At 38.5% G+C, this 262392-nt stretch overlaps 2 protein-coding genes across 30 annotated transcripts; both read right to left on the minus strand.

The window, feature by feature from the left end:
* Nucleotides 1-26281: 26281 nt before the first annotated feature.
* BBS10 (Bardet-Biedl syndrome 10) lies at nt 26282-29874 on the minus strand. Of its 3 annotated transcripts, none has more exons than XM_008256822.5 (2): nt 29594-29874; nt 26282-29238 (listed from the first exon to the last, which is right to left on the minus strand). In XM_008256822.5, the coding sequence occupies exons 1-2, from the start codon at nt 29776-29778 to the stop codon at nt 27261-27263; spliced, it is 2163 nt and encodes a 720-aa protein (XP_008255044.1). In that variant the 5' UTR covers nt 29779-29874; the 3' UTR covers nt 26282-27260. The 3 variants fall into 3 exon arrangements, with proteins under 3 accessions (XP_008255044.1, XP_008255045.1, XP_008255046.1); XM_008256823.4 differs by having other exon boundaries at nt 29719-29862; XM_008256824.4 differs by having other exon boundaries at nt 29734-29858.
* A 1801-nt stretch (nt 29875-31675) lies between these two features.
* OSBPL8 (oxysterol binding protein like 8) lies at nt 31676-229916 on the minus strand. Of its 27 annotated transcripts, none has more exons than XM_070052652.2 (26): nt 229459-229907; nt 164409-164510; nt 136946-136989; nt 134231-134278; nt 132665-132701; nt 124123-124260; nt 92612-92682; nt 85805-85882; nt 79952-80053; nt 77763-77966; nt 74993-75077; nt 73211-73382; nt 70668-70905; nt 69848-70032; nt 64559-64640; nt 63476-63574; nt 62640-62736; nt 58437-58535; nt 57570-57667; nt 55415-55504; nt 53708-53844; nt 51604-51789; nt 50913-51000; nt 40957-41062; nt 38861-38963; nt 31676-35909 (listed from the first exon to the last, which is right to left on the minus strand). In XM_070052652.2, the coding sequence occupies exons 4-26, from the start codon at nt 134255-134257 to the stop codon at nt 35777-35779; spliced, it is 2655 nt and encodes an 884-aa protein (XP_069908753.1). In that variant the 5' UTR covers nt 134258-134278; nt 136946-136989; nt 164409-164510; nt 229459-229907; the 3' UTR covers nt 31676-35776. The 27 variants fall into 27 exon arrangements, 22 of the variants coding, with proteins under 22 accessions (XP_069908753.1, XP_089163588.1, XP_089163586.1 ...); XM_089307462.1 differs by having other exon boundaries at nt 124123-124251; nt 132665-133459; XM_089307460.1 differs by having other exon boundaries at nt 132665-133459.
* Nucleotides 229917-262392: the final 32476 nt, after the last annotated feature.

The raw sequence follows: 262392 nt of genomic DNA on the forward strand, positions 1-262392 counted from the left end.
CATGTCTGGCGCTGCACCGATCCGAAGCCAGGAGCCAGTGCCTCCTTCTGGTCTCCCATGCGGGTGCAGGGGCCTAAGCACTTGGACCATCCTCCACTGCCCTCCCAGGTAACGGCAGAGAGCTGGACTGGAAGAGGAGCAACTGGGACTAGAACCTGGCGCACATATGGGATGCCGGCGCCGCAGAGGATTAACCCAGTGAGCCACTGTGCCGACCCAGAAAGAGTTTTCCTTTATTTTTTTCTTTTTTGACAGGCAGAATTAGAGAGAGAGAGAGAGAGAGAGAGAAAGAGAGAGAGAGAAAGGTTTTCCTTTTTCCGTTGGTTCACTCCCCAAATGGCTGCTATGGCTGCGCACTGCGGCCAGTGCTGCACAGATCCGAAGCCAGGAGCCAGGTGCTTCCTTCTGGTCTCCCATGAGGGTGCAGGGCCCAAAGACCTGGGCCATCCTCCACTGTCTTCCCGGGCCACAGCAGAGAGCTGGACTGGAAGAGGAGCAACCAGGACAATCTGTCACCCCAACCAGGACTAGAACCCAGGGTACAGGCGCTGCAGGCGAAGGATTAGCCTAGTGAGCCACAGCACTGGCCAAAAGAGTTTCTAACATCAATCCCATTCACAATAGCTACAAAAAAAAACAAATACCTTCAAATAAATTTAAGCAAGGATATCAAAAATCTCTACAATGAGAATTACAAAACATTAAAGAAAGAAATAGAAGAAGACACCAAAAAAATAAAAAAGGAAAAATTTTCTATGTTCATGGATTGGAAGAATAAATATCATCAAAATGTCCATACTAACAAAAGCAATTTACAGGCTGGCACCGCGGCTCAATAGGCTAATCCTCCACCTGCAGCGCCGGCACACCGGGTTCTAATCCTGGTCGGGGCGCTGGATTCTGTCCTGGTTGCTCCTCTTCCAGTCCACCTCTCTGCTGTGGCCTGGGAGTGCAGTGGAGGATGGCCCAAGTCCTTGGGCCCTGCACCTGCATGGGAGACCAGGAGAAGCACCTGGCTCCTGGCTTCAGTTCAGCGCGGTGTGCCGGCCACAGCGTGCCGGCCACAGCATGCCGACCACGGCAGCCATTGGGGGGTGAACCAAGGGTAAAGGAAGACCTTTCTCTCTGTCTCTCTCTCTCTCCCTCACTGTCCACTCTGCCTGTCAAAAAAAAGCAGCAATTTATAGATTCAATGTGATACCAATCAAAATACCAAATACATTCCTCTCAGATATAGAACAAAAACAATTCTGAAATTCATATGCAAACAGAGGAGACTTTGAATAGCTAAAGCAATCATATACAACAAAAACAAAGCTGGAGGTATCACAATTCCAGATTTCAAGACATACTACAGGACAGTTTTAATCAAAACAGCTTGGCATTGGTACAAAAATCGAAGAATAAACCATTGGAACAGAATAAAAATGCCCGAAATTAATTCAATCATTTATAATCACCTTTATCTTCTACAAAGAAGTAAAAATTAATACCTGGAGCAAGGACAGTCTTTTCAACAAATGGTGCTGGGAAAACTGGATCGCCACATGCAGAAGTATGATGCAAGATCCCTACCTTACACCTGTCACTAAAATCCACTCAAAATGGACTAAAGACTTAAATCTATAACCTGATACCATCAAATTATTAGAGAACATTGGGGAAACCCTACAAGACATCGACACAGACAATGAATTCTTGGAAAAGATCCCAGAGCCATAGGCAACCAAAGCCAAAATCAACAAATGGGATTAATGGGGCTGTGGAACAGTGGGTTAAAGCCCTGGCCTGAAGCACCAGAATCCCATAGGGGCGCCAGTTCTAGTCCCAGCTGCTCCTCTTCTGATCCAGCTCCCTGCTGTGGCCTTGGTTTAGCAGTGGAAGATGGCCCAAGTCCTTGGGCCCTTGCACCCATGTGGGAGACCCCGAAGGAGCTCCTGGCTCTTGGCTTTGGATCGGCACAGCTCTGGTCGTTGCAGCCATCTGGGGAGTGAACCAGCGGATGGAAGACCTCTCTCTCTGTCTCTACCTCTCTCTGTAAGATGGAAGACCTCTCTCTCTGTCTCTACCTCTCTCTGTAACTCTTTCAAATAAGTAAAATAAATCTTAAAAAAAAGGGATTAAATGAAATGGAGAAGCTTCTGTACTACAAAAGAAACATTCAGCAAAGTGAAGAGGCAACTGACAGAATGGGAGAAATTATTTGCAAATTATGCAACTGATGAAGATTAATAACCAGAATATATAAAGAGATCAGGAAACTCAACAAAAGCAGAACAAACAACCCAGTTCAGAAATGGGCAGAGGGCTTAAACAGAGATTTTTCAAAAATGGAAATGCAATTGGCTAACAGACACATGAAAGATGTTCAGGATCGCTAGTCAGAGAAATGCAAATCAAAACCACAATGAGGTTTCACCTCACCCATGTTAGAATGGCTTTCATAAACAAATCATCAAACAACAAATGCTGGCAAAGATGTGGAGAAAAAGATCCTCTTACCCACTGTTGGTGGGAATGTAAGCTAGTAATGCCACTAAGGAAGACAGTATGGAGATATCTCAGAAACCTGAATATGGACCTACCACATGAGCCAGCCATCCCACGCCTGAGAATTTACCCAAGGGAAATGAAATCAGGATATAAAAGAGAAAACTGTACTTCCATGTATATTGCAGCTCAATTCACAATAGCAGACATGGAATCAACTCAGATGCCAGTCATCTGAAGACCAGATAAAGAAATCATGGCGGGGCCGGCGCTGTGGCACAGCGGGTTAACACCCTGGCCTAAAGTGCTGGCATCCCTTATGGGCGCTGTTTCTAGTCCCGGCTGCTCCTCTTCCGATCCAGCTCTCTACTGAGGCCTGGGAAAGCAGTAGAGGATGACCCAGGCCCTTGGGCCTGTGTACCCGCATGGGAGACGTGGAAGAAGCTCCTGGCTCCTGGATTTGGATTGGTGCCACTCAGGCCATTTGAGCCAATTTGGGAGTGAAACAACAGATGGAAGACCTCTCTCTCTCTCTTTGCCTCTCTGTGTAACTCTGACTTTCAAATAAATAAATAAATAAATCTTTAAAAAAAGAAATCATGGGATATGTACACCACGGAATACTACACAGAAGTAAAAAAAAAAAAAAAGACATCCAGTCATTTGCAACAATATGGATGAAGCTGGAAAACTTCATCCTACTTAGTAAAGTACACTAGTCCCTAAGGGACAAATACTGTATGTTCTCTCTGATCTGTGATAATAGAGCACCTAAAAGGCAACCTGTAGAAGTGAAATTGACACCTTGAGAAGCAATAACATTTAACAGCCCATGCTTTGACTGTTGAGGAACACTTTTATTTCCCCCCTTCTATGCTTTCATTTTATCTTATTTTACTTAATTTTTTTCTTTCATATTAATCATTGAACTCTTTACTTAACATAGAGTTAACCATAAGTGTATAAAGTTAAATTAAAATAGAGCTTAGTTAAAAACAAGAGAGAGAATAAGAGGGGAATGTGACTGTGAGTCTGGGCATGGAGGGAAGAATCATCATGACACTAAAGCTGTAATTGTGAAATGTATGAAGTTTGTAAAGCAGTATAGTTTTGCATACTTTCCTACAGACTTACTACTAAGGATACAGCTTAAAAACTTCCATGGGACCCCCCAATCCTCTTAAGCTTCGTGGTAAAAATAACATTCTAAGTGTTATAGAGATCACATGGATAGGATACAGTGAAACATATAGATAGGACTAAGTGTTTGGTAATAATAATAGATAGAATTAAAAAGGAGAGAATTCTCCAACATGGAAAGCAGTCCATATAGTAGACTCATAGAATGAGAGTCACTTTAAGTAGCACTCTGACTTTAGAATCAACCCTTAAGCCCAGGGGAGCATTTCAGGCTTGGAAAGCCAAGACATTGTGGCGAAAAATGTTCTACATGAAAGACCTCTGTGCGTGAGACCCCAGTGGAAAGAAGCGGCCACCAAAGAAAGATGTACTTTCCTCTGAAGGGAGGAGGGAGCCTCCACTTTGCCTATGGCCTTGTCTAAATACTGATGGAGTTTGTGGATCCAAAAGGCTTCCAGTTTGTGGACTCAAAAGGTTTGCATAGCCTTGGCAGCTCATGACAAGAGCTTCAGGTGATCACTGACGTCATACATTAGTGTTAATTGTTAAATATACAACAGAAGTCACTGTGTCTAACTTCTAATGCAGGAACTCTGTCCTCAAAACTTGTATTATGACACTTGATAGTAAAACTTGTTCTCAAAGAATTACTTCATTTTAGTATATTAAGTGGAGGATATTCTCATGTCACATAAATTATAGTTAGATCTAAGTGCTCACAAAAGATGTATCATTCTTGGGTTCCTCTTTAAAGATAATTAAATTTCACAGAAGAAAAAGAAAAATTATCTCCAAGATGCAATAACTTTGAAAGCCTTTGTCTGGACTACTGAGGAACAGTTTTTGTTCATTTTTTAATGGTTTTTGCTTTTAGATTTTTTGGTATTGTTTTTCTTTTTCTCTTTTTCTTCCTCATACAAACTGCTGAACTCTTTACCTAGAATAGAGTTAACCTCCTGTGTATAAAGTTAAATGAAAATAGATCTTATTAAAAAAAACAAGACTGGGAGCAGGAGAGGGAATAGGAAGTGGAGTAGGAGTTGAGGGTGGGGGCACAGGAACAATGGGAAGAATTACTATGTTCCTAAAGTTGTATTTATGAAATGTATACAAATAAAAAATTAAATTTTTTTATTAAAAAAATGGTGCTTTTTCCCAGAGCTTTTGCTAAGAATTCAATCTGAATAGTTTTATCTCTTACACAGGATACAGGCTGGCTTAAATACTCATAGATACAAGATTTGAAAAGTTGAATTTGAGAAATCACCTATTTCACATAGTTTCCCGACCCAGTTCATGGGCACTGAGACCACACAATCACCTTTACCATCCGAATGGATGAAAGAATGAACCTAGTAAGGTGCTACTTAGTTATTCCAAAAGGGATGTCCCAGAAACAGCAAAATAAATGGGATATAACTGTATGATTTCTCTCAGTCCTCAGGTTCTTAATGAAGAAATATTTTCTAGTACTTTTCACTTGGGAGTATATTGAATGTTCATTGGCATTTGCCTTTGCAATTTTGCTGATCCTCAGCTCTGTCTACAGCAACCTCTTTTTTTTTTTAATTTAGTTATTTATTTGAAAGGCAGAGTTACAGAGAGAGAGGCAGAGACAGAGAGAGATCATCCATCTTCTGGTTCATTCCCCAAATGAAATGGCTGAAATGGCCAAGGTTGGTCTAGGCTAGTGCTATGAGTGTGGAAGTCCATCTGATTCTCCCAGGTGGGTGCAGGGTCCAAGCATTTGGGCCAACTTCTTCTGCTTTCCCAGGTGCATTAGCAGGGAGCTGGATTGGAAGTGGAGCAGCCAAGACTCAAATCTCAGCCCATATGGGATGCTAACATTGTAGGAAGTGGTTTAACCCACTCCACCACAATGCTGGCCCCATCCACCTCTTTCACAACTGATAGGGAAGGTCTGCAAGAGGTTTGTCCTCTATCCCTTGTGAAATGTTCTTCTGACTTTTCTCCCAGTGAGGAGCAAAGAAACCATCATGGAGCAAGTGCACCAGAATGCATTCTAACTTCTTGAATCTTTGTGTAAGGAACACTGTGCATCAGACTTCCTGATACACAATGTCAGGATGGATATCCAAAGCACGTACACAATGCTGAAGAGGCATGTGGAGGCCAGAGAACAGGACTGCTGGTTTTTAAGTTTTTCCTTCATGATTTTCAGGATTTCCCAGCTAAGGCTACATGTCCAACTTATTGTTTATTTTTTCTCTCTCCTTTTTGGCAGCAAGCTTCTTTTAAGTATCTAACCAGTGCTCATTAACCCCTTATTCCCTATAAAAAGAAGACATTTATGCCCTATGAACATGGCTTGTGAAAAAAATTAAGATCTAAAAAAAGAAAATGTATATCCTCATCAGTTACAGTCAACATCCCCATGATCTGGATCCTTGTGTCACTTATTTGCTTTGTGACCTTGGGCAAATACTTAACCTTTAATAAGTTCAAGTTTTTCATTTAGGAAAGGGGGAATAACACACACTCCAATACTTAAAGGGATTAGACTGATAAAGAATATACAATAATGTCTGGCATTTATTAAAATCCAGAACTGCAGTTTTTTAGTAATGATGAAGATGACGATAATTATTAAGGTAATGAATAAACATAAAACACATAAAATTATGTGTATAAAAATACTACTCCCTCATTATTGTTTGTAAAACAGAATTAGAAGGAAATGCAGAGAACCTCAACTTCTGGTCCAGTCATCATTTCTCTAAAGAGGTCTGGATTAGTAGGGGACTAGGAAGGGGATTGGACAACAGAAAACCTCTGTTGAGGCTGAAGACAGAGGTGACGGGAACCTCATTTCAGAGCTGAGTCAAGTCCCTCCCTTTGCCATTTAGTGTGTGTGTGTGTCTTGATCTGTGTGTATGCATCTCTGTATGTGCGTCTGGGTGCATGTGTATGTGTGCCTCTGTTGTGTGTATGTGCACCCATGTGTGCCTGGGTGTCTGGATTTATGTATGTTCATAGAGCAGGAGGATTAAACAGTGTGTGACATCAAGGAATTATTACATTGACACCAATTATAGAAGCTGGCAAATTAGCAATGTAGAAAGGGAAATGAAATTTGGCCTAGTGTGAAAAAGTTATGCTAATTACAGTCATTTGCATGAGCCCTTCACCGTTTATGCTTAATTACTATGCAGCACAACCATAATCATATGTATCATTAAATATGAGCCCAGTCAACTTTCATGCAAGTTGTCTTGATTAGAATGATCAACTCTACTAGATGCTCTACTTAGATGCTCTCATCAGATTTCACAGCACGTAGCATGCACAGTACAGCACACACTCATTACCTAGAGTCCTTGCTATCCAGAGGTTCCTCCTCAACATGTTTGGCCCTCTGAAGTTCTTTCCCACTTTCCAATGGTAGCCAGTGCTGCTTACTTATAATTTTTTTTGTTTGTTTTTGACAGGCAGAGTGGACAGTGAGAGAGAGAGAGACAGAGAGAACGGTCTTCCTTTGCCGTTGGTTCACCCTCCAATGGCTGCCGCGGCCAGCATGCTGCAGCCGGCGCATCGTGCTGATCTGAAGCCAGCAGCCAGGTGCTTCTCCTGGTCTCCCATGTGGGTGCAGGGCCCAAGCACCTGGGCCATCCTCCACTGCACTCCCTGGCCACAGCAGAGAGCTGGCCTGGAAGAGGGGCAACCGGGACAGAATCTGGCACCCCGACCGGGACCAGAACCTGGTGTGCTGGTGCCACAGGTGGAAGATTAGCCAAGTGAGCCGCGGCGCCAGCTGCTTACTTATAATTTTTAAATTATTTGTTATTTCAGTGGGATCTTTGGAGGGACAGCAGGTCAATGGATACCCTACTTGGTATCTTGAATATTTTGAGCTGGAAACCTTTGTATTTAGGTTGTACTTACAATTCACTGAGCTCCAAATCTGTGACTTGAATAATGATAGAAGCAACATGACAAGAACCCAAGAGCAACTGCTCAAATAAAAGCAAGTTCACAGAATATAACATGTAGAAAGAAAAAAGAAAACTTAACACACTGGGAGAAAGTCACTCCATTGTAAGTTTCTCAGGTGCAGTTCTGGGGTCTTTCACCTAAGCAGTAGAGGTCATGGCTACCTGACCACAACATGTAAAAGCTGCCAATCTAAGTGAAAAGAGGAAGGCAATGGAGTGAAGATGCACATTTGAAGTGTTTGCTTTTGTTTCTTTTTAGGAATTTTTATTAGTATACAGAGAACAGATTTCATAGATACAATTCAAAGAACATAATCATATTTCCCCTCTTATTTCTCTTTTAGTTTTTATAATAAAATACTTTCATTTTACTTTATAATCACAAGCTTAATGTACCAATCTTGCAGGTAAAATACACCTGGTGCTGACAAAAGGACAGGGGAGGGCTCACTCAGATGAGAGGGCAAAATCTGGTGATGATGGTTTCTAGGAGGAGAAAATCCCAACAAGACAGTGCCTGTTCCTCATGCAGCACAAAGGCTGTTTGTGCTTGTACCTTCTGGTGTGAGAAATAACCATGCAGTAGCCAGACATCTGCAACATTAGAGTGAGGCCCCATACCCCTGCAGGCATGGTGGTGACATGAAAGGAGAGCTCTTACACCTATCCAAGTTGGACCTGGGCAAGGTCTGCTCAGGGACTCCTATGAAAGAATCAACTATGACTCTGTTCTCAATGGAGCACTCCCACTGTATAGCATTGTGCCCACAACTGAAGGTATAAGGGCACTTCAAAAAGCCCATGGAAAATGGCATTAAAAGATAATGGGAATTTTCCGTGAACTTTCTGAAGCACTCTCATGTATCATTTCATTTAGTCTCCAACAGCAATGATTATAATTATCATTATTGCAATAACAGTTAGGAAGGTTCAGTATCTCTCACAAGATCATTGAGCTAGCATTAGAACCCAGAACTGTTGGTTTTCGGTTTCTGCTCTTGTTTCTTTTTTCTTGCATCATTGTTCTGGGAACATGAGAAGCTGACTCTGAATGCCCCTCAGCAGTGCTGATTCTCACTAGATTGCCTCCGATGTCTCCTAGAGAACTATTGGGAAGGCAGGTGACTGTCATGGACATTCTTATTTTGCCCAGACTGAAATTCGGGACACGGGGTTGCAAATCCAAGGAACTGGCAAGAAAGTGATTCTTTGGTTACTGAGTTACAGGGCATCCATGCACCATGTTGCTCTTTCAGTATGGGGGAATCTTCTGGGGACAGTGAGAGTTATTGCTGTGGAACCCTTGCCAATACAAGAACATAGGTTAGACTTAAGCCTGTCCTTCATTACTACAGCCGCTGATCTTTTTTTAAAACACCTTGAAAACTAATACAAAGAAGGGTAAGATATTATAGGTTAGTGATTGAAAGTATACAGCTTGGACTCACACAGCCTGGGTCTGAATCTGGCATAGTACTCACTAACTACATATATGAGGTCAGGTAGGTCACTTCTCTTGGCTGAGTCTATGTTTCTTATAAAATAATTAATATATTATTCATATGGCTTACTGATTGCTTAAATAAGATAATGTTTGTAAGTGCCTGCAACACAGATGCTCAATAAATTCCTCCTTATCATTATCATTATCATAAGAAAAACACTGTTGATATTTTTTATGTCAGGTATATTTTTTGCTCCTAAGAATATTTTAGTTCAATTTAGCAAGTGGTAAGATATTCCTGGTTCCTGCCCTTCCCATCTAATTGCTGTGGTGAAATCATTTACCATCATATGAAACCTACTTCAAGCTTTAGGCAAGAATCTCCCTGATGTAGCAGTAAGAAAGGAGCCCCAGCTCTGGCTATCAAGATTATGCTCACGGGGCCAGTGCTGTGGCGTAGAGGGTAAAGCCGCTGCCTGCAGTGCCGGCACCCTGTATGGGCGCCCATTGATCCAGCTCTCTCCTATGGCCTAGGAAAGCAGTAGAAGATGGCCCAAGTCCTTGGGCCTCTGCACCCGCATGGGAGACCATAAGGGGGCTCCTGGCTTCGGATCAGCACATCTCCAGCCATTGCGGCCAATTGGGGAGTGAACCAGCAGATGGAAGACCTCTCTCTCCCTCTCCCCCTCCCCCTCCCCCTCCCTCTGCTCTCTCTCTCCTCTCTTTCAAATAAATAAATAAATCTTTAAAAAAAATTATGCTCATGTGTCCTGGCCTTTTGAGTAGGTTCTGTCTTCAGAGTTTACCTTATTTTTCCAACAGGTACTTGTTGTCAATCCAAGCTCATCTTTCTCCTCTCTGCCACCCCACCCCACATCATTGACTTTTACAAATTCCTTTCCACAGCCTCCCCAAGAAGTCTATGTATCCCAGGAGTTATCCATATCAACTCATTCACATACTCAACAACTGTATGATGGAGTCACTATTCTCCAAAAGCAGGCTGCTGAATTGCAACACAGTAGAAAAATGATGGGTCTTTCTTATTGAAATCCAGATTTGATTCCTGACTCAGTTCCTTGTCACCAAATGACTGAAAATTCCTTGCCCTCTATGAACCTGAGTTTTATCAAAATATGCAAAATGGAGGAAATACCTAGTTTATAGGAATTGTGTGATTATTTTTTTAAAGTGTACTAAGACATCTATTTCCATAAATAACAGTTCCTTCCTGAACTGAGACTCATCTATTTTTTTTTTTTTTTGGCAGGTAGAGTGGACAGTGAGAGAGAGAGACAGAGAGAAAGGTCTTCCTTTGCCATTGGTGCACCCTCCAATGGCCGGCACACCGCGCTGATCCGATGGCAGGAGCCAGGTACTTATCCTGGTCTCCCATGCGGGTGCAGGGCCCAAGGACTTGGGCCATCCTCCACTGCACTCCCTGGCCACAGCAGAGAGCTGGCCTGGAAGAGGGGCAACCAGGACAGAATCCGGCGCCCCGACCGGGACTAGAACCCGGTGTGCCAGTGCCGCAAGCCTAGTGAGCCGCGGCGCCGGCCAAGACTCATCTATTTTCACAGCTTCATTCAATACTTCTATGCTGATAACTCCTAAGTCCAACTGATACTTATAGCATAAAAGTGACCACAATAGATTCTTTGGGGTACTCAGTGGCTGCAGTCAACTGAAGGTAGCCCTTGAAGGATATGTCCACATCCTAGCCCCAGAACCTGTGAAAATCATCTTACATGGTCAAAGGTTATAAAATGAAGGATTTTTGAGGAAGGGTTATATCTTAGGTTATCTGGGTAGGCTCTGAATCCAAAGACAAGGGTCCTTATAAGAGAGAGGCAGAGAGAGATTTGACAGAAGAGAAAGAAGAGGTGATATGACCACAGAACAAGAGACCAGGGTAATGTGGCTACAAACTAAGAGACTCCTGGAGCTACTGAAAGCTGGAAGAGGCAAGAAACAGACTCTCCTAAGAGTTTTCCAAAGGAGCACAGCCCTTCAGTACCTTGATTTTCAAACTGTGAGAGAATAAATATCTGTTTCTATAAGAAATCCAGTTGGTTATGGCAACCACAGGAAGCTAGTCCCATAGCTAACTGGATTAGGGGAGTGACAACCCTAAGATGGCTACCAGCTCCTGGTCTGAGTTATTGTGGTAGAAGGTGGTCCCTTTCACCAGAACTAGAAATACAAGAGCAGATTTAAGGAAAAAGTTTGTTGAATTCAGTTTTGGACAGATTGAGTGTCAGACAGTTTTCTCAGGGTCTCATGCTCTGACATATCCAGCTGAGTACGCTGACAATACCACACCTGTGCAACTCTATCTGGGCCACTTGTCCATTTGTTTTTGTGATGAGCAACCTCGAAGGACTCCTTCCAGAACAAATAACAGGCCTGTCCACTGCTTACTATAGAAGAGTAGGTTTCTGAAGCTCCATGTCCATTTCCTGTAATGTAATCCAAGGCAAGCACAAACCTTCACTGACACCCATTTCACCCTCATGGAACTTGGGGCACAAGAGTAACTGACATCAACATGCTGATAGCTGTGCTGTTGATGTGCTACAATAAGGACATCTGTCTCTGACCCAGGAGTCTGTTTCTTTCATAAAATAGTAACAGGCTGATTCATTAGCTTAAAAGTAAAACCAAATTTCAACTGGGCTCTGAGTTGAAGAGGCATGAGTCTTCATAAATTCACATAATAGAGGTGAATAAATGGGTCTTCAGTTTACCAGACACCTGAGCCAGAGATAACAGATTTGGAAATCATTGGCTATGTAATAAAGTCATGAATCTGAATCATGTCACTCAGATAAATTTTCTGAAGAGGGAAAAGAGGAGAGGACAGGAGGGAAGGCAATACTAATATTTATAGGGGAATGAGGTGAATTCAAAAAGCAGACAAGGGACAGGTGCTTGACTCAGTAGCTAAAATGCCTGTATTCCACATCAGTGTCTGGGGTCAACTCTCAGTTCCACTTCTGATTGTAGCTTCCTGCTAACATGTATCCTGGGAAGCAGCAGGTGATGATGGTTCAAGTAGTTGGGTCCCTGCCACCCATGTGGGAGACCTGGATTGAGTTCTCAGCTCCTGGCTCCAGCTGTTGTGAACATCTGAGGAATAAACCAAAGGGTGTGGTCTCTCTATTGGTTTCTCAAAATTTTTTAAAGTAGGAAAAATGATTCATGTATTTTCCTGCTAACTCAGTTTCTGTATCCTAGTTATCTTTTACTTTCCATTTTTGACTTATTCCCATGTCTAATTAGTGTCAAGTCCAGGCATCTTTGAGGCACATTTTGTTCCATATTCATTCCCTCTGTCCATTCCTAGCTGACATTATAGTATAGACTCTATGCCTATTTCACAAATTCTTTACAATAATCCCTCAATTGGTCTCTTTGCTTTCTGTGAACACTCACTACAGCTAATCCTATAAGGTTCTTCCAAATTAATTTTAAAAAAAAGGTATATTTATTTGAAAGGCAGAGTTACAGGGAGGCAAAGAGAGAAAGAGAGAGGGAGGGAGGGAGGGAGGGAGAAACAGAGAGAAGGAGAGAGAGAGAGAGAGAGTCTTCCACCTGCTGGTTCACTCCCTAATTGGCTACAACGGCCAGAGCTGGGCCTATCCGAAGCCAGGAGTCAGGAGCTTCTTCCAGGTCCCCTACATGGGTGCAGGGCCCAAGGACTCAGGCCATCTTCTACTGCTTTCCAAGGCCATAGCAGAGAGCTGGATCAAAGTGGAGCAGCCGGGACCCGAACTGGCACTCATATAGAACGTCGGCACTGCAGGTGGTGGCTTTAACCACTATGCTACAGCGCTGGCCCCAAATTAATTTCTAAAAAAATTTCAATTGGATAAACTTTCTTTACCTATTGATCCTGATTCTTAGCAAAAAAAAAAAAAAAAAAAAAAAAAAAAAAAAAAAAAAAGCCAAAAAAACCTGACATCATAAGGAAAAAATTTGAATTATGAGAAAGAAGCAAAATGATGGAGGAAGGACAGAGGTGGGCATTTGAGACGATACTTGGGATGCTGCATCCCACGTTGGGGTTCCTGGGTTCAAGTCTCAGCTCCTGATACCAGCTTCCTGCTAATGCACACCTTGGGAGGCAGCAGGTTATAGCCAAGTGGTTGCATCTCTGCCAAATGGGAGACCCAGATTGAGTTTCTGGCTCCCAGCTTTAGCTTGATCTAGCCCCTGATGTTGTGGAAATTTGGGGAATGAACCAGCAGATAGAAACACACACACACACACACACACTCTCTCTCTCTCTCTCTCTCTCTCTCTCAATTTCTGCCTTTCAAATAAACAAAATAAAGTTAAATATTTATTTTTAAATAAACAGGACAGGAGAGGATAACTTTACAGAGTATGCTCAGGTGTAAGCAAGATATGATCTGTGGACCAGATACAACCTGCCATCTGGTATTGTTTAAAAAGTGCTATTGAGGCCGGCGCCGCGGCTCACTAGGCTAATCCTCTGCCTTGAGGCACCGGCACACCGGGTTCTAGTCCCGGTCGGGGCGCCGGATTCTGTCCTGGTTGCCCCTCTTCCAGTCCAGCTCTCTGCTGTGGCCAGGGAGTGCAGTGGAGGATGTCCCAAGTGCTTGGGCCCTGCACCCCATGGGAGACCAGGAGAAGCACCTGGCTCCTGCCATCGGATCAGCGCAGTGCGCCAGCTGCAGCGCGCTGGCCACGGCGGCCATTGGAGGGTGAACCAATGGCAAAGGAAGACCTTTCTCTCTGTCTCTCTCTCTCACTGTCCACTCTGCCTGTCAAAAAAAAAAAAAAGTGCTATTGAAATGTACTCATAGCCATCATTTACATATTGTGATGGCTGCGTTTGAGCTCCATTTGCAGACCTGACTAACTGTCACAGAGCTCATTTGGCCTGTGAAGACTGAAATATTCACTCTCTGGCCCTTTACAGAAAAAGTCTGCCAACCTCTGCTCTAATCACAACTCCAATATGTAAGAGATATTAGTCCTCAAGGAATGTAGAAAAGGATATTTTAAGAAATGATGCTTGGGATTATCAGTGGGATGGTGGACATTCCTTGAAAGATTCCAATAAAGGTCAAATTACTTTTAATCACTGGACTCTTTCTTTGAATAGAATGTCTTAGACTCTGAGCCATAAACCAGTCTATTTTAAGCTTCCTTTGTGTATTAATCTCTTAGTACCTTTGTTTATACTGCTTCTATCTCTCAATTTTCTGCTTATATTTTCATGTCTAACTTATGCTTTTAAATTCCTTCTTTCAAATTCCAACTCAAATTCACTTCCCTTTGGTAAGCTTTCTCTGTCCCTTATTACTCACTCTAAGCTCTCACTTCACATGCCAGAGTTGTATTTCATCAATGCTTCCGCATTCAAGCCTTCCCTACTGCTGTGTAGTTTGGGTTCATCTTTTCATGATGTGGGTGGGGTTTTTACCTCATGTGATCACAAGTTTATTTAATTCAATATAATTGTGCTTGATAAATTTTCTTATAAATAATGGAAGCAGAAGTACAAGAAGGTAGATTTCCAACTTAAAAGTCCTATAGGAATGCCATGCCCAAGCATTTTCACAATTAATATCTGGGCAAGTCTTTAAGCAGCTGGACTCATTATGTAAAGCCCCAAACCTAGAAATAAGGACCTGAGGATGATTGGGCTATGATGTATGTCACCTTACTGATTGCGTGGTTTGACTAAGTGGCATTCCCACTTTCTTTTCCCTCCTGAAGCCATGTGGTCAGAGGAGTATCTTCCATACAGAAGGCCAATAGGTACATGAAAACATACTCAGCATCACACTAATCATCAGGGAAATACAAATTAAAACCACAATGAGATACCTGTTAAGTTAACAAGTATAGGTGAGGATGTGGCGAAAAAGGAACACTTGCCCACTATTGCTGGGACTATAAATTGGTATAGCCATTGTGGAAAGCAGCATGGAGGTTTCTCAAAAAATTAAAAATAGGTCCACCATATGCTATGATTCAGCAATCCTACTACTGGGTACATATTTAGAGGAAATAAAATCAGAATGTTAACGAGATATTTGTACTACCATGTTCATTGCAGTACTATCCACATTAGTCAAGACATGGAATCAACCTAAGTGTCCATCAACTGATGAATGAACAAAGAAAATGTAGTATGCATACAGAATAGAATATTATTTAGCCATAAAAGGAAGTCCTGTAATCTGTGACATGTATGAACCTGGATGATATGTTACATGAAATGACACAGGCACAGAAAAACAAACATAACATGATTCTCATACACAGAATCTAAAACAGTTGATCTCCTAGGAACAGAGAGAAAATTGTTACTAGGGGCTATGTTGGCCAACAGATACAAAATTTCAGTTACATAGGAGGAATAATTCAAAAGATCCATTGGGATGGTGACTAAAGAATACTGCATTCTTGAAAATTGCTGAGTGAAGTCCAAGTGATCAATTTCAGTTCACAATTGATCACACTGATAGGTCTAAGAGTCAAAGGGATCACACAAACAAGACTAGTGTCTGCTAATACTAATTGACAGAATCAAAAAGGGAGGGAATGATCCATCATGGGAAATGGGATACACAGCAGACTCATAGAATGGCAGATGTCCTAAACAGCACTCTGGCCTCAGAATCAGCCCTTAAGGCATTCAGATCTGGCTGAAGAGCCCATGAGAGTATTTTAGGCATGGAAAGCCAAGACACTCTAGAAAAAAAAAAAGAAGAAGAAGAAGACCTAAATGAAAGATCTCTGTGAGTAAGATCCCAGTGGAAAGAATGGGGCCATCAAAGAAGGAGGTACCTTTCTCTGAAGGGAGGAGAGAACTTCCACTCTGACTATGACCTTGTCTAAATATGATCAGAGTCAGCGAACTCAAAAGGCTTCCATAGCCTTGGCAACTCATGACTAGAGCCTAGGGAGATTACTGACACCATAAACAAGAGTGTCAAATTGTTAAGTCAACAACAGGAGTCACTGTGTACTTACTTCTCACGTGGGATCTGTCCTTAATGTGTTGTCCAATGTGAAGTAATGCTATAAGTAGTACTGAAACAGTATTTTACACTTTGTGTTCCAGTGTGGGTGCAAACTGATGAAATCTTTACTTAATATATACTAAATCAATCTTCTGTATATAAAGAGAATTGAAAATGAATCTTGATTTGAATGGAATGGGAGAGGGAGCGGGAGATGGGAGGGGTGCGAGTGGGAGGGAAATTATGGGGGAGGGAAGCCATTGTAATCCATAAACTGTACTTTGGAAATTTCTATTTACTAAATAAAAAAAAGAAATAAAAAAATAGGAATAACATGATTAAGAAAAAAAAGATAATTGCTGAGTGAATGTAAATGATAACTATGTGAAGTAAGGCACATGAATTGCTAGATTTCGTTTTTTCACAGTGTGGATACATGCAAATCGTAAATACAATTTGATCTATTAAAATTTAACAATTAAAAAAAGACCAAGTAGCCGGCGCCGTGGCTCAATAGGCTAATCCTCCACCTTGCGGCGCCGGCACACCGGGTTCTAGTCCCGGTTGGGGCGCCGGATTCTGTCCCGGTTGCCCCTCTTCCAGGCCAGCTCTCTGCTATGGCCAGGGAGTGCAGTGGAGGATGGCCCAGGTGCTTGGGCCCTGCACCCCATGGGAGACCAGGAAAAGCACCTGGCTCCTGGCTCCTGCCAGGATCAGCGCGGTGCGCCGGCTGCAGCGGCGGCCATTGGAGGGTGAACCAGCGGCAAAGGAAGACCTTTCTCTCTCTGTCTCTCTCTCTCACTGTCCACTCTGCCTGTCAAAAAAAAAAAAAAAAAAAAAAGACCAAGTATCTTCTCAGGAAGACAGTTCTATGGACAGACGTGCAGCAGCCTTTTATTTGGGCAATCTGTGCTGTGATATTGGTGAAAGTGTGGGCTCTTATTCCAATTCTCTGTTTTATGGCACAGGCCTTCTGCAATCATTCTGCTTTTTATAACTTATATATGTAAAAGTGTACATATCATAGATATACACCTCCATAACATAAACTGAATAACCTGTGTAACAAGTTCCCACATCAATAAACAGAATAGTATTCACACCAAGAAAATCATACCATGCTCTTTTAGTCACTAGCATCTCAAGGCACTCTGCTAGGGGACTGTTACACTGATTTGTGTGACAGCATTGACTACATCTGCCAGATTTTGTATTTTATACAGATGTTTCCAGGATGCATTCATAGTGTTGTGCAGTCATAGGCCATTCAGTCCCCTTGTTTCAAATGAATAAACTGTGATATATTTATATAATGGAATGTTATCCATTTCTTTTTCATTAACAACCTTTTATGTTGATAACATCAAGAGGTTGGCTGATGAAAGCTAACTTCAAAAGCCTAATGGCATATCTTGCCCAAGGATGATATCTCAGGCACTGTATCAGTTTTTGAGCCAGGAAACCCTGTTTTGCTTCAGTTGTTACTGGTTTTGTAATAAAATAATAATCTCTTAAATTCCACTGTTAAGCATCAGTTGAGCTTACAGCTGTATGCATACAACAAACAACATGTTTTGAGAATAAAAACAGAACTAAAAAACCCAGCATTTACATCAAAGCTACTTGATTTACCTATAAAATGTTCCTCCCTTTAGTGCATAGTTATAAAAACATATATATTTTAATTAATTTTTTGTTTTTAAGGTGAATGAATTTCATGCATTTTATATATTCAGAGTTGGAAACATGGTGATATTTCCCACCCTACTCTCCTGCCCATGCTCTCACTGTTCCTCTCTTTCTCTTATTCCCTCTCAATTTCTACAATGATCTACTTTGCTTATTTTATGCTTATAAAATTAATCCTACAAACAGTTCAACAAATAGTAAGAAGAAAAAACACTGTTATTTTTAATATTAATAACTTCTATAGCTTTATTGGGTATATATTTATCCCCCTCTCCCACTAACACACACACACACACACATATACAGTGCTCACATATTAGGTTTTTGGCTTCAGATAAACCACCAGGTAGATGTGACTTAGTCTTTTTTTTTTTTACATCAGAAATTAATACTTAGGATGCAACCTAAAACCTATGTTATAAAAAACCCACTATTATAGAACCCTTCCATTTTTTTTTTTCTCGTTATGAAGGCAGGGACTGACTCAGGTGTTGCTTAAGGCTGTAGTCTAAGCATATAGCATAATAATAGTCTCAGGTATTCAATTAGGATGAGATAGATATTTTGAAGCTAGTACTGCTCTAGAGGTTTATTTCTGATTCTTTCAAAGGTATAAGAAGGTCTGTATTATTATTTCTGTTTTACTAACTACATCCATATTTTCCAACACTCCTCTCCCCAAAGGGCGGAGCTGAATTCCCCTCATTGAACTGTAGGCTTACTCAGTGAGTCACTTCTAATGATTAGAATGCAGAAGTGACATTATAGAGGCCACTGTTGTGGTGTAGCAGGTAAAGATGCTGCCTGTGATGCCACATCCCATTTGGGCACCGGTTTAAGTCCCGGCTACCCACTTCTGATCCAGCTCCCTACTAATGGCCTGGGAAAAGCAGTGGAAGACGGTCCAAGTGTTTGAGCCCCTGCACCCATCTGTAAGACCTGGATGGAGCTCCTGATTTCTGGCCTCAGCCTGCCTCAGCCCTGGTATCTGTGGCCATCTAGGGAGTAAACCAGCAAATGGAAGAACTCTGTGTGTGTGTGCGTGTGTGTGTGTGTGTGTTTCTACCTCTCTCTGTAACTCTGACTTTCCAATAAACTAAATAAAAACAATCAGCCTTATCATAAAAGGCACTGTATTTTCATGTTGCTTTCTGTTGGGTTATGCATACTGGGGGAAGTCCACTACCATGTGATATGTACACCAAGTAGCTCTATAAAGAAGCTCATGTCATAGAGAACTGACGTCTCCTGCCAATGGCCATGTGAATGACTAAGTGAATTGGATCCTTCAGCCTGCAGATTTTCAGATGATTGTGCTTTAGCCAATTCCTTGACTCTAACCTTGTGAAAGACTCTGAGCCTAAACCACAGACTGAAGCTACTCCCAGATTCCTGACACACAGGAACTATGGGAACAAATGAGTGTTTGCTGCTTTAAGCTACCAAGTTTGGGGATGATTTGCTACACAACAGGAGAATTGAAAGAAAACCAGGAGGGAAGTACACCAAATTTAAGCAAATTCTTTAAGGTTATATAACTGCACAATAGTGGACACAATGGTAGATCCAGGGTCCAGACACAGGTCAGTGTAGTTGTAAAGCCCGTGTCCTTTGTCCCATGCCACGCTGAGCATGACAAGTAAGCAAGACCAAGTGTGGCATGCTAAAGATGTTTAGTATGGCAAACGCAAACTCATTTTGCTGTGCTGTTATAAAATCTTTGCAGACTGGTTTATGTTACAGTACCAGGAGCTGTTTTCTAGATTTCTGGAGAAGCTGCTGACTGGAGGAATTTCTAAGAGACTAATGAGTAAAAGGCAATTCTAATGAAGAAATTTAAGCATATTGTACTATATAAAGAATTTCTGGGATGATGTTTTTTGGAAGAATATATCAAAGCAAGCTTGTTGTAAGTTAAAAAAAAGCTAACTTGTAAATAACTTTTCTTTATCTTACCACTTACATTGTAACAGTTTTCTTGGTGTGAATGGATTATATCAGATTGTTTGGTTTTATATATATATAATATTTATATGTATTACTATTCTTATATATTACAGATACTTTATCTAGTCATATGTATATATTTAAATACTTATATTTAGTATCTATAAAGAGATTACTGAAATCCAATATTTTTCTAAGAATTCATAGTTACCACTCAAAGGCCCAACCCTTTAGTGTAGGCAAAGATTTCTTAAAACAAGACACAAAAAATACCAAGAAGACAATTCCACCCATTGGGAAATGGGGTGGGAAATTGAACACAGGACTAGATGTTACAGAGCATGGAGATATGTGAAGCTTTATAAGGAAGAAAACTAAACACTCTCAATATCAACCCTAAACCAAGAGGGATTTGTTAGGTAGGAAAATGGTAAGCAGGGAGCCCCCAAAGTCCCCACTCACCACCAACAGCTGAGACATTTGCTGCTGTAGAACTCTGTAGCCTTTTAGGCTCTGAGCTGAGGTAAGGGATCTTCTGGGTTACCATACCACGGCATTGCCCGTGAGAAAGAGCGCAGCCAACATTAAGTCCTCGTCCTCCCAGGCTTTTGCTGCAGGAGTCTTTTTGAGCCTCATTCCCCAGCCTTATCCCAGGGCCCTGTGAAACAGCTGGGCAGCAGTTCCCAGCAGCTCTGCCAACCTCGCCCTGTGACAACATCCCCTTCATGGCTTAGTCTGTAGAGGTCCCCAGAAAAATTGGGCAGCCCCACCCAGCCTCTTCTTGCCTCAAAAAACACCTAAGCAGCCCTGCCCAACCACCTTTGGCTCTAGAAAGTAGCCAGGCAGCCCTGTCTATCCTGTTGCTACCTGGGAAGCCGTCCAATGGCTCTATTCTTGGCCCCAGGAAGCTGCTGAATAGCCCTTCCTGAGTGGCTCAGCTGGCCCAAGCACCTGCAAAGCAACTAACCACCCCATCCACCATCCTGTGCCTCCTAGAAACAGCTGAGCAGCCTACGCTTCAAAGTTTAGACCACTGAGGCCCTGCCCAACCACCCTGCATCCCAGCAAACAGCTGTGAAGAACTCAAGTAGTTGGCCCCAGAGGCCCAAATGAAGTTACTCTTGCAGTCCTTGATACTGAAAGTTGTCCAGTTTGGATACACAGGGTTGGCTTGGTCCCTGTGTGGCCCTCAGACACTTACAGGCACCTTCTCCCCCCTCTTCCCAACTCTACCAGGCATTCTGCACCACACCCTTATAAAACCATAAGGATGGCCCTGCCCTGATACAACCCACCAAAACTAATGGGCACTCCATACCCAGAGTTGGCTGCAAACACGGAAGAAATTCATCACGACCAAAATGGCCCTGCAAGGTATGCTTAAGGGAGCGCCACATTAGAAAGGACAGGATAATAACTGCTATCATGAAAAAAAAAACATGAAAATACAAATTTTAATAGTGAAGTAAACAAAAGAGAAAAGAAAATCAAACCTCATCAACAAAGAAAACCACCAAACAAAAAAGATGATCAGCAAGAGGCAAAGAAACGACCAAAAGATACATATAACAACCAGAAAAAAATCGAGTGACACTGGTGTGTTTACTTATCAATAATAATGTTGAATATAAATGCATTCAATTCCTAAATAAAATATATGGACTGAAGGGATTAAAAAGGAATACTGGGGCTGGACTTAGGAAAAGTGTCATGTGGATATCAAAGGGGAAGAGTTCTAAGCAGACAGAACAGGAAGTGGAAAGCTTGGACACTGGAATGAACTTGTGTGTTCAGGGGACAGAATGAAGGCCAATTTGGTGCCATTTGCCAAATATTCTGGTGCTCTTTTTTTTTAAAATGTTAATCTAAAGAGGGACAGCTCTTTATACCTTTTATTTATTTATTTGACAGGTAGAGTTATAGAGAGTGAGACAGAGAGAAAGGTCTTCCTTCCGTTGGTTCACTCCCCAAATGGCCGCTATGGCCAGTGCTGCGCCAATCCAAAGCCAGGAGCCAGGTGCTTTCTCCTGGTCTCCCATGCAGGGCAGGGGCCCAAGCACTTGGGTCATCCTCCATTGCCCTCCCGGGCCACAGCAGAGAGCTGGACTGGAAGAGGAGCTGGGACTAGAACCCGGTGCCCATATGGGATGCTGGCGCCGCAGCGTAGGATTAACCAAGTTAGCCATGGTGCCGGCTTCTGGTTCTCTCTCTTTTAAGGCACCAAGTAGGACTTCTTTACCTAGTTCTTCTAGGGATGGGTAGGATCATGTGACTACTTCCAGGTAGAGAGGTGGGCAGAAATAACCAATGACATTTATGGACAGAGCTATACAAGACCCTATAAAGCTTTTTTTTCCCTCTGGTACAATGACTGGCAATGCTCTAGATAGTGGCTGCTCAATCAGTCTAGATCTAGGCACGAATAAGAAAGAAGTCTGGAATGGAGTAGGCAGAAGACCAAAAGAATGTAATATGAACAAGAAATACTTAGATTGTTTTAAACCTCAGATTTGGGATTACTTATCTCAGTGTGGTCTAATTTATCCTGAGATACAATTTAACTGGTCCTGAGAAAGCAAGAGGGAGAGCAGCAAGTAAGATCTAAGGGACTGGCCGGCGCCGCAGCTCACTATGCTAATCCTCCGCCTTGCGGCGCCGGCACACCAGGTTCTAGTCCCGGTCGGGGCGCCAGATTCTGTCCCGGTTGCCCCTCTTCCAGTCCAGTTCTCTGCTGTGGCCAGGGAGAGCAGTGGAGGATGGCCCAAGTGCTTGGGCCCTGCACCCCATGGGAGACCAGGATAAGTACCTGGCTGCTGCCATCGGATCAGCTCGGTGTGCCGGCCATTGGAGGGTGCACCAATGGCAAAGGAAGACCTTTCTCTCTGTCTCTCTCTCTCACTGTCCACTCTGCCTGCCAAAAAAAAAAAAAAAAAAAAAAAAAAAAAAGATCTAAGGGACTGATAGGGGCATAGCTTTGCAGACCATGATGAAGCTAATTCCCTGTGCAGGAAAAATCTTTGGGGAACTTTTGGCATAGGAATGGAATGATCTGATTTACATTTTCAAAATACCACTTTGTTATGTAGGGGAAATTTCTTGTTCATAGGAAATCCATACCGATGTATTTAGGGATACAGTATAATGATGTCTACAATTTAACTTTGAAATGGTTCAGTTAAAATGCATGCTTATAACTGTGCATGTATGTGTACATGCATAAAGGTAGTGAAATGTTAATTTGGGAATCAAAATGAAGAATCTGTATGTATTCATTTTACTGTTCTTGCAATTTTTTGTAGGTTTAAAAGTTGTAAAAGGAGTGGGCACTGAGCTTAGTGGTTAAGATGTCTGCATTCCTTATCAGAGAGCCTGACTCCAACTGGCAGCAGTGATGGGTCAAGTTACTGATACCTGCCACCCTCATGGGAGAACAGGATTACATTTCTGGCTCCTGCTCTGGCCTAATTTGGCTATTGTGGGCATTTGGGGAGTCAATCAGTGGATTGGAGTACTCTAATTGTCCTAGAGTGGGGGAATCACTCTAGAGAATTACAAGGTAAGATAGAAGCAAAGAAAAGAATTAGGAGATTGTGGCAGGATAAGAGTTTAAGTGGTTTAAGAGTGGCAATGGTTAGAAGCTGGTGGATTTGAAATGTATTTCAAATGTGAAGCCAAAAGGACTTGAAGGAAAATCAATGGTGATACCATTAACTGAGATGGGGCAACAGAGGAAAGGCTAGGTTTAGGGGTTGGGAAACAGCAATTCTATTTTGGACATACTAAGGGGAAGTATCCAAGAAGAAGCTGGCTATTCAGCTAGATACATGAGTTGGAATTCCTAAGTTGACTGAAAATTTAAAATCTGGAATTACCAAAACCTAGTGTTACCCAAGCTATGGAACTAGACAGGATCTCCTAGGAAGCAAGCATGGATAGAGGAGGGCCAGGACTGAGCCATGGGGAACAGGAACATGAATAGTCTGGGAAGAGCATCACATTGCTTTATTTGATTTCTCTTGTTCTGAGTCTAAGCATAATGAGTAAGCACTTGATTAGTTTATTTCCCATAGAGATCCACCCATAAAGGAAGGACTAGTCATACGGATCTGGAATACTCTAGTTCCTGGGACAGTTCTCATTGTAAACACATTGATCATCCTCACAAGCTGGGTTTCAGTCAGCCCAAGACACAGTCATCCTCTGGACACTGACAAAATCTGATGGTAAGTTTACACAGGAGGAACCAAACCCAGACCTGTGGAAATCCTCCAGGGAAATGAACTCCGCTCTGCTTGCTGGCACTCTTCCTTAGCTCACATCTCTTTGCTACCTGCCAAGCAAGAATGCTCTAACATTTCCAGAACTGCTGAGAAAACCCTAAGCCAGGCAGCTAACAGAATATCCCCTATTTGTGCTGTATCCCTTTTATTCTTCCATCAAAGTTCTCCTGACTTGTCACAGTATCTCTCACATAGGCTTTCTTCCAATACTAATCTTACATTTCCTCAGATTAGGGTGCTTATTATTTTATTACTATTTGGGGAACACCTTCTACGTGCTTGTTCTAGATTTTTTTTTTTTTTGGACAGGCAGAGTGGACAGTGAGAGAGAGAGAGACGGAGAGAAAGGTCTTCCTTTGCTGTTGGTTCACCCTCCAATGGCCGGCGCGGCCGGCGCGCTGCAGCCGGCGCACTGCGCTAATCCGATGGCAGGAGCCAGGTACTTATCCTGATCTCCCATGCGGGTGTAGGGCTCAAGTATTTGGGCCATTCTCCACTGCACTCCCTGGCCACAGCAGAGAGCTGGCCTGGAAGAGGGGCAACCAGGACAGAATCTGGCGTCCCGACCGGGACTAGAACCTGGTGTGCCGGCGCCGCAAGGCAGAGGATTAGCCTATTGAGCCACGGCGCCGGCCGATAGATCTATTTTTAAATTTTTGAGTATTCCAATGGTTCAAAAATAAAAATGACCTGAAGTAAACACTAAATCTCCTTCCCACTTCTTCCCAACCCATGTTTTCCTCCCAAATCACTGATCCCATTCCTTTTAGTTTGTTTATTTGTTTATAGTTTAGGTTGCTACCAATCTTGCTACTACAAAAGCTGTAACACAGTTTGTGAACTATAATTTTTATCTTGGCTGAGCTGTGATAATGAAAAAGACATTTTCTACTCTTTCTGGGAGGGGACAGGCAATTTCTGATAAAGGTTCAGGCTCAAACTGCATTCCTCTTTCTCTTCCCTTTCAGCCTGAAACACAAAAATCCTGACACTTTCTGTATAACATGATTAAACAGCTCCTCCGGCTGAGGCAGTTAAAGGATGTTTAATTATAAAATGCCCATTGTCTTGAAAATAAAATGCCTTGAGGTGGCCCAAAGAGGAAAAATTGAAAGGTTCACAGATGTTAATAAAGAAAATGAATTTGTGTGGGGTGGATTGACATGTTAACCTCAAGAAATAATAAAAACCTCAGGTGAGAAGTTAATGTGCATTTTCTTTCATCTTCCCATGGTGTAGCAGATTGTATTTTCTAAAGATAGCTGCCTCAATATATCCCATCCCACGTGCTCTTCTTATGTGACACTGACACTCTTTCCATTGAGTAATGGAACCGGGGTTCCCCTCCCTTGAATCTTAGGTGAGCCATGTGACTGTTCAACCAACAGAACACAGTGGAAGCTGTCCAGTCAATTCCCAGAATCAAGAAGAAATAATGATTCAAATCTACTAAGTTTTGGGGTTATTCATTATGCAGCAATAGAAAACAGGAACATGATCTTGATTTTAAATTGTCTTTACATTTTCTTTGTTCTTGATTCTTTAGTTTTTATTCCAATTTTATCCTAATTTTGTATGGTCTTATTGAAGGTCATCTCATATACTCTGTGGTAGAGGGCCTAAATGAAATATAATCACATTTTTAAAAAACTCCTCTCCTATTGACCCACCAAAAGCAAACTCTCCCATGTTATTCTGTAAATTAGGATAACTTATGGAAGCTTCATTACCATTTTCAAAAATTATTTTTGTGTAGACACTTACATTTTTGGCTCCTTCTCAAAACACAGCTAAATAATTACAACCTCGTCTCTGAGGACCAAATGACTGATTCATGCAACAGATAGGTCCTCGATAGGTATTTATTGGATAATCATTGTGTGTAAGATACTGGACCAGGTATCAAACATACAAAGACTCAATCACAGTTTATAAAGGGGCTTCTGGACTACAGGCTATTTATAGTTATTAATGCCTACCATACGCAAAGCACTGAGCATGTCCATAAGCGTCTTTCAATGTCTTCAATGATGCAGGAGCACTTAAAACAAAATAAAGCAGAACGACCTGACAAGCAATTTTAAAAAGTAAATAAAAAAACTAAACAGCGTTACAGAAGTAGGCTTTTCTATGATTTCTGTACATGAATAATCACCACTTATTCAACTGTAATGCTTCTTTTCCTTAGTTTTCCTACATTTGATCCCAACCAAGTAGTGTGACTTATCTACCTACTAACCTGTGAGGGAATATGTAAGGTGGCACAGCACATTCAGCATCTGGTACACAAGAAACACTAAGAATTTGTTTAATAAGGACACTGTGAAACATGTATTTAGAGAAATGGATTAAAGATAACACTTCTTTATTCACCAAATACATTTCAATATATGATTTAAATGTAGGACAATTTAAGACTGTTTTGAGTGTTACAGAGAATTCCTAAAAGCAGATAAGACTGTCCATATCCACTGTTAGATGCAGTTATTAGTTGCATTTAAAAGCTTTTAAAATAACACAAACATTTGTAACTTCACATTAGAAACCATTATTGAACTCTAAGTACCAAATATAGGCAAAGCCAGTAAGTACATAAAATATCTCTGCAAGCCATTAGGAGCCAGAAGAAAATCAAAGTATGAATTCAATATTCTTTGTGATATTAACTTTTAACTACAAAAATTAGTTCTTTGCATTGTCTTTTTTCTGGTAACATGTATTGAATGGTAAAAATCTATCCAAGTTTTTCCAAATAAAATGGAAATAAACCAAGGGTTACATAAAAGTAAAAACTAATTTATATTGCTCTTTGGAAAAAATTTTACTTTTATTCACGTTATATATGACCATGAATGGGGAAAATCTATTTTAAATGAAGCAAATGACATATTTATCTTATAAACAATTAAAATGGAATTTGAAGAACAAATCCACTGAGAGTAAGTGATTCTATGAACTAAGAATAGGAAAGGTAAAAGAGGGATAGCAAAAATGAAAAAAGATGCAGAAAAGCAAAAAGGAGCTAAAAAGAATTATTCTCCCCTAGACACACAGATTAACAAAGAGCTGAGACATAGAGAGGAGAGATTTAGGCAGATCTTGGCTCCCCCATGCCAAAACCCTCTTTCATCCAGTTTACTCTCATAAATTAGCCCAGTATTTTTGTCTGCATGGTCTGGTGGCCTAGGGTACTTCTTCAGAAGTCATTTAAAGTCATGCTGCTTTCCCAAGTAGACTTAGTTGACCTGGGAATTAGTAATCACATCCCTGCTTTACTTCATGGCTTGAATTGGATTAATAAAGATTTCTGCAGTTATAGTTCATCTTCTGAATCTTGATGATGAACTTTCTGAGGCTGTCTCTTAATACTGATTATCAAATCAACGGTCAATATTTTTATCAAACACTGGAGAACTGAAGTTAATAACTGGTATTTACCAATTACTGATTCTAAACCTGTCTGACTGCTTACCACAGGTTGATTGGTTTCCAGTGCATGGAGAGCTTTTAAATATAGGTGTGGAAAGCTGTACTTTCCGTTCTTGTACCTACAGAGGATTTTGGGAATGCCTAAAAGTGCATTAGCTATTAACATACTAACCATGGTTTCTTCTGATGATTGACATTTTTTGGCATACTTGGTTAGATAGTAATGTAACAAGATTTCAAAGTTGCCACCCACTGGCAAAACAGAACCTGCTGGTATAGATGAGGAATAGTAACTCTGGCAAGTACCCTCATCTAGTGAGTTGTATTTCACTGGCGACATGCTCTGTTTTCTAGTAATTTTTGTGATCTGTAAGTTTTCACAAAATATTTCTGTTCTCATGTTTTCTGTTGTTGAATTGGCAATGGAATTACCCTCCGCTAATGGGGCACAATCACCAATTATCCTGTGTTCTCCAGGAGACAAACATCTCAGTGTTTCATCTATTTGGAATGTATCTTCTGATGTTAGTTCTGGTGTTGAACATGGAATATATGCTTCTAATTCTATATCTGAAACAACCAAATTTGAGTATACTTTTAAATATGTTTGAGTTTTTTCCAAATCATCTTTGTCCTTTACAACTGTGTCCTGATATGGTCTTTGTATAGATTTATTTCCAGTTTCTACTAACTGATCATTTTCTCTCCTATTTTTGGAAACAGGGATACTTAATGTATCATTTTGGTCACTGGCATATCTAATATAACTTAGATCAAGATCTTTATGTAACTGCCGGAGCATTTTAAATGCGCCATGTAAAGCATTCTCATGTTGCTCAATAAGACCCTGCACTGGTCCACAAAGAACTATACAGTGTGGTATAAACGCACATGTGCTAATCAAACCAAGATGAACATATCTTTTAGATCTAAGGATGAATGGTTTACAAAATTTCACCAAAGCAGTGTTAGAAATGTCATACTGTGAAGAGGCCTGTGGTACAAATGGAGAAAGATCGGTGATTCTCTGGATAAGGGAAACTTCTTTTGCTGATAAACACTCCACCACTGATATGCCATTTAGTGCTGCATAATAAACAACTGAATTTGGTTGTTTTACACTAGACAGGAGCAATTTTACATTTTGACCATTTAAATGTTTCATTATTGCTTTTGTTCTTTCCATAATCCAAAATTGAGAAGTCTGAAACTGTGTTTCTGAATTCAGAAAAAACTCTGATCCAGAAGTTGTAAAAGGAGGCTGAATGGCTTCTGTTACCATCACTATTCTTATGTCACCATCTGCTGGACAGTACACAGAAAAATCTCTGTGAAGCAAAAGCCCCGCTATGATCTTAGAATCTGAAACAGGAGGGCCAGTGACCCCAACATTCAACTCTACAAAATAGTCATCCATTAATTCAAATATTTCAATTCCACTTTTGCAAGTCATACACTTGAAAAAGTAGTCACACATCAACTGTGAAATAAATTTGTGATTATTTCTTCCCACTCTTCCACAAAAGTATGCTTCTAAGAGCAACTCTGAAGAGCTCCTGCACAATGTTCTCTCGTTAGCAGATGAAGAAAAGATAGACAGAAAGTGTCTACTCAAGTACTGGTCCATAATACTGTCTAATGTATGTGTCTGAAATGTCAGAAGAGCTTGGGAAATACATTTCCACTGACAACAACTTTTCCAATGCTTTCCATGGGTTTGCATATTTTCAGACATCAAATCGCCTTTTTCTTTATCTGTGATTGCATGAAGTCCTCTGAGCAAATGGCAAAGTAAGACAATAAATGTTTTAGCACCATCTCCTGCTTTTTTGAGATGACTGGAAACACATGCCACTATTACCCTGCATAAAAAGAAATAAAGCAACTCAGATTTTCACACGGTTGGCTTCCTATACCGACATCAAGTTTTTCAGATATAAATAAAAAGTCCCCTTAATATACATTCTTAGTTTTATCTTTTCCAAGTTACTTTCTTCTATTCCAAGTTTCTAGGGCTGGGTGGAGTGGGGAGAAGAGGAAATCGAAATGTTCTTGGGAGTTGATAAAAGTCAGGGGTCCCTGGGAAAGGCTCCAACACCGAGTACCCTGGTCTCAACTGAGGTCAGCTTTTCCAGATGCGTAGCCTTAGGTCGGGACAAGAGGCTGAGGGAGGCTGCCTGGGGTGCCCGGTTTTAGGCTAGAAGGGTACGCGGGTACCTGGCTATGGGATGCTCTAAGTGTAGCGCCTGCAGGAGGCGGCCTCCGTCCCGGCTGAGCAGCACCTCGCCGGTGGGCTTCGTACACAAAACCTGCCGCCCCTCGGGGCCCATGCAGCGGCTCACAATGGTTTCCAGCACCTCGGCCACCTGCAACGCCGCCTTCACAGACCCAGCGGCTGCCATAGAACCTGGGGTCTGGGCCTCTTCACGTCACCAGCTTGCGGGCCCCATCGAACAGGACTGGGAGCGGCAGGAAACGGAAAAGGCGGGGAAGAAACCGGCAGTCCGAGCCAACACCGGAAGCTGTCACTGGTCGGCTTCTTGGTTGGACGAGCAGGCTGCCTTTCAAACCAGTGGGCGGTAATACTCGTCAGTCTGCGAATAGGTGTTCTCAGGCTCATAGCCCGCGCAGAGGGAGAATCACCGGATCTTTCCCATAACCTGAACTCTTTAAGTCTTTTCCCAGCTACTGCGTGAACACGTTCGCTTTCAGTCACATCCCCCCGCCCCGATATCCCTTCGACTCCCAGGAACCGTGCCTCTGTGAAGGAGCAAATGGGCACAGCGAGTAGAACCCAGTAGAACCCAGCTGTTTTTCCCACCTCCCGCTGGAAGCTGTTTTTTACGTGCTAAAACTGCGCGGATACACGCGTGTTCACTCCACACTCCCCATCAATTGCTTTCCTTCCCAGAACGAAAGCAGTTGCGGAATGCAAGACCGATGGGAAAAATTCTGGCCACGACCACGAGTTGCACGCTTTGTCTTCCGCGGCCGGCTTTGACACATCTACTTGGTTCAGCACTACAATGAAACTCCAGCCTCCACAATTTGCTTTTTTTTTTTTTTTTTTTTTTTAATTTTTTTTTAAGCAGGGTTGATCGGTGTTTGGTGTTTGGACTTAAATACATTTGTCACAGTGATGATCAATAGAGTGCTTTAAAAATTATTGGACACAGTCCAAAGGCAAAAAGTATGTACTATTAGTAATCGCACGTGCACACACAATTAGGAGTATGGGCTTTGGATTCAGGCCCGAGTTTGCTCTGGAATTTATTCATCTATGGCAGCAAGTATCTTTGGTTCTTGCTTTTCTCATCTTAGAAAAGATGGAGTGACATATATAAAAGTAAAAAATCTCAAGGTTTTGAAGAGGTGGAGAATGTTTACAAAATACATTGTTACAGGTATATAATATGCAAATATTTATAATACAAGCATCATATTACTGTGGTAGATCACCATTCCCCTGGCACATTATTCCGTCAAGAAAGGGGTATAAGATGCATCGGATTAATTTTGCATAATAGCACAACACCTATTAGACTCAAAGAAGATGATCTTGCAGATGTTTCACTGAGGTTGAACACTGGAGGGTTCTCCTTACTCCTAGGCAAAGGATAAGAGAAACTTGTAGGCCCTTCTTTTTCTTCCTCCCAATAAGATAAACCAATGATAATCAGTAAGTGGACCCTGAGGGAGAGCAAGAATGAGAAGGGAGAATGGTGGAGGAAAACTACAAAGCAATGGCTTCTTGGAAATCATTTCATGTTGACTCCTTATGGACTACTAGGTGATTTAGGGAGGAAAAAACCTTTTCATATGTATTTAATATAAATCTGTAATATTAAGATTTTTTTCCTGGTTCTGTTCATTATTATGGGGTTGCATTATGGATTCAACCAGTAGATTATTCCAAACATTTAGGAAGTGAAGTGGCATATTCACAGTTCTATGTAAGTATACCGTGGAGACATGGATTCAAAGGTATGTTCTTTCTTTTATACTAGTAACAAGTTGCTGTTACTGTGTAGTTTTTAGTCATTTAACTTCTGCAAGCCTCAAATTCTTTATGAATAAAATTGGGCTAAATTACACTTATCTTAAGGTTGTTACAAGGATACAAGAATGAATATAAAGCATCAGGCAAGCACACATTAGGGAGTCTGTTAAATCCCTTTCGATTACAAGCCTTTTTCCATCTTTTGTAGCAATTTCCACGAAAAAGGGAAAAAATAAAAAAAATAAACTAAGTAATTGTCACCATATATTATATTAAAAAGTCATTTGATCACAGTTGGCTCTTTTTAAAAATTTTATTTAGAATGCCTACTTGTAGAACTTAGCATAATTTGACAGATAATTAGAAAAATTCTTTTCTCTCTGCAAACATTTATAACAGGTTAGGAATAACAGATTAGAAATGTAGTATGTTACAAAACAGTAGCCTATGACTATTCTGTATATTTACTATGCACCTTAAGGAAAAGAATTTGACAGTGTGCTATGCTTAGACTGCAGATAACATACTTTTATTATATCATACAAAACTGACCAGTGGTAGTGCTTGAATTTATAAATGGCCATTAATCAATATTTAAATTTAGATGTATATTTATCATGCTAAAAGTGAAAAAAAATCTGAAATTCTACGGCTCATCAGTTCAAATGTTTCATGGCATTTTTCTTTAAATGAAAAATTTTAATGTAATGTAAAACAATTTTACATGATAAAGGCATAAAGATAAAATTTTCTAAATGTTTTTGAAAGTATATTCACATTCATTTTGTCATGGGTTTCTTGTGACTTTTCTAAGGATGTTAATCATATTAAAAGACACTGGTCGTATACAATTTTAACAATCCATCTGCAATTAAAAACTGTAACAAAACCAGACGGTAGTTAAGAGTAACAAAAAGTAAATTAAATATACAAAACTCATAAGACAAGTAGAACAAAATCAAACCAAATTACATAACAGTGGCAGGTTATACATTTTAAAGAATTTTGTTTTACACTTGAGTCAAATATGATAAAAGTCAAAATGTAAACTTACTGATTTCTGTGGGGTTTCCTCCATTGGCTCAACTTGGAAAATTTGTATAAATGCTAGCATTTTATTTCTATACATTTAACATAATTCAGAATAATCAGCAGTCTCATGTATGGCTCATCGATAATGCCATCATCATTGTGTATCAAACAAAAAACCCTACTCATCACTTACTAGAAATGCTAACCATTGGAAAAATGGAATTTTACATATGTGTTTTCTTAAATTTTGATAAGCTAGTCTTCAAAAAGTTAAAACCGCCTTCCACAAAATTGTGTGTGTATATGGCACAAGTTGACACCCCAAACAGTGTGAATTCCATCGAAAAGGCACTGTTTACAATACTCAGAATAATCTGACAAATCGACTTCAATGATGTCTGAGAGTAAGAATATATTTGAAATAGATAGACAAACCCTTATAAAAGTACAGCATTACTGTTTAAATATAGTATAGCTATATAAAAGGAAATAAAGTGACACAGAGAAATGACCTTTTTATGACATTTAAGCCTATAAACACTCTGAATCATATTATAGTTCTGTAACACAAAAATGACAAAAAATATTTTCTTAAAGGCACAAAAGCATGAATATTAAAATGAGGGTGGTATTTTACACAAGGCCAACTTTTCAATGGAATGCAGTTGCCAACAGAGCTGTGACAAAGATTAAACTGTACCTTTATAAGTGATACAAAAAAGTACTGACATAAAATATGAGTTAAATATCTATTGCTGAAACTTATTAAATATTACACATGCCCTGTTTATTGTCTTTTCCTGGGCCAGTTACTTCTCACCAAATGGTGGATAACTGAAGCACAGTACATTTAACAACTTAAACAGAAATGCACATACCAATAATTACTCATCTCATTTTCATGAGAAAACAAGTTTTTGATAAATGAAAAAAAAAACTGGTCATAAGGTCTTAAGTCCTAGAAACCATCATGAGGCTGTCAGACAACTGGAAACTGTGAATCACATTATGAATCCATTCGTGAAGGAAGATTAATCTCAGGTAAAGAACATTCAAAGTCATTTACCTAGTATGGCTAAAATCTTAAACATTGATTTTGTGTCTCAAAGGATTCACATTCACATACTAAGCCAAATACAAGTAAGCACTGATCTAAAATTAACCCACCAGTTCCTGAGTTTTGTGTTCAGCTTATAGAAAGGAACTCATATAACTAAAAGCACAAGAGGACTATTAGATTAGTATATGCTTTTAGTGTATATGAAACAGTCATGAGTAACCCTGCTCTTTCATATGAAACAGTTTTTGACTCCTTGGATAAGAAACCACAATAATTGCCTAAAGAAATTTAAAAAAGAAAATAACAACCTTTCCAGTTTTAGAGATATCTATACAAATAAAACATTATTTAGGCTGAATGAGAGTAACATACAAGTAGTTTAAGACCAAGATCCTAAGGCAGGTCACCAACAAAAATTTTTAAGTTTTCAGGGTTCAACGAGAAAACAATTTTTGTAAGCAGCCAATCAAGTGATATATAATATAAATTAATACTAGTTTAAACCATAAAAAATATCAAATTGTACAATATTTACAAAATATCATACTTCAATGAATAGGCATTTGAGCATAACATTGGTAACAGAATGTGAATACAAAAATTATATTGACAAAAATGATACACAGCCAAAAACACACACCCATTTTCTAATGTAGCCATGAAAATTCCAGGCATAGGTACATCTTATTTATGCTTTTATCAATCTAAAAATATTTTCACACATACTTATGGAATACAGCACTAACACTACATGGGAAATGGCTCGTCACAGAAATATAAGGATACTTAAGATAGTTATATTGGGGCAAAATGCAAGTTTTCTCATTTTCAATTTTCACAATTTAGCAAATGTCCCTTGATTCCATATTTACCATGGTATAAACAGTTGATTGTAATTTTATTAATGTCTCATAGTTTCTTTTTAGTCAAAGGAAATGTAGCCAGAGTGATTACACTAGAGTGATTATACTCACTGACCTTCACTGTCAGTAATAGCTACATTTAAATCTATACTTTCAGGATTGTACTGTATATTTTAGGATAATATGTTCCTAGACTTAACTACCTTTGGAAAGATTATTTTTAAGGACTGTATTTATGTAAAAACTGAACAAAAACTTAAAAAAGTATGCCTGAGCCTGCATAAAAGGGATCTTAGAGATCTGTGGTTTTGCCACAGAATTCAGTTACTTAGAGTGGGATATAATAAAAAAAATTCAGTACTTAGTACTCTTCTTGGATGCTCATTGTATTGCACATTTTAAAGAAACCAATTTTATGCAGACATAAAGGCCACCACACAGTATCTTTTCTTATTGCTTTTCTCTTTTTGGCTTTTAAAAGTAAAATATTGGTTACCATTTTTTCATTCTACTTATTTACTGAACACATGAAGGTCTAAATGAAAACTAAAGTAATTTTTTCATAATGAAAAAACATGAATTGTCGCCATTTCATATACCCTATCAATATCTCTAGAATTTGGCCTATGTTATGAACCAGCTGACTTAACAAAAATAAAAAGGAGAAAAAAGGACAGCAACCAGTTTTTACCACACTTTTTTCAGCAAGTGCTTAAGATGGTTATTATAATCAATACGTCCAATCAGCTACATACCAGTTTTTTATATTGATATACATATACATAAACATTACCTGTATCTATAAATATTAAATTCTAGGGGGTTAAAAAAAATCTCGTGTAAACTTTTAGAAAGTAATTTGCAACTTCTTTCAATATATTAGTTTTGACCACTCAACACCTTTTTTTCTTGCTGTTTCTATGAAGACAATTGAGTTGGGTGCTTCAGCAGTGAAATCATCAGTACAGTATTTTGAATTATTTATGTCTATTATTCCATCATTCCCCAGCCCTTAATTCCTTACTGATTAAAGTTTTGTGAAGAAAACAGATTACTACCCCTATATTTATAAGATTCATAGCATTTTACAAACAATGTTAACATTATATCTTAGAACATACTATAGAACACAAGACTACTTTTAGGTAAGAGTACATAAGAGACAATTGTGTATACATGTGGATTTATTATACTCACATGTAGACACAGCCTCACAAAAGCTAGAAATGTCCTGGCACTTAACACATAACTCAATTTAATAACCAAACAGGATAGCTCTTGTTTCAGGTTAAGGATAAAACATATGAAAAGTCAATATCTCTACATTTATCATCTAGGTTTCTTTAGAAATATTGCAATATTTTAATAAAGCCCAAACCAACGTGAACATTGGTCCCAGGGCAAATCCGATTTTTCTAGTTCACTTATTCAACTGTAGAGAACTTCTACTTAAACATGAAGTTTATTATGACTTGAAGCAAAATCAGGAGGAAAATGATGAAGTAGTCTTTTTGTTGCAGAAAATAATCCGTGGCGGGTGTGCTGGAAACAAAATGATTTCGAAGAGCCAGAATATTTCTAAAAAAATAAGCAACAATAAATTGTATTATGATTTGCCAAAAATATCATGAGAACTCTTTGATATTACATGGTTTCAAGAACTAAAGTAATGACCAGTCAATTAATAATACCTGAATAGTGAGCTTACTATACCATGTGAAGCCATTATTAGGCTTTGTCTAGATCTAAATTCCACACTGTACTGGATAACTTCATTATCTATATCAAGAAATTATTAAAGTTTAATGCTGTAGAAACGTATCACCTTCGCTGTGATAGCAGGGATTTTAAAACTAAAACTTTGAAGGCTGGTGTTGTAGCATATTGAGTAAAAGCCACCATCTGCAATGCTGTCATCCCATTTGGGCATGGGTTCAAGTCCCGGCTGCTCCACTTTTGAACCAGCTCCTGCTAATGGCCTGGGAAAGCAAAGGAAGATGGCCCAAGTGCTTAGGCCCCTGCACCCATGTGAGAGAGCAGGAAGAAGCTCCTGGGTCTTGGCTTTGGCCTGGTGCAGCCCTGGGCACTGCATCCATTTGAGGAATGAACCAGCAATGGAAGATCTCTTTGTCTCTCCCCATCTCTGTAACTCTTTCAAATAAATAAATCTTAAACAACTAAAACTTTGATTCATAGTTGACTCAAAAAAGATTATTTTTACTTTCGAGAGATAAGGGCGAAGACAGGAGAAAATCCTAAATTCCCCAGGAAAAGAAGTTAACGTAACAGATTTCATGAGACATTATTTATGCTAACAAAAAATAAAATGTTAATTTGTTCATGAAATGAGCTTATCTATCCTCATGCCATTCAAAATGCTGTTGGCTTGAAAACAGATGGTTAGTGAAGCACCATTATTTTTTTGAATTTCTACTATTAGAGCATTTTACCAATATAGAGAGACAAATAAAAGTTTAATTATAAATATAATTAAATTTGGAAACCTGAACACTTTATATAAGGGCTGATGATGCCAACATACGCAAGATATGTTCCCTGCTGTAAAGATGATCATGGTCCAGTAAGGTAGACAGACATGTACAGTAACAACTCCACAGTGTACTAAGTGCTCTAAAGTATTTTTAAGAGGCCAGCGCTAAAGCCACTGCCTGCAGTGCTGGCATCCCATATGGATGCTGGTTCGAGTCCCGGCTGTTCCAGTTCTGATCCAGCTCCCTGCTATGGCCTGGGAATGAAGAAGATGGCTCAAGCTCTTGGGCTCCTGCACCCACGTGGGAGACCTGGAAGAAGCTCCTGGCTCCTGGCTTTGGATCGGCCCAGCTCTGGCAGTTGTAGCCATCTGGGGACTGAAGCAGTGGATGGAAGACCTCTCTCTCTGCCTCTGCCTCTCTGTAACTCTGTCTTTCAAATAAATAAATAAATCTTTAAAAAAAAAAGTATGTTTAAGACGCTATGCAAGCTGAGTTGAGAGACTAAATAATTCTATATAGCAGGGCAAGCAATTGGAAAGTGATTATAAGAAAAGTGGTATCTGAGTCTAACTTCAAAACAGATTTTTTTGATCAGCAAGACAGGAGGAAGTGCAACTTAAAAAGTGGATTCAGTGTGGGCACAGGTCCAAAGATGAGAGAGCACAGAACACTCTGAGAGATGTGAGGCATTTATAGGACTACGGCATGAGACAGGTGCAGGGAAAAGGATATGAGGCTGTGGAAGAAGCAAGTATATGTAAGTCATCAGACCCCCAAGAGTCAACAAAATTTCTTTCCTTTCTAGTTATCCAGAACATCTAGCACTGAGTTGCTGAGTACATAAAAGCCAGGGGACTATTATTAAATATTTTTGAAAACTGATAAAGCATAGTAGGCAACCAATCAGAAAACTCCTGCAGGCTTTGGCAGTGGAATAGGATCAGTACTCCCAGCCTACAAGTAATCTTGCAAAGTGTTATAACCTTCAGTTGCAGAATCAAAGAGCGGTGTATAAGGAAAGGGATCTGGGACTGCAAGAGGAGCAGTCATAGGTCTCTGAGCAGTTACTATTAACTCATCATTAAGAAAATATTTCAATATTCCAACAACTGGTGCATTCCAATTAAATATTAGCTATGCACAAAGGGGACTGCTGAAGTCTTTGTTAAATTTTTCAGAAACAACCCTACCTCCACATCCAATCCAACTACATTCCTAGCATGCTACAACATTAAGAGAAACTTATTCCAATTTTGTTCTCACAGAGAAAAAAGAAATCAACTTTCCTCTCTCCCAGTATTTTAGTGCTGAAGGAATTTCAGACATCAAGTGAGTGAGGCTAAGGTTCCATCTTAGCTCAGCAATGTTATAAAAATGTGATTTCCTATGTAACAGTGATATGGGGTGACTAGGCAGGAAGATTAGGTAGGAACAAATGAAACTGGAAAAATTCTTTTTCATTATTTCTGTGTAGCACTGCATTGTTACTCCACCCCTTATCTGGCAATCCAGTACTGCCACATTCCCATAATGCACCTGTGCCTCATCCAGGACCAGGAAGGAGGAAACACCATTATGGCTACATAGGTGTTAAGCTCCACATGGAGGTACCATGGAGTTCCTAGAAAGCCTTATGCACATTCAACCTGTTGATACGCAATTAAGGTATGACCTCCTATCTCAAAAAAGGGACTGGTACACTTGGGAGAGGACCTTTTGCTTTCCGGCTTCTGGACCTTGCTTATGGGACCTACACTTGGCCTCCTCCTACTCTCCTTATGAGTAACTCTCTGGCCCACTCATGACAGGTGTCTCTCTGTGTGGGGTTGCCCACACTCATGCATGAATGTATATATTCACTCTTGCTTTTATGTTAAATCCTGCTGTCACTTGTGCACTGTATTTATGCCACTGCTTTGAATTCCTATCTCTGTGGGGGCAAGAACTTGGAATAAAAATGAAGATAATCAGGCCTATCACAACAGGATTCTTTACTCCTCTGGACTCAAATGAATAGTCATTATCATTATACTTTACCTTTTAATTTCTTCCTGGGTTTGTTTTATAGATTCAATGGAACTTTGAATGTCTCCCAGTTCTATCCCTTTCTTTCTTCTGGTACTTGGTTTTACTGATTGAGCTAAAAAGACATTTAGAATGAAATTGTAGTCATAATCACAATCTACAGTTCAACTTAATGACTCCTGTGTAATAAATTTTCCTAGGCATTAGTTTTCGTGGCTTAGAGATTAACATAGGACTAATGCTTCACACTTTGAAGTTTCAAACTTATCATTTCACAACTGTAACATTATGAATATATTTAAAGTAACCATAAATTAACTAAATTTGACATCCATTTTATTTTTATTTAATTAAAATAGATAAAATAATTCATTAAAAATATTAATTTGGGAAAGGTCCTTCACTCATTTGTCTATAAAGAAGTTGACATTTTTAGCCCTTTCCAATTTTTTATTAATTGCTAATGTTATCTTTATTCCAGTAGTTACTCCAACTTTAAAGCTCTTCATTCAATTTGTTATCTCTTCTGCAAATTTTTATTGCCAATCATTAAGCTCTAAAGTTTTTTTCACATCCCTTCTCCTAACCAATCCTTTCTTTCTAGTTTTGTTCAGATCTTTCTTAACCTCTCTCTAAGGTTTAGCTTTCTCCTTCAAAAAATACAGATAATAATAATAATAGCTCAACCTCACATGATTGTTCTAAAGTGTGTTTAACATGTGTTACTAGCACATGTTAATTAATAAATGCTAGGTGATACACTATAGATAATACAGTGGGGTGGGTAGGAGGGTGAATTAAAAAGCCAAAATATCTGCATATATGGGTATAACATACACACACACACACACACACACACACCACTTCCTTAGGTCTGGTATGTGATTTTAGGGAGGTCAACAAGTATCTCAGTTTCCTTACCTGTAAAATGGTAGTAGCAACACTATAACTAACACTCTCTTCTAGTACACTGGTACTATGTGACTCCTGCTTTTAAATCTTTGTTCATTTTATTCCATTCATCCTCCTGTATGTTTCTCCCACTCCATGCCCTACCCCTAAACTGCCATAATCCATTAGAAATCCTAAAAATTTATTGGACTTCTTCTCCGAATTTTCCTTCCAATTGAATTGAGACCCTTCTCTTTTAAACATTTTTATCTTTAACAAATTTTCTGGTATTTATATAATTTATTCACTTCCAGTGTCATCTCTTTAGGAAAAAATGTTCTCCCCAGCTTGGGGTAAACCCAGTAGAAACAATAGATTAAGATATGAGAAAATTCTTTCTTAATTATATCTCAATATAGTTTGAGGACAATTACACAGTAGCTGACTCGAAAAAGAATAGCATATGGGCTGGCATTGTGGCATAGTGGTTAAGGCCACTACCTGCGACACTAGCATCCCATATGGGTGCCAGTTTGAGTCCTAGCTGCTTCACTTCTGATCCAGATCCCTGATAATGTGCCTGGGAAAGCAGTGGAAGATCGTATAAGTGCCTGGGCTCCTCCACCCACGTGGGAGATTCAGAAGAAGTTCCTGACTCTTGGCTTCAGCCCAGCCCAGCCCTGATTGTTGCGGCAGTTTGGGGAGTGAACCAGCAGATGGAAGGTCACTCTCTCTCTCTCTCTCTTTTTCTGTCTCTTCCTTTCTGTGTGTAACTCTTTCAAATAAATAAATAAGTCTTAAAAAAAAAAAAGAAAAAGAATAGCACATTATTTAATCTATTAGTCCTGAAGCTTTATAGCTATTTTTGGTTGTCTATGACTTCTAAACACTACAATAATTTATTCTGGCATTGAATATTTTACTGATTCATGAACTGAGCTCAAAGATAAAAAAATGCTTCCTAAATTCAATCCAGGGAGCCATCAATAATTTTTCAGAGGCTAACAGGCATAAGAGGTACCATTACAGTGGGGTTTATATTTGCTTGTCTCCTCTTTTTTCATTTCTCATGCTTTACTTTACCTTCTTGCCTAGTCTTGCAACTTATCCACAATCTAGAAGCAATACTTGATTTTCATCAATCAAACACAGTGTTAACAATCCTTCTTTAAAAAATTAAATTGTAAGAATGAACAGCCTGCAATAAATATTTTTACCTTCACTTCCAGATGAGTCCTGGATATCAGGTTCTGGGGAGGAATAGCCTTTTGCCACTTTCTTCTGTTGCCTGGTTGGCTTATGCTTCATTTTTGGGACACTAACCTGAGAAAAAAATTATACTATTTTGTGAGTTTGCACAGTTATTTTATACTCAAAGACCAATGTTGCACAAGTATTAAAATTAACTGTTCATGGGCACAATATTCAGAAATAAAGATTAAACACTCTAAAATTTAGTAAGATATGATGTATGTATACAATCAAATTATCTTTTACCTTGTTCCCAATGTTAGAGATATTCCTACTGAATAATGTTGGGATTTAATAAAATTACTTATTTATTTTTAATCATATCTGTATAATATGGAAAGCATCTTATTATAAACATAGATGATGCTATTATTTTGTAGCGCATTATTTTAAGTTACTGAAAGTATTTAAGTAATGTACAAGATTCAAAAATAGTTCACATCATCAACTAGAACTAACTTTTCCTTAGAATAATAAGGTTTAAACTCTATCCTTTGAACAGATTTGCATTACTAGCCATCAGTTCTAAATCTGAAAACTTAAATGCAAGAGAACAAACTAGAATAAGAAAGACAAAGTAAAATAAATACTTAAGAAAAAGGGAACTGGTGGTCATAAGCTTTCAACTCTGTTCTTACCTGATCACCATTCTAACAGAAATTATCCCCAGTAATTTATTACTGGAAACAACTTTGTAAAATCTTATTTCTGGACTTAAAAGTTAAAACTTATACTATAACATTCAGCCTATATTCCTATTTCAAATGTGGGAAACTTAAACCTTTGTAGCATTTAGAATAAAAAAAAACACATTATTAGAGCAGATTCAAATTGAGGACTGAAAAAGACTGGGGAATCCTTACCTAAAATAACAAAGGAAGTTAGCAACACAACTAATGATACAAAAATAGTTATTATGATCAGTAAAATCTACCTTTAGGAGGAAAAACAGATGTCTGTGTGCATCTATCATGTAGGAGTTGTTAAAAACACCGTAATTTTAAAGTTTAAACAAATTTTAAATTGTGATAATATGTATAAGATAATTTTTGCTACTTTAATAAGCTTAAGTGTACAATCCATTGGCAATGATTATATTCACAATATTGTACAAATGTTACCAATATAGCCAAGACATTTTTATCAACTCTTAAGTTAAGCCTTAACTTTTAAGGCTCTGTAACAATTAAGTGATAACTCCCCTTCTTCCTCAGTTCCCTGGTAACCACTAATCTACTTTCTGTCTCTATGAATCTGCCTATTTCATACATTTTATGAAATTCACACAATATTTATCCTTTTGTGTTTAGCTTTGTCACTTACCATAGTATTGTCAAGGTTCATCCATGTTATAGCATATATCAAAACTTCATTCCTTTTTATGGCTGAATAATATCCCATTGTATGTATAAGAAAACCTCATTTTTGCTTATCCATTCACTGATCACAATAATTTTTTTTAATCTCTAATGTTGACTGTCATTTAGAATATTTCTCCCTTTTGGTTATTGATATACAAGTATCTCAGTTCCTGTTTTCTACTTTCTAGGAGTGTGATTGCTGGGTTATATGATAATTTTATGTTTAGCTATATGAAGAACTGCAAAACTGTTTTCCACAGCAGCTACACTATTTTAGATTCCCACAAGCAAAGTACAAGTGTTCTTATCTCCCTATAGCCTCACCAGTATTTATATTCCATTGTTTGGATTACTACCATTCTAGTAGATGTGACACAGTATCTAACTGCAATTTTGGTTTGCATTTCCCTTATAACTACTGATGTTGGACATCTTTTCATGTATTTGTTGGTCATCTGTGTATCTTCTCCAGAGAAATGTCCTTTGGCCATTTTTAAATTGTGTTTTTGTTGTTAGGAGTTCTTTACATATTCAAGATACTAAACAGTTTCAGAGAAATGTTTGTAAATAGGTTTGAATTCTGTAGATTACCTCTGCACTTTCTTTATAATGTCTTTTGATGAATATATTCTAAATTTTGATTAAGTTTACTTTATTTTGTTTTTACTTGTGCTTTTAGTGTTACATACAAAAATACATTGTCAAATATAAGGTCAAGAAGATTTACTAATTTTCTTCTAATAGTTTTATGGTTTTAGTTTGGTATAGATACATTTTGAGTTAACTTTTATATATAGTGTGAGGAAAGGAGTCCAATTTTATTCATTTTGCATATAGAAATTTATCTGTTCTAGCATCATTTACTGAAAAGACTATTCTTTTTTCCGTTGAGTAGACTTGGCATACCTGTCAAAAACCAATTCACCTACATTGTATGGGTTTACTTTTCTATTTCACTGGTTTATGTATTTATACTTTTTTTTTTTTTTTTGACAGCCAGAGTGGACAGTGAGAGACAGAGACAGAGAGAAAGGTCTTCCTTTTCCGTTGGTTCACCCCCAATGGCTGCTGCAGCAGGCGTACCCAGCTGATTTGAAGCAGGAGCCAGGTGCTTCTCCTGGTCTCCCATGGGGTGCAGGGCCCAAGGACTTGGGCCATCCTCCACTGCACTCCCGGGCCACAGCAGAGAGCTGGTCTGGAAGAGGGGCAACCGGAAAAGAATCCGGTGCCCTGACCGGGACTAGAACCGGGTGTGCCGGCGCTGCTAGGTGGAGGATTAGCCTATTGAGCCGTGGCACCGGCCTATATATTTATACTTATGCCACTATTGCACAGTTTGATTAGTCTTGTTTTAAGTTTTGAAATGGGAAAATATGAGTTGAGTCCTCTGTGTCCATTTTGTTCAGGATTATTTTGGCTATTTAGGTGAAGGTCTCTTGTAATTCTGTATGAATCTGAGGATCAACTGTCCCAATTTTGAAAAAAAGGAGTTGTTTGAATATTAATACAGACTGTGTTGAATCTGTAGACTGCTTTGGCTATTACTGACATCTTAACAATATTCAGTTTTCCTACCTAATACCATAGGATGTCTTTCTATTTATTTAGGCCTACTTTAATTTCTTTAGAAATGTTTTATGGTAGAAACTGTACAAGTCTTTCACTTCCTTGGTTAAATTTATCCCAAGGTATTTTTATTCTTTTAAACCCTATTATAAAGTAAACTGCTTCCTTAAGTTCCTTTTGGTTTGTTAAAGATATATATATATATATACACACACACACACACACACACACATATATATATATGAACATAACTGATTTTTGAGTGTTGCTACAACTTTGCTGAATTCATTTTTTTGTTCTAGTAGCTTTTTTATAGATTCTTTGGGAGTTTTCTGTACAGAGGACAGTCATCTGTCTACAGAGAAAGTTTTACTTCATTTACCATTTGCATGACTTTTTTTTTTTAGTTAGTTACTTGCTCTGGCTAGAATTTCCAGTACAAAGTAATAGTGGTGAAAGTCATGTTTGTCTTCTTTCTAATTTCAGAGGGAAGGCCCGTCATTTACCATAGAGAATGCTATTAGCTGTGGGTAACTGACGAATGTTCATCATCATGTTGAGGAAGTTATCTTCTATTTCCTAGTTTTATGAGACTGAACAAAAAAAAAAAACACTCGTAAAAGAGTACGGGTTTTGTTAATTGCATTTATAGGCGATTTTCTTCCTCATTTTATTAACCTGATGCACTTCATTGACTTCCTATAGTAAATCAACCTTGAAGATTCCAAGATGGCTGAATACGGAAAAGACATGCTGATTTTGATGAGGGGAAGATAACAGAAGAAAAGTGGAGGAAGTGCATTCCCAGGGGAGAATGAGAGAAAAACTTGCAGCAGAAATTCTACAGAAATAAGTGTGACATCATGGAGTAGTGTGCAAAGTGCAGACACATAACAGTGAATGGGGACACCACTCACAGCTCCCGCAGCAGGGAGCTGGAGGAGATGCCAGCGTTTGAAAGCTAGGTGAGAGCAGACTGGCAGCTCCTGCCACTGGTGATATCACCTGAGGGAGAAACTTGGGAACCACACTGACTCTCTAGAGCCCTAGTAGGGAGTAGGGTACCCACCTAATCCAATGAAGGAAAAGTGCACTTGTTTCTCTCCATCTCCCCATAAAGTGGCCTGGTGACCAGCAGAGAGAAAGTACCATCTTAATGCTAGTAGAGGCTGCGGTAGCTCTCTCTCACACATGTGTATACGCATGAGAAGGAGGTTTTATTATTAAGAAAAATCTGCATTCCCCACTGACTCTGAGCCTGATTGGAAGGATTGGCAGGGGGTTGTGCACTTAGGACTGTGAGATGCTACCATTCCCCCACCCTACCACAGGCTCCAGGGCTCAAACTGCCAAGGCAGAGCACCCAGACAACTGGCTCTAGGAACACCTCTGTTCTCTCCATGGATGGGGTACGCTCGTAGGGTTGAGTGTGAATCCTCTGCACTCTATGGCTGTGGGACTCCTGCATGCTATGACTGTGGGAATTCTGTGACCACGATAGGGTGTGGGGTGCAGCTGGTCTCTGGGTAATCACTGTGTCTGGCTTCAGAGGCTCAGAGCTCCCTTACTGCCTGGGCTGGGTCATGCCAGAGGGTTTTGTGTTCACACTGAGAACTACATAGATCCTTTGTGCAGTTCATGTCCATGCATGGGTTGGGGGTTGTACCCACTGTGGTCTAACCCATTGATCACATTTCAAGAGAGGAGGTGATGATGTGATTATGCCAACAAGTGTGATCATACTCTTCTCCCTGCTGACAATAGAGATCTACCACACCCAACATGGGTGTCACCCTGGATCTCACTCCACCCACAAGCACTGACCAGAGTTCCCTGGTCCCATCTAACACATGACTCTAGTTAGCCACATAAGACACTCCACTAAGCCACATAGGCATAATTCAAAAACAAAAGTCATCAGAGTAGAAAATCAACAGCTGTTTCCACAAGTGCCTAAAAACAAATGCAGAAATAACAAGGAACAAGAACAAGGAAGATAACATGAATCCCCAAAAGGAACACAACACTTCAATATTAGAATATGAAGATATTGATGAAATGCCTGAAAATGAATTCAAAAGAATAATTATAAAATTATTCAGAAACATGAAGAAACAAATTCATGAGATGAAGAAGTCCATATGCAAATAAGGATGAAAAGTTTTGTTGAGACATTGAGATAGTAAACAGAAATCAAACTATAATATTAGAAATGATGAATTCAATATGTCAAATAGAAAAAACAGTGGAAAGCCTCAACAACAGACTTGGTGAGGTGTGAGAAAGAATATTAGAGTTGGAAGACAAATCCTTGGAAATAGCTCAGTCATATAAGGAAAAAAAAAGAAAAAAAATAATTAGATAAACTGAAAATAGTGTTTGAGATTTAAGAAATGCTACCAAATGACCAAACTTACGTGCCTCTGGAGTTCCTGAAGGTGTGGAAAGAAAAAATGGATTAAAAGGACTATTCAATGAAATAAGAGATGTCCCTAAATTGGAAAAAGAAAGGGATATTTAAGTACAGGAAGCACACAGAACTCCTAACAGACAGGATCTGAAAAAAACTTCACCATGACACATTATAGTCAAATTTTCAACAGTAAAGCATAAAGATTCTAAAATGTGCACAAGAGAAATGCCAGATTTCCTTCAGAGGATACCCAATTAGACTAACAGGTGATTTCTCATCAGAAACCCTAAAGGCAAGGAAAGAATGAAAAGATATTGCCCAAGAATCTGTCAACCCAAAATACTATACTCAGTAAAGTTCTTATTTATGAATAAAGATGAAATGAAGACCTCCCAAAACAAAGAGAAATTGAAAGAATTTGTCACTACTCATCCAGTCTTACAAATGATGCTTAAGCATGTGAAAAAGAGAATGACCATCATTATTTTGAAAGAATGTGAAGGCAGAAAATCTCCTGGTAAAAGTACAAAGGAAATCCAAAGCAAACAATAGGAATACTTACGAAAAAATGGTAGGACCAATTCATTACTTATCAATAATAACACTAAAAATAAATGGACTCTCTAATTAAAAGATGTATGCTGGAGCTGGCACTGTGGCATAGTGGGTAAAGCCAGTACTAGCGGTGTCGGCATCCCATGAGGGCGCCAATTTAAGTCCCAGCTGCTTAACTTCCAATCAAGCTCTCTGCTATGGTCTAGGAAAGCAGTGGAAGTTGGCCCAAGTCCTTGGACTTCTGGACCCATGTGGGAAACCCGGAAGAAGCTCCTGGCTCCTGCCTTAGGATTAGCCAATAGGGGATTGAAACAGTGGATGGAAGACCTCTCTCTCTCTGCCTCTCCTACTTCTTCTTCTTCTTCTTTTTTTTTTTTGTAAAGATTTATTTATTCAGAGTTACACACAGAGAGAGGAGAGGCAGAGAAAGAGAGGTCTTCTATCCACTGGTTCACTCCCCAATTGGCTGCAACGGCCGGAGCTGTGCCAATCTGGAGCCAGGAACCAAGAACTTCCTCCAGGTCTCCCATGAAGGTGTAGGGGCTCAAGGACTTGGGCCATCTTCTACTGCTTTCCCAGGCCATAGCAGAGAGCTGGATTGCAAGTGCTGGACATAGCAATAGCAGTGTTAAGAGAAAAGTTTATAATAATTAGTGCATACATCAAGAAATTGGAAAGTCATCAAATAAATGATCTATCATTGCATCTCAAGGACCTAGAAAAACAACAAGCCAGGCTGGTGCTGCGGCTCAATAGGCTAATCCTCCGCCTGTGGCGCCGGCACACCAGGTTCTAGTCCCAGTCGGGGCGCTGGATTCTGTCCCAGTTGCTCCTCTTCCAGTACAGCTCTCTGCTGTAGCCTGGGAGTGCAGTGGAGGATGGCCCAAGTCCTTGGGCCCTGCACACGCATGGGGGACCAGGAGAAGCACCTGGCTCCTGGCTCCGGGTCAGTGCAGTGCGCTGGCCGCAGCAGCCATTGTGGGGTGAACCAACGGAAAAGGAAGACCTTTCTCTCTGTCTCTCGCTCTTTCTCACTGTACACTCTGCCTGTCAACAACAACAACAACAAAAAACAAAAAACAAAAAAACAAAAAAACAAGCCAAACCCCAAAATAGTAGGAGTAAAGAAACAATTAAAATTAGAGAAGAAATCTGCTTAGAGTTTCCATCATGAAAGGGTGTTATATTTTGTCACATGCTTTCTCTGCATCTATTGAGATAATCATATGGTTTTATTCTTCAATTTGATTTGCGAATGTTGAACCATCCCTTCATACCAGGGATAAATCCCGCTTGGTCTGGGTGAATGATCTTCTGATGTGTTGTTTGGTTCGATTGGCCAGAATTTTGTTGAGGATTTTTTGCATCTATGTTCATCAGGGAAATTGGTCTGTTGTTCTCTTTCTCTGTTGCATCTTTTCTGGGTTTAGGAATTAAGGTGATACTGACTTCATAAAAAGAATTTGGGAGGATTCCCTCCCTTTCAATTGTTTTGAATAACTTTAGAAGAACTGGAGTTAGTTCTTCTTTTAATGTCTAGTAAAAATCAGCAGTGAAGCCATCTAGTCCTGGGTTTTTCTTTGTTGAGAAGGTCTTTATTATTGATTCAATTTCTGTCTTATTATGGGTCTGTTTAAGTTTTCTATGTATTCATGACTCAGTTTAGGTAGGTCGTATGTGTCTAGGAATCTATCCATTTCTTCTAGGTCTCCCAGTTTGTTGGCATACAGCTCTTTGTAGTAATTTCTGATGATTCTTTTTTTTTAATGGTTTATTTATTTATTTGGAAGTCAGAGTTACACACAGAGAGAAGTAGAGGCAGAGAGAAAGAGAGAAAAAGGTCTTTCACCCACTGGTTCAATCCCCAATTGGCCGCAACAGCCAGAGCTTTGCTGATCCGAAGTCAGGAGCCACGAGCTGCTTCTGGGTCTCCCAGGCAGGTGCAGGGTCCCAAGGACTTGGGCCATCTTCTATTGCTTTCTCAGGCCATAGCAAAGAGCTGGATTGGAAGTGGAGCAGCTGGGACTCGAACCAGTGCTCATATAGGATGCCGGCACTGCAGGCAGTGGCTTTACCGGCTTCGCCACAAAACCAGCCCCCTGATGATTCTTATTTCTGTGGTATCTGTTGTTACATTTCCTTTTTCATTTCTAATTTTATTAATTTGGGTCTTCTCCCTTCTTTTTTTTTGGTTAGTTGGGCTAATGGTGTGTCAATTTTGTTTATTTTTCAAAAAACCAGCTCTTCATTTTGCTGATATTTTGTATTTTTTTGGATTCAATATTCAATTTTGTTGATTTCTTCTCTAATTTTAATTATTTATTATCTCCTACTAGTTTTGGGTTTGGTTTGCTGTTTTTTTCCTAGATCATTGATATACTAATGGTTTGTAGTTTTCTTGAGCTTATCAAAGAACCAACTTTTGGTTTCACTGACACTTGTTTTTCTACTCTCTATTTCACTTATTTCCACAATATAATCTCTATTTTCCCACCTCTCCTAATTTTACATTTGGTTTGCTCTTTTTCTGTTTGCTCATGGCATAATATTAGGTTACTGATTTTTCTTTTTTAATGTATATAGTCACATTCATATTTATCTTTGAGTATTACCTTTGGTACATCTCATAAACTTTGCAATGCTCCACTGTTTTGTCTAATTTCTTTCTAATTTCTCTTGTGTTTTTCTTTGGCATATTGGTTTTTAGCAGTGTACTGTTTAATTTCCTCATATTTATTAATTATTCAATTTTCCTTTCTCTTATTGACTTCTAGCTTCATCCCATGTCAGAAAAGATACTTTTTTTTTTTTTTTTTGACAGGCAGAGTGGACAGTGAGAAAGGTCTTCACTTTGCCGCTGGTTCACCCTCCAATGGCCACCACGGCTGGCGCGCTGATCCGAAGGCAGGAGCCAGGTACTTATCCTGGTCTCCCATGGGGTGCAGGGCCCAAGGACTTGGGCCATCCTCCACTGCCTTCCTGGGCCACAGCAGAGAGCTGGCCTGGAAGAGGGGCAACCGGGACAGAATCCGGCACCCCGACAGGGACTAGAACCCGGTGTGCTGGCGCTGCTAGGTGGAGGATTAGCCTATTGAGCCGCGGCGCCGGCCAAGAAAAGATACTTTCTATATCAATTTTGACAAAAATTATTGAGATGTTATAGGGCATAAAATACAATCAGAGAGAATATCTACATGTACTAGAGAATACATATTCTTCTGTGGTTGGGTAGACTGTTATATATGTATCTGCTAGGTCTAGCTGGCTTATACTGTGGTTCAAGTAATCTGTTTCCTTCTTGATTTTCATCTAAATAGAATCCATTATCAAAAGTGCTGCACTTAATTCTCCATGTATGTTGTAGAACTATTTCTCCCTTCAAAACTGTCTTTGTTTCTTTCATATATTTTGGGGGCTCTGTTGATTAGTACTTACATATTTTAACTCTTATGTAGTCTTGATTAACTGACTCTTCAATTGACTATGCCTTTATATGTCTCTTGTAATGATTTTTTACCTCAATTTTCCTTTATCTCTTGTATGTACATGGGACGTCCTCTTCTATCCTTTTATTTTACTTTGTTTCCTAGGATCTAAAGTAAATCTCTATGGACAGCATATAGTTGGGTCATGTTTATATTAATTCATTCTGCCAATCTGAGTTTTGTTCAAAGAGTTTAATTTATTTGCATTTATAGCAATTACTGAAAAGGAAAAATGTTCAATTCTACCACTTTGATATTTCCTGTATGTCCTATGCCTTTTTTGTTCTTCATTTAGAATATTACTGCCTTCTTTTATGTCTGACTTTTCTGTAATAAATTATTTTGATTCCCTTCTCATCTTGTGTATACTTTAAAGATACTTTGTGTTGATATTTGTTTGGGGTGACACAAGCTTGGAGTTCAGTGTTTTTCCTCTCAAATTTTAAATTTTGAAACCAAATTTTAAATGATGGTTGCCATAGATACTACCGATTTAACAAATTTACATGCCTACCAGATCTAGTTACATTTTTATTACATACCATTGGAGTACGATGTTTCACTTTGGTCTGGATAACACCATCTTTTTCAAACTGTATCATATCATTAAGTGGGTCCCATGGTCGGGTACTACATAAGTGGAAAAAAAATTTTTTTAATGACTGAACAAAGAATGTAAAAACTTTTTATTCAAAGATTAAATTTTCATTAATAGTTATAAACATAGCACTAATATTAAGATTTTCCCATATCTAATATTCTGATCCTCAGCTTATTTCATAGGCTAACCAGAGTCAGGCTTATAATAAAGGGAACACTGAGTTCAAAATCTCACATTAATATATATAGTTTAATAAAAAACTACTCCAACTAACACATATTCTAGAAATGAGGACAACAAATGCCGCTAATATATAGCTTAAAATAAACTCTTTTTAAGGGGCAGGGATTTGGCTTAATGGTTAAAATGCCTACTGGGATACCTGCAACCCCTAGTGGAGTGCCCGGGTTGCATACCCACTGCTAGCTCTTGACTCCAGATTCCTGCTAATGCTCAGGAACTCCTTGGAGGCTCAGTGTATTGAGATCCTGGCTTTCAACTTCAGCCCCCTGGAGTTGCTGCAGAGGTTTTAGGGAGTGAACCAGTGGATGGATTCTCTCCTTATCTATCTCTATCTCTCTGTCTCTCATAAATTAAAAACAAACAAACAAAAACCTCTTTTAACTACTTACTCTGCAAACCTGTAATGCCATTCTCCTGTAAGTGGATCAAGTTCAAATAACTTGCAAGTCCACTCTTCATTTTTTGTTTTGCGATCTCTGGTAGCTTGCCTTTGGGCTTCCTCCAAAACATACTTTTCTTGAGTAGCTTCGGTTTGGTCTTTAGCATTTATGGCTCGAGTTACCCGCTGCCAAAGTCTAATACATATGCAAACACAGTATTTAAAAAGCACAAAAAATCACATCTATAGAGGATAGGCTTGATCCTCTTGAGAGAATAATGCTTATTTGGATTTTGAGCCTTGACAAAGCTCTGTTCATACATTTAGGAATAAGTCAAGATATAAAAATCCAGTGCCTTGAGTAGAAATTAATTTTTTTCTTGGCAAGAAAAATGTATTATATGGGATCTTAAACATATGGTAGTGAATGTTGTTGACTCAAGATGATAGGAATGTAATGAAATTAGAATTCAAGAATCCACATTTTTAACAAGCTCCCTAGATGATTCTCAGATATTCTGTTTAAACTTCACTGGCCTCATAAAGATTCATTATTGTAATGCAGTACTTTTCAACTTTCAATGCATGATTTTTCAGAGAACTTTTAAAATCAGAATCCCTGGGAGTCAGTCCAAGTATTTTTTTAAGCTTCTCAGATTATTTTAATGTACAGTGTTGAAAATTGCTGACTGTAAGAGAGACTATCAAGGTAAAATGATTTCCCCTACTAAAGTTTAGTTTTGTCATCAGTTAAATGAGAGTATATTATCTATATCCCACCCATCTGGGAAGGCATCATGTTGACAATGAAGGAACAAAGGCCATGGAATCTGATAGACTTGGGCTAAGTCCTGGATCTGCCACATCTCAGCTAGTCAGCTTGAGGTTTCTTATCTTGAGTGGTTTCCTCATTTTGAAAGTATATTGAGGGCCGGCGCTGCGGCTCACTAGGCTAATCCTCCGCCTTGCGGCGCTGGCACACCAGGTTCTAGTCCCGGTCAGGGCGCCGGATTCTGTCCCGGTTGCCCCTCTTCCAGGCCAGCTCTCTGCTGTGGCCAGGGAGTGCAGTGGAGGATGGCCCAAGTCCTTGGGCCCTGCACCCCATGGGAGACCAGGATAAGTAACTGGCTCCTGCCATTAGATCAGCGCGGTGCGCCGGCCGCAGCACACCAGCCACGGCGGCCATTGGAGGGTGAACCAATGGAAAAAGGAAGACCTTTCTCTGTCTCTCTCTCTCACTGTCCACTCTGCCTGTCAAAAAAAAAAAAAAAGTATATTGAATTATATCCACATCTCGAAAATTATATACCTTGGCAAAACTTAGCTCTGGATGAAGGACATCATTTAGTTATAGCTGAAACAATTTGTAGAACTCATATATACATATTTTTCCATTTCTGACAGCCTCAATTTTGAGTGTAGAAGGAAATGTACACATGGACTTGAATCCCAGTGACAGAATGATAGACATGTGGGACCATGACCTGAGAAGTAAGCTGTCTAATGTATATAAAGTGCCTAGCAAAGTATCTTTAATACTCCCTTCTCCTAACACAAAGAGATATAAAAATATAATACGGCAATACTGTATACATTAGTTTTGATTTAAAAGTGTAAGTGTAGATCTAGCAAGAACTTCTCGACTAAAGAACAGAAACTCTGACCTTAACTATTACTCAATGAATGTTAAGTCTTTGGAGACCAGAACATGCACAGCCAGTGCATTATTCTAGTGTTTCAGAGAACAGAACAAAAGTAGAATCTATATTCCTTTCACCTAGAGTTCTACATGCCTATGCTAGATTAGAAAAAAACAGGTAGATACTGAGAATCATTAACTAGTTCTATCATTTGATGTAAATAAAAAGTTTTTTTTAAGGTGCTAGAGCAAGTAAGGAAAGGCAAAACTAGTTTTAGTTTTGAGCTATAGAAAACAAAGTGATTTGCATTATATTTATTAGACATTCATCAAAACAGAATACCGACATCTTACAAATTACAAACTATTTTACTGGATGAAAATACTATAGACAGAGAAAACTGAACATATTATTAAGAGACATAAAAATATTCTTTGATCTTCAGGAAGTTAGGCCAACAAATGATATACTTACTTCTCTGATTCAAAATCTCCCTGTTCTTCAAATTTCACAGTGTGCCTTATTAATCTCCACTGCTTAATGTCAGGTGTTGGATTCCAGAAAACCTCTGAATTATCAGTCTTTTTGTCATTTATAAAAACTTCACTATCCTATATTTGAAGAAATTTAAAAAGTAATCTATAGAATTATCTTTATTTAGAATGGGATAACATAGTAAAGCACAAGATTAACAATACTCTTCCTATTCCTCCTTAAAATTTATTTATTAATTAATTATTTTATTATTTACTTGAGAGAGAAAGAGATGGTTCAGTCCCCAAGTGCCTACAATGTCTGGGGCTAGCCTAGAGCTAGGAGCTACAAACTCAATCCATATCTCTGACATGGATGGCAACTATTTCCATTATCACCTGCTGCCTTCCAGGTACACGTTAGTAGGAAGTAGGACTGTGATTACAGCTGGGACTTGAACGCAGGCATTCGTATATGGGATGCAGGCATCCCATCTGGTGTCTTAATCACTACGTTAAGTGCACTCTCAAACTCCTTACCCCCATTAAAACACTTTTCAAATTTGTCATTTTTTTGAAAAGTTAAGATAAAATACATAATACTAGCCATTAAAAAACAGGTTGAATACTCAGGAAATTGAGATTTCACATGTTTTATGTAATAAATAGATTTCAAACGTTATAGGCTAAACCTAGACAATCATTTGCAAACTATCAAAGTATGGCGCAATGCAACCTCAGTGAGATACTGTTCACTGTCCATAGTTTCAAATGCATAGAGAAAAACCTGAAAGAGCCTTCGTAGCATTAAAAATTTGAACACAATCTTAGAATTTCAATTTTTTCAAAAAAAGACTTCCTTTCCTTTTCTTCAGAAGACATTAAGAAGTCAATTAAAAAGTTTTGCAGCCATGTGGCCACTTAGCTGTGTCCCCAAATCCAGTTTCATTTTCTTATTATATTTCTCATAACTTTCTGACCAGTGCAGAACACAGGTTATACTTGGTGTTCATAGTAAGAGTACAACTAGGAAGTACCATTATCCATGATCCTTTTCATTCACTGAAGTTCCTCTTAATAAAATTACATGCATATGAATTTAGGTTGGCAGAGAAATAAATAAAAGCCATGGCTCTTATCTACCACCTTATCTTTTCCATATTCTTCTAAAAGAAATGTGAGCTCTAACTGGACCTATCTGTGCCTCTTTGTTCTAGGTGAGAAGCAGTATCATTCTATGCATAAAATCATAGCCTTGCAGCCAGAGTTTCTGAGCTGGAATCCTTTCTGTGTCACTTATTTGGAACAAATTATTTATGCTCTTTGTGCCTCAGTTTCCTCCTCTGTAAAATAGGGCCAATAACACAATAATAAAATGGGTACCTATGAACCTGCTTCACAGGTTTCTATAAAATATTAAATGAGTTAATATGAGTAACTTCTTAAACAATGAAGTATATAATGAGTGATATGTAAGTGTTAGCTATTTCTATCGATTTAAAAGTTTTGGAAAAATAAAGTATTATAAAAACAAATAAATATAATTGATAACACATCAACACTTAAACATTTGCTATTAAGCTGAAGCTTACATTGAACAGTAACTGCTTTTAGCAATGGAATAAGTATTTAATTTTTAAAATGACTGTTAATTTTTTTCCCATAAAGTCCTTTTTGCAAAGCCAATATTTTATATAAAAATACTTACCCAATGGCCTTCCAGAGTAGCTAGAACTTCTTTTCCCAATTTAAGTTTCCCTGATATTTGATTAACACAATCACTACTCCCTAGAAATGGCTTTAAAAAGAAAATGTTAAACATTTTAACTTACATTTACATAAAATGTAGAAAAACAACAAAAAGAATTTTATAGTTAAAGCTATTGAAGGCCTAAATGATAAACTACTGACTCAAATTATAGTTAGAAATGTTTAGTGAAAAGAAACATAAATTGCTGCTGTGGAAAAAAAAACAATATAATACCCAAATAAATATTACAAAAGACCATACTCATATAACTGACTCAGTGTATTGAGCTGCCCCAAGTTCTATGTTCTCTCTTAACTCTCAACACTGTACCCTATCAATGTAACAATATACTAAGCTATAACAACTCAGTAAATGTAAGGGATATAACAATGTATAAAAGAAATAATTCATCCTTAAAACAAAACAAAGCAAAATATATAACTAAAATGCCCTCCAAAAAAGAAAATAAAAAGGAATATATTTTAAGATTTTGCTTTAATACATTTATTTATTTATTTATTTATTTTGCCAGGCAGAGTTAGACAGTGAGAGAGAGAGAGAGAGAGAGAGAGAGTGTTATAGACAGTGAGAAAGAGACAGAGAGAAAGGTCTTCCTTCGGTTGGTTCACTTTCCTAATGGCTGCTACGGCCGGCACGCTGCGCCGATCTGAAGCCAGGGGCTGGATACTTCCTCCCAGTCTCCCATGCGGGTGCAGGGACCCAAGCACTTGGGCCATCCTCCACTGTACTCCCGGGCCACAGCAGAGAGCTGGACTGGAAGAGGAGCAACTGGGACTAGAACCCGGGGTGCCAGCACCACAGGTGGAGGAGTAGCCAAGTAAGCCATAGTGCTGGCCTAATATATTTATTGATATTTGTCCCTAGAGATAATTTTGATGCCCCAGTATAGTAATACTTAAAGATGCTATAAATTATTCAAGATTCTGTCACCATGATTTTTAAGTATCACTATCACCATATAAGCAAAAATTTTCTAAGGTGAAAAAAAATCAAACAATAGACATTACACCAAATAATATTTGATACTCTTTTTTCTTTTTTGAAGTTGCTAATCAGATATGTAATATAGAAATATATCAATATAGAAATAACATATTTCAATATAGAAGTAAATATTATTGATTCATAGAAATATGTTTATCTGAACATAATGTACTGTCTTAAAACAACAACTGACATTGCAAAGGTCTCAAATTTCAGTTTCACTCTGAGGCAGACAGAATTCTCCAAAGATGGACTCAATATTTTCTGTTCTTCCCTCCAGTTCATATGCTCTTCCCTCAATGAGACCATACCACCTTCCCACTGAGAAGTGGAGTTACATCCCTTCCATTTGAATTTGGGTGGGCTTGCAACTCTTCAAATAACAGAGGATAGTGGAAGTGGTGTAATTTGGCTTCTGAGGCTACATCCTAGAAGGCAAAAGCAGCTTCTACATTGTTCCCTGAGATGCTTACACTTGGAAACCTTAAGGTACCAAGTAAGAATTCTGACTACCTTGAAGCTGCCAAGCTGTGCTAAATCATCAAAAATCAGCCCCCATCAGTAGAATCGTCCATGGCCTGCAAGTCTTCTTGAGGCTCAGTACCTTATATTGTAGATACATGAGATTCCAGTGAGTTCTGTCCAAATTCCTGACCCACAGAACCCATAAGAATCAGAACATGGTTATTTTTAAGCCTGTGAGTTTTAAATTAATTTGTTTTGCAGAGATGGTACCTAATAAAACTATGTGTTATGTACACAGCTGGAGTCAAGTTGACACATACCTCCTGTATTCTATAAAGCACTGCTTTAATTTACTGAGTAATTTCTATAATCACTTCTTAAATAATACCTCCTATATAATACCAATAACTTTGTTAACTGAAATTAAAAACAAAAAATGATGACCTTGTGATAGTTTGGATCTCTCAAGGCTACCATCTTAGGTAATTCCAAGATAGTCACTTTGCTTGCCCTCTCCCACTCAGGTCCTTGACTTGACATGAATTGCATTCTTACATTAGGAACGAAATTATACTCTTTGGTCAATATTTATGGCACAACTCCCCTTTCATTAGGTGGTAATCTCCTATTATCCTCTACTAACCTTTAGTTTAAATTCAAGTATTGCACTGTATCCAGTTTTTTGACATGTAATATTGACTGTCCCACCAAGCTCCAGTGTCATTGTACCATAAAGAATTCCTAAAGAAAGAAAAATTGACAAGACATTCAGAATTGAAACTGATGCAAAGCAGTAATATGTTCAGACTGTAGAGGTGGACTGCTTGGGTTCAGATCTTGACTTTGCCACATCTTAGCTGTGTGATGCCAGGGAAATTACCTCTTTATACATAGTTTTCTCCATGTATAAAACAGGAAAAATAATATTCCCACCTTAGAGGGTTATGTGATTAAATGAGTTTACAAAATGCATAGAATAGTAAGTTGGATGCTTAGCCTGTTGTAAATGATAACTATTACTTATTAGCCTTTTTTGCATTCTAAACAATGGAGGAAAAACATAATATATTAATTTTTAAGAAATTGACAAATGGGGCTGATAAAAAATTCTACAAGAATTTGGTACATTGAAGAATAAAAAATTAAATGTCAAAGGTGGCACTACAAGAAGATGAAAATCACTTTTAAGTATTCTGGAATAATGGGCAATTTCATCAAATTCCAAAACTTGCAGATAAAGCAAATGTAAAGAAATTCCATGATTATATATTATTCTCTTTTGCCTGTAGTACATATGCCTGTAGTACACAAAAAAGTTCCTTATGGGTAAATTCACTGAACACATATTTATTCATCTGATAATGACAAAATCTTAAGGACCTACAAATCAAGCACATATTCAAACAAAACATGTCTGATACCATCAATCTCAAAACATAACAAATTATAGCCACATATACTTACTTAAAAATATTCAACTAATATCTAACTCACGTATGAAAAGGTTTACCTTTACAATGAGCATATGGCATTGTCATTACATAATCTTCGCCTCTGTTCAAGAAAGTTAATCGTGCTTCTCCTTCTAATATTGCAGATAATGAGTTTCCTGCAATGAATATTATTTATTAAATTTCACAACACCAATTCAACCAATTCAAAACACGTAAACTATATTTAAGACATCTACGAGACATCTATAGTGGACTGTCAGAAAAATGTTTCAATCTCAATATGCCCAAACATGTATATTCAGGACTTTATTTCTAAACATATTTGTTTAATATTCCCATTCTTACTTTTTGAGTTATGTGCATATTGTTTTTTAAGTGAGGATCCTAAGAGAAATCTTAAATTTGCAGAATATTCACTAAAATACTACTTTAATGTATAATTTAATTTTCTAAACAAAAACTTTATCTATAAGTCTCATTATTTAAGCTTTACATACTTCTAAGTGATATAATGATCCTAGACAACTTTTTTTGTCCTTGCTCCATCATGTGGTTTTCTCTCCTTATACCTTCGGTTTTATTGAAGTATAATTTACATACAGAATCTGCTGAGTATCTCGTTTCCCATGTTGGATCACTCTCCCCTTTATTTATTCTATCGGTTAGTATTAGTAGGTACTAGACTTGTTTATGTGCTCCCTTTGACTCTTAGTCCTTTCATTATGATCAATTGTGAACTGAAATTGATCACTTGGACTAGTGAGATGGCACTGGTACATGCCACCTTGATGGGATTAAATTGGAGTCCCCTGGTATGTTTCTAACTCTACCATTTGGGGCAAGTCAGCTTGAGCATGTCCCAAATTGTACATCTCTTCCCTCTCTTATTCCCACTCTTATGTTTAACAGGGATCACATTTCAGTTAAATTTCAACACTTAAGAATAACTGTGTATTAATTACAGAATTAAACCAGTCATATTAAGTAGAACAGACAAAAAAAACTACTAAGAGGGATAATGTATTAAGTTGTTCATTAACAGTCAGGGCTATGCTGATCAAGTCACCGTTTCTTTTCAATTTATTTTAAAAGTAGAGAGATACAGATTTCTGCATCCAATTTTATACATGTTTTATAATGACTTTTCTTTCAATATACAGTGTTTACAATTATATCTTAAAATAACTGGACTTTCCTGTGTTTCAAAGGAAATACTTCTTTAAAAACTTGAAAAATTTAGACAATTATTCATAATTCCTTCATTCAGGTTTAATTATCAAATATTAACAGAGTGCTTTGCATCTTTTTTCCCTGTTCATGCACATGAGGGAATTTCAAGAAGTAAATGGAAAAACAGAATTAAAAGATCAATTTATTTTGGTGCAAAAAATTTTTAAATCATACACAGTTTCTTTTATAATAAACATTTTCCATGAACTTTTTGAATTATCCTCATATACAAATGTTTTAAAGTGGTAATGACTCAATTGCATATATTATTTGCATTCTGCTTTTTAGTTAACACTAATTAGCAATTTCAAATTTTAGTGTGCATTAGAATCATCTGAGAAATCTATAAAAATGCAAGTAGTTAAGACCAATAATTCTGACTTGGAAAATCAAATGGCGTTTAGTATTAAAAACCTTAACTTAATTGACTCTGAAATTACTCATGGATGTCATTTGAGAAATATGAGCAATTCTCTCAAATAATAATGTATGTTTCAATCTACGAAGAAGTGATTAAGTGCCTTTATTTTATCCGCTCTGCAGAATATCAGATAGTATAAAAGTAAATGATGCAAAGGGACAGAAAAAAACAGGTCAATAAATCTCAAATTATAGTCCTAAACTAGGAAATAATGCCATTAAAAATCAGTGATAAATAAACCGTGCAGTCAGAAAATTAGCTGGCTTTGGGAAAAGAAAGTTATAATCTTACTTAATTCTATATATACTATACACAGAAGTGCCATAGAACAATGGAAACATAAAAAGTAGGAGGACACATATGTGAATTATTTCATAAACCTAAAGTAAGACAGGTTGTTTTTAGCCAAAGTACCAAAAGCCAAAATTGTAAAAGGAAAAATTGATAGTTTACCATAAAATATCAAGAAAGTTTTAAATCTCTTACAAATTTATTTACTTGACTGATAAACTTGTATGCATCTATCATGTACAACACACACACTGTAGAACAGTTAAATACAGCTAGTTGGCTGGCGCCGTGGCTCACTAGGCTAATCCTCTGCCTTGTGGCGCCGGCACACCGGGTTCTAGTCCCAGTTGGGGCACCGGATTCTGTCCCGGTGTCCCCTCTTCCAGACCAGCTCTCTGCTGTGGCCAGGGAGTACAGTGGAGGATGGCCCAAGTACTTGGGTCCTGCACCCCATGGGAGACCAGGAGAAGCACCTGGTTCCTGCCATTGGATCAGCGCGGTGCGCCGGCTGCAGCGCTGGCCACAGCGTGCCAGCCGTGGCAGCCATTGGAGGGTGAACCAACGGCAAAAGGAAGACCTTTCTCTTTCTCTCTCTCTCACTGTCCACTCTGCCTGTCAAAAACAAACAAACAAACAAACAAAAAAAAACAAAAAAAAATACTGTTATAAAAAAAAATCTAGCTAGTTAACATCTGTATTATTTCATATAGTTATTTTGTGGTAAGCGCACTTAATGTCCATTCCTTTAGCATTTGTCAAAAATACAATATCATCATTAACAAAGGTCATATTTTACTATAAGTCTATTGAACTCTTTCCTCCTGTCTAAATGTAAGTTTGTGTCCCTTGAGAAATATGCCTCCAAATGCTGCCCCTGTCAACCATTCCAGTCCCTAGTAATCACCATCTACTCTCTAGTCCTATGAGATTGACTTTTATAGATTCCAAGTGAGCGAGATCAATTGTTATTTGTTTAAGGACGATACTACTTCTTAACTGATATGTGTTCTACCTGGCTATCTTTACATTTAGCTTCATTTGGAAAGTTCTCTAGAACACTATAAGCTATCAAAGCACACCAAACAAGAGGTTTCTATTGGAACAACCCAATAATCAAAGAAGAAATGAGGAAGTTACAACCACCTCTCACAGCTGCCTGGGCAAGGACCATTGTAAAGGCTGGATTTAGTATAATCTTTCTAATTATATACGAACAGATAGTTCTGATGTATGTAAACTATAACACAGAGAAAAGGTAGCCAACTGCTGAAGCAATCCCAGAAAGTACACATGGTACCAAATAAAGATTTCTACAAGGGAAAGACACAGTTCATAAAAATCATTTACATTATAATTGGATGGGTGAGGGTAGATTGAGGGAGGTGTAGTGAGAAAAGAATGACTCAAACATGAAATATATGTAACCTTCAGAAGAAAACAAGGCAAATAAAACAAGAAACAAACTAAACAAACCAGAATAAACATCAAGCAAAATGGAAGACATTTTGAAGAAAAATAGAGGCACACACTATGTTCCTGATCAAGAAGTACTTTTAGATTTTTAAGACCTGTCTATGGTTCTCCAACCTCTCAGGTCACCAGATTTCTGTTTACTTGGATTTCTGTTTATTTATTTTAGTACTCCTATTTTACCACAATATTTTTTCTCTCACATTTAAAATTCTGCAGTTGAAATTTAATGATTTGATTTTTCTCCACTTAAACATTTTAGAAAGTCAAATGGAAGCATTTACATTTTCTACTGGCTATATATTTCTACTGGTCTATAGCTTTGGCCATGATCTGTTTGAATTGTCAGTTTTTGTATTAAATTTTCCTACAGCATTCTCATTTCTCTATTTCCCCCTGTACTTGCAGAAAGTTTTATTGGTATGTTATTTGGTTAAATTCTAAATATCATAACTGATTGACTCAGGGCTGAGTATTCTTTCAGTCTACATTAGAAGACTAAATTAGAAAGACTGATCCCTCAGATTACTGATATGACACAAAAAGGCTTAGTAGGGCTAAAGGCAAAATAAATACATTATATACAAAGGGCTATAGTGGACAATCATTCTACTTTTTCATAAGTAATGTTTGTGATGAATTTACACATATTTGTTCCATACTTATATGAAAATGAGCCATGCCTCTATTTACAAAGGGCCAAAAAAGGCCATTTAAGCAAAGGCGATACTTAAAATAACATGTAAGTTCCTTGATGACACCAGTCCACAGCACAGTCTGAACGACAGCTCACCAGAAAACAGCATGTCCCTGGAAAGGAAGCTGCTTGAGACATGGGGAAACTCACCATAGAACTTGGACTTAGCCAGGATACTACCACTAAGGCAAAATCCATCTTTTCGGTTACTAACATAAAAGGCGGATATCGGTGGATGATGAGACACCTATTGAACATAGGAAAAAACATAATATATAAGAAGATAAACATACTGTTGTGCTTATCAAAAGTTCAATTATTATATCAAAAAGGAATATCTATAAGTAGTAAAATTAAAATATTGATGGTTGCAATGATCATCTTTCTGTCTCCCAAGGAAACCCACATCCCTGTATTCATACCATTAAACAGGCCCCTCTTATACCATATCAAGGTTGTTTGTATAGAAGTGGTAGTATGTCAGGAAGTGGTAGTATGAGAGGAAAGTTCAAAAAGGACATGGGGTTTCTAATCTTCCTCATACTCAAGGTACAAATTATCCTAAGAAGGCACTATTATTGAAAGACAATGTCATATTCTTCAAGTTTGTGCATATACAGAGAAGACTGAAATCATAAATACAAATGTACATAAGCCTAAGTTAATGAAAGTTTAAAAGGTTAGAAAGATGTATTTGTAAAGATACAGAGGATCTCGAATGCTGGACAAATAGGTCTAAACTAGATTTTGGAACTGGAGAGCCAGCGAAGAACGATCAAAAACAATGTTTTGGAAATATGAGCTTGCCTCCCACCCAAAAAGAGGGTGGGGGGTTAGAGGAAGAAAGGAGGGAAGAATAAAGATTTATTTTTGGTTCAAGAATTCTATGGCTGTAATCGTAAACTTAAGAATATATACTTAAGAATACAGAACTATCCCAGTAACTTCCAGATAAGTTTTGTTTCTGTAACATGCATTTCTAATACCTGTTCAGCAATATAAAAAGTTTTGCTGTTTGTTCTGGGATGAATCCACAAACAACGGAAGGTTTCCCCAAGAATAGGATTATAAGGTTTTTTCAATCCCTAGTAAAAAACATACAAGTTTCAAATTAGAAATAAAGAAAATTCCAAATAGTTTATATCAGTTAAAACAGTTTAATTGTAATGTATTGGAGTGAAATAGACATTTTGATAATTGATGAAAAAAACCGTTCAACTGTGTCATCTGGGAGCCATTCTTACACATTTTCACAGTAGGAACAGGCATTTAGCTTAGTGATTAAGACACCTGCATCTCATATAGCAGTAACCTGGGTCCAATTCCTAGCTCTGCTTCCAACTCCTGCTCCAGCTTCCTGTTAATGTAACCTCAGGAGACAGCAGTGATGGTTCAAGTAATTGAGTTCCTATCTTCCACACAGGAAACCTGACTTCCAGTTTCAGCCATAGGCACTGTGCGCATATGGGGAATAAGCCAGCAGATGAGAGCTTCTCCTCTCTTTCTCTCTCTCTCAAATACATAAAGTTTAAAAAAAAAATCACAGTGAATGGAATTTACATGAAGTAAAATTCAAAGATTTCATTCACAATATGATTCTTTTTTTTTTTTAACATTTACTTATTATTTGAAAGGCAGAGTTACAGAGAGGCAGAGGCAGAGAGAAGAGAGATCTTCCATCCGTTGGTTCAATTCCCAAACGGCTGCAATGGCCAGAGATAGGCCGATCTGAAGCCAGGAGCCTGGAACATCTTCTGGGTCTCCCACGTTGGGTGCAGGGGCCCAAGGACTTGGGCCACCTTCCATTGCTTTTCCAGGCACATTAGCAGGGAGCTGGATTGGAAGTGGAACAGCCGTGAATTGAACTGGTGCCCATATGAGATGCCAGCACTGCAGGTGGCAGCTTTACCTGCTATGCCACAGTGCTGACCCCATAATATGATTTTTAAAGATCAAGTATTTCTCTAAGTTAAAAGAGGCCAGGAATGAAATTGTTATTAACAATCAAAAGATTACATAAAAAATAAGGATTGCATAAAATAAAGAACTCACAAAAATATGAACAGTACCTTTGGCTTTTTATAGAATCCTGACAAATACCATTTCACTACTTTCTTCAAACGGAAATAAGGATTTTCTTCAAGAGCAGCCCTAAAAAACAAAATGGTAAACCTAAATATTTTATATGATATATCAAAATTCTCCTTCATATTTATGAACTAATAAGTGAGTGTGAGTTATACTTGGAAAATGTAATTCCTACTTAAAATAGATGGCAAAATAACCATGTAAATTGATTTCTAAGAGTCATTTTTCTTAATCTGTTTTTTTCCTCCCTGTTTTGGCTGACATAGTTTTTGAAAACTCTCTATCAAGTGGATCAAATCTCTAAATCAGCTGGAGTTCTGTATAATCCACGATGTTGCTCAGTCTTCCGTAAGAAACTTAATTTAAAAATATAAATACAGGTTTAGAGATTCATGTACTAGGTGATGCCTCACATCTGTACTGATGGGCAGTGGTCAAACTGCCTCATCAACAATTTTGTTAGAGTTCTTCAGCCCCATATATTAGTGAACAGCCACCACTGCCTGGGCTGGGTCCATCTCAGCTGTTGATGTTAGAGGCAATCAGTAATAACTGGTGCATGCTGTAGAGTACCTGAAGGGGAGGACAACAGGTCATGTTGGACTCTCCTACACAAATTATCTCCCTAATTATAAGACTGTATGAATTTCTAGCCCCTACTATAAAACCACACATCTCACACTACGAACTATTCTGGAATAGAGTTAAAATAATTTAAACCAATTGAAAAGGTTTTAACCCATTTTTATTCTTCAGTGTCCCCTTATATGCTACTGACTTTCCAAAGTGAACAAACTCTAAAATATAACGGATAATCAAAGAACAATTTTCATTTTTAAAGAAGAAATTGTAGTAGGCATGACTTGGATGCCTCTCTCCCATTCTGTTGTTGCTGAAAATTTTGCAAAACATTGATTGTGTATATTGGAAGTGAATTCTATTGGGAAACTGTTTTTCTCTTTTTAATGTAGCCAGTTATTTGTATTTCATAGGCATGTCTGGCAGTCCAATGTGGTGATTTTTTTTTCTTTTTCTTTTTTTTATGGGCAGAGAGAGAAAGAAAAAAAGAGAGTTCCCATTTGCTGGTATGCTCCCAAATGCCCACAATGGTGGAAACTGCGCCAGGTCAACATTGGGAGCCAAGAACTCAATCCAGGCTTCCCATTTGGGTGGCTGAGACTCAACCAGCTTGCTGCCTTCCAGAATACACAGTAGCAGCAAGCTAGAAAAGAAAGTGGATCTGGGCCATGGACCCACCGTGAGAGAGCAAGTGGGCATCTTAACTGCTAGGCCAAATGCCTGCCCTAATGTGATTTTTGAAGATAAGGTGTAGGGTGGAAAAGGTATACAGACAAATGCATGCATTAGTAACAGCCTATTTCCCCGTTCCCATTTTATTTTAAATCCTCTTACTATTCAATTTTATTATCTTTTTTTTGGGGGGGGGAGGGTTGAATTGTTTACTTTCATTACAGAGTTCTCATTCCACCTATTTTTTAAAAATATTTATTTATTTATTTGAAAGTCAGAGTTACACACAGAGAGAAGGAGAGGCAGAGAGAGAGAGAGAGAGAGAGAGAGAGAGAGAGAGAAAGGTCTTCTATCTGCTGGTTCACATCCCAGTTGGCCGCAATGGCTGGAGCAGCGCCAATCTGAAGCCGGGAGCCAGGAGCTCCTCTGGGTCTCCCAAGCAGGTGCAGGAGCCTAAGGACTTGGGCCAACTTCTACTGTTTTCCAATGGGTCAGAAGTGCAGCAGCCAGGACTTGAACTGGCGCCCATATAGGATGCCGGCAATGCAGGCAGCGGCTTTACCTGTTCCCGCCATGCCATAGCACCAGCCCCTCAATTTTATTTTGCATTCTACATAAAACGGTTTAAAAGACAAAGTGATATAAAAAAGTATATGTGTTTTGCTATTGTACCATGTTTCCACACTGTTCCTGCTTACAGAAAACTCCTTTTTAAAGCATTTTTTTCTTTAAGCATAAACAAGCAAATATGAGCATACAGCTTTTTTCTAAAAAGAGATAGCAAACTATTCATTCTTCCATATCTTGCCTTCTTTTACACAAATAATCCTGGATATTCCTCTGTATCACTTTATAGAGTTCTCCCATGTATGTGTGGGTATACCATATATGATTTAACCAGCCAACTGTGGCTGGAAACTTGAGTTATATCTAATATGTTACTAAAATGCTGTTCCAACAGTATTTTATATATGTTATTCTGTATAACTGGAGTTACATCTGTAGGGGTTATTACTACAAGTCAGATCAGTAATCAAATGATAAATATGTCTAACATTCTGGTAAATACTGTCAGGTTTCCTTCAAAGATACTGTGCTAGGATAAATCATTGTACAGTGTATGAGATGTCTATTGACCCACAGAGCCTGGGCAACATGGTGCCAGAAAAATGTAACCTCTCTGTTTGGGAAAATGGACACCTCTCAAGAAGATCTTATTCTAATTCATGGAAACTTGAACTATACAGGTACTCTAGCAGAAATGACAGACAGATGTAAGAAAGAACGAAGGAAGATATAAGTCAGAACTGGGTATAAAAGCTTTTGGATTCTTTTTTTTAATAAAAAATACACAGTGGTATCTTATATATTTATATATATGAGTCATTTTTTCTTATTTTATATAAAGTTTATGTGTTTAAGAGCCATTTCTATTTCTTTGTTTCTGAACTGCCTGATCATTTCTTCCATTCTTTTCTCTATAGTTTCTTTTTTTTTTTTTTTTTTTTTGACAGGCAGAGTGGACAGTGAGAGAGAGACAGAGAGAGAAAGGTCTTCCTTTGCCGTTGGTTCACCCTCCAATGGCCGCCGCTGCAGCCGGCGCACTGCGCTGATCCGATGGCAGGAGCCAGGAGCTTTTCCTGGTCTCCCATGGGGTGCAGGGCCCAAGCACCTGGGCCATCCTCCACTGCACTCCCTGGCCATAGCAGAGAGCTGGCCTGGAAGAGGGGCAACCGGGACAGAATCCGGCACCCCAACCGGGACTAGAACCCGGTGTGCCGGCGCCGCAAGGTGGAGGATTAGCCTATTGAGCCACGGCGCCGGCCTCTCTATAGTTTCTTGATAATTTTCATTCAACTTCTATGAGTTCTTTTTATTTTAGGGAGGTTAACACTTTTTCTATGATATGATTTATAAAAACTTTCCAATTTATCAATTATCTTTTGTTTTTTTTATTTTGAGATCAACTTATTTTTATTTTTTAAAATACTCATATAGTATTTTTTATTATTTTTAATTCTGTTAGTTTTTAATAGATTTAATTTTTTAAGATTTTATTTATTTATTTGAAAGGCAGAGTTACAGAGAGGCTGAGGCAGAGAGAAAGAGAGAGAGAGAGAGAGAGAGAGAGAGAGAGAGAGAGAGAGAGAGGTCTTCCATCCATCGGTTCACTCCCAATTGGCCACAATGGCTGGAGCTGAGTTGATCTGAAGCCAGGAGCCAGTAGATTCTTGTGGGTCTCCCACATGAGTGTAGGGCCCAAGGACCTGGGCCATCCTCCACTGCTTTTGCAGGCCATGCAGAGAGCTAGATTGGAAAAGGAACAGCTGGGACTTGAACCGGCACCCATATGGGATGCCAGCACTGCAGGCAGCAGCTTTATCTGCTATGCAACAGTGCTGGCCACTAGATACAATTCTAACAACATAATGATATTCTCTTCCTTACTCCCTCCCACTCTTTTTCCTTTTCCTTTTCTTACATTTCTGAGATAACATTTTATATTACATTACAGTTTATTAATTATATTTTTATTTAGCTAATGATTTTTTTTTGAAATTAATAGAAACTTCAGACACTGATGCAGATTCTTAAAAATCAGGACATGTGCAGGGCCGGCACTGTAGCACAGTAGGTTAATCCTTTGCTTGTGGTGCCAGCATCTCATAGGGGTGCCGGTTCTAGTCCTGGCTGCTCCTCTTCCAATCCAGCTCTCTGCTGTGGCCTGGAAAAAGGAGTAGAAGATGGCCCAAGTGCTCAGGCCCCTGCACCCACATGGGAGACCAGGAAGAAGCACCTGGCTCCTAAATTCGGATCAGCGCAGCTCTGGCCATTGTGGCCATCTGGGGAGTAAATCAATGGAAGGAAGACCTTTCTCTCTATCTTTCCCTCTCGCTGTCTGTAACTCTACCTCTCAAGTAAATAAATAAATAAATCTATCTTAAAAAAATATCAGGACATGTGGCTAGAACTTAGTATCACAGAAAACACAGTGCCCTAAAACACCACTGGCTGCCAGAATGGGGGCAGTGGGTAAATCTGGAAAGATGGACCCAAAGTTGCTCTTTGCAAAGTTTACTGGTTCTCTAGGAAACTGCTCTGACAGGGGTGAACAGTTTCTCCTCCACCCTCTTTATGCCTGCCTTCTTCAGAATTAACACCTAGGATCAACAGGCAGCTTCAGAGAAAAATTAAATGCAAAGAGTAGAGATTTATTTTAAAAGCCAGAAACTGGCAAGACATTCTAATTGTGGTAAACTGCACATCTTAGAAGCCCACACACAGATAAGTATGCACCAAAGCATAAACCATAGGATGGCACCTAAATGAAGGCTTAGGTAGAGGGAGAACACAAACTGCCTATCGCCTCTCCTTGTGTCAGGTTAGGGAATATACCAAGGAACCTGTAAACAGTGGTGGTTGTTAGGTAAGGGGCACAATTCCTGTCTCCCTCAAGCTTGTGATCTCTCAACTTCTTTTATTTTATTTATTTTTTTTAATGATTTATTTATTTATATGAAAGGCAGAGATACAGAGGAGGAGAGAGAGAGAGAGAAATCTTTCAGCCCCTGGTTTACTCCCCAAATGACCGCAATGGCCGGGGCTGGAGCAGGCTGAAGTCAGGTGATTGGAAAATCTTCTTGGTCTCCCACGTCAATGCATGGGCTCAAGCATTTGAGCCACCCTCCACTGCTTTCCCAGGCACATAATCAGGGAGCTGGATAAGAAGTACAGCAGCCAGGACTTGAACTGGTGCCCGTATGGATGCTGGCACCTCAGGCAGAGGCTTAACTTTCTAAGCCACAGCACTAGTCCCTCAACTTAACTTCATAAATGGAAACTTAGCAGCAAAGTGTTAAATATGCTTCTTATTAAAGGCAGCTATAGAAGTGGTAAATGGAGAGAACACTTCTCCTTACAGTCTGATTTTGGAAAGGCATAATCATTGAAAATAGCACTCTCAAAAATCTCTACAGTAGTTAAGTATCATCTATTTTAAGAAATAAGAATCTACTTACTCAGACAGGAAATCTGCATGATAATAGTAATCTGAAAGTTTATCCAGGAAAGAACGGGGTTCTAAAATAAATGTAGGCAGAACCACCCTGGACAGGTCCATTCCAGGACGGACTTGTTTCAGCAGCGTCCAGATAAGGCTTTTGTTTTCTTCAGATACAGTTTCTGTTTGAGAAGCCTCACCTGCCTTTAGCAATTAACAATTAAAATATATTTCAGATACAGAGATACATGGACAAGACAGCTAATGCTAAAAATACGAACTTTCTCCAGGACTTGTCTAGGCATCTTAAATGTGGAAACCCATTAAGAAATAAAGTCTGTAGTTATAAAACTTATATAAAAAGGGCTGTTGCAAAAGACAGTGAAGTGAATGACATATAAAATATCCACCATCAAAAAATTATATCCTATTACTTCTATGCACTGGCAATAACAAGAAAGTTATGAACTCATGCTTCCTTGCAATTTACTTTGTACCTGACAATGACAGCAAGCAGTATTCTGTCTTAAAAGCAAGCTTCAAAAAAAAATAAGCTCTAAATTTAACAGAATATTGATATTTGTGTGAGTATATGTGTTTAGCTGTCCATAAAGTTGTAAATGGAGGGAGTAATGTTCCTTACAGTCTGATTTTGGAAAGGTATAATCATTGAAAATAGCACTCTCATATCCTGACTTATATGGATGTAACTTTTAAAATAAAATGGACATCATATCGATATTCTCTCTTGGGAAAATAAGCAGATCAAACAAATACTTTTCATTTGAAAATTCTCAAGAATTAGAATTCCAGACCCTCTGAAAACAACAGATGTTTACCTCTCCCAATTCTTCATGGCTCTGCTCGGTGTAGGTGGTCTCCTTTAAGGGCTCAACAGGCTCAGGTTCAATGTATGAGTCATCTTGCCTTTCTGATGTATCCGTGTCACTTTCTTCACTTTTCCCCATCACCTCATTGTCAGATTCATCATGCTCTTGATCATTTTCTTTATCAGATTTATCCGAATACATATCTTGGTCTTTGAAATGCTGTCGCTCAATTTCACTATCATTTAACCTTAGGTTAAAAAAGTGTTGGAAGGAAAAATAAAAGAATACTTGGTTTACAAATATGAATGAAATGTAACATTTATTGAGAATTTACAACATGCTGGGAAGTATTTTAAGTATTTTGCATAGCTTAGCTCATTTAATCCTCAATATAATGCTACAAGATAGGTAATAGTTCCCATTTTATAGATTAGTAAATAGAAGAACAAAGAAATTAAATAAAAACCTGGGGAAATGTTAAAAGATGACAGTCTGAGCTCTGTTTTTCTACCACTTACAGCCAAAATCTTCTAAAAGCAAAATTTTGGGTTACTTTGTGCTAGATTTTTTTCTTTGTTTTACAAATACCATCATTTAGTTAACCTCACTGTCACTTCTGGTCTGAAGAAAAAACTCAAGTCAAGATCTTCAGATTCTCAAGTAAATCCAAGTGAATTATGACTTTCCTCCCATCTGTGAAGGTCTCCAAAGTAATCCAAAGTAGTTCAACAATAAGATGAAAAAATGTAAAAGCTAAGTAATTGTACTGAATTCTATTTAGTATTTGTCTGACAGGCTTGATCTTAAGAAAAAAAACCCAGGGAAACAGTAAATGGAAATTTCAGCTTAAGAAAATCAATCTAGGGGCCAACATGGTGGCACAGAGGGTGGAGTGCCTGCAATGTCTCTGCATCCCAGGTGGGTGCCTGTTTGTGTCCTGGCTGTCTATCTAGCTTCCTGTTAAGGCCTAGGAAAAGCAGAAGATGACCCAAGTATCTGGGACCCTGTCACCCACATGAGAGACCTGGAAGAAGATCCTGACTCATGGCTACTGGCCTCGGCCTAGCCCAGACCCAGCTGTTGCAGCCAACTGGGGAGTGAACCAACGGATGGAAAATCTCTCTTTCTCTCTCTTTGTAATTCTGCCTTTCAAATACATAAATGATTTTAAAAAGAAGAAAGAAAATCTATCTATAATCTCAAGTTGATAAATTTCCTTCTGAAAGCTATTTAAGTAAATAGTTTGTGCAAAAGGAGAAAAATCTTGAGTCCTAACAGTTACTCATTCCTATCAGTTATCTTCTGAATCTCACTCCCATTCAGGCTCCAGTTACTCAGGATTAAGACAAAACCTCCAGATTGCAGGTCTACAAAAAACAAATATAAAAGGTCAGTTAATAGAGGCTTCCATGAAAAAAAAATCTTAGTGTTTGGCTTAGATTAAAATGAGAAGGAGGAGAGCAATTTAAGAAGAGCCATCTCCATTTTGATAAGAATAAGCAGCTATAGGACAGAAGTTGAGTAGAAGAAGCAAGAATGGAAGTATGATGTCTTTTTTTCCTACAAAACCAGAAAAACAAAAAACAAAACAAAACAAAAAAACCCTGAACCTGAACAAGTATTTTTGCACTGCTGCCCATTTTCCCTTGACAAAGTCTTTTTTTTTTTTCTGTTATAAACAACAATACATGCCTCTAGGAATAAAGCCAACCATAGGATACAATTCCATGTTAAAATATTTATAACATAAAATAGTTCCACAAATACCAGGTAGAGTAAGCCCAGAGCTATGACAAAAAAAAGTGCTACAGAACGGCAATAGAAAGACAGATCACATGTCACTGTTATTAGGCAGGAAATGCTTCACATATGATGTAATATTTGAAACTTATCTTGAAAAATATATTGGGTTATGACAGGAGGAAAGAGGAAGAACAAAAATCATTCTTCCTAGAAGGAACACCACATGCAAAAACAAAATGGTTAGTTAGTGGGGTTGTATGTGGGAACAGTAAAGTAATTCACATTGGTTAGAATCAAGGAAATAAAATTTCTACATCTGACTATAGTAGTTAAAAATTTTTTTAAAAGCCATTTATTTATGTATTAAAAAGGCAGAATTACAGAGAGAGAAAGAGATGTTCCAACTGCTAGTTCATTCTCCAAATGGCCACAATGGCTGGGGCTGGGCCAGGCTGAACAGAAGCCAGAAGCTTCATCCAGGTCTCCCATGTGGGTAGCAGGGGCCCAAGTACTAGGGCCATCCTTCACTGCTTTCCTTGGCACATTAGCAGGGAGCAGGATCAAAGTGCAGCAGCTCAGACATGAATCGGCACACAAACGGAATGCCAGTGTTGCGGGGGGGTAGCTTAACCTGCTGTGCCACAATGCCAGCCTCTAAATAAATTTTAAACTATATCTTAGACTACATGATGGGAAGATAGGAAAATTTCAATTCTAGTTACGCTACTAAAATTCTAGGCCTTTGAACTAATCCAGTGAACAATACGGTCACTGAAATCATAACCAATTTAGTGGCAGTATCTACTTACTGGAAGTTGTCACCACTATGGAGATTGTTAGCACGTAATAAGCCATACAACGTCACATGTGTGCTATCTGATGAAATGCTCAGGTCATGTTCCTTTCCTTCCCTGATCATTGTACGTTTAAGAAGACTAGAACATTTCAAAGCCAACTCCAAAGCATCCATCCAGCACCTTCCTAGAACACAGATTCAAAGTAGTATATTAAACTATGAAATCGGCACCCATCTTAATTATGTTATCATCAAACATATCATTATTTCTTCAAGAAATATGTAATACAAAATTAACTTGAACATAAATTATTTCCAGGGTTTCTTAAGGCAACTTTTCCAGTTTGAAAAATACTTTTTAAATACTAAGCACTTAGAAACCACTTACAAGTGAATAGTATACAGCATGTATTAGAAAGTATAATGAATATAATATAAATGTACTTTATTTTTCAAACCTTAGAATGCTAAAATGTAGCACAATATGAAGGTACCAAGCAAGGTACACAAAACATCCTAAATGGGATATTATCTTTAGTATAAACAAACCACTGAAAAAACATTGTGTTGTTGATATGTCTATCTCCAGGCTTAGCATCCATTCTACTTACAAGTATGAAAGTTTTTTAAGTCACGAAAATGTCTGCATAGTAGTATCATTAATTGCCATATTAGTTAAGAGAAACATTAATAGCTTTACTTTTTAAATAAAAATATAAACCTATATTAACAAAAAAGTTCATATACATTTGTTAAGTATTCTTAAAATTGATGTGTTTCAAGATCTGCTGGAAATATCAGCCAAGTAGAACATTTTCATATTGAAAGCTCATATATTTTAAAAAATCATCTGATAAAAGGAAACTTTGGAAGGTTACCAGATTCTCTGTTTCAAGCTAGTCTCAACTATGAAACATGAACGTGAGGAAGAAATCCATTATCAGTCACTAAGGTTTGAAAGTTATCTACCTTTATATAAATAAATTTTGCTCTTACCATATTTGGCTCATAAATTATATATTGTCATAGAATAGTATAGAACAGTTTGTATTTGAATAAAAAAATTCCCAGAACACTGTATATGTGTCTCATAAGTGATAAAATTTAGACAATACTAAATGCATATATAAAATGATAGAACTTAATGGGTTACCAGAAAGAACAGTAACAAGTCAAAAAGGTGTTAAAATGTCAATGGAGGATGCAGAAGACATCTGCAAGCTGGTAAATCATGACTCAATTCACAATATCTCTTTCCTATTAGATTTCTCTGTTCATCTACAAAGTTAATGATGTGAATATTTTAAGAATGTCAATTGTTAAATCAATAACAGGAGTCACTGTGCACTTACTCCCCATGTAGGATCTCTGTCCTTAATGTGTTGTACTATGTGAATTAGCGGTATAACTAGTACTCAAATAGTACTTTATACTTTGTGTTTCTGTGTGGGTGCAGACTGTTGAAATCTTTACTTAGTATATACTAAATTGATCTTCATCATATAAAGATAATTGAAAATGAATCTTGATGTGAATGGGATGGGAGAGGGAGCGGGAGATGGGAGGGAGGTTACAGGGGGAAAAGTCGCTATAATCCAAAAGTTGTACTTCATAAATTTATATTTATTAAAGTTAAAAAAGTAATGTGAATATTTTAAACAACTTAAGACCACAATGTTTCTGTTGCAAATGCCATACCTAAAACAGATCTTCCCCAAGGAGAACACATAGAAGCATATAAAATAATCTCTTAAAAATAAAGACCAAAATCCAATTCGCCAAAAACTGTATTTACCATCTGACTCTGAAGTAGCTCGGATAATCAAATAACTGCTAGGTAAGGGCTGAGTAATGGACCCAACTGCTTCACCTTTTGGACCCTGCAAAACAAAATAAAGTAAATGGTGTAGAGTAAGTACTGTGAGAGCTCAACTTTATATTATCCACTATTATCTGTAACAATCTAAATCAGGCATGAATTACAACTTACATGCAAACAAGCTTTAATTTCACCCTTCTTAAGGATGCAGATGGGAAGCACCAAGGAAAGTACTCTTTTCCATCAAATGCAGTTCATTAACAGAAAATGATAGTTAGGATCACTAAAATCTTATTTCTATTTATTGCTAATATATTAAATAGAACCTAAAATTTACCATACTGAGCCAAATTTTAATTTAGCAGATAATTTCCATCCTATAGATATTATTAGATAAGAAATAGTAAATTTCTCAAAATCTAAACAAAACAATTAGAGATATAATTCATAAGAAAAAGAGAAATAAATTTTGACTGGGTCCAGGGTAAAATAAATCTCTATTTTATAACGAATGATACATTCATTTGTATTAAAGGCCAATTATACAAGTTAATTTTATTTTTCAAGAAACAAGAAAGGAAATTCTGTTTTTGGCCAGAGTTTTTTTCAGAAGTATACAACAAAAAATTACTAAGGCTAAACGTAGATGGACACAGTTCTAATCTGGAAAGAAAACTAACCATTTAATTTACAGTGTAACTGTGAAAGAAAAGCAAGTTTTAAAGCTGTTTCTCATTAAGAGTTCTTTTAGACTATCAAAAATAGATTTCAAGAAGCATTAACATTATAGATTCAAGACTCTTCAAAGGTATGTATGTATATTGCCTCTTGAAGCAATACTAGCATGAAAAAAAAATCCAAGCATTTTCAGTCAGATCAAATCTGTGTTCAGTGGTTTTCCATTTTTTTTTTTTTTAAACACTCCCATCTGGGAAGCAGGCATCTTTTATTTATTTAATTTAATTTATTTAGAGATTCACTTATCTATTTGAGGGCCGGCGCCGTGGCTCAATAGGCTAATCCTCCACCTTGCGGCGCCGGCACACCGGGTTCTAGTCCCGGTTGGGGCGCCGGATTCTGTCCCGGTTGCCCCTCTTCCAGGCCAGCTCTCTGCTATGGCCAGGGAGTGCAGTGGAGGATGGCCCAGGTGCTTGGGCCCTGCACCCCATGGGAGACCAGGAAAAGCACCTGGCTCCTGGCTCCTGCCAGGATCAGCGCGGTGCGCCGGCTGCAGCGGCGGCCATTGGAGGGTGAACCAACGGCAAAGGAAGACCTTTCTCTCTCTGTCTCTCTCTCTCTCACTGTCCACTCTGCCTGTCAAAAAAAAAAAAAAAAAAAAAAAAAAAAAAAAAAAAAAAAAAAAAAAAAAAAGATAGAGATTCACTTATCTATTTGAGAGGTAGAGCTACAGAGAGGGAAAGACAGAGAGAAAGGTCTTCCATTCTTTGGTTCACTCCCCAAATGGCTACAATGGCTGGAGCTGAGATGAACCAAAGCCAGGAGTCAGGAGCCTCTTCCAGGTCTCCCACGTGGGCACAAGGGCCCAAGCACTTGGGCCATCCTCCACTGATTTCCCTGGCCACAAGCAGGGAGCTCAATCAGAAGAGGAGCAGTTGAGACACAAACCAGCACTCCTATGGGATGCTGGCACCTCAGATGGAGGCTCAGCCTACCATGCCACAGAGCCAGCCCCAGGTGGTTTTCCTTAAAGGAGGATTTTTAAACTCTATTCATAGGCAATTGACCTTCCTAGAAACTAAAGTAATGATTACTCTATAAAACTGTAAACTAGGCTCACTGATTAATTTAGTATGCAATGCACACCTACTGTTTGTAGAAGTCCTTGATAATTAATTAAATAAGGCATTTCAACTTTTCTGTTTTTATGGCACAGGAGTGATCATAGTAGTGCTTTTCAGTTACAAAAGCATTAGAGCTCCATCTCTAAAGAAAGTTGCCTCTTAAGAGTAGTAAATATTAGCACCGCTTCTGCTTAGAGGCATCTCATCACACATTTGCATCACTACAGGAAAGACCACAAAAATAAGATGCGGTTTTTGTTCTAGCAGATCTTCCCACTTTGATAGAGAAAAAACACAGCATACACAACACTATGTTACAAAGCAGACTTAGGAGTTACAAACTGAAAAAACATAGCACAAACTGAATCCCCAAGGATAAAAGAGATAAGTTGCAATATAAATTTGGGGAATATTTTCTTGAGAATTTACTAAGTTAGATATTAAAGGCAAACAAAGCCTTTTGGTGCACATTTTTTTTAAGTGTTTTTTTTTTTTTTGAGAGGTAGAGTTACAGACAGTGTAAGTAAGAAAGGAGAGACAGAGAGAAAGGTCTTCCTTCCGATGGTTCACTCCCCAAATGGCCGCAATGGAAGCCAGGAGCCAGGTGCTTTTTCCTGGTCTCCCATGTGGGTGCAGGGGCCGAGCACTTGGGCCATCTTTTACTGTTTTCCCAGGCCACAGCAGAGAGCTGGATTGGAAGAGGAGCAGCTGGGACTAGATCCGGTGCCCATATGGGATGCCGGTGCCTGGCAGAGGATTAATCTGCGCCATGGCACCGGCCCCGGTGCACATTTCATTGTTGGTAGAGGCAGAAAGGGAAAAGACGTGCTTGAAAACAGAAACAAAGATCTGGCAGCAGACAGATATCACATCATTGATTTATCTCCATGCTACTCATGGATGAGCATCTTAACACTTTTACCTGTATGCCAGTGCTTACATACCTTCACTGCCCAAATACATTGCTCCAAAGGATGGAAAAGTTTAAAACAAAAGCCATCCTTTTTTGATGGGCGCTCGATGATTTCACAGGCATTCAGAAGGACTGTTCCTACCCACTGACCATTTTTTTGGGTTTTATATATCAGGAGCACTCCAGGTTTCAACACACACCACAACTTGGTCCAGCTCTTTAGCGTGCCACGAATCTACGAACAATAAGTTTACACAGAAAAGATCTTATTTGTTTTTTTCTTTCTACCCTGCGAGATACAAACAGCATAATAGTAAATTGGATGTTTTAATCTAGAATTTCCATAACATATGCACTTTAGATGTAATATATACTTTTTTAAAAACCTATTACATGAGAAGCACTGCAAACAGACTTGAAAAGAATGACACAGCTTCTGCTTCCAAGGAACTTTAAATTTTAGGGAAAGACAAGGACAACAGTTACAAAATATTATATTGTCACAAAGTTTTCCTAACCTCCTGACCAGACCCAGGGTCATTAAAATATACCTTCCTGCACTGACTGAGATTTTTCTTTTTGTAATATTAATGACAGCAACAATTCTGCCTTTGACAATTTTTTCTCCTCACCACTCTTAGCAACAATGCTGAAAACATTGGTAATCCACAGGAGACACTCTTTAAATATTTAGTGAGTGGTCAGAAAAGAAGCTTTTTGTAGCTCCTAAAACTACCTTGTTTAGATTATTTTATTCTTAGTAATCACATAAAATGTGCCATACAAAGTTCTTGGAGGAAATTTTCAAATACAAGTTACATGAATCTCATTGTCATAAAGTATTCTTCATTGTCAGGTTTAATGATTCTTTTAATAAGTCTACACTAGCTTCTGCTATTAATTTATATTTCTGTAACATATTAAAATTATTTCTATGAAACTGATTGAATTCACAATATCCAAAAAGATGCTAATAAAAGATTAAGTTAAAAATAGGAATTATCTTCACTTTTATTTACTGTAAAACATTCATTCTTTCAAAGTACTTACATCAATTATGAAATAAATATAGGGCTCCCAAAATAGGCATACCATAGTCTCTGCAAATAAGAAAAATTTAGGAAGGGAGAATCTTGAGCAGACTTAAAGAAAAGAGAAAATCTTAAAGAAAATCCCTGTGTAAATGTAAAAGAGATGGTAAGATGAGGAAATTGAAAGGAAGAGAGCTACCCTGAGCTAACATTCTGGATCCTGGTGATGTTGACAGTAGAACATGGAGGGAAATGATCAAAATGGAGGTAAAGTTTGGAAACTTGGCTGGAACTTTTGGAGGGTAGGTTTGACCCTGAAAAACTCAAGTGAGAGCTGGAATGAATACACTTCCAAGTATAGCCAGAGTAAGCCAGAAGGGTGTTTTCAGCACAAGATTGAATACACTCACATCATGTGAATCATCAGGGAAACGATCACATTCTTACTTCAGCGACAGCACTTCTAGGACGGATCTTAGAAGGATTATTTCATTAGCGATCTTACCACCTTTTGAAGTAGAAAGCTTTGGGGGCTGTGGTGATTCTCAGGAAATGGCAGGTACTAAAACTTTCTGGAAGTAAGAGTCTTATAAGATTACTTTTAAAACTAGGATTAGCCTGGAAGATTCCTACCAGCTATCCTTCAGATAAGATTAAGCAAGAAGATAGAGTGACTGGATGAGGGAAAAGGAAATAAAAATAACCAAAGACCAAAATAATAGGGTTTAGAAATAGCAATATGTGTATTTGTCAGATAATTAGATTTTGAATTATAATTTTTGTCAGATAATTATGTTTTTGGATAATAACATTTTTGGATTATAACTTTTCTATGTGTCTCATCTCATCTCAATAATATACCAAATACACAATAATACTAAATAATTTGAATAGCAATAAAATATTTTTATAATATACTGTATTAGACAATATATCACACAAACAAAAACCCTTTTTAAAAGAAATACTATCCATATTTGATGCTGCTTTAAGAGAGACGTAAGATTCTTTTTTGCCATTATGATTAGAATATAGAACCTCTGGAATATAATTAATAGTTTCTTTGCCTGTGAAAAACCATCAACCCAGAAGTCATTTTTGTCTTGTGGGTCTACAGGTGTACTTTGGCTTGTCCATTCCAGTAGATAAATATCCAGCAACCTGAATTCAAGATATAGTACATACTGACCTTCAGCCAATCAGCCATAACAATAACAGAAGGATCTGTGATTGTACTGAGCAACTCCTTTGTGGCTCTTTTCTTTTCTTCTCGGTAATTTTTCTTTTGTACCTATTTTGTAAAAATAATAGAATTAAAAATTCAATAGAAATGAGCAATTTCTTTCCCATTTTTTAGGCCTAGAGAATGCAGAGTATAAAATTCTAAGCCTTGGGGGCCAGCATTATGGCACAGTGGGTTAAGCCCACATTTACAAAGCCAGCAACCCATAACAGAGTGGTAGAGTCTTGGCTACTCAGCTTCTGATCCAGTTTCCTGCTAATGTGCCTGGGAAAGCAGCAGAAGATGGCTCTAGTGCTTAGGCACCTGCCACTGACGTGGGAGACCAGGATACAGTTCTCAGCTGTTGGCTGTGGCCTGGCTATTTCTACCATTTCTGGAATGAACCAGTGGATGGAAGAGCTCTATGTCTCTGTCTCTCTCTGTTGCTCTGCCTTTCAAATGAATGAATCAATGAATGAATCTTAAATCTTTAAAAAATAAAATTATTTTAAAAAAAGATTTATTCATTAGCTGAAAGGCAGAGTTAGGGAGAAACAGACACAGGAAGAGACAGAGAGAGAAACCTTCCATTTGCTGCTTCACTCTCCAAGTGATTCTAACGGCCAGAGCTGGGTGGTCCCAAGTCAGGAGCCAGGAGCTTCTTCCGGGTCTCTCACTAGGATGCAGAGGCCCAAGCATGTGGGCCATCTTCCACTGGTTTCCCAGGTGCATTAGCAGGGAGCTGGACTGGACATGCAGCATCTGGGACTCACAACCAGCACTCATATGGGACTACAGGCAGAGGCTTTACCTATGCCACAGTGGCAGCTCCTAAAAAATAAAATTTTAAACATCTTTAGAATTCTAGCATCTTCGGATTAAAAAAAGACTAATTTGTTTGTTTTATAGCTGGGAGCAATTTTTAGATAAGAAAGGCTAGTTTTTCTGATTAAGTGCACTTCTCTGTATCATTTGAAATAATTTTACCTCTTTTTAATTACATAATAATACAAGAATATAATCTCATAGTAAAAATTTCAAACCATAAAAACTGAAAACCCCTCCCAAATTCTTTCTATGAAGTCAGTATCACTTTAATTCCTAACCCCAAAAAAGATACAATAGAGAATGAGAATTACAGGCGAATTTTCTTGATGAACACAGATGCAAAAATCCTCAAAAAAAATTCTAGCCAATCAAATCCAACACTTCAGAAGATCATTCATCAGGTGCCATTTATCCGTGATATGCAGGGATGGTTCAACATTCACAAATCAATGAATGGGATACATCACATTAACATATTGTAGAACAAAAACCATATGATTATCTCAGTAGATGCAGAGCAAATTTTGAGTAGAAGGAACATTCCTTGACACAATCAAGGCAATGTATGACAAATTCCTGGCCAGCAACCTAGTAAATGGGGGAAAGTTGGAAGCATTTCCACTGAGATCTGGAACCAGACAAGGATACCCACTGTCACCATTATTATTCAATATAGTCCTGGAAGTTTTAGCCAGAATCATTACGTAAGAAAAAGAAAATAAAGGGAAACAAATTGGGAAGGAGGAAGTCAAACTGTCTCTATTTGGCCAGCGCCGCGGCTCACTAGGCTAATCCTCTGCCTTGCGGCGCCGGCACACTGGGTTCTAGTCCCAGTCGGGGCACCGGATTCTGTCCCGGTTGCCCCTCTTCCAGGCCAGCTCTCTGCTGTGGCCAGGGAGTGCAATGGAGGATGGCCCAGGTGCTTGGGCCCTGCACCCCATGGGAGACCAGGAGAAGCACCTTGCTCCTGCCATCGGATCAGTGCGGTGCGCTGGCCGCAGCACGCCAGCCGCGGCGGCCACTGGAGGGTGAACCAACGGCAAAAGGAAGACCTTTCTCTCTCTCTCTCTCACTGTCCACTCCGCTTGTCAAAAAAAAAAAAAAAAAAAACCTGTCTCTATTTGCAGATGACATGATTCTATACATAGAGGGGATCCAAAAGACTACACTGAAAGACTACTGGAACTCAGAGATGAGTTTGGTAACGTAGCAGGATATAAAATCAGTGCATAAAAATCAACAGCCTTTGTATTCACAGACAATGCCATGGTTGAGAAAGAACTTCTAAGATCAATCTCATTCACAATAGCTACAAAAAAATCAAATATCTTGAAATAAATTTAACCAAGGATGACAAAGATCTCTATGATGATAATTACAAAACATTAAAGAAAGAAATAGAAGAAGATACAAAAAATTGGAAAACTCTCCCATGTTCATGGATTGGAAGAATCAAAATCATCAAAATGTCCATACTGAAAGCAATTCAGAAATTCAATGCTATACCAACCAAACTATCAAGGACATTCTTCTCAGATAAAAAAACAAAATGATGCTGAAATTCATATGAAAACACAAGAGACCCTAAATAGCTAAAGCATTCTTATAAAACAAAAACAAAGCCAAAGGCATCACAATACCAGATTTCAAGATATACTACAGGGCAGTTATAATCAAAACAGCCTGGTACTGGCACAAAAACAGATGCACAGGCCAATGGAACAGAACAGAAATCAATCCAAGCATCTACAACAAACTTATCTTTGATAAAGGAGCTAAAACCAATCCTTGGAGCAAGAACAGTCTCTTCAACAAATGGTGCTGGGGAAAATTGGATTTCCATATGCAGAAGTATGAAGCCAAAATTGACAAATAGCATTACATCAAATTGAGAAGCTTCTGCATTGCAAAAGAAATAGCAAAGTGAAGAGGAAACCGACAGAATAGGAGAAACTACTTGCAAACTATACAACTAATCAAGGATTAATAATCAGAATATATAAAGAGATCAAGAAACTCCACAGCAACAAAACAAACAACAAAGTTAACAAATGGGCAAAGGACATAAACAGACATTGTTCAAAAGAGGAAATCCAAATGGCCAACAGACACATGAAAAAATACCCAGGATCACTAGCCATCAGGGAAATGCAAATAAATAAAATCTTTAAAAACAAAACAAAATACATACACACACACACACTTACTTGTGGGACAAATTAAGCCCATGACTCAGCTATTGGTAATTTTAGTGTGCACCAGAATTTCCCATCACATGTTTTTTTTTTTTTTTTGCTTTCAAACTTTTTTTTAATGAATATAAATTTTCAAAGTACAGCTTATGGATTACAATGGCTTCCCCCCCATAACGTCCCTCCCACACGCAACCCTCCCCTTTCCCACTCCCTCTCCCCTTCCATTCACATCAAGATTCATTTTCGTTTCTCTTTATATACAGAAGATCAGTTTAGCATACATTAAGTAAAGATTTCAACAGTTTGCTCCCACACAGAAACATATAGTGAAAAATACTGTTTGAGTACTAGTTATAGCATTAAATCTCAATGTACAGCACACTAAGGACAGAGATCCTACATGAGGAGTAAGTGCACAGTGACTCCTGTTGTTGACTTAACAAATTGACACTCTTGTTTATGGCATCAGTAATCACCCTAGGCTCTTGTCATGAGCTGCCAAGGCTATGGAAGCCCCCTGAGTTCACTGACTCTGATCATATTTAGACAAGGCCATGGTCAAAGTGGAAGTTCTCTCCTCCCTTCAGAGAAAGGTACCTCCTTCTTTGATGACCCATTCTTTCCACTGGGATCTCACTCGTGGAGATCTTTCATTTAGGTTTTTTTTTTTTTTCCCCAGAGTGTCTTGGCTTTCCATGCCTGAAATACTCTCATGGGCTTTTCAGCCAGATCCGCATGTCTTAAGGGCTGATTCTGAGGCCAGAGTGTTGTTTAGGACATCTGCCATTCTATGGGTCTGCTGTGTATCTCACTTCCCATGTTGGATCATTCTCTCCCTTTTTTATTCTATCAGCTAGTATTTGCAGACACTATTTTTGTTTCTGTGATCCCTTTAGTTCTTAGTCCTATCATTATGATCAACTGCGAACAGAAATTGATCACTGGGACTAGTGAGATGGCATTGGTACATGCCACCTCGATGTGATTGAATTGGAATCCACTGGTATGTTTCTAACTCTACTGTTTGAGGTAAGTCAGCCTGAGCATGTCCCGAATTGCACATCTCTTCCCTCTCTTATTCCCATTCTTACATTTAACAGCGATCACTTTTCAGTTAAGTTTCAGCACTTAAGAAGAATTGTGTATTGATTACAGTATTCAACCAAAAGTATTAAGTAGAACAAACAAAAAAAATACTAAGAGGGATAACATATCAAGTTGCTCATCAACAGTCAGGGTGAGGGCTGATCAAGTCACCATTTCTCCTAGTGTTCATTTCACTTTAACAGGTTTCCTTTTTGGTGCTCAGTTAGTTGTCACCTATCAAGGAGAACAAGTGTTATTTGTCCCTTTGGGATTGGCTTATTACACTCAGCATAATGTTTTCCAAATTCCTAACAGGGATCACTTTTCAGTTAAAATTTAAACACCTAAGAATAATTGTGTGTTAATTACAGAGTTCAACCAATGGTACTAGAACAAAAAAAAATACTAAAATGGATAAAGTATTACATTGTACATCAACCATCAGGACAAGAGCTGATCAAGTCACTGTTTCTCATAGTGTCCATTTCATTTCAACGAGTTTCCCCCTTGGTGCTCAGTTAAGTAGTCGCTGATCAGGGAGAACATATGATATTTGTCCCTTTGGGACTGGCTTAATTCACTCAGCATGATGTTTTCCAAATTCCTGCATCTTGTTGCAAATGACCGGGTTTCATTGTTTTTGACTGCTGTATAGTATTCTATAGAGTACATGTCCCATAATTTCTTTATCCAGTCTACTGTTGATGGGCATTTAGATTGATTCCAGGTCTTAGCTATTGTGAATTGAGCTGCAATAAACATTAAGGTGCAGACAGCTTTTTTGTTTGCCAATTTAATTTCCTTTGGGTAAATTCCAAGGAGTGGTATGGCTGGGTTGTATGGTAGGGTTGTATTCAGGTTTCTGAGGAATCTCCAGTCTGACTTCCATAGTGGCTTGACCAGTTTGCATTCCCACCAACAGTGGGTTAGTGTCCCTTTTTCCCCACATCCTCTCCAGCATCTGTTGTTGGTCGATTTCTGAATGTGAGCCATTCTAACTGGGGTGAGGTGGAACCTCATTGTGGTTTTGATTTGCGTTTCCCTGATTGCTAGTGATCTTGACCATTTTTTCATGTGCCTGTTGGCCATTTGGATTTCCTCTTTTGAAAAATGTCTATTGAGGTCCTTGGCCCATCTCTTAAGTGGGTTGTTTGTTTGTCTCTTCACTCTCCTGACTGTTTCTTTTGCAGTACAGAAACTTCTCAATTTGATGCAATCCCAATAGTTGATTTTGGCTTTGAATGCCTGTGCTTCTGGGGTGTTTTCCAAGAAGTCATCGCCGGTACCTATATCTTGCAGGGTTTTTCCAATGCTCTCTAATAATTTGATGGTGTCAGGTCGTAGATTTAAGTCTTTAATCCATGTTGAGTGAATTTTTGTGTAAGGTGAAAGGTAGGGGTCTCCCATCACCTGTTTTACAACACATTTCTATGCTTGCTAGCCTGGTACAGCTGTGGAGATAGCAAATCCCAGGCCCCTGAGGGGTCAGGATAGGCCTACAACAGTCTGTGCAGTTACCAAGCAGCCTGATTAGGTAACTCTATTGCATCCTACAAATATTAATACTTTCTCTGTGTGCCTGTCCACCTGTCTCTCTGAAATTTTTTTCCTTCTTTAGGAACATACATATATGGTTACAATTAGTCTACTTTGAAAGGCACATGAAAAGCACAATGTAAATAACTTTATAGAAATAACTGTAAAAACTAACCTTAAGAGATTCTTTTTTCGTGAGTTTGCTTGAAGTTGAATTGTCCTTCTCTGAGCCATTATAAAGTTTAGATTCAGACTGAAATCATACAGAAATGAACAGAAGAGAAATAATAATTAGTCTTCACTTGTTCTTTACATGTCATATAGAAATTAATGTTAAAGTTATATTTGTGACATTGCTATAATTTAAGAAAATGTACACTTTCAAATACTGATTTTTTTCTCCTACATGTCAAGCCTTCAAATACACAAAGTAAAAATTAATCAATAAATTAATAAATCAATAAATTAATCTAGAATGTGAAGTTAAATAAGATCATCTGTAAATTATTACATTATATTTTTCAGAGTGTTTCTAAGAACATATATAATTATTTTGTTATTCTTATACAAAAGTAGCCAAAGTAATGTTTTTCATACAGTTTAAATATTCTAAATAAGAAAACCAAACCCTGAAGATTCTAGTAGATTGTTGCAAACAAAGCCAAAGTTGTTACACCTCTGTCAATGGGAAGAAATATAAATACCTTCACAAACTAATATTTAACCATCCTACCTAATTTGTACAGTGTTTTTTATTTATTTATTTATTTATTTTTGACAGGCAGAGTAGACAGTGAGAGAGAGAGACAGAGAGAAAGGTCTTCCTTTGCCGTTGGTTCACCCTCCAATGGCCGCCGCGGCCGGCGCGCTGCGGCCGGCGCACCGCGCTGATCCGATGGCAGGAGCCAGGAACCAGGTGCTTTTCCTGGTCTCCCATGGGGTGCAGGGCCCAAGCACCTGGGCCATCCTCCACTGCACTCCCTGGCCACAGCAGAGAGCTGGCCTGGAAGAGGGGCAACCGGGACAGAATCTGGCACCCTGACCGGGACTAGAAGCTGGTGTGCCGGCGCCGCAAGGCGGAGGATTAGCCTAGTGAGCTGCAGCGCAGGCCTGTACAGTGTTTACACATCAATATTCCTGGCATTTATTTTCTACCAACCCAGTACACTTAAATTGTTTCTAATGTCTTATATTTGCTCCTGACTTCTCAGTTTATGCTTCATATTTTTATGTAATCTTCATAAGAACCTTGAGAGTTGGTTCCAACAGGTGGTTTTCCCCTCCATTTTACAAATCATGAAAGGAGGATTCAGGGAGAATAATCATTAATATAGCAGGGATCAGAACCTGGGTCTTTTTTTCAGGTGACACACGTGTGTCACACACGTGGGTCCCCCACATGGGTTCAGGGGTCCATGAAACTTCTAACTCAGTGCTTACTGAAAGAGATCATATTATCTTCCCAGAGTAGAAGAGCACAACACTAAATGCTGTTTCTGTATATCTTTTAACAAAAAAATTAAACATATTCCTTTAATTTCCTAAGATTTTCATTGTTACCCATTGTTAGACAAAGGAGAAGATAAAGTTCTCAGCAATACTCCCAGTGCCAATAAAGTATAAGGAACTTGATTCAAAAAATGACTTTCAAGTGTTGAACGACCAGATCTACGTAATATCACCAGGTGTAAGCAATGATAAAAAACCTTTAGATATATACTCCCTCACTCAATTTTAAGATCCATCAGGGTTTGGGCCAGTGTTGTGGCATAATTGGCTAAACTGCCACCTGTGATGCTGGGATTCCCATATAGGCACCAGTTCAACTCCCAGCTCCAGTTCTGATATAGCTCCATGCTAATGCACCAGGGAGAGCAGAGAAGATGGCCCAAGTACTCAGATCTCTGAACCCATGTGGGAGACCCAGATGAAGTTCTTGGATCCTGGCTTTGGCCTGGCCCAACCCCAGCCATTGTGGCCATTTGGGGAGTGAATCAGCAGATGGAAGATTTCTCTCTGTCTCTCCATCTCTCTCTGTAACTCTGCCTTTCAAGCAAAATAAATAAATCTTTTTTTTTTTTAAAGTCTATGAAGGCAGACAGCATGTTTATTCATCAATGATACACAATGTGTCACCTGAAAAAAAGACCCAATAAATATCTGATGAATTAATAAAGTAAAAATGAAACTGACACTTGCAGTTCATTTCACTCATCTCTTCAAAAAAAAAAAAACTTCTCTGCATTGGTATGAAATGCCAATTTAGTGATGATAGTAACTGGCTGAACTGGAAGGGAACCACAAAAACCCTCAACATGGGGATCAACCTAGCTAAATCTTTGTTAAAGTTATTCCTTGTAGATCTTGCCTTCTAACATCACTCTGCTTAGTACCATGATGATGGCATAAATATAACCAAAATAATCCTACAAAACTCCTCCAGCCAAACAAGCCTCTGTATTCTCCTGACCCTGGGAATGCAAAGGTGGCACAGTTATATAATCAGAGCATGTTTAAAATGACCAGGAGTCTATTACCCACAACTTAGTAGGAAACGGTTTATTTTAATATACTTTTAGATACTTTTAAATGAAGAATATTAATAGTATTTGCTTACAACTTAATAAAAGTTCACTGCTGCTTACTATTTATCAAGTACCATATTAAATACCTTTATGGGGCCGGCGCCGCGGCTCACTAGGCTAATCCTCCGCCTAGCGGCGCCGGCACACCGGGTTCTAGTCCCAGTCGGGGCGCCGGATTCTGTCCCGGTTGCCCCTCTTCCAGGCCAGCCCTCTGCTGTGGCCCGGGAGTGCAGTGGAGGATGGCCCAGGTGCTTGGGCCCTGCACCCCATGGGAGACCAGGAAAAGCACCTGGCTCCTGGCTCCTGCCATCGGATCAGCGCAGTGCGCCGGCCGCAGCGCGCCGGCCGCGGCGGCCATTGGAGGGTGAACCAACGGCAAAAGGAAGACCTTTCTCTCTGTCTCTCTCTCTCACTGTCCACTCTGCCTGTCAAAAAAAAAAAAAAAAAAAAAAAAACCTTTATGTATACTACATCATGTAATACTTACAGTAATGCCATAATACAATAGTATTATCTATCCCCTTTCACTAATGAGATGAGTAGATTAAATATCATTGCAGAATCATTCAAGCACAAGCAGTAAGCAGATGAGCTGGGATTTGGACCCTGGTCTAATTTCTAGCCTTATGTTCTTAGTCATCTTACTATATTGTTTTCTTATCTTTTAAAACTGTTCACAAAGAATCTCAACCAGACTCAAATTTAAGACATCTTAAGAACAAGAAGAAATCTGTTTCTCCAACAATTCCAAATGACAAAAATCTGGCTTGGTCATTCTTGAAAGATTTCTATACATAAGGGACCAGAGAGCAGAAGGGTGTTGTACACAAGCTTATAAATTGGAGCACATGTACCTCAAGGGATATTTGTCATATTTGTAGTTCAGTTCTGAAAAACAAACTAGTTCCACAGATTTTTTTAATTTTCTAAGTTTTATGTATTAACATACCTCTTAAATACCACCATATTTTTGTTGGAGATCTTTAAATGTCCCTTTTTTTTTTTTTTAAGATTTACTTTATTTATTTGAAAGACGGAGTTACAGAGAGAGGTAGAGACAGAGAGAGAGGTAGAGACAGAGAGAGAGGTCTTCCATCCACTGGTTCACTCCCCAGATGGCTGCAATGGCCGGAGTTGTGCCAATCCGAAGCCAGGAGCCAGGAGCTTCTTCTGGGTCTCCCACGTGGGGGCAGGGGCCCAAGGACTGAGGCCATCTTCCATTGCTGTCCCAGGCCACAGCAGAGAGCTGGATCGAAATAGGAGCAGCCGGGACTAGAACCGGTGCCCATATGGGATGCTGGCACCTCAGGCCAGGGCTTTAACCCGCTGTGCCACAGCGCCGGCCCCAAAGTGTCCCTTCTTTCATAAACTTTGATTAGTAGCTTAATGATAACCACAGGATTTAATGTATAGAACTTCTTGCCTCTTTGTTAAATGGCCTTAGAATGTTTTGCTTTTATATTTTCTTTCTCTCTTTCTCTTTCTTTCCCTTTAACTACTGTCCCCTTACAGACTACATGGCTTCGATATGTGATTTAATCTCTGTCAGTCTTAGTTTCCTCATTTGTAAAATGAGACAATTACTACTAACTCACAGGGTTATTTTGAGGTTAAATGAGATAACATGCGTACACTAATCAATTTTAGTATGAACTGCTTGAAAATAGCTTATATTTAAAAATCAAAAATTCAGGATTGGCGCTGTGACATAGCGGGTAAAGCCACTGCCTGCAGTGCCAGCATCCTATATGGGCGCCAGTTCAAGACTAAGCTGCTCCACTTCTGATCCAGCTCTCTTCTATGGTGTAGTAAAGCAGTAGAAGATGGACCAAGTCCTTGGGTCCATGCAGCAGTGTGGGAAACCTGAAGAAGCTCCTGGCTCCTGGCTTTGATCGGTTCAGCTCCAGCCACTGCAGCCATCTGGGGAGTAAACCAGCAGATAGAGAATCTCTCTCTGCCTCTCTGTAACGTTGCTTTTCAAATAAATAATAAATCTTAAAAAATATTAAAAATTCCACTGCATTCTAATTGTGTCAGATCCAAGACAAATTATTGCCTCTTTGATTTTCTTGAACTACGCAACTCATGTAAAATGATTGACCAGGGGCCAGTATTGTGGCATAGCAGCTTAAGCTTCCACTTGTGACAATGGCATCCCATATGGGTGCTGGCTCGGGATCCAGCTGCTCCGATTCCAATCCAGCTCCCTGCTAATGCACCTGGGAAAGCAGTGAAAGATGGCCCAAGTGCTTAGGTTCCTGCACCCGTGTGGGACATCAGGAAGAAGCTCCAGGCTCGTGGCTTTGGTCTGTCTCAGCTGTGGCTATTGCGGCCATTTGGGGAGTGAACCAATGGACTGAAGATTCATTCCTTCTCTCTCTCTTCTAACTCTGCCTTTCAAATAAAGAAAAAATAAATTAAAAAAATGATTGATAGGGCTCAGAAACTACCACTCCAAAATATGGCATCCAGGCATGTAGAATGAAGGGAACAGGAGAGCCACTATCTGACTTTCTCTCACCTTTCTCCTCCAGAGGGCTACAAAAGAACTTTCTACCCTTCCCTTGAGGGAAGTACTCCCTCTCTACTCAAGAGAAAGGATCCAAAGACAGACACCAAGAATCTGAACAAACAGGCCTTGCTAAATTCCTCCCAGCTTACGATTATTAAATCATATTCTCCTTTGTCTAAATGATTTCTACATGATTGTATATGCCAAAACCATGAAAATACCCAGAAGAGGGTCTTCTTCTTGAACCCTAACCTTTGTTACACAGAGTTTGTATTGCATCAATTTGTCAGCTTTCTTCTCTTTAATCTGTCTTTTTGTTATACTGGTTTTACTCACATACTCTGCAATAGGAAAGGGAAGAAATCTTTTCTTCCCTCCATGACTGAGGCATTTACATATAATATTTATAATATTATGTATGCACATGCATGTATATATACATATGTAAAATTATACACATACATACTATACATGTGTTCATATTATATAAATGCAAAGTACTACCAAACTTCTAGATTAAGTACTTTATACATGATAAATGAACTTTTATGTAATAGATATTCGAAAAGTATGAATAATATTTGTGTAAAATCATAAATACAAACAAATTATGTAATTCTATCAATCACTCCCAAGAATAAGAACAAAAAACATATGGTTATAAGAGTATGATCTATAGCAGAGAACAGCAGAGTTTACTGGCTTAAGAGAAAGGTTTTCCTAGAGTCACTGAAGCTTGATTCCACAAACATAAAAGCTACTCCTGACACTAAACCTGATCAGACAGAACAGTCTGCAAATTATAGAAAATCTAGTGAACTACAAACCTGTAGAGAAACTGTACTATAGTCTTTCTCAATTTGAATATGTACTTTTTTTTTTTAAATTTATTTGACAGATAGAGTTAGACAGTGAGAGAGAGAGAGAGAGACAGAGAGAAAGGTCTTCATTCCGTTGGTTCACTCCACAAATAGCGGCTATGGCCGGCACTGTGCTGTGCCGATCTGAAGCCAGGAGCCAGGTGCTTCCTCCCAGCCTCCCACACCTCCCAAGCACTTGGGCCATGCGCCACTGCCCTCCCAGCCCACAGCAGAGAGCTGGATTGGAAGAGGAGCAACCGGGACTATAACCCAGCACCCATGTGGGACGCCGGCACTGCAGGTGGAGGATTAACCAAGTGAGCCACGGCGTTGGCCCTGAATATGTACTCTTAAAGAAAAAAACTGTCCAACAAAAGAAAAGATAGGGGAAATGGGAAGTCTAAGTGCCTGGCATGACTGGTTTACACTTTGTATATGTGCTAGCATACTGCATTACACTCTTCCCAGGTGTCAAAAAATTACCTTAACCAAAAATTTGAAAAAAAAAAAATGCAGTTTTCTTAAAAAAGAAAAATAATTCTTACAAGACCTTAGAGTTATATATGAGAGTATTACAATCTGAGAAATACTGATTTAGAAACTATGTCTTATTCCAAGAAAATGTTCAATTGTAGGTTGTTACTGCAAAGATCTCTGGCCTTTAATTGGTAAATATATATATACATATAGACTGCCATTTGATTAAACCAAATACTCTTAAGAATTCCTATCAAACAAACATGAACATCTCTGAAGACTCAGACACCAGCCTGACTACTGCTGTAGAAAACATATCAGAATCAGCATTACTCTGGAGAGAACACAGGTTACCAAGAGGTTGTATTTCCAAGTAAATAACAGCACTTTTGTGGTATTTTGTTCTTTTCATATATACTACATGGTTTAAATATATCAATATAAAATTATCCCATAAAAGCTTGATAGAATTTCAGTGTTAGATCCCTTATCTTAAATATTAGAAAATAATGTCATAATCATATAAATGTGGTCAACAGTATGCTTACCTTGCTCTTTGACATAGAAAGTGAAGATTCATCTTTATTTTGAGAAATATCTTCCTTCCCTCTTTCAAAACCTTCAAAAATATTGAAAAAATTTCAGTATTACCACTTTTGAATAGATATATGGTCACTAATGTTATCAGCAAATATATGCAGGTCATTCATTTTGAAATATATATTATGTTGATATGCAGCAAAATGCCAGAGGCCTAGACTATACACAGAGTTGTAAATCCCCATAGTTTAAAGGCCATCTCTAGTATAATACTTCCTTAGAATTTATGGCTTACACAGGGAATTAAGTTTTTCCCTGAAACCACCAATATCAAGCTAAGTATCTCTTTTCTGTGTTCCTAGAGTACTTGGCCCTTAAGAACTTTTATTCTAGTGAGCTGGTTTCCAACAAATAATTCAAACAGAACAAATCCAGTGTATTTTTCACACCTCTTGTCAAACCAGAAAAAAATTCCAGAATGGGTGATGAAAGAATACTGGGGAAATAAATCTCAACTGAGAAACATACTTTAAAAAAAAAATCCAATAACATGCTTATTGTGAGAATCAGATGAATATGTTAAGATAATAAGAATTTAACAAAGTACTCTGCACATGGGATACATTCAATTAATCTTTGTTATCACTCTCTATTGCTATATGAATTCTAAAAAAAATTAGGTACAGTTGGACAAACGTGCATATATTACTGTAGTCATATAATACAATAATAAAACAAAAAATTAATATTATAAGGATACAATTAAAGCTGTAAATGCTGAGATTTGTGTGACAGACATAACCTTGTTTTTTAAAAATTGCCTCCAAGTTTGTTTCTTAAAATTATGTATTTATTTGAGAGCCAGAGAAAGAGTGAGCAAGTGAGTACTCTCATCTGCTGATTCACTCCCCAAATGCCAGTAATGGATAAGGCTGGGATAGGGCTTAGAAGGAGCTGGGAATGTAATTCAGATCCTCATATGGGTTGCAGAAACCCAATTACTTAAGCCATCACCATTACAATGTGTTATCAGGAAGCTGGAGTCAGTAGCCAGAATCAAGAATTCAGCCCAGGTATTCCAGTGTGAGATACAGGCAAAATGCCTGCTTCCAGCACACATTTTAATGAGGATCTTTTCAACCTTTGATGACAGATAATAATTAGCTATTAAAATCACAAGTCCAATAGTAACCTATATTAAAACACATATATTGGGGCCAGCACTGTGGCATACCAGGTAAAGCCGCAGCCTGTGCCGGCATCCCATATAGGCACCAGTTCGAGAGCGGGCTGCTCCACTTGCGATCCAGCTCTCTGCTATGGCCTGGGAAAGCTGTAGATGATGGTCCTAGTCTTTGGGCCCCTGCACCCATGTGAGAGACCTGGAAGAAGCTCCTGGCTTTTAGCTTCAGATAGGCACAACACTGGCCGTTGTGGCCAACTGGGGAGTGAACCAGCAGATGGAAGACTTCTCTCTCTCTCTGCCTCTCCTTTCTCTGTGTAACTCTTTCAAACAAATAAATATTTTTTTTTAAAAAAACACATATTTATTCATAAAAAGGCACTTAAAAATCATCCAGTAGTATCAGTGCCCAAAGTACTTTCTAGAAAGATTTATTTATTTATTTGAAAGGGAGGGGGAGACAGAGAAATAGAGAGAGATCAAAAGATCTTCAATCTGCTGATTCAGTACACAAATGGCTTAACAGCTGAGATTGGTCAAGGCTGAAGCCAGGAACCAGGCACTCCATCTGGGTCTCCCACATGGGTGGCAGGGACCCAAATATTTGAGCCATCATCTGCTGCTTAGGAGGTGCATTAGCAGGGAGCAGGATCAAAATCAGAGTAGCCAGTACTCAAAACAGCACTCCAATATGGGAAGCAGGCAGCCCAAGTATCAGCCTAATCTGCTACACTACAACACCTACTCCACCTGAAGCATTTTAAGATCATTTCTAGCATATTAATGATAACATCATTTATACTGTATTTGGTTTACAATAGCTAAAATCAAATCCATTTCATTTCTTTTGTTTTTCCCAAAGAAACCTTTTATTTAAAGAATACAAACTTCCGCTGTGCATGTCATTAAGTACAACTTTAGGAATATAGTGATTCTTCCTACCATACTCACCCTCTCATCCACATTCCCACCCTTCCTCCTCCTCCTTCCCCCATTCCCAAGCCCATTCCCCACTAAGATCCACTTTCAATTAACTTTTTACACAGAAGACCAACTCTATACTAAGTAGAGTTCAACAATTTGCATGAAAAACAAAAACAAAAAACCTGTTGCTCAACAGCTGAGACAAGGGCTGTTCAAAGTCATTGCATCTCAAAGTTAATTTCACTTTTTTTTTTTAAAGAAACTTAATTGAAGTAACACGCAAGAATGATACATCTTTTCCAGCACTTAGACATAACTATAATTATGATTCATTCTTATGATACATAAGAATACCCTCCATTTAATACATTAAAAGAAAGTAAGTCCTTGAGAACAAGTTTTATCCTTCATTAAGGAAGCACCTAAGAAAACAAGCAATGGAGTTGGACATTTAGGCATAACTAAAATTTTTTAGATATAAGAATACCCTCCACTTAATACACTAAAATGAAATAAATAAATAAATCTTTGAAAACAAGTTTTTTTTTTTTTTTTTTTTTTTTGACAGGCAGAGTGGACAGTGAGAGAGACAGAGAGAAAGGTCTTCTTTTTGCCATTGGTTCAACCCTCAATGGCTACCGCGGCCAGCGCACCGCACTGATCCATAGCCAGGAGCCAGATGTTTCTCCTGGTCTCCCTTGCGGGTGCAGGGCCCAAGCACTTGGGCCATCCTCCACTGCACTCCCGGGCCAAAGCAGAGAGCTGGAATGGAAGAGGAGCAACCAGGACAGAATCCGGCACCCTGACCGGGACTAGAACCTGGGGTGCCGGCGCCACAGGCCGAGGATTAGCCTATTGAGCTGCGGTGCCGGCCTGAAAACAAGTTTTACTGTTAACTCTCATAATACAAATCTTTGAGAACAGAAATGGGAAATTAGTACACAGTGACTCCTATTGTTAATTTAACAATTAATACTCTTATGTATGACGGCAGTGATCACCTGAAGCTCTTTACATGAACTGCCTAGGCTACGGAAGCCTTCAGACTCCACAGACTCCTTCAGTATTTAGACAAGGCCAAAAGCAAAGTGGAAATTCTTTCCTCCCTTCAGAGAAAAGTACCTCCTTCTTTGATGACCACTTCTTTCTACTGGGGTCTTACCCACTGAGTTCCTTCATGTAGGACTTTTTTTGCCACAGTGCCTTGGCTTTCCATACCTGAAATGCTCTTGGGGGGCTTTTCAGCCAGACCAGAATGCCTTAAGGGCCAATTCTGAGGTCAGAGTGCTACTTAAAGTGATTGTCATTATAATGTTCATTTTCTTAATCCACATATTTTACTGGGCCAGCGCCATGGCTCACTTGGTTAATCCTCCACCTGCAGTGCTGGCATCCCACAGGGGCACCTGATTCTAGTCCCGGTTGCTCCTCTTCCAGTCCAGCTCTCTGCTGTGGCCTGGGAGTGCAGTGGAGGATGGCCCAAGTGCCTGGGCCCCTGTACCCGCATGGGAGACCAGGAAGAAGCACCTGGCTCCTGGCTTCGGATCAGCGCAGCGCAGTGCCGGCTGTGGCGGCCATTTGTGGAGTGAACCAACGGAAGGAAGACCTTTCTCTCTGTCTCTCTCTCACTGTCTGTAACTCTACCTGTAAAATAAAATAAAATAAAATAAAATATAAATAAAAGAGGAATCTTTTTCTCCTCTCTCGTAAAAAAAGATGGATCAGCCGGCGCCGCGGCTCACTAGGCTAATCCTCCGCCTTGCAGCACGGGCACACCGGGTTCTAGTCCCGGTCGGGGCGCCGGATTCTGTCCCCGTTGCCCCTCTTCCAGGCCAGCTCTCTGCTGTGGCCAGGGACTGCAGTGGAGGATGGCCCAAGTGCTTGGGCCCTGTACCCCATGGGAGACCAGGATAAGTACCTGGCTCCTGCCATCGGATCAGTGCGGTGCGCCGGCCGCAGCACGCTGGCTGGGGCGGCCATTGGAGGGTGAACCAACGGCAAAAGGAAGACCTTTCTCTCTGTCCCTCTCTCTCACTGTTCACTCTGCCTGTCAAAAAAAAAAAAAAAAAAAAAAAAAAAAGATGGATCATTCAATCCTAGTAATAGAGAAGAAAATATACTATTCCATTAATGTAAACTTCCATTTTCTTGCTCACTCTCCAAATGCCCACATTGCCTGGGGCTGATCCAGCCAGGAGAGAGCCATGTCTCTTAAGTGGGTGGCAGAAACTTGATTATTTGAGCCATCATCAATTGCCTGCAAAGGGCCGCATTAGCAGGAAGCTAGAATCAAGAGCTAGAGCTGGGGACAGAATGAACCCAAGTACTCCAAAGTGGGATGTGGACATTCTAACCAGCCTCTTAATTGTTGACCAAAAGCCCTACACCACAACATGGGATCTTAAACAAATGTGATCATCAAAGTATAGGTGAGGATGCTGAAGCAACTAGAATTCTGTTAATTACTGGTGGGAGTATAAAGAGATATCACCATCTTGAAAATTATTTGGCAGTATATACTAAAGCTGAATTCTGATGTACATAAATGCTAGCTAATTCTAGATATACCGAACAGAAATGACTGTGTCCATCAAAAAAGAATTATAAGAATGTTCACGACAGCTTTATTCACATTAACCAAAACCTAGAAACAATTCAATGGCTATTAATAGAATAAATAAATACATTATAGTATGCTCATACACTGAGTATCACAGTAATAGAAATGAACAAAATAACGGACATAACATGAGTAATGAAAGCAGCCATCTTGCTTCATCAATAAAAAAATGCACATATCATGATTCCATTTATAGACCTACTCTATGAGGTTACAGGTTGAAAAAAAATGCAGAATGTGGGAGAGGCATAAAGGATAGGCATGAGAGAATCTCCTGAGGATCTGGAAACTGGTTACATGTGTCCATATATAGCACAGAAATTAAAGAACCTGTGCATTTAACTATGTGCTATGCCCTCAATAAAAAATGAAAATCCATAAGCCCTTCTTATTCTCCCAGTTAATGAGACTCCCGCTTTGACATTCTTTCCTGCCTGGTCTTTACCTCTTTAACTTACTCTGTACCTGGCTAATTCTGATTCACTTATCAAAAACAGTGATAACTATAATGCCAATTTAAAACAATATTAACAAAAACAACAGTAAAGCAACCAATACTCCTTTGTGAGAACCTTTATAAGTGTAATGCACTAAGCTAGATATGTGACTTCCATTTTTTCCCAATCTTTGTTATTACAAAAAATATTAGCCATATTTTATGGTTGGAAAAACTGAGGCTCACAGAAATTCAGTTAGCTGATTAACGTGAATGACATATTAGAGCTGATTCAAACTTATGCCTAACTTTAAAATTCATGCTGCCCTCAAGAAACAATGGAACCTTTTTAGGGTGTTCTTGCTTTGATAACGAAGGCAAAGAGAAACTCTTCTCTAAAACACAAAGTATTTCACACATACTTATAATACAAAATTTATTGCACTATAGTGCAATTATTTTCATATTCACATTCCAGTCCTGAAAAAGGGGGTCTAATCTCTATTCATCCTTTCAAATTAAAAACTTCATAAATTGATAAAAATAAGTGAACTCCATTTTTACTTTTTTAAAGGTTTAAAAATGTGAATGTTAAATATAGTGCCCCTTCAGAAAAAATGCATAAAACATAAATGCATAATAAATGCAAAGAATTTACATGGCCACCATCCAGATCAAGAAATAGAGTATTACGTACATCTCATAAGATCCTCCACACTGCTATTCTTGATCACAATCCACTCTCCTAAAAAGTTATTATCTTAACTTTTGCAATTACCATCTACTAGCATGTCACAGCAGGTACTGTATTAATTTTTCTGCTTTTTACAATGTCATGGCATGATTTCCCCAGTGCTTATCTACTCAAGTGTCGACACTTGTGTTGTTGTTAGGTTTTCCTCCTCATGAACAATGGTGTCATGAATATTACCAGAAATGCATAATGGCAGACATAACCACAAATTTCTCTAAGGCTTAAACATAAAAACAGAATTTCTCAGTTATAGAATATGCATCTTCAACTTCAATGAGAAATTGTTTAAGGCAAAAAAGTTGTCCATTTTCCATATTCATAGCAACATTAGTACTGAACAATTTTTACTTTTTTTCCTCCCAGTCTTATAGATGTGTAGTAGTTTATCAGGAAGGTTTCAGTCTGCAAGTCTCTGAGTAGTTATGAGATTGAATGCTTTCTCATGTTAATTGTTTCTTTGTGAAGGACCTCTTCAGATCTTTTATGCATGTTTTAAAAACAGGTGCTTTTTTCCTATTGGGTTATATATGAACTCTTGATACATTCTAGATATGGGTCTTTTAACAACTGTATTTGTTGCAAATATCTTCCTATTCTATGGATTGTCTTTTTATATGTTGTATGGGTTCTTTTGATACACAGCTCTGAATTTTAATGTACTCAAACTTCAGGATCTCTTTCTTTAATGGTTAGTGCTTTGAGGTTTAGGAAATTCTTTCCTAAATTTGTAGCCATAATGGTATTTTCTAACAATGTAGCTTTTCCTTTTGCATTTAGGTGCATAACCTAGCTGTAACTGATATTTGAGAAGACGTACAATTTTATTTTTTCATTTAGATACCAAATTGACCTAAACACAATTATCCATTGGTTTGCAGTGACACTTCATCATGTGTCAAATGTTCACATAAGTGTATATTTGTTTCTGGGCTCTTCATTCTATTCTATTCTTCTAGAACCTTAATTAAAATGTTGCTCAGCAGTAGTAATTGCAGGCATTATTCTTGTCCTTAATCTCAAAGGAATCTTAATATTTGATCATTAAAGATAATGTTTGATGTAGAGTTCCTGTGTAATTTTACATATGTATACTTGTATATACATAAATTTAGATACAGAGACTTAAGAAAGTTCAGTCCTTCTAGTTTTCTGAGTTACCTAAAATGAAATTTGAATTTTATTTTTTTAAAAAGATTGATTATTTGAAAGGCACAGTTACAAAGAGGGAGGGAGAGTCTGAGAGGGAGAGAGAGAGCTCTTCCATTTGCTGGTTCACTCTCCATATGACTGCAACAGCCAGTGCTGGGCCTGGCCTAAGCCAGGAACCTAGAATTTCATCTGGTCTCCCACATGGATGTGGGGGCCCAAGTTCTTGGGCAATCCTCTGTTGCTTTCCCAGGCATATTAGCAGAGGGCAGGATTGGAAGTGGAGCATACAGGACCTAAACTGGTACTCACATGGGATGCCAGCGGTGCAGGCAACAGTTTAACCCACTGTGCCACAATGTTGGTGCCTGAAATTTAAATTTTATAGCAATTTTTTCACACATCCATGTTATCATAAAATAAAATGTTTGTTAATTAATCAACAGGTAATTTCATCTTTAAATTATTTATCTTTATCTTTTATTTGAAACACAGATATATACACATACAGAGATCTTCCATACAAAGCTTCACTTCCCAAATTCATTCAATAAGCCTGGGCTGGGCCAGGCCAAAAAAGGAGGCCAGAACTCAGTGTGATTCTCCCATGCTGGTGACAGGGACCCAATTACTTCAGCCATCACCTGCTGCTTCCCTGGGTATGCATTAACAGGAAGTTGGAATCAGAAACAGTGCTGAGACTTAAACCCAGACACTCTGATATGACATGCAGGTGCTCCAAATGGCATCTTAACTGCTACACTAAATATCTGCCCCTTTTTCTGTGAACCACATTAACTTCTAATGCTAACCCAATCCTATATTCTTAAATGTTTAAATAATTTAATAATTATTAAGGATTTTGATCATCTATATTCATGAATTAAAAACTGTAAGAAAAATACAGGATGGGGCTGGTACTGTGGTGCAGCTGGTTAACGCCATGGCCTGAAGCACCAGCATCCCATATGGGTGCCGGTTCAAGTCCCGGCTGCTCTACTTCCCATCCTGCTCTCTGCTATGGCCTGGGAAAACAGTAGAAGATGGCTCAAGTCCTTGGGCCCCTGCACCCACGTGGGAGACCCAGAAGAAGCTCCTGGCTCCTGGCTTCGAAATGGCACAGCACCGGCCATTGCGGCCAACTGGGAGTGAACCAGCAGATGGAAGACCTCTCTTTCTCTCTCTCTTCCTCTCCTCTCTGTGTAACTCTTTCAAATAAATAAATAAATCTTAAAAAAATACAGGATAACGTCTTTCTATTGAATTTCATAGCAAATTTTTAATAATAGTGCTCTTCCCACCAGTCCCTTCACCTCCATTCTCTGAGAGCCATTGTGCAAGACTGGAATTACTTCCTCCTTGAATGTTTGGTAGAACACACAATTGACATCCTCTTGGATGTGAGGTTTTTCTAATTCAATTTCTTAATGGTTATTAGCAGTACTCAAGTGTCCCCTTTCCCTTTAGAACAATGTTAGTAAGTTATAATTACTGAAATTTACCTATTTCATTTAGACATTTGAATATTCAAAAGTGAATAATACTCTCACTTCTTCATCTGTTTAGTACATGCTCCATCAACAGTTGTGTCCCTTTCCCTTTTTAATTTCTAATACTGGTTAATTGTGCCTTTTTTTTTTTTTTAGATTTATTTATTTATTTGAAAGGCAAAGTTATACAGAAAAAGGGAGGGAGAAAGAGGGCGAGAAATTTTCCATTTGGTGGTTCCCTCCCCCAAATGGCCACAATGGCTGGGGCTGGACCAGGCCAAAGCAAGGAGTCAGGAGACAGAAGCTTCTTCCATGTCTCCTATGTGGGTGTAGGGGACCAAGCACTTGGGCCACCCTCCACTGCTTTCCCTGGCACATTAGCAGGGAGCTGGATCAGAAGTGGAGCAGCTGGGACACAAACCAGGGCCCACATGGTTTGCTAGTCTTACAGGCAGAGGCTTAACCCACTACTCCACAATGCCAACCCCATGTCTCCTTTCTTTTTCCTTATCAATCTCACCTCTGGTATATCTATTTTATTAGTCTTTTGTCAAGGATTCAATTCTGGGTATTATTGATCTTGCGTGTCTGTTTGTATGTGTGTTTCCCACTCCATTAATTTCTTTTTTAAGATTTATTTTATTTATTTGAAATGCAAAGTTTATATATATATAGGGAGAGACAAAGAGAGAGATGTTCCATCCACAGGTTCACTCCCCAAATGGCCACAATGGCCAGAGCTGGGCCAGGCCAAAGCCAGGAGCCAGGAGTTTCTTCCAGGTCTCCTATGTGGGCCATCTGCTGCTGCTTCCCCAGGCACATCAGCAGGGAGCTGGATGGAAAGTGGAACAACTGGTACTTGAATTAGTACCCATAAAGGACGCTGGAGTCACAGGCAGCAGCTTTACCTGTTATGTCACAACTCAGGCTCCTATTACATTAATTTCTATTCTTGCCTTTATTATACTGTTCTTTTCCCTTTTTGAGATATACTTAGGTATTTTTGTTTCATTTTTTTAATTTGAGAAGGAGAGGAAAAAGGAAAAAGAAGAGGCAGAAGTAGAGGGAGAACCAGAAAGAGCTCCTTCCTATCCATCAGTTCAATCCAGGTCTTCACATGGCTGGCAGGTGCCCAGCTAACTGAATGATCACTTACTACATTCCAGGGTACACATTAACAGAAAGCTAGCATTGGAAGCAGAGCTGGGACTTGAATCCAGGCATTACTATATGGGATATAGGCATCTCAACAGAAAAATTACTTGTAGTAAGAATTTGAGGCCTAGAATGAAAATGCCTTTCTCTAGAAAGATATGTTGATTCTAATTACTTTCTTAACAGCCTTTCTCTAGAATATTCTGTCTCTTACTTAACTTATACAAACCAATAAGAGTATCTTTTGGGTATTCAGTTGAAGCCAAATACCTTCCAAGTGGCTCCTAAGTAACAAAGTTAGAATTTTAAGCCAGTCAATCTAGGCTCATTCTCATTCTGCACCATGTATATATCTATGATGACTCCTAAATATTTTTTTTCTTTCCTAAACATTTTCTTTAGTTACAGAATCTATAATAAGAACAGATATTCAGATGATGAGTATTTAGAATGATAGATGATAAACCCTTCATTCAACTAAGAAATGATGATGACTTTATTTCTTATAAATATAAATATGAGTCAAACACTGTACTAGATGTTAAAGATAATACCATGACAACATAGTTTTCTCCATCATTCCCTTCTTCAATAAAGGTTATTACTGTCAAGAAATAAGCCAGGTATTAAAAAAATTTTAATACAGTAGATCATTCATTCAAATCATAGTTAAGACAACAAGCTATGGAGTCAGATTACCTGGCACCACCATGTACTAGCTGTATCATTTTATCAGCCATCTAATTTCCAGTAGTTCAGTTTCTCTACAGGTGAAAATGCATCACAGTGATACAGTTTCCATGTTTGAAGATTCCTTCTCCATAAGGAAGAAAAACATACTAGTGCTTTTTAGAAATGCAAATTAAAATGCAAATAAAAAAGAATCTCCCAATTATAGCTCAACAAGAACAAAACAAAACCTTAATGACATTTAACTTGGTTTAAGAAAAAGCTGTCATGTCTTTTTGTTCCCATTTTTTCACTATGGGAATAGTCACAGATTCACAATAATTCCAATGAGTTATTAACTCTTCCATACCATAATCATATGACTATGGTCAAATTATTTAGCTTAGTGGGCTTATTTTTCTCATCAACAAAGTAAATTTTACATTAGGTGGTCTCTTATCCAAATACATAGAGTTTAGTTTCTTCTGCTAGTGCAATAGAACATTATTTCTGAATAAATCAGCATTCTATCTTTAAATTCTCACTTGTTGCCAGAATTCAAGTACTGACATCATTGATAAGGTTTAAACTTTTTATATACCTCAGTAACAAATTTAGTTCATTTATGTTTCAATACATATAAAGCCAATTTATGCTGTATCAATCTTATTAAAGATTACATAAATATATCTATAAAAGCAGATTTAATAGTTATCTAAAAATACAGGATGACTAAATTATTAAAAACTACACTGAACACAGCTGAGAAATAAGAAATTACACAGAAAAATATCTCTGAGAAATCAGAATAAAGCTCAAAGTCTATGGATGATTTCTTTACTCAACATTTTCACTCCAGATTTTAGGTACTGTTCTAGAGATTGGTACAATGAGAGTACCTAGAAGTCATGACAATTAGATATGAATAAAACAAAACACATTTTGCATCATGGTGCTACAATGAGTAGATTCTGGATAGGGGTGTATCATAAAGAAAAGGTTACACAGATATATTTTTAACTAAGGTAGACATAAAGAAACTTCTCCAAATAATACACACACAATTTAAACACCACTAATGTAGGACCAATCTCTCTTTCTCTAACATATCAGATAAAAGTCAATGCATCTAAAATAATTTTTAAGTACAACAATGACATATTACAAAAGAAAGTACGTGCATTTTTTATTTTTAACAAATATTTAACAAAAGACAATTCTTGGAAGTACTTAATTCCATTCTATCTCTTACCTAATGAAATTAGGCAGGTATTTTAGAGAGTTTTATTTTTTTCCCCATCATAGCTGTTATATTCAGGAAAATATGGAATCATTTCTATAAATATAATTTTAAGAATTCAAAAACAACCATTTACTTTTCTATAAAAACAAACTCATTTAAGATGGCTTTCAATATATTCTTTTATGAGATGAACAGATAGTTTTGTTTTCAATTACCTAGTTACTAATACCAAACTTTTAAGAAGTGAAGTTTTTTATTGTTTATCAAGGTCACATGGTTACTCTTCAATACTAAGTAGATTTGTAGCATGAAGGTCAGCAAACAGTATGTGCTTAAGTAAGCTTGCTGGCTTTAAAAGATCACAAATGTGACTAAAACAAATATAGAAATGAATTAAGTCTCAGAAAGCGAATAGTATTTAACAACATTTAAATATTTTCAATATTTTTTTTCAAAGTCATGTCTGAATAAAGATAAACACTAAAATTGACACAATTAGAGAACACATTCAAGAGAAAAGCACCATACTAACTATGCCACACTAAGAAGATTCAATAGGGATTAGGATTGCTGTTTAAAGCTTAGGCTACTCAAGCACAGTTCAGGACTATAGTTTCCAATTTGGGACAACACTGTTAAGAAAGAAAATGAAACCTGTGATTTTATAATAATTTACATAACCCTAGTGATTTTTTCTGTAAGTTGTTTCACTATCTCAAAAGATTATATGTACCACCTATCAGCATGAATACTCACAAAAAGCCAAGAATATAGGTTAGTGTGATCAAATTCAATAAAATGTATCAGGAAAAAATACAAATGGTTAAGGCAAGCACCAGTTTCAGCCAATATTTCTTTGCTGAGAATATCAGACAATATTTTTAGTTTAACATAAAAATATAACCTTTTAAGTGTAGATATAATTAGGTAGTAGTTTAAAATTTTAAATTGACAACAAAATAATACATCCAAATATTTGCTACAATGTGTATTTTCCAAACAATAGATTATTTATGTCTTCATCTCATTGACAAATTAATACCTAGTCCATATCTATCACTTGCATGACTACATTTAATAAGTATTATCCTGAAAAATATCAACATTTTCTTAGCAAAAATTAATCATACACAAATACATCTAACAAGAAAAAAGTAAAGTATTTCAAGAATTGTAGCTGGGCAGAACACTTCAGTCAATATAAAAGATTAAGATAATAAAACAGTAAGATCAATGCTTATAGTAAATATCAATGTTAATATAGGTATGATTCTATAGGAAATGGCAAGAAAAACACCCATGAACTAATAAATACTGGGTTTCATCTGCTAGAATCTCAGAGCAATTATAGAATTTTGTACTTATTCCAAGTCTAGAAAGGCTTTAATTTTATCAAAGGGTCATAATATTTAGTTGTATAATTAAAGCAAAAAATTATGTTTTAAACATGTATGACTCATATTTTACCAATTCATTAGTTCTCAAGTTTTAGCTAAAAATACTGTAAGAGAATATATGGAAAAGCCAAGCCTTACAGCAGTAGTTACTGAAACCTAAGCTGTAACTACATAATTGTTTTATTTAAATGAAGCAGCTTTAAGTTGTTTAAATGCCTGGTTTATTCTAATGAAGAGTCTCAAAGAAATTAAGACAAGAATGCAAGGTTAAACAAACAAACCTGGCAATGAAGGAGAAAGTTCATTGTATCCTCCAAATGAAGCATTCCGGACAAGCTTTCGGCCATCAATTCGTGGAGGAAATAAAACAGGCGAAACCCCAGTACATGAGGAAAATCTACGTTGTTGTGAGCTCTCTTCTTTCATTGTTTAAAACTCTATTTAATGTATATGCTCACCCAGAAGGCTAATTAGAATAATATGGCAAAGCCGGGCTTTTCTCTTACATCCAAACGTATCAAAACCCACCAGCACAAACAAAGGACACACACATTTAACAGCAAAGGAGGACTAGAGACTGTCAAATCAGCAATAAACAGAGAAAAAGACTGACAGAAAAAGGCATTAAGCCATGCTGCTGATTTTTTAAAATGAACTGATAAACAAGGAAGCTATTCCATTGATGTGTTACTTTTTTAACAAACCAGTAATGCCCTTCCCTGAATTACTGCTTTAGGAAAACAAAGCACGATCAATACTTAGCAATTCAGGATGAAGTAATAGTTTCTCTTCTCAAAAATGCAAGCCTTTCATCACCATCCATTATGGGTTTGTAATATCTGTAACACTTCCCACCTCTTCCGACTCTTTCCTTTCCAGCTTATGCTTACTTCAAAAATGAATATCAACATAACACTTTTTATCTTCCCTGAAGCTTCTAGATTTAGATCTAATCTACTGCTTCCCTCAGCCATGATGAAGAATTCATAAGGAAAGATATTCTATCAAGTAAAATTTTGATGAATTCTAACAGCTAAAGAAGAGAATAAATATTTAAGTTCTACCTTTAGCAGGGATATCTGAGCCAGTAAGATGGTGTTAACACAAATCAATCAACAGAGGAGATTAAAATGACACCATAATAATACTCTATGCTCCAACACATGCTCCCTTGAAACAGATATGAGCTGCTACGGTCCTTCTCTATTATATTTAAATTTTTCAAAATATAAAATCTACAATGAGTATTTTCCACTTAAAATTATTTTTTTAAAAAAAGAAAGTTTATTATTTCAGTAGCAAACTGAAATATTTTTCTTTATATAGTTATAAAAAAGTGACTGGTATGACCCTCACATCATTAAATCTAATAGGTACTTTTGTATTTCCAAAATGATAAATCATACTATCTTTTTATACCTAATATTTAAAATTCCAGAGAATTCTTTATTAATTACAGTAAATAACCTTACCCACCTTACTTCAAGTTAAAAAGCTCTAATCAGCTCTCTTTACATGTCCTATGTTGATTTTTCAGATTAGAATTCTTCCTTTCAACCTGGAAACAGATCCACTTAACTGGACAATTAATTCAGTTACAAGTTGCTTAATTATTATAATTACTTTACCATAGCTTAGCTTCTTTCCTCACTTTGTGTATACTTCAAGGCTGATTATCCATTCATATATATAATAACATCCCACACAATCTAAGATTATTTCTCTTTATTAGAAAGGACACTTAAAAAACAAACTCAATTTCCTGTAAATGACATTTTTTTTCTCAGGTGAAGACACCACAAAATCAATTAGTGGGAAATAAGTAAGCTTATGGTTAGTACCCATAGCAACAGGTTTGAATATTTGTGGGTTTGATTTTTGTTTTGTTTTGCTTTTTTCCATGACATAAATAGTAAATTGCCACTAATTACAAACAATAGAAAAATAATTATTACATAGTATGTTCCAAATAGTGATGTAACATGTATTTCTTTTTGGAGGTCCAGGTCAAGATCAGAAAACATTGATGTAAACTACACATTTCTTTTGAAATTCCTTAATTTTATGAAGAACAAATTATAAAATTTTAGTACCATCTTGCCACTGAAGAGACCCATTATATATATTACTTCAGATGCAACGGTTCTTTCCATATTAAAAAGGTAGACAGAATGTGGAGCAACAGCAGTGGCTGAGATCTGATCCTCCACTGATTGGTTCCTCACAGAGACACCAATATCAACAGCTATTCATACACATCAATCTATTTTTACAAGAAATGGAGAAGCCAGGTGAGAGACCATTGTGCCTGGATTTATAATAATAATATTTTGTTATTATATAATTATATATAATAATATGATATTATTATAATACACACTGAAGAAAGAAGAGTTCCCCATGTCACTGTTCCTCTCAACTTTAAACAGCACATCCATTTACTGCTTCCCCAGGCACATTAGTAGGGAGCTTGATCAGAAGTGGATAAGCCTGGACTCAAAGCAGTGCTCCTATATATGATATTGGTGTTCCAAGTGGTGGCTTAACCCACCACATCACAACACTGGCCCTCACATAGTCTTTTACCTTCAAAAACCCCCATAAATTTTGGTAGGAACAACTAACACACCAGATGCACAGAGACAACAAACCCAGGGCACAAGAAGTGAGAAAAAATTAATAACATGAAACTTCCAAAGGAAAAAAAACTCTACCAATAGAAGAGAAATGGAAGTTGACATAATTGCCTAAAAATTCTAAAGAATTTAAAGAGACATAATGAGGTTCCATGAGCATAAATTTGATTCAATGACATTAAGAAGATAATTCATGATATGAATGAAAAATGAGCAGAGAGATGATTTAAAAACTAATCAGAAATCTTAGAGCTAAATAATGTGGAAAATGAGATTTAAAATACAGTTTAGGGCCTCAAAAGTAGAACTTAACAAGGAAAAGAAGGAATTTCTGAGCTTAAAGACAAGTCTTGTGAAATAACCAAATAAAACAAAGGGAAAAAAATTAAGAACTTATGGTGGCTAGCGCCATGGCACAGCAGGTTAAGCCACTGCCAGTGACATTGGCATCCCATATCAGAGAACTGGTTCAATTCCCCTCTGATCTGCTTCCCATCCGGCTCCCTGCTAATGCATCTGGGAAAGCAGCACAAGATGACCAAGAACTTGGGCCCCTGACACCCACCTGGAAGATCCAGATGGAGTTCTAGGCTCCTGGGGTTCGGCTGGCACAGCTGTGGTCATTGTGACCATTTGAGGAGCTAATGAATAATAGGATCAATCTTTCTCTGCCTCTCTGCCTCCCTCCCTTCCTCCACCTCCCTCCTCCCATTCTGCCTTTCAAATAAATAAAACAAATCTTTCGTTTAAAAAAAGAACTTAGATAACTCCATTTACAAGCAAACATTTCCAGAACTAGTAAAGAAGGAAGAAAGCATAGAAAAGCTATTCAATGAAATAACTGCTGAAAACTTTACAACTCTTATGGAAGATATACATATCTAGGACAAGAAAGCCCAAAGGACCCTTAATAAATTCAAACAAAAAGCATCCTCTTGAGTTACATTACTGTCAAACTAATAAAAATATGAGACAAATGGAGAATTCTAAAATAGCAAAAGAAAGCATAAAGTCATTTGTAAAGAAACCTTCAATATATTAAACAGACTTCTCAGCTGACAACTTATTGTCAGGAAAGAATGGTCTGAAATATTCAAGATCTGAAAGAAAAAAGTTGCCACTGAAAAATATTATACACAGCAAAGTTATCAGACAGAAATAAGAGAAATAAAGACTACCCAAGAGAAGCAAAAACAGAAGGAATTTATCATCACCAGATTAGTCCTACAAGAAATCTTTAAGGGATTCCTACATTAGAAGCAAAATGATTATAATCTCGATCATGAAAAGTGGGGGGTAGGCACTGTGGTATAGCGAGCAAAGCTGCCTGCCACCTGCAGTGTCAGAATCCCCTATGTGTTCCAGTACGAGTCCCGGTTGCTCCACTTCTGATCCAGCTCTTTGCTATGGCCTGGGAAAGCAATACAAGAGGGCCCACGTGCCTGGGCCCCTGCACCTGTGTGAGAGACCTGGAGGAAGCTCCCTGCTCCTGGTTTCAGATCAGGGCAGCTCTGGCCGTTTCAGCCATTTGGGGAGTGAACCAGCGGATGAAAGACCTCTCTTTCTCTTTGCCTCTGCCTCACTGTAATTCTGCCTTTAATAAATAAATAAATCTTTTAAAAAAGTACAAATTTTAACAGTAGAATAGATACACAATGGAGAAAAAATTCCAATGATTCATATTTTACTTTTACCTTTTCTTGGATCTGATTTACTAAATATTCAGTTAAATGTTTTTTTTTTCACCTGCATTAATTAAGACTATAATTTTGTAAATTTTTTACTTATGCTTACTAGGTTTTGATGTCAGGGGATTTTTGTTTTTGGCCTTTTAAAATAATTTGGAAAGAATATGATTCTACTCTACTTTCTGGAAGAACATTTTATTATATTACTATTTTTATTTAAAGGTTTAGAATTCATTAGGGAAAATATTTAGGACTTTAGTTATCTCTGGGTAAGATGTTTTGAAATGAATTTAATTTCTGAAGTACCTATAATGCTACTCAAAAACTTCTCCCATGCCAGTTTTCTGAGTTTGTGTTTTTGTGTAGTTCACTTAAGTTGTCAAGATTTTCACAAAGCTGCTTTAACTTCTTAAATTTTTTTTTTAAAAAAAGCTGCCTAGGCCGGCGCCGTGGCTCACTAAGCTAATCCTCTGTCTTGCGGAGCCGGCACACCGGGTTCTAGTCCCGGTCAGGGCGCCGGATTCTGTCCCGGTTGCCCCTCTTCCAGGCCAGCTCTCTGCTGTGGCCAGGGAGTGCAGTGGAGGATGGCCCAAGTCCTTGGGCCCTGCACCCCATGGGAGACCAGGAGAAGCACCTGGCTCCTGCCATCGGATCAGCGCGGTACGCCAGCCGCGGCGGCCATTGGAGGGTGAACCAACGGCAAAAGGAAGACCTTTCTCTCTCTCTCTCTCTCTCACTGTCCACTCTGACTGTTAAAAAAAAAAAAAAAAGCTGCCTAATGATGTAGGGATCCTATTACAAGGTATATAACCAAATGAATGAAAAGTTTGCTGAAGAAATAATACACTCCCATGTCAAGGGTACAATGACTCAAAATGGCCAAGATATGAAATCAATCTACATGTCTATCAACAGATGAATGGAAAAAGAAAAGTTGTTATACAGCATTATATTCTATATATACTATATTATGGAATACTATTCAGCCATAACAATTTGAGATCCTGTGATTTTGAAAAAAGAGGATTAACACAGCAGACATTATTGTAGGGCAAATAAGCCAGGTACAAAAAGACAAATACTGAATGATTTCACTTATAAGTATAATCTAAAAGAGTTGATTTCATAGAAGTTCAGAGTAGAACTGGGATTACCAGAGGGAGAAGAGGGCACTGAAGGGAATGAAGAGAAGTTAGTCAATGGGTACAACATTATAGTTAAATACCAGGAACAAATTCTAGTGTTCTGTTGCACAGTAGGGTGTCTGTAGTTAAAAATAATGCATTCTATACTTAATAGCTAGAAGATTTTTAATGTTCTCATTACAAAGAATTGTTAAGATTTTGAAGTGGTGGATATGTGAGTCACTCTAATTTGATCTTTATAAAATGTTTATTTATATCAAAACATCACACTATAATCCATAAATATGCATAATTATATGTCAATCAAAAGTAAAATAGGTCAGGCATCTAGCAGTGACTGGGAGGCCTATAACCCAAATTGGATTGCCTGGGTTCAAGTCCTGGCTCCACTGCTGATTTTAGCTTTGCTAATGTATACCCTGGGAAGCAGCAAATAACGGCTCAAATAGTTGGGTCTTGCCATCTGTGTGGGAAACTAGCACTGAGTTCCTGATTACTGGTGTCAGCTTGGCCCAGCTTTTGCTTCCGCAGTCATGTGGAAAGTGAACCAGCAGATGAGAGCTCTGACTCTGTCTCAAATGAAAATAAATACAGAAATAAATAAATGTAAAATTGAACAATAAAAAGGCAGACATTCAAGCAGAGGCAAATATCATAAAAGTTCACTAATAAAAGAATTCTCTAGGTTCTGCTCTATGTCCAGTGAAAATGTCCATCCTTAATTTTTCTTTCTTTAGAGTCAAAATATTAGGACTGGAGAAGGCATCTCATTGTAATATTAGAACTTTTAATAAGCAGTCTGTACAAATTTCAGATAACTTCAATTTTTTAAAAAGATGAATGGTAAATACAGAGGAACTCTGAAATAATCAAATTTGGTAGTTGGAGTGCACATTTAAATTCTATAAAGTCCCATAGGTATACTCACAATAAAACATTAGATTACATGAGGATGAAAGTATAAGGCATGTACACATTATCTCGAATCCTAACAAAATAAACTTAGGCTTTAAGCCATTTGAAATTTTTTAAAGCAGCAAGAAGAGTTGTAGAAAGACAAAAACCTGAAAACAAAAATCAACCAACAAGAATTAACAAAGCAGAATGTTCAAACACATGGAGAGGCCGGCGCCGGGCTCACTAGGCTAATCCTCCACCTTGTGGCGCTGGCACTCCAGGTTCTAGTCCCGGTCGGGGCACCGGATTCTGTCCCGGTTGCCCCTCTTCCAGGCCAGCTCTCTGCTGTGGCCAGGGAGTGCAGTGGAGGATGGCCCAAGTCCTTAGGGCCCTGCACCCCATGAGAGACCAGGATAAGTACCTGGCTCCTGCCATCAAATCAGAAAAAAAAAAAAAAAAACAAACACATGGAGAACCACCACTCTATAAAATGGAATAAACACTGGAAGACTTTACTACAAATGTAGCAGGTAGTTTCCTTACAGAATATATAATTCAAATGGGCACATAGCTGACAAAACTGGGAACAACTCAGGCTTAGCAAACAATCTAATGATAACCTTAATATGACATAAAAATTAAGATTGGAAACAATGATCCGTTGGTTTAAAATAGCACAACAGTCTGACTTTCTATCAATTTCCACCTTCTAGCAATGCAAAGTAGGATCAGCAGGAAGCTGGATCAGATGCAAAAGTGGAACGCAAACCCATGTATTCTGATATAGGAACTCAAACCCATGCATTCCCAAGTACTAACTTAAATCACTGCGCCATAGCACTCATCTAGAAACCAGCTTTGACCTAGCTCTAGCCTCATTCCACCAGTCTGAAGGCAGTCCTACCTGCCCTGGGACCCATCTGGTAACAGGCCCACTGACCGCAGTTCTGATGGCAATTACTGAAATAGTCCTGTGATGAAGTTCCAGTCCTGCTCTACCACAGTCCCAGAGGTAATCCTACATGCCTGGTTGACTCATCCAGAGATCCAACAAGAGAGCTATGTTCATCAGCATGTGTGGTAACAGACCTCCCTTCTGTGGACCCAAATAAGGCTCTACAAGTAGCATCATAACATGACTACCACTGTTCAGCCAAAGTTCCAGAAGCAGTCTTGTCTGCCTGTGAACCTAACAGGAATCATGCCCATTTGTGTGCCAGGTAGCAAACATGCCAACTGAAGGGTTGACTACGGACCAACCACATGTCTCAGCTCTAGTCCCATTCCATCCCAAGTGCCATTGATCCAGGAAAACAGCAGAAGAAATCTTCACTTGTCAAATATAGACTATAAAAGATGGAAGAGGCTTTTGCTATTTTCAAGTACAGACACCAAAGTAACTACATGAAACACATAAAATCAGGGGGAAAAATATCACCAAATAGGAGCCAGTGTGTGGCATAGCAGGTTAAGCTGCAACCTGTGAGACCAGCATCCCATATTGAAGTGCTGATTCAAGTCCTGGCTGCTCCACTTCTGATCCAGCTCCTTTCTAATGCACCTGGTAAAGCAGCATAAGATGGCCCAAGTGCTTGGGCCCCTGCCACCCATGTTGGAGACCTGAATGGAGTTCAAGATCCTGACCTAAGCCTGGCACAGCCCCAGTTGTGGCCATCTGGAGACAGAATCTGTGGACAGCAGATCCACCCACCACTGCCCTGTCTCTCCCTCTTTGTCACTCTGTCTTTCAAATCAATAAAATACTGAAAAAAAAAAACCCACATTAATCAAACAATGACCTAATCCTGAAGAAATGGATATTCTTAAACTGCTTGACAAAGAATTCAAAAGAATGGTCTTAAAGAAGCTTAATGAAATACAAGAGAACACAAAGAAACTTAAAAAATTACCAAAAGAATAACAAATGAACAAATGAAAAGTATGATAAAGAAATAAAAAACATAAAAAGAACTAAACAGAAGTCCTGGAGCTGAAAAATATAATAAATTAAATGAAAAGTCAATTAAGTCCTTCAAAACCAGACCGAATCACGCAGAAGAAAACATCAATGAACATGATAAAGAACCATTTGATATTAGCCAGAGAAAGGAACAACAAAAAGAATGAAAGACAGTAAAGATGCATATGGGACTTACATAGGCTGCCATTAAGCAAATCAATATACATATTATGGAAGGTTCAGAAGAAAAAAAAAAAGAAATATTTTTAAAAGAAATAATGATAATGTTCTACTCTGGAGGGAGAAAGGAACATGCAGATTCATAAAGTCCAAAGAACTTTAAGTGTATTAAACATAAAGAGATCCTTATATTATAATTAAACTGTCAAAAATCAAAAATAAAGAGAATTATGAAAGTAACATGAGAAAAAGGACTTGTCACAAACAATGAAGCGCCTATAAAAGTAAAAGCTCTATCATTATAATACATTAATTAATTTTACTTAACCAGTTTTAAACTGTAAACTGTCAACAGTGCCTGGACTCTAGTTTGTCTTTAATTTTTCTATATTGAGGCCTGCAGATTTAAGTTATTAATTTTATTATTGTGTGGTATTTTATTATATTAAAATTTTGTAATATTTACTCAATTCCATTCATAATGGATATTTGGGGATTTTCCAGTTTTTTTTCCCCCTATCACAAACAATTGTGCTGATATATATGTGTGAGAGTATAACTGGGTCTATAATATGAGAAGTATAAAAGCTATGGATTAGTGGGTGCTTATCTTCAACTTTACTATGGAATGCCAAATCATTTCCCAAAAATGGTTCTACCAATATATGCTTCCATCAGTAGTTAGAGTTCCTATTGTTTTACATCCTTTCCAACAACTGTGAATAATTGTCAGACTTTAAAATGTTTGATTTTGTAGGTAAAAAAGCAACTCAATGTGGTATTATTTATCTTTGAAGAATTCTTATAATGTTGAACGTTTTTTGACACTTATTAGCCATTCAAGTTACTTCTTCTATTAAGTATCTATGAAATACCTATTCATATCTTTAGATATCTGATGGGTTTTTATCTTTTTGTTTAGCCAAGAGAATACTTTACTTGCTCTGGGTATCAATCCTTTATCATTCACATGTGCTGTAATTCATTTCTTCATTCTTTTTATAGTTCTCTTTTGAAGAATGGATATTCTTAATTTCAATGACCCTGTCAGTCTTCTTTTCAGTTCAGTGGGCTTTTTTCATTTATTCACTTAGATTTTTGTTTTGTTTTGTTGGTCTTGTTAAAGAAATTCTTCCTTATTTCAAATTTATAAAAATATTTTTCTCTATTTTTCATCAAGATGATGCTGAAGGTGAACAAAGAAGCTCCCTCCCCTACCAAAGCCAAAGTCAGATCAAAGGTATTAAAGATTCAGAAAGAAGTACTGAAAGGTGTCCACAGCCACCCACCCACCCACCCACACACACACATGCACATCACTCAAATTTCAGCAGCCCAAGATACTCTGGCTTTGGAGACAGCCCAAATATCCTCAGAAGAGTGTACCCAGAATAAACAAGCTTGACCAAGTTCCCCCAAGCACTGACTCAGCCACAAAAAGGACAGAAGACAGCACTTATGTTCACTATGGATATCAAGATCAACAAGCACTATTATCAAACTGGTTGTAAAGAAATCCTATGACATTAATGTGGCCAAGATCGATACCCTTATGAAGCCTGATGGAAAGAAGGTCGCATATGTTCAACAGGCTCCTGATTATGATGATTTAGATGTTGCTAACAACATTGGGATCATCTAAACTGAGACCATATGGCTAATTCTAAATACATGTTTCTTTGCCAAAAAATATATTTTTCCTATAAGTTTTAAAGTTTAATTTTCCACATTTGAACCATCTGGAATTGAATTTGTATATAATGGGAGAGAAGGATCTATTTTTATTTTGTATCATATATATAACTAATTTTCTCCAAAACATTCATTGAGAAATGCCTATTATTGAGTTTCCATACATAATTGACACTGTTAATTCTCTGTTGTATTTTATTGGTTTCTACGTTTTTTATTGGTTTCTATGTTTCTTTGAGTACTAACACCTGCTGTCTCATTTTGTAGCGCATTATGGTAAGAATTAAGCAACATGTAAAAGGCTCAGCTTCCTCAGAAATGTTTGACTCTTCTTTGCCCTCTGATCTCCCTTGAGAGTTTAAAATGACCTTATCAAGTACCTTGAAAAATACCCTGCTAAGATATGAATTTGAGGGAACAGCATTGTGGTCTGACAGGTGAAGCCACCACCTGAAATGCTAGCATCCCATATGGGCACCAGTTCATGTCCAGCTGCTCCACTTTCAATCCAGTTCCCTGCTAATGGCCTGGGGAAAGCAGCAGATGATGGCCCAAGCCTTTGGCTCCTGCCACCTATGTGGGAGACCCAGATGAAGCTCCTGGCTTTGGCCTGGCACAGTACTGACCATTGCAGTCACTTGGGTAGTCAAACAGCAGATTCAAGATATCTCTCTCTCTCAATCTCTCCTCTCTATGAAACTCTTTGAAAATAAATAAACAAAACTGAAAATAGAACTTTGTAAAAATTAAGAGTGGGAATGGGAGAGGGAGGAGGAAAAAAGGTTGGAACGTGGGCAGGAGGGAAGGTAGAGAGGGAAGTATTACTACTGTGTTCCTAATCCGTATATATGAAATAAATGAAACTTGTATAACTTAAATAAAGTTTAAGAAAAATGATATAGATTTGAAATACACTGAAGCCACAACATCAATTTGAGAAGTAGCATCCAAATAATGAATTTTTCTGTCATAAACATGGTCTTTTTCTTTATTTATGATGATCTTAAGTGTTATACCTCATGGCCGGCGCTGCGGCTCACTTGGCTAATCCTCTGCCTGCGGCGCTGGCACCCCGGGTTCTCGTCCGGTTGGGGCGCCAGATTCTGTCCTGGTTGCTCCTCTTCCAGCCCAGCTCTCTGCTGTGGCCCGGGAAGGCAGTGGAGGATGGCTCAAGTTCTTGGGCCCTGCACCCACATGGGTGACCAGGAGGAAGCACCTGGCTTCTGGCCTTGGATCGGCGCAATGCGCTGGCCATAGTGGCCATTGGGGGGGAGGGGGCGCGTCAACCAACGGAAAGGAAGACCTTTCTCTCTGTCTCTCACTGTCTAAATCTGCCTGTCAAAAAAAAAGAGAGTATATTAAGTGTTATAACTCACTACTTAAAGATAATTTATATGTCTTCCTAGATTGATTGTTGTGTACTTATTTTTGATAGTATTTTCTGAATTGCATTTTTCTATTTGATACTGATACACAGAACTGTAGTTAACATATATATAGTAATTTCCTAATGATTTTAATAATTAATCTGACAAGTGTGGAGATCCATGCAGGTAATTATACCAGCTACAAATAAAAAAAAATCCATTTATAAAACCAGCTTTGGGGGGGGGGGCAATGTTGTGGCATAGTATGAGAAGCCACCGTCTGCAGTGCCAGCATCCCATATGGGTGCTGGTTCGAGACTTGGCTGCTCCACTTCTGATCCAGCTCTCTGCTATGGCCTGAGAAAGCAGTAGAAGATGGCCCAAGTCCTTGGACCCCTGCACCCGCATGGGAGACCTGGAAGAAGCTCCTGACTCCTGGTTTCAGATCAGCGCAGCTCCAGCCGTTGCAGCCAATTGGGGAGTAAACCATCAGATGGAAGACCTCTTTCTTTCTCTCTCTCTCTTTTTTTTTCTATTTTGAATTTAAATAACAGCCTCTGAATAAGGGGAAAAAAATCTGGAAAACATAACCTTTGGAATAATCTAACCTGTTGCCATAATCTAAGCATGTAACAGATTATTTGATGTGTGTGGGCATAGTGAGGAAAGAGTCACTCCAGCTCTTAAAAAAAATCATAAACTGATGGAAGGAAATCATATTGTAAAAAAGAATTGTTTTGAAGGGATGATGACCTATGCTAAATGAGTATGAATCAATATGTATGGAGGAGAAAGCCAAAAGAGGAAAAATGAGAATAGATGAAATTCTTTAATTAATGGTGAGCAGTGTAATTCCCTTATTAAGCATGGAACTCAGTGACCTCTCACTTGCTTTGAAAAACTGCCACCTGAAGAGACCACACTATACCAATACCTACTACAACAGCAGTGATATAGAAATTTGGAAAACTGAGATAACAACATAACCTAAGAAAGTGTTATAAAGGAAAAGACATTTAAATCACATCTTCAAGAATGACAGTACCTGGACAAGCAAGGAGAGGGAGAAGGACAGTCCACAGTGGAGGAACAGAATAAATAAAACTACAATATGGCTAATGAAGGAAGCATCTAACTTGGTTCATGACTGGGGAAATAAAAGACAAAATTGGAAGAGAAGAGTAAAATCATACACATGAGAGGTCTTCAGGAAGTTCATGGAAAGTATGTATAAAAAACTATGTATGGATTTCATTGTGGGAGGGAAACAAACTTATTTCTTATCTCAAAACAAACATGTTTTGTAAAATTTTTGAAGTGCCCTCATTGTAAGAGCCTTGACTTCCACATTATGGAAACTATAATTTGTGCTCTCAACAGTTGGTTTCCAAATACGGTCTAAGTGTTGCTACATCAAGAACATTTAGCGATCTCTATAAACATCCACATTACTGAACTTCACCTAGAGATTCTGAAAGGGTGGAGCAGAATCTGTTTCAGCTCCCAGGAGATTCCCAGATATAGCCAGATTTAAGTACCCACCTCTCTAGGCAACGGGAAGCCACTGCCTGTTTGAGAATAGAAGCGACATAAATATAGGCATCTTGCTAAGTTTTTCAGTTACAGGCTTGAATTTTAAAAAGTAGTATCTTCAGTTACAATTTTCTATTTCTCTTTACTCATGTTATTTCCCTCAGATATCTACTTCGCAGGATCTATACGTCCTCTGGTCATCTACATCGCAAGAATCTCAACCCATAACAACCTCACCTTACTATGTGACAATAATATTTTATTTGGTTGTTTTGTTAAGAAATATAGCCTCATATATTGAAAGGCAAAGACCAAATGGCAGGTAGGAGGCTGTGCTGCTAGGCAATGTAGGTGTAGAATGATGAAGACCTAGACTAAGATGGTAATAGTAAGAATGAAAATAAAGATAGAAATCAGAGTCTTGACATTAAAAAAACTTCTAGAAGAAATCACAGGAAATATTCTTTGCAACTTTAGGGCAGACACAGATTTCTTTAGTAATAAAAATACATAAAGCTTGACTCATAAAAATTGATAAATTGAGCCTTATGAAAATTAAAAACATCTGATCTTTAGAAGAAATATTAAGACAAAGGAAAGGTATATCAAGATTGAAAGAAAATATTCCTACACAGCTATTAAAGACACCACTAAAATATATTAAGGAACTATTAAGGTTCAACAGTAAAACAAGCCAATTTTTTGCAAGTAGGAAAAATAACTGATACTTCACAAAAGATTCATAAGTAACCAATAAGTACATGAAGACGCTCAACATCTTTAGTCATCAAGGAAATGCAAATTAAGACCACAATGTGATATTATTACACATCCATCAGAAGAGCTAAAATAAAAAAGATCAAGGATATAGAAGAACTGAACCTCTCACACACTGATAGTATGAATGTGAAAACTGCCCAATGGCTTTGGAAAGTGGCTTGGCCATTTATTATAAAACAAATGCTTACCATGACTATACTTCTAGGTACTACCCAAAAGAAATTTTAAAATATGTCCACACAAGGCACAATACACATAATGGGATTACATAAAAGACACAGGAACCAAGGTAAAGTTTGGAAAATTTGACCCTCAAAAAAACAAAACTAAGTTGATTGAAATTTTAAAGTAAGAAATAAACTCAAGTTATATCAAAGTTTGTGTTGAGCTTAGCAACTGATCAGTTACCTCATTTGTAAAATACAGAGAACAAGGAGTTAAACACTACAAGGTTTTTGTATGAACTCCTGAGGACGGACCCAAGTTGTGGTGCTACAGGTTAAGCCACCATCTCTGATGCTGGCATTCCTTATCAGAGCACCAGTTCAAGACTATTGAGGTAATTTGGGGAGTGAACCAGCAGATGGAAGATCTTTTTATCTCTGTCTTTCCCTCTCTGTTACTCTGCCATTCAAATAAATAAATAAATCTTTTTTGTTTGTTTTCAAATAATTCCTCAGGTCTAAATACAAAATTTGTTTGTTTCATCTATCTTATACACATAGCCTAAAGATACTTTTTATACAGTATTTTTAGTGTGCCTATCTTTTGATTGTGAACCATCATATGAGTTCAGCTATTGAATTTTTCACTTGTTATATCATGTCAGCACTCAAAAAAGTTTTGCACTTCAGATGTTCAGATTAGGGATGTTCAATCTGTATTTTCCACTTAATATTCATTTGAAAAAGAAGTTATAGAAGTATGAATTTAGCCTAGTGATGAAGACACCATATTTCACATTGGAGTACTTTGGTTTGATTCCTGGATCTGGCTCCTGACTCCAGTTTCCTGCTAATGCAGACTCTGGGAGGCAGCAGGAATAGTTCAAATAGTTGGATTTCTGTCATGCATGTAGAAGACCTGGATTGTGTTCCTGGATCCTGGCTTCAGCCCTAGTCCCACTCCAGCCATGTAGACTTTTGTGGAGTAAACTATAAGACAGGAGCTCTAGTTGTCTCTCTGTCAAATACGTAAAAGATAAATATTGTTCAAAAGAATGGTTTTGTTTCAAAAGAAAGTTACAAAAATCTAATCTCAAAGGATAATTCCTAAAGTTACACCACCAAACTTGACTAATTAAACAGACCTTATAAGATGATAGTTAAGATTCTAAAATTTAATTTTAAAAAATTTGATAACCAATGTACAGTCATTCCCTCTTTATCCACAGGGGATACATTTTGAGATCCCCAGTGGATGCCTGAAACCACAAATAGTACCAAGCCTTATATACACTGTATTTTCCTCTCCATACATACCTACATTGAAGTTTAAATTATAAATTAAGCACAGTGAGAGATTAATAATAACTAGTAATAAAACAGAGTAACAATATACTGTAATAAAACTTATGTGAATGTGGTCTCTTTCTCTCTCCCTCTCTCAATTGCTGCAGGGAGGGTCACATATCCAAAGTGAATAGGTAGAACAGAGGAATGATTCATGCCTCTGGTGGATTGGAGTAAGATCTCATTATGCTACTCAGAATTGAAAATTTAGGGACTGCTCGTTTCTTGAACTTTTCATTTAATATTCTTGGACCACGAGTAACTGGAACTCCAGAAAAAGAAACTACAGACAATGGGTTAGCACTGCAATATTAACTTTCAAACACCAAATTTAAGTTCTCAGTTTTCAAAGCAGAAGTCTTTCCACGTGGCTATAAGTAGTATGACAGAGAGTTTGAAATATTTAATTAGATAAACTCTAGTTGAGGAGCAAAATCCACTGTACAAAACTGATAAAGTATGAATTAAAAAATGTGAATCATGAAGCTTTGGGAATCCTCAAGATTCTTTTAAGAGTTCCAGCAGGACCAAAATTAGTTTCCTACCACTTTTTCCTTATGTTGACATTTTCATTGATAGTACAAAAAAAAAATGTTGGATAAAACTGTTGGCATCTTAGCACAAATCAAGGCAGAGGCACCAAACTGTAACAGTGGTCACTGAATTCTACAGTTATGCACTCATAGTACAAGAATACCAGTTTCACTTACAAATATCCTTGAAGAAGAAATATAAATTATTAATCTTGAACTTCTAGTACACATGGTTTTAATACTCTGTGTGACAAAATGAGAAATATGCATAGATCACTTCTCTGTATTTTATTTTTTAGTGTGTCAGCACTTGGAATATCTGCAAAGTGGGTGAACAAATATTTTTCAAATGACAATTGTACAATGTTACAAAATCATGCATGACAAAAGAGCCATTAAAAATTTAAGACCAATGTATTTTAATTTAACAGGATATGGAAAGTGTACTGATACATTCTGAGATTCCACATCACAACTGGTATTTAAAAAACGACTACCTGGTGTCAGCCATGTGGCATAGCCAGAAAAGCCACTGCCTGTGACTCCAGAATCCCATATGGCCACCATCCATTCCAATCCAGCTCCCTACTAATGCACCTGGGAAAGCAGCAGAAGATATTCCAATGCGTGGGCCCCTGTACCCATGTGGGAGATCCAGAGAAGCTCCTGGTTCCTGGTTTCAGTCTGGCCCAGCCCTAGCAGTTGCAGCCATTTGGGGAATGAACCAATGGATAGAAGATATCTCTGTCTCTTTCTCTTTCTCTGTAACTCTGCCTTTCAAATATATAAAAATCTTGAAACAAACAAATGAAAAATAACTATTGCTTGCCAAGTTTTGATCTACTGTCAAAGAAAAAAATGTCTACAGTTGTGTATAAAAGACATATAGCACCAAATTTTATTCATATACTTCATTTGAATCATCTATATACAACAGATTGATTGCAGAAACATGTAAATATACCCTGGACTAAAAACAGTCCAGACTAAAACCATTCCACAGCTCCTTTCCAGCACGTACAAACTGTAGTACCTTCCTATCATGTACACACTCAACAGAAGAGCATGAAAGCCCCTTGTAAGAAATATTTACCAACAACGACAAGATCTAGGCTTAGATAAAAACAAGCTAGAAAGGACTTCAGGGCAACTGCCCCAACTTTCACAGTAACTAAAGTGTAACCACTACTTTTGTTCCTTGGAAATAACATGAAGGATATAGAAGCACCCCTACAGTGTGAGATCTCAGCGCATTGGTCTTTCTATTAGGCACTCTGTTCAGAGTCTTTCTTCTAAAATAAAATTTCACTTCTACTTAAAAAATAATACAACTGTCTTATTACAATAGACATTAAAGAGATTTGCAAAAACTATCAAACAGTAATTTTCAATTACTGGAGACACTTTTGGATGTCACAACTGGGAAAAGTGGTATTAGTATTAGTGGGTATAGTTTAAGATATTGCTAAATATCTTATAATGTATAGGACAATACCGCACAACAAAGATTTATCAGAGCTAAAATGTTAATTCCAAGACTGAGAAATCCTGAAATAAAATAACACCGTCCTTCTCAATTTTGAGGAGGGAACAATAATTTTTAATAAAAATATTTCTGATCCAGCAACTCCACTACCAGGAATATATTCAAAGGAAAAGAAACTACTATTAAAAGAGGTATTTGCACCTCAAGTTTACTACACCATTATTCACAATAGCCCACATATGGAATTAACGTAGGTGTCCATAAACAGAAAAGGGAAAGAAATCCTGTCATTTGCAACAATGTGGATGAACCTACACAAAAATTATGTCATATAAAATAAGCCAGGCACAGAAATACAAGATTTCACTTATATGTGGGAGCTTAAAAAGTTAATCTCACAGAAGTATAGAAAATAGTGGTTACCAGGGACTGGGATGGAGTCGGGGAACAGAAAGAGAATGATGAACAAGTACAAGGGGTGCTACAAGATAGGCAGAATAACTTCTAATAGTTTACTGCACAGTAGGGTAACTACGGTTGACAACAACTAATTATATACTTCAAAATAGCTACCAGCCAGGATTTTGAATTTTCAACACAAGGAGATGATAAATGTGTAACGTGACAGAACAAATGATATTCATATGAACAGATAATAAAAGTTCATCATTATAAATATAGTAAGCTTCTTAAAATATTCTTAGTTTTAATTTACAATAAATATCAATAGATAAAATTTATATAAACAGAAACTCTCCAGCATCTTCAGTAATTTTTTCAAGAGTATAAAGGAGCCGCAATATCAGAAAAGTTTAAGAATTACTGAATTAGAGAATGGTATGACTAACAAAGTATATTAGTGAAGATAAGAGAAAGTCAAGAATACTAAAATAAAATGTACTCATTTCAAGAGTATTATAGATAACGCAAACAAAACAAAATAAGAACCATATAAAATTGAACAGTTAAAAAACTTAGAAAAAAAACCACTAAAATAGTTCCAAATGTCACTCTCCTTTCAAACAATAAAACACTAAAAACAGTTCCGAATGTCACTCTCCTTTGAAACAAACATTAAAACCACAGTTTCTTACCCTGGCTATGCGGACTTGCTGGACTAAGAGATGGCTGATGCAAATCTTTGGTTGGTGTTGGATAAGATTCTTTCCCTTGGCGCTGACTCATTTTTCCTGGTGTCAGAAGCTGAGATTCGTCACTGTTTGCTACAATAGCTCAAGGAAAGAAGAGAAAAATAATTAGTACTAGAGTCATACATGTACATAGAAACATAGAATACAATTAGGACTGCAATTGCTTTGGTAGTAATATTCATTTTACCAATGCAATAATTTAATAAATTATCAAAATCATTTTGTTTTCATATTGGTTTACTATCAACCCAAGAGGAACTGACAGGTACATGTGAGTCAAATACACAAATTATAAACATTATGAAAGTGAAAATATATATTCAACTGATAATGCAAAGCACTGCAATTTACTACGTGCTTTTCACTTTTATTAACTCTTTCCATTTGCCAATAGAATTAGCAAAAGATAAATCATTTCACAGAAATACTAATTATGAGCAGTATAATATTTACAAGAATTTCTAATGTAGTTTCTAATTTTTGTAGAAAGTAATATGATTGCTGTTTTAGAGATGGGGAAACCGGAGGACAGAAACTGCTTTGCCTAAGGCTAAGTAGTAGTAGCTTTAAATTAAAGCCTCAATTTAAATAATTCTTGGAGGCTGCTTTTTACCTATTTGACCAAGCTACTGATAATACAGCACAGCAATGCTCAGTTTAATAGAGGACAGAAAAGAAAAAACACTAAATGAGGAAAAAGGACAAACACTTTATGTTTCTGTGCATTTGGCCTGCAAAAGTAAGTTTCACCTTTTAAAAGAATGATTTGGTCTTCACTCTAACTTTCCAAGTTAAAAAAAAAAAGAACATATTTTTATTATGTCTTTTTCATTTTTTTATTTATTTGAAGGAAGGAGAGGGAGGGAAAGATGGGGGTTAGACACACACCCAGAGGGAGAGAGCGAGAGAGAGCGAGAGAGAAGAGGAGAGAGAGAAGAGAGAAGAGGGGAGAAGAGGGGAAGAGAGGGGAGGAGAGGGGGGAGAGGGGGGAGAGGGGAGGGGGGAGAGGGGAGAGGGAAGAGGGGAGAGGGAAGAGGGGAGAGGGAAGAGGGGAGAGGGAAGAGGGGAGAGGGAAGAGGGGAGAGGGAAGAGAAGGAGGAGAGAAGAGGGAAGAGAAGGAGGAGAGAAGAGAGAAGAGAAGGAGGAGAAAGAAGAGAAGGAGGAGAAAAGAGAAGAGAGAAGAGAAGGAGGAGAGAAGAGAGAAGGAGGGGAGAAGAAAGAAGAGAGAAGAGAGAAGAGAGAAGAGAGAAGAGAGAAGAGAGAAGAGAAGGAGGGGAGAGGGGAGAGGGGAGAGGAGAAAGAGAAAAACTTTCATTAACTGTTTCATGCTCAAATGCCTACAACAGCCAAAGCTGAACTGGGGCTGGAGCCAGGAGCTAGGAGCAAGGAGCTGGGTCTCCCATATGGGTGCCAGGAACCCAATTACTTGAGCTTTTGCAACTGCTTCCCAAAGTTTGCATTGGTGGGAAGCTAGAGTTAGGAGCCTGAGCTGGGAATCCAATCCAAGCAGTCTAATAAAGAAGATGGACATCTGAACTACTAGGTTAATGCCTGCTCCCATCACCGTATCTTTTTAAGGCACACTGTTTTAGTACATTTTCCATTATGATAAAGCCTTCAAAATTATATTTTTGCTTCCTATATCACAAAGTAAAAATATAAAAACATTCATTTATGATCCAAGTAAATACAGATGACACCTAAAAGACTGATAACTCCTAAATTTATTCTCTAGCTATACTGTATTCCCCCAAATGAAAGCTCACATATCTGTCTGTCTTATAATCAAGTTTTTATTACTTAACAGAAATCTAAATTCATCTAGGGTATAATTCTTTTTTTTTTTAAGATTTATTTATCCACTTGAAAGAATCACAGAGGGAGGAGGAGGAGAAGAGGAAAGGGAGGAAGAGGAAGAGGAAGAAGGAGGAGAGGGAGGAAAAAGAGAAGGAGGAGAAAGAGAGGCGAGGAGAGAGAGAGATGGGGGGAAGAGAGGTAGAGGTAAGGGAGGAAGGGAGAGGGAGAGGGAGAGGGAGAGAGAGAGAGAGAGAGGGAGGGAGGGAGGAAGGGAGGGAGGGAGGGAGGGAGGAAGAGAGAGATCCTCCTTCCACTGGTTTACTCCTCAAATGGTTGCAACAGCTGCAGTGAGGCCAGGCTGAGGCCAGGAGCTAGGAGCTTTTTCCAGGTCTCCCACACAGGTGGCTGAGGCCCAAGTACTTGGTTCATCTTCTGCTGCTTTTCCCAGGCCATTAGCAGAGATCTGGATTGGAAGTGGAGCAGCTGGGACATGAACTGCTGCCCACATGGGATGCCAGGACTGCAGGCAGCAGCTTTACCTGCTAAATCACCATGCCAGCTCTGCATAATTCTTTTCTTTTACTTAATATTTTATTTACTATTTTTAACGGAATATGTTTTTAACATACATTACAGTCAAAACCCCAATGACTCTACCAAAGAGTTCACCAAAAAAAAGTGTAAAGATCTTAGTCTAGCAGAAAAATAAGTAAGGTCTACAAACAATAATCAAATAAAAAGGTGCTCAACTTCTCATATAAAGTAAATTTTAAGATAGTTACAAAATCATTCAAACTATAGTAGTATAAAATTCAGACCAATTTGTTTAACGAAGACTTACAACAAAGTTTGGCAAAACACTGTATTTGCAGTAAAACTGATACACATAGGGGCCGGCATTGTGGCGTGGAGTGCAAAGCCACTGATTACAGCGCCGGCATCCCATAAGGGCATCAGTTTGAGTCCCAGCTGCTCCACTTCCAACTCAGCTCTCTGCTATGGCCTGGGAAAGCAGTAGAAATGGCCCAAATCCTTGGGCCCCTGCACCGGCATGGGAGACCCAGAAGAAGCTCCTGGGTCCTGGCTTCGGATTGGCGCAGCTCCGGCTGTTGTGGTTATCTGGGGAGTAACCAGCAGATGGGACACCTCTCTCTCTGTTGCCTCTGCCTCTCTGTAACTCTGTCAAATAAATAAATAAATCTTTTTAAAAAATTGATACATATAGATATTTCTCTCCTCTTTGTTATTGTTTTGTTAGTTTTTAAAGTTTAACTCCCACATACAAGGGAGAAAATGAGGTATTTGCCCTTCTGTGTCTCATTTATTTCACTCAACATGATGTCCTTCAGTTCTAATCATTTTGCTGCAAATGACAGAATTTTATTCTTTTTTTTAGCTGAACAATATGCTCGTGTGTTTATGTGACATTTTCTTTATGCATTTATCTGATGATGGACACCTTACTTGATTCCATTTTGGCTATTGTGAATAATGCTGCAATAAACGGGAGCAGGCATCTCTTTGATACAATGAGTTCATATCTTTTGGGTATGTATCCAGTAGTGGGATTGCTGGATCATATGGAAGACCCATTCTAGCTTTTATTTGTTTATTTTAAAGAAATCTTATATGGTTTTCCACAGTGACTTCCAAAAATTTTTGTACCAAAATAAACAATCTTTAATTTCACCTTACCATGATCTCCTTGAAGCACCCCTATAAGTTCTTAATTTTAATATAACAAAACATATCAATTTTTAATGGTTAGTATCTACTACTCCACAGCTTTACTCTATCACCCTACTCTAAATGATTTTTATTGTAGCTCTTATCATTTTCTGATATTATATCATCTCTTTGTTTACTGTCTGCCCTCTTCCAGTAGACATTAAGTCATGGGAGTAGGGAGATTTGTTTGTCTTACTTTTCTGTAAATTCTCAGTTTCAGTTACACTTCATGACACATTGAAGGTGTTGATTCCTGGTTTATGAAAAGTGGTCAACAAAATTATGCTGAATGAATTAACTAACTTTTAGCTTATATGAGACTTCATTAGCATAAAGTATATGGTGATACAGTTACTAAATCTAAGGTTCATTTGATTTCTAAAAATAATTATTGAAATTTAAAAATGAATTTTACTGATAGAAAGACAACATGACCTAAATAACAGAGGCTGCTCAGAAACACACCCACAGATATATATAGCCCAGATGCACAGTAAAGGTAGGAAAAAGAAAGACTACTCCAATAATGACTCAAGGAAATTGTTTATCCATATTGGAGAAACAGATTCCCACCTCTTACCACAAACAAAAAGTAGTTCTAAGTAAATGTAAAAAGTTGAACTTAAAACCTTTTAGACTGTAAGAGAACATCTTTATAAATCTGGGGTAGGGAATGACTTCTTAAAAAACACACAGAAGTACTAACCATAAACAAAGAATTGAGAAACTCTATTAAAATTATGAATTCAGCTAATCAATTAATACCATAGTAAAACTGAAAAGAAAGTATAAAACAGAAGATATTTGCAACACATATAATTAAAGAGTTGGTATCCAGAAAGGAAGACCTTTCTCTCTGTCTCTCTCTCTCTCACTGTCCACTCTGCCTGTCAAAAAAAAAAAAAAAAAAAAAAAAAAAGTAACTCCTATAAATCAATTACAAAAAGATCAACAACATAAAAAAAATGGGGGAAAGATAAGAACAGTGACTTTCTGAAAGAAGAAATGCAAAAGATCAGTAAGTATATAAAAATATCTTCATCTTTCTTTGTAATCAGAGAAATGCAAATCAAGATCATAATGGAATAAATATTTTACACTCAGTAGAACTGGTAAAAATTATCTAGAAGTCTGATAATACCAAATATTGACAAGGACAGGGTCAACAAAATGGCTAAGTCACTGTTGGTGGAGTATAAGTATAAATTGACACAAACACTTTGGTAAACAATTTGAAGTTATCTTATATGAAAATGAATTTTAGCAGACCCCATAGCTCTAACAATTTCATTCTTAGATTTATACCTAGAATAACTCTTTAAGGTATATACAGGAGGCTGGCGCCACGGCTCAGTAGGCTAATCCTCCACCTTGCGGCGCCGGCATACCGGGTTCTAGTCCCAGTCGGGGCGCCGGGTTCTGTCCCGGTTGCCCCTCTTCCAGGCCAGCTCTCTGCTGTGGCCAGGGAGTGCAGTGGAGGATGGCCCAAGTACTTAGCCCTGCACCCCATGGGAGACCAGGATAAGTACCTGGCTCCTGCCATCTGATCAGCACAGTGTGCCGGCCGAGGCGGCCACTGGAGGGTGAACCAACGGCAAAGGAAGACCTTTCTCTCTGTCTCTCTCTCTCTCACTGTTCCACTCTGCCTGTCAAAAAAAAAAAAAAAAAAAGGTATATACAGGAGATAAGAGTAAGACTGTTCAGAGCAACACTATTCATAAAGCAAAAATCAAAACAATTTAAATATTTGTCAAATGAAAATAAAATAAGAATAATAAATTGTGCCTTATGCATACAATGAAGTAGCAAATAGCATTGAAAAGGAATGATCTATTCCTATACCAAACAACATGGCTGAATCTTGGAAGTAAAATGTTAACCACAAAAATAAAGTCCATAAAGATAGCATGATACCATTCTCATAAATTAAAAACCTTAGTGATACAAATGTTATTGAAAACAAAACTTGGTTATACAAATGTAGTTTAAAAATAACAGAAAAACTCTTTAAAAAGCAAAGAGTAATAAACAAAACATACAACTTTATCACCAACTCTGCAAGCAGGTGCAAGGATAAAAGAGAAGAGAAACAGGTAAAAATACATGAGGTATTTCTAAGATTCTAGTTCTTGGATTGTAGGTTAAATATTTGCTAACTCTGATGTCTACCACTCATATATGACACATAGGTTATTTTGCACGCATCAGATAAAACATTTAAGACTATCAAAATATATTCTTTTTTATAATTTTTTATTTATATAATGTGAACAAATTTCAAGTGTTTTATATATACAGATTTAGAAGCACAGTGATACTTCCTACCCTACCCTCCCTCCTATACCTGCTCCCACCTTCCTTCCGCCTTCCTTTCTTATTCTTTTAATTTTTACAATGACATCATGTTTTTTTCTTATTATTATCTGTTCAGTTCTTTACTTAGTGGAGGGTTAAGTTTATGATTTAAAAAGAACTGAAAGTATGTCATTGTAAAAATATTTTCTAAGATGATCCACTAATAGAATTAAAACATGCTTCAGTATTTCATCACTAAGACATAGGTACCTAGGTCTTAAATAAGTCCACTATATAAAAAAGGAAACAATGCTAACCTTGAAGTGAGAGAATACATAAAAACAGCAACAAACTTTAGTGTACTTCTTTACAGTAAAACAGGAAATCCATCTTTCTATTTGTCTTCTCTCATTCCACTCAAAAGCCTTAACAACTAAACCAACAAAAAGAGGTTTTATGTAATATAAAAACCATTATGATATCCTACGTCATGTGTGCAGTAGTAGACTATTTGAGTGGAAATTTCAGAACAGTAACTTTTTTTTTTGTTGGTATCTCTTGGCATATGCCTGAAACTCAATAAATACTTGCTAAATGACTGAATATATATTGCTGAAAGAACCACTACATGATTCCAGTATGCTTTATGACACAATTGACTCCCTTACTAATGATAACACTACAATGCCCTCTGGTGGCTCTACTTTGTTACTCACTTTACTTTAGTAGAGATCACACTGGAATAATCAATACTAATATAATTTAACATACCAGATGCATCGTCTAAGAATAATACACCTAACAGTCTTTACTACTTGAATTCAACACATCAATATAAAATTTGAGAAATTTTACAAGCTTCAAACTCTGGTGTTTGTACTTAATCTAAGTGGAAGCTAAAGGAATATAAAGGAAAATCTTAAAGCCACAAATAACCTGTTTATATATCCTATGTATCCCCTTTATAGGAGGTATAAATCACATTGTTTTTTCATTCAATAGTACAGATGCTAATAAAATACTATAAAATTGCTTCACTGAAAATAACACTGGGGTGGCTGTTGGGCCTAGCAGTTAAACTGCTACTTAGGATGCCCACATCTCACATCAGAGTGTTTGGCTTAGAGTCCTGGCCCTGCTCCTAATTCCAGCTTTCTGCTAATGCACAGCAGGTCATGGTTCCAGCAGTTGGGTTCCAGGCATCTACAGGGGAGACCTAGATTGACATTTAAGGCTTCTGGCTTCAAATGTACACATTTGAAGAGTGAACAAGCAAATGGAAATACTCTCAATTTCTCTGCCCCAACTCCCTTAGAAAAAAAAATTAAAGATATGTGGTCTCTTATAATAATTATACAGCCCCAGGCTTCCAATGCATGGCAGAGTACATTATAAATTAATTCAAATACATAGTTTGGTTTTTTATTTATATATGCTTAAAATACATAATCTTCTATTTTAAGTATAAATTATAGTTCTCCATTTATCTCCCAACTATCACAAAGTCAAACAAAACATACAAAATGTTTTGATATTTGTGTTCTTTTTCTACTTTTAAAATTTCTATTATCCTAATACTAGTCATATAAACACTATATTTAAAATACTGTGAATTGTTTCAATTAAGAATGAAAGAATAGAACTGCAGCATATGATTTGAAGTAATCTTTTTAGAAAAAAAATGACTTACATCCTATAACCAGTACTAGGGAAAAAGAGCAACAGACCCAGATTTAAGCATTTTATACTTAGAAAATACTTTTGCTATTATTTTGCTCAGTGTTCAGACACTTTCTTTGGCCAATGAAAAAAACATGAAACCCAGAGCAGTGAAATAATTCAGAAGAGATAACTAGTTAAAAATAAGTACTTTCTAAATCAACATAATTCTATACTTGTCTTCAACAAAGTGAAAATTCTAAGGATATCTATGCTCATAGCTTCAAGTTCTTCATCTTTAAAATACTGCTTGATTAGATAATCTCTGAAATTCATTTCATCTCAGTAATTCCACTATTTTAAATAGCAAACTTGGCCCATCAGTCTCCAACTAGACTACACTAACCCTTACAGACAAAGGCCATGTATACAATATTCATTGTATATACCCAAAGTTGGAATAGCACAGTGTCTGCATATCCAAAAAAGGGAAACTCAATAAAATTTTTTGTAGTGAAATGGATATAATTTTAAAGGATATATCCTCTAAAGTCCTAAAATAACACATAAAATCATAATGTGTAGAATATTTTTATAACTAGATTATCCATTATGTAATCATTCTGGCAGAGTAAGATAGTATCTCTCACTTTCATACGGCGGTGATTTGCTTGTGCGATCTCTAGCCTCAATGTAGTCTGAACTATTTTAGGGATGACTGTAGGAAGACAACTGTGAAGAAGAGGTCCTAAATTATGAATGGAATATTCAAGTAAATAATGCACCAAGAAGTAAATATACAAACATTGTCTACCAATATCAGATGGCCAATGAGAACAGATGGGCACTGAGTACTGAATGACCATTTATATTCTTTACTTTGCATTTAATGCCTAGAAAGAAAAGTAGAAGACTTAATAAATCAAAAATGAAATACCTTTTGACTTTCTTAAGCACACATCAAAACATTATCATGTCCCCAAACATTCAAACTTTAGCTACTTACTTGATGGCCCAAGGGCATCTTTGCTATCACCAAGAAGCTTTTAATGCAGAGTAATTGAGCAGCAAACACACACAGTCCAAACCAGGAAGAAGCAAAATGCACCAGGATGGAAGCAGCAGAAACAAAAGGACAAGGAAAATAGCATTAGTTTATAAGTAGAAAGCACATGCATGTCAATCCTAATAATCATAATTCAAAAGGAATTTCCTTTTTCATACCAAAAAAAGATTATGGCTTAGGCATTATCAAATATGTTTTAAATTTGGAAAAAGTTAGAAAGAGAAAAACATAATCATTCAAGTATTTGGTTTTGAAAATTACTTGTCAAAAATTACTTTCATAGTAATTCAAGATATGGATCAAGAGTTGTTAAAATTTAGAAATATAAAGGAGAGGCAAAAGTTATTCATTCCTTGAATTTCAGGTAATTTTAAAAATATGTAACACCCATGCACTGTTAAATATTAGTTCTGCATGCCATAAAAACATTTAATACTATGCAAAGATTTAGTCTGTTTCTTCTACAAAAAGAGGAACATTTATGAAGTGCTTATTACATGCAAGCATTGTGCAAAAGAACTTCTGGAAAACTTCTGGAAAGACATCAACAAAGAAGAACAAATTTTTTCTCAAGCAGCAAAAAAAAAAAAATTAAACAACAGAAATTTTAATTTTAATTAGAAAGATAAATTTCATTAAGTGAGAAAGAATTTTCTTAGGATTCACTAAATATCAAGCATCTTATCTGGAAGGAAGTCAGAAGACACAGTCCTGGAATGAAGAACTTCAAAACAACTAAAAGAAACAGGAAAAAGATAGCTGACCTTCTGTCTACTATTTTAACATACAACATGACTCTAAATGTTGCCAATGGACAAGTGTTTTGGTCTGCACTGGTAAGAACAGAGTTCTCAGCTATCCTAGTAACACGGTAACATTTCAAAACTAAGAAAACCAAACATGCCTAACCCTAGTAACCTGGTAATGTATCAAAACTAAGAAAATCAAATATTCCTAATAAACAATTATTTCAAGAGAGTAAGGGAGTCTTAATTGGCTATGACAAACAAGTCAAGGTAGCAGTTGTTTGGGCTTCTGTCATCTCCTTTGAGTAAGGTTCAGACTAATTATGTCCCTAAAGTGATGGCTCTTTCTCATTGCTTGATACTGTGTTCCAATGCCTTAAAGGCATTTGGGTCTATTTTTTTGCAGTTGTTCATTTAAACTCATTCTTCTATAAATTGATTTTAGCTTCACAGATAAACTGTGAAGTTTTGCTGACAATGAACACATTGTGCCTTGTCCTTATTACTAATGGCCACATTATAACTAGTAACCTTGTGGGAAGAGATTAAAGTATTCCTGTTAGGCAGACAATCTCTAAAATGACCCCCAGTGTCCCCACTTCCTGCTAAATAATCCCCTCTCTTTGTGTGCTGAACCTAATGAACAGAATATGACAGGAATAAAGGCATGTCTCTTTTGAGATTAAATTGTAAAACACTATGACTTCCATTTCATTTGCAGGTTCTCACTCTAACAGATGCATCGTCTTGGGGAACCCACCTTGAGGAAAGCCAGCTGCCACTTCATGAGTCATTCTTGTAGAGAGACCTACTAGGTGAAGGAACTGAGATCAGCCAATAATTCCTGACCTGGAAATAGATCTTGGAACTCCACCCTCCATATACCCAATCAAGCTTTCAGTAGTGACCAAAGCAGTGTCCGCTTCCCAATTTCTTGGTAGACTTTGAGTCACTGACAGTTAGCTATGCTCCTCTTGAATTCCTAACCCATCAAAATTTGAGATAATGCCACTTAATTTGAGGATAATTTGCTATGCATTAATAATCAATTAGTACAATACTGGAAAGATGAAAGATATTAGCAAGCTGACAGGAAAAACGTGGTAAACTTTACAAACGCTTCATACACATCTGAAACAAAGATCTTCCTCTAATGATATGAGTAACTACTGGTTTCCCCAGACTTACCTGTAACTTCCCTAAAGGAAAGCAGTTTTTTAATCATATACACATATATTTGGGAGTATTTAATTGTAAAAGGCCAGATATGTTTGGAAGTTTTGGAGTTGATCTATTATTTGGAGTAAAACAATGTTGTTACAGTCTCAAATTCTGTTGATTTATAGCACATGCTTATTTCAGGACAGCTATATGTCTTGCCTGTTTACTACAAGAAAATAATCCTTAGAATACATTTCAACTTCTGAATATTTGTTCCAACATCCATCAATTGTGCATGCTTTCAATATTGTATCCTTAAGCATGGATGTATCATATATAAATTTGATTCTATTGGATTAATCTTTTTTAGGATGGAGATACTAAAGAATCAAACAGTAGCTATTCAAACAATCTATTCATTCAGCAAATATTAGTAACTACTATGAACACATATATTAGGCAGCAAGGGATACAGAAGTAAACAAAACAGACAAATCCCAATCAAAATACCAAGGACATTCTTCTCAGATCTAGAAAGAATGATGCTGAAATTCATAGCTAAAGCCATCTTAACAAACACAAAGTCAAAGGCATAACAATACTAGATTTCAAGACATACTACAGGGAAGTTATAATCAAAATAGCCGGTATTGGCACAGAAATAGACACAAAGACCAATGGAAAAGAATAGAACTCCAGAAATTAATCCATGCACCTACAACCAATTAATATTTGATGAAAGAGCTAAAATCACTCCCTGGAGTAAAAACAGTCTCTTCAACAAAGAGGGAAAAATTGGGTCTCCATGTGCAGAAGTATGAAATAAAATCCCTACCTTACACCATAAACAAAAATCAACTCAAAAGGGAGCAAAGATATAAATATATGACCTGATACCACCAAATTACCAGAGGAAAACATTGGGAAACTTTGTAAGACACTGGCACAGGCAAAGGCTTCTAAGATAAGACCCCAGAAGCACAGGCAATAAAAGTAAAAATAGACAAATGTGATTTCATCAAGCTAAGAACCATCTGCACAGCAAAGGAAATGCTGAACAAAGTGAAATGGCAACTGATAGAATGGAAGACAATATTTGCAAACTATGCAACTGATAATGGATTAATATCCATGACCTATAAAAAGCTCAGAAACCCACTAACAAAGCAAATCTAGTTAACAGATAGGCAAAGGGCATATACAGGCATTTTTCCAAGGTTAACAGACATGAAAAGATGACCATGATAGCTACCATTATGGAAATGCAAATAAAAACCACAATGAGTTTCCACTTCAACCCATTTACCATAGATGGAATACTAGCCAGAAAAAAAAGGAAACCTATTTTTGCAACAAAATGAATGCAACTGGAATCCATTATGCTTAATAAAATAAGCTAGTCTCAAAATGACAAATATTATTTGTTACATATTGTATTTTCTCTGATAGTGGCAGCTAATATATAATACAAAACTGTATAGGAATGAAATGGTCACTTTGTCATATGATTATCATTTTTAGCCCATGTTTATACTCCTGTGGAACACTGGTCTTTCTAATTATTACTTTTTGAGTATTACGGTTAGTAGTACATCAAGCCTGTGATTATAAAGTAAACTGAAATTACGTTACTGCAAAAATTAATGGACAAAAAAAGAAAGAAAGGGGAGATTGAGGAAGGGAAATATGATTATGTTCTTAGAATGGTATCTATGAAATACACAAAATATGTTCTTTATATTAATAAAAATTTAAAAATAGGCAAATATTTTGTCCTTGTATTTATATACTAGTGAGGGGGAAAAGAATAGCATAATAAACAAGTAAAAACTCATAACATGCTATATTATAAAAATAAAAAAACTAAAAGGAAAAATAAGCAGAGAATGGGGATATTTAAAACATTAAGGAAAGGAAGAAATTATATATATATATATAAATATATATATATATATATATATATATATATATATATAAATTTTAGATAAGGCTTCACTACAAAGTTGACCGAATAAGATGAAGGAGCTTGCCATAATGGTATTTAAGGGCAAAGTATGCCAGAAAGAGGAAGAACAAATGTAGAGGAGTGGCCTAGGAATGAGACTGGAGTATTGGGGAAACAGCAGAAAGGCTCAGTGAGGCTGGGATGTAATGAGAAAGTACTAGGAATAGAGGTCAATAGAAGCCAATTGTTCAGGATTTTGTTGGGCCTTGTAGGGACTTCAGTTTTAGTTTTTTAGTGAGACAAGGAATCACTGGATGATTTTGAAAGTATGGACATGGTCTCATTATGCTTTAACAGGCTTATTCTTACCGACATGCCAAGGGTATAATCAGTCAGGAGGTTACTCCAAAAACCTAGGGGAGAAATGAAGGATACTCAGATCAAGATCAATGAGGGTGATGAGAAATAGATTGAGTTCTGAATATATTTTGATGGCAGGGCAACAGGATTTCCAAACAAACCAAACATGAGAAAAAAGGAAAAATGGAAGAGTCAAGATGATGTAAAATACTAGGGTCTGAGCCCCAGGCAAGACAGACCTCCCTTTATCAGAAATGGAAAAGACAGTGGCAGCAGTCATTTTACAGGGAGACACAGAAGGGAAATTTTGGGACAGGTTAAGTTTGAAATGCCTGTTAAGTACACAGTTGGACATACAGGCCTGTACAGGAAAAGGTTCAGGCTGATAAGAAAAAATTACAAATTATGAAATGTGCATGAGTTAGGCTATATGTCATGAACGACTTCATCACCAGATACTGGGAATGCCACAAGTTAAATGAAGAGGCACCAAGCAAAAATGTATACTATATAATAGACAACAGAACTAAAATCAAGCTGAAGCATTCAAAAAAGCTACGTTGAAAAATAGTGAAAAATAAGCATGGTTTCAGAAACCTTTCACAAAAGGACATGTATAAAAGGTATTAAACTAGAAAGCAAGAGAAATCATTCTCCCAGAGTTGCTCGTAAATGATACTAACAGGATATAAGTGAATAAGGTTCACATATTAATTTTATAACTTCTATCACTGAAATACTCTGCACTTGCTAATTGTACATTACTAACTTCTTATTTTTACCACTTTTAAGATCTAGTCTAATTTGTGTTGTACAACACATAAAAACACAAAGTAAAATTATTGATGTGGCAATAGCATATACAAGTACCTTGTAAGATATTTCAAAAATTAAAGTGTGAGTCACTCTTTTGACTTTTGCTAAAGAATCAAAATATCATCAGAACCTCAAAACAAGAAGGAAGTTCTCAGCTTGTTGAGAAACAGATCATTAAAATAGGACAGAAACATTTCTCTATCTGAGTAATTAATCAGGTTTATCATTATCCCACAATGTTCATAGTCATTCCAATAATTTGTTATATAAATATATCTATTTTGACAGAAGATATGAACTGAAAATAGTAAAATTATAGTAATGCATCTAGAACTTTATTATTCACGCAAAGGTACTTCAAAAAGTACATGGAAAATGTTATTAAAAGATAAATTTATTTATTCTGTAATTGATGCACAGTTATTCTTAAGTGTTGAAAATTAACTGAAATGTGATCCCTGTTGAACATGGTGGTGGGAATGGGAGAGGGAAGAGATGTATAATTTGGGACATGCTCAGGCTGACTTGCCCCAAGTGGTGGAGTTGGAAGCATACCAGGGGATTCCAATTCAATCCCATCGAGGTGGCATGTACCAATGCCATCTCACTGTTCCAGGTGATCAGTTTCAGTTCACAGTTGGTCATGGTGAAGGGACTGGGAGTCAAAAGCACATAGACAAGTCTAGTACCTGCTAACGCTAACTGATGGAGTAAATAAAGGGGAGAGTGATCCAACATGGGAAGTGAGATACTCAGCAGACTCATAGAATGGCAGATGTCCTAAATAGCACTCTGGCCTCAGAATCAGCCCTAAAGGCATTCGGAGCTGGCTGAAAAGCTCATGAGAGTATTTCAGGCATGGAAAGCCAAGACACTCTGGCAAAAGATCTCTGCGAGTGAGATCCCAGTGGAAAGAACAGGTCATCAAAGAAGAAGGTACCTTTCTCTGAAGGGAGGAGAGAACCTCCACTTTGACTATGACCTTGTCTAAACCAGATAAGAGTCGGAGAACTCAGAGGGCTTCCATAGCTTTGGAAACTCATGACTGGAACATAGGGAGATTACTGATGCCATAGACAGGAGTGTCAATTGGTAAAGTCAACAACAGGAGTCACTGTGCACTTACTCCTCATGTAGGATCTCTATCCTTAATGTGCTGTACATTGAGATTTAATGCTATAACGAGTACTCAAACAATATATTTCACTTTGTGTTTCTATGGGGGTGCAAACTGTTGAAATCCTTACTTAATGCATACTAAACTGATCCTCTTTAAAAAAAAAAAAAAAAAAAAAAAAAAAAAAAAAAAAAAAAAAAGAAGAAATTATCAATTCCCAACTTGACTCTCACTGGGATTAAACATGACAATAGGTCTGCTCTGATTTCATCATCATTTAAAAAAATCATCTATTATTTTTCACTTTATGTTTCTGTGTGGGAGCAAACTGTTGAAATCCATACTTAATGTATACTAAGCTGATCTTCTGTATATTAAGATAATCGAAAATGAATCTTGATGTGAATGGAAGGGGAGAGGGAGTGGGAAAGGGGAGGGTTGTGGGTGGGAGGGACGGTATGGGGGGGAAGCCATTGTAATCCATAAGTCGTACTTTGGAAATTTATATGCATTAAATAAAAGTTTAAAAAAAAAAAAGATAAATTTATTTTGCTGCAAAAACAATTTTGAAATCCATGCATAGTTTTAGAAAGGGGAGGAGAGAAAGAGAGAAAGAAATAGATCTTCATGCACTGGTTCACTCCTCAAATGCCTACAACAGCTAGGGCTGGATCAAACCAAAGTTAGGAGCCAGAGACCCAATCTATTTCTCCCATGTGGGTAGCAGGGACCCAAGTAATTAAGCCATCATGTCCTGCTTCCAGGGTACACATTAGTAGGAAGTTAGATTTGAAACAGAGTCCAGAATCAAACCCAGAAATTTCTATGTGTTACATGGGCATCTCAAGTAGCATCTCAACCTTAATGCCAAATGCCTATCCCTGCATGAGAACTTTTTGAAGTACCCTCATATACCAACAAAGTACTTCAATTAAAAGCATGAAATATTTATGGCTATTAATCTTGCCTTATTAGTCTGTAAACCTCAGGAAAGGAGCATTATGCAAATGATGTGATTTTATTTTATTGTATATCTAAATATGTAACCTCACCTATGAGTAGCATAAAACATGCAATCTTTAAGAAATATAAAGGAATTGGTAAAAGTTCATCATTATGCCCTTCATCCTGGGAAATCCAAGTCTCAAGCAAATCAAGATGGATGATCACCCTTTAATAAAGAAATGGCCCAATGAGATCTGTAACTTTGATTCCATTGCCTTTAGTACAGCTCTTCTCTCTAACATACATACTGGCTTGAGTTATTAAGTCATCTGAGGAACTTAAGGGAAACCACAGAGCTTATCAAACACTAATGTTACTAGTGGCACCTTTTCTCCCACTAAAGGTGATCAACTTGTTCTCATAGAAGCAATCCTGCTTTAGCTGGCTCCCAGAAACCACAATCTGGAAGAATTATACCAGACTGTTTTCTTTGGCCCTTAGAACAAGAAACTCCAGTATGGGAAATACATTAGAGTTGAAATCTGTTTTTTTAAACAGGAGTAATCATTCTATACTTAGCTGAATTTTTCATATTCTTAGAAACTTGTATTTAAGATACACATTTTATCCCTGAGTTTTAGAACAGATTTTAAAGGAACAATTTTCTGGGAATTAGAACTTTTCAACGTTGGATACAGAATATGATCTGGCCAGCCAGGCAGCTATTTAAATGAAATAGTATGTAGTGGCCGGCGCCGCGGCTCAATAGGCTAATCCTCCACCTTGTGGCACCGGCACACCGGGTTCTAGTCCTGGTCGGGGCGCCGGATTCTGTCCCGGTTGCTCCTCTTCCAGGCCAGCTCTCTGCTGTGGCCAGGGAGTGCAGTGGAGGATGGCCCAAGTGTTTGGGCCCTGCACCCCATGGGAGACCAGGATAAGCACCTGGCTCCTGCCTTCGGATTAGCGCGGTGCGCCGGCCGCGGCGCGACAGCCATGGTGGCCATTGGAGGGTGAACCAAGGGCAAAAAGGAAGACCTTTCTCTCTGTCTCTCTCTCTCACTATCCACTCTGCCTGTCCAAAAAAAAAAAAAAAAAAATAGTATGTAGTGATTAAAGTTTGTTTTATTCGCTGACTGAAAAACTTCTATTCTATATTGGCTTTTTTTTTTTTTGACAGGCAGAGTTAGACAGTGAGAGAGAGAGAGAGAGAGAGACAGAGAGAAAGGTCTTCCTTCCGTTGGTATACCCCCCAAATGACTGCTGTGGTCGGTACATTGCAGCTGGCGCGCTGCGCTGATCCAAAGCCAGGAGCCAGGTGCTTCCTCCTGGTCTCCCATGCAGGTGCAGGGCCCAAGCACTTGGGCCATCCTCCACTGCCTTCCTGGGCCACAGCAGAGAGCTGGACTGAAAGAGGAGCAACTGGGACAGAACCCGGTGCCCCAACTGGGACTAGAACCCAGGTTGCCAGCGCCGCAGGCGGAGAATTAGCCAAGTGAGCAGCGGTGCCGGCCCTATATTGGCTTTTTTTTTTTTTTTTTTTTTTTTTGACAGGCAGAGTGGACAGTGAGAGAGAGAGAGAGAGAGAGAGAGAGAGAAAGGTCTTCCTTTTCCGTTGGTTCACCCCCCAAATGGCCGCTACGGCAGGTGCACTGCGCCGATCCGAAGCAAGGAGCCAGGTGCTTCTCCTGGTCTCCCATGGAGGTGCAGGGCCCAAGGACCTGGGTCATCCTCCACTGCCTTCCCGGGCCACAGCAGAGAGCTGTACTGGAAGAGGAGCAACCGGGACAGAATCTGGCACCCCGACCGGGACTAGAACCTGGGGTGCTAGCGCCACAGGCGGAGGATTAGCCTATTGAGCCACGGCGCCAGCCTATATTGGTTTTTAAGAGTGGGTTATATGGGGCTGGCACAGTGGCGTAGCGGGTAAAGCTGCTGCCTGTGGTGCCGGCAATCCATGTGGGTACCCGTTCAAGTCCCAGCTGCTCCATATCCAATCCAGCTTCCTGTTAAGGTGCCTAGGAAAGCATAGAAGATGGCTCAAGTGCAGGAGACCAAGATGAAGCTCCTGGCTCCTGGCTTTGGATAGGCCCAGCTCCAGCCATTGTGATCATGTGGGGAGTAAACCAGCGGATAGAAGATCAATTGATCTCTCTCTCTCTCTCTCTTTCAAATAAATAAATAAAAAGTAGGCTATAGGCAAAGCCAATCTGTGGTGAGAAAAAGTGAGATCATGACCTTATGGAAGGTAGAATTGAGAATTGCCTACAAAGGGAATTGAGAAAATTTTCTGGGGTAATGACAATATTCTATACCAGGATAGTAGGTTATATAGATGTGGGCATCTGTCAAAATTTATGAAATAGTACTTCTGATATTTGTGTATTTCATTATATGTAAAATTAAGTATAAAAGATATGAAAAGGTACTACAAAAATTCCTGAAAAAAAACTGTACAAAATGAAATTAAACAATAAGGCTTATGATGCAAGAAGTGTTGAATTTCATACACACGCAGGCTCTTTAGAAAGTTCATGGAAAATGTGCATTATGAAAAAGCTAAGTGTGGATACTGGGAAATTTTGCACCACAATAAATTTCTTTTAATTCCATTTTCATGAACTTTTTGAAAGGCATTTTGAACTACACTTAAATATATGCATGCAAAAGTATTTAAGTAACAGTATACTAATATATGTAACTTATCTTTATATGCATCAAAACATAAGATGTATTGATGAACAGATATATGTGAAAACAGGGGTGGTAAAGGTTAATTAATGGTAAACTCTAGTCAGTGGATTTATAAAGCTTCACAGTCGAGTATGGCATATAATAAATGTTTGTGTCACCCTAAAATTCCTATGTTGAAATCTTTATCCCCACTGGGAGTGTATTAAAAGCAAGGCCTTTTCAAGTAACTAAGTCATGCAGGTAGAAGCCTTATCAATGGGATTAAGGCCTTTATAAAAGATGTAAGAGAGCGTGATTCTCCCTTTGCACCCTCCAACATAAGAGGGCACAGCAGAAAGAAGAGCCTCATTACAATCTGACTATGCCACCACTCTGATCTCAGCCTTTGGGGCCTCCAGAACGATGAGAAACAGATTTCTTTTGTTTAAGCCACTCAATTAACAGGAATTTTTATAGCAGCCCAATTTGACTAAGACAAAACTCTTACCACTTCATAAAATGTTTGAAATTATTCTTTATTAAGTATTTTTTAAATTAAAAAAAGTAGATTGGGGCCGGCACTATTGCACAGTGGGTTAACGCCCTGGCCTGAAGCATCGGCATCCCATATGGGCGCTGGTTCGTGACCCAGCTGCTCCACTTCCAATCCAACTCTCTGTTGTGACATGGGAAAGCAGCAGAAGATGGCCCAAATCCTTGGGCCCCTGTACCGGCATGGGAGACCCAGAAGAAGCTCCTGGCTCCTGCCTTCGCATTGGTGGTACTCCTGCCATTGTGGCCAACTGGGGAGTGAACCAGCGGATGGAAGATCTCTCTCTCTCTGTCTCTGCTCTCTCTGTGTAACTCTTTCAAATAAATAAATAAATGTTAAAAAAAAGTAGGTTATGGGGAGGGAGTTTGGCCCTGGCAGTTAAGATGCCCCTTGAGAAACTCATATCCCATATCAGAATGCCTAGGTTCAAGTAGCAGCTCCGCTCTGAATTCCAGGTTCCTGCTAATGCACACCACAGCAGACTGCAGGTGATGGTTCAAGTGGTTGAGTCTCTGACACCCATGTGAGAAACATGGATTGAGTTCTTGGCTTCCAGCTTTGGCCTGGCTCAGCCTGGGTCATTGTAGGCATTTGATAGTGTATCAGAGTGTGGGGGCTCTCTCTCCTTCTGTGTCTGTTTCTCTGCTTCTCAAAAAGACATAATAGTAGGTTATAAGGAAGTTTGTAGGATATGATCCCACTTTTACACAATTTTGTATCTAAGACATGCACATATAAACAAAATTAGGATTGATATTGCCAAAATATAGACAGTGGTTACAGTTAAGAGGCAGGGCTTTACTTAAATAATCTACATTTAACTACAGTGGAAAAATATATTAAAATTCAAACTTGAAGTCCTGGGAAAACAACAAAGTTATTAACATTTCAAACACAGCACCATATTTTACTGTCTCTTGAACTTCAGCAACTTCTGAATATGATGAAATGTAAAAACAAATATGTTCTCTCAGCATGATTTAATCTAAAGTACCTGAATCTATCTACAGAACAACAACACTGTAGTGAATGAAGAGGTACAAGACTCTGTAATGGTAGATGGGAAAATGGTACAATAGTAATTTCACACTGGAGACTGAATCCTAATTTCCTCTTTCTCTATCTCCTTTTTTTTTTTTTTTTTTTTTTTTTTTTTTTTTTAATCCTAAGGCTTCAGGAAATTATTGTTAATCTGCCGATCTGTGACAACATGTTCTCTGGCATGCTCTGGAGGCAACCCAGTTTTCATCTTTCCTGTGTATATTTAATTCTATTAGCCTTTTTACCACACAAGCTTTCTCTTTCTTTAGCATCTAAAATACTCCAGTGCTCTGGCTTCTCTCTCCTATTATTTTCATGCATCCACTTTGTCTTCCCATTTAGTAAGTAAGTGGTCATGACTAGTGCTCAGCTGAAGCAATGTACTGTTTTTCCTCTATGCTCTTTTGCTGCAGATTCCATTAATATTCGAAGCTCATTTATTACCTTTGATTAGATATTTCCAAGTTTCTTCTTCAGACCTAGTGTCGCTCCCCCTCTTCATGGAGGAACGACACTAAACCCTGCCTAGGCTTCATATCCGAGTCACGGCACCATTATGTCGCTCCCCCTCCTCGTGGAGGAACGACACAGGACCCTGCGCTGTTCTTTTGTCTGCTCAGCCCTCCCCGGGTTTGCTGCTGGTTCTTCCCGGGTTGGCTACCGACCCTTCCACCTCCGTGGAAGGGCGGTTCCCCCTAGCCACTTTCCCCACTTCCGCGGGGGAGCGGCACACCGCCGGCTGGCTCTCTCGGGGGCTGCTCAGATGTTCCTCAGGTGTTCCTTCAGATAGATGTTCCTGATGCATGTTGTCTCTCTCCTCCTTTATAGTCCTCTTCCACCAATCCCAACTCTGCTACCCACATGCCGAGTACGCCGCTCTCCTCCAATCAGGAGCAGGTCCTGCTGTTTATTGGTTGAACTGGAGGCAGCTGTGTAGAAGCTGTTTCCTCCCTTCTCAGCGCCATATTGTGGGAGAGCAGATGCATAGAATAAGTCTTAATTCCAGTAACTTAGTCTAGTCCAAGTTGCTCCCAGTTGCTCCCCACACCTAGTATTTCTCCAAAACATTTCTACCTTTTATGTACAGATACTAATGCAAATTAACTTGTTTCTATAATTCTGTTAACAAGGAGGGTTTTAAGTTTATTTTAGACAGTATCTTTATGTCAAAAATAGCACTCACCACCTTCTTCTCTGAAACCAGCTTCCATACTACTGATTTTCCCATCTTCATTTCAATCACTCAAACCTAACACACCAAGTCATCCAAGACTCTTCTTAGCCATTAAGTTCTGATTATTTGTCCCTCTATAATGTCAGTCTCATATTTAGTCTTTTCTCTCATGTCCCAATAATGCCACTTAGGTCACACTCACATCAGAACATTCCATGAATGTCCCTACATTAGTCTCACCACACTCATTCGACATTCTAGATACTGAAATTCAAAAAAATGATGAAGACAGGATCCCTCCTGCCCAGAAGATCACTATTTACTAATTATAATGTGTATGATAATTTATTTGACATTGAAATAAGCTATTTATAGTCTGCCTAATATTCATTCTTCAAGCTAGTTCACCATTAGGAAATTGTTTAACTTATAGAAGTGTAATAATAATAAACAGAAGAATTGTTTAACTTATAGAAGTGAATACATTTATTATTAAGCTTCTGTGAGTACATTTATTAAGCTTCATAAATTTCTGGAATTATTGTGTAGTAATAATTTGCATGAGTGTACATATTTAAATTTTTTAGTATTTACTTATTTTTACTTATTTGAAAGGCAAGGCAACAGACAAAAGAATGAGAGAAAGAGATTTTCCATCTCCTGGTTCACTCCCCCAGTGACCACAATGGCCAGCACTGTGCCAGGCCAAAGCCAGAATCCAGGAGCTTCATCCACATCTCCCAAGTAGGCAGACTTCCACTTACTTTCCTACTGCTGGATTGGAAGTGGAGCAGGCAGGACTCAAATTGGTGCCTATATGGGATGCCAGTATTGCAGATGTGGCTCAGACAGTTGTACCACAACACTGGCCCAAGTCTTGAATTCTTAAAATATAGTTAATGTGACTACAGAAATTAATTTTAAATTTAGTTTCATTTAAAGTGTCATTTATGGTAAATGGCTAACCTCCTGTACAACTTAGATCTAGTCAACTTACTTTTCTCTATCTCAACCCAACTGACTACTCTTCAACATTTGCCACTGCTGACTACTTTTATCAAAACTCTGCCTCTCTTTAGTTTCTAAGCTATTTTATCTCCTTTCTCTTCCCTCTATGCTTAGCTCGCTTCTCCTAGTACCCCAGAATCTGTCTTGTCCCTATTCAAGATGTTTCACCAAGATGATTCACTAATGTGTTTTTTGACTGACATATTAAAACGATACACATTTACAGAGTGCCATGTGTTGCTCTGACACGTTTTGCCAAAGCAGACAAAGGGCTCCAAACAGCCTGATTGCTCATGTCCAGGAGAAGAATCATTTGATTGCACCCTTTATCCCATACCATGCCTTCACTGATGCTCACACCTGCTCTAGTTTATGATAATGTACAGTAAAAATAATGTTGAACAAAAAGATAATGATGCTTAAAACACACAAAAAACTTTCACAAAGTTCATCTTATTTTATTAGGCTCCTCTGCAAAATCCTAGTTCTGTGAGGAAATACTAGTATTTATTCATTCATTGCTTTGTTCATTCATGCAAAGCCTATTTTTAGATGGACAGAGAGATAGATAATTATATGTTGGGCAAGGTAGGCTCTAAGCAACAATAGCAAAAAAAAAAAAAAAGCCCCTAAGAAAACGTATTGTCCTGAGGAAACTATGTAACTATGATTCAAAGGTACCAATTTATGTATAAAGTAATATTGAAAAGTTGGAAATAATGCAACAGTAAGATACTAAATTACCACACAGCTTCTTAATGGAACATTTTTGTGGTCATTAAAAGGAAAAATATATTTGGAGATTTACTTTTTCTTCCTTTTAATATTTTTTTGTAATTTTTAACAGATCCATGAACTTTACACATATTTATCAGGTATTTGATGCTTTGATACAGGCATATATTGTGTGATGTTCAAAATCAGGGCATATATATTTGCTATTTCTTCACAGTGAAAACATTCAAAACCCAGTATTCTAGCTTTTAAACATATATTTTATGGTGCCGGTGCCATAGTACAATAGGTTAATCCTCCTCCTGCGGCACCAGCATCCCATATGAGTGCTGGTTCTAGTCCCGGGTGCTCCACTTCCGATCCAGCTCTCTGCTATGGCCTGGGAAAGCAGAAGATGGCCCAAGTCCTTGGGCCCCTGCACCCACATGAGAGACCAGGAAGAAGCTCCTGGCTCCTGGCTTCGGACTGGCACAGCTCCAGCCATTGCAGCCATCTGGGGAGTAAACCAATGAAAGGAAGACCTTTCTTTCTGTCTCTCCCTCTTGCTGTCTAACTCTACCTCTCAAATAAATAAAATCTTATATATATATATATATATATATATATATATAATATTATCACTATCTTTGGTCACCCTACTATGCAAAACTTCCTTCTCCTACCTAACTGTAACTTCATACCCATTTAACAACCTTTCCCCATCCTTCTCTCTCCACAACTCTCCCTAGCCTCTGGTAACCAATATTCCACTCTCAACTTTTTTGAGATCAACCTTTTTAAATTCTGCAAATGAGTGAGATCATGTTATACCCATCTTTCTGAGCCTGGCTTGTTTCATTTAACATAACAACCTCCAGTTCCATATATGTTGTTGAAAATGACAGGATCTCATTCTTTTTTACATGCTGAGTAGTACTCCACTACTTATATATATCACATTTTCTTCATTTATTAGTTGATGGACACTTAGGTTGCTTTTATTTTGTGAACAGCTCTGCAATAAACATGAGAGTGCAGATGCTTCATCAACACAGTGATCTCATTTCCTTTGGATATACATCCAAAGGAGTACAGTGGAATTGCTGAATCATATGATAATTCAACTCATTGACTCAATTATTTGTTAGATTATTTATTTATTTTGAAAGGCAGAGTGCCAGGGAGAGACAGACAGAGATACAGAGAAAATAAAAGAGAGAGAGAGAGAGAGAGAGAGAGATTTTTTATCTACTTGCTCACTCCTCAAATGGCCACAACAGCCAGGGCTGGGCCAGGCTAAAGCCAAGAACCCAGAACACTATCCAGGTAGGAAGGGCCCAAGTACTTGGGTCATCTGCTGCTTTCCCAGGTGTATTAGCAGGGACTAGAATAGAAGTGGAGCAGCTGGGACTCGAACTGGCATTTCAATATGGGATGCCACTGTCAGAAGTAGCAGTTTAACCATGGCGACACAATACTGGCCCCATTGACTTGACTTTTGAAAGAGCTCAATTTACCACTAATTCCCTAAAGTAGTTTCCTACCTCAGCTTCTCCTGAACTGCTGCCCTTCAAGGCCACCCCAAATACCCTTCTGGAGAATTCATTTTTCTAATCTCAGATAAAGTATTACAACCTCAGTAAGGGTTTTCCTGACCTTTCACTCTAAGCGTAACAAATGATGCTCCATCTGTGTTATCCCTGTATACTTCTGGTATCAGGCAGGACTTCAAGGAACTGCCCATAGAGCTCCTGGACTTCCATCTTCCTGAGAAAACAGAAAGATCCTTCCCTCATCCTTTCCCCCAGTCCCTAACAGCTGAAGCCCAACTACCACAGTCTGATTAATAGACAGCTCTACACTTGGCTCTAGTATTTGCTAGAAAACTTCCTTGAGGACTCAGCTCAAAACCTACTGCATCCACAGGCTTGATACTGACAGCCAGTCCCCTGTCTGTTACACTATCCTTCCTACCCTGCTTATTTTTCCTCACAGAAGTAACACATAACACAGTACATATTTGTGCATTTTATCTTTCTGCACTCAAATGGTTGCTCCACTGGAGTGGGCATTTTTTCTATTTTATTCATTGCTGAATCCTTAAAACTAGAACAGAGCTGGCACATTGCAGATACAAGATCCAATGAATAAGTATATGATTTTAAAAAAGTTTAGCCATCATTATAACCCTAACACGTAGCAATTAATTTCTTTTAAAAATCATTTATTTATTTGAGAGGCAAACACACACACAGACAAACCAAGCTCCCATTCACTGACTCCACTCCCCAAATGCCTGCAATGGGAGCTGAGAACTTAGTTCAGATCTTCTTTATGGGTGGCAGGCCCCCAGCTCCTTGACCCAATACCTGCTACCTCTTATGCTGCAGAGTGGCAGGAAGTTGGAATTGAAAGCAGAGCTGGGACTCAAATCTAGGCATTCATATGGGAAGGGGACATCACAAAGTAGTATCTTAAACACTAGGCAACAAATCCACTCTTAGTAAAGAATTTCATACATATAATAGACTGAGTTCTTTGTTTAGTAAATGAATTAAAGTTGTGAAAAAAAATCTTGCTCATCATTGCATTTTTGAAAACTAAAGCTACATTCCTAATATGATATACCAAAAAACAAACAAACAAACAAACAAAAAAAAACCAGTATGAACTAGATCATGAAATCTGAGTGCTAAGCCTAACTCTATTTGGGTAACACTGAACAAATATCTTGCATTAGTTTTCTTATTTGTTCATGAGACCAATTATAATCCTAAAATTTTGTTACCACTAACAATTCAACATAGAAAACTGCTTCATTCCTAAGAACATCTTTAACTATAATTCACAGCATGTTCCTATTTTCTTCCATTCTTAGCCCTTGGCCATGATATGCCCAAATCCCATGGCTAGGAACTGCCTCATCTTTTCCTTAAATGATTCTGTCATTCACAAACTACTGTTATAGATTCACAATAAGTTTCTGATAATAAAATATGAATTATATCTCTTCTGGTACTAGTGATGTCTTGCCATGATTAAACCAATCTCCTTCATCAATGTCTTCACTTACATCTACTAAACGAATTAAACCAGTAACCTTGGCCTTTGACTTCATTAACATTTTCCTTCATAGCTACTTGAAAAGGTTATGAAATAATAACATTAGCAAAACCATATTATCACATTACAATCATGCCAAGTGAGATATGAGAACTGGTTATATGAGACAGTTCACATAATAATTATTTCAGTGTATGATGCTTAATCTTATGATCTACTTAAATCACTTTAATTTTCAGCCTGAAATAAGAGCTTATCATACTTCAAATTTCATTTTAGCCAATTCTTTGCATTTCAACAGATACATGAGCCTATATTCTAGATTGAATCATGACTAGGATCTGAATCAAGATATAAGAACTGCAAGACAAATGCCTTCCTTTCTTTTACAGTTTTATTTCTAATAAAGCACTGATTAGTATATCATGCTGAATAGTATCAAGCCCCAGGCAAAACTGCTAATAGTAATATGGAAACATAAACCTCTGTGACTCATAAATCTATCACATGTAAGAATGCAGTGAGCAACTTCCAACAACAAAATGGTGCCTAAATGTCAAAATATTCACCCAAGAAAGAAAAAATTAAAATTAGTTACAGAAGAACAAAGCTATGCATGAAACAAAACAGATTATGTATCACATATTTTTCAAAGTATACATTATATCAGGTAATGAATATAAAAATTTAAAAGGGATGCTCAAAAGGATAGGTGTAAGACAGAGCAGCTTGTAACATGAAAACATTAGCCTTTCATTCAATAACAAGAAAGCAGAACTGAGCATCCGTATTGAAATCCTTACAACACCCACTGCGAAGCTAATAAATCTCATATAAATTACTTACCTTTTCAGAGTTTCAGTTTCTTCATCTGTAAAAACAGAGGCATAGCTATCTCACAGTATTATATAGAAGATTAAACAACAAAGTACACAAGGCACTAAGTCCAGGGAATGGAACATGGTAAGTATGTAAAAACAAAAATGTTCTCTATACATAAATACACTAACTCTGACACAGAAAGTATAGACTCTAGAAATCTGGGGGGTGAGGGAGGAAAAAATTCAGAAGAGAAATAGCGCAGAAAATTATTAAAGATTATTATAGGCGGTAGGGAACTGTGAGGAGATACTTACTTAATGAACACCTTTTATTATTATTATTATTATTCTCTTGTTTTTTCAAGGCAAGGATAGTTTTTGACTCAAAGACTGGTAGCGCAAAACACAAGAGAAGCCTTGTAGTGAAACGGGAAGAGACTCAAGCTGAAGCAACAGTCCCAACCCTGCCACTAACTGTGAGATATTGGGCAAGTTACTTAACTATTACAGTACCACAGTTCCTGTATTATAAAGCTATTTGATTCAACTACAAGCATATAATCTTTAATATGCCTTCTAATCACAGTGTCCAATAAATGGCAAAACTACACATCAGATACTGAACCAATATTCCAGTCTCTCTGGAGAGCTACCCACTTAACAGAATAGCTCAACTGGAAAAGTTCTGACCAAAATAAGATCAAGCATGGAAAAAATCTGTAGTAGTAGAGTAACCAGTGATGGAGGACAAATAATCAAGAAGACAGATTGTGGACCATGAAGCCAATTACTTGAATTTCAGCCATACAGGAATTAAAAAGGCTCTCCCCCCTTAGCACCTATTCTATAACTCCTAACCTACCCTGATATTGACTTTATCCTGGACTTTCTATCTCTTGATCCCACCTTGGTATGCCAGTTCCCCTGTGCTCTACTGGCTCATACACCTAATCTAAACTTCATGGACAGCCATTTCCACTACAGGAACACTTTTTTATTTTTTTTAAGAGTTATTTATTTATTTGAAAGTCAGAGTTACAGAGAGAGAGGGAGAGACAGAGAGACCTTCCACTTGCTGGTTCACTCCCCAGATGTACAACAGCCAGTGCTGAGCTAGTTTGAGGCCACCAGCCAGGAGCTTCATCCAGGTCTCCCATGTGGGTGGGTGGCAGGGGCCTAATCTCTTGAAACATCTTCTGCTGGTTTTCCCAGGCCATTAGCAGATAACTGGATTGGAAGTGAGCAGCCAGAACACGAACAGGCATCCATATATGGGATGCCAGCATTGCAAGCAGCAGCTTTATCCAGTGCCACAATGCCAGTCCCCTAGTTTTCTTTAAAAATGAGTATGTGATTTCTAATCTTAGTTGAATCAAAAGCTGCTGCTTAGTAATTCTTTCCTTTGAAGCTAGTTCCCTAAAAAAGTCCCCATGGTACTTTCCTTTCTACTCAAATCTTCAACCCCATATCTCAGCGACTGACCTAGACATCTGTATCCTACTAAGATGATCAAGACAACTCAAATGTGACTTCCTGAACCTTCCTCTTAATTTCAAAATTTCTCAAAATACCATTAAGTTCCTCTCTAAATTTTAGATATGAGCATAATCATAAATGTGGCCCTCCTAGCAGCAGTATACAATTATGCCCACATCTTCGGGAATCAGTTTCCAGAATAAAGAATAAAAGGGATATACACATAATTCTGATTACAATGTAATACAAAATTTGATTTAAAAAACTAAGAAAAAATTCATGATATATTTACACACACACACACTCACTCACTAATTCTAATTTCTATGAAGGCCAGAAACAATGACTAATCCAGCATAAATGACAAACCTTAAAACCCAGACTGTAGTCTCTAAAAATTATTTCTGACTGAAGGAAAACCAAGACTCATGCAGAAAGGGTAGATTTTCAACCTGTGATAGAAAATGCACAAAGTGAGCCTGAACATGTTGTCATATCACAGAAAGAGGAAGTTGCCAAAGATGACTTAGGTCCTGTCAAAAAGACCCAGGATTCAAGGTGAATAAGCTCTCACTGTCCAATGGTGAACTAACAGAACAATCAAAGGTTAGTCTACACAGTTGATTCAACCAAATCAAGTAGGTTAGAAATCTAAAGTTACACAATTCAATCAAAAAACATCACTCTGTTTTGAAGAATGCTAGAGACTCCCTTTCCTGTAAAAATGCACTCAGGGTAATCAAAATCATTGCTTTAGGAAAGTTCTAATTTTTTTAGAATTATAGTCAGCAAGTAACTAAGAGTATTATTACTTTGCAATCTCTTGTGAATTAATGAATCTAGGAATGCCTATCTATGGCTGCTAAAACAATTAGGAAAAAAAGGAACAAAAGAAACTTAAATATTGACATGCAGATTTTGTTTTTCAAAGACAGCCAGAAAAAATCAGCCATATTACACGCTCTTCTAGAACAGGGGTCACCAAGTTATTGCCCATGGGCTAGCTATCTTTTTCTGTAAATACAGTTTTACTGTTTCTTACCCATTCATTTATACATTGTCTATGGCTACTTTCACACTACAATAGCAAAGTTCAGTCCTTCCAATAGAAACTATACATCTCCAGTTGAATACAACTGTCTCAAACCCCCATGTCCAAAAGTGAATTAATCTTTTCTCTCTGATCTGTTCTCTTTCTGATACCTCCTATCTAATCACACAACATAGAAACATAGAGGACATTCTAAACTTCTCCTTTGCCTTTCTTCTCCAAGTACATATTCTTTTCCATATCTAATATTAAGTCTATGAACTGATCCTAAAAGTTCGACACAATGTAAGCCTCACATATCTATCCTTTAATTCCCATGCTTGCTGTTACACTATTACCTATCTGAATTTCTTACACCTCAGTAGTTTATCACTTACATTGATATCACAGAGTTCCTTCTAAAATGTACAGGTAATTAGATTCCTAAATGATTGAAAAACCACTTTAATGATTTTGCACTTGACAGGCTCCTATATCCTACAAAAACATGGAAAAACACATAATTTTGTCATAAAATCTCTTCATAATTTTTCAATCTTACTTATGTCAGGTATTCTTCTACATACCCATCAATCCCACATGTAACAAACATGACAAACTGTAAATTATTTCATGTCCCAGAATGTCCTATAATGAACTTCTGCACACTCTCACTCTTCCCTTCACTGAAAAATGCCATTCTTATCTTCACAAGGCAGGCAAATATCTAAAGTTCCTTTCAAGCTCCAAGAAGGGGCTGGTGCTGTGGCGCAGCGGGTTAACACCTTGGCCTGAATCGCCGGTATCCCATATGAGTGCCGGTTCGAGACCCGGCTGCTCCACTTCTGATCCAGCTCTCTGCTATGGCCTGGGAAAGCAGTAGAAGATGGTCCAAGTCCTTGGGCCCCTGTACCCGTGTGGGAGACCCAGAAGAGGGTCCTGGCTCCTGGCTTCAGATCAGTGCAGCTTCGGCTGTTGCGGCCAATTGGGGAGTGAACCAGCGGAGAGAAGACCCTTCCCTCCCTCCCCTCCTTTCCCCATCCCCCCTTTTCTCTCTCTCTCTCTCCCCCCCTCTCTGTGTAACTCTGACTTTCAAATAAATAAACAAATCTTTAGGATACAAAATATTAAAAAAAAAAAAAGCTCTAAGAAAAACTTTCCTGACAAGATTATCTGGCCTCCTCTAAAATAAATGATTCCCCTGCAAGCTTGAGTTCAACTCCTAATTCCACTGTCTACTTGTTGTTGAAAACTTTAAAAGCTACATTTCCCTTAATCTCAGTTTTCACGTCTATAAAATGAGGATGCCACCAATTTAACATATTTTTTTAAAACTCAACATGGAAAGGGGAGGGTTGCGGGTAGGAGGGAAGTTATGAGGGGGGAAGCCATTGTAATCCAAAAGCTGTACTTTGGAAATTTATATTCATTAAATAAAAGTTAAAAAACAAAACTCAACATGTCTAACATGTTTAATAGTGCGCTGCATACAATTTGTCTTTAGTATCTTCCAGAAATCACGCATCCAATCAATCATCAAGTCCTGACAATTTCTATCCCTGATTCCTTTCATGCATTATCCTACAACTACCCTAGATATTTTATTTGCCTTTTATCTAGATAACACAACAACATGCTAACGTGTGAGCTAACCACCAACTTATGTGGTTCTCAACCTTAATTTCATAATGAAATAACCTGGAGAACTTTAAAAGGTACTGGTATCTGCATCATACTCTCTGAGATTCTAACTCAATTGAACAGAGGTGTAGCTTTACCTTACCAATCCCAAAAAGACAATACTATACGTTTTCTCTGATCTGTGGTAAATGAGTACCAAAATGTAATGTATGGGAGTGAAATTCACATTTTGATTTGATGATTGTTTATATCCCTTGTCTCTAGGGTTAAAGAACAGTGGGTTTTTTCTTACTATTTGTTGAACTCTTTATTTAATGTAGAGTCAATCTTATGAATATAAAGTAAACTGAAAGTAGATTATTGTAAAAGAGGGAATAAGACAGGGAGGAGAAAGAAGGGTGGGAACATGGGAGGGAGGGAAGGTAGAATAAGTATCACTATGTTCCTAAATCTGTACATATGAATTACATAAAATTTGTTTATTTTAAATAAAACAATTTTCTAAAGATTTCTTTTAAACCTTCCAAATAAGTCTAATGTTCAGTTGGTTACCCCTTCAATATTCGACAGTTCTTCCAAGATAATTTTCATAATCCACAGATCTGATCAGGTTGGTTCCCTGAGTTAAACACACACACACATACACACGTTCCCCCCCCCCAAATTATTTGACACGACCCTGAAAACAAAAATCCTAAAGAGTAAAAGTGTGTTCAAAGTCTTGTATATTCTTATTCCAACACAGGTAAGATACAGCACAGGAAAGTGAGGAAAGCTTGGCCCCTGGAGCCAGAACACATTTCAGTTCTCCTTATTAGTTCTGTGACTCTGAGCAAATTACTTATCTTTCTATGACCTCATCTATAACTGGAGGTAATTATATCTATCTTATAGGTTGCTTTGATGATTAAAGCAGTTTATTTGCAATGCACTTGGAATAGTTTCTGATACATGGCAGAAATTTAATAAACATTAGCTTTTTATTCATCTCTGCTAGTTTTACTTTCTACTAATTCCTCTAATGCAGCAAGCAGTATTTCCTGAAACCTAAAATCTACTCTGAACACAACATGGGCATGAACCTAGCAAGGTACTACGTGCATAGAATGTGCTCAATGAAGTAGGATGTTATAAGTCCATAAGTATTTTACTAAACTTAAATTGTACATGTATATGCGTACTTGTATGTACTTGTATGTACTATGTATACTTGTACGTATACATATGTATATGTATATAAACTGATTCCCTATCTCAAGCTTGTTCTTAGTCCTTTGCTATAGTGTTCACCATATTATATTCAAGATGTTTTCTGAAGAAGTCATACAAGGATATTTCAAAAAGTTCATGGGAACAATGAATTTTAAAGTATGAGTTTATTTGGAGACAAAAACAGCTTTGAAAATACTTCTGTCACAATATAAATTTTTCACTTATTATGAAAAAATCTGCATTCTACAGAGAACACAAAACGAATCAGAAAGAAATCAACTGCTATTACAAGTGAAAACTGAATTACAAGTGAAGTAATCCCCATCCCCCAAGTCCCCATCCCATCCCTAGAAATAAATAAGTGGGGAACAACCTTAGAACAGACAGTGGATTACCACTGATGGAGGGAAGGCCAGGGGACAGGGGGTGCCACTATCTTTCTGTACTTTTTATTCTCTTTATTAATGCCCTAGAAGATCATTGCCCACCTACTAGCACAGAACTTGATTTAATACAGCCAGGTATTAAACACAGTTATAAACACTTTTGTTTTAAAATTATGCATGTGTCCTGTTGCAGTTTGTGCCTAACAACAAGGTACAAAGAGGCTGACCACTGCCCTTTCCACTAAATGAGCTAAATAATTACAACTAAGGAGGCAGCTTGTGGGAAAGAACTGTGCGCAGAGAGGAAAAATAAACAGAATACATATATAAGAGAAAAATGAACAATAGTGAAGACATAATTTTAACAAAACAGATTCTCTACCCTAAGGCATATATATTTCCTAGATTAATCAAAATGGTCAAAAACTAGATCCTGGGCTCTTACTTTTTACCTATTACGTTACTAGATAAGACGATTAACATTCTCAAGAGAATGCTAATTCTCTACCCTAAGACATATATATCCTAGATTAACCAAAACGGTCAAAAACTAGTTCCTGGGCTCCTACTTTTTATCTATTACATTATTAGATAAGACAGTTAACATTTCAAGAGAGTGTAATTTCCTAGAGAATATAAGCTCAGGAATAAAAGTATCCTAAGAAGCCCAAGTGCTGTAAAAGACAAAAAAACTGAGCAATTTTAGTCAAAAGAGAGAAAATTAGAAAGTCAACCTCATCAGGAACCAAATAAACATGCTCAAAAAGATATGAAAGGGTAATATAAAACTGAAGCATGAACAAGCAATGAAATAAAATAGCTGATAATACTGAGTATGACCTTATAGTAAATTCAAATGTAGCAGGATTAAACAATACAATACATATGATCCAATAATAAAGTAATGAACTAGAAAAATATTCAAGTAATTCAACAGAAAGCACGAGGAAAGAAAGAAAATATAGGAGATGAGCAATATGAGGGAAAGCAAAAGTACTACATTCAAAAAATAGGTGAACCAAAAGGAAGATATGGTGGACTTTCAAAATAACAGAATATTAAATTTTAAAGAATTCTGAAAACCTACACAAAAATGGATAAATTGCTAGAAAAATACAAAACACTATAAAGATTTCCTAACTCTCATGCTCAGATACACATACATAAAATTGCAAGTTCAGCTGGTCACATAAGGATAGAAAGAAAAAAAGTAGGCCCCCACATTGCTAAGGGCCCTATCATTTCTTTCTTCTACTCCTTTTTCCCTCATTACTCTCTGAATTTCACTTTTCATATCAGGGTATTTCTTAAAGTATTACTTTTATAAGGTTTAGATAGCAAATCTCAAACTTTTGGGTCTCAGATTCTTTATATTCTTAAGAATTACTGACTTGTTGTTTATGATTATACCAAGCAATACTTTCTGTATTAGAATTTTTAAATGAGAAACTAACTACCCAGTCAAGTGATCAAGATAAGCAGCAAAAGTAGTAAGGTATGCTGACAGTATATATGGAACAGGCGACGAAGGTAAATGGCAAAAGTGATAAGATGAGAACATGCACCCTTGATATATAAGGAAAATGACAACTTCCTTCTGTGATCTTCCTCCCCAAAATGCATTAAGTCCAGTCTAATCCTGAGACAAAATATCAGACAAAACCAGGTGAGGGATATTGTGTAAAATACTTAACCAGTATCCCTCAAAACTGTTAAGGTTCATCAAGCACAAGAGAAATCTGACAAACTGTCATAGCCAAGAACAGCCTAAGGAATGTGATGACTAAATTATTCAAGAGGCTTCCACAGCCTTGGCAGTTCATGGCAAGAGCCTTGGGTGATAACTGACATCATACATAAGAGTGCTAATGGTTAAATTAACAGCAGTCACTGTGCACTTACTTCCCAAGCAAGACCTCTGTCCTCAATGAGCTGTATTTTGAGAATTAACTTAAAAACTTGTTCTCATTGTGTGTGTGTGTGTGTGTGTGTGTGTGTGTGTGTGTGAACTGTTGAAATCTTTACTCCTATAGAGTTGGTCTTCTGTGTATAAAGTTAATTGAAAATGAATGTTAATAGAGAATGGGACTGGGAATGGGAGAGGGAGCAGCAGGTGGGGTGGGAGGGTGGGTATGGTGGGAAGAATCACTGTATTCTTAAAGTTGTACTTATGAAATTTGCACTCATTAAATAAAACGTTTCTTTGGGAAAAACAATAAACAAACAAATAAAACTGAGCATAAATCTGAGTAAATCTAATTCCAAAAACCAATTTGTAAGAATTATCAAGAATTGAGAAACACAGTAGACAACAGGCAGAAAAACAGTCATACAAAAAGGAACTCTGCAAAAATAAAATAAAATAAAAACTGTCTTCTTTCTTCAATATATTGAAAAGGAAAAATTAAAAACATATGGGGATGATTCATATAAGGTTCATAAAGATTTATATTGACACACCAACCAGTCCCAACACGATGACCTATTATAAAGAGAATATTTATACATAATCAAGAAATTTTAAGTTTTGAATAATTATTTTATTATGTACATAGTCATAAATTTTTGAGGGATGATAGTGTATTTAGGTCTAAACTTTGAAAGAAAAACATTTGTATTCTAAATACACATACTAAAATACTTATGAATGAGATGGTATCTGAGATTTGCTTAAAAAAATGGGCTGGGAGAGTAAGCATACAGATGAAACAAGACTGACCAAAGTTGATAATTGTTGTAGATGGCTAAGGGATTCATCAGAGTATATTATACTATGTCATCTATTTTTTCTATATTTGAAATTTTCCATAATAAAAAGTTCAGGAAAAATAATAATTTCTACATCTTTTAATGTGTGATTAATATAAACTTTGATAGCTCTACAGCTGTACAGATTAACTGTTCCCAACTCCAAGTTCTATCAACATGAAAGAATAAATATGTAAGTAGTAAATTGATGACTAAACTTTCTACCGTTATTTTATAACCTTACAAAAGGAGACCTCTGCAAGCTAAGAATTTTCATAATTTAGGACTTCAATGTAGCTGGTGAGAGGCACCATTAGACTACGGATTTGGATTATCAGCAGCAGGACCTATTTCCAATAGACTAGATTGCTGCAAAGATTATTATTAACTCATGGAGGCAGAATAATGATCTCCCAAAGATGTCTATACATTTGAATCCCTGGAAACTGAATGCCACCTTGCATAGTGAAAAGGACTATGCTGAAGTGATTAGATTAATGATCTAGAAAGGACGGTTGTCCAATTATCTGAGTGGATTATCTAAGTGGGGCCAATGTAATAAGGATCCTCATATGAGAGAGACAAGAGGGCAAAGTGAGTAAGAGGATGCATGACAACAAAAGCCAGAGACTGAAATGATGCAAGGAAGGGACTCATGCCAAAGGAATGACTACAACCTATAAAGACACTGATGAAGGCAAGGAAATGGATTCTCTCAGATAATAAATTTATGTTGTCTTATGCTGTTCAATTTATGGCATTTTTACAGGAGAAACAGGAAACTAGTGCAATGACCAATGCTGAAATTCAACAAAACACCACTGTGCAAGAATACTTTGAGATTAATTGGCACATGGATAATTTATAATTGGCCTTCAATGCATGTGTCTTAGAGGGTAATTACTAGGAAATAAAACAAAAAATACTGTTACAAATGTACTCCTACTAATAGCACAGAATATATGAAAAAACAACAATAATGTGGCAGCTAAAATGATGGTTTTAACAAGAGAACAAAATTGACAAGAGAACAAAATTAGCAATAGTTAAACACTGACTCACGCAAAATAATGAGTATATTTCAACAAGTTTGTGGAAAATATAATCAAAGTTAATTTTATTTCGATGCAAGCAAAAGTTTGATAGTTTTTCCATAAATCCCATTTTCCATGAACTTTTGAAATACTCCATACTTGATGTACCAAAAATTCATAAACTCACATTAATTCTCATGTATATATAATACTGCCAAATGTTACAGATAGTCACATCTCTTAAAATATCACTTACACCTTTCAGGAAACTCTAATAACATATCAATTTTACTTCTTAAAATCTTTTTATTTATTTACTTCATTTTATTCAAAAGGCAGAGAGACAGAGAGATTATCCATCTGCTAGTTCACTCCCCAGATGCCCACAGTAGCCAAGGCTGGGCCAGGCCGAGAGCCAGGACCCTGGAATTCCATCTGGGTCACCCACATGGACGGCAACGATCCAAGTACTTGAGCCATCATTTGCTGCTTCCCAGGATGGAAATTAGTAGGAAGCTATGTCAACAGCAGAGGAGCTGGAATGAAGCACTCCAATATAGGGTGTGACCACACCCCACCACATCAAATGTCCTGCCCCAGTTTTGGTTTATGATCAACAAATCTAGGTAACCATGAATAATCCACCTGTGAAATATGTAAAAAAACAAAGTTTCAGGAAACTGGATTATCTCTAGATTGATCAGGGAGATACTTACTGTCTACATCTTAAGAACTGCTTAAGTAAACCATCTTTGCAGTTCCTTCCACTTGAGAAAGGCTTTGATGCAAAGGACCAAATAAAATATGTTCCCTTATACAAATTTTTAAAATTAAAAAAAAAAAAAAAACCAAAGTACCAAACATGAATTATAATCTTAAAGATTTCTTCAATTGACAGCCCACTATATTTACTAAAAAGATAGGTTAATATATATTCTAAAACTTGTCATTTATATAATTTATATAATTAATTTTAATATAATAAAATACCTTACTCTAATAAAATTTACATAGAGCAGTTTCCTCTGGTAATAGAAATAATAATTCAAATGACTTTACTTAAAATTATGAACATATTTAAATTTTTAATTAAGAATATTTCACTTCTTTGGTCTACCTTAATCTACTTAAAACAATTTACTCAAATCTTTCAAAGCAAGCATTTCAAGCTATACATTTTATTGCCTCTCATCTAAGACAAATAACATTACCACAGAAATAGAACTATGTGCAAGTAGAATAATGAATAAGCAAGTGATTTTTGCTTTTTTAAAAAAGAGCAAAATAGAAGAAGAAAATTAATGAACACTAAAGTCAGATTTGGTCCAAGTTTTTTGGACCTCACACAAAGACTACTATAATATGGGCTCATAATATCTTTACTTTTCACTCCTCCAAATCATTTCATAATCTACTACCAGATTCATCTTAATCACTTACATAAATCTCTTCAATGACATATCATTACCTACAGAACAAAGTCCAAAATCCCTGGTCTTGCAGTCAAAGTCTTCCATAAATTTGGTCATTATATGCCACATCAATCATTAGTCCTGTAAACACCACTGTCTTCTAACTTACTCAATTTTTCTACTCATTTTATTCTGAATAAACTTGAAGCAATTAATTCCCCATTTAGCTTTGTCTCCTGCTATCCTAACCAAACTGAAATGCTCTCCTTGCTCATCCTCAACCTTACCATCCATACTTACATGTGCTATTCAAAGTTTATGTTCTCTCAAGACAGCTTCTCTAACTACTCCAATGTAAAACCACTCAATCTTTAAAAGCCTGTCTTGATTTCTGATTATCTATTTTGAAGAGAAAGCTTAATGTTAATAGCTATATTAACAGTAACAGTTAACAGCTTTCCTTTAACAGATGTTTATAGCATGTATAGAATTAAAAGCTTTACATATTTTCTTAATTATTACTCAAAACTACTCCAGGAGGTAGATAATACAATTATCTTTTTTAAAAAAGATATAGAACCTGGAAACTTGGACCATTTAATTAGCTACCAAGCCACACACGAATGTGTAGCTAAGTATCTTACAGAGCCTATTTTCTTACCCACCTCTCCCAGATCTAAAGAGTAACTAAGCTAGGCCATGCAGTTCAAAGGTGATATTTTATAAATAGCTAACTCAAAAGTAGACCTCAACGTTAGTTTCAAATGCAAAACATTTCAGTAATTCACAATGAAATCATTGGTGTTATTTTCTCCAAAATGAGCTATAATATTTCACAGAAACTCAAAGAACAAGAAAGAAAATTTTTCCCACTACTTTTTAAACAATTTTGTTCTCAGTATCAACAGATATTAGAACAAAAAACACTTAAAACATTATTAATTATGCCCAGGGATCTAGCACAGAATTTAATACTATCAATTTAGATACATTCTTCTAAAGGAACTATAAATTTAAGCAATTCTAGGCATGGAGCCAATATCTTAGTGGCTTAGTATTCAGAACCAGACAGACCTCAGTTCCACTTACGCTGTAAGATCTTAGAGAATATAATTAACCTCTCTGGACCTATTTCCCTATTTAATAAAATGAGAATAAACAAATAATTACCTTTAATGGCTGTTAGGAGGACAATCTAACAAAGTAAACACTTAGAAAATAGCAACTGTTGTTATTACTGACATTTTTATTGGCACTAGAAGATGTTAAATATTTCAGCTATAAAAATTTTAAGAAAGTCCTTTAAAAAGACAATATTTATGACAGCATATTCTCAAGACAAGTTATATTCTTAACTTTTTTTGAAATTATAGCAAAAGTAAAATAACCTACCATCAGATTTCCATTTATAATCACTGTGACAACGTCTTAAAATGCCAAGTAACTGCTATATCCATTTCATTCTCTAACCAGTTATCATTTTAAAGTTTAACTTTTCTGAAAACTTAAGAAACAAAAACAAGTCTGAGCCAAGAATCCAAGAAAGATGGGGACCAAGTTAATACAAGCCAGCAAAGTTGCATTCTTCTATCAATCATTAGATTTTTCTTACACTGTAGCCTGAACAAAGAACATTTACCAGGTCACACACTAATGTGTAGCTAAATATCTTACAGAGCCTATTTTCTTACCCACCAAAGACAAGTTATAATCTTAACTTTTTTTGAAATTATAGCAAAAGTAAAATAACCTACCATCAGTTTTCTAAATTAAAATTTACAAACACTTCAATATAATGATGATTCTCAACTCCACAGCAATAAAAAAGAAAAGTTGGCCTCCACTTAGTTCCAATAATATAAATTTGTCAAAGAAGTTACTACCTAGCAAATGAGAAAGCTACCAGCACCCTAATTTCACTTAACACTTGACTTTAAATAACCACAATAAAGTTTCTATAAATCAATACTTAATGGAATCACTAAAATGCAACAGGAGAAATGAAAATGAAATTACCCTGGAGCAAAAATCTATTTGTACAGAGCTAAATCATCATTTAATCTACCTTCCATGTGACTTTTTAAAAATTTATTAGATGAAGTACACTTTACTTCCTACCCTTACTTATTTGTTTTAATTTCAGAATTCAATCACAATCACTGAACAGCAAGGTTTATTAAACCTATCTGGAAAGAATATATAGACAACTGCTCTTAATTCCTATTTTAACTGTTTTATTCCCACTACCTGTTAATAGCTGCCCATGATTAGAAATTTGGAGGCATTTAATTTTCACAACTCTTAACATTTTTTTATTTCACTAAAGATTAGTTTTCTACAGAAAACAGACACAAATTATTATATAAGTGGGAAGATACTATATGTTTGGGAGGATATGGAAAACAGGAGAAGGAAATGAAGCAGAAAATTGACTGGTTGTTTACCAGTAAGCTTTAAACTACCTGTAATTCTCATATCAATAGAGGAGTTAAAATGCTATTCTAAATATTTTTTAAAAGTTTATTTTATATATTTTGATAAGAGATATTATATCAAACACTTTAATGCTGTAGAAGAGAGTATCTTATTATGCTATATTTGAACTACTCACCGAAGTTCGGTCAGTTTCGCCATCTGCCAAACCTGCCTCCATAATGAGAGATTTATGCTGTACTTTCCTTTAATGTTTAGCCATCCTATAAGTCTGGAAATCCTAGAAGAAAAAAAATCATTTGTATTAGGACAGACGTAATATAGAAAACAAAGCACTAAGTATACTAGGAAACAGGAATCATTTTAGTTTGAGGTTACTGAGAAATCCAATACAAGGGCAAAAAAAAAATGAATTTTGAAAATGGATTTGAAGAATGGTAGAGATTCAGAGAAAAATGAAACAGAAAAAACATTCCAAACAAAGAGGAACAGCATGAATAAGATTAAACATAAGATAATATCGAGATTTGAAAATGCTTATATCAACTTAAAAATAATGACAAAAAATTAATTTTCATTATTACATTGGTGGAAAGTAAGAAGTATGCTAAAACCAAATGTGGGAGATAATGTGGAAAAACAAAGTGTGATAAAAATATAAATCAGGATACTGTTTTTGAAGGAAAATTTCAAATACATATATTTTAAATTCCTAGTTTTTTTTTTTTTTTTTTTCTGGACAAGCAGAATTAGACAGTGAGAGAGAGAGAGAGAGAGAGAGGAAGACAGAGAGAAAGGTCTTCCTTCCGTTGGTTCACCCCCCAAGTGGCTGCCATGGCCAGCGCACTACACTGATAGAAGCCAGGAGCCAGCTGCTTCTGGTCTCCCATGAGGGTGCAGGGCCCAAGGACCTGGGCCATCCTCCACTGTACTCCCAGGCCACAGCAGAGAGCCGGACTGGAAGAGGAGCAACCAAGACAGAATCTGGCACCCCAACCGGGACTAGAATCCGGGGTGCTGGCGCCACAGGTGGAGGATTAGCCTAGTGAGCCGCGGCACCAGCTAAATTCCTAGTTTTAACACAAGTAATTTTCCCACAGACATACCCACACAATTCACAGCCACATAAAAACATCCAACAAAATAATAAATATGAGAAAAACTAGAAACATGTCAGGAGCTTACTTAAACTATATTACATACATAAAATGGAATATCATGCATAAAATGGAATATCATGGTTCACTCCCCAGATGGCCATAACGGCCGGAGCTGCGCTGATCTGAAGCGAGGAGCCAGGTGCTTTGTCCTGGTCTCCCATGTGGGTTCAGGGACCCAAGGACTTGGGCCATCTTCCACTGCTTTCCCAGGCCATAGCAGAAAGCTGGACTGGAAGAGGGGAGGCCAGGACTAGAACCGGCGCCCATATGGGATGCGGGCATTGCAGGCGGAGGATTAACATACTGCGCCATGGAGCCAGCTCTTGTATTTTTCAATTTCTACCATGAATAGTTATTAGTTTAATATTTTATTCTGAAAAGTCTTAGAAGTATGCTTATATCATGTATCTTTTTCTTCTGAGCTTAACAAAACTAACAACCATAACACCTTAAGTCCCACAGTAATCACTGTATATGTACTCAGAGGTCTCCAATAATCTCTCTAGGTATTCTTAATTAAACAGCTACCAAAATCAAAATCAACGAATCAGTAGATTTTAGTAAATTTTTCGGAGTTCTAAAAACACTTTCTTGTTTCTGCAAGAAGAAAATGCTACGCTAGTGAAGAGATTTAAATATTTAATAGTGGACTTCAGGGCCAGTGCCGCTGCTCACTAGGCTAATCCTCCGCCTGCGGCACCGGCACCCCGGGTTCTAGTCCCGGTTGGGGCGCTGGATTCTGTCCTGGTTGCTCCTCTTCCAGTCCAGCTCTCTGCTGTGGCCCAGGAAGGCAGTGGAGGATGGCCCAAGTGCTTGGGCCCTGCACCCACATGGAAAACCAGGAGGAGGTACCTGGCTTCTGGCTTCGGATTGGCGCAGTGTGCCGGCCATAGCGGCCATTTGGGGGGTGAACCAACAATGGAAGACCTTTCTCTCTGTCTCTCTCTCTCTCTCTCTAACTCTGCCTGTCAAAAAAAAAAAAAAAAATAGTGGACTTCGGAGGGTGAGCTTTCAGTTTCTTTGACATAACCAGTAAGATTAGCTTAGGAGAAAGTGCACAGTATAGAAGGCTGTTACTGTCAAATGACATTTTAAAATATAGAACTATAACCAATGAACACCAAAATATTATGTAAGTCTGACAGTATATTTCTATTCTCTAACACTTTGAGAAATCATTCATAAGGGCAAAGGACAATTACATCTACCATAGTTTTTTTTGAAGATTTATTTATTTATTTGAAAGTCAGAGTTACACAGAAAAAGAAGAGGCAGAGAGAGAGAGCAAAAAAAAAGGAAAAAGGTCTTCCATCCACTGGTTCATTCCCCAACTGGCCGCAATAGCTGGAGCTGTGCTGATCCGAAGCCAGGAGCCAGGAGCTTCTTCTGGGTCTCCCAAATGGGTGCAAGGGCCCAAGGACTTGGGCCACCTTCCACTGCTTTTCCAGGACATAGCAGAGAGTTGGATTGGAAGTGGAGCAGCCAGTCTCGAACCTGCGCCCATATGGGATGCCGGTGCTTCAGGCCAGGGCATTAACCTGCTGCGCCACAGTGCCAGCCCCAAAACTAGCACTTTCAAATGAAAAATTCTACATACTTTCAGCTTTAAGACTTATCTTGAAATTATGTAAGATCTGGTAACACTGAGCAATGATTAATTAGAGCTATCTATGTAACAAGCATCCACTTTACAATAGGGCAGGTACTCTCCAGTTTATACCTATGTCTCATACAATATCTGCATTTCCATTCTCACTGCATCATTCATTTCTGCTACCTGTCTAGATCATCTAAAGACTTCAGTATTGGCTACTGATTTAAAGTACCCAAATATAATCCTTTTAAAAACAAAGAAATATTCAGCAATATGCATAACTGCTTTGAATTTAGGATTTTCAAGTTCCCATCTGAATTTCTTTATCCGTCACCATATTTTTATAATTAAGTTTTCTACCTATGCTTGAGCTAGTTCTATCTAGTATCTAATGATAATAAGGGCCTACAGTTTATTCATTTCACACTTTCCCAATACCTTTATATGTTATTGCCCTGAATGATTAGAGTTCATGGACTGTAAAGCATAAACCTTCCTTTCAGAACAGCATGCTTAAGATTAAATGGATTTCTTAAAAGGATGGATACCAGAAATAGGAGGCTTCACTTTTACCAATAATCATAAAAACTGATTACCCAGAAGCCATTTATATGAATAGTCTGGAATCATGTTTTATTTAAAATTAGGCAAAGTCACTTAAATGATGCTTGGACTTACTTAGTGAAATAGAAATTGCTGAATAATTCTATTTACTTGGCTACTTCAAAAATGACTTGGGGGGGTGGGGCAGGTATCTGGCCTAGAAGTTAAGGTGCTACTTGGGTACCTGCATCCCGTATTAGAGTGTCTGCGTTTGAGTTCTAGCTCTGCTCCAGATTCCAGCTTCCTGCTTATGTATACCCTGGAAGGCAGCAGGTGATGGCTAGCAGTTGATCCTTGCCATCCATGTGGGAGACCTGGCTTTGGTTTCCAGTTCCTGGCTCCCAGCTTTATTAGCCTGGCCCATCCCCAGACTTTGCAAGCATTTGAGGAGTGAATCAGCAGATGACTTCTCTCTCTCTCTCTCTCTCTCTCTCTCTCTCTCTCTCTCTCTTTCTCACTCTCACACACACACACACATTTTTCAATTAATAAAATGTAATATTTAATTTTTTATCTTTCAGCTTCTAACAGGCATTTGAGTTTATGACCTCAACTTTTGGTAATGAATTTGCTATAAAATGTTTAGTGATTTATAACTATTTCTTGAAAAACTGTGTGTGTGTGTGTGTGTCAATTGTGTACACAGAGACACATAAAGATAACAATGTGCACGTGTGTACACAGTTTATGTTTTCTTGGCTTATTCCAATTTACATTAAAATAAATGTAATGCCTTACTTAACCCTCACTTAGGAAAATATGGATTCTTTCTAACATTATTTTCACTTAATTGAATGATACATTTGTTAATATTTATGCCAGGAGGGGTACAATGGTAGGAAAACTATGGCACATGATCTAAGAACATTTTTACCTTTTTAAAGGGTTGTGAAGAGGAAGAGAGCAGGTAGGAGAAGAATATATGACAGAGATCATACACGGTCCATGAAGTTTGAAATATTTACTCTCCGGTCCTTTGCACTAAAGATAATTGTATCCCATGTGAATGCTTACCAAAGGGTAACCTCAGTAGAGATATTTTAATGATGCAGTGGAAAGCATGATCTGTTTGATAATACCAGTCAGCTTCTTCCTCCACTCAGAGCTGTCATGAACCAATAGACTCATGAACAAAGTGGCCATAGTGGCAAAGATGGAGGTTATGTATGGATTCAGCAATATGGACTTCTACTCAAGCGTGACCTGACTAAAATGGCTGCTTGAGCATTCAAAACTGAGTCCCAGATATATCACCACTGACCACAGTCATTAGCTAGCCACTTGCTGGTGGCCAGAGTGCCCGACTGCTTTCAGCATGGAAAAGGCAGCATTTTGTCCCTGTGGAATAGATACTAGATATAGATTTTCCTTCCTTCCATGCAATGCTTTTGACAAAACTACTATCTGTGGGACTTACAGAATGCCTTATCCATGATTACGTTATTCCATACAACAGTGCTTCTGACTAAAAAACAATCTTCAGAACAAAGAGCAGCAATGCGTTCATTACTCAGGGATTCACTAATCCTGTCATGCTTTCTGCCAACCTCCAGCAACTGTCTTGACAGAACAGAATGGCCTTTTGAAGACTCAACTACGGCACCAAGTAGGTAGCATTGCCTTGTAGGGATGGGGCACAGTTCTCCAGGAGGCTGTATAAGCTCTTTCTCATATGTAGTATGTGATACTGTTTATCCCATAGCCAGGATTTACAGCTATAGGAACCAGAGGGAGGAAATGCAAGAGCTATGCTTTACTATTACTGCAACTGATCCACTAGCAGACGTTTGTTTCCTGTCTCCATAATCATATGCTCTGGTGCTCCAGAGTTCTTAATGCCAAAGATAGAAATTTTGACCAACATATTCAATAATTTCATTAACTGGAAATTTTAACTGCCACTTGACACTTTAGGCTGCCTGTGCCTCTGAATCAATAGGTATTAAAGGGAGCTGAAGTGATGATTGATCTTGATTACTATGAAGAAATTAAGACTGCTATCCAAGATGCAAATAAGGTATCTGGAATACAGGAGATCCCTTAGAGGAACTCTTAGTATTACCACACCCTGTGATTAATGTCAATGAAAAACTGTAGTAACCCAATCCAGACTAATTGCTCAGATTCTTCAAAAATCAAAATTTGAGTCACCCAATCTGGTCAAAGCCACTGCCAACTGAGGTGCTTATTAAGGGTAAAGGGAATACGGAATGTGTAGTGAAAGAAGATCATTTATAGAAATAACCATGTTTTCTATGAGAATACCTTCCTTATTTTGCTATGAATATGTTTGTGTGTATATCAAATCTTTGTTTTCTTCTAATCCACTTTTTATATAGCATAACCATTGTGTTAAGTATTCTTAACTATACAACAGAGTTTTTAAGTTATAGGATAAAACATAAGTGAACGAATCATAGGATCCAAGATGGCTAAACAGAGGGTATAGCCACACCAACTTAAACTGCTCTGTGATATGAAAGGAACAAAGGGAAAACTGTGTTTCCATTGGTCTGAGTGACAGAAATTTTTGGTAAAGATAACACCAACAATTAAGAATCCATGGGATAAGAGGAGACAAGACAGAGACTCTGCTGCAGTCAGCTCTCTGCTGCAGTCAGCTCACAGCACTGCCAGCTGCAGACTGCAAGCCGCCATCCTACCACCTCAAGGTAGGAAGAAACTGTCACATGATCTGCTGCTCAGAGTTTTAGCTGAGAAGGAATTCCATAGCCACCCACTTTTACTTCAGCCTGAAGAGCTGACTGGAATCTGAGCAACTGCGTGGCTCGGAACAGGGAAGCCGCTTTGCTTTCCTTTCCACCTCTCCTCCACCCACACAGAGCACCATGCTCAGCAGAGAAAAGCTGCACAATGTGCCTCTATACTGCTCCTACCATTATCATAGTCAGAGTCAGGGCAATGTGTGGGGCAAAGGCTGATCCCCTGCATTCTGCAACTGTGGGAGCTTTGGGGAGTTAGCTCCAGAGCTACGCTCACACACTCTACACAAGTGAGTGAGATGTGCCTAAGTTTCAGAGTGCAAACAGAACCAGTCCATAAAAAAATCCGCTCCCTAGATCCTTTGCACCCCATGACTATGGGATCCTTGAGCGCTGTGACTGTGGGCACGATAAGGTACAGGGTGTAGCTGGGTCTCTGGGTAATCACTGTGCAGGGTGCCAGAGGCTCAGAGCTCCCTCATTACCTGGGGTGCATCACTGAAGAAGGATCCATTCTCATACTGAGGAATGCACAGATCCTTGGTTCAGTTCATGCAGCAGCGTGGGTGTTAAACACCCATTGTGATCTAAACCTGGGCACTGATCACCTTGGAGAAAGGAGGTGAGGGTATGATTATGCCAACATAGGAGATCATAACCTCCTCCTTCTGATAATAGAGCAGATCGACCATGCCCAGCCTGGGTGTCATGCAGGATACTTGCCCCACTATGGAACGCTGACTAGAGATCCTTGGCCATACTTAGCACACGGCTCTGAGTATTCAGTGAAAGAGCAAACATTCCACTAAGCCACAGAGGCATAGCTCAAAGTTATGATCCATCAGATGAAAAAATCAACAAGGACTTCCACAAAAGCCTTAATATAAATGAAGAAATTCAAGATACAAGAATAAGGCAGTTTACATGATTCCCACAAAGGAACATAAAAACACTTTAATATTAGCATGTGAAGATAAAGAGATGGATGAATGCCTAAAAAGGAATTCAAAAGAATGATCACAGAATTCCTCAGAAACAATGAGAAGCAAATTCAGAGTTAAAGAAATCAATCATTTTTTTTTTAAAAGAAATCAATAATTGACATAGAGGAAAAAATTTCTCATAAGACTGAGATTCTGAAGAGAAATCAAAATGAAATATTACAAATAAAGAATTCAATATGTAAAAAAAAAACCCACAATGGAAAGCCTTAACAATAGAACTGGTAAGACAGAAAAAATAATATCCAAGCAGCTAAAAGACAAATCATGGGAAATAGACCAAAAAGAAGAAAAAATTAGAAAAATTAAAAACAATGTTCAAGATTTATGGGATACTATCAAACAACCCAACATACAAGTCTTAGGTGTTCCTGAAAGACAGAATGGAAGTCAGCACCGCGGCTCACTAGGCTAATCCTTCGCCTCGCGGCGCCGGCACACTGGGTTCTAGTCGCGATCAGGGCGCCGGATTCTGTCCTGGTTGCCCCTCTTCCAGTCCAGCTCTCTGCTGTTGCCTGGGAGTGCAGTGGAGGATGGCCCAAGTGCTTGGGCCCTGCACCCCATGGGAGACCAGGAGAAGCACCTGGCTCCCCGCTTCAGATCAGTGTAATGCGCCGGCCACAGGGCACCGGCCGCAGCGGCCATTGGAGGATGAACCAACGGCAAAAAAGAAGACCTTTCTCTCTGTCTCTCTCTCTCTCTCACTGTCCACTCTGCCTGTCAAAAAAAAAAAAAAAGAGAGACAGACTGGATTAGAAGGTATATTGAGATAATTACAGAAAACTTCCCTCTAAATTAGAGGGAAAAAAGGGACGTCCAAATACACAAGGCAACTAGAACTCCTAATAGACATGACCAGAAAACATTTGTACCACGACATACCATAGTCAAACAAAATCAACAGCAAAATATAAAGAAAAGATCCTAAAATGTGCATGAGCGGAATGCCAGATTACCTTCAGAGAACCTCCAAAGAGACTCACAGCTGATTTCCTATCAGAAACCCTACAGGTTAGGAGAGAATGGAGAGATATAGTCCAAGTCTTACATAAAAACACTGTTAACCCAGAATACCATACCCTGCAAAGCTCTCATGAATGAAGATGAAATAAAGACCTTCCAAAACAAACAGAAATTGAAGGAATCTGTCACCACTTGTCCAGCCCTACAAATGGTACTTAAGGATGTGCTATATACAAAACCACAGAAAGATAATCATCATTATGAATGAATGTGAAGGCAGAAAATCTCCCAGTAAAAGGAAACTCAAAGCAAACAATAGGAATATTTATGGAAAAATGGCAGAGCCAACTTGTTATTTACCAATGGTAACCTTGAGTGTAAATGGCCTAATTTCTCCAACTAGAAGATACAGAATGGTTGAATGGGCCTAAAAATAAAACCCATGTATTTGCTGCCTACAAGAAGCACACCTCACCAACAAAGATACACACAGACTGAAAGGATGGAAAAAGATATTCCATGTTAACAGAAAACAAAAGCAAGCAGCTGTACTTATCCTAATATCAGACAAAATGCACTTTAACACAAAAACTGTTAGGAGAGACAAAGAAGAGAATTATGTAACGATGAAGGGATCAATTCAACAGGAAGATGAGACTATAATAAATGCATATTCAGTCAATGCCAGGGCACCTGGTTATTTAAAACAAATGTAAATGGATCTGAAGTGAGACATAGACTCCAATACAATAGTAATGAAAGACATTAACACTGCAATTTCATCAATGGATAAATCAATGAGACAGAAAATCAATAAAGAAACAACAGATCTAATCTACACTATGGACCAAATGGACATAACTGATATCTACAAAACATTCCACTCCATAGTTGAAGAATACACATTATTTTAATCAGTACATAGAACTTTTTCTAGAGTATGCCATATGCTAGGTCATAAAGTAAGTCTAAGTAAATTCAAAAAAATTGAAATCGCAGCATGCATCTTTTCTGACCACAAAGGAATGAAGCATCTCTAGAAAAAACTCAACACATGGAGACTGAAAAACATCATCCTGAATGAACAGTGGGTAATTGAAGAAATTAAAAGGGAAATCAAAAATTCTTGGAATTGAATGAAGATGACAATACAACATACTAAAACTTATGGGATAAAGCAAAAGCAGTCATTAGAGGGAAGTTTATAGCAACTGGTGCCTACATCAAGAAATTATAAAGGCATCAAATAAATGAGTTATCAATGTATAACAAGGATCTAAAAAAACAAATGAAAAGAAATCAGCATATGAAAAGCATTATCTGTACCCCCCTGTTTACTGCAGCTCAATATATAGTATGGAATACAACCCAGCCATAACAAAAGAAATCCTTTCTTTTGTAACAAAATAGATGCAATTGCAAACCATTATAATTCATGAAATAAGCCAACCCCAAAAAGACAAGTATCATATTTTCTCTGATCTGTGGTAACTAATAGATTACCAAAAATGTAATGTATAGGGGTGAAACTGACATTTTGAGATTCAGTGATTGTTTACAGCTCTTGTCTCTATGGTTGAGGAACAGTGCTTTTTATGCTTTCCATTTGTTGGACTCTTTACTTAGTGTAAGGTTAATCTTATGACTATAAAGTAAATTGAAAGTAGGTCATTATAAAAATTAAGAGAGGTAATAAGACAGGAAGGAAAAAGAAAGGTCAGAGTGTGAGTGGGAGGAGGGTAGGGTGAGAAGTATCACTATGTTCCTACATCTGTATACACAAAATACATGAAAATATATGTTAACATCAAGGACTTTACAACCGCCTCTGGGGAAAGGGTAAGTACACTGTATGCAGGATAATTACACTGTTAGACAAATGCATGACTTGTATTATTTTGCCAGGTTATCCATAACAAAGTACCACAGATGGAGTGGCTTAAACAATAGAACCTTATTTCCTAACAAGTTTAGAGGCTAGAACTCTAAGATCAAGGTATCAACAGGTTTGGTTCCTTCTGAGGCCTTCTTTTTGTCTTGTATATAGCCATCTTCTCCCTGTACATCACCTCATCTTTCCTGTGTATGTCTGACCCAATTTCCTCTTATAAGGACACCAGTCATTGAATTAGAGTTCATTCTTTATGGCATTTTGAATTAACTATATCTTTAAAGACAATCTCCATTTACAGTCACTGTCTGAGGTTCTGGAAGTTAGAAATGCAGTACGAATGGGGGCAGGGAGAGCATATAATTCATCCCCTAACAAGCATGGTTTAAGGAGTATGTATAGGTGCCAAGTTGACAAGGGATAGACTGTGGGGGTTAATTTTATGTGTCACCTTGGCTGAGATATGGTACTAAATTATTTGGTCAGACACCAATATAGAAGTTGCTGTGAAAGTAATTTTTAGATATGTTTAACATTTAAATCAGTAGACTCTGAGGAAAACCGGTTACCCTCCACAAAGTGGACGGACTTAATCTAATCAGGTGAAGTCTTAAAAAGAGGAAGACAGCAGCCTTTAAAAGAAGGAATTCTGCCTTCACACTGCCTTTAAAGACTGCAGTGTTAACTCTTCCCTGAGTTTCCAGCCTATATGCCTACCCCACAAATTTCAAAGTTGTAAGCCATAAAAACCATTAGAGAAAGAGAGAGAAATTGAATCTCTATCCTACTGGTTCTATTTTTCTGGAGAACCCTGATTAATCAAAAATGTATACGAATTTCTATCTCATCTACATAGGTATAGATGTTTTTACTTATTTACTCAATCTTATCACCTTCTGTCCTTTCCTCTATAACGCAGAAACTAAAAAACACAGGAATTATATTTTGAAAATGTTTGTCTCTTGAGATTCTGAATGTGATTCATATTAAGCCAATGCAACACTTTTCACAAAATTTGTGAAGTGAAGAGAGGCAGAAACCATGCCATCCTTATTTTGATGACAGTGAACAGACATTAGGGCTTTGCCAGACATAATGTTTTGTGGTAATCACCCAATGCTCCCCTGACAGATGCCCATGTTGTGCAGTCAGGCTGCTACAGTCAGCAGCAGCACTGACTAATCTGAAAGCCAGAAATAGCCATCTACTTCTATACCTCCAGGTTGTCCAATAAATTTATCAGCATCTAATCCCTTTACTAAGTTTTTCTTTATCTGAAGTACCTAAAATAACTTGTTTACCTCAGTTTATTTGACTGCATAATTTTTAATTAATTTTAAAAACTGAATATTAGAAAGTTATCAGTCCTGGCTGGCACCACGGCTCAATAGGCTAATCCTCTGCCTGCGGTGCCAGCACCCCGGGTTCTAGTCCTGGTCGGGGCACTGGATTCTGTCTTGGTTGCTCCTCTTCCACTCCAGCCCTCTACTGTGGCCCGAGAGTGCAGTGGAGGATGGCCCAAGTGCTTGGGCCCTGCACCCACAAGGGAGACCAGGAGAAGCACCTGGCTCCTGGCTTCGGATCAGCGCGGTGCGGTGGTCAGGTTCATTGAGATGAATGAGTCAAGATCTCAGTAGCATCATGACTGGGAAATGTAAGAGGGTGGTGAGCCACCCATACATCTAGAAGATCCGTCAAAGAAGAACAGGAAGCAGTAAGCACAAAGTTCCTGAGATAAGAGTATATGGCAACTTTGAAGAATAACAAGACTATTGTGGTGAATAAATTAGGAAGAGTCATGAGCAAAGATAACAGAAGGGCAACTGAGTTCCAAATCTTGGAGCTTTGTAGGACAGAAAGGCTGACTTTTACTCTGAAAGAGATGAAACACTAATGTTGGCAGGAGTGGGGGCCCTTTTTTCTTTCAAAGGCCATTTATATATTTATCATATCATTTGCAAGCCATTCAAAAGTATCAACTTAAAAATTAGCCTACTGTAGATTTACTGAATTTAGTCTCACCTGCAGGTGCCTTGGCAGGACCAAACCAAATGACTTCATGGAACTTACATGGCCCATAGGCCAAAATTTCCCCAGCCTGGTTGAAAGGAAAGTCAAGAAATCAAAGGGTCTGTCTTATGCAGGATCAATCTGGCTGTCGATCAGTGTTGAGAAGTGATTACATGGTAAAAGGCTACTATTAAAATCCAAACAAGAAAACACAGCCGTTGTCATCAGTACACTAACGGATATGTGATATGTGAGGAATACTGTCAAATTCTTCATAAAATTAAAATATCAACACAAATGGACTTACTGTTAGGCCAGATATAAAGTATCACTTAAGAAAAAGAGACAGACAGACATACAGGCAGAAGGAACATAGCAAGATTTTTTTGCCCTAAACAACTCAAATGAAGCTTCCATCAACAGGTATGCAGTACATTGTGGGAAGAATGTGGGAGGGAAGAAATGGATATTAGGAGCTAACTTTTGGACATGTTCATTTTGAGATGCCAGTCACACATCTGAATAGAGATATCAAAATGGCAGCCTAACATGAAAATGTGGTTAATGTGGATGAGGTCATGCTAAAAAGGTAAACTGAGAGTCGGCATATAGATCACATTTAAAACCAAGACTGGATGAGATCTTGTAAATCTGTGCAGGCACAGGAGGCCCAAGTACAGGGCCTTAGGGTACTCCAGTATTAAAGAATCAGTATTTATCAAATGAATAAATGAATGAATCTAGATTTTTTTTTGCTTGCAAATTTTTAGAATTACTACATAAAATTACCCTATGTAAAGACAAAACTACGCTTTAAAAAATATATACAAAGTAAAAATCATAACATTACTAAAAAAGGGAGAAGAAATAAAAGGAAAAATAAAATTAGGATAAGTGCCCTAAATTCCTTATCTTTGATAATAGATCATTAAGAAACACTTCTAATAACCAAAAAATTCTGGAGGGAGAAGATGGTTGGGGCTTAACACATAAGCACACATATCGCATCTTTCAAAAGTGAAAGTAAAAAATAATTAAATGCTAATAAATTTGGGAATTCAGAAGTATTTTTAAAATTTATTTATTGATTTATTTGAAAGACAGAGTACCACAGAGAGTGTGTAAGGGGAGGTGGGGTGGGGGAGAGAGATCTGCTGGTTCCTTCCCTAAATGCTCCCAACAGCCAGGGCTGGACAAGGCTGAAGCCAGGGGGCAGGAACTTCATCCTGATCCCCACAAAGGCACAGAAGCCCAAGCACTTGGGCCATCATCCGCTGTTTTTCTAGGCAAATTAGCAGGAAGCTGGATCAAAACAGCCGAGAATCAAACCAGTACTCTGATATGGGCTGCTGGGCTACTGGCATCACAAATGGTGGCTTAACCCGCTGTGCCACAACACAGGCCTTAGCAATACATATTTTGAAGTTAAAATAGTCATTAAATGGGGCCAGTGCCATGGCACAGTAGGTTAATCTTCTGCCTGCGGCGCCGGCAACACATATGGGCACCGGTTCAAGACTCGGCTGCTCCACTTCCTATCCAGCTCTCTGCTGTGGCCTGGGAAAGCAGCAGAAGATGGCCCAAGTCCTTGGGCCCCTGCACCAACATGGGAGACTGAGAAGAAGCACCTGGCTCCTGGCTTCAGATCAGCACAGCTCCAGACACTGCAGCCATTTCGGGAGTGAACCAACAGATGGAAGACCTTTCTCTCTGTCTCTCTCTCTGACTGTCTGTAACTCTACCTCTCAAGTAAATAAATAAAATCTTATAAAAAATAGTCATTAAAAGCAAACTTAATGGCAGTAAGCCCTGGGGAACAAACAGGCTTGAGAAGAAAGCTAGTCTCTTCTAAGTTTTTTAAAAAGTGTATTACTTTTATAACAAAAAGTCTAGTAAATTTTTTTGTAAAACAGAGTACAGTATTCATTTATCACAGCCCTGAGGATGCATTTCTTTAAATTGTCAAGCTAAATCTAGGCCTGCATCCTAATTCAAACATAATTACTAGCTGAATTAAAAAAATTAAAGAAGACTACTTCCTCTTTTGTTCCTTTTAGTACTCCCGACCCTGGGGGAACCGGTGCCTCACTGTCTACTTAACCTACAAAGTTCCTAGGGAAAGTAGTTCAGAAAAATTCTTCTAAGGCTTAACTTGTTATTTCAATAAGAGAGAAAAAAGGAAGAAGCATCTACTAAGCAAGGCAAATGATTTTAACACATGCCACTTAATCATAATGACCCAATACTCTATTGAATGATGGCTGCCTCAAAGCAGCAACAGGTTTTATATATATATATATATATATATATAATTATATATATATATATATATATATATAATTCCTTTGTGCCTTTCCCTCTCAAAACCAAAACTGCTTAACACTGAATAAGCCATACTTTAACATAAGGCTTATTTTGAGCTGAAGGCAACAGGTATCAAGAGATACAGGAAGAGATCTCTGTCTTCCCTTTACTCATCTAAGAGTCATATTGAAGATAAGGAGTAAACACAAGGATGGGTTTGCATTAACAGACCTTTACTAAAACAGCCCTTATCTCCCACTAGTTCCTTTCATATATTTCTCTGTCAGTTCCTCACAATTTGTCATCCATCGCTTGAAGTCCAAGCCTTCCTCCTCTTGTTAAAAAGAAATATAAACCCCAGTCTAATCACTACTTTAAGTTTTACTTCTTTCCTATAGTCCTATGCATGCAAATATTAATGAAAATCATCTGCCTTTTATCCTATTTTTCTGTCATTTGATAATTTAATTCACAAAACCCTCATTTCCTGAACCTAAGAGGAACAGTTTTTATTTCCAAACAGCTCCTAGGCCCTCATGTTTTCCAATATTATGCTATTTCTACCACTCACCCTTCTAGCATTCAAGATTCTACAATGTCCTTTCTTCATGTAGCACTCCAGGAAAAATATCTGAAACAATTTATACTTAGATATAATTAACAAGTCACAGCTTAATATGCCATATTTCCATTGAAGCACATAATAAATTTAGTAACACTCTGTTAGAAAAAAACACAGTATTTATCATTGGTAATACATACCAATTTTTTGTTAGTTTTATTTATTTGAAAGGCAGAGTGACAGAGACACACACATACACCACACACACACACACACACACACACACACCCTACTTATTAGTTTATTTTCCAAATGCCCACAACAACCTGGGCTCTGAACCCAGGAGCCTGGAACTTAATCCAGGTCTTCCACATGGGCAACAGAAACAAAACTGCCTGAGCCGTGAGCACCACTCCCTACCAGGTTCTGCATTAGAATGAAGCTGGAATCAGCTGGAATAAGGAGCTGGAAGTAGGTACCAAAACTGATGTGGGATGTAGGCATCTCAATCGACAACTTAGGCAAAAAGCCCTCCTTCACTAAGGTAATTTAAAACTGTATTGAAGGATCTGTAAGTTTCACTGCACTCAACAACTACAGAATATACATTCTTTTCAAATACACATATTTCCAAATCTGGAAATCTGGAACAAAAAGCAAGTCTCAAATAACTTTCAGAGCTGAAAATATAGATTCATCTCTGACCATAGTACAGTAAAGCTAGAAATCTCTAACAAAAAAAGTAAATATAAGATCTCCATCTGTTTAAAAATTAAGAAACATACTTCTAAATAACTTACAGATTGAAGAAGTAATCACATTGAGGAAAATTAAATTTTTAACTAAATGATAGTGAAAGTGTTATTTATCCAAACAAGGTATGAAGAATAAAATTTATAGCTACAAAAGACAGTGTGAAAATCAAAGTGCTAACAACCCATTTCAAAAAACTCTAAGAACAATGAAGACATTCAGGACATACCACCCAAAATATGCCACTATGGTTTACTGATTTTTTTTTTTTTTTTTAGCTAAAGGCACTATGACCTTCCTAAAAGCAAATTAAAGGCCCATGTGTACCCTTCCTGTACCAGAGGAAGACATTTTATCACCAGACACAAGGAGTCTAAGGCTGAAGAGAAACCTGTACAAACATTGTTAAACTAACCTTTATCTTCCTGGTCACTTTTCCATGATTAATTGCCAGAGTCCAATCCCTTCATCTTGTCATGTTTTCACAATTTACTACTCTTTGTTCGACCCTGTATATAAGCGTTCAGCTTTAACTGCTTCTTTGAGTCTTTATTAATTTTCTTGTGAGGAATTTCAAGTACATATAATTAAAACTCACACATTCTTCTGTTGTTAATAATCTTATGTCAGTCCCAGATAGAAGAAAATTATACCTTCCCATACAGCAAGAAAACTAAACCTAAAGAAGATGAAACAGCAAAAAGCAGTAATAAAGGACAAACAAAACTAAAATACAAAAGAGAAAATCAACAATCATAAGTTCTTTAAAAAGAAAATACTGGCAAATGCCAGATGAAGCTACACAAGACAGAAATAATCAGTATTGTAGAGGTTGCTAAAGGAGACATAACAACAGATCCTCCAAACATCAATAATAGCCTAAAGTAAATAATAAACAAATTTGAAAATTTATTAGACAAAACTTTAGTAAAATCCAACCTACCAAAACCTCCTCAACCAACAGAAAATCAGAATAGTCCTATTAAACACATAATTAAGAAAAAAAGCCTTTCAACGACAAAAAATTCCCCTCCTTGATTATTACTTCACTGCTGGATTTTACCCAGCCCAGGGGGCTGGGAGATTGCAGAGGTCAAGGGAAAGGAGCAGAAATTTTAAACAAATTTCTTAAGAAAAGTAAAAAAGGGCCATTACCCAAGAAGACTTATAATATTAGCACAACCCTGATACAAAACAAGAAAAAGGTTATTTGAAGACAGGGAAATAATGACTCATGGCATGGAGACCAAAATCCCTAAGCAGAATAGCTGAAAATCAAATCCACTAATACATAAAACAGGTCACCATCATAATCAAGCTATGTTTATCCATAATATGTTACATTAGACGTATTGTACCACATTCAAATAGTATACAGGAGAACAATCATCCATTCATTTTAACAGATTAGATTAGACATATTGCACCACATTCAAATAGTATACAGGAGAACAATCATTCATTCATTTTAACAGATACTGAAAAAAGAATCTGACATAATTTACACCCACTGATGATAAAAACTCCTAGTAAACTATGAATAGAAGAAAACTTCTCTAATCAAATAAAACCTACAGCAAACATTGCACCTACTGGTGAAATGCTGAGTGCTTTCTCTGATTGTGGAGGTATCCCACTATTGACATTTCTATTAAACTTCATACAAGAAATCTAAAGTGTAATAAGGCAAAATAAACAAACACACAAATAAATACTAAAAGGATTGAATACGGGGAGAAGTTACTTATATTTGAAAATAAGGTAACTGTAAATAAAAAATCTGAAAGGATTTGTAAATTAATTTTAAAATTAAGAAGTATGGCTAGCAGATAATTACTACATGTAAAGGTCTGCACAAAATGTTAAAAGCATTCCTATATATCTATGACTGTCAGAAAATGATTTTCAAAAAGACAGATTTATAATTACCTATAAAGGTAACATATGATTAGGAATAATAAAAGTAATAATTCTACAACACAAAAATTCAAATATTACTGAAGAAATATAAGATGTTCTAAACAAATGGAGAAATATAGCTTTTTAAAAAAAAGGAATACTATTTTCTTTTTTTTCTTTTTTTTTCGTGGAAAGAAGCAGAGACATAAAGAGAAAGCCAGATAAATGGAGAGCTCCCATCTGCTGGTTCAGTGCCCATAATGTCTACAACAGCCAGTGCCAGGGTCTGGGAACATAATCCATGTCTCCCACAGTGGTGGAAGAAATCCAATTATTTGAGTCATCACCACTGCCTCCCAAAGTCTACCCTGGCAAGAAGTTAGATTCAGGAGTTGAAGCCAGGAATCAAACCCAGGCATTCTGACACAGATGCAAGCATCTTAACAACCAGATGAACAGACGCTCCTGAACACAGTATTTTTCACATGTTAATTCTCCCCAAATTAATGTATATGTTCAACAAAATTGCAATCAAAATCCAAACAGACTTTATTTTTGCACCTAAACAAATTGATTTTACAACTAATATGTAAACAAAAGTTCTAGGACAATCTCTAAATAAATTTTGAAATCACAAGAGAGAATTCTGTATACAGCTACAGTAACAAAGACAAAATATAAGTTACAGTTAATGGGTTGTTTAGGGAATATTAACAAGATAAATAAGTCTGTACATGCTCCACACAGAGGCATTTTTTTTACAAATAGTTTCAAGTGTGATTGGTTGAATCCACAAAGATGGCTAACTACATTTTTAAATATTTCTTTATTCATCTGTCTCCCCCCCCAATAGATCCAAAGACCCCATGATACAATCAATTTACACAAACAGGTGAGTGTATGCTACACACCAAGCACTATGCTACCCAGACCAAAGTGTAGAGAACACGTAGGGACCTCATGGAACTTACACAGATCTTAGAGAGTGATATTTAAGTTAAAAACCTAAAGGACAAGTTGCATTTAGCTAAATAACGACAAAAACACTCCAAGCAGAGAATAAAAATAAATCACAAAGTGGGAGTACCACTCACATTCTTCTGTATTTCCAGTCGTAGCACTACACATTTCATAGTAGATATATTCCACTGGTAATAACGAGATGATGTGGGAGGAGGTGTGAGAAGAATGAAGAATGGAAGAGAAAAATTAAGTCAATATAAAACCAGTCTTATTTTATTCAAGCTCATGTGTTTTGAATTTGACAACATACATTCAGATATTCTATTTAATCAGACCTCCTTTAAAAAATGAAAAAGTCACTGAAGAGGGTCCACTCAGTAATTGCTTCTCCTCATCATTTTAAGGTAGTATGGTAGAGAAGCAAGCAAACAGGTACAACTGTGAAGTTCCTCTGCTCTTGAATAAGACAGAATAATGTACTTGACAGAGCAAGGTATTTCTTGCCATTTCTTTACTTATCTGGCATTTTCTTCCTCAAAGCATTTTTTATACTTTAAGAATCCAACAACATAGTCCAAATCTTTCTTATACACACTAAATCAGCACTTAGGATAGTGTGAATGATAATAACCTTAACTGTTCTTAACACATACCTTGGATTTTCACAATAGTCAAAATTCAATTCCTAATTCTGCAAACATGTTCTGATTATAAAAGGGTGTAAACAACAAGACTAATGTTATTAGAGGGAAGGGGTGAGAGAGAGAGAGAGAGAAAATCAATCTTCCACCCACTAGTTTATTCCCCAAATGGCAGCTACAGCCAGGGCTGAGCCAGGTTGAAGCCAGGAACCAAAATTCCATCTGGGTCTCCCACATGGATGGCAGGGTCCCAAGCACTTGGGCCATCTTCTGCTGCCTTCTCAGGTGCATTAGTGGGGAGCTCGAACAGAAGTGGAAAAGCTAGCATTTAAACATGTGGTCATATGGGATGCCAGCATCAGAGGCAGCAGCTTAATTTGCTATGCCACACCAGCCTCTAGAGTTTCAGTTGTGCAAGATGAAGAGTTCTGAAGATGGATAGCACTGATGGTTATACAATATACTAATGTACTACATACTACTTAAAAATGGGTAAGTTGGCAGGTTTTAGGTACATTTTAGCACAATAAGAAATTTTTTGGGAAAAATGGCATGAATTTTTCCTATTTAGAAATACGATGATTAGAGATCATATTCAAAACCAATCAACTTGCCTCAAAGATGAGAAGTAGGTCTAGTTCTGTTTATAAAATTAATAACGGGGGCCTGTGCTGTGGCACAGCGGGTAAAGCCATCGCCTGCAGTGCCAGCATCTCATATGGATGCCAGTTCGAGTCCCAGCAGCTCCAGTTCCAATCCAGCTCTCTGCTATGGCCTGGGAAAGCAGTGGAAGATGGCCCAGGTCCTTGGGCTCCTACACCCACATGGGAGACCCTGAAGAAGCTCCTGGCTCCCGGCTTCGAATTGGCACAGCTCTAGCCATTGTGGCCAACCGGGGTGTGAACCAGCCGATGGAGGGCCTCTCTCTCTCTCTCTCTGCCTCTCCTTCTCTCTGTGTGTAGCTTTGACTTTCAAATGAATAAATAAATCTTTTAAAAAAAAGAATAACGTAAACCAACCAACACTCTTTTCAAAATTATTTGAGAGGCATAGAAACACACCACACACACAGCCCTCATCTGCTAGTTCACTGCCGAATATCTGCGATGGCCAGATGAGTCAGGACGAAGCTGGGAGCCTAGAATTCAATCCAGATTGTCCATAATGTGCCAGGGACCCAGTTATTTGAGTCAACACCTGCTGCCTCCAGGGGTGCACATTTTGAGCAAGCTAGACTCAAGAGTAGAGCCAGGATTCAAATTTAAGTATCCTAACATGGGATGGGAGCATCCTAACTGGTGTCTTAACTGCTAGGATAAATTCCTACTCCTCATAACTCAAAGTTTTAAAGGAGAAAAAAATTGCTTAAATAAAAGCCAACTATAATACTTTTTTAAAAATTGTGACATGCTTAAGGCAGACAGGTCCTAAGCCAATAGTTCAAATATTTACAGTATTAAAATAAAGGTTCTTATCTGATGCTTCCAGTACTAAATCCTATCATTTATACTGTGTTAATCTGCATTACCTGCTCAGAAATTAACTGAGACTTGTATTTCCTTAGAAGAAAAAGATTACGGTGGTGGGAGTTTACTGTTTCATTCTGCCTTCTAAATTTCTAAAGTATCATTCCTTCCCAAAATGAAAGCTGGTGATAATGTCAAAAGTTCACAGAAAATGTGGTAGCTACCCATACAGCCCAAGAGAATATTTAAGACCCTTAGACATATACTAATATAGACTGAATATTTGTTTCCTCCCCCAAAATGTTGAAATTCTAATTCCCAATGTGATTATCTGAAGATGAAGTCTGTGGGAGGTAATTAGGTCATAAAACTAGAACCCACATGATAGAATTAGTGCTCTTACTGAAAGAGATGCCACCTGGCTTCTACTGTCTCTGCCATGTTAGGCCACAGCAAGGAGTTGTTTTTTTTTTTTTTAAAGATTTATTTTATTTATTTGAAAGACGGAGTTACAGAGAGAGATAGAGACAAAGAAAGAGGTCTTCCATGTGCTGGTTCACTCCCCAGATGGCCACAATGGCCCGAGCTGTGCTGATCAGAAGCCAGGAGCTTCTTCCGGGTCTCCCACTGATTTCCAAGGCCACAGCAGAGAGCTGGATCAGGAGAGGAGCAGCCAGGACTAGAACCAGAGTCCATATGGGATGCCGGCGCTTCAGGCCAGGGTTTTGTTTGTTTGTTTGTTTTAATTTATTTGACAGTTACAGAAAGTGAGAGAGAGAGAGACAGAGAGAAAGGTCTTCCTTCCATTGGTTCACTTCACAAATGGCCACTACAGCTGGTGCTGCGCCGATTCAAAGCCAGGAGCCAGGTGCTTCTGCTCAGTCTCCCATGGGGTGCAGGGCCCAAGCACTTGGGCCATCCTCCAACGCCCTCCAGGGCCACAGCAGAGAGCTGAACTGGAAGAGGAGCAACTGGGACTAGAACCCGGCATCCATATGGGATGCTGGCGCCGCAGGCAATGATTAACCAAGTGAGCCACGGCGCTGGCCCAGGCCACGGTTTTAACCCACTGCGCCACAGCGCTGGCCCCAGCAAGAAGGTTGTTTTTGTTTGTTTGTTTGTTTGTTTGTTTTTGACAGGCAGAGTGGATAGTGAGAGAGAGACAGAGAGAAAGGTCTTCCTTTTTGCCGTTGGTTCACCCTCCAATGGCCGCCATGGCTGACACGCTGCGGCCGGCGCACCGCGCTGATCCGAAGGCAGGAGCCAGGTACTTATCCTGGTCTCCCATGTGGTGCAGGGCCCAAGCACTTGGGCCATCCTCCACTGCCTTCCCGGGCCACAGCTGAGAGCTGGCCCGGAAGAGGGGCAACCGGGAAAGAATCTGGCGCCCCAACCGGGACTAGAACCCGGTGTGCCGGCGCCACTAGGTGGAGGATTAGCCTATTGAGCTGCGGCGCCGGCCAAGAAGTTCTTTTAAGAAGACACCTGTCCACAATCCAGGAAGAGGGTTCTCACTGAAACTTGACCATGCTAGCACCTGCTCTCAGACATCCCAGTCTTCAGAAATACAAAAAAGCAAATGTGTTTAAGCTACACAGTCTACAGTACTTTGTCACAGAGTCAAAGTAAATGAATCATACTCCCACTCACTTATCTTCAAGAAAGAAAAAAATGAAGTAGCATATTTTAAAAGGCTAATATTTGATACCTCTTTAACTCTAAAACAAAGCAACAATTATGAATATGGTAAGTCGTCTGAACAGAAAAATCTGAGGACTTCACCTAGGTTATGATGACAAGTGAACAATATGAAAGGGGGGCCAGGGCTGTGGCGTAGTAAGCTAAGCCTCCACCTGTGGCACCAGCATCTCATATGGGTGTCAGTTTGAGTCCTGGCTGCTCCATTTCCAATCCAGCTCCCTGCTGAAGGCTTGGGAAAGCACCGGAGGTTGGCCCAAGTGCTTGGGACCCTGCACCTACATAGGAGCCCAGCTCCAGCCATTGCAGCCATTTGAGGAGTGAACCAGCGGTTGGAAGGCTTCTCTTCCCTCTCTCTCTCTCTAACTCTGCCTCTCAAGTAAGCAAATAATATATATATATATATATATATATATACACACACACACACACACACACACACGGAAGGGATTCCCAAAATGACTGAATAGAGAAGACATGCTGATTCTGACCAGGAGAAGACAGTAGAAAAAAAGTGGAGGAAGTGTATACCCCGGGGAAAGCTGGAAAGAAGTTTGCATAGGAAATTCTACAGAAAGGAGTACACTGGAGCAGTGTGGAAAGTATGGATATGCAGTGGCGAGTAGGGACCCCATCCACGACTCCCACAGCTGGAGTCTGAAGGAGAAGCCAGGTTCTGAGAGCAAGGCGAGGGCAGACTGTGTCTATGGACGGGGAAGGCAGGGATCCACTGTACCCTATGACCGTGGGAGCTTTGCACGCTGTGTCTGTGGGAATCCTGAGTACACAATAGGGTCTGGGGTGTAGCTGGGTCTCTGGGCAATCACTGTGTCCGGTGTCCGAGCTCAGAGCTCCCTGACTGTGTGGGGTGGGTCAATGCTGAGTGTTCCATGATCAAATTGAGGACTGCACAGATCCTTTGTGTAGTTCAGGTGCCAGCATCACTGAGCTTTTACCCACTGTGGGCTAAATGTGGGCATTGATCACTGAGGTGCGGTTGTGATTATGCCAACAAATGGGATCACACCCTCCCCCCTGCTGACAATGACCAACTTGGGTGTCACACTGGATTCTCGCTCCACCCTTGAGCACTGAGTTACCTAGCCCCACCTAGCACATGCCTCGAAGTATTCACTGAAGGTGCTGAAATGCCACTAAACCACAAAGGCATAGTTAAAAGGCAAAGTTAAAACCCATTCATGGAGAAAACCAACAAGTGGTTCCAAAAATTAGTAAAAATAAACGCAGAAATACAAGATTCAAGAACAAGGATGACAAGACACTGCCAAAGGAACACAACAACTCTATAATGTTAGAAGGTGAAGATGAACAGATTGACGAAATGCCAGAAAAGGAATTCAGAAGAATGATCAGACTTTTACTCAGAAGCAATGAAATGGCAGATTAGGGAGCGACACGCTGTGCTGGGCCAGGGATAAACAGTGGAGAGAAAAGTGTAGGAAGTGCACATTCAGGGGAGAACTGGAGAGAAAACCGCACTGGAGGTCCTACAGGAGGAGGAAGAATGTCATGGACTTGTGTGGAGGGTGTGCATACACAGCACAAGCATGAGCTCAGCTGCAATGGCCAAGAGCCTGAGTGGGTGGCAGTTTGAGGACAGAGGTGAGACTGGACACCAGCAACCTGTGGTTATATAGCTGGAGGGACAGCGTGGTATGAGTCCAGACAGGTGCGCTGGGTGCTGGCGGTTGCTGGTGGTTGACTGTGGACCCAGTGGAAGTGGAGGGGGCACTTCTGTCTCATTGTCTCACCCCAACTTCCCCACAACAGTGCCCGCTGCCCAGCTGAGAGAGGGCAGGTACCATTTTGGGTTAGGGCGGCAGCTACAGAAGCCTTTGTTCATGCACACAGCAGCTGACTGAGACTGAATGCCCTATCAGCAGTGCTGGCAGCAGTGGCCAGCAGGCAGCAATGTTTGGCCAGTGGCTCTTGTGTGTACATGTGATCCAGAGAGTCTAGTGGAGGGAACAGTCCATAGTCCTCACTGACTCTGAGACTGCCTGGGAAGTGCCTGGGCAGCTACATTGGACAATGGGGCACCCTCAGCATCCCAGGGTCAAGATGCCCCAGCAGAGCTATCTTGAGGTACATCTGCCTCTTTTTGACTGGACAGGTTGGCAGGGTGGAGAGAAACCTCTGGACCTGGCAACTATGGAAGCCCTGTGATGAGACTGCGGGGATTCGGTGGTTACATGATACTGCCTATTCTTTTTTTAAAGATTTTATTTATTTGAAAGATGGAGTTACAGAGAGAGGTAGAGACAGAAAGAGAGGTCTTCCATCTGCTGGTTCACTCTCCAGATGGCCACCACGGCCAGAGCTGAGCTGATCCAAAGTCAGGAACCAGGAGCTTCTTCCAGGTCTCCCACTTGGGTGCAGGGGCCCAAGGATTTGGGTCATCTTCCACTGCTATCCCAGGCAATAGCAGAGGGCTGGATCAGAAGAGGAGCAGTCAGGACTAGAACCGGTGCCCATTAGGGATGCTGGAGCTTCAGGCCAGGGCATTAACCCATTGCGCCACAGCGCCAGCCCCAACTACAGCCTATCAACCCATAAAGCCACGGAAGACAAGGAAGTGTAATAGAATTACTCCTTCGCCCTACCCACTTAATTTGCTATCATGAAAACCACTTCAGCTAAAGAGAGATTGGCCCACAAAAGTATAGCAATTTTAAATTTCACCACCTTTTCTCTTCTCCCCAGCCTCCTCAATTTAAACCACAATCCTATGCCAGAACAATAAAGAAGGCTAAGTCTAAAAAAGGGAATATTACCTCTTTGAAAAAGAAATATGAAGTTATATATCACTACTTCATTTCAATCTTAATTTTTTGTTTCTATTATGTTAGATCTAAAATACGGTTATGAAATTAAAATTTGATAAATTTTTAAAGGATTCCCAGTTCTTCCTTGTACTAAGGTTTCTGCTCATGAACCAATTTTTTTTTAAAGTATTTACAATCACAATCAGAAACCGAACAAAGAAGTTAAGGTACCTTCTAAAAGGACACAAAATAATGTTGAAACTTTATTAAATGACATTCAAAAAATTAAAACTGTGGGGCTGGCATTATGGCATAGCAGATAAAGCCACCACTGGCAATACCAACATCCCATATGGGTGCCGGTCCTTGTCCCAGCTGTTCCACTTCAAATCCAGCTCATGGCTAATGGCCTGGGAAAAGCAGCAAAAGACTGCCCAAGTGTTTGGGCTCCTGGCTACCCATATGGGAGATCCAGAAGTGTCGCTCCCCCTCTTCGCGGAGGAACGACACTAAACCCTGCCTAGGTTTCCTATCCGAGTCACGGCACCATTATGTCGCTCCCCCTCTTCACGGAGGAACGACACAGGACCCTGCGCTGTTCTTTTGTCTGCTCGGCCCTCCCTGGGTTTGCTGCTGGTTCTTCCCGGGTTGGCTACTGACCCTTCCACCTCCGTGGAAGGGCGGTTCCCCCTGCCACTTTCCCCACTTCCGCGGGGGAGCGGCACACAGCCGGCCGGCTCTCTCGGGGCCTGCTCAGATGTTCCTTCAGATAGATGTTCCCTGTGCATGTTGTCTCTCTCCTCCTTTATAGTCCTCTTCCACCAATCCCAACTCTGCTACCCACATGCCGAGTACGCTGCTCTCCTCCAATCAGGAGCAGGATCAGCTCCTGCAGGTCATCACTCAAGTTGGCGAGAGGCAGCTGCATAGAAGTTGTTACTCCCTTCTCAGCGCCATATTGTGGGAGAGCAGATGCATAGAATAAGTCTTAATTCCAGTAACAGTCTAGTCCGAGTTGCTCCCCACACAGAAGAAGCTCCTGGATCTTGGCTTCGGCCTGGCCCAGGCTTGGCTGTTGCACCCATCTAGGGACTGAACCAGCAGATGGAAGATCTCTGATCTCTTGGTCTCTCTGTCTCCCCCTCTCTGTAACTCTGACATTCAAATAAATAAATACATATTTTTAAAAAATTAAAATTGGGAGCCAGTGCTGTGGCATAGTGGGTAAAGCTGCTGCCTACAGTGCTGGCATCCCATATGGGTGCCAGTTCAAGTCCCAGCTGCTCCACTTCCTATCCAGCTCTCTGCTATGGCCTGGGAAAGCAGCAGAAGATGGCCAAAGTCCTTGGCCCCCAGCACCTGTGTGGAAGATCTGGAAGAAGCTCCTGACTCCTGACTTCAGATCGTCACAGCTCCAGTCATTGTGGCCAACTGGGGAGTGAACCAGCGGATGAAAGACCTACCTACCTCTCTCTCTCTCTCTCTCTCTCTCTCTCTCTCTCTCTCTCTGCCTCTCCTTTTCTCTCTGCGTAACTCTGACTTTCAAATAAATAAATCTTAAAAAAATATATAAAATTAGAGTCCCTACTAACTTTCTGCTTTTGGAAATCTGTTAATATCTTTGTTCAAAAATAAATCAGTGAGCAGATATACAGAAATACAATAAAAGCTTAGAAGGTATGCAAAACAAAGGAAACCAACTGAGGGGCCAGCGCTATGGCGTAGCGGGTTAAGCTGCCACCTTCATTGCCAGCATCCCATATGGGCACCGGTTCGAGATTCAGCTGCTCCACTTCTGATCCAGCTCTCTACCATGGCCTGGGATAGCAGTAGAAGATGGCCCAAGTCCTTGGGCCCCTGAACCCATGTGGGAGACCCAGAAGAAGCTCTTGGCTCCTGGCTTTCGATCAGCGCAGCTCCGGCCATTTTGGCCAACTGGAGAGTGAACCAGCAGATGGAGGACCTCTCTCTCTCTCAGCCTCTCCTTCTCTCTCTGTGTATTCAAATAAATAAATAAATATTAAAAAAAAAAAACTGAAACTGTCTGTTGCCTTAAGACATGAAATAATTTACCATTTGTACCTAGCTTACAACAGCATTGCTATTTCAACCCTGAACTATGCACCTACTATTCAATTAAACACACACACACACAGATACGGAATGGGTATTCAATCTAGTGGTTAAGATGCCCACATCTCAAATATGAGTGCCTGGGTTTGACTCCTAGATCTGGCTCCTGACTATCTTTCTCAGTGCAGACCCTGAGAGGTATTGGTGATGGTTCAAGTAATCGGGTTCCTGCCACCCTGTGGGAGACCTGAATTGTGTCCCTAGCCCCTGGCTCCAGCCTGACTATTGCAGGCATTTGGGAAGTAAATCAGCAGATGGGGGCATTTGCATGCATGCTCTCTCTTTCTCAGAGAGAGACAGAGAGAGAGGGAGAGAAATTTTTCTTATGTAAGCCTTATTTTTTTTGCTCTGTTAAAAAAGGAGATAAAAATCTCTATCCAAACTATTACATCATATAAAATCTCTCTGTAAAGTTAAGAAATCAAAGCTGGTGGAGAAAGAAGGCTCCAGCAGAGGTGCAAAGTAAGAATATACCCATTTTTCAAAGGCCAGCATTGCTAAAGCATAATAAGCAAGAAAAGGAACTATTTTAGATGAGGCTTTAGAGACAATCAAGTAGCAAGTCTGGATTTTATTCACTGAGATAGAGAAAGTCAGTGAAGGGTCTGGGCAAGGAACAGACATAATCGAAATTATATTCTTAATATGACACATTACTAATCGCTTTAAATGCATTACCTCATGAAGTCATTATGATAACTTTATAAGGCAAATAATTTTTCACTATAGCCTCGTTTTCAAAATGAGAACACTCAGGCTCAGAGAAGTAAAGCAACTCGCTGGCTCATACTGCACCATCCACATGAGCCTTTGTGTTACTCCTTTCACATGTCAAGCGGATTTCCACAGGGTTTCTGTACCCGCTGTTCTTGACCTAAAACACTCTTCCCCGATGGTTCACTCTCACTCCTTTCACTTTTTTCTGCTTAAATGCCACTGGATCAAACAGATCTTCCCTGGTCATCTTAACTAGAAACAGAAAAATAGAAAGCTGCTCTCTCTCATTTCTAATTCTCCTTTTTACCCACTAGTTTTCTCCACAGCACTTACTTACCTGACACATACATGCATTTGTTGTTTCTTTACATTCCTATATATGAAGGTTATGTTCTATCCCTTTAATTCATCTTGGATAGCTTTAGCATAAGGTACTGGCTAGAGAGAGAGTTTGTATTCTCACACTGATGGTGTCTTACTCCAGCACCATATATATTTTATAAACACATTTATCTTCTGGTCTACATTCATTATTGTGTGCTGAAGGGAAATAATTTTTAATAAGTAGAAAATGAAAGAATCTAACTTTATTGTGATTTTTGAGCAAAATCTAACTGTCCTTAAAACAGGTAATTTATAGTGATTTCTTCATCCAGTATTTTTCTGAAACATATAGTTTTTTTTTCTAATACCATCTAGTTTAACAGGGGTAAATATTAGAGAAATTATAATGCTATCAGTTGAGTGAGCTCTTTTTTTCCCCTTCTTAGTCAAAATAGAGCATGGGGGACCTTTCTTCTGCCATGTGCCATTTGGATATTTACAACATCATCTGTGGGTCATATAAAATTATCAACTTAAAAATAAGCCTGCCATAGATTTACTGAATTTCAAGTCCCACCTGTGGTTGTCTTGGCAGGGCCAGACCAAAGGATTTCACAAGCCTTGTACAGCCCATGGGATATATGTTTCCCACCCCGATACAGAGCTTCAGATACAGTCCAAAACCAAGGATTTTGCTTAGAAAATTAAAATTTTAAAGAATATTTGTCAGTTTTCACATTATCTTTGGGTCAGTTATTTTAGTGCTCAATACTCTTGTGGCATAAACAATTACTGTACTTCACAGCTCTTAGATTCAAACGTTTCATTACATATTAATTCTGGTATATTAACAAGTTAATAGTGGTATATTAACTCAATTATGTTTCACCCCAATGTTGAAAGCTTCCAGTTGTTCAATGTTTGTACACACACAGTACTCTTTCCTTATTGTTTTTATTTTATATATCTTTTCCTCTATCTCCAAACTCTCCATTTCTTGAAATTAGTGTTTATCAAAGAGCTACATGCTGAGATGTACAAACAATTGCTCTTATATGATTAGTTGTTATGATCTAAGCTGGAACTAACTTGGATGATGGAGAGATTACTTTATAAACACTGAATTACTGAAAATCAAATCAAGATTACCAATGTGCTTGAAATCTCTTACGCTGCTATCTTCTATCACTCTTTATCTTCCTAATACGTACTTATTATTGAAGACTTTGCTCAAGTATACTGGCTGAGACAGATATTCTTTCACTATCTTACCTCTTTCCTAATGCTTATCACAAATCACAATTGTCAGGTTTTCTTTCTTTTTTCTTTTTTTATAATCTATCTTTTCCACCATATTTTTGGTCTACCTCCTTCATTAAACTTTTTTATAGCAACCCTGTAGTTTCCATAAACAAAAAAGCATGTTAGTTCTTACTTATTTTTGACAGCTTGGCATCTTACATAATATCTGGAACACAGCAGGCAGTGAATACAGAATTCATTAAACAAATAAAGGAAACAAAGACAAACTTTCTTAAAGTTAAAAGTAATTAAGTATGTAGCCAAAAAATACATGAAAAAATGCTCGATATCACTAGCCACCAGGGAAATACATATAAAAACTACAATGAAGTATCACCTCACTCCAGTCACAATAGTTATTAACAAAATGACAAAAAATAACAAATGCTGGTGAGGATATGGAGAAAAAGAGAATCCTACTATACCACTAGTAGAAATGTGAATTAATACAACCATTATGAAAAAACAATAAATGGAGATTTCTCAAAAGTCTAAAAATAGATCTGCCTTATGACCCAGCTATCCCAATTCTAGGTATATACCAGAAAGAAATTCAGTCAACATATAAAAAAGTTATTTGTACTTCATGTTCACTGCAGCACTATTCACATTAACCAAGAAAGGGATCAACCTAGGTGTCCATCAATGTATGAATGAATGGATAAAGAAAAAATGGAATATATACACAATGAAATATTATTCAATCATGAAGCAAAACAGATGGAACTAGAAATCGCTATGTTAAATGAAGTAAAACACAAAAAGACAAGTGTATGTACAGTTGATCTGAATTTAAAATAGTCTTCACTAGAAACTGGGAAGAGTGGAGGGAAGGGTGGTGATGGAGAGAGGTTGAATAATGGGTAGAGTGAAGGTAATGGGTGTGGGTATTCTGCAGCACAATGGAAAGACTGTAGTTCATGATAACGTATTACAGTGTATTAAAGGACTGACAGAGAAGAGCTGTAAGTGCCAAACACAAAGAAAAGATAAGGAAACAGAAAGGCAAACTGCCTACTATGATCAGTTTACACTGTGCATATGTGTTGAGATACTGTATTGTAGCCTGTAAAAATTCACAATGTCTTTCCAAGGAAAAATGTGATCTCAGTAGGAATTGAAAAATATGCTAAATTTCTACTATAGCCCAGGACATTTACTCACCAGAACAAGTTAAAATGTATATCCAAGATCCATCAACTTGTACATGAAAAGTAAAGAAAAAAGATAAAATAACAGAAGATAAAACCCTTCTGTAGGAGACAGGCATATAGCTTAGTGGTTAAAATGCCAGTGAAGATACCCATGCAAGGGTGAACATTTGTTATAGCAGTTATGCTGCCATCTGATGCCCCATCTCACACTGGAGTGTCTGGTTTGAGTCCCAGCTCCTCTGCTTCTCATCCAGCTTCCTGAGAATGTGTACTCCGGAAGGCAGCAGTGATGGCTCAAGTACTTAGGTCCCTGCCATCCAAGTTGGGGGCTCAGAATGAGTTCCAGGCCCAGGGCATCAGCCCATCACAGCCCTTGCTGTCATGCACATTTGAGGACTGAACCAGAGGTTGGAAGACCTGTCTGCCTCTGTCTCTCTACCTTAGATATAAAATGAAAATGAATAAATAAAAAAAAAGATGCCATGTCCCATATCAGAATACCTAAGTTTAATACCTGACTCCAGCTTTTGATTCCAGTTTCCTGCTAATGCAGACCCTGTGATAGCTCAAGATCGGGACTGAGTTCCTGGATCCTGGTTTCAGCCCAGCAACAGCTATTACTAGCATTTTTTTTAGTAAAGCAGCAGTTGAGAGTTCCCACTCTTGCTATCACACTCTCTCTTTCTCTCTCTCTCTGTGTGTGTGTGTGTGTGTCTCTCTCTCTGCCTCTCAAACTAATAAATAATGAAAAATTTAAAAATTCTTATCTAGGAAAACATGTAAGTTAACTGATATGAACAAAAATACATATTAAGCAAAATACATTTACGTTTTCTTCTAAATAAAGTCTTTTTAGGGAAAAAAGTGCTATTTTGAAATCAAAAATGATATGTAATAATCCATTATATGTAGTATACACATGATATTTAATAATCTATTATATGTAGTCAGAATCTAAATTAAATGCACTTTGTATCTAATATTTGTCTTCTATTTAACATGCACTCACTAAGCACATCCTATAGTTTTTTCAGCTTCTTTTGCAGTTCATCAAATGCCTGTGCAAAAGGTTTCTTCAGAGAAGGCTATATGTTTCTGTTAAAGAGAATGGAGGAGAAAGAAAAGAAACTTTGGATTTCACAGTAATTGAGAAATAATATGATTTAATTTCCTGTCAAGTATCAAATTTGGTATTTAAACAACAGGCATGTGGTATGCAGTTTTGTGACTGATCTTCTAGAAAATCATATAAAAATGCAACTGGAAGTGAGAATTGCTTACAACTAATGATAGTGAGGCTACAGAATACCAATGGCTGAAAAATTCCTTCTGATCAGATCACAGTCTTTTTCCTTAATACAAACAATATCTATCCTGAAAAATACCAACCACAAAGTCCCTGTTGGTGGCAACACCTTTGAAAGCAAAAGCTAACAAAAATAAACAAAAACCCCAAATCAACACACACACCACACACACAAGCAATAAATGCAAGAGAGTAAATTATGCAAAAATATTTTTGTTTCTGAGTTGACACTGAATTGAAAGATTTATATTCCCACCGAAAGTTATTATAAAAATAATCAAAAGGATGTGGTATTGGCATACTGCATATAAGCTGATGGAATAGACTAAGGAATATAGAAACGGACCCATTCATATGCAATCAATTAATTTTCAACAAAAATGCCAAGGAAACCAACTGGGAAAAGAAAAATATTTCAATAACAACTAGATATTCATTTTTAGAAAAATTTGGCTCTTGCACTAAACACAAAAATTAACTACAAATGAATCACAGACCTCATAGAAATGCAACACTACAAACCTTTAAAAATAAAAATGGGAGTAAATCTTCCAACTTAGGGGTAGGCAATAATTTCTTAGTAGACTAAAAATACAAGTCTTAAAAAAGTTATCAATATTATATGATGGACTTCATAAAAATTAAATCTTATCCTTTCCAAAAACCACTGCTAAGAAGAAAAGTCAAGCCACAGACTTTAACAACATATGTATAACACAATCAGTGGACCAAGTACTAGGATCCAAAATATATGAAGAACTCTTAAAACCTAATGAGAGGGCCGCCGCCACGTCTCACTAGGCTAATCCTCCGCCTTGCAGCGCCAGCACACCGGGTTCTAGTCCCAGTCAGGGCGCCAGATTCTGTCCCGGTTGCCCCTCTTCCAGGCCAGCTCTCTGCTGTGGCCCGGGAGTGCAGTGGAGGATGGCCCAAGTGCTTGGGCCCTGCACCCCATGGGAAACCAGGCTCCTGCCATTGGATCAGCGCGGTGCGCCGGCTGCAGCGCGCCAGCCGTGGCGGCCATTCGAGGGTGAACCAACGGCAAAGGAAGACCTTTCTGTCTCTCTCTCTCACTGTCCACTCTGCCTGTCAAAAAAAATTAAAAAAATAAAAAATAAAAAAAAACCTAATGAGAAGAAGAAAACGAAATGTTTAAGAGGGTAAAGGATTTTAACAATTAACAAAACAAATTAGATAAAATGGCTAATAAATCCAAGAAAAGACATTCAATACTATTGGTCATCAGTGATATGCAAATTTAAAAAAAAAAACATAATTAGATTCTACCAAATAACTGCTGGAGTGCTAAAAATTTTAAAGCTGCCAATGTAAGTTTTCACAAGGAGAAGAAACAACTAGAACTCTCATACATTGCTGGTAGGGTGCAAAATGGTACAGTCATGCTTAGGTATTTACCCAAAAAAATGAAAACAGTCCAAAGTCTTGTACTTCAATTTGTTTTGTACATGAATTTTCATGACAGTTTCACTTATAACAGCCAAAAACTAGAAGCAAATGTCCATTAATAGATAATGGATAAACAAACTACAGTAAATTCACTCATATAGTGGACTGCTAATCTAATAATAAAAAGTAACTATGTCGCACACCGGGTGCTAGTCCCGGTTGGGGCGCCAGGTTCTGTCCCGGTTGCCCCTCTTCCAGGCCAGCTCTCTGCTGTGGCCAGGGAGTGCAGTGGAGGATGGCCCAAGTGTTTGGGCCCTGCACCCCATGGGAGACCAGGATAAGTACCTGGCTCCTGCCATCGGATCAGCGCGGTGCGCCGGCCGCAGCGCGCCGGCTGCAGCGGCCATTGGAGGGTGAACCAACCGCAAAAGGAAGACCTTTCTCTCCGTCTCTCTCTCTCTGTCCACTCTGCCTGTCAAAAAATTTAAAAAAAAAAAAAAGTAACTATGTCAAAAATGTGTCCAACAGCAGAAGCCAGACAGGAGTACATACTCTATGATTCCATTTGTATGAATTCTATAACAGACAAAAATAATCTATAGTGACAAAACTCAAGAGTGGCTGTTTTCTGAGAGAAAATAGAAAAGGGGAAAGGCATGCATTTAGCCTAGCAGTTAAGACACCAGGTAAGATGCCCACATCCCATATCAGGTGTCTTTTTTTTTTTTTTTTTTTTTTTTTGACAGGCAGAGTGGACAGTGAGAGAGAGAGACAGACAGAGAGAAAGGTCTTCCTTTGCCGTTGGTTCACCCTCCAATGGCCGCCGCGGCTAGCGCGCTGCGGCCAGCGCACCGCACTGATCTGAAGGCAGGAGCCAGGTACTTATCCTGGTCTCCCATGGGGTGCAGGACCCAAGCACTTGGGCCATCCTCCACCGCACTCCCGGGCCACAGCAGAGAGCTGAACTGGAAGAGGAGCAACCGGAACAGAATCCGGCGCCCCGACCGGGACTAGAACCTGATGTGCCGGCGCCGCTAGGCCATATCAGGTGTCTTGTTTCAAGTCCTGGATGTGCTCCCTAGTCTAGCTTCCTGATAATGCACATCCTGGGAAGCAGTAGATGAAACTCAAGTGCCATCCACCTGGGAGACCTGGACTGAATTCTCACTCCCAGCCTTGGTCCAGCACCAGACACTGAGAGCAACTGGGGTATGAACCACTAGATGAGAGTGCACACTCCCTTCTATCCACTCCCCCATCCCTCTCTCTTGCCTTCCCCTCTCAAATAAATTAAAAACTAAAAATAAATAAATGAGGGGATATTAAATACAAATAGTTGTGAGGAAATTTAGGGTACTGATGGAAGTGTCCTATATTTGAATTGTCAAAATGGTAGTTACATGGGTGTATTCATTTGTCAAAAAGCATGAAACTGTTGACTTAAAATAGGTGTATTTTATTTTATGTAAATAAGACATGAATTAAGTAGCTTGGTTTTTTTTTTCATTTTAATGTGTTCTTTGGTCGAATGAGAAGTGGAAAGCAAAAAAGACTACATAAGTAGAGAATGCCAGAATGATATCATAATAAGTAATTTTTTAGAATCAGAAAAAAAGTTCAAATTTTTGCAGAGCTAAAACAAAGAATGCAACTGAGGTAATGTACTTAATTTCATCCGTAAAATGGAAAGAACTTACAAGAGAGCTGTGAAAATTAGATTATACAGTCACCTTAACACAACCTCTTGCTGACTCATTTCACCTCACTCTGTTGGAGGCCGGGTCTTCAAGGTCTTTCTGAGCTATTTAGTTCTTTTCAGGCTACCCTGGAATAACTGGAGTCCAGCACTTCTTTTCTTGAGCAGGGGCAGCATGATGGTACAGTGGGTTAAGCATTCTATATGAGTGCTGATTTGTGTCCACTTCCTATCCAGCTCCCTGCTAATGTGCCTGGGAAAGCAGCAGAAATTGAGCTAATTTGATTCTCAGAATGAGAGAAGTGTACATATATGTACAATGAGAGAATGAGAATGACATGTACAATGAGAAATGAATACTAAAGGTCGACAGTAGTGACCTTTTAAACAGAGTAGCAACAAAACAGGTATGGCTTGCAGAACAAAGCTACATGATTAAATTAAGACAACTTATTGAGAAAGAATGTCAGGTAATGACAGTTAACAAGAGTTTTATCTGCTCCACCTATATCAGAGAAAGACCCAGTCAGAGAACTCGGCTCACAGCAGAGCATGTGCAGGCAGAAGAATGCCCTTATCTACTTCTATTTTCTCAGACCAACATATATTATACATCAATGTACTCACTGAAATATTTATAAACACACAAAGAAACTTAATTATGTGTTATACAGTTCAGAATCATAAACAATTTCCATCTAAAATTTCAATTCCATGATAGTATCTTATACTACAAAATATTTTTCAGGGCATGCATTACTTAAAATATATATTTATTCCTATTTTAAGAAATGTTAGTTAGAAAAAAGGTCTTAAGATGATTAGCTACATATTTTTCAGAAGAAGGTATACACATGGCAATAACTACATGAAACAAATTTTCAGCATCACTAATCATCAAGGAAATGCAAACTGAAACTACAATGAGGTATTATCTCACCCTAGTTAAATAGCTATTTTACTTCAAGAAGAAAAGAAATTAAAATTCTGGTGAGAACGTGGAAAAAGAGAAACTATTCTTATATACTGCTGGTGGAAATGCAAATTAGTGTAGCCATTAAAGAAAACAGAACAAAGTTTCCTCAAACAGAAGTACCTTATGATCTAGCAATCACATTCTAGGTATATATACAAAGGAAACAAACAATTATATCAAACAGATACCTGAACACTTATGTTTATTACAGCACTATCCACAATAGTCAAGATATGAAATCAACTACGATGTCCAATAACAGATAAATAGATTTTTTTTGATGTGGTATATATACACACACGTTGGAATATTATTCAGAGAGAAAAAAGGCTGAAACCTTGTCATTTGCAGCAACACAAATAAATCCATGGGAAATCATGCTAAATGAACTAAGCCAAACACAGAAAGACAAATATTGCATGTTTTTGCTCATTTGTTGAAGCTTAAAAAGTTGATCACACAAATAGAGAGAAGAAAAGAGACGACTACACTAGGAAGGGGACAAATATGGGGTGGTGGATAAAGAGAGGGTGGATAATGGAAAAAAAACAATACAGTTGGACTGGGGTAAGTAGTTTAATGTTTTACAGCACAGCAGGGTAAAACTATAGTCTAGAATGATTAATTGTACATTTCAAAATAACTGGAGAAGAATTTTAAGGTTCTCAATACAAAGAAAAGATACTATTTGAGGAACTGGAAATGGTAATTACCCTAATTTGATCACTACACATTGTGCACATGTATCAAATGTTAACACTGTACCCCATAAGTACAAATATTATATGTAATTTAAAAATTAAATTTAGAAAATAAAATTAACAAAAGAGATTTTAAAGGCTGAAACTGCAAAAGATTTTCATTTTTTAAATGAGAACTGTGAAATTTTCAAATACCTTCAAGAAAGATTAAAGGAATAATAGGCAACATGAGAAAAATTCCTTTAAAGGCTTTATCACTGTAAATAAACTTGTTTTATTTAGAAGCAGAAAGTTTGCTTATGGAACATGTACATCACTCAGATCAGAATTTTGACAATGAAGTTCAAATTTTACAGAAAGAATAAAGTCTCTTATAAGAACGCCTAAGAGCCACTATTAAATAAGTGGATGGGGGAGGACTTAATGGGATAAGAAAATATTAGAAAAATAAAAGTTATGCTTAAAAAATTAGAAATAAAATATATAAAATATTAGTGGACAGAGAACACTATGGACAAAAAGATAAAAACAACTAAAAACAGAAAGATAGAAAAATGAAAAGTCAAAGGAAAAAGAATCAGCAAACTGACACATTGAAAGCAGGAAAACAGAAACAATTTTCCAGTAAACATAATAAAAAAATAATATTAATGTAGCAATGCTAATGCAAAAACTGAGTACCTTCACTGAAAGATTCTACAAACTGGGGTCAGCACTGTGACACAGTGGGTAAAGCTGCAGCCTATGGCACTGGCATCTCAAATGGTCACTGGTTCAAGTCCCTGCTGTTCCACTTCCAATCCAGCTCTCTGCTAATCTGCTTGGGAAAGCAGTGATAGACAGGCCAAGTGATTGGGCCCTTATATCCACTTGGGAGACCTGGAGGAAGCTCCTGGCTCCTAGCTTCGGATTGGCCCAGCTCTGGCTGTTGAGGCCATTTGGGGAGTGAACCAGCAGATGGACAGATCTCTTTGCGCTCTCTCTCCCTCTCTCTCCAACTCTACATTTCAAATAAATAAATATTAAAAATTTAAAAAAAATCTTCATGCTAAAACAGCTTGACTTTCCAAATTTTTCATGAAAAACTTACTTAGCAAATAGTCTTGGGGAGAACGTCAAAAAGTGGACACAACTGATGACCTCATGCCAGTGTCTGCTATGTGTAGTACCCCAACCATCTAAGATACTAACATAAGATGACACAATTCCTTAAAGAATGCTGAGCAGGCCATAGTCCCGTTTGTCTTACTTTCCATAAGCAGTCAAAGGGTACAAATAAATTTTGATCTCGCACATCTTCTACCCTCTTAAGACCTGAGATTATGAAGTTGCTGGAAAACGTAGGGGAAGCACTCCAAGACACTGTTGTACGGAACAACTTCTTGGATAAGACCCCCAAAGTTTAGGAAACAAAGGCAAAACTAAACAAATGAGACTATATAAAACTCAAAGCTTTTGCGCAGCAAAGGAAATGACCCATAAAGTGAAGAGATATAACAGAATGGGAAAAAAATACTTGCAAACCAGACAAAGGATTAAATACATCAGCAACTTTAAAAACTCAACAACAAAAAAAACAACAAATCCAGTTGAGAAATGGGTAAAGAACTTCAACATGTAGTTTTCAAAAGAAGAAATACAATGACCAACAAATACATGAAAAAATGCTCAACATCACTAGCCATCAAGGAAATGCAAATCAAAACCACAATGAGATATCTTGTCAGAATGCCTAAAATTCAAGAGAGAGAGTAACAAATGCTAGTGAGGATGTGGATAAAAGGGAACACTTATATGCTGCTGGTGGGACCGTAAATTAGTACAGCCATTGTGGAAAACTGTGGAGATTTCATTTAAAAAAAAAAAAACAGATATATGATTCAATGATCATATATGATCCATATGATCCAATCCCCTTACTTTGGGTATAATACCCAAAGACTTGAACATAATTCATTCACAACAGCCAAAATTTGGAACCAGTTGAGATGTCCATCATCAGATGAATGAATAAAAATATATATATTTACATATATACACACACAATGGAATACTACTCAGCTATACAAAAGAATGAAATCCGACCAATCGCAGCAAAATGAACACCACTGGAGGATATAATGTCAAGTGAAATAAGCCAGATCAAGAAAGACAAATACCACATGTTCTCTCTTATATGTGGGAACTAAAATTTAATAAACAAAAAGAAAAAAAGAAATGTCTGTGTGTATCAGTACTGCTGCAAATATAGTTTTCTAAAACTTTGTTTTATATGTCAAACCAATGATTATATTATAATAGTTTTAATGACCTGTAATTACTTTAAAATTTACTATACATTGGTGAAATGGTCATTTTTCCATTCAGTTATTGTATATAGCTGTTGTCTATATACCCACTTCTCTAGGGTCTTTTTTGCTTTTTACTTGTATAAGCCTTTATGCTGTAATATAAATTATAAAATGTTATCTCAAAAACTTAAAAAAAAAAGAAAGGGAGAAAAAGGATGATCAGAATGAGAGGGAGGGAGGGAGGGAAGGAAGACGGGAATATCATGATCTTAGAATGGTATCTACAAAGCACGTTGAATCTGTTAAAAACTAATTAAAACTAAAATTAATTAAAAAACAAAAAATGTATGTGAAAAATGCCAGAAATAAACAATTCATATTTTTTTTAAAAAAGCTGATTTTAAAAATACTATAAAAGAGCTGTGGAAAAGGAATCCTGTGTGCACAAAGCTAGTTGATACTGGATGGATTTTTTTTAAGGTTTTTAAAAATGAGCTTTTATGTTAATAGCATACACTGATTAAAAAAACTAGAATTTGGTCATCTGTGTTAAAATTACAAACCTTTGGGGCTGGCATGGTGACATGGCAAGTAAAGCCACCTCCTGCAATGCTGGCATTCCATATGGGTTCCAGTTCAAGGCCCAATTGCTCCACTTCTGATGCAGCTACATTGGTTTGCCTGAGAGGGCAGCGGAAGATGACCCAAGTGCTTGGGCCCTGCATCCACATTGGAGACCTGGAGGAAGCTCCTGGCTCCTCGTCGGCCTGGACCATTTTGGGGAGTAAACCAGTGGATGGAAGCTCTCTCTCTCTCCGTCTATTCCTCTCTCTATGTGGCTCAGACTTTTAAGATAAATAAGTAGGGGCTGGTGCTGTGGCTGAGTGGGTAAAGCCACCACCTGCAGTGCCGGCATCCCTCATGGGTGCCTGCTCAAGTCCCAGCTGCTCCACTTCTGATCCAGCTCTGTGTGATGGCCTGGGATAGCAGTGGGAGATGGCCCAAGGGCTTGGGCCCCTGCACCCTCGTGGGAGACCTGAAAGAAGCTCCTGGCTCCTGACTTTGGATCAGTGCAGCTCCGGCTGTTGTGGCCATCTGGGGAGTGAACCAGCAGATGGAAGACCTTTCTCTGCCTCTGCCTCTCTATAACTCTGCCTTCCAAATAAATAAATCTTTAAAAAAAAAAAAGATAAATACATAAATCTTTAAAAAAAATTAACAGACTTTCCCCGGAACACCAGTCTGAGAATATGAAGGCCTTTTTTAGCCTGTAAAGTAATTGACCTAGGTGACAAAGATTTGTGGGCTTAAAAAATATTGTTTGTTTGAAAGAGAGATAGAGAGAGAAAGGGGTCCCCCCATCCTCCTCTGCAGTTGGGGCTGGGCCCGGCTGAATATGAAGGCCAGGAGCTGCACAGGAGCTCCATCCAGTACTCCCATGCCAGTGGCCAGGGCCTGAGCACTTAGGCCATATGCTGCTGCTTCCTAGGATGCTCCAGTAGGGAGCTGGATCTGAAGTGGAATAGCCAAGACTTGAACCAACACTCTGATATGTGATGTGGATATCCCAAGCAGCAACTTGGCTCACTATGCCACAATGCCAGGCCCTATGCATTTGTCTTTAAGATAGTTTATTACTTTAGCATTGTTTCTTGTTCTGTATCAAGTTTGAATATTTTAAACCTTTTGATATTTTTAGTAATTTCCCAAAAATAAAATTCTAAATCATTCCTTTTGACATTTGAGGACATTCCATACAACCTCTTGAAGGTATAAAGGATTAGTCTCTCTCTTTATTTAAAACATTTGAGGACATTCCATACAACCTCTTGAAGGTATAAAGGATTAGTCTCTCTCTTTATTTAAAACAAAAAGAGAAAGAAAAATGATATTGAACTAATTATGCATATTTTATATGTTAAATTATACAGGAAACACTGTCAAATAAAGGATAATGTGAAACCTTTGAATTATGTTTGTATGAATGTGTTCCAGAAATTATATGAAATTTCTAGAAATCGAGTGTTGGTATAATATGATCAAATTTCCTTGCCAATTGTAACATTATTTTTTTGTTTTTGTTTTTGTTTTGACAGGCAAAGTGGACAGTGAGAGGGAGAGAGAGAGAGAGACAGAAAGAGAGGTCTTCCTTTTGCCATGGATTCACCCTCCAATGGCCGCCACGGCCAGCACGCTGCGGCCGGCACACCGCGCTGATCCGAAGCCAGGAGCCAGGTGCTTCTCCTGGTCTCCCATGGGGTGCAGGGCCCAAGCACTTGGGCCATCCTCCACTGCACACCCGAGCCACAGCAGAGCTGGCCTGGAAGAGGGGCAACCAGGACAGAATCTGGTGCCCTGACCAGGACTAGAACCTGGTGTGCCAGCGCCGCTAGGCGGAGGATTAGCCTATTGAGCCGTGGCACCGGCCGTAACATTATTTTTATAATGAACTTATCAGATCTTAAAAAAAAAAAAAAAAGAATTAAAAAATGTTTACATTGCTTACAGCCCTAATTTGGGATTAGATTTTCTTTGCTTAACAAGGCAAGAACATTCGGGGCCAGCACTATGGTGTAGCGGGTTAACACCCTGACCTGAAGCTCCAGCATCCCATATGGCCCCTGGTTCGAGACCCAGCTGCTCCACTTCCTATCCAGCTCTCTGCTATGGCCTGGGAAAGCAGTAGAAGATGGCCCAAGTCCTTGGGCCCCTGAACGTGGGAGACTCGGAAGAAGCTCCAGGTTCCTGGCTTCAGGTCAGTGCAACTCCAGCCACTGCAGTCATCTGGGGAGTGAACCATGGGATTGAAGAACCTCTCTCTCTCTCTCTCTCTCTCTCTGCCTCTCCTCTCTCTATGTAACTCTGACTTTCAAATAAATAAATAAATCTTTCAAAAAAATAAGGCAAGAATATGGAACTCTAATTATTGATGACTGCTTTTATCTAGAAACATAAGCTACTGAGCAAATTTTAAAAATAAAGAAACTGGGGGCCAGCATTGTAGCATAGTGGGTAAAGCCACTGACTGCAACACTGGCACTATAGGTGCCAGTTGTGTTCTGGCTGCTCCACTTCTGATCCATCTCCCTGATGATGGCCTGGGAAAAAGCAGCAGAAGATGGCCCAAGTGGTTGGGCCCCTGCCATCCATGTGGGAGACCTGGGTAAGTTCCTGGCTCCTTGCTCCTGGCTTTGACCTGGCCTACCACTGGCTATTGCAGCCATCTGGAGAGATTAGAGGATCTCTCTGTCTCTCCTCTCTCCTAACTCTGACTTTCAAAATAAATAAATAAATCTTTTTAAAAAATGGATTGAATTTTCAGTGAGAAAAACTTCATCAGCCTCAAGGAAGCTACTTTATTTTAGGTCACTGCCATATTTAAAAGCAGCAGGTATGCCAGCTTGATGTGGGCAGAGAGTTATCTGTCAAAGAGCTCAAGTCACCAGCACCTCCCTGCAGCCCCACCTGTACCACAGCTCTGCCTATGCTGTCCAAAGCAATGCCCAAATCCTCATTGCTCCCTTCTCACCATGTCCAGGTAACAGAAACTGTAGCTTCCATGGTTTTGCTGCTTAGAACCAGGGCCAGCTAAAAACATAAAAAATGGCTGCTGGCTGCATCCAGCAGTGGCCTTTAGCTCATTAAAATATCATTATAATAAAATTACCATGGCCGACACTCCTACTCCCTTCATGCACCTGACACCATGACATTTCTGACTTTCCAAAAAAGGGCAAGGAAATGGGTGGCACTCTAACCCTGCCCCAATCTCCATCTCCTATTTAATATTCTATTAAACCCTTCCCCAAACACTACACCCTATGCCTCCAGATCATATAAAGGGGTAGCCTTGGAACTTGTTAAGTAAATCTCTCTCTTTAGCATGCCCACACAGCCTCCTGTGAGTACACTTTGATTTTACAAGCAATTAAATTTTGCTTCTGTTGACCTTTACTAATGTCTCATCTTTGAATTTGCTTCTTGCATGGAAGACAACAACCTGAACCCAGCCATCCCACAACACAATGTTAGTAAATATTAAGAAATTATCTTTCTTGGGGCTGGTGCTGTGGCACAGCAGGTTAACACCCTGGCCTAAAGCACCGGCATCCCACATGGGCGCCGGTTTGAGTCCCGGCTGCTCCTCTTCCAATCCAGCTCTCTGCTATGGCCTGGGAAAGCAGTAGAAGGCGGCCCAAATCCTTGGACCCCTGCACCCACATGGGAGACACAGAAGAAGCTCCTGGCTTCGGACTGGCACAGCTCCAGCCGCTGAGGCCAATTGGGGAGTAAACCATCAGATGTAAGACCTTTCTCTCTCTCTCTCTGCCTCTCCTCTCTCTGTGTAACTCTAACTTTCAAATAAATAAATGAATCTTTAAAAAAATTATCTTTCTCAATCTCATTTCTAAAAATCTTCCTATCTGCCACCATTGTATTTTTAACTTGGCAATAGCTTATACTTCTAAGTGTTCATATAAAATTCAAGAAAATGTCTTCCCTTTGAAAGCCTAGCATTCCTATACAGCATTTTAGAGCTACTGAGAAAGTTCAAGTCAACCACTCAACACCTGTAAATTTTACAAATGAAGAAAATAAACAGAGAGATATTAAGTAACTTGCCCAAGACCACAGAACTCAAGTTCTACTCTAATGGTCTCAGGGCAAAAGACAAAATGAATAGGAGGAATTATTAGGAATCTCTTTTCAGATTTCACAAAACACTGTGATATAATCCTGGTTTCTTTTTTAAAAACTGTAAAACCAAATATATGTGTATGGAGGGAAAGAGAAAGAACCTAGAATAACCAAACTGCTAACAAGTGGGCGTTTTTAGACATAACATAGAGTCTGGTAGCAAATGAAACTAACTTTATGAATCTCTACCGCTGTTGAATTTTACATCTGGAATAAGGCCCAAAAATATGAACTTCTAATAAGTTCCCAAGTGACACTCACTTTAAGAACCACTAGCCTGGGACCAGCACTGTGGCGAGGGGGTAAAGCCGTTGCCTGCAGTGCCGGCATCAACATGGGTGCCAGTTTTAGTCCCAGCTGCTCCACTTCCGATCCAGCTCTCTGCTATGGCTTGGGAAAGCAGTAGAAGATGGCCCAAGTCCCTGGGCCCCTGCACCCACATGGGAGACCCAGAAGAAGCTCCTGGCTCCTGGCTTGGGAAGGGGAAGGGGAAGGGGAAGGAGAAGGGGAAGGGGAAGGAGAAGGGAAGGAAAGAAGGAACCACTAGCCTGCAGGATTCTCCCTTGGATAAGGTACCTTAATTTCAACACAACCTAACTGGTCTCCCAGCATCTACCCTTGTCACCTTGTAAACCATTCTTCACACAGCATCAAAGAGATCCCTCTAAACCTGGCAATTTCATGCCTTGGTTTTAAAATGCTCCAAAGGTTTACAAGGTATCATAAGACAAAAAAAAAAAAAAAAAAAAAAAACCCTTAACATGCTTAACATGGTAACAGAGCTCACATGATCCAGTGCCCACCTCTTACACCATACTGCTATCCCTCTCAATTTTTCTTTAAACACTTCAGTCACAGTAGACTCTCAGTTCCTAGCAAAGGCCAAATTCCTTGCTGTTTTGGAATCTTTAAACAAGATGTTCTGCCAGAAATATTCTTTTTTTTTCCCTTCACTCAACTCACCTTCTTTGGTTCCCCTCCCCTTCTAGGTCAGCAAATTTTATATCAGCCTATGTTACTTCCTTTAGTCTTTCCACAATAGTGATTACATAGTGAGTTGTGCAATCAATAGTTTGCTGTCTGTTCCCCCTCCCCGACCCAAGCTCAAAGAGGTCAGACAGGCCATCTATCTGTCAAGCTCCTACTGAATTTACAGCTCCTTCCATAGCATCTTGCACTTAAATCTGTTGAATTAATTGTCTTATAACATTAAATTATTTTGGAACCTCAAAGAAAAAGTATTATTAAAAAAGATCTAGAGAGACTTTTTTTTTTTGGTATCCTTTAATTCTAACAAATGAGGACACTTCATTAAACTCTACCATCTGGGAGTTTAAATCAAGGAAAATAATATCTTCAAAAGATAAAATGAAATCTTCAATACCAAAAGGTCTTCTGCAATAACATATATAGATAAAATTATTGCTGATTATCTGTACATGGCATAGCACATATCTAAAAGCTTATAAAATGCAGCCTAAAAAATTTTTGCATAAAACATTAACTTAAATGTAAGCCTGCATCAAAGAGTACGCTCAAATGAGGTAGCAGCCTGGAAATAAGATTAGCTATGAATAACTACAAATTATATAATAAAATTTAGTATAATAATAAACGACCTGATGATTTTTGCAAAAAGTTTAACTTATATGTAAGCCTACATCAAAGAATATTCTCAGAGAATAGCTGCCTAGAATTAAACCTAGCCATGACAAAACACAAATTACATAATAAGTATTAATATAAACAAGTAATTATAGATCACACAAACCTCTACACTGTTCTATAAATTCTGATCTTCTCTGAAATGGAAAGAATAACTAATTCATCAACTTTTTCCCCTAAATCAGCATAGCACCTACCTAAGTGAGAATCAGAATTAACAAGTATATAAACTTAGAGATATAACTAACTAATTACACCAGAATTTACAACTAAATAAAGGTCATCTCCATCTATAGCCATCACTTATATTTCAAGTTGCCATCGCATAAAACAATTTTGGAACTCTTGTTTTCTAACCTACTTTCTTAGCTACCGTATTAATGATACAAGAATCGGTTTAAGCCCTTTGGTCACTAATTATTTTTAACTAAAAATTTTGATCCCTAATTGGTGTGTGAGATTCAATTCAAAATGACTTTCTGCTTTTGCCAAATATCAAATCCATTTTCAAAACAAGTAATTTTCCCCCACTAACTATATGTTAAAAGAATAAGGTTAGGGGAGCATGTTTTGGCCTAATGGTTAAGACTCCTGCATCCCATTCCATTATGGGAGTGCCTGGGTTCAATACCCAACTCCAGTTCCTGATTCCAACGTCTCATCAATGCAGACTCTGGGAAGCAGGTCATAGCTCAGAAAATTGGGTCCCTGCCACCTACGTGGATAATCTGAATTGAATTTCTTAGCTACTGGCTCTGGCTCCAGGTCCAATCTTGCCCATTGCAGACATCTGGGGAATGAACCAGTGCAGGGCGGGGGGTGGGGGAATAGGGGGTGAGGCGGAAAACCAACACTCATTCGCTCTACCTCTCAAATACGTAATTTTAAAAGAATGAGGTTAAAGGCACTAAAGAAATGTCAAAAGAATCATTTTCAACATGCTCTTTTAAGCATGACATTACAGAAATAAATTCAAGACAACTCTAAACACATCAATTATCTCTTAGACACATAAAATTCTAGCATACTTATGTTAAAACTGTCATATTTCTACTCTTAGCACACCTTATACACAGGCCTGATACCTGACTTCTAGTTTAACTAAATGACAGCAATTACAATGTATCTGCTATAAATTACAGATTAAGAAATGGAATAAGTTTTAAGAATAAAATCTTATGGTCTAATATAATACCTTGGCTTGAGGAAGAAGTATGGTATATTAAAAAGAAGATGATCACAGAATGATAGAGGCCAAGTTTCAGCTTCTCACTTGGCCCCTTTAGTAGCTCCTGATTAATCATGTTACTTAAACATGGAATCTGTTAAAACAGGAATAAATCCACCTATATTTGCAATAACATCATCTTTTTCAGAGCTATTATAAGGATTTTATTATATAATATAACACAAGAAGATACATTATCTGGTTGGAATTCTAGCCCCTGGTATCTTCAAGGAATCCTCAAAAGGTTATCTGTTCCAAACCTTCCATTGCACTAAGACCCACAGACACAAAGTGGTTTGCCAAGGTCACACAGTCAGGGGAAAGATAATATTCCTGGCAGGTTACTTATTTTCCCAGTACATCTGTTTACCAAATCAGTTGGTGTTTGTAATGCTAGATTGCACAGGCCTGTGGCATAGTGTCAAAGAGAAACTCAAGGCCTCTTAAGAATAGTGCTTGCAATTATGACACAAGCTACCATGTATTAATAATTTAGTTCTCTATATAAAATGGCCATGTTTTTTAAGTTAGATACTTTAAATTATAGCTAGAATTCACCAGATTCTACATACATTTTTACTTTTCTTACAATGCTATTTTCTAAAGAAAACATGAAACTTATTTTGGATTAAGATACTGGGAAAAATAAATGTTTCTCATTTAGTAAGTATGACAACTAGTTGTAATGAAGCAAAAGAGTCATCCAATTTCCTGCAAATAAAAATTCAAGCCTGAACTTAAGTTTAGAGCTCATTAACATTAAGGATAAAATTTGAAACACAAAATGCAAAATCTAAATTTAATTCAAGACAGTCTCAAGGAATTGTATCACTGATATTCAAACTCAAAAGCAATTTTTCGTATTTGACAAAGAATGGCCTTGTATCTTGGGCATGAAAGAAAAACTAGTTAACAGAGTGGCTAACTTTGGCCTAGATGCTTTGGGCTTTTGAATTCTAAATATAAATTACTATAATTATTTGGGGCCGGCACTGTGGCATAGCTGGTCAAACGGCCCTGTGCAGTGCCAGCATCCCACATGGACACCGGTTCGAGTCCCAGCTACTCCACTTCCAATCCAATTCTCTGCTACAACCTGAGAAAGTAGTAAAAAATGGCCCAAGTCCTTGGGCCCCTGCACCCACATGCAGATCTGGAAAAAGCTCCTGGCTCCTCGCTTCAGATCGGCTCAGCTCCGGCCATTTTGGCCAATTGGGGAGTGAACAGCAGATGGAAGATCTCTCTCTCTCTGCCTCTCCTTCTCTGTGTAACTCTTTCAAATAAATAAATAAATCTTTTTTAAAAATTATTATAATCAAAGTACTCATCAGTTCTAATTTATAAATAACCAAGACACTTAAGTACACACATGTTCCAATTACAGAATAACTATGAAAATACATGCAGTTCTTAAAAAATACTTGAATTAAGAATAACTAACAAGGTGACGGCATTGTGGGGCATTGAGTTGAGCCAGGGTAACACTAGCATTCCACATGGGCACTGGTTCTAGTCCCACTTCCACTTCCAATCCAGCTTCCTGCTATTGCATCTGGGAAAGCAGTGGAAAACAGCCCAAGAGCTTGGGCTCCTACATCCATGTGGGAGACCCAGATGAAGCTCCTGCCTCCTGGTTTTGGCCCAGCCCCACCCGCTACAGCCATCTGGGGAATGAACCATCAGATGGAATACCTACCTTTCTCTCTCTCTCTCTCTCTCTCTCTCTCTCCCCCCCCCGTAACTCTGCCTTTCAAATAAATAATATTAAAGAAAAAAAAACTACCAAAAAAATCAGAAATTAGGGAGATAGCACATTAGAAGCTTTTTGCTCAGTTTTTTGTTTGTTTGTTTCATACTATTTGTTGAACTCCTAGTGGACAGTTAATCTTATGTGTATAAAGTTAATTGAAGGGGCCAGCACTGTGGTATAGTATAATCCTCTGCTTGCAGTGCCAGCATCCCATATGGTGTCGGTTCTAGTCCGGCTACTCTTCTTCCTATTCAACTCTCTGCTATGGCCTGGGAAAGCAGTGGAAGATGGCCCAAGTCCTTGGGCCCTTGCACCCAGGTTGGAGACGTGGAAGAAGCTCCTGGCTCCTGGCTTCAGATGGGCACAGCTCTGGCCACTGTGGATGGAAGACCTCTCTCTCTTTCTCTCCCTCTCACTGTCTGTAACTCTACCTCTCAAATAAATAATTAAAATCTTTTTTTAAAAAAAGTTAATTGAAAATAGATCTTACTAAAAAATAAGAATGGGGATAAGAGAGGGAACAAGAAGAAGGGTGGGAGTGTGGGCGGGAGGAAGGGTAAGGTAGGAAGAATCACTACATTCCTAAATTTGTATATATGAAATCCATGAAGTTTATATATCTTAATATACATGTATGATATGCATGAAGTTTGTATATCTTAAGGTTTTAAAAAAAAAAGTGTACAGAAATCAAGAAAGAAAAAAATGCTAGATGTGTAAGGCAATCAACCTTTTAATAATTCTACATTTTTACAAAGGAATTTTTCCTCAGTAACCACACAGGATTTTGTGGGTTTTTTTCATTTTAAATCCTGTATCTTAACCATATTTCTACTGTCATATTCTTAAAGAAATAAAGCTATCAGAGCCATAATCTCCCAAAAGATCAATCCTTGGAAATATTTAAAGTATTACCTACAAAATTCTAAAAAATCTATTTTTATCAGCATTACTGAAATATAACTGACACATAAAAACTGTGTATGTTTAATGTGTTACATGATGTTTGAAGACTATATTTAAAATTTCAGCAATAGCAAGAAAAAGTACTAAAACTTTAAACATAATAAAAGCAATAGTAGATTCAGTCAGCCAAGAAGGAAATTAACCATGACAACTGATATCTGAAAGGGAAAATGCTTAGAATACATGTAAAAGGTATAGCAAGAGATATATAATCACTATTTAACCCAATCTCTGGATCCTAAAATCAAGAGTTTCATAAAACATAAAGTTCATAAAATAATTAGTAATCAATTCATTGCATTAATGAACATTTAAAATTTAGAATTATTCTATGCTGAGCAAATAAAGAAGCTGCAAAAGAGCCAATTTATTTTCTAAGCTACTTTAAATTTCAAAGATGTATTTACTATGTAGATTCTATAATACTTCATAATCAGGTCAAATCTGGGGTCTTAAAGCTTCCAAATCCCAATCCCTCTGTCTTTTCAAAGTAAAGAACATTTATAAAATCTAGATTGTAAAAAATTCTGATTGCAGCAGAATTATAATTCCCATCAAAAAAGCCACACATACTAATAATCAAAACTACAGCTATAGAAAGAAGAAATTCAAAGTCTCTTGAGAGAAGAAGCAAGACTAAGGAACAAATACAGCAATATCACAGAAGCAGGGGTGGATGAGGTTAGGAGTTGGGGGATAGGTAGATTGACACAGGTTAATTTACAATACTATTCTGAGGTATGGAGCCTGAAGATTCAGGAAAGGATCCTAGGAAGGAAAAAGTAAATAAGTTAAAACAAACTAGTCCAATGTTACAAAACTGTTAAGATCAAAAGTACAAATAAAAATTACAGTCTTCAATGAACAATCTGTCATTCTAAGCTCAACATTTAAAGTACCAAAGATCATAAGGAAGAAATAGAAGGAAAAGTCATAGAGGAAGAAGACCAACTACCAAACAAGGTAGCTATCATATTTAAGACAGAGAAGTAAATGAAAAAGAATGATTGACACCTCACCTATCTGGACAGAGTTAAGAAACAGAAGAGCTCTCTATAATCACAAAGTGTCACAAGGTCATGTGATTAAAACTGAAATGTCCTTCTTTGGAGCCAAAGCCATATCTTACCATTTTAAATGATCTCATTCAGTTTCCAAGTAGCAAAACAAAAGTGGCAAAACAATCAATGATGTGGGGCCGGTGCTGTGGCATAGCAGGTAAAGCCGCCACCTCCAGAGCCAGGATCCCATATGGGCACCAGTTAGAGTCCCAGCTGCTCCACTTCCGATCCAGCTCTCTGATATGGTCTGGGAAAGCAGTACAAGGTGGCCCAAGTCCCTGGGCCCCTGCACCCGCGTGGGAGACCCAGAAGAAGCTCCTGGCTCTTGCTTTCAGATTGGCACATCTTGGGCTGCTGCAGCCAACTAGGGAGTGAACCAGCGGGTGGAAGACCTCTTTCTCTCTCTCTGACTCTCCTTTCTCTGTGTAACTCTGAATTTCAAATAAATAAATAAATCTTAAAAAAAAAAAAAAAGAATCAATGATGTATGCAAGTTGGGATATCTGACAACAAATGAGGAAATAAGTACTGAGATGCAAATGAGAATTAAAAAAGAATTCAAGTTTCAGGACTAACATAAAGACACAAACACATAAATCAAGTGATGAGTATACACACACACACACACACACACACATATCTGGGGAGCTGGTGCTGTGGCTGGGCGGGTTAAGCCTCCAGCTGCAGTGCCAGCATCCCATATAGGCGCTGGTTTGTTTCCCCGCTGTTCCACTTCTGATCCAGCTCCCTGCTAATGTATCAGGGAAGCAGCAGAGGATGAATCAAGTCCTTGGGCCCCTACCCATGTAGGAGACACAGAAGCAGCTCCTGGCTTAGACCTGGTTTAGCCCTAGCCATTGCGGCCATCTGGGGAGTGAACCAGCAGACAGAAGATCATTCTCTCTCCCCTTCTCTCTAACTCTGCCTTTCGAATAAATTTAAAATATATATATATAAAATGTATATGTTTATAAATATATAATAGATTTATATATATATATATATTTTTTTAAAGAGTTATAGTGAGAGAGGGAGAGAGAGAGAGAAATCTTTCATCTGCTGGTTCACTCCCCAGATGGCCACAAAAGCCAGCTCCAGGCCAGGCTAGAGCCAGGAGCCTCTTCAGGTCTCCCACATGGGTGGCAGAAACCTGAACACTTGGACCACCTTCTGCTACTTTTCCCAGACCATCAGCAGGGTGCTGGATTGGAAGTGAAGCAGCCAGGACATGAACCGGGACCCAGACGGCATGCCAGTGTCCCAGATAACTGCTTCACTTGCTGCTCCACAACACCAGCCAAAGATATCACTATATTTTAACAATGTATCATCACCATAAATTTCTAAGCATAAATTTGCATTAACAAAAATAATATTTCAATAGGTTCTACATCTTCTGTTTAAGAAGCTATGAAAATATTTCTAAAAAGAAGACCAATAGACTAGATCTATTTTTTTCTTCCAGTTACTCTGTATACCTCATCAAAATAAAAACAATTCATACAGAAACAAACAAAACAATTTGAGCAAACAAGTTAAAACTGAGGATAGGTATAGAGAAGGAATTAAACAAACTTCTGAAAGATGAAATTAAATTTGATATCTTATTATATTCAAGAGGAAAACACCACATCCTTAGTATACCCTTTAAAAGTAATATACAAAGGATAGAAATCAAAACAACTCACAGGACTCTAAAGAGGCATGATTCCAAAGTAAATAGTACAATAGAGGGTAAGAATAAATAGCAGGGCTATACATGAAAGAAGTGAACACAACCTGACTGATCTGTATAAGAGACAACTGTATTTCCTATAACCATCTCTTTGTAGTACCTAAACAATTAACATTTACCCCCACATTAAAAAAAAATCAGTTTTTCTCTAAAGAAAGAAAATGATTGTCCAGGGAAAGCTAAATGGTGTTACCGGCCCAGAGTAAACCCTTCTAATCTGGTATTTCAAAGTGCCTACAGCCTGGGAGCTAGCTTCCTTCTTTCTTATCCTTAAACAATGCTTGCCAAGGGACAGACTCTACTCTGTACTTTTCTGCCCCCAAAGAGCTCTGTCCAAAATGCCTACTCATAGGAAAAACGTAATAGGGAAAATAGTTCAATGAACACAGTAGGAGCGGGGGCAGACCCAGACTAGGAACCCAGATCTTTCTTAACCAAGAATCAAACCAGCAGGAAAAAAAAAAAAAAAAAAAAAAAAAACCCTGAAAATTTAAAAAAAAAAATACAAAAACTGACAGGAGAGGAAAGAGAGATAACTGATGAGGCACAAGATCTTTCAAAAATCAACACATTCTGAGACTCAAGATTCTATTACAACATAAGGATAGCAGGAAGAGGAAAAAAAAAGAAAACATGTTGATTACTATCTAAAAAATCAACCAAAAAAACTAGAGGGGGGAAAAAATCCCATGAACACACAGTGCAGAGAATCACAAAATATGAAAATAAAGATAAGATGAGGAAGATAAATCCAACAGAGAAAATATCTGCCTACTGAAGAGCAAATGAGCAAACAAGAAAGTGAAGGGAAGAAATTACATAATAGACATAATACAGGAGAATTTCTGAGAGTTGGGAAAAGAATCTGATTTACACTTTAAGGGCAACTCTGTGTTGAGAACAAATAACCAAACCAAAACAAAAATGACCTAAATACTTCATTATGACTGCAACAAAAACAAACAGAAAATTCTGAATGCTTTCAGACAGAATAAAGAACAAATCATCTTGAAAGGGCAGCAAAATAAGACTGACATATGACTTCTCATCAGCATTCCTGAATGTTAAAAGACAATGGGCAATGCAGAGTTCTAAAAGAAAATCATCTGTAACTAACAATATTGTATGGAACCAAACTACTCATCAAATGTGAGACTAAAATGCAGGCTTTTTATACATAAAAGAACTCAGGAAGTCTGTCTCTCATACATATTTTTTCAAGAAGTTACTTAAGGAAATGTGCTCCAACGAAAGATTAAATAGAACACACAAAAAAAAGATACACTATAAAATATGCCCAATTCAAGAATATAATGCAAGGAAGTTACAGGAAGAAACCTAAAAGGCAAACAGTCTAAATTAAAGCAGGGCTATAGACAACTCCAAATAAACAAGGAACACAGTACAACAGATAGAATGCTGGAGAATAAGGAACAGGAAGACTATCATGGAAGCATATGGTATGAGAAAAAGGAGCAACTATAGACAACAGGTTGAACAGGCAGACCTACCCAACTACTTTTTTAATTCAATGTCAAATTTTGTTCATATCCTAATTGTTTTGTTTTTAATTCAATCGTCAGATGGATAAAGTAAATAAAATTCTCCTGGCCTTCATATTATCAACATTTTTCTTCTAGTGGCCCAGGCCCTGCATAATAGGATCTACAGACAAAGGAATCATAATCTAAGCCTACTACATGGCACAGCATTAAGTAATGTTTATAAAGTCATAATATTAACATTCTTCATTGGTTTTCATCACTTAGATACAACCTATAGACATGATGGTTAAGGGTACAGGTGATAAATGAGTTTAGGTAATAAAATATTGCCATCTGTTTAGAAGGAAAAGAGTAGAAAATTCACATAAATGTCTAAAATTGATAAACAGAAGTATGAACCAGCAGTCAATAGAAACTAAGGTATTTTTTAAAAATAGCTTCCTTTATTGCATACACATAAACAAACTCCCTGATGAATTCCACTAATCTCCTGAAGGGGAGAAAAGTCTTTTAATTAAAGACAATATTTTCTTTCAGTTTAAAATAATTTGTTAAAAACAACTGTCTTTAAGGCAGTGGTCTCTGCTGAGGGCAACCCTGCCCCTCAGGATATTTAGCAATGTCTTGGGACATTGTTTCTCATCACAATCAGAGTTGCTACTGGCATCTAGTGGGTGTATTCCAGGGATACTGCTATACTTCTAAAATGCACAAGAATCTAACAACACAGAATTATCCAGCTCAAAATAATAATAGTGCCAAGTTAAGAAATTCTGCTATAAAGCAATTCTTCAGACTCTTACATTTTCTCTGTGTCTCTCATTCTTATTATATTTGGGCTTAGGACAAAGATTTCATGGGCAAGGAAATGTTATGATTAGTCTGAGTAATGACCCAGAGACTGCTTCTAGATCTTCACAGGGCTCTGAGGTTTAGTCACTGGTCCTCATGCAGTCCATGACATATCCTAATGAATATGCTGGAACAGCATCTAGTGGATCTGCAAACCTGACCCCACAAATCTTATTTCCTATTAGTTCAGATATTTTTAGGGCCTCAATTACCTCCTCTAGCCAGTCCACAGCCTATAGTTAACACTGGATGCTTAACAAATAAACTCCATATTTTTTATTCCCAATATTGCTTTTAATGTTTTTTTTTATTTTTAATTAGTTTTTAATGGATTCCAGGTGATTTATAGGTACAATTCAAAGAATATAATAATATTCTCATCTTTCTCCCTCCCCCCTCCTTCCTTCTGCCTTTCTTTCCATCTTCTTTTAGTTTTTAACATTATAAATTTAAATTACAGTGAAAGGGCTCAATACTTCACTGAATAAAAAGTTTACCAACTAAAAAGTAAAAAGACCCCAGCTGAGTGGAAATATAGACAACAGCTATAAATAACAATTGAATGGGAAAATGAGCATTTCACCCATAAACTACATTTTAGAGTAATCACAGATCATTAAAACTATAGTAGTATAACACTCTTGACCACTGGTTTGAAAAAGGTATAAAACTGTTACTTGTACCAATACTGATACACACAGACATTTCTTTCTTTTTTCTGTTTTTTCCTTGTTTGTTTTTTAAATTTAGTTACCACATATAAGGGAGAACATGCAGTATTTGCCTTTCTGAGTCTGGCTTATTTCATTCAACATGAAGCCCTCCAGTTGCATTCATCTTGCCGCAAATGGTAGAACTTCATTCTTTTTTATAGCTGAATAATATTCCTGTGTGTTTGTGTGTGTGTGTGTGTGTGTGTGTTTATCACATTTTCTTTACCCATTTTCATCTGGTGATGGACACCTCGGTTGATTCCAAATTCTGGCTGTTGTGAACAATCCTACTATAAAGTGGTTCAGATATCTCTTTGATAACACTGTGTTCAAGTCTTTGGGGTATATACCCAGTAGTGGGATTGCTGGTGGCAAGTCTATTTCTATAAACTCCATATATCTAATACCTTCACACAATTAAAATTACAGTATTGTGGTTTTCCTATTTGGGACACAATTTTTTTTTTTTTTTTGACAGGCAGAGTTAGACAGTCAGAGAGAGAGAGAGACAGAGAGAAAGACCTTCCTTCCATTGGTTCACCCCCCAAATGGCCACTACAGCCAGTGTACTGTGGCCAGCGCACTGTGCCGATCTGAAGCCAGGAGCCATATGCTTCTTTCTGGTCTCCCATGCAGGTGCAGGGCCCAAGCACTTGGGCCATCCTCCACTGCCTTCCCAGGCCACAGCAGAGAGCTGGACTGGAAGAGGAGCAACTGGGACAGAATCTGGCACCAAACCGGAACTAAAACCCGGGTGCCGGCGCCACAGGCAGGGGATTAGCCTAGTGAGCCGCAGCGCTGGCCGGTACACAACGTATTTCACATAGTAATTTTGGAATTCTAGATCCTTCCAATTTTAGGATTCTGTCACCCTTTAAGAACCCCAGATTCTGCAATCTGGCCTTTGGAATGGAAAAAGAGAAGCTGGACAACAAATACTACTTTTCTGCCATGTCAACACAGAAATGACAACACATTCCTCTAGTGAAAACCAGTCACACAAGGCCAGCGTTGTGGTGTAGCTGGTTGAGCTGCTGCCTGTGACGTCAGCATCCTTTACAGGCACCTTTACAGGCACCAGTTCATATTCTAGCTGCTCCACTTCTGATCCAGCTCCCTGATAATGCACTGGGAAAGTGGCAGATGATGGCCTAGTACTCAGGCCTCTGTACTCATGTGGAAGACCCAAGTGGAACTTCTGGCTCCTGGCTTCCACCTGGCACAGCCCTGGCTATGGCGGCCATTTGGGGAAGGAACCAGTGGACAGATTTACTCTCTCTTTCTTTCTCTGTCTCTCTTTCTATCAGTAGCTTTTTCAAATAAGTACATAAACAAAAGGGAAAACCAGTCACTAGCAAGACATAGCAGATGTTGGTAGGCATGAACTAAATCACAGCTGCCCTTCCCACAACCTCTTCTACACAGTCCCCATACTCACAACGGCAGCTTCATGACAAGCTTGCTGTCTCTCTCAGCTAACTTTATTTCTTTCAATAGGACTCTGAGAATTTCCAGATATTTTTCACATTACATAAAAACCATGATACCCTCAGAGTGCTAAATCTGGCCATCCGTCTGCCTAAATACATGATTTTCTGTAGCCACCCAGTAGCAGCATAGAGCCAGGTACCGGACAATAAACTTAGTAAGTGGCTGTGCAGGTTCTCAACTTAACGCAGCCTGGCTCCAAGGGGCTCCTCTAACTCTCTTGATTTCTAAAATAAGCTATGACACAGTCCTTCCATTACTACAAATACAATGAGTATTTGTAAGGTACCCACAACACACAAAGCAGCCTGGGAACTTTTATAAGCTCTACAGAATGGTATACAGCACTGTTTTTATTTACTTCTTAATTGCTGATCCTAAATATTACTATAGTCACAGCAGGCAAAATTATAAGCAAGACTGGTCTCCAAAAATCTCTCATCCTACTCTTCACTTGAAATGTGCTTGTATCCTCACGTTCAGGACTAACATTAGGGAGACCAAATCGCTTTGTTCCCAGATGGACATACTTTCACCCCACCAAAACATACTCACATGGATTTCTTAACTTCTGCAGGGATTTGAGTCTTATTTGTAAGAAACTTTGTAATCTGATAAACTACTCCTGTAGTAAGCACTCAGCAGCCAAAAAACAAGTTACCTTAATGGTAGTCATTTCAATAGGACATTTAAATTACATAGATTTATATCCCACAAATACCAGTATATGTAAATATCATCACATAAAAACTGCCCAAACTAATTCTAATAATTCTAATAAAAATTTTTATTCTTTAAAAATTTGTTTTAATTATAATAAATCAACTTAAAATTGTATCTATATTCTTTTATTTCTAGTTAGTATGAAATTCCCCAGAGAGAAAATGGCAACTGAATGAATAATAAAATAAGTATTTGCTTTACTCCAAGTATTTTTTTTTTTTAAGATTTGCTTATTTTATTTGAAAGGCAGAGTTACAGAGAGAAGGGGAGACAGAGAGAGAAATCCTCCATCCACTGGCTCACTCCCCAAATGGCCACAACAGTCAGGGCTGGGCCAGGCTGAAGTCAGGAGCCTCATCCAGGTCTCCCACGTGGGTACAGGGGCCCAGGGACCTGGGCCATCCTCCATGGCTTTCCCTAGGCGCACCAGCAGGAAGCTGGATCAAAAGTGGAGCAGCCACTTTGATCACTTCAAGCAGGGACTTAAACAGGCACCTACATGGGATGCCGGCACTGCAGACAGCAGCTTAACCAGCTACAGCACAACACTGACCCCTACGGCAAGTACCTTAAAGATATTAAAGTAAAACATCAGTACTCAGGGACCTTAAAAAGTTCATGAAAAATGGAATTAAATGATAAAAAAATAAAAAAAACATTACTTATCAACATAATCTCTAACAAGTTTAAGACAATTCTGTAAATAACAACACCAGTCAGTTGGTCCATCCATAAAGAACTGAGAGTCCCTGGAATTTAACATTTTAAATACAATGTTTTTAACATTATTATCTGAAGAAAAATGGGTGCCCTTTTAAAAAAAAGTTTAAGTGAAATTAGGACCATAAAGTGAATGCCTAGTGATTTCCCTTCAAAACTCTTGCAAAATTGCCCTAATTGGATGAAAGGAAATGAGGAAGAATACTGCCATAATAGAGAAGGACTCTCTAGTAAAGCTGCCCTAGGCATTTTTCTGCTAAAGCTTTAGCTAATCTTCTCAAAATAAGCAGATGTTATTTTGTCCCTGTATAAAGTAAACAAGCAACATGCCTTGAGCATCCCTAAAAACTGTTGTCATGACCTTTGCTCTTAACTTGTCTGCCTTTGCTCTGACTGGATCACTTCCACCTCATGACAGCCATTTCTTTGTGCTTTGTCTTCAGGACTGCACTGGTAAAGCCATATTTCATCTCCTGTAGCAATATTTTGAAGAAATGCTTCAGGATCCTGATCTCACTTGTTTATAAATGTCATTGAAAGCTCTGCTCTTGTCTGCAGCTGATCCAGACGCAACAGAAAGTGTGTTCCACTTGAATTTTTCAGTCAGAATTTACAAGCCCATTCAACTGAGATGTCTATTGTGGCAGGTATTGTTTCTGCTGTTACTCATCAGCCCAATTCCATTAGTGCACCAATAAGATTACATTTTTCCTCCAAACTGATAAGAATGGCTGCTGCTGTAGGCTTCATCTTCAACATGGTCTCTTCCCTTCTTAACACAAGTTATCCATTGTAAAATGCTGGTTTCTTTAGGGTGCTGTCCCCATAAACTTTTTGTAAAACACCAATGATTTCACCATTCTTCCACCCAAGCTTCACCATAAATTTGATGCTTGCTCCTGCTTCACTTTTAGCAGTATTCATTCATGCCGCTCTGATAGAGGCTCTTTTCATGCTGTCTTACCCTTTCAAGAGCCTCAAAGCAGATCCTGTTCAGACATGCCATAACAAGTACAAGTTTACGTTGGTGCAAAAAACTCTTACAACTTGTATTTAGTTTTCTCATAATACACATTTTTTATGAACTTTGTGAACACCCTGTATGCAAATGAAATTTTTTAAATTAAGGCTATAGTCCATCTTAATAGAAAGTTTATTTGTATCAAATCACACAGTCAAAACAGACTAAAAATCATAAGGTCATAAGGGGTAACTGCAAATAAACTACAGAGGCAATACAGTACAGTCGTTAGAAGGACAGGCTTCAATGCCAAAGGTAGGTTAAACCTCAAGTTGAAATCCTTTTGGCAGACTCCACATCCTACTAATTAACCTCTCTGGGCCTCAGGTTTAACTCATCTCCTGGATCCACCACTTATCACTTATTCTCTCCATGCCTGTGGCTTAAAATGGAGTAGAAAATAGCAAGATTTGGAAAGTTGTTGTGAAGATTAAATATGATGATATGTGTCAAACATTTTTAGAGTAACGCCTCATGTATATTTTATAATCAACACATATTGCCTATTACTAAGATGATCAACCATTCCTATTTTCTTTTTAAAGATTTATTTATTTATTTGAAAGTCAGAGTTACACAGAGAGAGAAGAGGCAAAGAGAGAAAAAAAGGTCTTCCATCCGCTGGTTCACGCCCCAACTGGCTTCAATGGCCGGAGCTATGCCAGTCCGAAGCCAGGAGCTTCTTCTGGGTCTCCACACGCGTGCAGGGACCCGAGGACTTGGACCATCTTCTACTGCTATCCCAGGCCATAGCAGAGAGTTGGATTGTAAGTGGAGCAGCCGGGACTAGAACCAGCGCCCATGTGGGATTCCGGCGCTTCAGGCCAGGGCGTGCGTTAACCCACTGCGCCACAGCACCGGCCCCAACCATTCCTATTAAGACATCTTCATGGCCGGCGCCACGGCTCACTAGGCTAATCCTCCGCCTGCGGCGCCGGCAAACTGGGTTCTAGTTCCGGTTGGGGCGCCGGATTCTGTTCCAGTTGCTCCTCTTCCAGTCCAGCTCTCTGCTGTGGCCTGGGAAGGCAGTGGAGGATGGCCCAGGTGCTTGGGCCCTGCACCCGCATGGGAGACCAGGGGGAAGCACCTGGCTCCTGGTTTTGAATCGGCACAATGCACCGACCATAGCAGCCATTTGAGGGGTGAACCAAAGGAAGGAAGACCTTTCTCTCTGTCTCTCTCTCTCACTGTCTAACTCTGCCTGTCAAAAAAAAAAAAAAAAAAGACATCTTCAGGAGATACAATACTCTGAATCCATCAAATTTTCAACAACTCAATCAAAAAGCTTCTCCGTTTACCTGAAAAGAGCCTTCAAGTTCTAAAACCATGACCTCTTTTTTCTCTTTTTTTTTTTTTTTTTTTTTTGTCCTTTGTGAACAAGTAAGATGATAGGTAACTGGCTATTTTATCATTTGAAGACTCATGAGTCTTCTTGCTCTTTTTATAATTCCCTTTAAACATTAAAACATTATACAAAGAACAGAATGCTCTATGGATCACCAACACAACAAAGAGTTCACAAAGTATAATGAGATTTTGAGATTCATATAAGAACAGCTACTGGAGCAAAAAGCTTAGACAAGAAATAAAGCAAAAGTGTTTTTTTCTGCTCAAAAAATACTGAATTCCATAACAAAGCATAAAAGGCAAGCAATCTTTAGGGTTTACAGTCATATTACTAAAAACATACAGAGGTTATTTTTGGTAATTTCTTTCTTAATTGCTGGAAAATCCCTATGGCTTCAGAACAATGGATATATGGATAGGCAAAATTACAATTTATGCAGAAACAAATTCTGTAGGGAAGAAAAACATAAAGATTCATATTTTCAGCTATATATGAGGGTACTTCAAAAAGTTCATGAAAAATGAAATTGTGAAATAAGTTTAGGGGCAAATATTTGGCACAGAAATTAAGATGCAGATTTGAATTCTTGCATCCTCTGTTGAAGAGCCTGGGTTTCAGTCCTATTAAAGCTTGCTGCTAATACACGCAGCAGATAATGGCCTAAGTAGTTGGGTACCCACATGGAAGACCCAGATGTATTCTAGGCTCCTCATACTGGCCAGGCCCAGTGCAGTCTTTTGGTTCACTTAGGGGAGTGAACAAGCAGATGGAAGATCTGCCTCTGTTTCTCTGTCTGCCTTTCAAATAAAATGAGGGGGGAAAGTTCATTTTGGTTAAAAAATTTTGGAAACCAATGTATGCTTTTAAAAATAAGTATTTTCCATGAACTCTGTTTATATATTCCTTACTTAAAGCTTTATAAAAAAGGAGGTATCTAGCATTCCTTGAGATAACATTAAGCATAATTCAATCAAGCCTCATTTCTATCAGAAAACATTAACCATGACTGAAAGAAAACTATTCACATAAAGCTTTGATAATTTTAAGGTAATACCAAAAGTCAACAAGATGGGTCAAGAAGATATTTGAGTCTATGGTAAAAGAATCAAAATATTTTTTAAAGATCTACAAAGAAATACTTAAGTACCTCTGTATTTGTTGAAGTCTTTATGTATTAGATACTGAGATAGGCACTTTTACACACCACTATATATTTCATTCTCGTAAGAATCATGTGGGAGGCTGGTGCCGCGGCTCACTAGGCTAATCCTCCGCCTGCAGCACCGGCACCCCGAGTTCTAGTCCAGGTCGGGGCGCCAAATTCTGTACTAGTTGCTCCTCTTCCAGTCCAGCTCTCTGCTGTGGCCTGGGAAGGTAGCAGAGGATGGTCCAAGTGCTTGGGCCCTGCACCTGCATGGGAGACCAGGAGGAAGCACCTGCCTCTTGGCTTCGGATCGGCGCAGCACACCGGCCGTAGCAACCATTTGGGGGTGAACCAATGGAAGGAAGACCTTTCTCTCTGTCTCTCTCTCTCACTGTCTAACTCTGCCTGTCAAAGAAAAAAAAAATCACGTGGGAAAAAGATTACTATCCTCCTTTGCAAATGAGAAAACTAAGGCACTTGCAGAAGGACACATCGCTTGTATAAATGCAGTCAAAACTTTAAATTTTCTGACACCCCTTTTCAATACTCTTGCTAATTTTACTGTCGTCTCTTCCAAAATTCAAAGACTCTAATCTTACTTGAAGTGTGGCAATCTTTTCATCTGGGGAGAGGTAACAGTTGTGATAGGAAAAGAACAATTTTTCCTAATGTTACCCAAAAAAGACTCACTGTGATTAACCTGACAAAATTTACTTGGTCTAATTTAAACTCTTTTGTTCATGCTGTCTGCCCCTTTAGATATCAGCTTATTTTAAGACAGTCTACACCAAGATCTAACACATGAAGCACCTATTCCAAAAAAGTTTTCCAATTAAATGGCCTGTCCTCCTTTTCCAAAGCTAACACGCTCCCTTTATTACCTCACTAACTGTACTTGGTTAGGATCCCATTATCACATCCTTCTTTTGTTCTCCAGTCATATCTGGAGCTCCATTTTTTTCCATTCAGTAATTATTAAGCATCTGGAAATTCAATGGTGAGCAAAACAGATAAGATACCTCCCATTGTAGAGACTTTACACTGTCTGAAACTTTAACAAAGGTAAAAATAACAGCATGTAAGAATATGATGTTCCAAAAGAAGGGATTTCTTCCCTACAAGGTCTCTAAAGAAACTACTATTCTTCCTTGTAGGCTTGGTAACACTTTTTAGGAAGAAAAATTCCTTCTATCATGCCTTCCAGATGAGACCTTCAACGTCTTGCCTTTGTGAGGGCACAGGGAGGGTGAAGACCACCTGAGGAAGAAGATGGATCTAAAAATCTTTCAGGGGTTTCCCACATACTGACATGCAATCTGCTAAATAACATTCGTCCATACATCTTTTCCTATTCCCCATCCACAAAGAAACAATACATACTTGGCCACAACTGCTGCAGTTAAGTACTTCTTTGCACCCAGCCACCCTCAAGATAATAAGTAAATGAGTTCTCAGGGGCCTTTTTATTCAAGTTATAGGTCATACATCTGATTTGCAAGTCATGTTCATAAGAGATGATCTATGTCTTGTATTTTTGAATTTCCTGATGAACCAAGATGAATTTCTATAAATTTTTTCAACTTTGAATATTATAAATATGAAAATGTAATACTTCATGTATTACTGTTAGGATAAAAGTTTTCCAGTATAATATTTAAAAACTACATTGAAGTATCAATACTTTGTTTTTCACTCTTCAATTCAAGTAACCTGCTCTTGAAGGACTATTTATGAACCAAATAAGTTGAAATATACTAAGAGCATTCACTGTTTAAAACCCTGGAATTAGTCCTTTTGAAAAAAGATCCTTTTGTAACGCATGTATTATAAATCAGCATTTTCAGCACTTTTCTTAAACTAAAACATAACTTCATTACCTATAATTGGATACTGATCTCAAAACTGTGTATTTTATGGCTCTCAACTTTAAAATGAATAAAGAAACTAAATATTGCATTACCAAATGTATTATTAGTGACATGAAAGTATGAGGACATATTGGCCTCTAAAATGCAGTAATATTCCAACTGAAAAAATACAGCAGCAACTTTCCACAGATCAGAGATTCAGTAACTATTACAATTCAATGAAAGAGAAATAAAAATCATGACCATTTTTAATTAAACAAGCATTTCCAAAAGCACCTGTGTTGAGCATTGTGGCTCAAACGGTTCATATGGAATTTGACCACAACTTAATCTCCATAATTAAAGACCTAAAAGGTGGTTCTTATATTTCATCTACTCTCTTTCTCAACAATTTGAAGACATGCTGTAATCATTCCAGACATTGTTCCTATCAAAACAAAACAAAAAAGGTGTAAAAAATTTTTGAAATTAGTTGTACTTTTAGTAGAGCGTATTTTACATTGCATGGCTTTACTCTTCGTTCTCCAACCTGTTTTATAAAAACAGCATGACCTTATTAACTGCACAGCCTAACAGGTTCTGGCAAGCATAGAAAGTGATCACAGTCTCAACATAACCAAGCTTAGATGAAACTCTATGTGATGCAGAAAACCTAACTTGCAATTCACTCATGTGGCTCCAAAATTCTTGCTCTTTCCGGAACACTAAAGAGGCAAAAATTGTTTTCAATGAGTCTGAAAAAACCTGAAGTGGTACTAAGTTGGGCTAAGTTTCAAGGGAAGTTAATCTTAAAAACTGCCACACACAGGGCATTTTAATACTACTAAGACGTCATTTAAGTCTTCCAGCAGAAGAAAGGCAAAAACTTTATTAAATTATGCACTTAAAGCAAATGTGCTTATATCATCAGTTTTCCTATCTGTTCAAGTAGGAGCCCAAGTCACCTATTATTTCAGAGAACATTTAGATAAAATGAAATTAGGTTGTGTTCTGCAAGGCAGATGTCTCTCACGAAGAGAGTTCAATGACTTTTGTGAATGGAAAATCTGTATATACTGTTGCTTCCACGCAGCCACTCTTGAGTGGGTGGCTCGCTGAAACAAAAGCACGCTCCATGTGAGGTTCCTTGCAACCTGATCCCACTCTTGAGAGAGCGTTCAGAAACAAACATGAAATCCAAAAGTACAGCAAAGGCTTCGCCTTCCCTCCTACATTACAAACCGAGGTGTAGAGGAACACCACCCTGTCACTGGGCTCTGCAAGGGCGGGTGCGGTCTGCGGTGAGCCGCACAGCCTCCGCCGGGGCTGTCACAGGAAAACGGGAGCCTCGCCTCCACCGCGCCTGGCGACAAAGCGCCAGCTCCCCTGGGTGCGGGGGGCTTCCGGCGAGACGCCGCCGGCTGCTCGGCCAAACTTCGCCAAGGGTCGGACGCTCCCAGCGGTCGGGAAGCTGGAACCGCCCCCCACCCCCGCTTCCCCCGCCGCGGCTTTGTAGGACTGCAGACGCTCCTACTGTGGGCCCCAAAACACTCCACCCCCGCCAGTCTTTCCAATCCCCCACTCAACAAGGGGACAAAGGAGCCAAAGCGGAACTCCTCGGCGCGGGGTGACCCGGAGCCCCCGTCAGCTTCCACTCAGATCGTGGGGGAAACGGGGCGCAGTCGCCTGGACGGGTGCCGACCCGCCGCCCCCCAACTCAGGGATTGGCGCGATACTCACCGAGGTGGAGCCCTTGGAGAGGCGGGACGCAGGGAGCCGGTTCCTCGGTGGTGGTCGGGGCGGCGCCGGGGTCCGGGCCCCTGCACGCGATCGGTGGGACCCCCAACTTCTCTCGGCCGCTGTCGCTGGCGGCAAGGGGGCGAGCCCGGGCTGAGGGCGCAGTCTAGCTGCCGTGGAGGCGCTGCCCGCGAGGAGGGCGGGAACTCCGGCCCGGCTGTCCTCCGGCCAGGGTGGGCCCCCACCTTCCCTCCGTCTGCCTGCTGTCGGTGGCAGCTCCGGCGGAGGCTGAAACCAACGCTACAGCCCCTCGGGCTGCCGCTACCACCGCCGCCCAGCCCGGAACGCGTCGCGGCCTAATGTTGTCATCGGCCGCGTCGCCGCCTTTCTGGGCACCCCGGGCCGCCACGATCCTTCACATTCTAGCGCCCTCCCCTTCGCGGCCCCGCCCCCCGGCTCGCGGGCTGCGGCCACACCCCCTTCCCGTCACGTGACGGGGCGCGGGGGCGGGGGGCGCGGGAGCAACTGTCAGCCGCAGGTTCTGCCTGAGCTTTACCCCGGCGGAGTGAGTGGCCCCCTCAGCGTGACTCGGCCTGGGACCCCCACCTCCGTCCGCCCGGAGCCCACTCACCTGTGAAGGCCAGGCCTTCTGAGTCAGGTGAACTGGGCCCTTCCTAACCTGTGGAGATCAGGGCCCCGTGAAGACCCCCACCTCTGAGGCCCGAGCGGGGAGATTGGCTTCCTCAGCCTTGGGCTGGATTAAAGTTTTAGCCAAATAAGGGTGGGGGAAGGCGTCGTGGTATAGAATGTCTGGCTTGGAAAGCAGTAACTGCTTGTTCCTATTTCTAGTAGCACGTTCACTGTGGCATTTAGTATTGTTTTCCCCATTAGACGTGTTCATATTTGAGGAAACTGCTGTATTTCGGTCGCGCTGGGGATGAAAATAGCCTCACAAGCATATTTTCGTTCCTAGTCATGTTCAGGATCCTTCGTGCCAGTGGTACAGTCATTAAGTTTTACAGCGTGGTGGGTTGGTGGAAGTGTAAACACATTCACAGGAATTTGCATTCCATTTTTAAAATAAATAAAGGCTAATTCTTGGTTTGGGTTTAACCTTGTGCCTTCGTTTTTGGAAACTATGACCCAAGGAACCCTCCCTCTCGACATCACTAATGAGAGGAAAAGCTTAAGATGCTAAAAGTGCCAATCCCAAAAGAAAAAGTAACAATACAGAAATAAGGGACACAAAAGAGCAGAAAAATCATACTCAAACCCTGCTGGCGAGAAAAATGAGAAAGCTTTCTGTAATAAACTCAGTTCCTAACTGGTTTTTCTTTCTAGCCTAGAATTATTGGATATTTTGGTTAAGCAACTCTCATATCAATACATTTACTTGACGAGAAGTCAGATGGCGTTCTGCTCAGCCGTATACTGTCCAATGAATAAGCAGTAGAATTTGGCCTATGTACTCTTTATTCTTAATACATTTCACAGCAGTTCTAAAAAGTCATAGATTTTTTAAGACTCACCATTTTTTTTGTTACCCAAGAAAAGAAACACTGCCAATTAAATTATGCAGTGCCACAGATCTTTTAAGACAAAACTTGAGTTCAGAGATGTTAATATGTGAAAGACAATGAGCCTTAGAATCTGGGGGATATGGTAATGAACTGATGTTCCAATGGGGAAAAGATTCTAAACAAGTTCGGTTCAAGTCTGAGAGATTGTACCTTTTCTTCAGATAAATATGAGAGAAGTTTATTATTCTGTGAAACTATTTCAGCAAACCTCGTAACTTTGGAGTGTGTCATAGATTGAAATCTGTCTCCTATTTTGTAAAGCAGTGATTTTCAAATTGTGACTCAAAAATCAATTTTATGTTTTATTGAGATGGGCTAGAATGATATAGAAGATGAAACAATGCATAGTATCTAGTAAGGGCAAGAATTGCTTCATGAAACTTTTGTTTCAGGTATGGGGGGTGGTGGTGAGAGTATGGCCTACGTTGGAACTTAAACTGTATTTAATATGAGTTGCAATCAAACTGATTTGAGAAAGAATGTTCCTGGAGTGTAGATAACATGCAAAATATACCATCTGGACTCTTTCTCTGGTACTTTTCCTTTACTTTGGGAACTTTTCCTTTATTTTTAGGAACTGAGGCTAAAGATTAGAAAAAGAGGCAAATTGTCTTGCCTAATTCTCTCCTGTCTCACCTCCAATTTCTTATATTAACTTGAAAATCTGATCATTTGTTGGAGTGAAAAGCAGTAATACTAGAAGCCAGGAGGCCTGTTTTGCATGCTTACCTAATTAGATGTATGACTGGATCAATTACTTTCTGGATTTCAGGTTCTGATAAGAACAGGGAGTTGTGCTACATGCTCTTACAAGAATGATACTCAACCTTTTTATTCCTGTAGATGACATTCACATTTAAAACAGTCATAGTATGCCAAGGATTGTGCAAATTCTTGACAAACTAAGTCTAACTCATTTCAACTTCACTCAAAAAATAAACAATTAAGTGAAAGTAAAGATAGTATTGGGAAACAAATATAAATGTATCTTTCACAATCTTCTAAACTGCAATTATGCCTAGTAATAGTTACTTGTCATGAATAATGAATGATTTTGACATACTTCAAAAATGATTGCTACACAATAGTGTATCAATACACTACCATTGAAAAATCTGTTTTTCAGATCCTTTTAAACTGAATATACTATGATTCCAAGAGAGAACCATTCAATCTAATGTTTTCAATGTCACAACAACATCAACAGAAACTAATATGCGATCTAGCACTTGGAAAAAGATTGAATAACTTCCATTTGCTATGTTAAAGTATATCCCAGAGGGATTGGCATTGCGGCACAGCAGGTTAAAACCCCGGCCTGCAGCGCTGTCAGCCCATGTGGGTGCCGGTTCTGGTCCCAGGTGCTCCACTTCCCATCCAGCTCCATGCTATTGTGCCTGGGAGGGCAATGGAGAATGGTGCAAGCCTTGTGCCCCTGCACCCATCTGGGAGACCGAGAAGATCCTGGCTCCTGGCTTTGTCCCAGTCCGGTTCCAGTTGTTGTAGCCATTTGGGGAGTGAACAAGTGGATGGAAGATATTCTCTCTCTCTCTCTCTCTCTCTCTCTCTCTCTCTCTCCTCTGCCTTTCAAATAGATAATTAAATCTTAAAAAAAAAGAAAAAAAGAAAAAAAAATCCCAGGGCAGGTGTTTGGCACAGAGATTGGGATACTGCATCCCATATCAGAGTGCCTAGGTTTGAGTCCCTAGCTCCACTCCCAATTCTAGCTTCTTGCTAAGACAGCAGATGATGGGTAACAATTTTTGGGTCCCTGCCACCACGTGGAAGTCCTGGATTGAGTTCCAAGCTCCTGGCTTCACCCTGGCCTTCCGCAGGCTGCTGCACACATTTGGAGAGTGAGCCAAGCAAATGAAAGGTCTCTCTCTCTTTCTCTCCCTCTCTCTCTGCCCCCCTTTGTCGTCCTTCTTTGTCTTTCAAAATATTTTTTTTAATTTGTAAAAAAAAAAAAGGGGGAGGGCCGACATTGTGGCACAGTAGGTTAAGCTACCTTCTGCAGTGCCAGCATGCCATATGGAACGTTTCAAGTCCAACTGCTCCACTTCTGATCCAGCTCCTTGCTAACGTGCCTGCAAAAGCAACAAAAAATGGCTCAAATTTTTGGGCCCCTGCCACCCCTCTAAGAGAACCAGATGGAGTTCCAGGCTCCTGGCTTCAGCCTGGACCAGCCCTGGCTGTTTTGGCCATCTGGGAAGTGAACCAAAGGATGGAAGATCTCTCTGTATCTCTCTCTAACTCTGCCTTTCAAATTAATAAAATAAATATTTAAAATTTTTTAATCAAAAAGATAGAAACTAGGGAGTTCTAAAGAGAGAGAGAGTCTTGCAAGTTTACCACTCTTAAAATAATTTTCAGAATAATATTTTAAAATAAAACAAAACATTATAACCATCTAACTTAAATTCCAATGAGAATTCATGTCATTTGCAAACTGCTTAATTATACATTTCTAAGAATGAGTTCTTTTCTCCGAATCAGTTTATGCACTGCCAGCCATGATAATCTTTCCCACAGAATATATTTCAATGCTGACCTAGATTTAGAGAGATGTACTTGAGATTGGGTGTTTTTTTTAATCTCTTTATCCAGCTGGCAATTTATGTTGTCAAAGATTGCTAGTCAGGATTCTAGACTAATTTCTTCTGGAAGAAAATTGATATTGAGACCAAACTCAACCATAAATAATGGATCAACACAATTTAGAAGACAGTGATAGATTGTACTAGTCTTATTGATCGTATGATTCCCTTTAATGGTTTATGAGTGCCTGTAACATGCTAAATCAAAGTAGAAGCTTTAAATTTTAAAAAAATTTCAATTAAATTTTAAAAAAAATTTTAAAAATTTAAATTTAAGTGAAGCATTCAAGTCAGTGTTCTACTCTGGTGCTGCCTGCCATGAGAAACATATGTTCCAGATGAGATCACTGAATAAGAAAATATAGAGAGCAGACCTAAAACTGACCCTGGGGCAGCACTGCAGTGGGTGACCTGTCCCTACTGATGTGCAGCTAAGGGCATGAAACAAGCTACACAAAAGTATTTGTTGTTAATGTAGAATATGCTCTCAAATCAGCTAAAATAATTTTTGAGCTAACAAATCAGTGGCTAAAGGGCTAAAGGTACTTTAAAACAATAATATTCAAATATCTAATTTAATAAAGGAATACACATCTACTAACTAGTGAACCATATCATTGGTAAACACCCACCTAAAATTTATATTAAAAAGTAGTCTATAAAATATATAGCTCTGCATGAAAATATTTCCATATTAATTTTAATATTTTTGTTTAATATTATTTGTCTTAAAGAAACATCCTGTGAGGAAAATTTGGGTAATGACATATAGAGAGTCTTCTGTTTCTGGTGATATCATGGATTAGGTACATTAATCAGTGATTGCATTGAAGACAAAAATCATAGAAAAATGTATTTTCAATATTTTCCTAAAGTTGTCAATTACTGACTTGGGTAAGAAATTGCTAAATCAGCAAACGAAGTGAAGGCAGGAATCTAGAGATTTACTGGACAGAGCCCATGGTTTACTAAACCCAGTTAATGAGCTTTGGCTTTCAAGGCCTTATATAAGACAAAATGCATTCTCTGCATCACAAGCAAACGTACACGCGCACACACACACACACACACACACACACAAAGCAGTAGTTTCAAGGGTTAGTCGTTTGGTATAAGTTTATGCTAGAAATAAACTTACCCCTTACTAGCATATATACTTTTTCCCGGAGTCTACAAAGAAAATTAGTTGTCTTAAAACAGGCACCTACTGGACAAGGAAAACTAAAATCATTTTTAAGAATTTGGAGCCACAATGCAATTCTCATAGGAAAATGAGACTTGAAGTCATAGTACCTCAATAATCCCAAAGAAACCTCAAGACGATAACTAGGAATGAATTTGAAGAACAGGCAGTTAATCTAGTGGTAAATGTGCATGTCCCATAATTGGCTTCCTGATAATGGATACCCTGGGAGGCAATAGTGATGACTGGACATGGTAGGGTTCCTGCCACCTACAGGAGAGACCTGGATTTTTCCGCTCCTGGCTCCTGGCTTTGGCTGCCTTCCAATCTTCCCTCCCCACTGTTGTATGTTGTGAGCATTTGGTAGTCAGTCAGCGAGCAGATAGATCGATCTCAAAAATCTCTCTTGCTCCCTGCCTCTCAAATTAAAAAAAGATTTTTGACTGATAGGCTCTCAGACAACAGCTGGCAAAAGTAAACGCCATTCCCCTTTGGAGGAACTCATCTCCACTGTAAGCCTTGAAGAATGACAATAGATAAAAATCTGAGGGAAATGAGCAGCTCCCATTTAATAACAAGCACAAGACACTGTAAATGAGAAACAGTGCAAGCATAAGAACAGAAGCAAATTCTAAAGGACTCCAGATAATGGATTTACCAGGGACAGACTATAAAAGAACTATATTAAATATAAATAAAGGAATAAAAGACAAGCTTGAAATGCTGGATAGAGATCAAAGACTGTAACGATTGAGGATATTTGGGGAAAAATCAACTTCAAAATGGAAAAATATAATTAGCATTAAAAAACTCAGCAGGCAGGTTTATTAATCTACATACACAAGAGAAGTGCAAGCTAGTGAAATGGAACATAGGACTGAAGTTATCCCAAATGCAACAGAAAAGCATAAAAGAGACTTTTTCATAAATATATTTAATAAATATAAAATGGATCATAGGTGACACAATACATTGTGAGAAGTTCTAAAATGTAACTATAACATCAGAAGAAAAAGAAAAGAGACAATGAGGCAGAGGCAATATATGACAATATAATAGTTGAGAACTGGGTATAGGAGAGGGAGGAGGAAGAGGGGGTGGAAGGGAAGGTATGGTGGGAAGAATCACTATGTTCCTAAAGTTGTACTTATGAAATGCAAGAAGTTTATATTCCTTAAATAAAAAGTTTCTGGGAAAAAAAGAATTGATGACAGACTCCAACCCACACACTTAGGAGCAACCTCCTCCCCCCAAAATGCCAAGCAAATTACAGAGTAATAAATCCACACTCAGATACATAATAGTGAAGTCGCAAAACACCAAAACCAAAAAGACAACCTGAAAAATGACAGAAAGAAATATATAGATTATGAGGCCAGCACTGTGGCACAGTAGGTTAATCCTCCGCTTGCGGAACCGCCATCCCATATGGGCGCCAGTTCTGGTCCCAGCTGCCCCTCTTCCAGTCCAGCTCTCTGCTATGGCCTGGGAAGGCAGTGGAGAATGGCCCAAGTCCTTGGGGCCCTGCACCCACATGGGAGACTGGGAAGAAGCTCCTGGCTCCTGGTTTCAGATCGGCACAGCTCCGGCCATTGCGGCCATTTGGGGAGTGAACCAGCGGACAGAAGACCTTTCTCTCTGTCTCTCCCTCTCACTGTTTGTAACTCTACCTCTCAAATAAATAAATAAATAAATAATCTTAAAAAAAGAAATATATAGATTATCCTCAGTGTCAGGTAACTGATTTTTCATCAGCATCTATGGAAACCAGAAGAAAATGGAATAATATTGGGGTGGGGGAAAAGTATCACTATGTTCCTAAATCTGTATATATGAAATACATGAAATTTGTATAACTTATATAAAATTTTAGACCAAACAAGTAAATAGAAGAAAATGGAATAATTATCTTTAATGAACTAAAGGAAAATGACAGTGGGTCTAGAATTCAACACCCAGTGAAAATATTTTCCAAGAATAAGGCTGAATAAAAGATATTTTCAAGCAAGCAAAAGCAGAGCTTGCAGCTGATAGATTCACTCTAAAGAAAAGTTTGAAGAAATGTCTCCTTTCAGACAGGATGGAATCCCAAATAAAAGGTCTGAGAGTTGAGAATAAAGGAAGAGCACAGAAAATGTTATATATTTGCATAAGTCTAAAGACTGTTGACACCACAAAACAGTAGGAATTGTTACAATTATTTTAATAATTTTAAGGAAAAAAATAACAGTAACATGTACCTTACATCAGAAGTAGGTCCAGGGGCCAGCACTGTGATTCTTCTCCTGCGGTGCCGGCATCCCATATGGGTGCCAGTTCTAGTCCCGGCTGCTCCTCTTCCAATCCAGCTCTCTGCTATGGCCTGAGAAAGCAGTAGAGGATGGCTCAAGCACTTGGGCCCCTGCACGCATGTGGGAGACCTGGAGAAAGTTCCTGGTTCCTGGCTTTGGATTGTCCCTGCTCTGGCCGTTGTGGCCATCTGGGGAGTGAACCAACGGAAGGAAGACCTTTTTCTCTGTCTCTCCTTCTCACTATCTATAACTGTACTTGTCAAAAATAATCAATAAAATCTTATAAAAAATAGATCCAACCAAATCCTTATATGCACTCTTAAATAGACCTCATTAAATACATAACCTTATCCATTTGTGGTATAATCTCCATCCAGTAAATGCTTTTAAAAGCAAAAACACTATGAATTTTCATTTATCTTTTCTTCTTTTCTCATACATTTGGGCAATATTGTTTTAATATTTTATTTATATTCCTTTTTAAAAAACTGTACTGGTACAGCATTTTAAATCTCTTTTTCTTCTTAATGGCATTCTTACTTCAAATTTGCATAATGTCCCAACGAAGATGGTTTATTATATAATCAGACTAAGAAATTAGCATATATTTAAGAGAGCATGATAGAGTAATAAAAAGCAGAATTATATACTATTTTCACATAACTATAAAGCATTAATGATTCCCACCATAGAAGTCTAAAAATGAAAGTTCATCATAACAAATTATATAATTATGTATTCACAGGATAGTGACAATTAAGTCTTATTGAAAAGCTCTGCCTACTCTTTCCACCCACGTTACCTATCCAAAATTAGGTGCACGTTGACTTTTAACATCGTCTCTGGAAATAGCTAGAAGTTTATATTCAGAATATAAGGATTGAGTCCTAAGTTTTAATTCTACTCAGAGGATGTCATAAATTCACACTCTAAAAGGAAGAATCAAATTCTTTCTGATAGCTACCTAGGTTACATATTGCCAGATATAAACACGCTTTTCTTTACAACTTCAGGAGACTGTATAAAAAGAAATTTATCACAGTTACTTAAAAAGTAAGAAGCCTAGGACACATAATCCCTTAAATTTCCAAAGATTTCCAATGCAAAAAAAAAAAAAAAACATTACTTTTTAAAACAAAACCTTATTCTTCTTTCTCTCAACCACATGAAATCTTTAGAAACATACTTCTGTAATTCTTACTAAAAGCGAATTATAACTTTCACTGCAGAATAGACAAATGGCCTTTGTTTATATTGTTTAAAAATTATTTATTTTGTATTTATTTGAATGGGAGACAGAGATCTTCCATTTACTGTTTCACTCCCCAAATACCCACAACATTAGAGGCTGGACTAGGCCAAAGCTAGGAGCCTGAAATTCAGTTCAGGTCTCCCACACGAGTGGCAGGGACCCAACCACTTGAACCATCACCTTCTGCCTCCCAGGTTGCATATTGGCAGGGAACTTGATTCGGGAATAGGGCCAGGGCCCAAACCCAGGCCCTCCGATATGGAATGCAGATGTCCCAAGTGGCATCCTACCTGCTATGCCAAATGTCCACCCCTATTTATATCTTTTAGCATATGAGGATACTTCAAACATTCATGGAAATTTTGATTTAAAGATATGTTAATTTTGGTGCAAAAATGTTTTAAATCCATACATAATTTGCTCATAATATGCATATTCCATGAACTTTTTAAAGACTCCTTGCTTTACAATTTCAAGTATTTTACAGTTAAAATAGACAACTTTTAACTATATTTTTTATAAACTTTTTAAAGTACCTTTGCTTATAAAAGCTTATATATTACTAATTTACAGTTAACCACTAGATTATTAGTTGGTTTTTAGATTATTCCAGTTAGTGTTGTCCAGCCTGTATTTATATAAGACTATGAACTTCCTGACAAGTTACAAGTAATTCAGTTTATATAAACCAGGTTGTGCACTAATTCTTTCAATTTAATAAGTTACCTGTTTTTACGGCAACTTAGGCCTATCCTTTGTACAAAAAAAAAAAAAATCCACCTCTTCCTTGAAATGAATGCAAAGCTAGCAAGAGATCTCACCCTATAAACTAACAGCGTTTCAAAATTGCTATTTCTGCTGTTCTCTGTTAGGAGTGAAAGTGCCGCAAATCCTCACCATATTATTAGGTAGCAGCCATCTACCCAAGTCTCCCAAAGACAGGTTCTCCCAAGATGCCTTTTGCCAGATCTCCTAGGTACGTACTTTTCTCATAGTCCTACAAAATGCTGGTGCCCAGAGTAGAAAGAAGACACCTATCGATTACTGACATCATAAATAAGACTGTCAATTGTTAAATCAACAACAGGAGTCACTGTGCACTTACTCTCCATGTAGGATCTCTGTCCTTAATGTGTTGTACTATGCGAATTAATGGTAAAACTAGTATTCAAATAGTACTTTATACTTTGTGTTTCTGTGTGGGTGCAATCTGTTGAAATCTTTACTTAGTATATACTAAGTTGATCTTCTGTATATAAAGATAATTGAAAATGAATCTTAATGAAGAATAGGATGGGAGAGGGAGTAGGAGATGGGATGGTTGTGGGAGGGTATGGGGGAAAAAACCTCTATAATCCAAAAGTTGTACTTTCAAAATTTATATTTATTAAATAAAAATTTTTTTCTAAAAAGAAGAAGACACCTATCTTGAATTCCAATATAGTCCACCCAGTGTGTTCTTGTAGGGTTTATTCCTCTGTTCTTATCCTCCCCGGTTGTTTTCCATCAATTCTTCTGAGAACTTTATTTTCGCTTGATATTCTTACATGCACAGCTAAAACCAGATCCCAGGGCAGGAGCTGTGGCACAGTGGGTTAAGCTGCTGCTTGGGATCCCAGCATCTTCCATCAGTGCACTGGTTTCAGTCCTGGCTATTCTGCTTCCCATCCAGTTCCCTGTTCATTGTCTGGAAAACAGAGGATGATGGCTCAAGGGCTTAAGTTCCTGCCATCTTCCCGTGACACTCAGATGGAGTTCCTAGCTGCTGGCTTTAGCCTGACCCAGCCCTGGCTGTTACAACCATTTGAAAACTAAAGCAGTGGATGGAAGATTCTCTCTCTCTTTCTTGCGTGTGTGTGTGTGTGTGTGTGTGTGTGTTGTGTGTGTGTGACTCTAGCTTTCAAGTAAAAACCAACAACAATAAAAATAAATCTTAAAAAAAAAAGAAAGAAAAACATATTCTCAATCCTATTCCCCCAAGTCATTTCCTTTACCACTTAATTCCCTCCTGGAAACACACTGGAGTTGGCACACCTCTATAAGTACTTATTTCAGGACTTCACCTTCTAACGTCAATTCCTTTCCAGGGATGGCCACCGACTGCAGCCCAGGGATCTCACATTGTTGCTGACTTCCGACTAATTTCCTTTTCTGATTGCCAAAAGTCTTGGACTTGACAAAATTTGCAACCAAACCCTTCCCCCTTTCCTTAACTTGCCAAGGAGATATACTTCATGATTACAATTATCTAAATTAACAGCAGGGGAAATTCTAGAATAAAATGACCGTTATTCAACAAATAAAGAGAAAAGGGAAAAAGGAAGGGTACTGTTAGACATTAAAACAGACTCATTAGACATATCACTTGTAAAAACACATTGAAGAGTCAATCAGGGACATTTTAATACTGACTGGATGTTACACAATATTAAGGAATTATTGCTAATTGTCTTATATGTCATGACAATATGTGACTATATTTTTTCTTAATTTTTCAATTGTCTTATATGTCATGACAATATGTGACTATATTTTTTCTTAATTTTTCACTTCATAAAGATACATACTCCAAAATGTAACTGACTATGTTTTAGAAAAGAAAAAACAATCTTCAGAGTATGTTTATTTGTTTTCTCTACCTGAAGGTCAAGTCCATGGGAATGTTCTCTACAACTACATGTTGTTTTCTACCCTTAAGCAGATCAGATATAGCAATCATATCCTCCTTCCCTTATCTATGCTTTTTTTTGGCAGTAAAAATACTCAAATCAATAGCAATCCATGTTACCTATTTGCTACTTCTGTTTATCCCTTACCATGATTAAACCACTGTGGAAGGCCTAATATCATATCCTGTGGTAAATACATCTAACTGAACATGCTAACATAGTCAAATTTATATAAAGCTATCTGCAAATACAGATTACGCTGGAGATGCTAAGCAGATGTACTGATCTCCTTGGCATTCACATGATTCAGCTACAAATAGAATTTGAACAGATTCCAAATGCACAACTGTCAAATTCATAAAAAATAGCAAAAAATGTCAAGTAAAAGTTTAGGCTTTGGAATAACAGTGACTGTTGCTTGAAAAAAAAGTATTCTATTAATGCTAACATTTGACAAAAATGAAGTACTTTCATTTCCTGCCTAGATGTTCCCATTGGATTAACAGTAATGACCCAGGAGTTGGTATTTGCTGCTTGGGACGCCTGTGTCTCACATCAAAGTGGTTAGATTTGTGTCCCAGCTCTTCTCTCAACTGCAGCTTTCTGCTAATGTGCACCCTGAGAGGCAAAAGTGAGGCTCAAGGAGTTGGGTTCCTGCCACTCTCATGCAAGTCCCAGATTTAGTTCCAGGTTCCCAGTTCCATCTTAGTCCAGACCTGCTTCTTGTGGGCATTTTGGAAGTAAGCCAATGGATGGGAAAACACACACACCCTCTCTGTCTCTCTCTGTCTCTCTCTCTAAATATATGTGTATGTATATATATATACACACACACACATACATATGTATATTTCTGTCATTCTGCCTTTCAAATAAGTAAAAGTGTCAAAGAAAAACCATGATAATCCAGACATTTATGTGCTAGTCTCTCACTATTCTTTTTTTTTTTTTTTTTTTTTTTTTTGACAGGCAGAGTTAGACAGTGAGAGAGAGAGACAGAGAGAAAGGTCTTCCTTTCCCGCTGGTTCACCCCCCAAGTGGTTGCTACGGCAGGCATGCCGCGCTGATCCAAAGCCAGGAGCCAGGTGCCTCCTCCTGGTCTCCCATGCAGGTGCAGGGCCTAAGCACTTGGGCCATCCTCCACTGCCTTCCCGGGCCACAGCAGAGAGCTGGACTGGAAGAGGAGCAACCGGGACAGAACCGGCGCCCCAACCGGGACTAGAACCCGGGGTGCAGGCACTGCAGGCGGAGGATTAGCCTAGTGAGCCGCAGCACCAACCTAGTCTCACTATTCTAAAGAAAATCTCCAACCAATATCACTAAGTACATAAATAAAAATGTGATTCACTGAAGTAGTATAGAATAGTGGAACTGAGCTCCACCACTAAAGTTAGACAGGTCTCAGTTCTAATCCTAGTCCTGCCATTTATGGGTTGTGTAACCTCACCAAGACTCCTTTGTCATCTGTAAAGTGTCATTTGAAAGAATCCTTGATGATATTATAAGAATTAAAGAGCTCGGGGCTGGTGCTGAGGCATAGCGGGTAAAGCTGCTGCCTACAGTGCCGGCATCCTATATGGGCTAGTTTGAGTCCGGGCTCTTTGCTACGGCCTAGGAAAGGAATAGAAGATGGCCAAGTCCTTGGGCCCCTGCACCTACATGGGAGATCCGGGAGAAGCTCTGGGCTCCTGCTTCAGATAGGCGCAGCCATCTGGGGAGTTAACCAGTGAGTGGATGGAAGACTCTCTCTCCTCTGCCTCTGTCTCTCTGTAACTCTGCTTTTCAAATAAGTAAATAAATATTAAAAAAAAAAAAGAATTAAAGAGCTCAAGAAATACAAGCTAATAGTGAATATTGTATCCTACACAGTATTACTAGCTGTATTTCCCTACACTCAAATGGAAGAAAATTATGCACAGATCACACACTATACCCAACTTTCATTGATACCAAGACCTTTTGCAACAACTGGCCTGATTCTGAGACTTATAGAAGATATTGAGACAAACATAGAAGTAGGGTTATTTAATAATATAGGCAATGTAAGTATCAAGATTTCAGATTAATATGAAAATGCAAGCCACTTTTTCAGCAACCAGGAGACAGACTCGATTTTAGAGTTTTTTATTCAAGCAGACCTCCCATCGGAGTTCACCTTACGATACATGGGGTTACTACTCTCAGCCAGTCCCTTCTTGCCAAACTTAAAATTTTTAATACAACAAATGAGAGTAAGACAAAACTTATCTGTGAGAGCAATACATTAATGCACACATTTCCTAATTGTTTTTCTGCCTTAACGGGACAACTCAGAACATCCTATAATTTTTTCGTAGATGTAGAGGTGGGTTTTGGAGACCTTCCTTGAAATCTTTCTTTGAAACATGTAATATAAAGACTTGATTGATTCCAGTTAAACATTTAGGACTAGAATACTTATTGGTGAGACAAAATTTTTTATATAGTATGAGGGTACTTCAGAAACTTCATGGAAAACATTTATTAGGGAAAAATATGATGGGTTTTAAAAAATACACACCAAAATAAACTTACAATTTCATTTTTCCATAAGCTTTTTGAAGTTCTCTTGTGTCGCTCCCCGTCTTCGTGGAGGAACGACACAGGACCCTGCGCTGCTCTTTTGTCTGCTCGGCCCTCCCCGGGTTTGCTGCTGGTTCTTCCCGGGTTGCCTACTGTCCCGTCCACCTCCGTGGAAGGGCGGTTCCCCCTGGCACATTCCCCACTTCCGCGGGGGAGCGGCACACCGCTGGCCGGCTCTCTCGGGGGCTGCACAGGTGTTCCTTCAGATAGATGTTCCCCCTAGATGTTCCTCCTGCATGTTGTCTCTCTCCTCCTTTATAGTCCTCTTTCGCCAATCCCAACTCTGCTACCCACACGCCGAGTACGCTGCTCTCCTCCAATCAGGAGCAGGTCCTGCAGCTTGTCAAGTTGGTGAGAGGCAGCTGGGTAGAAGCTGTTGCCTCCTCTCCCAGCTCCATATTGTGGGAGAGCAGATGCATAGAATAAGTCTTAATTCCAGTAACAGTCTAGTCTGAGTTGCTCCCCACATTCTTGTATTTTTCAAGCACTTAAACACAGAATTATTGATGTTTAGGTTCACATCTAAATCAATAATATGGCAGCCTCATCTCTGTGTTATTAACTTGTAACTAGGAAGCAATTACTTTGATACGATACACTGCCTGTTTCCCTCCAAACATAAATCTTGTGCTTTAACCTCTATTAAAACCCTTACATGAGTTAATAATTTCAATAAGAATTACAAATTTTAAAACCCAGCATCCCTTCTATATTCTCACTTTCTTTAGTAAACGAAAGGTTGCTTTTATCACCTGGAACTATATAGTTTTCCTGAAATATGGTATGGAAAAATAAATAATAGTTCTTTACTTTTAGTTATCAATTTTGAAGTAAAGACATTTTGGAGATGAATGAGAAAACTTGGGGTATAGATAAAATGAAATTTTATTAACTTGGAAAAGTAGAAAAATTAATTTAAAAAAGTAAATAAGCTACAAAATTGCACAATAAATATGAAATAATTTTGATATGTTTGCATATATATGGATAAGTAAAGATGTGGAAAGATAAACAATAAGCTGTTAACAGTTTGCTCATATGTAGTTTGTGACTTTATACCCTGCATATGCTGCTTTTATGACAATAAAGGATTTTATTTTAAAAAAGAAAATCACTATTTCCCACTGAGCCCAGATGCAGCTTCTGAATCATCATCAACACATGACTTTCCAGCATGGGAGGCTGCCAGGACACCAACCCAGCTGATTGCTTGTTCAGAGTCTGTCTTTGCCTGCTGGTTTCCTTTGCCTATACATATTATTCATGGCTCAGCAGGGCTAGCTGATCACTAAACCCCCATTGCCCTTTCACTTTACAGCCATCACCAGTCAATAACTACTTAGTATGTCTCTTGGTTTGCCTTTGTTTGGGTAGAAGTTCTCTCCATTAGTTTTTGTGTTATAGCATCCTTAGTTTTCCTTCTCCCTTTCTGACTCCTCAGTTTCCTTGGCAAGTGTATCTTTATTTACTATTTCTTTAACTATTCCAGAATTCCATACTAAGCCTTCTCTTTTCATGCAATATCTTCTTCCTGGAAAAGGGATGACAGAATTGGCCTCATGTTTCCACTCTTGTTCATTTATGCAATGGCTATCTCCAGTATAGTCCTTTCTCCGGAGCAACATAATCATATTTATATTGCATACATGTGTGCATATATATATATCTTTATGCATTGATTTTTTGATAGTTTTGACTTGGTCCTAAGAATTAAGTCATTCAAGGACCTGAAATACATACTGTGGGAATGAAGCAGGCATGGCTGGAAATTAAACTGAGAAGTAAATATAGGTTAGTTTGTGTGGGAGGTTGTATGGCAGGTTTGGAGTTTTGAATTTTATAGGAGTGCAACAGGAACTACTCAATTGTTTTCAGTAGATATGCCACCTGATCAGATTTGTATTTCAAAAAGAAAACTCAGCTTTGCTGTAGAAGACTGGTGGAGAATAAAGAAGAAAACAGAGAGAAAGGAATTGAGGAAGCCCAGGGAAGAACTGATAGTGGCCTTGCCTAAAAAGGCAACAGTGGGGACTGGCGCTCTGGCCCTGGCATCCCATATGGGTGCTGGTTCGTGTCCCAGCTACTCCACTTCTGATCTAGCTCCCTGCTAATGTGCCTAGGAAAGCAGTGGAGGATGACCCAAGTCCTTGTGCCCCTGTACCCACGTGGGAGACTCAGAAGAACCTTCTGGTTCCCAGCTTCAGATCCAGTTGTAGCCATCTGGCGAGTGAACCAGCGGATGGAAGACTTCTGTCTCTATTTTTACCTCTCTCTGTAACTGTCTTTCAAATAAAAAAAAAAAAGTAGATGTTTAACCAAATAAATGAAAACCTTTAAATTGTAAAACTTTAGACATCTGCCCAGATATTTTCCAGTATTGGAGCATTTGGGCATTAAAAACAATACTCTTGAAAAGATAGACACATTTAGAGAAGGCTTAGTATGGAATTCTGGAATAGTTAAAGAAATAATAAAGAAATATACACTTGCCAAGGAAACTGAGGAATCAGAAAGGGAGAAGGAAAACTAAGGACGCTATAACACAAAAACTAATGGAGAGAACTTCTACCTAACCAAAGGCAAACCAAGAGACATACAAAGTAGTTACAGACTGGTGATGGCTGCTAGAGTGAAAGGGCAGTGTGGGCAGGTTGGGGCTTTAACCCACTACATCACAGTGCTGGCCACAATTAGGTTTTAATGGGGAAGCTGGAAGAGAAAGTGAGGCTCAAGTTTCTAGTTGGTGAAGTATTAGATGGTGGCACCACTCACTGAGGTGAGAATACAAGGAAGGTGGACTTTCCAAATGTGTGTCTCTCCCAAAAACTCTCTTTTAAGCTTCAAATTTGATTACACAGCTATTTACTTGGTGATTCTAATTGCATATCTCATAGACTTCTCAAAATATATTCTGGATATATTTTGATGATAAAGTCTACTGCATGTGAGACATGAGAGGTATCAAGAATTATACTTAGGCTTTTGTCTTGAGAAACAGGATATATGATAGTACCATTAACAGAGAAAGTTGAGAAGCAGTAAAGAACATGTTCTGTTGGAGAGTGAAACAAGAGTTCCATTTAGGATGTGTTAAATGTGTGGTGCCTATGAGACATTAAAGAAGTTAAATTACATAAGCCATGACATATATAAATCTGATACCCTGAGATAGAAATAATCACAAATGAACCACTACTTCCAATTTTATACCTTTCATATTTCTATGCTATCCACTATTCCTAGGTTAGCATTCATCCAATATGCAGATTTAACCATGTCACAACTCTATATAATATCCCTTCAAATATCTGAAAAAATATTCTAGACAGAATCCAAATTTCTTAATGCTGCTTACAAATGTGACTGTTGTCCACCTCTCATCTCTTTCCATTCTTCAGTATTATGCTCTACACTCTAACTTTCAATTCTTTAGCTACACCATGCGATATCATATTTTAGGGCTTTGATTCATGCTTGCCCCTTAGCCTGGGAATTCTTCCCATGTCTTTTCATTCCATTAACACTTACTCATTCTTATTGCAGATAGTACCTCCTTTGGAATGTATTGTAAGATGCTATCTCCCAAAACACAGGTTAGATACCTGTATCAGTTAAAGATAATGTTTTGCTGCACAGAACAGAAACACAATGATGAAGTCTTAATCAAATAAGGTGTAGAGGGGCCTTGGACTGATATTTTGTATGTCATCCTTAGCATGTGCATTGCATCTTTATGTCCCCTAGGTATTTCCTTTCCAATCAAGAAAGGAAAAACATTGATGTTTCTTGAGAAAAGGGGGAAGTCTCGCTTCTCCCTTCCTCTCCCCTTTCTTTTCCCTTCCCTTCCCTTGCCTTCCCTTGCCTTCCCTTGCCTTCCCTTCCCTTCCCTCCCCTCCCCTTCCTTCTCCTTCCCTCCCCTCCCCTTTCCTCAGTATTGAAAGGGAAAATGGCAATATAACAGCAATAGGAGCCTTCAAGAGAGCACTTTAAATAATGTACAGAATAGTCAGACAGAAAATCAATAAGGGAAGACAGGAATTGAACTACAATTTATTGCAAATGAACTTCACATATATAAATAGAACATTCCACCCAGCAGTAGCAGAAACAAATTCTTCTCAAGCAGACACAGATCATTCTCTGGGTTAGAACATATGTTTACCACAAAACTAACTAAAAAATTTAAGCAGGTTGAAGTCACATCAAACATCTTTTCTGACTACAATGGAAACAAACAGAAATTAATTGTACAATAAATTTGGAAGATGAAAAACACACAGAAATTAACACACTTTTGAATAATCATTAGGTCAAAGAAGAAACTGTACTTTTCTACAAAGACAAAAATATAAATGTAACATATCAAAACTGTAAGATGCCACACAATCAGTACAAAGAAGAAAGTTCTGATACTGATAAACTGATAAACAGCTCATTAAAAAAAAATTGGGTGGGCATTGGGTCTGGTAATTAAGATGCTGGTCAGGACTCCTGCATCCTATATCAGAGTTCCTGGGTTTCAAGTCTCAGCTCCATTCTTTTTTTTTTTTTTTTTTAAGATTTACTTATTTACTTGAAATTCAGAGTTATACAGCAAAAGAAAGAGAGGCAGAGGCAGAGGCAGAGGCAGAGGGAGAGGGGGAGAGAGAGAGAGAGAGAGAGGTCTTCCATCTGCTGGTTCATTCCCCTGTTGGCCACAACAACCAGAGCGGCGCAGATTCGAAGACAGGAGCCTGGAGCCTTTTCTGGTCTCCCACGTGGATGCAGGGGCCCAAGGACTTGGGCCATCTTCTACTACTTTCCCAGGCCATTGCAGAGAGCTGGATTGGAAGTGGAGCAGTCAGGTCTCGAACTGGTCAGCTCCATTCTTTTTTTTTTTTTTTTTTTTTTTTTTTTTTTTTTTTTGACAGAGTCAGACAGAAAGAGAGAGAGAGAGAGAAAGGTCTTCCTTCCGTTGGTTCACTCCCCCAAATGGCTGCTACGGCTGGCGCACTGCGCTGATCCAAAGCCAGGAGCCAGGTGCCTCCTCCTGGTCTCCCATGCAGGTGCAGGTCCCAAGCACTTGGGCCATCCTCCACTGCACTCCCGGGCCACAGCAGAAAGCTGGACTGGAAGAGGAGCAACCGAGACTAGAACCCGGCACCCATATTGGATGCCGGCGCCGGAAGCAGAGGATTTACCAAGTGAGCCATGACGCTGGCCCGGTCAGCGCCATTCTTGATCGCAGATTCTTGCCAATGTGCACCCTGTGTGCAGCAGATGATGACTCAAATAGCTGTGTCCTTGCCATCCGTGTGGAAAATCTGAAATGAGTTCCTGGATCCTAGCTTTTGCCCCAAGTCCGGGGCCTTTGAATGAATTTTGGGAAAAAACCAGCAAATGGAATCTGTCTGTCTCTCTCCCCCTCTCAAGTAAAAATAAATAAAAATTTAAAAGAATTGGAACCTACATTTACACCTCAAGAAACTAGGACAAGAAAAAAACTGGGCCGGCGCCGTGGCTCAATAGGCTAATCCTCCACCTTGCGGCGCCGGCACACCGGGTTCTAGTCCCGGTTGGGGCGCCGGATTCTGTCCCGGTTGCCCCTCTTCCAGGCCAGCTCTCTGCTATGGCCAGGGAGTGCAGTGGAGGATGGCCCAGGTGCTTGGGCCCTGCACCCCATGGGAGACCAGGAAAAGCACCTGGATCCTGGCTCCTGCCATCGGATCAGCACGGTGCGCCGGCTGCAGCGGCGGCCATTGGAGGGTGAACCAACGGCAAAGGAAGACCTTTCTCTCTCTGTCTCTCTCTCTCACTGTCCACTCTGCCTGTCAAAAATTAAAAAAAAAAAAAAAAAAAAAAAAAAAAAAAAACTAAGCTCAACTTTAGCATAAGGAAAGAAGTAACAAATAGAAACAGAAATAAGTGAAATAGAAAATATAAAACAAAATAAGAGTCAAAGAACCCAAGAGTTGGTTTCCTGAAAAAAAAATCTAAAATTGACAAATCCTTAGCTGGGCCAAGAGAAAAGGAAAGAAGACTTGGATTCATAAAGTGAAAGAATAATTTCACAACTGACACAAGTACAAAGGATCATAAGAGACTGTTGTTTTCACTCTTACCTGCATGGTAGAGGGAGTGAAGTGTCTCTTGGGCTCATCTAGAAGGGAACTAACACCACGCAGGCTCTCCCTTCATGGCCTAAGCACTTCCCAAAGTTGCCACCTCCATGGTGACTTCCATCTTTCTTTCTTCCTCAAGTAGAAGCATTTTATTAACTTATGATTTGAGGAGAAGACAAAAAGGCCTAACCCTTCTTGCCTTCTTTTTCAAATCTGCTCATCCACAATGGATTGTAGTCTCCTCTCTTCCTCCTTATATGTGATAAACTACATGATCGAGACCCAATCCTGCCTAGTCAGAGGCCTCTCGTTCTTTCTGCTTTGACCTCATTGAGTGTGAAACAGAGATTGTGCTTACATTTCCCAGACTTGCAGACCCAAATTCTCCTCTGGTGAGTCATCTCCCATCTGGGCTTGAGGAGAACTGAAAAACCTGATTGTGGCTGTTTTGGACAATTGAACTCCTAATGTGCCAGCAGCTTTATCAGTGAACAGTTGATTCTTCCTCTCTCTTTCTTTCTTTCTCTTCCTAACTTCTTGTCAACTGATTCTGAATTTAAAGAAAAGTTAAAACAATGAGTAGTTATCATTACGTAAGCCCCATTAATTATAGGAGCATACTAATTTTTTTAGATAACTCTACACAAAATTGTTGCTTAACGAGAATGTAGGTCTAGAAAAATAAGTGGAAAAAGTTTTACAATAAGAGAATAAAAAAACCCAGAGGATCATCTAAAAATAGGGGGAGGATGTGTTCCTTCATTCACAAGTTCTCACTGTGTGCCTGACAGTTTCCAAGAGAAGTTTAAAGAATTGAAATACTTTAAGTACAAGTTGCGTGGTACAGTACTCTCATTTGAATGGATTTTGAATTTTATAATCATCAAACGCAGACCAAAATTTTATAGTCAAAGATGATATAATCCAATCAACATAATTACAACATTTGAATTCTTATTGCTTCTCAAACAAGCAGTTTCCATACAATATCTGATTAAATCCTGAAAACAACTTTATGAGACAATACATCAGAAGAGTCCAGGTTAGACTGCAGTTGAAAAAAAAGTCCATTGTTTAACTGAACATATTTATTTCTTGCCCTCAGAAAGTTGGCTCTGGATGTGGGCAGCTCTCCAGGGAACTGTCCTCGTGTAATGACATGGTGATTCAGGCTGCTTCAGCCTTGTGGTACCGCCATCTTAACATGAATCTCTTTCTGTGATTGCCACAGCAAGGGAGGAAAGACTGGGGACTCTGATACTGGCCTTTGCTGCCTCTTCCTGAAAGTGACACAGGTCGATTCTTCAATATTTCAGTGGCCAGATCAAGTCACATGGCCCCATCCAATCACAAGGTTGTTGAGAAATAGTCAACCTGTGTGCCCCGCAGGGAAAGAGAACTGAATACTATTTAAACAGCAACATTTACCATAAATAGCTATTATGATTATTTTCTTTGCATATTTGAGGAAGTGGAGGCTTAGCAAAATAGTTCATCTGAGGTTACATTAAAAGTAAGCAGGGAAGCCATTACGTGAGGATGGACAATCTGACTCCAGAGCTCACACTTAACCTCTGCCCCACATGATCTCCCAGTACCACACTGGAGCCCTGGGAGAACCCAGCCACCATTAGCAATATTTACTTCAATTCATATAAATTCAGTTCAGTTCAAATCAGAACACATTTGCTGAATATTTTCTTTGTCCCAGGCGCTGCATTTGTGTTAGGAGGAGGGTTGGTTTATCTGATCAGATAGATCTCTTCTAACTCTGAGGTGTGATAGAAAGAAATAGGACAACTGTGACAGTTAATTTTATGTGTCAGTTTGGCTGGGCTATTGTGACATATATGGTTAAACATTATTCTGGATGCTTCTGTAAAGGTGGTTTTTGGTGAGGTTAACATTTATATCAGTGGACTTTGAGTACAGAGTACTCTCTGTAACACAGGTGAACCTTATTCATCCAGTTGAAGGACTTAATTGAACCAAGACTGACCCCCTTGGACCAAGAAGGACTCCTGCCAAGAGACTGTCTTTGAGCACAAACTGAATTTCTTCCAAGTCTCTATAATCATGTGCTGCAATTCCTTAAAATAAACATCTAGCTCTATGTACCTATATGTATATTTATATATACACTGTTTATTTAATTTCTCTGGAGAATCTTGAGTAAAACAACATGCTTAAAAATTAGTCATGATAAATGAAGGTTAAGAAATTATACGATATTGTATTTTAACTTAGGAATAAGATCCTATGCAATGTGATTTTAGAATATTGAGTGAAAACAATGAATCCTAAAATAATCTACAGGAATAAATCAATGTATGGTAAAACTCACTGATTATAACATATGTACATTTTTGCAAAGAATCTTACAGGCTGAACAAAAACTAGCCAAAACAATCTGCCACATATAAACCTCATAAGAAGGTTTTGTAATCTGTCTACTTAGGAGAGTGTTCCAATTATCCTCACAAATTTGATGTGTGAGAAGGTTTGGCTAGGTGTTAATTATCATTATAGAAGGATTTAAGCTCTCCTACATGACTGAGAATGCTAACAGGTAGTTTCTAATAAATTTTTTTTTGGTAGTCTCTAATTTTAACTTGTTCTCCTGTGCAAGATTCCGGTTTTTAGTTGCCCCCTGCTGGCCATACAACTACAGAATTTCTAGTGACAACAGCAAAAAAAGTTCCAGTAGATTCAATTTGATGATAATAAACTTCTGAAAAGGTGCATTTAAGTTTTTTCATAAAATGAATTCACATGGATTTCCAGTGCCCAGCTGAGATATGTAAATTAATCCAAAGTTCTGATTAAACACAACATAGCAGTATTCTGCTGTGTTTTGTGACTTTTCAAATCCTTTTTGAAACCATGTGGAAATAATTTACCGAATTAAGAGAAAAACAAATCTTATGTAAGCATCTTAAAAACTTGTTTTTTTAAATCCTGTCTCTGCTATCACCTCTCTGGCTAATCCTGGAAAAGCCATTTTAACTTCTTCTAGATGCCTACTTTTACTTCCTTTTCTGTACGAAGAGGTATAATTGACAAACTGTACATTTTTCAAATGTGTAGTTTGATAACTTTTGAGATATGTGTGCAGCCATAAAGCCATCATGAACCTCCAGCCATAGTGAACATGTTTCTACATGTGCCACTTCGCGATGCCTCCTTCTTGTCCCTCGGAGGCCCCTCCCATTCTCAGGTAACCACTAACGTGCTTTCTGTCACTTCAGATAAGCAGTGATTTTCTAAAGAAGAAAACAATTTTTAAAACACTAGTTTAAGAGACTAAGATATGGAAAAATGCTTTCTATATATTAAAAATCTGAATTTTCCTGTTTTGAAACTGGAGGCAGCAGTGTGATGTAGTGATTAAAGGCTTGAGCTTTCTGTCAACAGTCATGAGGCTGGCCCTTGGCTCTGTCATTCACTAACTGTGTGACCTTGGGAAAGTTACTCAATATCCAAACTGGGGTTAATAGTTTCCCCACACTTAGGGAGATGGATAATAATAGCATCTATCCTCATAAAGATGTTGTGAAATCACATGCAAAGCACTTAGCTCACTACCGGGACTGTCCATGCAAAGCACTTAACCAGTGGTAGTCACCTATCTTTAGACATTTCAAAGAGCACCATCTAATTCTAAGAAAAGGAAATGAGAACTCTGACCATCAGCCAGTGTAATCTTAGGGCAATCATTTCACAAGTGTTATGTGAGGATCATCCTAGCTCACTGTGTTAGACATGGTGTCTGGCTGACTCTGACTCAAATCCTTTACTTAAGTACTCGTTGGTTTTCTTTCCTCATAACTCTTTCCCCAAGGGTCATGATATCCCTTTCTTTGTAATTCCATCCCTCCTCCCACCAAACATATAACCTGACAGTCATTTCATTTCACCTTTGTGATCTAACAAATAACTTGGCCAGAGTAGAGTAGATGATAGTTACTCAACCAGAGTAGAGTGAATGACAGTCACCATTGGAGGTGGCAGGCACCATGGAAATAAAGATAATTGAAGAAATTAGTGCTTTTTTGCATGATAAATGTTCTGTATGGTTTTGTCCCTTGTATTCAGAAATTCCTGTTGCTGGTTTTTTTTTAACCTGTTAAGCTCTGACATGTTCATACTTGATGAAGTTTTTTCTCTCCAGCAAAAAATACTTGAGCTCTACTTGCCAGCCCAGCCCAATGTCTCATCTGGGGCCAACTCTAGCTTTGCAGAAGAAAAAGTTAAGATGTTGCATGTTGAAAATTGTGGAAAATCCACAAAGTTTTAGTACCACCTCATTAAAAAAAAGGCCAGAGAAATATATGGGAAGGGGATAATTCTCTCAGGGAAGGAGGACCTCCTGCCTACCATCCCTCCTATCTGTGCCATTTATACAGGTTTATTTACTCCCTCAATCTTACCCTGGTTTTCCTTAGAAATCAGGATCTCAGACAATAACTTGTGTGCAGGTAGTTGATTTTGGGAGAATATCTGAGTGAGTGGGTGTGGAGGACTGGGAAGGCCAGAGCATAAAAGGAACAAAAGGCAATTCAAGGGTGTATTACCAATCTGGACTTTGCTGCAGACAACCCGGGCTTGTTTTACTAGATCTTGGATGTCTACTCAGAAATCACCAAAAATTGTCTGAGTGAAGAAGAGGAGAACAGATTCACCAGTTTCCCTCCAGCATTAGACAATGTGACAGATGCTTAAGTAACTCTCAATGACCCGTCTTCTGGTACTAATACTTCCTTTAAACCCCTCCACTTGAGTCTATGTGGAACCCATGCATTGTTTGCAACCAGAAGAATATAGCCAACGTGATAGGATGCTACTCCCATTATTACATGACCATATATTGTAAATGTGATGAAAGGTCACTCCAACGATTATGTTGTATTATGTAAGAATCCATCCTCCAAGCAGACTCACTCTCTATCACTGACTTCTGCTTTTGAGGAAGCAAGCTGCTATGCTGAGAACTGCCTGTAGAGACAAGCACCTGCCTAGGAAGTCAGGGTCTTTAGAAGCTGAGACCAACCTATGACTGACAGCCAGAAAACAAAACAAAAACAAAAACAAAACAAAAAAAAACAACAAAACACCCGATGCTCTCATGAATTCCCCTATAAAAATAATACGGCCCTCCACTTTACATCAAACCCTATCTTCCACCTAAACTATGTTCTCCATTTTTCCTTGACATCAGCCCATCGTCTCTCACTTTAACCAAGCACGACTAGTCTGGCAAACTTCAAACCATTTGAACTGATACACAGATGTTCATTTGTGGGGAGCAAACCGGACTAGACTGAGTTACTGGAATTAAGACTTATTCTATGCATCTGCTCTCCCACAATATGGCACTGGGAGAGAAGTAAACAGCTTCCACACAGCTGCCTCCAGTTCAACCAATAAACTGTAGGACTTGCTACTGATTGGAGGAGAGCAGCGTACTCGGCATGTGGGCAGCCGAGTTGGGATTGGCGGAGGAGGACTATAAAGGAGGAGAGAGATGGCATGCACCAGGAACATCTAAGGGGAACATCTAAGGGGAACGCCTGTGCAGCCCCCCAGAGAGCCGGCCGGCGGAGTGCCGCTCCCCTGCGGAAGTGGGGAATGTGGCCAGGGGGAACTGCCCTTCCACGGAGGTGGAAGGGATAGTAGCCAACCCGGGAAGAACCAGCAGCAAACCCGGGGAGGGCCGAGCAGACGAAAGAACAGCGCAGGGTCCTGTGTCGTTCCTCCACGAAGAGGGGGAGCGACATAATGGTGCCGTGACTCGGATAGGAAACCTAGGACGGATAGGAAACCTAGGAGGAAAGAAATGGGAAAATACCGGAGAGAGAGACTAGCAAACAGCCTAGGGAAAAGCCGGACGAGAAAGGTGCCGGAAGAAGCTATTGAAAGCCTAGGCATAGACTTGGATATGGACTGTGGGAAAGAAGTTAGGATTGAAAGCGAAAGTGAAAGCTTTCATAGACTCGGATGCAGACTATGGCGGGGAAGCTAGGAGATTGAAAGCGAAAGTGAAACCTGGAGGAGGCTTGGACTCGGATACGGACTGTGGGAAAGAAGTTAGGATTTAAAGTGAAAGCAAGAAGAAACTTAGACTCAGATACGGACTGCAGGTTGAAAGTGAAAGTGAAACCTATAAGAAACTTAGACTTGGATACGGACTGTGGGGAGTAGGCCAGGAGAAATGAGGGAGGAATATTGTTGGAAGAAAACTTAGGGAAACACACCGGGTAGAGAAAAATGTTAGGGAGGATGAAGCCGCGAGTGCAGGCCAAGCCATCTTGGAATTCTTCAAGTCACCCTGGGGAGCAAGAGGCGAAGATCTGGAACCAGAGGCAGAGACGTGGGCCGCCAGGATTCGCCAGGTTAGTCCGGGGAACTTGGACTGAATGCCGGTAGTGGCGGAAACATTCGCGGAAGCCGCCGCGTGCAGAGAGAGCACGGGGCGTGAACAGATAGGAAACGCGGGGCTGGCGCAAGGCCGTGGTGCGGGCGCGAAGTGCGTGGAGACCGCGGAGCGTGCGCGCAGAGCCGGGAACCCGCCGGCGGGGCGAGGCGCCGGGAAGCCGCGCAGAGCCGTGAAGCTGCCGCGGGGCGAGGTGCCGAGAAGCAGCCTCGGGGCGAGCGCCGCCGGGAAGCCGCAGGGATAAGAGAAACAGAAGTTTAGAAGTAAAAGAGAAATAGGAATGCTGGAAGATAGAAGTAAAATGGGAGAAATAGGAATGCCCGGAGATAGAGAAATAGAGAAATAGAAAGGCCTCCCTACAACACTGCAATGTGAGAGCTTGGATTCGGTCTGCCTGATTAAGTGAGGCGATGAGCACCTGGGTGGCTAGCAGCTTATGCGCTGCAGGTCACCGAAGACAGGCACGAATTAACATCAGTAAGGCCTCCCCACAATACTGCAATTAGAAAGCTTGGATTCGGTCTGTCTGATTAAGTGAGGCGATGAGCACCTGCGGGCCGCTAGCAACTTAGGAGCTGCAGGTCACCGAAGATAGGCACGAACCAACACTAATAAGTCTCCCCCACAATATGGCAATGAGAAGGCTTGGATTCGGTTTGCCTGATTGTTAGGGCTTGTAAGCCCCTGCAGGCAGAGCAGAGCATGGGCTGCAGGGCACCGAACACAGGCACGCATCAGCGCCTAAAAACCTCCTCACAACATGGCGAAGAGAGGACCCAGATTCGGTTTGCCTGATAGGACTTATAAGAACCTGTGGCAACTCTAGCAAGTAGAGCAGAGTGTGTGCCGCGGGACACCGAAGACAGGCGCGTATCAACGCCAAAAATAAAAAGAAAGGGGGATCTGTGGGGAGCAAACCGGACTAGACTGAGTTACTGGAATTAAGACTTATTCTATGCATCTGCTCTCCCACAATATGGCGCTGGGAGAGAAGTAAACAGCTTCCACACAGCTGCCTCCAGTTCAACCAATAAACTGTAGGACTTGCTACTGATTGGAGGAGAGCAGCGTACTCGGCATGTGGGCAGCCGAGTTGGGATTGGCGGAGGAGGACTATAAAGGAGGAGAGAGATGGCATGCACCAGGAACATCTAAGGGGAACATCTAAGGGGAACGCCTGTGCAGCCCCCCAGAGAGCCGGCCGGCGGAGTGCCGCTCCCCTGCGGAAGTGGGGAATGTGGCCAGGGGGAACTGCCCTTCCACGGAGGTGGAAGGGATAGTAGCCAACCCGGGAAGAACCAGCAGCAAACCCGGGGAGGGCCGAGCAGACGAAAGAACAGCGCAGGGTCCTGTGTTGTTCCTCCACGAAGAGGAGCAAATACGAGAAGAGGGGGAGCGACATTCATTCATGAAAGAGAAATCTCCAAAGTCTAATTCAATTTATACAAAGGAAATTATTTCAGATAGTGAACTAAATTTGGGCTGATCATGTAAGTTCCCTTTCCTAAAACTTTCTAAACATAATATAGTCTCTCTCTGGGTCTCCTCCTCACCATCAACGTCATAACCCTTCTCCATTTTCTATATTTATTCTATATTTTAGCAGTCTCTCTTCTAAATCAAAATCAAAACTAGTACCACAGTTCCCTGAAGCCTATGCTTTTAACTCCCAATTATATCCCAAGCAAATGATATTGATACATGACATACTCAAATGACATATTGGGATATTCGACCACCCTGATTGCTTAACTATCAGGAAGATCATTGTGTTCTTTTAACTGGAAGGGATATGATTCAAAAACTTAGGACCTCAACACTAAAATTCACCTGTTGTATTTAGTTTGGGAGTTTTATTGTTATTAATTCCAGCCCACATTGTCTTCTAGAAATTGCCTTGAGAGAGAAATAACAGAACTATAACCGGCCAGGGAGTGCACTGGAGGATGGCCCAAGTGCTTGGGCCCTGCACCCCATGGGAGACCAGGAGAAGCACCTGGCTCCTGCCATCGAATCAGTGCGGTGTGCCGGCCGCAGTGCGCCGGCCGCGGCGGCCATTGGAGGGTGTACCAACGGCAAAGGAAGGCTTTTCTCTCTGTCTCTCTCTCTCACTGTCCACTCTGCCTGTCAAAAAATAAATAAAATAAAATAAAAAAAAGAACTGTGACCAAATAAAGTTTAATTTGGGCTAGATATCATTAAACCAGGGAATGTAAATAATCCTAACTTCATTCGATCTTCTGCTCCTTTCCTTCAAGATAGAGTTGATTAATTTCTGGGTTAGAAAATCCTAGCCATTTATCCACAGGAGGACCCATTTCCTTCCTCAGCCTAAAGGCAACTGCCCTGGGCAGTCAGGGACAGAAGTTGTTAAGATTTTGTCTCAAGATGTATTACACTCTTAAAAATATGACATATTTCTTTCTTCTTTCTTTTTTTCTGTTTCAGAGACCAACATATGTGCTTTTATTGTGCAGGAGACCTTGGACTTCACAACCGAGGCCTGGCTGCTTTCAAAGATACTCAAGAGGGCTCTACATTTTTCCAAGTCTCTTCAACATCTGGCTTGGTAGAGGACAGCCTGATTCTCGTATTTGCTTCTATATTCAACCTGTTGTGACACATTGTCTTGGGTGAAATAAATGGATAAAATTCAGCCGTACACACATAAAAAACTGGAAAAGGAAATAGTATTTTACAGATTTTAAAAAAGGTAATTGTGGAGGCCAGCGCTGTGGCGTAACAGATAAAGCTGCAGCCTACAGTACCAGCATCCCATCTGGGCGCTGGTTCCAGAACTGGCTGCTCCACTTCTGATCCAGCTGTCTGTTATGGCCTTGGAAAGCAGTGGAAGAAGGCCCAAGTCCTTGGATCCCTGCACCCGCGTGGGAGACCCAGAAGAGGCTCCTGGCTTCTGGTTTCGAATCGGCTCAGCTCCAGCCATTGCGGCTTTCTAGGGAGCAAACTAGTGGATGGAAGACACCCCCCCCCCCGCCTCTGCCTCTCTGTAACTCTGACTTTCAAGTAAACAAATAAAATTTTTTTTTTTTAAAGGTAATTGTGGGAGTGGTCCTTCCATGCAGCAGTTAGGACACTCCTTGGGATGCCTGTATCCCACACTGGAGTGCCTGGGTTTGAGTCCTGGCTCCACTTCTGATTCCAGTTTCCAGTAAAAGCACATCCTGGAAGGTAGCTGCTGATATCTCAAGTGTTTAGGTCCTGCTACATACACGGGAGACTCAGATTGCGATCTGGGTTCCTGTGTTCTGCTTGACCCACTCCTGGCTATTGAAGGCATTTGGAGAGTGAATCAGTGGATGGAAGATCTCTCTCTCTTTGCCTTCAAAATATCAATCAATTAATAAACAAAGGTAGTTTATTTAAGTCAATCAATAAATAATTTACATAAAATAAACATTTAAAGGTAATTGCCTTTTAAATAAGAATAAATAAATAGATAATTTAAAGGTATCATTCTTCTTTGATATTGTACTATCAAAATTGTGCAGTGACAGTTTCTTAAATGTTAGTAGCAGCATGGCATCTGAAACTGTATAGATGTACATTTTGAACATTCTTACATTAAAATCCACTGGTTTATCTTAAACGTTAAATGGACTTTTACATATGCATTATTTTGTAACATCATGCATTTGGCCATTTGAAAATTGGTGGTTCATTGAGTTAGAAATATCTTCTGTATCTTTGAAGTTATCAGATTCATAGGAGTGCATATACATTTTCCAAAATTCTAAATTTTGCTTGAAAACTCAAATTTTATCATAGCAGTAGTTGATATAAGTTGTTTTCCTTGAACTAATTGGCTCACTTCACTCATTTTTGTGAAAATGTCTGTCAGATACCCAAGTTTGAATAACTGTAGTTTGTCAGTCTTGTAAGTAAAAAGTGGTGTTCCTTTTAAAAAGTGGCTTGATTTCCACTTTGCTTTGGCCTTGTCTAAATACTGATGAAGTTTGTGGATTCAAAAGGCTTCCATAGCTTAGGAAGCTCATGTCAAAAGCCTCAGGTGGTCATTGACATTGTACATAAGAGTGTTAATTGTTAAATTAACAACAGGAGTCACTGTGCACTAACTTCCCATGCATGACCTCTGTCCTCAATGAGTTATATTATGAGAGTTAACTGTAAAACTTGTTCTCAGTTTTTTAATGTGTGTGCGCGCAGATTGTTGAAATCTTTACTTAGTACAGAGTTGGTCTTCTGTGTATAAAGTTAATTGAAAATTAATCTTAGTGGAGAATGGGAGTGGGAATGGGAGAGGTATGAGGAGGAGGGGTGGAAGTGCAGGTGGGAGGGTGGGTATGGTGGGAAGAATCACTATATTCCTAAAGTTGTACTTATGAAATTTGTATTCCTGAGATAAAAGGTTTCTTTGGGAAAAAATTAAAAATAAAATAAAAAGTGGCTTATTCACTACCAGAAGTCCATTTTCTTCAGACAACCTTTGACCTCTGATATGTAGCATGAATACACCATGCATTTTGTGTCAAGGGACTTTAAAAAAATGTATCTAGGTGCTGTGATTTAATATATTTAATATTCTTCCTATTTTATCAAGAATTTTATGAAGTGAAACTCTGTATTATTATTATTAGTGACTATCCAGTACTGAAGAACACAATGACTACTTGTGCAGTTTGGTAAGACTGCCTTGATTTTTCTTAAGGCATCAATGATTTTACTGATCATTGCCTTTTTTTTAAATTTTTTTTTTGACAGGCAGAGTAGACAGTGAGAGAGAGAGAGACAGAGAGAAAGGTCTTCCTTTGCTGTTGGTTCACCCTCCAATGGCTGCCAAGGCCGGCGCGCTGCGGCAGGTGCACCGCGCTGATTCGATGGCAGGAGCCAGGTGCTTCTCCTGGTCTCCCATGGGGTGCAGGGCCCAAGCATTTGGACCATCCTCCACTGCACTCCCTGGCCACAGCAGAGAGCTGGCCTGGAAGAGGGGCAACCGGGACAGCATCCGGCGCCCCGACCAGGACTAGAACCCGGTGTGCCGGCGCCACAAGGCGGAGGATTAGCCTGTTGAGCCACGGCGCCGGCCCATCATTGCCTTTTATCATAGCATATTATGTCAACAAAGTGAGAAGTGCAGGTAATAGTGTTATTGTTAAAATGATTTTGCAGATATGTGAAAGGATCTTGGGGACTCTCTAGGGTCTGAGAACACATTTGAGAATCACTGCTAAGAGAAAACCCAAGTACTAAGTAGCAGCAATGCACTCTTCTCACAATTTGCCCCTCTGAGAAGTCTGTGCTGTTACAGCCAATACCAGCCTAACTACTCTCTTACTGATCTTCTCTGTTTGCCAATATCATGGTTCAGCATATTCTGTTCTTGGTTCTAGCTCAATTCTCCTCTTTGATCATCCATGCTTCTTACTAAAGAAGAATCCCAGGTCTGTCTTTCTGTCTCTCTCTCATCTACCTGATAATTTCTCACACTAATATTCCGATGATTCTATGTTAACATGATCTTGTTACCAAATTAGCACTTCAGAGTAGGCTGTTACTTCATTGACTATTCTTATATTCATACATTTCTTTGTAAAAATTTATTTCTCTAAAAAGCATAGTTTGTACAACTCCTGTATAATTTTCTACAGAGATACATCTGCTTTAGGCTTTAAAGGATATTAATTTGGATAGGTGAAATTAAATTAACATTTTCAAAGTATAAGAGATAATAATAGATTTATTGAGGTAAAAAAGCAAGAGTATGGTTTGGAGAAAGGCAAGGACAATGCATACTGTTGAAACATTAAATCAAAGTTTGAAAGGCAGTGTATGGTCAAATTGTAGGTGTTGACTTCCTGTAGTTTATTTGGCAAGCAATGGGGAGCTACTAGACTTGTTTGAGCCAAGGCAAAGGTAATTGGGTGAACAGGCTTACTATTAAAGTTTGTTTAAGATGTACTTGACAACTATATACATATGTATAATTGGTAGAAAAATTCTTGAGAAAAGAGATGAGAAAACCAGATAGGAAGACTAACCCAGGTGATGGCCATGACAATGGAGATGGCAGAGAGATTTTTGAGGACAATGAGGAAGTAAGATGAGTAGGTAGTGGTGAGGGAGAACTTATTGGTCAAAAATTGTCATAATTCCAAGCATGAACTACTGAGAAAATGATGATACCATTAAAAGAAATCAGGAAGTCATAAAAAGGAACAGTTTGTAGGAAGTAAGATGATATGCTCAATTTT

Source organism: Oryctolagus cuniculus, chromosome 11 (genome assembly GCF_051225735.1).
Source record: "Oryctolagus cuniculus isolate XC-2025 breed Fujian yellow rabbit chromosome 11, ASM5122573v1, whole genome shotgun sequence".
Classification (NCBI taxonomy): domain Eukaryota; kingdom Metazoa; phylum Chordata; class Mammalia; order Lagomorpha; family Leporidae; genus Oryctolagus; species Oryctolagus cuniculus.

What these genes read in the sequence shown, in the direction of transcription:
- BBS10 (XM_008256822.5), bottom strand. Translation starts at nt 29,778, where the DNA reads ATGGCAGCCGCTGGGTCTGTGAAGGCGGCGTTGCAGGTGGCCGAGGTG. An exon ending in TTAGAGCATCCCATAGCCAG is followed by an intron (nt 29,239 to 29,593) that starts GTACCCGCGTAC and finishes CTTTTTATGCAG; the next exon opens with GGTAATAGTGGCATGTGTTT.
- OSBPL8 (XM_051846453.3), bottom strand. Translation starts at nt 164,450, where the DNA reads ATGGAGGCAGGTTTGGCAGATGGCGAAACTGACCGAACTTCG. An exon ending in TTTCTATGTCAAAGAGCAAG is followed by an intron (nt 85,883 to 92,611) that starts GTAAGCATACTG and finishes GTATGATTTCAG; the next exon opens with TCTGAATCTAAACTTTATAA. An exon ending in TGGCATTACAGGTTTGCAGA is followed by an intron (nt 51,001 to 51,603) that starts GTAAGTAGTTAA and finishes CCACTTATGTAG; the next exon opens with TACCCGACCATGGGACCCAC.